General features: G+C 43.2%; 1 protein-coding gene across 13 annotated transcripts; it reads left to right on the forward strand.

The window, feature by feature from the left end:
• The first annotated feature begins 707 nt into the window (after positions 1 to 707).
• IKZF2 (IKAROS family zinc finger 2) lies at positions 708 to 207,206 on the forward strand. Of its 13 annotated transcripts, none has more exons than XM_039494409.1 (8): positions 708 to 755; positions 63,159 to 63,207; positions 63,995 to 64,099; positions 140,146 to 140,412; positions 150,589 to 150,756; positions 182,030 to 182,167; positions 190,539 to 190,682; positions 197,648 to 207,206. In XM_039494409.1, exons 2-8 carry the CDS (start codon positions 63,174 to 63,176, stop codon positions 198,367 to 198,369), a joined length of 1,578 nt encoding a protein of 525 aa, XP_039350343.1. In that variant the 5' UTR covers positions 708 to 755; positions 63,159 to 63,173; the 3' UTR covers positions 198,370 to 207,206. The 13 variants fall into 13 exon arrangements, with proteins under 13 accessions (XP_039350343.1, XP_039350350.1, XP_039350339.1 ...); XM_039494405.1 differs by lacking the exon at positions 708 to 755 and adding an exon at positions 60,312 to 60,517 and having other exon boundaries at positions 63,992 to 64,099; XM_039494411.1 differs by lacking the exon at positions 708 to 755 and adding an exon at positions 60,312 to 60,517 and having other exon boundaries at positions 63,992 to 64,099; positions 140,146 to 140,334.
• The last annotated feature ends 43,306 nt before the right edge of the window (positions 207,207 to 250,512 follow it).

Here is a 250,512-nt window from a genome sequence, read left to right on the forward strand (position 1 = left end):
ATCTTTGATCAAGAATGTGGAAGCTCAGGAAGGATTTAATAATGTAAAATAAATTTTAAGATTTTTAGGTGTGCACACCCAAAAGCCTCAGAGCACTTTAACAAACACAGCATTTCCAATTCTCACAACTTCTGCTGTTTGGTGGTTTCTGTAATTACCTGACTCCAGGAGCTGAGGTTTTATGAAGGATCTCAGCTTTCATTTAAACAAAAAGTTTAGGAGAAAAGCTCAAAACCCTAACTTTAAGAAAGATAACCTAAATTTTAGTGTGTGTGTGTGTGTGTGTGTGTGTGTTAAATCTCCATGATTTTTATGCCAATCTAATGCAGTGTGAACACTTGGGTTCAGCAACACTGGAAACAACAGAATTATATGGTTAAAGTCTTTAAATCTCCCCCCCACAGATTCCCCAAAAAGAAACTGATTCTATAGTTGGCTCCTATGTGGATTCTTACACTCTTGAGGACCCTACGCAGCTCTCCTTGTACCCTCTGCAGGTAAGGTTGACAAAGCTTCAGAGTAATAAACACAGAGGGCCCCATCTGCTGTTCTTACTAAGGACACATCTACGCTACCCGCCGGATCGGCGGGTAGCGATCGATCTATCGGGGATCGATTTATCGTGTGCAGTGTAGACACGATAAATCGATCCCTGATCCCTCTCCCGTCGACTGCTGAACTCCAGCAGTGCGAGAGGCAGAAGCAAAGTTGACGGGGGAGCCACAGCCATCGATCCAGCGCTGCGAGGATGTGAAGTAAGTAATTTTAATTTGATTTAAGATATGTCGACTTCAGCTATGGTATTCTCGTAGCTGAAGTTGCGTATCTTAGATCGATTTCCCCCCCACCCCCACCAATGTAGACCAGGCCTCAGACAAGACTCCCTTTCAGAATCAATGGAAGTTTTGCTTCAGTGGAATTGGAGCATCAGTTAAAATTGTCTCTTGGAACTCCAGGGTCAACTGCCCAATCTTTTGTTTTCTAACATGAAAAATAGGAGAGTGTGTGTGGTATCGAACAATACCTTGTTACCAGGTCAGTACTGCACATCAATACTGCCTAATGAATCTGGCCAACTTTTACCATATATGAAAGAAAATACTCTAAGAAATCCCCGAGTCATTATGCAATGAGCATCTTGGATCTTGTTCAGTGTGAACTTCATGCATGGTGCTATTCTAGTCTATGTAGGTTTTTATACCATGCTCATCACCATAGCATCTGAGCATCCATGCTTGTTTCCTTCATGTATATTTTTAATCTCTCTCTTTCCTAGAATTGCAGTACTGCCCAGCACAAGTATTCACAAGTCAGGTCCCCCCAAAATCATGACATTTTTAAAAATACGTTTTGGGGTTATTTTTTTTCTGGTGTTCAAACCCTTAAGGGTCACATTTTCAAGCTTTTCCATCCACTATGAGAACCAAAAACTTACTTTCCCTCCTGCACACTCAAATAAAAGCTGAGATTCATAACTCCAGGGCTAGGGTTTGAAGAAACGCCCCAAATATCAGCAGACTAGTACTAAAATCACAAGAGCTGGCAACACTGTAACACATAGAAGAATAAATATAAAACCAAGACCAAAAAAGAAAGCAATAAACATCTATTCTGTTTTGACTGGTTGTAGGTAGCCATGTCTCCGTCTTTACAAGTCTGACCATGCAAGCTCTTGTCCTGTTGCCAAATTCACTCCATGAAAGCCTAGAATGAATCTGGACCTACTGAAATCACTAGGGGCTTTACTATAAATTTCAATGATAGCCTGGCCAGTCCACGCCTGTGGGAGTCCAGGATTGGTGACTTCAATCCAATCTGTGTTTCTTCCCTTGTGGGAAGTCCTTCCTGTCACCTCTGGCTAGTAGAACTGTTGAACATGGATAGCAGACTTTTCAAACTTACCACCACTGGCATGACTACACTAATAGCTTTGTAAGGTCCCGATCTTGAATTGAGAACAGTGCAGAGTGGACTCCTGCAGAGCCTCATTAAAGCCAATGCAGAGGGACAAGAACAGGCTTGAGGCCTCAGAGGAGGAACTCATCAAGAAAATACCCTAGACAGGGGAAAGAATCCGGGTTTACTGCTCCTTAGAATACAACATGTTCTCAACCTTCCACACCCTGAACGTTGAAAGAGGCACCAGAGTTAAAACGCCGGTAAAACACCCAACCAAACAGATATACAGAGTGAATGCAGAAATCCCAGGTTCAATGTGGGATGTGCACACTGATTTGGTCTGGCTGCTTGCTCCTACCTGCAGTTTACATGAACAAATCAAACTAAACACATATTTGATGAACATGGGGATGTGGGAGAGAAAGAAAACAAACAAACGCATCTTGGGCCTACTGCGGGTCGCTCTGTGGGATGAATGGCTTTGCCACCCATATGAGTGGTTAATAACACTTTGATTTTTCCTGGTATTATGTTTTTCTAAGGCTAAAAAAAGGCACTGGAACTTTTTTTTTTTTAAACCAAAACAACCATTCAGACCTCCTTTGTGCATCATATTTAAACCAAAAAAGGCACAAGACTAGTTTTAAAGAGAAATCCTCTGCAGGTCTCCTTTAATGAACTTAGACCATGGATTCCAACTACTGCAGCATTGTTAATCCCAAACATTCAAAAATCATGAGTCAGGCCCCAAGAAATTGTGAGATTGTCTTAAAAATCATGAGATTGGGAGAGAGGGGGGTACTCGTCTCCCCCCCTTTCTGATTTTTGAACCTTTATGATGCACCTGGGTCACATTGTCAGGTTTTTCTGTAAACATGAGTGCTAGAAATTTACATTTTTGAACAAATGAAAGCTGAGATTCTCACATAACCTCTTGCCTCCATGAGCTGGAGCATTAAGAAAAAGACCACGAATTGTGAGACTTTCTATTTTAAAAAAAATAATCACAAGAGTTGGCAACAGTATAAAGTTATCATGGTAACCGCTTTCAGTTACAAATCCAGCTGGTATTGTATGGTAACAGCCTGTGATGCTTTGCCCTTCTCATCACCCAGTGTGCTGTCTGTGTGTAATATTTTATCATTTGGTTAGTTTGAAAGATCCTAGATGGCAGGACTTACATCCTTGATGTTCAGTAAAGCACACTGTTGATGCTCAGAAATCAGTAAATAATGTGCCAGAAATAACAACAACCAGAGCCTATTACCCATAAAGGAAGAAGTATTTCTGTTCTAAACCTCCTATATCAGCATTAATGTTGTGGAAGCAGCATGGTCTGGCTGACTGGGCAAATCTGGGAGATATCTGGGTTCTATTCCCACCTTTGCTACTAAACTGCTGTGTGACCTTGCATGAGTCATTTTACTTCTGTTTCTCTTCTGTCTATCTATCTTGCCTATTTAGACTGTAAACTCTTCAGAACAGGGACTGTCTTCTACCATGAGTCTGTAGAGTTCTTTCCACAGTGGGGCCGAAATCTCAGCTGAGACCTCTAGATGCTACTGTAAAGGTTTTATTTGCAATATTGGATTAGCCACTGCTCTGATCATTTTCACAAATATGCAGTTTGTCCAACCTGCCCAGGTTTCAGTAGTAGGGCATTCATCTGCCCCCACAGTTGGATGACATTCCAATCCAATTATAGTCCAGGTAGAAAGTCACATGGATCCTAAACAAAGTCATAAATCTTCTGAAATCCCACGCTTGGTTGATCATCTATGTGGAGAGCTAGCTCAGAGCACCTGGAATATTTGGTGTGCCCTCTGAGCACTGAAGATCTCTGTGATAAATCTTCTCTTTAACAGGATGACAACAAATACATTTGGTTTCCTGGCCAGACATTCATAGCTCAGGGCTGTACATAGTCAGTGGCTATCAACCTTATTAGTAAAAACAACGAGGAGTCCTTGTGGCTCCTTAGAGACTAACACATTTATTTGGGCATAAGCTTTTGTGGGCTAGAACCCACTTCATCAGATGCATGGAGTGGAAAATACAGTAGCAGGTGTAAATACACAGCACATGAAAAGATGGGAGTTGCCTTACCAAGTGGGGGGTCAGTCTAATGAGGCAATTCAATTAACAGTAGAATACTCAGGGAGGACAAATCACTTTTATAGTGGTAATGAGGGTGGCCCATTTCAAACAGTTGACAAGAAGGTGTGAGTATCAGCAGGGGGAAATTAGTTTTTGTAGTGACCCATCGATTCCCAGTCTTTATTCAGGCCTAATTTGAGGGTGTCCAGTTTGCAAATTAATTCCAGTTCTGCAGTTTCACATTGGAGTCTGTTTTTGAAGTTTTTTGTTGTTGAAGAATTGCCAGTTTTAAGTCTGTTGTTGAGTGACCAGAGAGATTGAAGTGTTCGCCTACTGGTTTTTGAATGTTATAATTCCTGATGTCAGATTTGTGTCCATTTATTCTTTTATGTAGAGACTGTCCGGTTTGGCCAATGTACATGGCAGAGGGGCATTGCTGGCACATGATGGCATATATCACCTTGGTAGATGTGCAGGTGAATGAGCCCCTGATGGTGTGGCTGATGTGGTTAGTTCCTATGATGGTGTCCCTTGAATAGATATGCGGACAGAGTTGGGACCGAGGTTTGTTGCAGAGTTTGGTTTTTGCTGTGTGGTGTGTAGTTGCTGGTGAGTATTTGCTTCAGGTTGGGGGGCTGACTGTAAGCGAGGACTGGCCTGTCTCCCAAGGTCTGTGAGAGTAAGGGATCATCCTTCAGGATAGGTTGTAGATCCTTGATGATGCACTGGAGAGGTTTTAGTTGGGGGCTGTAGGTGACAGCTAGTGGTATTCTTATTAGTGGTATTATGGTAGAGCTGGGGGACACCAGTTGAAATCAGTGCCCCATTGTCCTAGGTATGGTACCATACACATACTAAGAGAGTTTCTGCTAATAGACAAGAGGGATAAAGTGTGGGAGGAGAAACAGAAGTGAAGTTTATTGCCCAGTGTCATGCAATGGCTCAGGAGCAGAGCTGGGAATAGAAACCAGATCTCCTGGCTTTTAGGCCAGTGCCCTATTCACTGGATCACACTACCTCTCAACGCTATGTTCCTCTCAAGCCCTAAGTCAAACATTATATTAGGCCCATAAAAATTGTGATGGAGATAAAGTATGTTGGGTAACATTTGAAGTTATCTCTTATTGATTCTTAGTAATAGAAATGTAGGGTTGGAAGAGACCTCAAGAGGTGATCAAATCCAGCCCTGCACTGAGGCAGGACCAAGTAAACCTAGACCATCCCTAGCAGGGGTTTGTCCAGTTTGTTCTTAAAAACCTCCTATGGGACAGGCGGGAGTTTCCACAAGCTCCTTTGGAAACCAATTCTAGAGCTTAACTACCCTTATAGTTAGAAAGTTTCCCCTCCTCTCTAATGTAAATCTCCCTTGTTGCAGATTAAGCCCATTACTTCTTGTCCTACCTGCAGTGGTCATGGAGAACAATTGATCATGGTCCTCTTTATAAAAGACCTTAACATATTGGAAGACTGTTATCAGGTTACCCCCCTTAGTCTTCTTCTTCTCAATTTTTTTTAACCTTTCCTCATAGGTCAGGTTATCTAAACATTTGATCATTTTTGTTGCTCTCCTCTGGGCTCTCTTCAATTTGTCAACATCTTTCCTAAAGTATGGTGGCCAATGTTGGCTACAGTACTCCAGCAGGGGCCTCACCCATGCCAAATAGACAATTACCTCCTGTTTCTTTCTTACAACACTTCTATTAATACACCCCAAAATATATTAGTCTGTTTTGCAACTGCATCACATTCTTGCTGAAGTCCGGACTGATTTACTCCAGCAATGAAATGCTGTCATTTGGCAATAATCTCATGTTTCTTTTGCAGAGGAGGGACATCCCCTGCCAGAGGGGTGATAGGAGGCTGGTTGTTTTCAGACACACTTACTTAGCATCTATAACATGGGAAAATTGGCTCATTGACATGAAAGTGATGATACAGCTAGATTAACAGACATGGGCACAAACCATGAAATCACTACTTTGCTTATATGTTTTTAGGTTGGTGAAAGGACTCCTGGTTGGGAATATTCAACCATCAGAGGAAAGCATTATAATAAACCTCCACCTTCTTTCATTCTGGGCCAAGCGCAAGGCCATCTCATTACAAACCTTTTTTGGATAGCCTGATTTGCTATCAAATGGATACTAAGGACATGCAAATACATTCTGAGACCTATTCGTACCCTGGTGATATTTCTGCTGAAGAAAGTCTTTACAGGCAAAAATCAAAGTCACTGGTAACTGTTCCTTTTCCACAACCCGCGCCCCCCGCCACACACTCACTATTGCTAAGCTATTGTGAAAATTTAAATTTAGTAAGAGAGAAACCTCAAAGGGTATCAATTTCGGATGTGCTAAGGAAGAGAGAGATTGTTCTTTCTCTCTCCCCCTGGCAAGAGTACGGCACAGAAATGGCATCGTTCTGTGCTTCAACTCAGACAACATGATTTAACTCAGACACCTCCAGGGCAGGGATCACAAAATGCATAACACAATATGTTCATAACAACTTAACTAGATGCTAAGTATGATGGGACACAGCCACCCCTGCCTTGAGTAAAATCACTTAGAAAGGGAGGATTGCCTCAAAACATGCAGGGTTTCTCTTGCCTTGAAGTGATGTGGCATTCTTCCCTCTGTGAGGCCAGGCTGGAGTTGAGAGGGAACTGGCAGCGGTTGTAGCCTGTCAAACATGTGGATGCAGAAGATGCGGTGGAAGAAGCAGATCCCAAACCATGCAGAGCCTGGGCCATCTGCCCACAGCTGGCACCATAGCTGGCTCGCTTGCTTTGATGTTACTAGAAGGGCCTGTATACTTCTTGGATGACGTTCTGAGACCGTGTCATGGAAGTTTAATGCTGCCTTTGGCTTTTCCAATGTAACGTGTGTGCTGCTGAGGGAGTTTGGGAATGGAGCACTGCTCTGTGTGGGCTGAGCCTTCCCAGTTAAAACCTTAGCATGACCCAGGGATATCCTACCTGGGCATCTGACTGCAGTGTCAGTCTTGCAGGGTGGTTAGGCTGCTTTCACCCCCACAAGGGGTCTTTAGGCTTATTTTGTAGCAAGTTACTAGAGAAGTCTTTCCAGTGCATTATAAACTTGAGAGGATAATGTGATCCCGTGGGTCTGCTAGGTTCTTCTGGGCATATCCTATCTAATCAATTCCCTACCATTGCTGGGGCCTTGGGCATCGGTGACACATCGATCTCTCCTGTTCTCTGCCTGTGGCACATGACCATTAGTCTCCCAAGGAATTAAATGCTTTAGTGTAACTGAAGATAATAGGGTCAATATAAGGATAACGGGGTGAAATTAATGTCCTATGTTCTACAAGAAGGCAGACTAAATGTTTTAATGGGCCCTTCTGATCTTAAATTCTATGAATCTATGAAAGTACACATGGCCCTCTGTGTGTTCGCATCTCTTATGTAAACAGAATTAGTGTAGATTTTCTCCTGTTGAACTCGTGTTCTAATGCACTGTGGGGCCAGTAAAATCCTGAGCCTTGTTCTTCTTTCATTAAATGCCTGACTTGCAGTATTGAAGTAAATGGAAGTTTTACGACTAACCTAACGTAGAAACACCGCAAAGAAATAGTGCTGCACTCAAAATGAAACAGTTAAATTAGGAAAATTGAAATTGCTCCATTCAGAATCTTTTCCCTGCTAACTATGGCCTGGTCTACACTAAAGGGTGGGGGGTCGAACTAAGGTACGTGACTTCAGCTACGCAAATAGCGTAGCTGAAGTCGAAGTACCTTAGTTCGGCTACTCACCAGTCCAGACGCCGCGGGAACGAAGTCCACGGCTCCAAGGTCGACTCCGCCACCGCCGTTCATGGTGGTGGAGTTCCGGAGTCGACCGGAGCGTGTGGGGAGTTCGAACTATCGCGTCTTGATTAGACGCGATAGTTCGAACTCCGAGAAGTCGAACTCTCCGCGTCGACCCACGCGGTAAGTATAGACCTACCTTAATAGAATGTAACTCCCGAGTTACACATTCTTAATGGCCAAAAGGTGGTATTGGCCATATTTTGTGTCTGACGTCAGCTAGAACTAGCTAAAACTTTTTGAACTTTAATTTGTAAATTGAAATTTTGGTTAAAGACTGGTATTTCAGCACTGTGACCTACCAGGGTACAGTCCAGATTATTAAGCAGCTGTGTTACCCCCTGCCTGCAACTTTGGGTGCCTTACAATGCCTTGCTGAAGTAACTCCCACCTGGGCTGCTTACAAACAGCCTTCCAGCATGCAAGCCACATCCTGAGTGTGTGTAACTGTAGCTTGGCAGCCATTCTTGTATTACATTCTGGCTCTCATCGGCCTTCATTATACTGCAGGGTGACTCAGCACATCCTAGTCTTAGATTTTCCCCCCAGACATGAATGCCCTGTACTGCCCAGCCCTCTCCTGGACAATACAAGTTATATTAAGTCTGTTATTTCTTTAAAGGAAAAATATGCACACGGCTTGTTACCGCCCATGGAGTTTCCCAGACACTTCAATTTAAACACACTGGATTAGATAAAATCTCCTCCTTTATAGTTAATAAACTTGTTTGATTGTTTTAAGTGAGTACTAGTAATGAGGCATAAAAGTCAGAAATGATTACAAGAAACATAAAGACAAGACATTTAATAAAACTCACTTAACAAACTATATCAGATTCAAGCACACTTTCTCACCACATGCTTTTAGCAGTCTTACTGACCAAACGCTGTAGGTCAGGGCTCCTTCTCCCAAAATCCAACAAATCTTTTCTTTGTCATTTCAGGTGCCATGAATGTGATGGGAAGGGAGAGAGGGAGGAGTCCCTTGGGTGTTTGTCCCTCCTTTTCATAGTTTCAGTACCCCCTTGAAAAACATTTCTAGCTGAGATTCAGGAAATAAAGAATCTATGTGGAAGGATGTTCCCTGCTGCTTTTTATCACCTGTTTGTGCTTCCCTTGTTTCCCATCCTGCTTGATGACTCTGTTTACTGCTTAAATGCAAATTAAGCAGAGCACATATTCTTTTGTTCAGGGTCGACCTGTTTGCCAAGTGCTGTTTGGGCAGGGCTGTGGGGTTTGGAACATGTGTTAATAACATAATACAGGGAAATCTTATAACTTCACTTACAGTGTTGCCACACACATTATCAAGACAAATAATGTTCAGCCAATTATGAGTTTTCAAATGATACTTTACAAGGCATACTTTGCACAGAGATTATTATAATAGTGTGCAAGGTGTGAATACAGGTGTATACTCTGTCACAAGCACATACGTCATCTTCCTTCCCCCCTGAAATACATTGATAACCTTTTTTTTCCCCATGTTTTTTCACAAGCTGGTTGAATTTTTTTAGGTTTTGAAAAATGTCTGTGCAATTTAATTTTTGTTAGTGATTTTTGAAATTGAAAAAGGTTTTTTAAAAAGAGCAAATTTTGTTACTCTCTAGATCACAGTAACTAGCCATGTTTAGAAGTATCAGAGGGGTAGCCATGTTAGTCTGGATCTGTAAAAGCAGCAAAGATCCTCTGCCACCTTATAGACTAACAGACGTTTTGGAGCATGAGCTTTCGTGGGTGAATACCCACTTCGTCGGATGCATTCAACCACGAAAGCTCATGCTCCAAAACGTCTGTTAGTCTATAAGGTGCCACAGGACTCTTTGCTGCTTTTACAATGTTTAGAAGTGCATCTTAAAGTCTGTTTATATAATTACTTGAAAATGATGGGTTTGGAAATGTAAAAACACTTGCAGTGATAACCAGACGTGTGTGTGTGTGTGTGTGTGTATGGTTAGTTATAGTTATATAAACTACAGATAATACAAGAAGTCAAAATACACAGGGATACTTTACAGTGTTCCTGGAAGACAATGGATTGCCTTATAAATGTTAACGCATGGGTCACATGAAAACTGAGGCTAACAGCTATTGTTGGCAGTCTGCAGAAAAATCAATGATCCCCAATTCAGCAAAGTACTTTAGCACGTGCTTAACTTAAAGTACTTTAGCACATGCTTAACTTAAAGTACATTGGAGTCAAAGGGACTGACTACTCATGAGCTTGAAAGCACTTAAGCGTATGTGTAGCTTGCTGCTTAGGGGATTTAATGAGCAAGAAAACTGAATTACCTTCTTGTCCTTAAAAGGAGCTACAAAAGGTTAGGTTTAAGGAATCTTAGCAAGCTGGGTGAAAGTTTGTGTTCCCAAAGTTGGGATTTTAACTCCTAAATTTCCATAGTATCAGAGGGGTAGCTGTGTTAGTCTGAATCTGTAAAAGCAGCAAAGAATCCTGTGACACCTTATAGACTAACAGACGTTTTGCAGCATGAGCTTTCGTGGGTGAATACCCACTTCGTCGGATGCATGTAGTGGAAATCTCCAGGGGTAGGTATATATATGCAAGCAAGAAGCAAGCTAGAGATAAAGAGGTTAGTTCAATCAGGGAGGATGAGGCCCTGTTCTAGCAGTTGAGGTGTGAAAACCAAGGGAGGAGAAACTGGTTCTGTAGTTGGCAAGCCATTCACAGTCTTTGTTTAATCCTGAGCTGATGGTGTCAAATTTGCAGATGAACTGAAGCTCAGCAGTTTCTCTTTGAAGTCTGGTCCTGAAGTTTTTTTGCTGCAGGATGGCCACCTTAAGATCTGCTATTGTGTGGCCAGGGAGGTTGAAGTGTTCTCCTACAGGTTTTTGTATATTGCCATTCCTAATATCTGATTTGTGTCCATTTATCCTTTTCCTTAGAGACTGTCTAGTTTGGCCGATGTACATAGCAGAGGGGCATTGCTGGCATATGATGGCGTATATTACATTGGTGGACATGCAGGTGAATGAACCGGTGATGGTGTGGCTGATCTGGTTAGGTCCTGTGATGGTGTCACTGGTGTAGATATGTGGGCAGAGTTGGCATCGAGGTTTGATGCATGGATATGTTGCTTGCATATATATATATACACCTGCCCCTGGAAATTTCCACTGCTTGCATCCGACGAAGTGGGTATTCACCCACGAAAGCTCATGCTGCAAAACATCTGTTAGTCTATAAGGTGCCACAGGATTCTTTGCTGCTTTTAAATTTCCATAGAGGCTTTAGTCATGTAACTCATGACTGTTAATCAAATTTTTGAGGTTAAATCCCAAGCCACCTCTTGGAAAATATAAGAAACCACCTGAACTAGAAAAATATGGTATGTAAGATTACACACAAGAAATCCCAGCTATCCACTGTAAGAGCATATCTTACCCTGAGACACTTAATGGCGATCAGACCTTAAAACTGCTACAGCTCCAGGACTGAATATAACAAATATAATTATTAGTCCCTGCTCTTGCCTGATCCCAAGTGCCACCTGTGGAAGAAGGGAAAGGTAATGCTGGGTTGCTGTTTTCTTTTTCTTTTTAAAGGAATGGCTATGTGAACATGTTGACAAGCTGAGAATGTTGCATGATGTCCCCACAGAGCTAGGTCTGTGGGTAAAGTGTAGGTGAGAAAATAAATACGTTTTTTTCATGCTTAACATGCCCACATACTGTCAAACAAATGTATACTTAAGAAAACAAAAAGCAAGCTGCATATTGGTGACCTGTCACTCATTAAATATAATGTAACAGCTAATGTGTCATGTTTTAGATATCTATTGAATTTCCTTGATTATACATGGAATTAAATATATATTGCCATAACTATATATACATATGAAAAATGATGTTTTATTATGTGTGTATACATATAATCTTGTGTGTGTGTGTGGTTGTGGATATATGGATTTTATTAAAGGAGCAAGTTTCAAAATGAAATGTCCAGGCATATGACCAACTAACAAGATTTCTAGCTGTGCAATGTAAGCTAACATTAAGTATAATGGTTTGGAGCATAAAATAATTGCCTGTAAGGGCGAGGAATTATTTTATTATTGGTATTGCAGTAACATATAGGAGCCCCAATCATGGATGAGGATCCTATTGTGCTACACACTGTACAAACACAGAAGAAAAAGACAGCCCCTGGCGCAAAGATCTTACAATCTAAGCCCTAGTCTACACTGCGGGGGGGACTGATCTAAATTATGCAACTTCAGCTACGTGAATAACCATGGTTACCATGGTGTCTTCACTGCAATGAGTTGATTGCTGATGCTCCCCCATCGACTCTGCCTGTGCCTCTCGTGGCGCTGGAGTACAGGAGTCGACGGGAGAGCGCTCGGGGGTCGATTTATCGCGTCTAGAGTAGATGCGATAAATTGATCCCCGCTGGATTGATCGCTGCCCAGCAATCTGGAGAGTAGTGTAGACATACCCTAAGTATACAACAAGACACAACAGACAGAGATGAGGGGAGTACAAGCATACAATGAAGCAATATATGTCAGCATAGGCAATATTGGTTTGGATACATTTCTCCATACAACGTACTAAATAATTGGTGTAGGCATTGTTAGGAATTTCTTTGTCTGTGAAGCATTGGGCACTGGCTACTGTCAGAGGCAAGATGCTAGACTAGATAGACCAGTGTCTGATCCAGCATGACAAATCATATGGCTAAAACGTTTGAAGATAAGCATCTTTATATCAGTGGCCTTTTTTTCAAAGTGCTGAGCACCCACACTTCCTGTTGCTAACCTTAGGCACCTAAGTTTGAAAATTTTGGCCTATATTTCTATATCTGCTACTATGGTAACTGAGCCATGTCTGCTTTTAAGCTGAAAAGTTATAGGCCCAGAGCTTTGGGCAGCACAGAAAGGGTAGTGTGGAAAAGTTGCAATGGCACTCCCCCAATTCTTGGAGCAGCCCTATGCTGGGCTGGCTCTCCAGAACAGCTTCCCCTAGAATAACATAAAGATTTAAGATGCTTTAACTTAAAGCTGCTTGTCATTGCTGCCAATGGCATAAGGGCTGTTATGGTGGCCAAGGGTCACAAGTTGACAAGGAAGCCTTGCCCCTGTCTCCATGTCAGCAGGAGTGGAAGGAGTTACTCTGGGTCTATTCCCCTATACTGGGACGAAACTCCTGTGGCTTGTGACACCGGCTTTGTGCCTATGGTGTAATGCAAAGTGCAACAATATAAAATCTAGACAGTAATGTAAACGTTATGCAGAATTGCACTCTGTTTATCAAAGGGTCATGGTGTGTTTCCTAATACATTCGTTGAACTCAAAGTAATTAATTGAAGTGGAGCACATTTATTTGTGTTTGTGCCCACAGTAATTAACTGAAGTGAAACACGTGTACTACTAATCTTGCACACTGTGGTTAAGATAGAAATGAAGATGGCCATCAAATTGAATTATTTCTTTATTAGCAAGGCTCAGGGACATTTTTACAGCTATGTAATTAATTTTAATTGTGTGCGTGAGTGTCTCCTATTATAGGTTTAACTGAGATATTATATCAGTATTCTAGGAGGAAGGAAATAACTATTAATATATGAGAAAGTACACAAAGAGTAAAGATGTAGTGATCTGATTTTCTTTAATGTTTGCTTTGAAATTTTCCAAGGTGATACAAAGAGAAAAATCCTTCGTGAGCATGTCTTTCTTCACTAAATAAGAAATCTTTGTTCATTAATATGTTAACCAGACTGTACTGCACACTCTTTGGCATACATTCAACAAGATAAACAGGACAGGAAATTTCATTGAAGGAACTTCATCTTTTGCATTTCTTGTTTTTGTTTTTTTTTTTTTCAATTGGAACAGTAACTTAACCTTTGCATCAGCATTTTTTGCAATTAATTTCCCTGTTTTTTATTTTATTTTTTTAAGGACAAGGTTAACAATCCCCGAGAACTGTGTTTGGGATTTAATGCAGCACAGCCATTTAAGCATATGTTCATAGTAAGTTGGCAATAAGGCCCCACTTCTGCATACATGTTTCATTGGCTTCCATGAGATTATTCATATGAGTAAAGTTAGACATGTGTGTAAATGCTTGCAGGATCAGCACCCAACACTCAGATATTTAAAGGTACTTAGACATTGCCCCGCTCAGCATTGAAATACCTAACTAATTTAGGAACCTAAGTTTCATTGAAAGTTAATGGCATTTAGGTTCCGAAGTGCCTATGTCACTTCTGAGAATGAAATTAGGCTCCTAAGTCTGTTAGGCATTCCAGTGCTGAGCAAAGCAATGCCTAAATACCTTTAAAAATCCTTATAGTGGTATTACCCATTAGTTTCTGATTCTGAATGGTGTCCAGTACTTACTCCTCTTATTGAACCTCCCAGGATCAGGCCCCTACTATGTACTACTATGAAAGGCCACATGCATGTGCCCAGCATCTCTGTTGGTCTCAGAAGTGTTAAGCATTGGCCTGACTCTGCTCCCATTGAAGTCTGCGAGTCAGTTAGGCTAACGCTGAGCACTTTTGACAATCCCACCCTAAATGTGGGCAAATACTCTGACTTGATGTAATTTTCCGGTGCTCAGACACCGTAGCCTATTTTTCTACTGTTTAAAGCTTTCGATTACTAGCCAAGTCATTACCGTTTTCAGATTTGGTTCTGGATTTACTCCTCAGCACTGACTACTTATATGGAGACTATTTACCAAGTTTGAAAATTCATCTTTGAGTTACCTCTGCAAGGAGGTAGTGTAGCTATATAAGTACCATATTTGAATGAAGAAAAGAGGGACTAAACACTCTGGCTAAATTAAAAAGAAAATGGCTGAAGGGGTTTTGTTCAAAGTTTCAACAACAATAACCTTTGTCTAGAGAGATCAATCATAAAAAGAGTAAATTTCTGAAAGTCACTGGTACCAAACAATTGTCGTCTTTGCAACCTTATCTGTAACATTCGCAACCATGTGCATATCTCTAGATAACTGCTATATTAGAATGCTTCCATGGTTTTTTTTTTTTCCTTCCTAATTCAATGTGATGTGATTTGGAATTACTGCAAAAGGAGATACGGCTAGGTACATTTTTAAATCGGGTGTTGTCTTTCTGCTTCAGAGTCAACATAGATTCCAAGGCCAGGTGGGAGCACTGTGATAGTCCAAGATAAGATCTGGCAAACGGTTTAGCTTGTCAGGTGAATTGATGCCCTACTATGTTTTTTTAAACGGGGGAACAAAGACAATGATCTGAACCTGTTGGAAGAACATCTCTATAAATATACCTAGTATCTATGAGACATACTGTAATGTATTCTCAGTGAGGATATTTACAATCACTAATATTCACTACCCACCTAATTTTGGTCCGTTTAAATTTATTATCCCATCCTTGATTTCATTAGGCAGTGTGCAATCTTTAAATATTCAGAAGGGGTGTAGTGGGGCGGTCACCCTGCTCCATCTAGAAGGGGTTAAAAGCCAGCCCTTGGAGAGGGCTGGGGCTGGGAGAAAAGCTAGGCTGATTGGGAGAAGCAGCCACAGGTGGGGCTTATGAGGGAGAAGGACCTGTCTACCTGGGAGCTGAGACGGGTACCTGAGGTGGAGCTGTGCTGGGGAAGGGCAGATGGAGCTGGGGAGCTCCAGCCTGGTAAACCCCCAGGCTGCAGGCCTTGTCAAGGCCTACAAAGGTACTGGGGCTGCAAAGGGGCAGCCCATAGATAGGCAGAGGCAGCAGGTCCAACCCCCCTTGCCGATGATGAGTAGTTTATAGGCTGCAGTTCGCCCCAGGGAGTGGGGGCTAGAAGATGACTGATAGTAGCCACTGAGGCGAGGTGGGGATAGAGGGTTGGGGGTTTCCCCGGGAGGGGAGACCCAGATCTGTGGGGGTACTGCTGGGGCAGAACCCAGAAGTAGAGAGGCACACGGGGCCAGCAGCAGGCATGGCACCTGCCTGCAGAGGGTGCTCCAGAGGCTGGAAGGGCTAATTCCCAGGACGACCAGCAGGAGGTGCCGCACCGGTGAGTCATCCCCCCACCACAGGGGGATTTTAAAACACATTAATATAGTCATAGAGAGATAGTCATAGCACAGAGAGTAAGTCTCATAGCTTTCTTCTGTTGTCTCTGCCATTAAAATGCTCTGGCTCCTTGGAAAAGCCATTTAACCTCTCTGCCCCTCTTTCCCCAGCTGTAAAATGGGGGTAACATTTCCTTGTCTCTTCAGAGCATGGTAGTGCCCTGAGGTTCTCCAAAGGGCCTGTAGTAGTATAAAGCATGAATGTGATTGAGAAGCACTATGGCTAATGGCTTGAGGGCTGGACCCATGGACTCCTCAGTTGTAATTGCTGCTCTGCCTATGACTGTTTGACTATGGGCAAGACCTGTGTCTGCTGCTACTCCCTTCAATATTCCACAAGATTATTAGTTAAGAGCTATATACTAGACTATTAGTTAATATGTGTCAAGGGCTTCAATGTAAAATGCTAAAATAACTGCTAAGTATTATAAACAAACATGATATATAATTAAAGCCGCACTGTACCCTTTCCTTTTGCACAGAAAAAGTTTACTCTGTATTCCAGGCTTCACTGCACTAATGAAATACCCCCTAAAATCGACATAAGCGACAAACTATGCTCTGTTTCTCGTTGCAGCCCAGCTTCTGATCAGATGTGTATTTCTAAAAGAGAACTGTGGCTTTGTGTGTATTCTGTGTTACATTATTATTCAGTAAGTCCTAAACCACAAAGAGCTCCTAGGGGAAGAGTCATCATAGCATTAAGCACGAGATACGCAGAGGCTGGCTCACTAGCAGTCACAGACAGGGTGCTTTTGTGTTTTTATTTTGGTTTTTTTTTTTTTGCTTGCTGGTGGTGGGGGGGGCATGTGTGATAGAAAACAGTTTGAGATACAGTTGCATGGAAAAAAAAATAAAGACGTGACTGACCGCAGACTGAAGCTGTGCTGCAGCAGAATGGAGGTTTTTAACGGCTCCCCTCCAACTTCAAACATCTCCCCAGTGTGCAAAGAGCAGCCACAATGTAAACTTATCAGTCTGATAATCATCTAGAATGAGAGGGTCTGGTGCAGGCTCCTCTCCCTCCAAGAGTCCCCCTCACCTCAGAGCAGTGGCATGCACAGAAGCAACTCATCTTCCCATCTGCCCTTTTACAGGAACTTTTTCCCCAACGTGCCTTACAGGGACTGGCCCTTTAAATTAAGGCTACAGCTGCTTGGCTACAGCTGCTTGGCAACAGACAGTCCTTTTTGCATCTTGCTTCTGTTTCCCACATCTCCCTTGCTTCCAGCTAATAAATATTCTTAGAGAGGCTGTGTGCTCCAGGAGAGAGGACACTCAGCTAGGGGTCAATATTCTGTCCTCAATTCAGCCATTGACCTCGGGTGAGTCACTTCACCTCGGTTTCCTCTCCCATCCTTTGTCTGTTTTCTCTTCGAGGCAGAGGCTGTCTATTCACAGCCAGAACCTCCTGGTCATCAGAGGACACCTGGGGGTCATAACACATCCAGAGATGGAAGATTATGGAGGGACTTCACGGGGGTCTGATTTTTCTGTACATATCCCTCTCCTCCAGCATTTCAACATGTCTGGACAGACTGGTACCTTGTGGTTCCAACCATCCTTCGCTGCTACTGGGGAAGAAAGAAGGAAATATTTGTTGCTAGTGAAAGGAGAAAAGCAGAATGGCCACACCAGCATTCCCCTGCCACTTCCTCCTTAATTTTAGGAGGTGCCGGTGAACCTTTCCGTCCTCCTTTGTCCACTCTTTCTGAAGAAGAAGAGTTTCAGATTGCAGGTGCTTCCTAGAGCAGGAAAGAGGTTGGTGCAAATTGTGGCATAGAAAATATGAGCAGCAAGCTGCCTCATCCACACTTAAAAAGAAAAAAAAATAGACATTTCCAAACTGTGGATTGTGCTGAAGTTATGTCGCCCTGTTCTGATGTTAGAATGGAAGGAGAGGAAAGGGCCATACAAAATCATAGAAATCCAGAGCTAGAAGGGACCTCAAGAGGTCTTCTAGTCCAGGCCCCTGAGGTGAGTCAGAACCAAGTAAATTCTCAATCCTTTTCCATTTGCGGACCCCTAAAATATTTCAAATGGAGGTTCAAACCCTTTTGGAAATCTACTGTCTGCATATATAGTTGAATTCTGTACAGTCAGTTTTCAATCTAAGTCTTTCATGGACGTCTTAGATATAATCTGTGGTCCATGGACTCCCGGGGTTTGCAGACTAAGTACCACTGACCTAGACTATCCCTGGAAGGTGTTTGTTCAACCTGTTCTTAACAACCTCCAATGATGGGGATTCCACAGTCTCCCGTGGAAGCTGATTCTAGAGTTTAACTACCCAGATAGTTAGAAAATTTTCCCTAATATCTAACCTAAATTTCCCTTGCTGTAGGTTAAGCTCATTACTTCTTGTCCAACCTTAAGTGGCCATGGAGAACAGCTGATCACAGTCCTCTTTATAACAGCCCTTAACATATCTGAAGACTCTTATCAGGTCCCTCCTCAGTCTTTTTTTTCTCAACACTGAACTTGCCCAGTTTTTTTTAATCTTTCCTGACACAGCAGATTTTCTAGATCTTTTATCATTTTTGTAGCTCTCCTCTGGACTCTCCAATTTGTCCATGTCTTACCTAAAGTGTGGTGCACAAAACTGGACACAGTACTCCAGCGGAGGCCTCACCAGTACTGAGCAGAATGGGACAGTTACCTCCCATCTCTTACATACGAAACTCCTGTTTAATTATATTAGCCTTTTTTGTAACTGCATCACATTTAACTCATATTCAGTTTGTGATCCTTTTCAGCAGTACTAGCCAGTTATTCTTCATTTTGCAATTGTGCATTCCATTTTTTCCCTTCCTAAGTGAAGTATTTTGCACTTGTCATTATATACTCATATGTAATGGTGAAGGCAGTGTGTTCTAGATATTTTTCAGATGTCTTTTTGCACTCTAATTAACAAGTCTCTCTGCAAAACTTCCAAATTGACAGGGATTTAGGGTAAACATTTCAGAAGTGCCAAAGTAATGTAGGAGCCTAAATCACATTTTCAAAAGTGTCTTAAGCATTTTGGGGCCCAGATTTTCAAAGGTATTTAGGTACTTGAATATGCATATAGGTGCCTAGTGGGTTTTTCAAAAGCAGCTGAGCATGTGGGGCACTTTTGAAAATCCCACTGGGAGCCTGTTTGCAGTCTTGGGTGTCTATGTACCTTTGAAAATCTGCCCCCCGAAGTGCTTAAGACACGTTTGAAAATTGGACTTAAGCATCTATGTGACTTTGGCATTTTTGGAAATTTTACCCTAAGTCCCACTTTCAAAAGTGTCTTAAGCACTTTGAGGGCCAGATGTTCAAAGGTATATAGACACTTTAAAAAAACCCACTAGGCACCTATCTGCATATTCAGGCACCTAAATACCTTTCAAAATCCAGCCCTTGATCTTCTAAGAGGACTCATGCTTGAGATGTATATGACGAAGCCTGGTCCATTATAGATCTACGGATCTGTTGCATAGAGTGAACTCAGAAAATTACTTTATATAACTCTAACAAAGGAGTGGGGTGTAATTCTCCATATATGTGCAGGTATATCTGTGCACATTGGATAATATCCACACCTCATAATCAACAAAACTGCATTTATTTCAGAGATTACCAGGACTGTAGCATTTTATAACACCCTATATAGTAACATACTTGGAGTAAAATCCTGAGTTCATTGACTTCAGAAAGCCCAGGATTTCACGCCTTGGTGTCTTAGGACCCAACCCCGCCAGCTTAAATTGCTCCATGTAGTACTATGCTGTGCAAGTAATCCCACTGATTTCAATGTCCTTATTGTTTTCCTGGATCTGGAGTAGTAAAGTTTATTTTGGGTAGAAATTCAATGATGTCTGTGGCCTTGACAGTTTCACTGTATGTCCACAACTCTTGGCATTTTAACTCTGATTTCCCCATGATTTTACCTGGAAAACTGCCATGATCAAAGACTCAGCTAGGTCCAGCATAAACAACAAAGGGAAGTTTTATAATGGTTTCAGACCACGAAGCCTTCAGGCTCAGAACTTTCCTTCACTCTAGTTTCCTAGAATTGAATCTATTTCTTATCCACTTTTCATTAAGGTCTGGATCCTGCACAGAGTTCTGCATGACCACATGGGACATGGCTGTATGGAGCAAAGTACAGATTTCGCCTCAGGATCCTGTTACAAAAACATTCTAGAAATACTTTGAGCTGAAAACCTCTATGAAACACCCTCTCACAAGTAACAAATGGACTAATAAGCATATAGGGCAACATTTTGTAAAGTGACCAGTGATTTTTGGGTGGCTCAATTTGTGGGTGAACAATTTGAGAGCTCTTAAAGAGGCCTGATTTTCCAAAAGGGATGAGCAGCCGCACTCTGAAAACGAGGCCCACTGACAGAGTCTCAAATTGGGCATGCCATATTGGAGAGATCCATCATTGCTAATTACTTTTTAAAATGTAGGCCATAATCTCACTAAAATTATAATAAAAAGGGAAAAGGTACATTTCAGACAGTGTATTATAAAATGTATTTAAGTATGTCTGGTTTTGAGAAATAACAGAAATGCAGGGGAGTCGATGCACAGGTTGTTCTTTTGGCTCTGAAAAAAATCTTTGTGCGGGAGATTCCACGGTTTCAAAAATAGCTGGTTCCCTAATTTGTGTCTTTTTTTTAAAAAATACATCACTTGTGCATTACATTTTATTGATGTTACTGTAAAATACATATTTGTTTGCATTCCTAATTGGGAAAGCACAGATGGCCGTGGCTTCTGTTAAAATGATATGCTCTTTAAAATAGCTGGCAACATTACAGAAAAGTATAGTCATTAAAATGACTGTCTGTGCGCCTTGTATGGAGCAGGCGTTTCGGTCTCTGGAACAGGTTGATGTCTTATTTTAAGGAAATAGGCCTCGATTTAACCCTTGTGCATAATAGTACTCGAGACAGTGGACTAAATTCTGAGCTAGTATGAATGTGTAGAACCTCACTGATTGTGTTTCGTTTTTCTGAATGGAAGACAAGCATCCAGGATGGACTGAACGCTTGTCTTCACATACAGCACTGCAGCTGTGCCATTGTAGTGCTTTAGTAAAGACGCGACTATGTCGATGGGAGAGCTTCTCCGGATGGCATAGTTAATCCACCTCCCCAAAAGGCAGAACCTATGTCAATGGGAAAAGTTCTCCTGCCGACATATCACTATCTGCCCCCGGGGTCAGGTCGGTATAACTACATCGCTCAGGGGTGTGGATTTTTCACACCCCCAATGACGTAGTCATGCCAATATAGTCATGCCATTGCAGTGTAGTCCTGGCCTCAGTCAGACTTGCATGAGTATTGTACATAAGTAGGGCTCTGAAGTTGATTATTTTGTTATTTAAATATGCCTTGGTACTTTGTTTCTTGGGGTAGGTCTATACTTACCGCGCGGGTCGACGCGGAGAGTTCGACTTCTCGGAGTTCGAACTATCGCGTCTAATCAAGACGCGATAGTTCGAACTCCCCACGCGCTCTGGTCGACTCCAGACCGAACGGCGGTGGCGGAGTCGACCTTGGAGCCGCGGACTTCGATCCAGCGGCGTCTGGACGGGTGAGTAGCCCGAACTAATGTACTTCGACTTCAGCTACGCTATTCGCGTAGCTGAAGTCGCGTATCTTAGTTCGACCCCCCCCTTAGTGTAGACCAGGCCTTGCATACAGTACATACAGAACAAAGTATGGTAGTTTTGTTCCCCCCAAATGGTTACATAATAGCTAATGAGGACAAGGTAAAAGGAGTTTCAGTCCAGGAGATCTTCTAAGCTTGGCCATTGGAATATCCCATCATGTTTCTACAATTGGGAAATCAAGTGTGTAATCATGATAGTTCATCATCTTCTGAACAGAAGGGAAGAAAAATCATTAAAAACTATCGAAATCAGGCTGCCATGAGTGACTGTATCACAAATGAGCAGCAGTGTACAGAGTAGTTAATTCTTCTCACATAGGTCCAGATCCTCAAAGGGATTTAGGCACATAACTCCTGTCAAAGTCAATGGCAGTTAATCACCTAAGTACCTTTGAGGACCAGGGCTGTAGTTGTTTCTTCTTACACTCACAACAAAATGGGGAAAATCCCCTTCTATTAAAATAAAAGACCAGACAGATGCAAAGTCTGCAGGGAGAGTACTCTGGGTCTGAGAAATTCCACAGGGCATCATACACACATCACAACGCTTGCGTTCCCCACTGCAGTTTCCTGTCCCCAAGGCTTGCTTGAATTGATGCATTTTTATGGTTGTCTCCGCTGTACATTTCCTGGAGCAGATTTCAACCTCCAACTCTGAACGCCAATTCTGGCAGACATTCAGACATGATAAGAGGGTTCATATTTCAACAGCCTTCGTCAGAGACAGGGACTTTATGATTTTTGTGAGCTAAGCCTAGCATACTGACCAATATTATCTCATTATTTATTTGTGCTATAGAGTGATAGGGGAGCAATCAGTGGTCTCCTGTCTTATACTTAGATAGTAAACCTCCTGGGGCAGGGACTGTCTTCTCCCCCAGCCCCATGTTTGTTCAGCACCTAGCTGTTCAGGACTAAAGGCTATGGTGATAAAAATAATTCTTAATGAGTCAGGGTCCATGACTTCTCCACTGGGGAATTTTTGAAAAAGAGCAAGGAGCTGAGTGAATGTGCACTTGCACATAGAGTTGTACCAGATTTTTTTTTTGTCTTAAGATCATCTCCTAGTGTTTGTGCAGGAAGCTTGTGTGAATAGCAATGATAACAGTGAAGGGACAGAAAAAAACAGACTAGTGGGTTAGCAGTATACCCTGCTCCCCCAAGGACTAGCCTGCCAAGGCAGTACAAGCCAAATTCAGTGTTGCCAACTATGTGATTTTTATCAAAAGTCTCACAGTATATAAGTGTTCACAAGTTTCTGAATGTAACTCGTTGACATCAGACTATGGGTTGGATATATACTAAAAAAGGTCTATTTTTCCATTTCTGGTTCAAATATGGCCAATGTTTCAGGAGAATAACTAAGACTGGAAGGATGATACTTTAAGAATCCTAGCTTGGATACCGCTTTCCTTTCTCCCTCACAGCAAGCAATGCTCTTTCCATACCAAAATCAAGGAGTGCAGAGAAGTACAGCAGGCCGCTTTGAAAATACATCTCCAAGCTTGTATAGCAAGAGGGAGAGACCAGGCTGGGGGGAAGGCATGCAAACCGTGCCACCCCCCTTCCGCCCCACTAACTACACTACTCCCACCTTGTTGCATTTCCTCTAATGGAAAAAAAATTGCTCTACAAGAATTTCTAATAACAGGGTTTCTCTTCAGGGGTTGGCAGCAGTGTCGAATGTGCCCTAGGGGGTGCCGTGGTTGTAAACAAGACTCTGTTTCACATAAAGTCTGATTTGTTGACACGTGTTTACTGTCTGTGGCTGGATTCAAGAATGGGGAGGGGGAACAGTCAAGTTCCCCCTCCCACAGTGCAACTAGCCACATGGGGTTTTGGGAAGGGCTTGCCTTGTCTCATGGGACCAAAACATTCTTGCAGGGGAGGACTGGATACATGGCTTCAACATCCCATGATGCAGATTTCTCCCTCCTTCCCCTGATTTCAACTGCAACCCATAATATTTCACACTTTTTTTTAAAAGGCTGGCATAGCCTCGTGTATGCCATGTCCCAAGAAGTATGGACCCTGCTCAGTTGTGCACTATTGTTGTGAGCATTACAAACACCACACCCCTTATCCTACAGTGTTTCCAGAGTCACTGCGTGTAACATGGCAATGTCCTTCAAGCAGTCCAGCTGGAAGCCATAGAATGAAACAATTCCCAGTTGCTGCTGGTGGTCATGCAGCAGCTGAACACAGTGGAGCGCCATTTCTGGTCCCGAGAAACAAGCACTGACTGGTGGGACTGCATCATTATGCAGGTTTGGGATGACTAGCGGTGGCTGCAGAACTTTTGTCATGCACAAGGCCACTTTCCAGGAACTGTGTGCAGCGCTCTTCCCAGCTCTGCAGTGCAGCAGCACTAAAATAAGACCTGCTCTGACAGTGGAGAAGCAAGAGGCAATCACTGTGTGGAAGCTTGGAACACCAGACTGCTACCAGTCAGTGGGGAATCAATTTGGAGTTGGTAAACCCACTGTGGTGGGTTGTTGTGACCCAAGTGTGCAGGGCAATGAATTGCCTTTTGCTAAGAAGGGTTGTGACTCTGGGCAAGGTGCATGTGATACTGGATGATTTTTTCATGATGGGGTTCCCTGACTGCGGTGGGGCGATAGATGGCAAGCATATCCCAGTCTTGACACCAGACCACCTTGCCAAAGAGTACATAAACAGAAAGGGACACTTTTCAATGATGTTGCAAGCACTGGTGGATCACTGGGGCCATGCTACCAACATCAACATGGGATGGTCAGGGAAGGTGCATCACACATGTGTCTTTAGGAACACAGGTCTGTTCAGAAAGCTGCAAGCTGGGACTTTCTTTCCCAAATGCAAAATAACCATTGGTGACACTGAAATGCCAATAGTGATCCTGGGAGACTCAGCCTACCCCTTACTCCCATGGCTCATGAAGCCAGACACTGGACACCTGGACACAGGGGCGGCTCTAGGCACCAGCAAAACAAGCTGGTGCCTAGGGCGGCAAAATCTAGGGGGCGGCAAAAGGCTGAGGCCCCAGCTCATCCCGCCGCTGCCAGCCGAGGAGCGGCCCGTCCCCTGCAGCTGGGGGGGGGCGGCAGGCTGGGCCGGCGGACCTGCCACAGTCATGCCTGCGGGAGGTCCACCGGAGCCCCGGGACGACTGGACCTGCCGCAGGCATGACTGCGAGGCCCATCCCAGCGCGGCTGGACCTCCCGCAGGCATGACCGCGCAGCTCAAGCAGAGCCTCGGCTGCGAACCTCCGCAGCCGCGGGAGGTCCAGCCGAGCCACGCGGGACCAGCGGCCCCTCTGCAGTCATGCCCGTGGGAGGTCCGCTGCTCCCGCGGCTCCGGGGCGCCTCCCGCGCATGACTGCTTGGGGCGGCCAAAAAGGTAGAGCCGCCCCTGCCTGGACAGCAACAACGATTGGTTCAACAACAGGCTCAGCAAGTGAAGAATGATGGTTGAATGTGCCTTTGGCCATTTAAAGGGTCGCTGGCGCAGTTTGGTTACTAACTTAGACCTCAGTGAAAACAATATCCTCAGGGTTATAGATGCCTGCAGTGTGCCTCATAATATTTGTGAGGCAAAAGGAGAGACATTTCCACAGTGGTGGGAAGGCGGATAGGTTATTTGCTAATGTTGAGCAGCCGCATACCAGAGCTATAAGAAGAGCTCAATGTGAAGCACTGCATCCTAGGGAGGCTTTTAAAACCTATTTCAGTAATGACCCACAGTAATGTGCACTGCTTCTCTGCGTTGTGCCTTCCCATAGTACAAACCTAGCTCTGACTGCTGGATTTTTCTTTCCAGCACATCCCCTCTGTTGCCTCAGTTTCCCTGTCTCCCCCCCTGCCCCATTTTAAATTAATAAAGATAATTTCATTCACAAGACTTGGACTTTTATTGCACAAACATACTGAAACTTCAAGATCACAAAAATAATGTAACCTTGGATACACGGTGGAATAAAATTGTGAAGGGAAAAACATATTTGTCTTGTCTTTAAAAGCACAGTGGCCTCACCTGTCACATCATCATCGTATGTGTAACTTTTTATTCTTAGGACCCTCCCCCGGGGTTGAGTGGAAGGGATATTGTATTTTCCCCCCCTCACTTCCTGGAATGATTGAGAGAGGGAGAGGGGGAATACGGCAATGCTGGAATGCCATTCTTCAGGGGCTGCAGAGGGAGCCTAGCCTCCAGGTGTTTCTGCTGAAGGTCAGCCAGATGCCTCAACATGTCTTTTTGTCCCTTCAGAATCCCCAGCATCTCCTGCTGTGTGCCACGCTCACTGTTCTGGGCTGCTCTCCTGCTCACCATGTCCATGTCCAGTTTTTCAGAGAGAGAAATCCTCCACGCTCTCCGGTCGGTGTCTGCCCCAGAGGCGTTCATAATCTCATTAAACATGTCCTCACACATTCTCTTTCACCTTCATCTTATCTGGGAGAACCTGCTCCGGGGCTACAAACGGCTCCTGGCTCTCCAGGAGAACGGATCCTCCACTGGCCTGTCTCCCATTCTCCTCCCCCTCTTTCTCATCCGAGACCTCCTCCTCGGTGATGCCTGCAGTGGCAGGGCCGGCTCCAGGCACCAGCGAAGAGAGCAGGTGCCTGGGGCGGCCAATAGAAAGGGGCAACAGTCTGTCCATTGTTCAGGCGGCACGTCCGGGTTGGTAGCGGCAGCACTTCGGCAGCAGCCCAATTGGTCCACTTCAGTCTTCAGCGGCAATTCGGTGGCAAGTCCTTCACTCCCTGTCTTCCTCTTCAGCAGCACTTCAGTGGCAGCTCAGTTGGGTTTTTCTTTTTTCTTTCTTTTTTTCCCCGCCGCTTAGAGTGGCAAAAAAGCTGGAACTGGCCCAGGAATCTGGCTCTTCAGAGGTATCCACGCTGTTCTGTGGGGTCACCCCTGAGAATCATGCGTAGCTCCTTGTAGAAGTAGCGTGTGTGCTGTGCTGCATCAGAGTGACTGTTTGCCTCCCTTGCCTTGCCTGCCACAGTTCCCTGATTTTCATGCAGCACTGCTGCATGTCCCTGGTGCAGCCCTTCTCCCCCATGCCCTGCGCGATCTGCTCAGAGATGTCTATGTTTCTATGGCTGGATCGGAGCTGTGCCTGCACAGCCTCTTTTCCTGACAGACCAAGAAGATCCACCACCTCCCGTGTATCCAGGCTGGAGTGCGCTTGGTGCATGGAGCCACCATGATCAACTGGGCAGACGAGCTCTTCACACTGAAAAAAACAGGAAATGGAAATTCAAAAGTTCCTGATCCTTTAACGGGGAGGGGCTGTTTCCTGCATACCTGGCTGCTGTGCAGCAGAGATGAAAATGTTTACCAGAGCGGTCACAGAGAGCATTGTGGGACATCTCCTGGAGGCCAGTTAAGTCAACATAAGCAAAACAGTGTCTACACTGCATCTACATCAACTTAACATTGAATTAAGCACTATGCCTCTCGCAGAGATGGAGTAATTAAGTCGACGTAGCAGCCAAATTATGTTGGCAGAAGGGACCTGGTAGTATAGACACATTCATTATTAGATTGACATAAGATAGCTTACATTGATCTAACAATGTATAGACCAGGCCTTAGTGTCAGTGATGAGAAGGGAATGCAGGACAGACCTATTACAGAAGAACATAAAATTCCTAAGTCTGCATTACTGAGGGACCTGATCAAAATGTTCTTTAAAAACCTACAAATCTTGTCAAATGTAGACTTTCTTTTTGTTTGGAATGGAAGGTCAGATTCTCTGCACTGGCTCTGGCAGCACGAAAGAACTAGGATCTGGTCACAGCTGCCTGGTTGAGAAATTCCTCAGCAGAAGGGAAAGGGACCCGTCCACTGACATACACATGGCAGAACCAGTTTCTATGCCAATCGCTGCCCCCTTAATGTAGGGGGCAAACTAGGGGCAGAGCCACAGGCACCAACTTTCTCCGGCGCTGCTGGGTGCCCACCCCCCCGCCCTTTTCCCCACCCCTGGCCCCACTCCGACTCCACCCCCCTCCCCACCCTCATTCCAACCCCATCCCCAAAGTCCCCACCCTAACTCTTCCCCCTCCCTGCCCCTATTGGATCCCTTCCCCAAATCCCTGCCCCGGCCCTGCCTCTTCCCCCAGCATGCCGCGTTCCACCTCCTCCCTCCCTGCCACGCAAATCAACTGTTTCGTGGCACAAGCGTGGGGAGGGAGGGAGGAGAAGCAGGATGCGACGGCATGCTTGCGGAGGAGGCGGAGGTGAGCTGGAGTGGGGGGTGGGGCCACGGGGAGCTGCCGGTGAGTGCTGAGCACCCACCAATTTTTTTCCATGGGTGCTCCAGCACCCACGGAGTCAGTGCCTATGGGCAGAGCAAAGCACAGCCAGTTCTGACAATTCATAACTGTCATAGGGTTCCCTAGGGAGAGCAGTTAGTTGTCATAAATTAGAGCAGCCCTAAGGCTGCTCTAATTTACATGAGTTCAGGGGCAATTTGAGAATCAGGACCATAATCAGGGAGCCTTAACAAGTTCCCTGAGAGCTCTCTCCCCCTTTTATGCATCTCTGAGCAGGAAAGAAGCTAAACCTAAGCATGTATTTTCTAACTACTTGTCATCTTGTGGCAATCAAAATAATCTCAAACTAACAAATGATTTGTCTGGAGAAGTGCATCTTGATTTGAATCCCCAGATGATGCTCTGTAATTGACCAGCTTTTACTCTGTCTGATTTCTTCTGCCATTTTTCTCTCTCCCCCACCCCTCACACATACCTTTGTGTCTTGGGCTGCACTTCAGAGTAGAACCTACGTGAGTCTCTTTCCCTCACACTATCATAACATCAAATGAAATGTCAACTTTAAAAGCTGCATATGGTGTTTGAGTGACATGACTGAAACATACTGCTGTACTCTGCTACGGAGGCCTTCATCAGCTGCTGCTCTTTGCATATCTGTACATGCTCTACTTCTTTTCACTATTAATAACATTTGCATGTTCCTTTCAAGCTTTGCTTACATTCAGAACTGCAGAGTTACAAACTGCACCAGCAGAATTGAACTGACGACAATGGTGTAGTGCTTCCAAACTGCCCACCCTGTTTCAGATGCAGACAATGGACCACATCTGCCCAGCATGCTCTCTGCAAGCACTGCAGGGCCTGTAGATTCTTGCACATATTCCACAAACCCCAGCACTTCTCTCTAGAGCAGGCCATGTCTGTGGCCCACATGGTGTATCTGGATCTGCTCACGCTGTTTGGTTTGGTCCAATGGATTTTTCAGAAAGGTTCGGTCCTGCACAAGCACTTATATATGATGGGGGCAGAGCCTATGCCCTGCTGCAGCCTGATGCTTACAGATGCCATGGGGGCGTCACCAAGCTATTGGCAGACAGACAGACTTATATTATTCCACAGTGCTCATGCTTGAAGATTTAGGAAGCTTGAATCTGTTTGGGTTCCTCCTAGAAACATTATTAACAATGCTGGATTTAAATTATTTCTTTGTGTCTGTCTCTGCTGCTCTGTGGTTTGTATGAGGGGGAAAATGGACTGGGCAGAGCTGAGAGCAGCTGACTGCTTCAGATGCTGTCAGACTGGCCAGCAGCTGGTAGAGGAATAGCTTGAGAGGTGATAGTGCCAGGGCTCTGAACTGTCACCAATGCAATGGCAGGACCACAGTGGGAACTTCAGCAAGAGAACTGATTGCACCATTACAGCTGCAACACTTGTGTTCCTGGCCCTTTTAGCGCTGTAAAGGCACTGAGTGATCCCCTGCAGGTTGCAACAGTAGTGAGCCTTGACATGTTCCCTATTGCAAGGAGGTTTGTGCATGGATGCAAAATGTGCTACAGGTATGTAAGAGGCTTGCAAAGCTAAAATACTATGGTGTGGACAAGGCTCAGAATGAATGGTGCTCTGGAGTGGGGCTTAATTCAAACACCCTCCTTCACCTAGCTGTGTTTAAATGAACTGATCTCAAAAGGAGCTAGTACAATTAGATGCTAAACTCCTATAGACTCCTTTGAAAATGTAAACCTAAATGTCCAGAGAGCATGTTTAATTCCTTGTAAGCAATGCATTGTCTTTTTTCTTTGTTTCTCACTCCTCGTTTTCAGTTTATTTCTCTTTCTCTCTCTCTCTCGCTGTCCTGCCATCCTCTCTGATAATCCACTCTTTTATCCTCCTAAAACACAAATGTCCAGAAAGCAGTTAATGCATTGTCGCCTGGGGTCCTGCTCCTTGAGCGATTCTGCAATGGAGGCTAAAGTACTCAGGGTACTGTCCCTCCTGATGGAGTTCTCAAAGCAACGTGTGTTAGAGTCTAAAGTGTACGCATGAAGCCACTGCTTAAGAGGGTTTGGTGTTTTTTGCTAACCACAAATGCAACGGGAAAGAAACTAATTGGATACAGTTAGCATTGCAAGCTAACAGGTGTGAAATAACATATGTGGGAGATCAACATCCTCTTTACCATAGCAGCTTTGTGGTGGTTTCAGAAATACTAGACACTAACTTAATTTTTACCCTTTGTGCTCTCGCAAAAGGCCTTCACCGATATTCACTGCAACCTCTTTCCCCGCCCCCACCCCGCACAGCTTAAACAATGCTAAATTGAACAAAAGTTAAACAGTTAAGACTTAGAGGCACAATCCAATCCTGTAGTTCATATAAAAATGGCTCCAAGGTTTGTTTTAAAATACATCTTTCAATCATTTGGGGGTGGTGAGGGAAACGCCCAGATTCTAACATATATTAGAAATGCTAATGATTCAGCTGGTCAAAATTTTCCATAATATATAATCAGGGCTGGCTCTGGCTTTTTTGCCCCCCCCCACAAGCGAAAAAAAAAAACCTGTGGGGTGGCTGGAGCGGCGAACCAAAAAAACCCCTGCAGGGTAGCCGGAGCCAGGGTGCAAACTTTCGGGTAGTGGGATTCCCTGCGCTGCAGACGTGCCCCGGGAAGTAGAGTGCGTGCCCCGGCTAGCAGAGGGGGAGGAGGCGGGAGCAGGGAAGGGAGAGCTCAGTGGTTTGAGCATTGGCCTGCTAAACCCAGGGTTGTGAGTTCAATCCTTGAGGGAGCCACTTAGGGATCTGGGGCAAAAATTGGTCCTGCTAGTGAAGGCAGGGGGCTGGACTCAATGACCTTTCGAGGTCCCTTCCAGTTCTAGAAGATTGGTATATCTCCAATTATAAGAAGGTGGGCGGCCAGGATTTCCTTTAGCCAGGGCGCTCACCATTCGGCCCCTCCCATCGTGCCACTGGCCGGGAGGGCTCTGCGCCACTCCTGGGCAGCTCTGCAGCTCCTGCCACTTTGAGTGACATGGTAAGGGGGTAGGACTGCGAGCTCCAGCAGGCTGTGCAGCATCCATACACGCTGCCCTGAGCAGCATGGTAAGGGGGCTGGACCGGGGCTGGGAGGAGGGGTTGGATAAGGAGCAGGGAGTGGTTGGTGGGGGCGGAGGTTCTAGGGGGGCAGTCAGGGGATGGAGAATGGGGTGGGTTGAGTAGGTGTGGGAGTTCTGGGGGTCTATCGGGGTGGTGGTGGATGGGGTAAGGGCAGTCAGGGGACAGAGAGCGGGGCGAGTTGGGTAAGGGGTCCTGGGGAGCAGTTAGGTTGGGGGGGTCTCGGGAGGGGCTGTTCAGGGACAAGGAGCAGGGGGGGTTCTGAGGGGGACAATCAGGGGCAGGACGTGGGTGGGGGTCGGATGGTGGGGGACAGGCTGTTTTGGGAGGCACGTGGGGCTTGTACTCACTGGGCGGTTCCCTACCGGGTCTTCAGCGGCACTTTGATGGTGGGTCCTTCACTCGCTCTGGGTCTTTGGTGGCACTGAAGGACCCGCTGACGACATGCCGCTGAAGACCCGGAGTGAGTGAAGGATCTGCCGCTGAAGTGCCGCCTAAGACCCAGTAGGGAACCGGTTCTTAAGATTTTGGCAGCTCATCACTGTGCAAGAGGCGTAGGGCTTAGTTCGATTTTTGTGGCCCAACTGCAAGGTAGTGCAGACGCAGAATTGTGTAATTTGACTTCATTAGCCTCCAGGTGGTGTCCCACAGTGCTCATCTGTGACCGCCCTGGAGATCATTCTCAACTCTGCTGCACTGCAGCCAGGTACACAGGAAACAGCCCCTCCCCTGCTAAAGCCCTGGGAACTTTTGATTTCCCATTTCCTGTTTGATCAGCATTGGGAGTGTGCCAGCTTGAGCCCAGCTGATCATGCAGACTACACACCCCAAACATGCTCCGGCCTGGTCTGCACAGGAGGTGGTGTATCTCATCGCTGTGCGGGGAGAAATGTCTGTGCAAGCAGAGCTCCGATCCAGCAGAAGAAAGGCCGACATCTATGTAAAGAGCTCTTGTAGAATGGAGGAGAAGGGCTAAAAGGGGGACTGTAGTGAGTCGGTGTGGCTCCCCTCCTGCCCAGCAGAGGGAGCACCCTCGCAGACACCCAAGTGGGCGGAGCCTCCACCACCTGTCCCCGCCCCCCAGAAGTTAAGGGGCGGGACAGGAAGTAGAAAAGCCGGCCGCCAGCGCTCAGTCAGAGCCCAGCCGCCACCGGGAGCAGACATGCCGGCGGGAGCTCCTGACTGGGAACCTTCCAGGACCCGAGGCAGCTGTCCTGATTGGCCAGAGCTTCCCCGCGCCCGCTACGAAGAGGAGCCACCGGAGCTTCCCCGTGACCGGTACTGGGAGCAGCCGCTGGAACTCCCCCGCACCCACTACGAAGAGGAGCCACCGGAGCTTCCCCGTGACCAGTACTGGGAAGAGCCGCTGGAACTCCCCCACGCCCACTACGAAGAGGAGCCACCGGAGCTTCCCCGTGACCGGTACTGGGAGCAGCCGCTGGAACTCCCCCGCACCCACTACGAAGAGGAGCCGCCGGAGCTTCCCCGTCCCTGCTGTTACCCGGAGGAGCCGTCTGAGCATGCCTGGCCGGACTTCCCCCAGGAGCTGCCGGACCTGCCACCAAGCCCTGGTCTGGAGGAGCCTATGCTGATTGACTGGCCTGGAGCTGGTGCCATGGACGAGGTAGGCCCTGAGGGGGAAGGTGGAAGTAGCCCGGGGGTAGCCGACCCCTGTCAAGCTGCAGACGCAGAGGTCCCGATGTCAGTGTGTTGCAGTCAGGACCCCACTGACCAGCAGCGGTGATAGCCGCTGCTAGGGCCCCGGGCTGGGACACAGTGGAGTGGGTGGGCCTGTGTCCCCCCTGCCACCCCACTCACGGGTGGCAGTTTTCCCCCTCACCCCACACTCAGGCGTAAGGACCTGGGCCTATACACCTACTGTTCGCTGTTCAGCCCCTGCTCCAAAGGGCCTGAGCTTATTGTACTGTTTACTGCTCAGCCCCTGCACCCAAGGGCCTGAGCTCTCTGAACTGTTTTCTGCTGCACAGCCCACTGTAACAGCGGATGCGTAAGGAGTCGGTGTGGCTCCCCTCCTGCCCCAGGAGGGTCGAGCCCCGGCTCAATCAATTACACAGACACACAGCAGTGCCATGTGAAAATAAAAGAACTTCACCAAGCGTACCAGAAGGCAAGGGAGGCAAACAGTCATTCTGGTGCTGAACCCTACACATACTGGTTCTACAAAGAGCTGCATGCAGTTCTCAGGGGTGACCCTACCAGCACCCCCACAAGCAACGTGGACACCTCTAAGGTGTGTGAGTCTAGGGACAACAAGGAGAACGATATGGTAGATGAGGAAGAGGAGGAGGAGAATGGGAGACAGGCGAACGGTGGATCCATTCTCCCCGAGAGTCAGGAAATATTTTTAATCCTGGAGTCCTGGGGGTTGTAAGACATCACGGTGGCTGATCGTGATGCTGGGGAAGGCACCTCTGGTGAGTATACAGTTACAGTGAAAGTCCAGTTAAACTTTACCAGGCACACACATTCGGCAGTACTGCATGTTTACTGTGAAGAAAAATTGAGGTGCTGTGGCTCTCTGCTCATAAGAGGCTGCTCCAGGTATGCAGAGGGTGACCCCCCGGAAAAGACTGTTTATGTGGACTGAGATAGCCCAGGAATCCTCCATTGATATCTCTAGGAAACTTTCATGGAGGTACTCTGCAGTCCTTTGCAAAAGGTTTCTGGGCAGGGCAGTCTGATTTTTTCCACTATGGTAGGACACTTTCCCATGCAACTCCTGGATTAATTCTGCTGGCATTATTGCAGTACACAGCATAGCAGCATAAGGACTGGGTCTATACCCAGACGCTTGTAGCATTTCCTTCCTTTCCGTCTCTGTTACCCTCAGGAGACTGATATCACATAGGGTCGCCTAGGGGAAATGGGGGAAGTTCTCATTAAAAGTGATCTTATATGGGGGAAAAAGGGCATGTAGATCCACACTCCTGTCCCCCCACATTCTGGGTCGCCAACCACATGGCCGCTAACGTGCCTTTGCTGTGCTTGGCGTGGGTTGGCAAGTAGTTTAAAGTAGCTGATAGGGGACTTGGGCCCCACATGAGAGATTCCACATTTTGGGAGTGAACACATTCTTCCCCGTCCCGTTCATGGTGCTATTTTTATGAAAATGGTCTTGCTATGGAAACATTTGATTCATGTACAATGGCGCCTTTATTTTTTTTCCCCTGACTGACAGCTGGAAATGTGTCCTTCGGCAGGTCATCGACACCTGAAAGCAGGTTTTCGGTGATTAGAAGGCGGAGAAAGAGAATGCGGGAGAACATGGTCACTGAGATAATGAACACTTCCAGGACAGCTGACACAGAGCTGAGAGCATGGAGGATTTCACTGTCTGAGAAGTTAGACATGGACATGGAGAGTAGGAAAGCTTCCAGTGAGCGAGAGTGTGTGGCACAGGATGAGATGCTTCGGATTATGAGGGACCAAGCAGACATGTTGAGGCATCTGGTTGAACTGCAGGAACAGAAGCAGGAGGGTAGAGTCCCTCTGCAGGCCTTGGTGGACAGCCAGCCAGCATTGCCTGGTGCAGAATCACCATCCCCGAAGCGTTCCGTGAGGCGTGGGTGAAAAGTCCATTATCCCTTTCACTTAACTCAGAGTGAGTGAGTGAGAGAGAGAGAGAGTGTGTGTGTGTGTGTGTGTGTGTACAAGGAACAGAAGGTGCCCATTCACAGACCTTTGATGAAATGTTTCTCCCATTCCAACTTTACAACCCCTTTTCCCCAAGGTTATCTTTTCTTTCTGCGCTCCCTCTTTACTTATGTTTGTTAAATAAAGTAAATGGATTCGAGAAATAAATGTTCTTTATTGAGTAGAAGCCATGGGCTTGGGTGTGGGATTGGCTTTACAGGGACAGTGGTACAAGTCAGGTGAAGGTTTGGGAAAGCACAATGCAGACAAGCAGCTCACATTACTGTGACTTATTATTGAAACAGTTTTTCAAAGCTTTGCGGATACGCAGCACCCCTTGCTGTGCTCTTCTTATTGCCCTGGTGTCTGCTCAAAAATTGCTCAAAAATGCAATCCGTCTCAACCACCCACCCCTGCAGAAGATTTCCCCCCTTTTTTTCACAGATATTATGGAGCACACAGCAAGCAGCTATAACCATGGGGATGTTCTCCTCACTAAGGTCCAACCTTCTTAGTAGATTTCTCCAGCGCCCTTTCAAATGACCAAAGGCACATTCAACCACCATTCTACACTTGACTAGTCTATAGTTGAACCGTTCCTTACTGCTGTCCAGACGGCCAGTGTATGGCTTCATGAGCCATGGGAGCAAGGGGTAGGCTGGGTCCCCCAAGATAATTATAGGCATCTCAACGTTGTCAATGATAATTTTGTGGTCTGGAAAGAAAGTCCCAGATTGCAGCTTTTTGAACAGACCCGAGTTCCTAAAGATGCACGTATCATGAACCTTTCCAAATCATCCTACGTTGATGTCGGTGAAACGCCCCCTGTGATCCACCAGCGCTTGAAACACCATTGAAAAGTATCCCTTTCGGTTTATGTACTCTTTGACAAGGTGGTCTGCAACAATGTTTTGGTCCCATGAAGCATTGCACAAACTTCCCAAAACACACTGTGGCAAGTTGCACTTTGGGATAGCTACCCATGATGCACTGCTTTGTGCATTGATGCAGGCGCTGCTAGTGAGGATGCACTCCATCGAGACAATGAGCATGGTGTGGCCACGCACAATCGACTTCATTGATTCGGGGGCTCAAGGTCAAATTAGATAAAGTCAACTTAATTTTGTAGTGTAGCCAAGCCCTCAGATTTGTTTGGGCTGTCAGCGAATGAACCCCAAACCTAACACATGAGAAGCATGAGCTTACACCATAATGGTATATTATAGCAGCCAGGCATTCCTGGTTTGTACGCAGCTTATATTGGCAAAACAGCACTTTTGATAGTATAGATTATTTCGCTATACCAGCAATAGTGCAGCTTTGTTGGTATAACTGCGTCTACTTAAGGGGCTTTTGCTAGCAGCGCTGTGTCAGTCAGGTATCACAGCTCTTCATGCCCCTGACTGGCGTACCTATGCCAGGAAAGGTCTGTAGTGTAGATGTGTCCTAACTCCTATAACTGGAAGCGGTAGAAAACACAAACCTCTTTTGCGAACCAGTTGCTAGACGGGGATGCCAACCCATCTTCCTTCAGTATTACGAGGGCTGGGTATGAAAAGCAGTGTGTGTATGTGTGTGTGATTAGTATATCTAAACATCAGCATCTAGTGGTATATAGGAACAATGTCATCGGTTGCATTGTTCATAAACTTGTAGGTTCAATAAAGCTGTTGTTATACACAGCAAATGGCTTCCTGATTGCAACTCTTAATACTTAGTTTCTCATTGTAGTACCTATTGTCTCTCATCCTATGTTCTTTCCCCTTACGCATCTCCCATTCTGGTTCCTTGCCAGCTCCCCTTCCTGTGTTGGTTTATCTCACTCTTGCTTGGAGCCAGGAGGAGCATTTTTTGAAGGGGAGCAGAAACTAGGAAGTGGAGGGGGCATGTATGTGGGAAGTGAGGCAGGAGGCAGAGTTAAAACTCCCTCTACATTTCCCACTGCACAGCTCTGAACTCCTCTCCTTCCCACCCTCCTTCCTTTTTACACTCTCCAGTTGCTCTATCCCTTGTCTGCAGAAGCGTAGGGATTCAATTGCAGCAAGTTAGCCTGTTGCCTGTTGTTAATGACGCTAGTCCAGGAGTCGGCAACCTTTCAAAAGTGGTGTGCCAAGTCTTCATTTATTCACTCTAATTTAAGGTTTCACATGCCAGTAATACATTTTAACGTTTTTAGAAGGTCTCTTTCTGTAAGTCTATAACATAGAACTAAACTATTGTTGTGTGTAAAGTAAATAAGGTTTTTAAAATGTTTAAGAAGCTTCATTTAAAATTAAATTAAAATGCAGAGCCCCCCAGACCGGTGACCAGGACCCGGGCAGTGTGAGTGCCACTGGAAATCAGCTCACATGCCGCCTTTGGCACACGTGCCATAGGTTGCCTACCCCTGCATTAGTCTATGATTAAATGCCTCTGTAGTATATCCCAGTCCAATTCACTTTCTGAACAAAATTGGACTCTTAAAATGTCATAGGTGGGGTTTAGTTAAGTTTTACAGCTGCAGTTAATACCATTTTTTGCAATGTAATAATTTTTATAGAAAGCAAATCTGGGAATGGGATTTCATTAAAATGGCGCTTCTTTCACATCTGCTAGAAGAAAATAATGAAGTCATCTTTACTTGGAGAATGTAAAGGTATTAAAACAACCTTCCTCTGATCTTTGAAATCTTATTACTTCTGCATCCAGTTAGAACTTCAAGATGAGCCAAATGCAATTTTATAGCCCTGATTTTGTTGATCCTTTGAGAAATGATTTAAATGATGGCAGTTTTTGTTCTTTTTTTGTAATGAAAGGACCACATTAATTCTGCACCCATGCACTCACTGTAAATCTATTCTTATGATTGTTAGCCTTTGGCAAAATATACTAGTATAGTTCCACCATGATAATGCACTAAAAAAAGTGATGCCAGCATGTAATTAATGCAATGACAATAGAAGTCTATCTGTGTAGAGTTTCCTTCACATCCTTTGTGCTGTCAATGTCTAAGGACCACACTGTGTCTTTTTGTGATATTAATTCTAGTTACAATGGTGGCTTTTCGAAGAGTTATTGCAGCAAATATTATGGACAAACTTTGTAGATATAAGATTTTATTCATCCTCTGACACTACAGATAATGAAGTTTTATCAACTCCCTTTTATTACAGTGATCTAAAAAAATGTATCCTGTAATAGGATCATAAACATTTAATGAAACTCAGTGCTGTATTGAATTTTAAAAAAGGAGGAAAAAAAGAGATTTTTAGGGTGGACAAGTAGATCACAGAAAACAGAAATCAAAGTAACTCATGCATCATGAGTTCAGAACCCCCGAGTACAGTATCATATGCTAATTTATAACGGGGCATCATGATTTATTGCATCCAGTCCTTCACTTTATTACTCAGTTATTCACAAGCCATAAACCGTATTAAGGATCTGGCTTAAAAAAATGAAGGAAGTGCAAGGAGTTAAAAGTATAACTTCAAGGGAGTCTTTTCTACTTTTCACACATGTCTGTGAATCCCATGAGTGTCAACAAGTGGTTTACCTCCCTAGAGGGCAAAACTGGAGCCCTTAAATCATTGCTTTCCTGATTGTGCCTATTGCAGAGGTGGTTGAACATGTGATGATTCCACAGACAGCATCAATTGCTGCAGTGTCTTGGCATGAAAAAGATGAACCCTTGAGTTTTCTGACAAATGTTGAAGCCAGTCTCCATAATTTTGCTACATGTGCTAGGTTATTCAAACTAAGTCTTGATTATGCAAAGACTTTTGCCCATGCTTAGCTATACAGGCTGTGAGTGGCCCTGTTGATGCTCCCAGTGCATAAAGTATTGCATGATTGTGAGTCTTGGCAGGATGCAGGGGGGGCAGGCTATGTACATGGATTAATGAAAAATAAACATGTAATGCACAAAAGCTACTTCCCTCCCCCCCACACTTTTTTCTCTTCAGATGCTGAATTGACTTCAAGTGCTGAATTGACAGCAAAGGAAGCTGATGTCTTTTGCATATCCACAAAACAACTACTATTTAGGTCAGGGGTGGCTCCAGAGCCACATGTGGCTCTTCAGAAGTTAATATGCGGCTCCTTGCATAGGCACCGACTCCTGAGCTGGAGCTACAGGTGCCAACTTTCTAATGTGCCAGGGGGTGCTCACTGCTCAACCCCTGGCTCTGCCACTGGCCCTGCCCCCTCTCCACCCCTTCCTGCCCCCTCCCCTGAGCCTGCCGTGCCCTCCCTCCTCCTCTCCCTCCACAGAGCCTCCTGTACACCACAAAACAGCTGATCGGGAGGTGCGGGGAGGGAGGGCGGGAGGCACTGGGAGTTGGGGTGGGGAGCTGATGCAGGGCTGCTGAGGTATTACTGTGGCTTTTTGGCCATATACATCAGTAAATTCTGGCTCCTTCTCAGGCTCAGGTTGACCACGCCTGACTTAGGCAGTGTGCCAGTGCAGACTTTGCTATTCTGTCCTGTCAATGGGTTTCAGTGGTGACCTGGAGGAACCACCTCCATGAGAGAAAAGATGGTTTGTTCATGTCCCGAATCAGCAAAGCACCTCTGCACATGCTTAAGTCCCGTTGGTTTCACTGAGGCTTCAGCATGTGCTTAAAGTACTGTCATGAAGAGGGCCGTGTGCCTGAATCAGAGCCTCAGGCCTTAACCTCTCTGAAGAGACTTGAAACTAATGTCCAGTAGTGAGGATTTGGGCTGTAAGGCCCCACTGAGTCTCTGCATCTCAGTGCCATGTTAAATTTGTGTGGGCTCTGGCATCTAAAGGAATCCAGAGCACAAGGTATGAATGCTCTTGTGGTGGAGTAGGGGCTGTCGAGATAGTTGAGAGACAAGTATTCAGCCTGTAACATGAGCTAGGCAGGGGGAGGGGAGGTCGACACCTCTGCCCGGGAGCTAGACAAAGGAAAGGAGCTGAGTGGAGAGGGTTGGGTCAGTTTTCGGTTTGGGAGCTGGGTGGTGGGTTTGCAGGAGAACCTATGCTGGAATCCAGACACCCTGAACCCCCAGAAAGGCCAGATTGAGAGATCCTGGCTCTGAACACGAGCTCTGCTGTATCCTGTGCTCCTGTTGTCCAATAAACCTTCTGTTTTACTGGCTGGCTGAGAGTCACTGTGAGTCCCAGGAAGAGGGGTGCAGGGCCGGACTCCCCCACACTCCGTGACAGCTCTGAAAAGAGCTGTAGGGTCACTGAAGTAAATAGAGCTGAACCCATGTAGATAGATGAGGATCTGTCCCTACAGTTCTTTTATTTAGACCGCAGAAGAGAAGGATGAGAGGGGATTTGATAGCAGCCTTCAACTATCTGAAGGGGGTTCCAAAGAGGATGGAGCTCATCTGTTCTCAGTGGTGGCAGATGACAGAACAAGGAGCAATGGTCTCAAGTTGCAGTGGGGGAGGTCTAGGTTGGATATTAGGAAAAACTTTTTCACTAGGAGGGTGGTGAAGCACTGGGTTACCTAGGGAGGTGGTGGAATCTCCATCTTTAGATGTTTTTAAGGCCAGGCTTGACAAAGCCCTGGCTGGGATGTTCTAGTTGGGGTTGGTCCTGCTTTGAGCAGGGGATTGGACTAGATGACCTCCTGAGGTCTCTTCCAAACCTAATCTTCTATGATTCTATTAATGATATGGAGAGCTAGAGGCCAGAGTAGTTCATGGGGGAGGAGTGCCAAGGTCTCTGAAGACCTGGCAATGGGATAGGCCTCCTTCACTGAGCTGATCTAAGCACTGTATTTCATTTGGACCTGTTCTTATTTTGGCTTCACTGAATCCATACATTTAACCTCCATATTCTTAAATTTTGTCCATCACTGTTTAAAAATCTGTGTACAGTATAATATCCTCATTACCTCCCTTCCTGTTCAGAAAAGCACCTAGGCACGTGCTTAAATTCCCACCGACTTCAGTAGGACTTAAGCGTGTCTTTAAAGTTAAGCATATATTTAAGTGCTTTGCTGAATTCAGGCCCTAATCTTTATAATTGTTGCGACGCTCTAGGGTTTATAACCTTTGTTGATTAAAACGGTCTAGTCTACGGATAGCTTTACTGTATTGTTTCATCACATACTTTAAAAAAGAAAGTTTGCATGGGGCGTTAATTATTTTGCTACCATAAAAGGCATGAATTACAGTCTAACTGACTTTCCCCGGTGCATTTCAAAGAGCAGATGTATATTATTATTGCACATCAGTTACGCTGAGCCTGTGCAGTTCCAATAGGAAAAACTGATAACAGACATCTAAATTACCTGACTCTCACCACAGAAAAAGAAAAGATAAAGTGTAGTGGAAAGTGTTTTGTTTTTCTTAAAAATAATTACATGCCTCCCCCCTACTCTAAACCTTTCAGTGGGGAAAGTTTTTTTAGACTGGAGAACACAGCAACCAGCCCACACAAGACATAATTCTGCTTTGCTTACAGAAGTATATGCACAGTTACTGTGATGTAATTTCTTATCAGAGGGTTTTATAAGGACACATTCATGAATATGCTCAGATACTACGGTGAAGGGAGGGAGGGGACATATAATACCCTGAATTGACTGATCTTTTATTGACAAAAGGCCAAGTAAAGACAAATGGTGCAATCATCAGTTGCTGAATTAATATAAGGTAAAATATTGGCCGCAGTGAAGTCAAAGGCAAAACTCCCATTTACATCAGTGTGGGCCAAGATTTCACCTGTATATATTATGGCCCAGATCTTCAAAGGTATTTAGGCCACGTATCTCTAGTGGGTGATATTCACCCATATATGACCTCTGACCTTTTTCCTTTTCTTTCAACAAGTTTACAGCCTTTGGACTTCTGTAAGGCAAAACTGTAAAGATTTGAACCAGGACTCCCATGTGTCTCATGCAAAAAAAATTACAGGAGAATTTACTATATTCTTTACAAATTTCTAGAGACCTGTCTAACAGAAGGGGAAATCTCAAAACCACATTAAACAATTTGCTATCCTGCCTTGAAAAATGCACACTTTGCAGAAGAGCCTAACAGGGCCTGTCAATAATTCTCCAGGGCAAGCCTCTTGGTAAAGCGCAAGGTACAGCGCAGATCTGAGAAGTGGCTGAGCCATCCAAGCTATTGTAACTATAGCCTTCACCATACCATAGGAAGCTTGTGACATAATACCTCCTTGTGGGCATATTATGGGCCAAGGCACTGTGTCATGTTTGTTTTCACCACTGGCAAATACACAAGAGGCCATAAAATTCTGTAGTTCCTACTGCTCTCTCTTGAGACAGGCTATAGCAAAGCTGTTACATGATCCTTGGTTTATATTTGATATACAATATTGCGGGCAAATTGTCCAATGTAGTCTATGATTTTGGCCTTCCAACAGAACTATAAATGTGCTTTAGATAATATTAGTCCCACTTGTAATGTAACAATGGTAAAGAATCATGGAAAATTGCTTTCCTCTAACATTAAACAAAGGACTTTATTAGAATAAGGGAAATAAAATTCTCCCTTAAGCTACTTTGTGTCTTTCTCTCTCTCTCTGATTCACTATTGATCTTTTGTCTAGAACAGGGGTGGCCAAATTTACTGACCCTCCGAGCTGCACACGACAATCTTCAGAAGTTCAAGAGCGGGAGCACACCTGCTGGGAGCTGGGGCTTGGAGCTTCAGCCTGACGTAGGGTGACCAGATGTCCTTATTTTATAGGGACAGTCCCAATTTTTGGGTCTTTTTCTTATATAGGCTCCTATTACCCTCCACCCCGGTCCCAATTTTTCACATTTGTTGTCTGGTCACTCTAGCCCCACACCTGCTGAAGCCCTGATCCCCGGCAGGTGCACCCAGCAGGGCTGAAGCCCCAAGACCCTCCTTCCCACTGGATAGAAGCTCCTACCCCACTGCAAGCCAGAGGTCTCAACCTCCCTCCCCATGTCTGGTAGGTGGAGAATGGAGGGAGGCGAGGTGGGGCTTGCAAACCGCACTTTAATGGTAAAAGAGCTGCATGTGCTCACAAGTCACAGTTTGATCCCCTGGTCTAGAAGCTTCTCTAGTTTCCACCTGTTCCCCTTGCTTCCTGCTATGCATTTAAAGAAAAGGTAAACATTTAGGGCCGGTTGAAAATATTCCATCAAAACTTCTTTTTCCATGAAATTTTTCAGTGCAAAAGCAACTGTTTCCCCAAAACATTTTGATTTTTCATTAGAAAAGCAAACGTGTGGCTAAAAAATTTTTAAAAAAAAAGTTTGTTTTTTGTCAGTTTTTGGTTGAATATCTGGTTTTGGTTGGCAAAACAAACAAAATGGGGTTGCTGTTATTTGATGAAAAAGTCAAAATTTTCTATTGAAAATGTAGATGTAAATTATTATTTTTTATTTGTTTGTATCTGTTTCCCATCCCATTCACTGCTCAGCTGTAGAATTACTTACCCTCACCTATGTTAAGACGTATTCCTTTGCTCAGGTGAAGGGAGCTGCGGAGTGAGGTCTGCATTTGCCTGTGAAAATAGGAGACTTAGAGGGAGATTTTCCTAGGCAGAAATGGCACTTACGTTGCCTCACTGCCTTAGAAAATTTCCCCCTGGGAACCTTCTGTCGCCTGCATCTATGCAGTGATGGGTTTCTAACTATTAGTTGGACACTGATATATTAGGGGAGTCTCCCACAAAAAGACCCACCTCTGAGTCAGAATTTCAGTCAAAATGAGATTCACAGGCAACAGAGAAACCCACATGAAAGGAGGATTTTGCCCTAAAACTTCTTTGTTTTGAAAAAAACTACACTATTTAATTTTAATTTACTGTATATTACATGCCAACGTGGTACCACCCTTGAACACACAAAAGTCCCATATTACAGCTGGGCTAGAGCTCCTCCCTCCTAAAGGCACTATACAAATGCATCGTAAGAGAGAATCCCAGAGCCAAAGAATGCACAGTCTCAATACAACTTTGACTTAAATCAGAGCTACGTTCCTGTATGGGCTGCAGGATCTAGCCCTTACAGTTACTTTACATGAAAGTTCTGTTTTTTCTTTTTCTTTTTTCAATATGGATGCAAACTTCATAGATTTTAGTAAGGAGTCCTTGTGGCACCGTAAAGACTAACAAATCTATTTGGGCATAAGCTTTTGTGGGCTAGCACCCACCTCATCAGATGCATAGAGTGGAAAATACAGTAGCAGGTGTGACCTCCTGTGTCATAGAATTCCATCCAGTTACTCCTGTATTTAAACCAGTTTATTACAATAGCAACAAGGTAGTTCAAAGTTTTAGGGTGTCAGGGTTCCCTCCCCCACTCTGAACTCTCGGGTACAGACGTGGGGACCCGCATGAAGACCCCCAAAGCTTATTTCTACCAGCTTAGGTTAAAAACTCCCTAAGGCACAAATTCTCCCTTGTACCTTGGATTAGGTAATGCTGCCACCACCAAGTGATTAGACAAAACTCAGGGAAAGGACCATGTGGAATTCCTGCTCCTCTCTAATATCCCCCCAAGCCTTACACCCCCTTTCCTGGGGAGGCTTGAGAATAAACAATATGAGCACAGATCAACCTTGGGTTTTTTTAGGACACTAAAAAATATCAGATTCTTAAAAAAACAGAACTTTATTAGAAAGAAAACAGGTAAAAGAAGCACCTCTGTAAAATTAGAATGGAAGATAATCTCACAGGGCAATCAGATTCAAAACACAGAGGATTTCCCTCTGGGCAAAACTTTAAAGTTACAAAAAGGAAAACCAGGAATACACCTCCCTCTCAGCACAGAGAAAATCACAAGCCAAAACAAAAGTAAGCTAATGCATTTCCTTGCTAGTATCTACTAATTCTAAATGAGTTGGATTGCTTCCTTTCCTGATCTGTCTCCGGCAAACACCCAGAACAGACAGACAAAACAAAGCCTTTCTACCCCCCCACCCAATTTGAAAGTATCTTGTTCCCTTATTGGTCCTTTTAGTCAGGTGCCAGCTAGGTTACCTGAGCTTTTTAACCTTTTACAGGTAAAAGGATTTTGTGCCTCTGGCCAGGAGGGATTTTACAGTACTGTATACAGGAAGGTTGTTACCCTTCCCTTTACATTTATGACATAGGATAAATAGTTTTAAAATATATGATGTATGTAAGATGAAACTAGATTCTTTTTTAAATGAACACCTTTCTAACTGTTGACATAGCTATTTTTTTTCATTTCTCTTTTTCCAAGCTAAGGGTAATGACAAATATATTAAATCTCTCACTAGCCCTCGTTTTCTTAAGTTATATACTTGGTGCAATATAGACTGAAAAGAACGATATGTTACTGAGAGCAAGTCATGTAACCTTTATATCTGATCTGGAAATATCATACTTCATGGGTATTATAGGTTTTCACTTTTTTCTGTTTTGTGAGTGTTGGGAACCAGGTGAACATCAAGCATTGTTGTACAAGAGGATAATTTTAAAATATCATGTTATCTGGAGGTGTGAGTGAATGAATTATCAAAGCCAACTCTCAAAATATACATCTGCAAGTGTTAGAGTCCCACGCATTTTAGAAAGTAAACTGTAGTATTTTTAAGAGAACTGACTCCTGTTATTTCCCCCTCCCCCCCAAGGAATGCAATAAATCGTACCACCATACTTACAGGATATGTCTACACTGCAATTGTACAGCCCCACAGCCTGAGCCCTGTGAGCCCGAGTCAGCTGAGCTGGGCCAGCTGTGGGTGGTTTATTGCAGCATAGATGTACCCATGATGTCTGCGCTCTGTATTTCCATTATTTATGAATGGGCAGAGTAGCTCCAATTTCAAGAAGCCTTGGATAGGTCATTTTTTTCAGCTAGCTTCCTTTTTTTTAAGCCAAATTTTTGATGAAAGAGAGGAAATATTCTATCACTTACAAATATTCCTAAAAGACACGATTGTAACCTTAGCTACCCAGAATGTATCATGTTCTCCTCCTTCAAATCGCTTCTTCAAACACTCCTTTGCCATGATGCCTACAAAGACCTACACAACAATTAGGCAGCAGGTGTGCTGAGACCACTGCCCCACATGATGAGCAGTATTGTCTCGTTGTTTTCTTGCGCATCCTCATTTGTCTGTATTCACTTATCTCTTGCATTCTATTTAGATTGTGAGCTCTTTGGGGCAGGGACTGTCTTTTTGCTTTGTGTTTGTACAGCACCTAGCACAATGGGGTCCTGGTCCAGGACTGGAGCTCCTAGGATCTAGAACAGTACAAATAATAAATAATTACCATGGGTATCAGCAGGAGGGCAATTTCTGTGGGACTGCTCCCACTCAGGTGGGTGGCACCTTGGATCTGCCTCTCCCATCCCACCATTTGATGCCCAGCACATAGGAGCCGGCATGAAATGGGAAGCAATCTGTGCTGGGTATAGAGCTGGAGCAACCAGGAACCAAACTCTGACTCTGACTCCTGGTCCCCTCTCAGGGCAGTGCAACAATGTCACTTTTGTGTCCAAAATAAAAGGATGTTGCCAGTTAGGACACCTTGAGTCAGGGTTTAGCATGCTGGCTTTTCAGGTGTGTTAATTGGGGGTTTAGGCTGGTTTTAGTGAAACACTTAAACAAGGGCTTAAGTGCTTTGCTGGATCAGGTCATTAAACTGAAAAATGAAAGAAAAATGTCTCTGTGCCCCATGATTAGGAGGAATGCATATGACAAAGAATAGATCATTTGCTGGTCAGTCTAATACCAAAAGTGAACAATGTAGTTTCACACTAGAAAAATAAGTGTTGAGGCATTGGTCATGAGTGACTCCATAATTAAGCTTGCATGGAAAATGCAGTTAAAATTGGCACTTATTCCGTTGATTTACGGAAGATGTCCAGATTGAATTTTTATGTAAGTTTTAAGACATTCCACTGAACGTGTGAAAAATTAGAAACACATCGCAGTGACTAAATCTTGACATTTTTTAAATGTTTTAATTTCTTCAGGTCCCTCTCATTTAATATTGAAGACATGTACAAAACCTCGACTTTCCGCCTATGTGCAGAGGGTGTACATAATTAATTTTTATCCAGTAAAGAAATTTTCATCATATCATTTCCTTCTACATCATGATCACCATTTAATATTTTCATTGTCAAGTATGTATGTCATCAGATGGATGCTCCAGAATTTTAGCCTTATTCAGGCCCAGTATAAATCAGACTTGGACTGTTTTATGTGCCTGATGGTAAGTGCTGGGATTTGGATACCACAAAGTAGGGCACATAACAGCTTACTTGGCTGCAGATGTATTATGCAATATTAGTCCAAAAAGCTGAAAGAATTGCTTGGAAAGATACTGACTAGACCTCACTTTCACTGTGCCTTTGCAGAGGTCTTAAAAGGATTCAGCCTGGTCAATATTTTAAAATGTCAAATATTAAGTCAACACCATCCACGTCCCATATATCTCGGAATTGAGCTCAGTTTGTGCAAATGTGGCTCTGTGCTATGACTTGCACCCAGACTAGTGGCCTGAGTCCTGTAGTTGCCAGGACCTCAGTTTTCAAAAATGTCCCATAAAATTCCACGAGCCCATTTACACACACACCTAACCCACGTTTGTGCACAGACATTGAGGACCCGAGCACCTAACCACATTTACAGGCACAACTGCGGATTTTGCAGCTGCAAATGCCATGTTTGTACAGTTTTGTGGATTGGTTTTTCAGAAGTCAGTTTTGAAAATGAAATCTTCCAAGTTAAACAAGGAGGTGTTCATCTATAGGAAAACAAAATAACCAAGCACCACATTATAAAGGGATAGATCTCCAAAAACAAGCAAAGAAATTCCTCATACTGCAAGCAATCTAATAGAAGAAAACCCACAGCATGTATGTGGGCATGTACTAAGCTGGGGACTTACTCATATTCTAATCATAACCCATGATCTCCTAAAGTACATATGGAAAATCCCAGGCCACTCTACAGAATGTGTTATATTTTTTAACATAAAAGCCATTTATAGCATAAAAGCCTCCAAAGTGACAGATTTTTCTATATGCCTGAAATCATGACTAGCTTTAAGCACTGAAAATCAATAAATGATGTGTAGGGTGTACAATGTGGCCTAATCTTAATTTAATAATAATAATACTGGGAAGAGGAAGAGATTTTTTTGTCTGAATCAAACATGGTGGCCATTGCCTTTGTGAAATGACCTAGGACAGGAATTAATGTCTCAACATTCTGCAGCTGTTTAACCAATACTTTGTACATGGTTACACATTTTATCTCGGTGTAAACTCAAAATCAAGCATCCCTAGAAAAATCAAGTTTATTACAGTAAGGAATGTTGCTATAGATCGTCAGGTGGTGTAAATTATCGCAGGTCCACTGAAGTCCCTGATAGACCTGGCCCCTGGTGTACTGTCAAACCTAACTCCCAGCTTTCCCCGTCTGTGCACTCTGCCGATTTGGCTTCTGTGGTGAAGGCAAATAACATCCATAGAGCCACATAGGATAATCCAGAGAAGCTGCTATAATTTAGACAGGTTCCCGGAGCTGTCTAAGGGTAGGTCCATGCCGTGTATGGGACCTGGGCTTGTGGACTCAGTGTTTCCAAGCCCACGTTTGAGAGTCCACACTGCATTGTAAACCTCGATTTACAGTTGCTGGCACCGGGTCTCACAGCTGTGCTAACACATCCATACTGAACTATGCAGATCTTGAGAGTCAGGTCTGAGGCTTGACCTGCGGTCACACTGCAGAATGAGAGGGCTTGGATTTAAGGCCTATTCTACACTGAGGGGAGGGGGAGGTCAATGTAAGATATGCAACTTCAGCTACGGGAATACCGTAGCTGAAGTCGATGTATCTTATTTCGACTTACCTCCCGTCCTCACGGCGTGGGATTGATGGCCACGGCTCCTCCGTCGACTCTGCTACCGCCACTTGCTCTAGTGGAGTTCCGGAGTCAACGGGAGCACGTTCGGGGATCGATATATCACATCTAAACGAGACACGATATATCGATCTCCAATAATTCGATCACTACCCCCCGATATGGCGGGTAGTCTGGACGTACCCTAAGTTACAACGGGACTCGGGCTGTGACCCACCCCCCAGCAGGGTCCTAGGATCTGGATCCTGAGTGCTTGCTGACCCAAGTCAGACTCATTTGTGTGTGTATGGAAAGCAGACTTGGGCTCAAACCTGAGTCAGAGCCTGGGCTTGGCATGCAGTATAGCCATTCCCCAATGGCTGCTCCAGTCCCCAGAGCAGCCCAAGACTGGGAGGACACACAGATGGTTTAAAGCAGGGGTAGGCAACCTATGGCACAGGTACTGAAGGCGGCACGCGAGCTGATTTTCAGTGGCACTCACACTGCCCGGGTCCTGGCCACTGGTCCGGGGGGCTCTGCATTTTAATTTAATTTTAAATGAAGCTTCTTAAATATTTTTAAAACCTTATTTACTTTACATACAACAATTGTTTAGTTATATATTGTAGATTTATAGAAAGAGACCTTCTAAAAACGTTAAAATGTATTACCGGCATGCGAAACCTTAAATCAGAGTAAATAAATGAAGACTCGGCACAGCACTGCTGAAAGTTTGCCAACCCCTGGTTTAAAGCTACCATAATCCCCCCCAACGCCTGGGCTGAAAGTTCTGTGCTGTACCTTTTAGAGGTGCAGCACCAGATCTCATCCCATGCCTTCTGGGTCAGATTTTATCATACTTATGGGTGCATTTATAAATAGCTTACAAGGGTTAATAAATTACTTATAGATACTGTAAGTATATTACAATCATGTACATTACATGTTATAGATGATTAGAAGCACATTAGTAGAGAATTATAAGCCGTGGTTATAAACAACCTATTGAATTGCTGGATTCTATAATAATTCATTAACCAGTTATTAAAATATCTACTAATAATTTATTAGTCCTTTATAAACTAATTATAAATGTTCCCGTAATATAAAGCGTGACTGTGTTTTGATTAGATCTACAAATTAAAATAGAAAACCATTTGTGAATATTAAAAAAATTCAACAATATCAGTTTAAATAGGAACTATAGATCTGATTAAATGTTTAGTTAAAAATAATAAAACTGAAAAAGTAAAGCCCACCTCTCCTCGTAAGAACTTTATGGGCAGATTTGAACATGAGACTGACAGAAAGGGAGAACATGATTACTTGAACTTCATTTTTTTCGGTAGCTGAGTCGAATTAGGTAGTGCTGTAGGCAGGAATGAAAGAGGACTGAATGTTAATGCGTATGAGTAACATTTTTTTATTGCCCGGTATAACAATTTAAGATGCTCTACACTGCCTGGCAACTGTGATAAGAAACAGGACAGCATTTTAAAGATGCCCTGCTTTAAATTTTGAATAATGTACTATCATGCTGTTTTAAAATAGCTAAAGTACAAACCAATCACACAAGCATAAAAGGGTGTACTGGTTACATAAAATATAATACAGTACTGTTCAGCAAAGTGACATGTTCCAGATAGACTATAAAGCACAATATGAAATCAGTAACATATAACAGTGTTGGAAAATGTTTCAAGGACCTGCCAGGACCAAGAAATAACAAAAAGAGTTAGAGTCAGATGATACATGACATGTGCAGGAAATAAGAAAATTAGATTCAGTTGGGGGGCGGGGGGTGGAAGTTATACATGAGGGAATAAATATAATCTGAAGCACAGATATTCAGTGGGAGGGAGCTATTTAGGAAGCAACAATGCCAAAAAGATACCTAAGGGGACAGCAAATCAGATGTGTACTTGCAATGTAAATGCAGAATACATAGATAAATGCCAATGTAATTTTGGACTGTAATGACTGTAGCATCACATCATAGAACTGGGAGAGAATGGTTCTCTGTACCGCATTGGTGAGAGGGCACCTGATATACGGCAAGCACTTTGGGGAATCTTGATGGTAAGCTGTCCGCAGCTGGAGGGAATGAGTAACCAGAATGATGATTGGTCTGGAGAGACTGTATGTGAGGGAAGAGTGATAGAGGGAAATATGTTCAGCTTGGCTAGTTACTATTGAAGGCAGATAAGTTTTTGATGGGGTAAATATAACAGACCCTGCCTGGGGTAATGGGATCAAACTGAACAAATGAAAGTTTGTGTGCTGAGTATCAGAAAAATCATAAGGTCAATTAGACTGGAATCACCTCCCCAGGAAAGCAATAAAGCTCCATGATTTGTCATCTAAAATGGGTGTGGGTGTGTGAGGGGACAGGCTTTCAAGAACACAGTGTAAGGAATGAACCCAAGGACCAGTCATCTGCGTGATTGTGCCTTGGCACAGTTCCAATCCAAGTCAATAGGAGTTGTGTGCAAACATTGATAGGATGACTGGGCCCGAGCATTGTGAAGAGGAGGGAGACAAGATGAGCAATAGGGTCCTCCCATCTCTAATTTCTATGGTCCTACTGTAAAGCATGAATTATTAGTTAACAGCACTGTAGATGGCCACTGGGTGGCATCTTTGTTCTATCAAAAGGCTGTTGGAGCACCACTTATCTAGAGTTAAGAAACTTACTCTTAAAGGATATCGGACATGAGTCAGCTCCCACTGAAGTTAGTGAAGAGTTTCCCATAAGAAACTATAGGGCTAAGCCCATAGTTCTGAAGATGGTTTTTTGGATAGCCCTGCTCTTTACAAGAGCCATGCAGTCACAGATAAGAGAATTGTTATTATTATTACAACCTTAAAACAGGATAGGCATGTTATTGTATGTGGCGGAGTTTGCTGCCAGCTGGAATGGTCAACCAGATGCCAAGTCCTGACTCAGAGAAGATGGCTTTGTCCATTTTAATATAAAATGATAAAGACTCAGGGTGATATTTAAAAAAAACCAACCACCTCATTGATGGCCAAACTGCTCTCATTGAAGTCCCCAGTAAATCTCAAAATGACTTCCATGGAAATAAAGTTAAACCAATGATGCATGCTTCTGAAAATCTGTCTCTGGTGGCTTGCTATATAAAAGAAGTCAGGATGCCACAGTCTAAAGTAAACAAGACCCGGTCCTTGGTAAAGTCCCTGTTGATTTTAGTGTTGCAGGATCAGGATCTTGCATGGAAAAATTGATTTCTGAAGTGTTGAAATTACACTTACTCTGTGACCCTACAAGTCTAGGAAAGATGGACAAGATCTTGGCTAGGAAAATCACCGCTACTGACAATACACAGAAAATACTTGCAATTCCAGACATCAAAGACCATGATAGGATTTTGGCAGAAGTCAGGAAGAAAAGATTTGTTTTATAGCAATAGAGATGGACTTACACTCTTCTCTAATTTGTCCTCAAAAGAAAGCTAAAAGAAGGGAATTTCTGCCTCTAAAAAAAAAAAATGTTTACAACAATGAGATTTAAAGTGGTCTTTTCCCAGAAAATTGTCTGTGGGTAAGGTCTGGATGTAGGCAAATTTTATTTCTTTTCTGAAATAATAATAATTGTAAAAAATCCTCTGAAAAAAATAAACTAATCCTTCTCACAGTATGATTCAGACTCATCATAAAAGCTCTGAATCATGCCATCAACTGCATTGTTACAGAGAGCCAGCTGAATGGTTCACAATAAAAATTAACATGCAGATTTTAAAAGGCTGTGGTCAAATATACTTTAATGTATTATCTGCAGTAGTGTCAAAAGATGCTAATAAATGTTTAATTTTCATGATCTGAATTGTTGTCTATGGTTAATTAGCATTAATGTGGCTTCACTTAAAAATGGATTATCAGTGCATTTAATTTAAGGTGACCATATCTTCACAGTCAAATGCCTGAACACTTTTGCAGTGACACTTTTTTACTGGAATGAAATATTCATGCAAAAGAATACTTTTAAAAAAAGGTCTATTGTGTATGGGTCCCCTGTACTTTATTATCTGAGCATCTCACATTCTTCCACATGTTTAATTATCCTCAACATCTTTCCACTGTGACAGGGAAGTGGTGTGGAATTGAGCCACAAAATGACTTTTCCAAGATCACACAGGAAATCTGTGGCAGAGCATAGAATTGTATCTAAGTCTCGCAAGTCCCAAAGTTACACTCTGACTATTGGACCATCCTTCCCCTCCTACATGAGGTGGTGTCATGATTGCCAACTTTTGACTCAACAGTGACATATGTCTGTTTCTCAGAAGGGAGCATTTTCTTTCAGTTAATTTTATGTTCTGAATGAGTTTGTCCTGAAACACTGAGCAAGTGTCATTATCCTTCCCTTTGAGCAAAAGAATGGCTTTGATAGCAGCTACACTCATGCAACTTTTCACAGCAAACCCTTTTCATCACACTGAACACTCGTTCCACTGGACCATTTGCTTCAGGCAAACAGAGTATATTTTATTCTCTAGAGCAATACATCTTGACCAAACGTTTTGCAGACATAAAAAGAAAAGTTCTGAGTGATGAAATAAAAAATCAGGACATTTCAGGTATCCTGAAAGATGCTCTGGGAACACCAGGATATTGTCTGAAGGAAGTGGGACTGTCCAAGTAAACCTGGAAGGCATGGTCACTTGAACTTAGTTCTTTGGGGTTGTAATGGGCCTTTTGGGTTGGGGCCAATGAGAACTTTAACCTTGCCTCCGAAACTTTTCCCCACTTTTAGAGAAGAACTCAAATTGCAATTATTTTTGCAGGTCAGAAATGTTTGTACAGCAGGTGGTCTTATCAATTCTGGTTTCCAGGCAGGAAAGTGCTGAAAACCCATAAACGTGGCCATTCTTGCAGTATTTCTGTCTGCAGCCAGAAGAGTAAGTGCTACATTTCTTGCAAGAAAGTAAATTCTTATTGTCTTAAGAATCCAATTTGGTAGACTTGAGAAGTTCAAAAAGGCTTTCTGACTTTGGATGCTTATCTGAACCAGATCTGAACTCCTAACCTTTTGAGGTTCACCCAGAAGTCGTCCTGTCAGTAGAAGAGGAGTTCACCTCAAACCGAATTTTCAGATGAGACAAAGTTGTGATTCTGTTCAGTTTCCATTAAACATTTCCATTGCACTTTCTGCAAGAGTATACATGTTGACGTCTATGATTTGGCCAAATTCCAACTTGGGTAATAATTGTCTGCCTACCAGAAAATGCCTCCTGGAACTCTAAATGGAGTTGGTACTCTTTCATATCAGATACTGTGTGATCTGTTGTGTTACCCTACTGGGCACAGTAAAATACCAACTATATTTCACCCTAATGATAGTAACATTTCAAGGGTAAAGTGATCTTTATTAATTATTATTTATTATTTGTATTAAGGTAGTGCCTGGAGGTGTACTAGGTGCTGTACAAACAAAAAGATGGTCCCTGCCCCAAAATGTTGTATCTATAACTAGTACAGTAGTTTAAATTTGTAAAACACATTGGGATCATTTTACATGAAAGGTTCTCTATGGATGTAAGTTTATATATTGATAGAACATAAAATATGTAGATTTTTATTATTGATGGTAAAACATAAAATACAGCACCATAGGGACAGCACATCTGACAAAACAATTTGATTGGGCACTGAGGTACAAGGAAAAAGACATCTCAGTGTGCATATGTATATTTATGTGCTTTACCTTGTCTACTTGATGGGAGGGAAAGCAATAATGCATTTTCTGTGTCTCACACAGAGGATGTTGAATTCAGGTGAGAAAAATGCAGCAGAAGCCGGTGTACTTTTAAGAACCAAATATTGAGTCTCTATGAATAAATCCTTAACTGCAAAGAGAAGAGAAGAAAAATACAGAAACCACAGGATATGCTAGCAGAGTGTTTTACAAAGTTCCCCACAAAGCGTCCATGACTCTTGAAAGCTTAACTAACTCTAGTGTGGGGAGCTGAGGAACTATTCACAAATTAAGGATTCAGATTCCATAATCTACTTTTCCCCCAGTTCTACATACCATGTATGCCTGTACGACAGTAACAAACACAGATCTGCAGCTTCTGAGTCCTTTGAGCTATTATGAGCATTGTGCTTCATCATAAATTAAATATGTCGGTCTGGAAAATATCAACTGTTTTAATAGGAATTAATCTATCGGGTTTTATTTCAGTGACTTCAATGAGTAGAGTATGTTGCACCTCTCTCAGAATGAACAGGGCATAGCTTGCGGATACGCCACGATGATCATTATTTTCTTTACAGGTCTCTTTATTGATGCTGGTGCATATAAATATAAAACAGTGCCTTTGTGTTGTAAGGAAGAGAGGAGTGCATAATAAATAGATTAGGATTTATTTATTACAAAGCCGATCCATTGGTCTGTTGCTGTGGTGTTCGTAGTTGTCCGATTCAACAGTATACTTTTATTTTTTTTTTAAGTAAGCAAAACCAAAACACACTTGGAACTTTTGTTGTGATAAGTGGTTGCTTGGGGGGCTAGTACCTATGACATCTAATCTGAGGGCTGGCATAAATTCTAATATAAATATTTTACCTATTGTTTTGAAGGGCGACTCCAAGAACTCCTTGAGCTTACATAGCCGCATAGCAAAGGAGCATTTGGGGATTTATCTGAAAGTATTTTGACAGATATTCTGGACAGTTTTGTGAGTGTTGCTATATATATAAAGGTGAAATCATCTCTTCTGTTCAGATTCTTATGCTGCTCCTATCAATGGAATATTAAGTGCATTCCTGAAATGCCTTAATGAACTCATCCTCACAACAGCCCTGTGTAATGGGGACATGCTATTATCCCCATTTGAAAGATGATTAAGAACTCAGGCACAGATATAGTAAGTGTCCGTGGTCCCACAGGAAATCTGTGGCAGAGATGAAAAATGAACCCAGCTCTCCTGAGTCCCAGTCTTGTGCCTTAACCAAAAGATCATTCCAACTGCTCCACTAAGTAAAATTGATAAGTGCTTGGTGTAGAATATTATGGAAACTCCAGTCTCAGCTCCTGAATTAAGGCTGCATTGAGGTTTGCATTTAAAGCAGGGATTCAGCCTGTGATGCCAGGCAATAACTATAGGATTATGATAAAGATTTCAGTGTTCATCGTCCCACATTAGATCAAACTGATTTTAAAGACACATTTGTTCTTTTTTTACTTTTACTTTTGCCATTCTTTACTTGTTCAAAAGACCCTTAATGTTTGAGAAGTTACAGGGCATCAAAAGCAAAAATAAGAAAGAATTTGAAATGATTAAATAAAAGGCCCTAATTTTCATCCAAATTTCAACAACAAAATTAGGAAGAATTTTTCACTTATATTTATTCCACCCCCCCCCCCCCCAGAGCTGATCAAAGTTTTTGAAATGCTAATAAAATTTCAAATTTAGAAACTGAGAAAAAATTAATTCCCAACCTACCTCACCTGTTTTTTTGACCCACTCTAAGTATAAAGCTTCTCCAAGCACCGTAGGGTATAATTATCCAGCTGTAGCTACACTGGAATCTCTTCTCTCCCCATGTGGACACTCTATTCCAGAATAAAAGTGATTTTGTAAGTCACTTTATAAGATCACTTTTATTCTGGAATAGAGTGTCCACTTGGGGAGAGAGAGATTCCAGCATAGCTATAGTGGGATAATTGTATCCATGTAGACAATTTCCCTGTGTAGACAAGACAAGTCCCTAGGTGTGGAAGTCAGAAGATCTGCTCTCTAGTCTCATCTCTTGACACTCAACATGGCCTTGGGCTAGTCACTTGATTGCTCTATCTTTTCCTACATAAAATGAGAACAGTAAAACTTACCTCCTTCACAGGTGTTTTGCAATGATTAATTAGCTAATACTTGTAAAATGCTTTGGAGGTGTAAAGAGCTATATATAGGCCCTAGCCGTAGTGTCTTTGATTTCTGCAATCGCTTCTCTGAAGTATTGTCAATAACTTATCTTGCTTCAGAGAGCTAGACAACAAAGTGCTTTACATGGCAATATTGATTTTGTAATACTATAATTTTAAAAAGTGGAGCTTGATTTGGTGTGGGATAGTTGTGCTATCAAATCTGGGTGAGTAGGATTGAGAATGGAAATACCAACTCAACATTAACTACTGAGTTTTAGGCACCATACAATCCCAAAATGCAACATGAAAAAGTGATAGCTTTTGGCTGTCTTGGTAAGATAACAGCAGCCCTCTGTTAACACAGGTGGAGTGAAAATCCATATGTTGCAATCAGAAAATGTAATTCAATTATAAATAAAAGAAAATCCAAAATATCTTAGGAAATAATTATTTCTGATTATGTTATATTAAAAGATGTGTATACACATAATTTGAAAGAAATGTTATGAGATCTTCGTTATAACTTTAATTTTATATTTAAATAAGCTGCTTCTCGCTCTCACAGTACAGAAGATAATAGCTGAACATTTTCAGGATTGCCTTAGAATATGGTATTATTTCATCAAGCATCAAATACCTTTACAGTATATTCTATGATTTAGTTTTTCATAATACACATGATCTATTTTCGCCCCTAGAGTGAAATCCTAACCCCACTAAAATCAATGGGAGGTTTGCTATTGATTTCAGTGGGGCAAAGATTTCGCCCCTAGTGTCAAATTCTGTTCACTTCCCTAACATGAGTCTGCCACTGGAGTCAATGAGCTATATTCTGATATTACAGTAGTACCATTATAACTCTCTGATTTACACCAGTGTCAATGAGATCAGAATCTGGTCCAATGAGAGTACACGCATAAAGCAAGCAGAATTTGATCCTTAAAATGAAGAAAACATTATTTAATTTGCATTTTTATTTTATTGCTTATAATTAATGTATCTCTATATACATTATAGGCTGCACTGATAGTACCGCCGACAATTGCCCATTACTTCCCATTCTAGTACCGTTTTCAGTGCTTAGACTTTGCTTTCAGCCATGCCAGGTATCTGTCTCAGACTGATTTTTGTTCGAAGTTTCAAAGAATGAAATTTGGGGATAATATGTTGTTTTGCTCATATCGGAAAAAATTCTTATGACTGTTTCGTTGAGAAGCGCTAGCGTCTCTGTGCTTGGGAGCAGGGACTTGAAATTTGGCACGGGAAGTCTCCCTGGTTCCAGCATAGAATATGCCTTTTGCTGTCCTTGGGAAAAGATGCCCAAATTTGGCCAAGTTATAAGCCGATGAAAAAGTCTCTGTTCACTCATGCTGAGTACACATTTGTTTGACAACTAAATTCTCCCAAGATTTCATCTGTACAGAGCACGCTTCAGCCAAGAATGATAGGGGCTGAGCACGATTTCCCTGCACTGCTGCTCCTGGCTGCTGAGGGACCAGGCACCAAAACCACCCACAGGGAGAGTATCTGTACTGTGCTGTCAGAACTCCACCAGCTGGTGCCTAGGCAATGGGATGGAAGAAGTTGCCTGACCACAATGCAGAGGGGCCAAGAGCTGTCCTTCCATCTTTGGAAGCTGGGGGAGGCAGCAGAGGGAGTAGATTGTGATAAGGAGCCGGGTTAGGAGACTGAGGGGGTTGGGGGGGGGGACTGAGATTGGCTGGACAAGGAGACTGGAAAATAGGGTGGAGAATGGGGTGGGACATTAAGATCCCAAGTGGGGGAACACTGGGACAAGGGAGCAGGAGTTGGGGGGAGGGGGAGCCTGGGTCTCAGTCCAGAACCATGGAGGAGAAAACTGGGAGTGGGCCAAAGGCACAGCGAGGGTAGGGTGGAAAAACAGAGGCCTGTGTCAGGGCAGGCTGGAGGGGAAAAGGGTCAGGCTGGAGGGATATGAGCACAAGGATCTGTTATCTCTAGCTAACACTCCCCAACAGAACCTGGAATGGAACCCAAGCTTCCTGAGTTCATACACATGCATTCCAGCAACATACAGCAATGTATCTGTGTGTGTGTGTTTTATATATGCACACACAGAGATTCATATACACATACACATAAATGAATAAAATATTTCCAAAACAAAACACTCCCCTGCACAAACTTCATCTCATGGGAAGAGGATGAGAGACCACGTGATGGATGGTAGTCACATTGTTGAATGCACTGCTGGAAAGCACTCAGATACTATGGTGCTGAGCACAGTACGAGAACCTAAATGGAAGAGAATAGAGTCTCACATTGCTCAGCTGTCAGCAAATATCTGTGAAACCCTCTGGCAAAATGTGCATCTCATCCTCCTCTGGTGACTGGTAGTGCTGCCCAGAGGGTTCAGGGGGCCTGGGGCAAAGCAATTTCGGGGGCCCCTTCCATAAAAAAAAGTTGCAATATTATAGAATACTATATTCTCGTGGGGGCCCCTGTGGGGCCTGGAGCCTGGGGCAAATTGCCCCACTTGCCCCCCTCTCTGGGCGGCCCTGGTGACTGGTGTACATAAAGTCTGACAACCAACTAGTATAGCAGCTACTGTTAGCTCGAGTGGCCGAGGATGCACGTGCCACCTGAATTCTGGCATTTTCAAGACCTTGAGTGTTTAACATTGCAAATTTAATGTTCTTTTAATGCAGTTGTATGTGTAATACAATATATATATATATAATACAATGTAGACAGCATATAAACAATAGCTCAGAAAGTAAGTGTGAATTGCTTCCTTTCATCTCACTGGAGCATTAACCCTGACACCTAATGATGATATTTCAAAGTCCATCATCAAATTAACTAATTCAATATTGATCAAAGCATGAAAGAACAAAAGGAATGATCATGTTGGGCCTGACCCCAAATCCATTAAAGTCAGTGGAAAAACTCCCATTGTCTTCAGCGGGCTTTGGATCAGGCTCCATATGAAGACCTGCACAGTCCATGGTGAGTGGCATTCAAATTTTCACACATTATTTTAGCCTCACATCTGAGTGAGTCATGCATGATGGTGAGGAGAATAGTACTAATTCCCCAGCTAAATTGACTCCTACATATATGACCTGACAATGCTAAAAAAAAATGTATCTCACACTTACGACTGTCCAATTGAAGAATAATAATAATAATGGATTTGAAACATTTCTCTCCTCTTTATTGTTTCCTTTTGGGGTTTTCCCGTGCATTCTCATTTAGACTGTAATTGGGGCAAAGCTAATAGACCAGATAGTTACAAAATTAAAAATCCAATATAGGACAGTACATTGAAATGGTATGGGATTATGGGCACCAGATATTGTTCAGTTTCGATTTACCTTCATTTTACTCACATACCTATATGCACAGTGCTATCACACTGTCAGTTACTCTACACTAACATTATAGTAAACCATACTGGCTGAGCTTTTCAGGGCAGTTTAGGGGATTGAGACACATAACTCACATTCATTTCAATGGAAGTTATGCCCCTAAATCCTTTATCTAAATCTATAACCCGGAAAGGCTCGCTGTTGTTCTTTTTCGATGCACAAAACACAATCGTATTCCTGCTGCCGGGTCTGTGATTTCACAGCGCAGAATCTAAGAAAGAAAGAAAGTTCAGAAATAGAACTGCTGAATCATGAATCTGAGAGCAGCGAAGTAAGTTCCTGCAGGCTGCAGAAATGCAGCCCCAGGTCATGGCTTTTCTCCTTCCTCTGGCTCGGTGGTTCTCCTTCGGTAGCGAGGGATCTAAATGGCTCTTTCAGGCTGCAATCCGGTGTCTCAGCGGCACCTCTGGCGTGGGGAAGCAACCTTCAGCTCCTCTGCTGGGAGGGAGCCGCGAGTGTGTGTGTTAGGAAGCAGCACTTGTCCTGTAATCGATTGCCGAGTGTGCTGAGCAGCCCAGAGACACACTCCCAGATCCATTCCTGCCTCTCTCCCCGGCTCAGGGTGTCTCTGAGAGCGGCTGCCTGGGTGAGATGTGTGATGTGTGTGTGTGCGTGTGCGAGTGTGTCTTTGCCGGATCGGTTTCTCGGGGTTTGACCAGCTGTCCCAGGCTAACCCTGCTCTCTGAAGATGGAGGAAGTAAAAACAGGATTACCCTTAGCTACAGATCCACTGCTTACAGTTTCCATAACCAACTGCAGTGCCCAAACACACAAGCATTAGGCACAGAAAGCAAGGGAGAGGAGACACTAATAAAAACACAAAACAAAAGGGTGATGGAAGTGAGGCACTGCATGCACTGCTGAGGTAAATCTTCGCTTGGCATTTTGTTTTTCATTGGGTGGAAGAAAGAGCTCTGGCTTATTTGTGTTATGGCTCAGAGAAATCTCTCCGTGTGGATGTCTCCGCTTTGCAAAGGGGTGGGGGGCTGGCTCAAAGTAAAGTGTAATTATATGTAGCATCTCTCGCGCTGCGATGTGATCAAATGACTTGTTGCTGTTAACCAATAATAATAATAAATCGGTCTGTATGTGTGTGTTTGCAGGAGGGGGGAGATTCAGATTATTATTTGCTGTAGGTTTAGCATAGTGACTGGCTCTCAGGGATAGGATTGGCAAAGCCTTTTGGGGTGCTTGTTTTTGGGGTTACAATTAAAATTCTGTTTTCTGGGATGTTAATCGATTAATCAGTTCTCAGCTCTGGAAACGGACAACAAGGGTTTGAATTGCAGTTTGCACCAGCTTCCTATTCTAGCTGCAGCTACCTGGGAGAAGGTGCTCTAGATCCCTTTTTAGTATTATTTTTAGCATTATTACTGGCATGACACACACGGTATTGAATAAGGCAGGACTTAAATTACTTTGACAGGTTGTGCCCTGGGCGGGGGGAGACAGAGATGAAATTAAGATCTCTTCATTTTGCCAAGGGCCAAAAACAATCCTGTGAAGTTGGCCTAGGTTTATTGCTCTGTGTGGGTGTTGTGTGGTTTTTTTTAACTTCTCTGTTCCTCCCTCCCCCCTCCAAGTCCCCCCTTTCTTCCTCTCCTTCAGTTTTCTTGTCGATTCTTAAGGAACCGGTGGATCAAGTTTTTCTCTCTCCTGGTTAATCGCATTGCTGTAGCACTGGCTGACCTCTCTCCCCCTCTCCCTCCCTTCCTCTCTTTTTGTTCTTCATCTTTCCTGAAAGTATGTGCCATTCCTGAGTGAGTTTCTCAACCAGACCATCCCAAGGGAGGGAGACCTCGCTCATTTTTTTTTCTGTTCAGTTTCCCCACCGATCCGTTCGCTCTGAATGTTCTACTAGTAAGTTTCAGGGGACGGACGGGGCGGGGGAGAGGGGATTTAATTTTTTGGGGGGGGTTAACTTTTCCCATCTCGCTATGTCTTCAGTACGATCATAACTATCTCTCCTTTCGTGGTGGGCAGGAGGGGGTTAGCAGCTGGGATTTGCCATTACACCTGGGCATGGTGATCAAACTCTTTTTTTCTTTTATTTCAAACATTCAAAGAACATTTTCTTTTATGTATATTTCATTCCTTCCCCCTCCACCCTTCCCGTCCTTTCCTTTCTTTACTTCCATTTCATTGGCTAGGATGATCTTCTTTCCCTGTTGCTTCTGACGTGTTCTCCGCCCCCCCCCCCTTCCATTGGTGTCTGTCTACCTGTACTAGGGGAAAGATGAGGTAACATTGAAAGGGCTTGAGGAAGCTGCTTGTCTGTTTTTTTTTTAAGTGATCTCTAAAAGTTGTTACAATCAGTCATGGAAAGAGGTTGATAGCAGCTCTCCAGTTTGAAATGTAAGTGTTATGTGTACCGAGTGCCTTGGGAATTTGATCTGCCTTATTCCAGAAAGGAACACAGAGAAAAGTTTTTTTGGGGGGGGGGAGGAGAGGTAAGGGGGGTAAGGGAGAGGGAAGTGGTTTTGGAGACAAGAAGTGAAGCTGCCTGTTTTCCAGTAAGTAATGGAGAAATTCCAGGAGCCAGGGCTAAATATACCCGGCGATCAATACAGAAATGGCTCATTGTGAATAATTTAGCTGCTTGGTGCAGTGAGAGTTTTGAAACTAAAGGCAAAAAAAAAGGGGGCCTAGCTGGAGAGAGGAAATAAAATTCTCCTCTGATTCTGTCAGTTTCTTAACTTTTCCACTTAAAAGAATATAGTTACGATTATCAATTCCTTCCCCTGCCTCTCTCTCTCTCTCTCAAATGAAAGCTAGGGGGTGTCACCCTATACAGTTACTTGAGTTTCTGGAAAGTAATAGCTTGTTCTATGTCAGCAAAGTGCTTCCAGAAACTTTGAGATGGGCACCCACCGCAAAATGCCTGCTCTAGAAATATGCAATATGACATGCAGCCCCTAGTATGATAGATAGGTACGGTCACAATGAACAGGCGCATGCCCAGGTGTCTGGGTGTGTGCATGAGGGTGTTCGATGGCCAGTTGAAGACAAAAGGCTGTAATAACTCTGACAGGAATATGGACACTGAAGGGTTTTGTTTTTAGTCAGAACATGATGAGCCATCATGGAATAAGTGTGAAAAGGGCAATCTTTATAGTATCAACATCTTGGAAGCCTGCTGTGGCTGTGAGAACTGCTAATTGATAAGGCATTAAAATCCCAGTTAAAACATACCTGGTCCAATTGGAACCTCAAAAAAAATCATTAAAGCAGCTGGAACTGTAATTAAAAATCAAATTATAGACTCAACACAGCTCATCAAGATGCAAACTTACCTTTTCTACCCCCATCTGCAGCAGCTTTAGATCATTTGCCAAAAGAGTTCAGTGACTTACCAGTGCACGGCGTGTGCTCATTTGCATGTTTCTTAGGTGCTGGTTGCAGCAGCAGCAGCAAAAGAGGCAACTGCTAATGGCTTTAAGTAAGTTTAAGCATTTAATGGCTGATACTGGCAGGCATCTTTGAGGGTGTATTCTTTTGCCTTGTAGCACTGCACTTTGACTATGGAAGCAGAGGCTACTGATGGATATATAACATGTAAGTACTTTTATTTAATTTTGGTGGTTTACTTGTGAAGTCTCCTTTGCTTTCCTTTTCACAATATCTGTGCAGAAAGTGTTATGACCCCCCCCGAAACTCTTAACTTTCATTTATGCTGTTATTAAACTCCATATTGTAAGAGAACGCTGGAGAGATACCATTTAACACTAAACTTTAGTGGTTATTTTAAAAAACCCACTATATTATATACTTACATATTTTCATAAGAGAGCAATGTTTATTTTATATAAAACATAAATGAGAAACTGGACAGAAACTAAATCAGTTTTACTGTGAGGCTTTTTAGTACTGTGCATTGCTCCCTTCTTGTTCATTAGGTGAAAATATTTTATTTTGTTGAACTATTATAGCTTAATGGCCAGCTACATGAAAACGTTGAATCAAAATTGGAGTGGAAGGTCCTTACACCAGAATGATACTCCACTCTGCTCCAGTACAGTCTCTAGTCTGTTAGCACCACAGTATATAGAAATGGGCAAGTAATTCTAAGTGCTGTTCATGTAAAGCAGCCAGAGCAAGATTTGCACGTGTACTTCTTATAATCTGTCAGGATTGGAGGATACTTTTTTATTTTAAAATAAATAAATAAAAATTCATGTTTGTGGTCACTAGAAAGCCAATTTTTAGTTGACCATGGAGGAATCTATTACAAGTGGAAGGTGGGTGGGTAGAAAAGAAGGTAGCAAGTCTGAATGTTGTATATATTGGATAATTTTATGGAGCCATGGGACAGAAACCTAAGTGTTTTATTTTGTGAAAGCAGGTGACAATGAGCTTTCGCCCGAAAGGGAGCACTCCAACATGGCTATTGACCTCACTTCAAGCACACCCAATGGGCAGCATACCTCACCGAGTCACATGACAAGCAGTAAGCCTTCTTTTTGTGTATTTCTCTCTAGCAGCATATTTGGACTAGTTTAGTCTGTGGGGTCTTCATCTTGCTCACTAGACTAAAGCCTCTACCGTAGATTTTGCTACTAAAGAAGAAAAGGACGGGACAGATTTTGGTTTTGTTCATGTTAGTGTCTCTTCTAAACATGAGTCTGATTACTAGTCTGAAGTATCCCAAGGTGGCATTTGAGAGCTGGTCCTTACCTGTACCAGGTAGGAAACACTAGGTTTTACTAGTCCTTGTTTTGCTTTGACAGGTTTTGAGATCCAAACAGCTTTTTAGCAGGATTCCAAAAAGCAGTCTGAAACAGATGTATCTAAAAAGCCAACAAGCTTTTATTTCAAAAAGGCTTGACTCAAGCAAAATCTAAAGTTACACTATGCAGGCTTGATGGCAGGATATATTTTACTGTTCTGAATGGAAACTTCAGCATCCTGTTCATTACCTTAGCTTTGCTTTGAAAATTTCAGAAAATGGCCAGTATAAATTGGTAATTTATGGAACTCTCTCACCAGTTGAGTCTTTAACAAATTGAAAGGGTTTTGTTTTAGAATGTCAAAAAAGAAACTGAGAGAGTGCAGAGGGATCTGTGAGTCTAACACTGAGAGTCAGGTGTACTTAATATTTTTGATGATGGATTTTTTTCACCCTTAAATGAAACAACACCTTTCAGCTACATTGTGGAGCCTATACATACTTTTATCTTAAGAATATAGATTGTTTCACTGTTGATTACAATGTTTTATCAAGATACTTATCATAAAGTGCTTTATTATTTGTATTCAAAAGTAATTTAAAATGTATTGTTTCCAATATGCTTTGAGTGGGTTTTTTTCTTTGCGATACACGAGAGAGAGAGAGAGAGAGAGAGAATGAGTGTGTGAATATATACGGTAAAAAAAAAGTTGTACATGTCTCCAGATGTTCTGGAAGGAAAAATAAGGCATTAAGAATTAGTTTGTTTGTAATAATAAGTATATTATCTTCAAAGCCTTTTTTACTGAGAGGAAAGTGTTACTTTTCCTTAACAATTTCTCTTTACCTCTTGCAAGTTACGAGTAAAACACAGATTTTATGAGTCTTTAAAACTGAGGGTTATTATGAAGGTCTCCAGTTATATATATATATATGTTGCTAGAGAATGTGATTGCTAAGACTCTGGGCTGAACTTTATATGACAGCCTGTCCTAATTCAGCAGCTTTAGACAATTCCACTCCTGCTGCATTGGGATTCTGATTTTTTTTTATTAGCTTATAAAAGTTTTACTAATCTCTTTGTTTACATTTTTATTAATGGGAAGGCTTCATCAGAGATAAGATTTAAAAAAAGTGGATTTTTTTTATCATATAGACTAAAAACCAGGGTCTAATTAATGAGTAAAGCTGTCTGCTGAGTTCATGTGAAAATATTTTAGCATCTGATTTCACTGTGCAATGATTATTCTAGTTTAATCTCATTCATGCCTGCAACATGCATGTTCCGAGTTCAGCATATGCACATGGCTCCTGGAGTTGACGAAAATTCCTGAATGTTTAATCTTGCATGTGTGTCAGTAACTTTCACTGTTGTTGGCCTGTTTTAAGGATATGTTGGTGTGGACAAATGTAGGGCTTTATCCAGTGTTCTGGAGGCAGGTAAAATTTGATTTGGGATGCAGGACTTTTTCCTGTGTGATTGGAACCTAGGAATATGACCCCCTCTTTTTCATATAGAATTCTTTGTCGTCTTTTCATTACAAAACTAGATTTTCTTCTGATCAAACTGTTTTAGAGCAAGGAGCTTTATTCCATGTCAGCCTCTAATCAACATCTTTGATTTTTTTTTTTTTGGTCAGGCTTTTGTTGCAGTTGGATTGGTTAGTTTACACGTAGGGCCAAATCTTCAACCCAGTGGATACAGGCCAAATAATGAGGCTGTGCATTGGGGTCCACCATATGTTCCAGAGGCAGGGAGCTTCAGTAGCCCGTGGGCCTCTACGTTTTCCCTTTGCAGGGAGGTGAATGGCTATTGGAAACTGCTAAGTTGTGGATTTTCTTGCCGCTCAAAATTCCTGCTGCTAGGATGCAAGCAGACCCCATGGTAGGTAGGGAGGACGGGTACTCTGTGTGCACGGACCATGGGTCTGATTAGAAGTCACTGGAAAGACCTTGATACACTGCTGGCCTGCCCGTTTATCTTGGTACAAAGTGCGTGTAATTCTGATTTGGTAGTGTAAGTGGCAACCCAAGGTACTGGGCAGTGCTGTATTGGGGCTGTTGTCTTCAGTGGGAGGTGGATTGGGCCCCCAAATCCTTCACTCCCAGATTTACCTACTGATCCTCCAAAGAAGTAGAATCTGCATTAGTTCTTCTGGGTCTGCAGGGGTGAAGGTCAGGGTTAGGTCCTCAGTCCTGTGTTTGATTGGATCATTTTGAGCCACAGCTCTTATTTCAGCCATGTCCAGTTTAAACGGAGATGAAACCATGACAAGGCAATCTTCTTGGCTATTTGACTGTACAGTGAAGAGTGCATAGAGCAGACAGGGGAGTGCAAGACCTGCTTCTGAAACAATCAAGCAGTTCTCACTCAACAGTAGTAAAATGATGTGCTTGGTGAAGAGTTCTTCATATTTATTAGCCTGTGGCAATTCCATGTTAGTAAGACTTTTGGCCAGGCCACTGATGTTTTCAGCTTCTGTTCCAAAAGGTTGCAGGTAAAATATTTTGGCTCATGTTGAAGAGTCTCTATTGCTTCCTTAACACAGTATCACTTTACGATATCAACGTTACATGCATAGGTTACAGATGGGGCAGAGACTCACTTTTCTTCCCAATGAGATGATCCTAAAAGATAAATCAGAGTAGATTGCTTGTCATAGCTAACTAATGATGTTATGTATACCTTACAATATATGCATCTCCCTTTAGCAAAGTACAGATAGAATTATTTGAGTATTTGCCAATACCTAAGTAACTTATTGTAACTAAATTGTAAGTAGCCACTTGAATAGGCAGACTGTTTCCCTCCAACTCCAGTTTAAGAAACACTGTATCCAGTAACATGCTTACATTGAACTACGTGTTTACACTGGCCCAAAGCTGGAAGTCCTAGTTCACCAGTTACTCAGTCCTTACTTGGGTAAACTCTCTCAAGTGCTCTGATCATGCATGAGCTTGGTGGGGATGGATGCTGGTGCTTGACAGAGCCCCACTGACTGACTTCAATACCACCCGTCCAAAGTTCATTGCAGAACAGGGACCAAAGGCCCTGATCCAAAGCCCATTTAAGTCAGTGGAAGTCTTTCCGTTGACTTCGGTGAACTTTGAACTGGAAATAAAATGGGCAGGGACTTGTCAAAACTGAACAAGATTCTCAGGAGAGGAACCAGTGTACTAATGTAAAAGCAGATGAAGCAGACAAAGCAATTTTTTTAAAGAAACAAAACAATTCTGGTGTTTTTCCACACTACATTCTTGCTATAGAATTTGTCTGAGAGGAAACACTTTTTTTCCAGGTTACAATGGGCTCAGAAAAAGCCCACTGTAATACAAGGGCTCGGTTATTTGTTTAGTTGACTTGACGACCACTCTGTATAACATGAAAGATGTTTCTCTAAATCCATTGGCTGATATTGTATGGAAAATTAATAATGGCAGCTATTGGCATCTGACCATGCCAGAGGAAAGTTCCACTTAAATTAGAGAGTCAAGCTGTGCTACAATGGGTGTCACAGATGGCTTTCTTATTTCCAGGTCTAGATTCAAATGCACCTTAAAATAGATGGAGTAAGAACAATAATAAATACTAAAATCCAACAATTTTGATATTGGAGAGTGATTAAAAACTCAATGCACTTTAAAAAAAATGTTTTTATAACATGCAGAAAAAATTAAAGAATAAGAAGTAATTTGATAAGAAAATAATTATAGTTGCCTGAGTCAATTGCTGAACATAATGACTCTACTACAGTACTTGGCTTTGGGAAACAACAGTAGCTGACTAGAAAGCTATTGGGATGATTGTACCAAGTGAAGGGAATACCAAAAGAGTGCTAATAAGTTAGACTCCAAGTATCAGAGGGGTAGCCGTGTTAGTCTGGTTCTGTAGAAGCAGCAAAGAATCCTGTGGCACCTTATAGACTAACAGATGTTTTGCAGCATGAGCTTTCGTGGGTGAATACCCACTTCTTCGGATGCAAGAAGTGGGTATTCACCCACGAAAGCTCATGCTGCAAAACATCTGTTAGTCTATAAGGTGCCACAGGATTCTTTGCAAGTTAGACTCCGTTATAGAGAAGTCAGACCAGACATTATTATAAAATTGCCTATATTGTATTCCAACCAATCAAAGAAGACTATTCTGCACCATCAGTTGTGTCCCTTTTTTTGTAACCTTAAAGCTCAAAATCTTGCTTGGTAGCATTAATTTTCCTTCAGAATTGGAAACTCTAGTACAACTCTTGTCACCTCTGTCATTTCCCCTGAGCAAAATGCTGCATTTACTGTAGGTGTATAAACTTCACTTCCCACCTCACATTTGTTTGAATTAATAAATACATCCATGGATTCTACCTTTTGCAAGGAAACGGCCTAAAATTAAATCAGCTTTGAAGATTGTGTCGTGATACAACCTTGGAACTTTTATTTATTTAGTCTCTTGTAGGTAATGAGCACAGCCATTAAGTTTTACAGGATGGCCAATGCCGAATAACATAAAGCAGTAGTTCTGGTTTCACAGGATGTCGGCCAATGACGTTTCTGGGCCAAGCTGATTTTAGAGAGAGGAAGGTTTTGGTTGTTTTTATTTGTTTGTTTGTTTTTAAAGAAATTTGGAAAAAATTAACCATCCTCATTTTAAAAAACATTTGCGTCACCCAAACCCCTCATCCAATTAACTTCAAACTTCTCAAGAAATATTCTCCCTGGCAGAAAAACATGCATGAAGTTTTAGGCAAACTGAGGAGAAATTTTAGGCAAACTGGTTGAATGTTGGTGCATTTAGAGAGGGAAAAGCTCATACTTTAGATATAAAGCTAGGCTTTGTGTACAAACAAAAGTTTTACTGCTTTAGTACTGATGATTAAAGTTGTAGGAAACCTTGCCCCTCTGTCCGGACACAGTTATACTGGTATGGAATTACTTCTATAAGAAGGCAAATAAGCTATAATGGTATAAAACACCGTTATTCTGGTGTAACTTAACTTAATCCATAGTAGAGGTTGTACTGGTAAAACTATTTTGGTTTTAAAAAAATCATACTCCTAATCAAAATGGTCACACCGGTACAAAATCTATGTATAGACCGGACCTTAGTCACAACCTGAAACTATCCTGAGAGTGCTGTTTGTGACTAGAAGGCAGGTGAACCTAGCTTCACCTTGTCTACTCTTTCCCAGTATCACTCCCTACCATATCACATACTTGGCAGTAAAAGCATTCCTCCCTTTTGGTGAGTGTTATAATGAGGGTGGAGTGGAATTATCAGCTAATCTTGTTTAAATACTATTTTATTCACGCCAATAGACTCTTTTGAGAGGTCACCTATCCCAGCTTTGTTACAGGACACGCCCTCCTTCTAGAGCTTCTGTAATATCCTCTGCCTGTCCTCTTCAGTTAGCTCTCCAGGACACGCCCTGTTACAGCACTCAGCGTTCTGGATAGCTGTAGAGTCAGGTTTTAATACTTAGCTTTTGAATCTTCATTTTTGTTTCTTGTCAGACATTCATGAGGGGGGGGAAAGTCCTCAATTTCTTTGAAATATAGTAGTTGTCAGATGTTTCTCAAAACTGAATAGAAATTCAGTAGGCAGCATTTCGTTTTTTTCCTCGAAGACAGGCTTGGGGCAAGACCTAGTTCCCACTGAAGTAAATAAGAGCCTTTCCATGGACTTGAATGGGAACTGGATCAAACACTGGTTTCCTAATCCTGCGAGAGGTGCTGAGTTCCCTCTACTTCCATAAGTCAATGGAAAGGTCAAGGTACTGGGCATCTTGTAGGATTGGGCCTTATAGACGCAGGACTGGAGTTCTCTGCATTGGCCAGCCCTTTAGGTGCAGTGGTAAAAACTGATTGAAACAGCAGAGGGAGCTGCGCTCTCTCTCTCTCTCTCTCTCTCTCTCTCCCAGCTAAGGAGGAAGAAGAACTTTGAGGGCAGGGTGCTTATACAAGCCAGGGAGAGCCTGGGCGCTCCTCTATGCTTTTAATTAAAAGAGGGGAAGGAAGGGCTCTGTTGCCTCCTACTTCCTCTCGCCTTACATGGTTTGAGTGTGGGGAGGCTCAGGGAGTGGTTTAATTGGCTAGGTTATTCCGTAGTTTACACTGCATCCACCATTAGAAGAAACACTGGGTAGGGTACCTAGTAGGATCAGGGTGTTTTTTCCCAATATGAAACTACCTGGTCTGGTCCAACTCAGCTGTAACCACAGAACTGGTGTCTTAGGAAAGCAAGCCAAAATACTTTCCCCCCCTTCCCTTCTGTTCTGGCAAGGTGTCATGCCTATTGCTGGCCTCTTACACTGAGCATGCTCCATGTTGTGTCTCTTTCACTGGGGTAGAGAAGATTTCCCTCTACCACTATCAGTTTGGAAGCTGAGAATCAGCCTCTCTATTGCCCTACCCAGGAGGTTTTTGAACAGAAGTAGAATCCCCAAATGCTATCACAACTCACTGAGAGGCTGTGTGGGCTGGTGGATCTGGGAGTCTGGAGACCTGGTTTTGTTCTCTGCTCTCCCAATGATCTGTGTTTGTGGGCAAGTCACTTGGCATCTCTGGGCCACTGCATTTCCTTGGACTGAATTGTAAAGACTGTACACTGTTCCGGAGACAGCCTCTGCCTCATGTTGTGTGTCTTAGGCTTGGTGTACACACAGATGCTGTACTAGCATAATTATTTCTAATCTTTTTTTATGAGTACAACCACTAGTGTGGATGTCGTTATACTGGTATAAAGGTCCTTATACCAGGATAGCTTCTTTCCCATCCTACACAGGAATAGATATACTGGTTATCGAGTACCATTATACTGATAACTGTCTCCACTCTCAAGAGGTTGTACCACTTTAACTATACTAGTGTGTAGTTAAATTGGTACAACTTTTCTATGTATACAAGCCCTTATTTGCAGTGCCCAGCACAACAGTGCCCAGAACTGGATTGGTGCCTCTGTAACTCAAATACATTGTAATGATGCGGTACATGGTCAAATAGACTTTTTTTTTTAATATATATTTTTCTTTAAAAGTTTTTGGTTCGTTTTATATCTTGGTGTGCACAGTTGGGTGCATTTTTAAAAGGCATTTCAAAAACCTTACGGAAATTTAACACTTTTTTTTTTAAACTGCATTTCACTCTCCCCACCCTTCTTTATTTTGTTTTTAAATTCCATTATGCACGTGACCCCATTTGTATGCCACAGGACTAAACCCTGATGGCAGTGAATTTTGTCTGTCATACCTATATCTGCCTTTTTTGGTCATTAGCATTTTGTAGTTCCCATAGTTCTTAAGCTCTGTAGGAGCCCAAGTCAGCCCTCTGATGCACAGATGTAGTTATCTCCCTTTGAAACTAAATTTGCCAAACAAGTTCTCTTCTGTTGCTCTTAGTAATTTGGTAAATATGCGTAGCTCTTTATCAGGCCAAATTGCTCACTCTGCTTATAGATTTGGAGGGGATGAAATGCATGCAGATACTAGGAAGTAGTAAAAGAAAATGGAGAGTGGTACTTGAGTGACGACATTGTGCACAGGAACATGCAGATAGACTTCTGCATGTGTTGTGCATATTTTTGGCTCTGTTTTACATGGGGAGAGGCATGGTGATGCATAATGGGAACTAGAAGGTGCCCTGGTGCTCTATGTGGTAGTATCTCCTGCTTGCCTGTGGAAATTGCTGAAGAATTTCCCACAGATGTTGATGCTAATATCGCTGAAACCTGGCCCTGCACTTTATATCCCATTACCGGAGGGGTGTGTGGTACAGATCTGTCGCATCTTACGCGCATTTAACATGCGCGATTTCAGCTTTACGCGGTTGGCAAAACCAACCCCCCCCCCCAAAAAAGAGAAAAATAACAATTTTAATACTGTACCTGTAGTGCGGGTGATTCTGCCTGCCATTCAACTCAATGTAATTTTGACTATACGCGGTTTTCGCTTTACGCACTAATCGCGGAACAGAACCCCCGCGTAAGATGAGACTCGCCTGTATAGGTTTCCTAAGTGGCACCGCACTATGCTGTAGTAGGATGGGCTAGGAAGTAGCCCAGAGGGCGACAGCCCTTTCAGTTGGCTATCCTTTTCATGCAGATGACTTGAGATCCCCCTGGCTTCTCAAGACAGCCAGGGCTTGCACCCTGGTCACTCCTACAGGGATGGCAAATATGCCCACTAATGACATGATACCATGAAAAAGCCGTGGGCAAGATCCTTACTTGACTTGTACCAGTGAACATCTGGCCCAGTAACTTTAAATTCAAGACTGAAAACTTTTCAGAGTATCTTTTCTCCCCAGCAGGGATTGTTCTGGTGCAAAGTTCATCTCCAGCTAATGGATGATTTAGAAAAATTGTTATGGAGGAGGTGTTATTTTTTAATATACTCTACTAAATGTAAACATTTGGTGGGGTGGAATGTACCTTGTTTCTCCTTCCCAGCTCTGTCCACCTGGACAAAATATGTTTCTTCCCTGGAATCTGTACGTCCTGGGCATCCACATGGGCTCTGTGATCCCTCTGTTCAGCTTCCAGGAAATATAACTCAATTGGCAGTGCATTAATACCACTGCTACCCCAGGAATCCACCCTCTCTGCTGAAGGCCACATTAACTATTTCCGTGGCTCCTGTTTGATTTAGTGAGTTTAGATCCCTGATCCCATGGAGGGCTGCCTGTGGTGTTCAGAGTAGAGAGAGGGGACATGGCCTACATGTCCCATTTCTTGTTTTATGGCTAGTTTGTGGGAGATCATGCAGCCTTGAAATTCTGGTAGCATGAATTACACACCAGTATCTGTCCAAAGGCTGACAGATTAGTAACCTGATGATAGTCTTTGAATTCCCTTCTTTGAAGTTGAAAGAATTTACCACTCTTTGTATGACTGTGTATTATAGGAAACCTGTTTACATGAAACATGTGGTCTATTCTCTTGGATGGTTCAGAAATTTCCAGGGAAAGTTACATAAGATTGAAGTAATTACTGTAGCAGTTACTTCATAAGTAGGAGGAAGAAGTTGCAGAGAGAAAATTAGGATAGTTTGGGGTTTTTTTCCTCCAAAATTTATCTCATGGTTTATATGTGAAACTCATATTATAGTTATTTCAGTCCTGCATCAAGCTGTGCATTTAGTCATGTTCCTGTAATGCCACCAGAAAGAAAACAAATCAGTAAGGAATGCTAGTTATCAATTCTACATTTTTCATACTGCTTATTGCTACTTTTTCTTGGATATGTCCTGTAATGTATAATTTATATATGCAGTATTTTGATAACAAGGAATCTCTTCTGGGGACTCTGTTGTGGGGTGGAGGGCTGGAGGAGGAACTTGTCTACATATGGAATTATTCTGGAATAGCTCTTATTCTGGAATCCATTTTGAAAGCTAAACAGGAACAAGACACTCTTATTCTGGAATAAGAGTAACTACACATGGAATTATTCAGGCATAGATATTAGACTTTTAAATTAACTCAGATTAAGGTAGGCTGTCAACTTTCGAGCGTAAGCAAGCCCTGTACATATATTTGTATAATGGTTGTCTGGTTTAAAGTCTCAAAGTTAGGACCAAATCCTGACATGTTCTATGTGGGCAGATCCCAGCATGCCCACATTGCACCCCTGCGGTCAGTGCATCTCTGCATGGGTCACGTGGGGAAACTGAGGCACAATGCTGAACTGACTTGCCCAAGGTCACCCAGAAAGGTATTGGACTAGAACCCAGCAGGCAAGTGGAGCAGAACTGGAAAGGGAACAGTTCTCCTGATTCCATCCCAGTGCTCTGTCTACTAGGCCACACCGCCTTGAAGAGAAACCAGAGCATGTAACAACAAACACTATCGTATTTGTATGCTACTAAGTTAAATTAAATGTGCATGGCTAGGTTCATAGTGGACTTTATCATTCATTCAGTCACTCATTCATTTATAAATCTAAATAAATATGTAATAAATACTCACATACCTTATGCTTTGAGGCTATACTTAGACACGACGAGGATATGAGAACATAGTTACAGCCATGCGTCTGGGGGCGTTAAGTGGTTTGTGGACATGACAGGCCCCTGAGAAATGCATGTAATGTTGTTCACAGCTTTTCTTTAATTTATACTTGGTCAGTCACACAAGAATTTATTTTTTTTATTTCTACAAAACCCCTATAGGGGTTGACAGCCTTTCAGAAGTGGTGTGCTGAGTCTTCATTTATTCACTCCAATTTAAGGTTTCGTGTGCCAGTCATACATTTTAACATTTTTAGAAGGTCTCTTTCTATAAGCCTATAATATATAACTAAACTATTGATGTATGTAAAGTAAATAAGGTTTTTAAAAATGTTTAAGAAGCTTCATTTAAAATTAAATTAAAATGCAGAGCCCCCCAGACCGGCCAGGACCCGGGCAGTGTGAGTGCCACTGAAAATCAGCTTGTGTGCCACCTTTGCCACGCGTGCCATAGGTTGCCTGCCCCTGCCCTATACAAAACATCACAGCTGCGTGTTTAAATATCACATACACAAAACTACGTTGAAAGAATGTCCGGGTTGCAAAGTCAACCTCGCCGAAGCTAGGAAATGGCAGAATTAAGATTGTCTGTCTGGGAAACTCAAAGGGTTAAAGTTTGGCAAAGGCATAAGCCACTGAAAAAAGCATCTGATAATGAGAAGTGTCAGGCGATCTTCATTATAAGTAGGGCTACCAGCACTGCCCAATTCTTTTATATACTGTAATATTAAAGACCAAGTTTTAGTGGTTGTATTTTTAAACACTTGTAGTCTGGTTAAAAGACAATTATGCAAAACAGCTTTTATGGTAGGGTTATGGCGTCAAATATGATTCAGCCAATTGGCATATAACATGATTTGTGTTCGCTTACATACTATAATTATATAAAAATGCTGTAAAACTTGTTTGAGTTTATTCTTCACACTTTAAAGTTGTCATTTGCATGAGTCTGGTATCATGGTTATTTAAATATAGCTGTTGACTAATAGCTATTATGTATAAAAAAAATTAATAGATGGTAGTGAGATTTTCTTGCTATAATAAATATAAATACTAATACAAAACCAAAACTAATGGATTGAAGAAAATAATCCATAAATATTCTTTACATGTATTCTATACCATGCTTCACAAATTTTATATAGAGACCACCTTACCTGCCACTCAAATGCAGTCACTTCTGGAGTGAAACACAACAGCTGTTTAACAGCACAGAGCAATGTTATACATCATCTGAGGCAAGGAATTGATCATAAGCTTCTTTAATTGAAAGTACAAAGGATAGGCAGAGAGTAATTACCCAAGGATCACTGGTGATCACAAACAGGGAGAGCCTTGATTTTATGTCCCCGCCAAAAGATGGCACCTCCAGCTTTGCAGTGCTGACTCACATGGGTGTGTGTTGCTTCTGAATCATCAGCCCCACTGCCTGTAAAATATAGGCATTCCTTATAAATCTCCCAACTAAGTTTTGGCCGAGCTCCGCATACCCTGCTTCCTCTGTAAGAAACAGGACCCCAAGACCATTTGGTATGGATGCAGCTGTATTGCCTGCAGAAATAATAGTGCCAAAATAATATGAATTAGATAAATAAAACACCGTCCAGTTATCTTATGGTTTTGTGTATGTGTAAGCGGGGGAATGGTCCCGCTATTATGGGGAACTTTCCTGGCTTCTGAACTACCCTGGTGAAATGGGCTAGTGGAAGGATCTTAGTCCTCCCTCCCAGTTCCTTTACCCAGAGGCCTCCCTGCCCTCGAGGACTCCCCTTGCACTCTCCTGTCTGGCAGAGTCCTTGTAACCCCAAAAAGGCTGGGCCCAGGATTCCTGGGGGACTCGACCCCCAACCTTGCTGTGGTCACCTAGGTCAGGGGCTGGGGTGTCCCCACTCCAGGGTGCTCTCTCTGCACTGGACACTTCCCCGACCCACTGATCATTACATACAATTTATTTAATCAGCAATTAGTTAAAAAAGGAATAAGGAAAAATGGGAAAGGTTAAAGGAAAACACATGACCCCGCTCTATGGCAGGGAACATCACAAACAGTGTCTCTGGAATGTCAGGGCAGTTCAGTCTGTTCCTTGTAGGTCTCAGGCCCTGGCTGTGCTGTAGGGACGCTGTGGGTTGGAAACTTGCTCTGGTGGTGGCCACACACTCTCAGGCTCTAGGTGGCAGGACCCTTCTTCCCAGGGTTACGATCCCCCTCCAAGTCTGGCCTGCAGAGCCTCTTGGCTGAGGCATCTCCCTGTGCTGGGCCCACTGTCCAGGGTCTCCCTCGCACTCTCCAGCTGCTCACCGCACCTGGCTCCAGCCCCAGCTCCAGCTCCACTCTGCCTTCGCACTGGTGCTGCTGCTCTGCCTCCAGCTCCCTGGGCTGCTTTCTCTGGCCCCTCTGGCTTTGGGGCTGCAGCTCTGCTCCCAGCACAGGGGCTGCTTTTCTGGCCCCTCTGGATCCGGCCCAGCTCTGCTCCCCAGCTCAGCTTCTGCCCCTGCTTTCTCCTTAGCTTGGCCCCACGCTGTCTGTCTGACCCAGGCAATTCCGGCTCACAGGGGGGATGGGACCCCCCAGCCTCCTGACTCCCTGATTAGCCTGCCTACCCTGTCAATCAGGCGGACCTGGAGCATTGGCCTCTCCTCATTGCCTCTGGGGACTGTCAGTCTCAGGGTCCTGATTTCCCATCGACCCTTCCCCTTTCTTTTGGCACTGGGAGTTAGCCAACCAAACCACCCCCACTGAATGTTAGTAAGGAGGCCCCTTACATATGCCATGACTGTAGTTCTGAGTGCTTTCCATGTAAAATTAGCAATAGCAAAGTCCCTAGAAAATTTCATGGAGTCTCTGGCTCTTCTCCCTTTATGGGGTCAGAACTCTGCTTGGGGTGGGGGTGGGCATGGGCAGAGCCGGCTTTAGGACATGCGGGGCCCGATTCGAAAGAGCTGTCGCCAAAATGCCGCCAAAGACAGCGGCAGCAATTGAGCTGCCGCCGAAGATAGCAGCAGCAATTCGGCGGCAGGTCCATCGGCCGCCCCTGTTTCCGGCGGCACTTTGGCGGAGGGTGCGGGGCCCGATTCCCGGGAATCGGTGGAATTGCCCTAAAGCTGGCCCTGGGCATGGGGTTTTGTTTGTTTGCTTTACAGAGTTGGGAGAAGTTTGGGAATACAAGGAGTGCTGGAATTGTGAGTGTCACTTATGGTGGAAAGGCTTTCTTCAAAGAGGAAAGCTTGGCAGTGTTTCCTAAAGATGTTCAGTTTTGGGATTAGTCTAATGTCCTCGGGAAGACTGTTCCATAGTTGGGTGCCCTTGTCAGAGAATACTTTTGTTCCCAGCTCTCACATGTGGTGTTTTTTCCCACCCCCGCCCCGGGCTTTGTGATCTGTGTTGTCCCAGAGGAGCAGAGCTGTCATGGTGGTTCACAGATGGAAATGTGTGCTCTGATGTAGCTGGGGTGTGATTATTAATTAATTTGAAAATTAAGATTTGAGCATAAACTTGATGTGCTCACGGTCACATGAGTGATGGATTAGGTTCTGTGCAACTGCGTTCTGTGCTGGCAGGAGCCTGTGTGACATCTTCTCATTCATCTTTAGATACAGTGAGTTACAGTAAGCCAGCCTGGAGGTGATAAACGTGCAGCCAGGTCCTCATGCATGAGAAAGGGATGAAATTTCCTAGCAAGCTGTAGGTGAAATTATTATATGTTTATAAATTATAACGTATAATTATAAACAGTTTAATCCACTATATACAATCTTGTAACACTTGATGCTTTCAGGTAGTGAAAATCTTCTCTTTGTTATTGGCTGGAGTTCCAAAACTTTTTTTGTCAACATGTGTGCATGCTGTGAAAAGCAATTTTGTGTGGGCGAGGCAAATATTAATTCTCTTCTATTACCTCTCATATAAAACCACAACTAACTAATTAACTAAAATGAATTGCAAATAAAGCTGATCTGTAGGTGAGGAGAATAATTGTAGCAGTAATTATGTAACTATGCATTTAATTTAAAAATGGAGATTCAAAAGCTACTGTTGGAGTGAAGTGTCCTGAAATGAAATGCGAAGCTTAGTGTGTTCATTGACTCCTTAATTACCTGTAGGCCAGGCTTTGTTTTGTTTTTTTTTTAAAAAAATAAAAACAACCCCCCTCTCAGCATTGTCCTAATTGTGCTCCCGTTGAAATTGTTGAGAGCTAGGCCAAAGTTGAAAGCATTTGGATGTTCTACCCAAAAAGCCACATGTTGTGTTTTGAGGTTGTGCCAAGGGACACTACCCCAGGGGCAATGTGTCATAACATCGTTAAGGTCTGAGATGTGGGAATATTGGGCTTGTGTGTGGATTCCCTGAGTTATTTCCTATCTTCTGGAGTTTGGGGCCATCAAAACTGAACGGTGACTTTATTATTAATAATAATAATGGAAAAAGGTAGAACCAGTAATGTTCCATGCAGTTTCACCATATTTAGGGTGACCAGACAGCAAGTGTGAAAAATTGGGGTGGAGGTAATAGGCACCTATATAAGACAAAGCCCCAAATATCAGGACTGTCCCTATAAAATTGAGACATCTGGTCACCCTAACCATATTTCATCTGCCGTAAGGATTATTTACTGTAGAATAATTCACACTGACCATTCCCTGTGTACTATCTGGAATTTTAATAACAGAGGAATTGTTAAGACGTGGCAGGAATCAGGGATTTAAAAAAAAAAAGTTTTATATCAAAATGTCAATGTGCAATATATTTTGACATCTACAGTAGTTAAAACCTCATTTGTTCCCATTCTCTTGCACATATGAACTACTAGCTTTCTTTGTAAGCAGCACGGTCCTTGCTATTTTTTTAGCTCATAAATTGAACTACAAAGAAGCAAACATAAGGGGTGAAGTAGATTTTATTCTCACATTTTATCGTAAAGTCAATAGTTCACAAGCAGTCACTGCTTGTCTTAAAGGTAAATTGCAAAATGGAAAACATGGAGTTAAACTCTGATTATTATACTGAGTGTTCTAACTAATCAGGTTGTAAGAGGATATTCAGCATAGAAAGAAGTTTTACCTGATTTTGTTTGTTTGTTTGTTTTCCTTATGTGAACTCCTCTTGGTTTTTTCTGTTTCACTGAAAAAAAAAATCTTTTTGGTGACATCACTATTTCTAGAACCCAAGTACTTTCGTGAATAAATTGTGTAAGTCAATATTGGGCCAGTCCCAAGTACTCAAAAATCATGAATGTGGCATAAGGTCATGATGGGCTTAAAAATCATGAGATTTTTAAAAAAAAATCTGCTTGCATCCGAAGAAGTGGGTATTCACCCACGAAAGCTCATGCTGCAAAACATCTGTTAGTCTATAAGGTGCCACAGGATTCTTTGCTGCTTCTTAAAAATGAATGCGTTTTGGAGTTCTGTTTATTCACTTTCTGGTTTCTGAGCCGTTCGGGTGCACTCAGGTCATGTTTTCAAAATTTTCTTTTCAAATAGGGGAAGAGAGAGAATACTTTATTTTAAAATGAAAGCTGAGATTTCTTGCTCTTATTGGACTCAAGAATCTGGAGCTTTCAGGAAAATATCAAATGACATGATCATGGCAATAAAATAGCGAGTTGGCCACTCTGGTAATTCTCAACTAAATTATTCAGAAATTTCTCTAATTGTTCGTCTGCAGATTACAAGAAGTTCATTGTTAAGATCTACAATCTATGTTCACTTATTTAGTTATGCAAATCTATGTGAAGTTGTTTCCTTATACCATAATAAAGCCTCAACTTAAATGTACACACCAAATTAAAAAATATAGTAACAGAACCAAAAAATTGCCGCCGTGGCTAAACAACAAAGTAAAAGAGGCAGTAAGAGGCTAAAATGCATCCTTTAAAAAGTGGAAGTTAAATCCTAATGAGGAAAATAGAAAGGAGAATAAACTCTGGCAAGTGAAGTGTAAAAATATAATTCAGAAGGCCAATAAAGAATTTGAACAGCTAGCCAAAGATGCAAAAAGTAAGAGCAAAAAAAATTTTTTTTAAGTACATCAGAAGCAGGAAGCCTTCTAAACAACCAGTGGGGCCACTGGACGATCGAGATGCTAAAGGAGCACTCAAGGACGATAAGGCCATTGTGGAGAAACAAAATTAATTCTTTGCTTCGGTCTTCACAGCTGAGGATGTGAGGGAGATTCCCAAACTGGAGCCATTCTTTTTAGTTGACAAATCTGAGGAACTGTCCCAGACTGGTTGGTGTTAGAGGAGGTTTTGGAACAGATTGATAAATTAAACAGCAGTAAGTCACCAGGACCAGATGGTATTCACCCAAGAGTTCTGAAGGCACTCAACTGTGAAACTGCAGAACTACTAATTGTAGTTTGTAACCCATTATTTATATCCACATCTATAACAAACAACTGGAGGATAGCTAATGTGACACCAATTTTTAAAAAGGGCTCTAGAGGTGATCCCCGGCAATTACAGGCCAGTAAGCCTGACTTCAGTACCAGACCAATTGGTTTATACCAAAGAACAGAATTGTCAGACGTAGATGAACATAATTTGTTGGGGAAGAGTCAACATGGTTTTTGGTGAGGCCTGATTTCCCTTTACAATCTTACTAGAATTCTTTCAGGGGGTCAACAAGCATGTGGACAAGGGGGATCCAGTGGATATACTGTACTTAGAATTTCAGAAAGCTTTTGACAAGGTCCCTCACCAAAGGCTCTTAAGCAAAGTAAGCTGTCATGGGATAAAAGGGAAGGTCCTCTCAGGGATTGGCAACTGGTTTAAAAAATAGGAAACAGAGTAGGAATAAGTGATCCATTTTCAGAATGGAGAGAGATAAATAGTGGTGTCCCCCAGTGGTCTGTACTGGGACCAGTGCTGTTCAATGTATTCTTAAATGATCTGGGAAAAGGGGTAAACAGTGAGGTGGAAAAACTTGCAGATCATACAAAACTACTCAACATAGTTAAGTCCAAAGCAGATTGTGAAGCGCTTCAAAGGGATCTCACAAAACTGGGTAATTGGGCAACAAAATGGCAAACGAAATTCAATGTTGATAATGCAAAGTAATGCACATTGGAATACATAACCCGAACTATATATAAAATGATAGGGTCTAAATTAGCTGTTACCACTCGAGAGAGAGATTTTGGTGTCATTATGGATAGTTCTCTGAAATCATCCACTCAGTGTGCAGCGGCAGTCAAAAAGCGAACAGAATGTTGGGAATCATTAGGAAAGGGATAGATAATAAGAGAAAAAATATCATGTTGCCTCCATATAAATCCATAGTACACCCCCATCTTGAATACTGTGTGCAGATGTGGTTGCCCCATCTCAAAAAAGATATATTGGAATGGGCAAAGCTTCAGAAAAGGGCAACAAAAATAGTTAGGGGTATGGAACAGCTTCCATATGAGGCGAGATTAATAAGATTGGGACTTTTCAGCTTGGAAAAGAGACAGCTAAAGGGGGATATGATAGAGGTCTATAAAATCATGATTGGTGTGGAAAAAGTAAATAAGGAAGTGTCACCTACTACTTCTCATAACACAAAAACTAGGGGTCTCCAAATTAAATTTAATAGGCAGCAGGTTTAAAACAAACAAACAGTATTTTTTTTCACACAACGCACAGTCAACCTGTGGAACTCTGTCAGAGGATGTTATGAAGGTCAAGACCATGACAAGGTTAAAAAAAGAACTAGATAAATTAATGGAGGATAGGTCCATCAGTGAATATTAGCCAGGATGAGCAGGGATGGTGTCTTTAGCCTCTGTTTGCCAGAAACTGGGAATGGGCAACAGAGGATGGATCACTTGATGATTACCTGGTCGGTTCATTCCCTCTGGGGCACCTGGCATTGACTGCTGTTGGAAGACAGGATACTGGGCTAGGCGGGCCTTTGGTCTGACCCAGTATGGCTGTTCTCATGTTGTTTTCCTGACTGGATGACTTATGTAGCTAACCAGCACAAGGTAGAGTGCAAATTGTAAAATTCATTTTTTGGAAAATATAGAGTTTGAAAACTAGCGTTTTGATGATAGTATGAGCACTCATGTGTTGTCAAAATGTCAAATTGACAGTTTTGGTTTTGGATCTGAATGCACTGTAGGGTTTGGACAAATATTAATTGTTTTTAACTGATCCTTCAACTATAGTTAACTCCATGGTGTGCCATGTATTGTGGTGCCTATCGCTGAATGATAGAACTTGTTTCTGAAAGCTTCTGCACAAAGCAAGCACTCGTGTATGCTAAACAGCTGTGTTCTGTCCCTAATTACTTATTTGTGTGTGTATTACGTATATGTGTAATGTGTATAACTGGGAAGGATTAGATTTGTGTTGGTAACTGTTGATAACATTGCAGAGCTGCCCAGAGGATTCAGGGGGCTTGGGTCAAAGCAATTTTGGGGGCCCTTTCCATTTAAAAAAAAATTCTCATGGGTGCCGCTGCAAATTGCCTCAGTTGCCCCCTGCTCTGGGCGGCCCTGTAACATTGATTTCACTGTATGTACAGAAATTGATAAAAGATTTCCATTGATGATGATGATTTACAGATAGGCAGAGTAAGAATAATTCTTACTTGAAAACTTGTAGTTTGATTTTAGGGCTATTTACTTTATATATCCTGACATGTGAGATGAACAATTTTGTGTGTTTAAAGGTTCCAAAGTTTTAAATTTTTGAATCTGAGTTTCCCCTGTCAGTAAATAATTGTCTGATTTCCCAAAACTGATTTTAAAAAAATGCTTAAAAATAAACATTGATATTCTCCATAGAAATGATATATATCCATAAAAAATCAAATTCTGCCAAGCCTAAACGTATACAAGCCTAAACATGTGTTCAATTTAAGCCCCGAGTTTTGAAAATGTAGCCCATTCTGGTCCTGATTTAGTAAAGCGCTTAAACCTGTACTTAACGCCCATTGACTTTTGTGAGACTTAAACACCCGCTTAATCAGAGCCGCTATACTATATCCACTTAGCTCATTGTGTGGTGGCAATCAGCACATATTGCCACAGCAGTGGGAGTTTTAGTACAAAGATTTGTGGGTCCCCTCAAAATTATGGCTAATTTTGCCTTGACTCATAACATGGTTTGTTTCTTGATCCGAAACTCTCTCTGAATTCTATTTAAAAAAAAAACCCAGTATAATTATATGTATAAAGTTTAAAGAATTTAACTAGCTTGGCAACAGGCTGTTTACATCAAATCTGTTCAATACACTTTTGAAATTGAAGAAACGAAAATCTGTGTCTGAGAACACCTCACTGGAATGCAAATGTCAGCGCTGATAAATATCTACGGTAGCAAATTTGTGTGGGAGTAATAATTTAGTAATAAAATAGGTCAAATTAATTCTTATGCTGAAGGGGATCCCTGACAATAACCATTTTGTCATTTTATGCCTGACAGTTTGCTCTGAACCATATGAATAGGTGGAGCTGAGATATAATACATTTCCAATTGTAAACAAGATTGCATTAAGAATTACTGAGTAAGATGCATGTTGGCTGACATGAAGCTGAGAGGTCTTTTGAATATTAATGTGTGTTGAGGTTTTGGTTTTGATGCTTGGATATCATCTCTTGTCCTACTGCAGCTCCAAAGATCCCCCAACCTTCCTCAATTTATATCTATATTTTTCCAAACCTCATTTGGCAGCCACTGCTAACTGAAGTCAATTGAAAGAGTTGCAAATCAGGTATTTTATTTGGTTATATTTTCTGTACTCTGTTGGTTATGGCACTTTATAAAGATACTTTATTTGGAGGTGTAGGGGTGTGTGTACACACACACACACTATACTGAGTAGCTTACACTATTTGAGAAGGGTGTTTGTTTTTTTTTTTTTCTTTTTATTGTATTTGTGCCTAACTGCCTTTCTGGGGGAAAGGCACCTTACTAATTAAATTGTTGATGCTTCTTAGAAAGGGAATAGTTGTTGGATGCTGATGACGTTCTGTATGGCTTGGTAGCATCTTTATCAGTAATTTGGGACTGTCCATTCCCTCCAAGCCCATTAAAGTTAATGGGAGTCTTTGAATCAGGCCCTTAAGATGCAGGAAAATCATATGCAGTGGTAGCAGCAAAGAATCCTGTGGCACCTTATAGACTAACAGATGTTTTGCAGCATGAGCTTTCGTGGGTGAATACCCACTTCTTCGGATGCAAGCAGATGCAGTGGTGATGCTACATGGAGGAAATATCTGACAATTACATTGCACAACCTACTTATTGTGAACTTTGATACCGCAAAACTTTGTATACAGGAGAGATGGAATAGCAAAACTCACATTTGAACTTTTCTGAAGAGTTGGTTCACATCCTGTCTAAAGGCTGATTTACAATGCAAATATTACTTATTGCCTACAGTTGGTATCAGCATCTGGTGTAGCTGAAGTGATGTTGGAGAGGATTTAACTGCAAATGTATACCAGGGCAACTAGATGTGGAGCAGCATTTCCGAAAATGTACTCTGTGTAGTTTGAACCCTTGCCTTCTGTAATGGTGCTGATCACGTTTTGTCCTGATCTAAAACTTGTAGTTCCTGGAGAGAAGATAGGCACCACCGGGATAAGAGAACTGCCAATTTAAACACTTACACTTGGAACTGATTCCCCCTGGGATACGTAGCTATAGAATGTTTGTTTGCAGTAAAACCGTGGGCTGCATCTGTTGCTGACACCTGTTGCTTCTAGTGGATAGCCCAGGTGCTGAGGACAGATTCAAAGTGTAGATCCAGATCTGACCCTTCCCAAAGCTCAAGGGGTAGATCAGTCGGCTATAATATTTTTTTCCAGGTCTATTTCTACTTTATATAAAGTTTAGGTGGTTTGGAGGCTGGATCCAAAGTCCATAGAAGTCAATAGGAGTCTTTCCCCTGACTTCATTGGGCTTTGAATCTGTTCCTAAGTGCTTTGCAATATGACAAACACCTCATGCTATTCTGCTTATAACAAAGTTGTTCTGTGGACCAAAAAAACCCTTTGTTTTAAGACCTTTGTTGATAAGTTGGCAAAATGTATGTTTGTACGGCTCCTAGAAAAATGGGCTTCTGGTCTCTGACTAGGTCTCCTAGGTACTACTGCAATCCACATAATAAATACATAGTAAATTACTCTCATCCCAATAAACTTGTAAATTATGGGTGGGTCATTATCTTAAAGACAGCAGATTTATTTACTTAATGAGTTTTCAAAAAAGGGTCAGTCTAATGCAAGTTGACGGAAGGCATGTATTGGGCCTGTTATAAACTATGCCTTATACTAGCATTTATTTTTAAGTAGCTTCTTGTAATGTGGTCAGAGCAGGAGCTATAGAAAACTGGCCATTTCCCGGCAGATAGCGATAAGTTTCTACTCTATCAGAATGCTCTACACACTGTGATACGTTTATAATTATTATCCTAAGATTGATGTTTTTTGGGGGGAGTGTAAATTTGTGCAGCAGTAATCCATTAAGAAATCAATAATCATTTCATCCTGAAATGCAGTTTCTGCACAGCATTATAAATGCACACTGAAGGCTTGATACTATGTATGCCTTTCTTTTTTTCTTGAAGTTCTATTTCAATGTCCTTGGCTCTATTGGAGAAATAATAAACGGGAGGATTTGGTTTTTCTGTTTAAGAGGCAGAAATGGTCTGGTGCTCTGAGCACAGGACTGGGAGTTAGAAATTTCTGAATTCTAGTCATTGCTCTTACGTCCGTCTGCTTCTTCTCTGGTCTTGGACAATTCACTCACCTCTCCATCTGTTTCCTCATTGCTAAAATGAGAGTGGTGACAACTAATACATTCTTTGTTTGTAAAGAACTTTGGAGATGAAGTGTTGTATAAGAGCTAAGTATTATTTCCAGATTTCCTCTTCCAAATCCTCAACTTCACTCAGTATCATTTCTTCACATAACCTCACAAAGATCTAAATACGGAAGGCTAATGCAGCCCCCCCCCAAAATTCCCTTCTTCTCTCAGAATTTCCCTAGATGGGCAACTGTCCTTCAGAACCATCACTCAGAGTCACCCCCTGCCTAGAGATTTGGAGACCAGTATCATCCTAAACTAAAGGAATTGGTGATCAGTAAAGTAGTGTATGTGTACATGAGAGAGCGAGTATAACATGCATTTCTCATGTGGAAGCTTAGATTATAACCACTAAGTCACTGAGCTAGTCAGGTTTTGATATTTTCTGGGGAGGAGAAGATGGGGTTGGCCAAGTATTGATTAAATAGGCCTTATCCAAAGTCTACTGAAGTCAATGGAAAGACTCCCCTTGACTTCAGTGAGCTTTCGCTTAGGCCCAGAAGTATAAAGTAGTGTTGTGATTAAGTTTCCATCTTAGTTTTTCTTTTCCAGGGTGTCCTATGGGAATAGTCCTGTATTTTCACAAGAGCTGGTTATAAAACCGGTCAACATTTTTATGAAAATAGTGAGAACCTTTTTTTGTTTTAATTTCAAATTGTTTTTCCAGATGGTCAAAAAAATGGGACATCTTCACAAACATGTTGACCTTTTTATTTCAGTGATGATCTTCAACTGGCTCTAATTTTCACACCAGGTTTCTCCACCTGCCTCCATAAAAGGCCCCATGTCATGGTGGCCTTGCTTCTGACTTGGGATGGCTAGAAGTGTTGACGTCATCCTATTCCTCTAGGGAATCCATCATGTAGAAGAGCAATGCATAGTCACTCACCAACCAGGTTCTACAAGCCTTTTTAGTTTTGCAAGGGAACATGAGGCCTGTCATTTCTTTTGCTGGTTTGTGCTTCACATAACTTTCCTTCTGGGATTTGGTGATCTCAAGGCATAGTCAAGCCATCTGGCAAAGCACAGAGAGAAAAATGTCTTTAAGGCCTTGATCTTGCAAACGTTTAAGCAGGTGCATAGCTTGGCTTATATGATGATGATATATTGAAGCTGAACATAAGTTCTCAAATGCCCTACTTATTTTAAAATTACTTTAGGCCCCTATCATGGTAGATTTGCCCATCGTAACTAGCTTTTGCATCCAATAAGGGGAGAGCTTTTGTGCATGACTTGATTGTTGAACAGCTTGAGTTTACTGGTTTACAGCAAGAAACACACGGTTTTGGTACTTGTTGGAAAAGGCCCGACAAGGAAGAACAATTGGTCCTACCTACTGTCTTTTGTAGGTTTCTACAAGAGCTTGTACTAGTGACCTTTGCTGTCTATTAAATCTGTCCTGATCTTTTTAGACTACTGCCTGCCCCAGTGAATTTAAGTCTCTCCCCCTTTCTCCCTCAGTCAAGAGAACTTCCTCATTAACCTAAAACTTTCCCCTTTCCCAAGTGTTGGCAGCAGGAGAGTAGCATTCAGCTATCTCCCTGTCTGCCAGTTCTGATGTAAAGGGGCTCTTGAACTAAAGACACTGCAACAACCATCATCTCACCCTCATCCCCAACCAATTTGTCTCCTGCACCAGCAGACTTTTCATTCTTGAAACATCACCTTTCTCCCTCTGGAAGACTTGTGACATGGAAGCAGCTGGATTGATAAGTGGTTGTTCTGCAATGATTCGCTCAAACGGATGCAAATGACATGTGGCTTTTCAGCGAAATAGGAAGATTTTGTCACATTATTGGGTTTTACCCATGACCATTTTTTTCCAGCGGTTTGTAGAATGGCAAGTGCTAGCGACCCAAGATCAGCTCACAGGATGCTGTGTTTAACAGATAGGGCTTTATTAGCTCTCAGTTGTGTTTGCCTTTGCTTCAGAAGTCTCTGTTTTGAGTTACCTGTGAAAGATTATTTTCCAGTGTGGTTTTCAAAGACAAACCTTGTTGTTTTTAAAAAGTTGAAGTATTAAAAGCTCAGTTATTTATATAACCTTCAGCAGACTGTGTGTGTCTGTCTGTCTGTCTCCAGTGATCAATTTCCAGCTGCTTCTGGAAGAGAAAGTACCATACTTGTTGTTCTAGGCACAAAAAGTACGCTGTAAAGACCAACCTGAATTCCTCCCTGGAAATGCTTTAACAAATGGAATGATTAACAGATATCTCCTCAATCAATATTAAATTAAAGAGTTAACTGACTTTTTGTACAAGGTGCTTTTTAATTACTTATCTTTGAAGTTTGTGTAGAGTAGATTTAGAGCTTTCTTTCTAGGGTCTCGTGAGGCCATTGGTAAACTGAGTTTCATCTCAAACTATCTGAACTACTAAAGCAGCTTTGTGCGTCTAGGTCATGGTCGAAATCCCATGGAAGTCAGTGGAAAGACTCCCATTGACGTCAGTGGGCTTTGGATCAGGTCTTTCATCCCCAAAAGCTCCAAGCTCATTTTAGAGGTGAGCAAGAATTATTCTCCCCATACACAGGGGGAATCAAAGCAGAGAGAGTGGTACCAGACAGACTGTCAAAAAGTGGCCACTGACTTTTTGGATGCCTGAGTTCAGACATCCTGGGCCTGGTTTAGACTTGAAATTAGACGAAGGTTTCTAACCATTAGAGGAGTGAAGTTCTGGAACAGCCTTCCAAGGGGAGTAGTGGGGGCAAAAGACATATCTGCCTTCAAGACTAGGCTTGATAAGTTTATGGAGGGGATGGTATGATGGGATAGCCTAACTTTGGCAGTTAATTGATCTTTGATTATTAGCAGGTAAATATGCCCAGTGGTCTGTGATGGGATGTTAGATGGGGGGTGGATCTGAGTTACTATAGAGAATTCTTTCCTGGGTGCTAGCTGGTGAGTCTTGCCCACATGCTCAGGGTTTAGCTGATCGCCATATTTGGGGTCAGGAAGGAATTTTCCTCCAGGGCAGGTTGGCAGAGGCCCTGGAGGTTTTTTGCCTTCCTCTGCAGCGTGGGGCACGGGTCACTTGCTGGAGGATTCTCTGCACCTTGAGGTCTTTAAACCACAATTGGAGGACTTCAGTAACTCAGACATAGGTTAGGGGTTTGGATGAGATTCTGTGGCCTGCATTGTGCAGGAGGTCAGACTAGATAAACTTTAAGGTCAGAAGGGACCATTATGATCATGAGTCTATGGTGACGTAGATAGAGCTGTGTAAAAGAGGAGACATAGATAGAGCTGGGTAAAATTTTTCAGACAAGAATTTTATTTGCCAAGAACTGCAGTTTTGAGGTAAAAAAAAATTAGCGAATTTCAGTCAAATTTGAGGAATAGTTTGCCCAGATATAATTTTCTTTATTTTTTTTAAAAGGCTAAAATGTTTACTTTGACCGCTTTCTAAATGAGACATTTTGACTTTTCATTTTGTTTTGAAATTTTGGTAATTTTAAGAAAATAAAAAGAGGTTAAAAAACCCCTCAACTAAATGTGGAGAAAAATTTTTTTTTTCAGGTCAAATGAAAAGTTTCTTGCAACCCACTATTTTTTTGTTTGTTTGTTTTTCATTTTGGTGAGGGTGGGGAGGGGGAAATCCAGTTTTGGTTGACCTGAAATGACTTTTCGGTTCTGTGGCTGTACTAAAAAATTCAAGTATTCACTCAGCTCTAGAGATGGATTCTCAGACCCTCTGAAATTCAAAGTGTGTGTGTGTGAGAGAGAGAGAGAGAGAGAGAGAGAGAGAATCAATTTGGGCACATACAATCCCAGGCACCTTCTGAAAATTGGGCTTCAGTGACTCGCCAAGGACACATAGTTAGTCAATGAAAGAGCTAAGAATAGAAGCTGAATTTACTGATTTCCAGCCACAAGCTCATTCCACTAGACCAAACCAATTGTAATAAATCTGACCCTGGCCGGTTCACACCGTTCATATTTTATTGGATAAGAAAAAATGAAGACTAAATTCTTGAGCAGATATTCCTCCCGTTTAGTAGGAGTTGCGCACATTGACACTATTATGCATTTTTAAGCTAAGAGAGATACTTGGATGTTTCAAACTCTTGTGATGCTTTACCAGATGGTTCAAAACTCTGAAAGAAATATCTCCTTGGCTCTTCTCAGTTGTTAAGTTCAACAGTGACAGTTAAAGCCCACGTGTTGGCTTATATTTAAATTTTTAGAAGGATTAAAGCTCTTCAAACCGTGTCTTCCCCTGCCTGTGTTCTGCCCCTTGCCCAGTTTGGAGACTACTGTAATATAAATAAAGCTGCCTTTAGCACAAGTTTAGAAATGAGGGAGTGGGTTGGCTGGATGCATATTACAGCTGTATGCCAGACCCAGCAAAGCGTAGCTGAGAGTGCGCCGTTCATTGGTGCAATTAATGCAATGGCTATGACTGCTGCTACTGCTTTGACTTATTGCCCTCACAAATTGTGCTCACAGCTAATCTATGCCAAAACAAACTATTATTTTGATAGCTCTCCACCACCTCTTCCTCCCCTTACTTTGTTCTTTAGGCCCTGATCCCGCTAAGACATTTGCATAACTTAACACAATGGGGGCTCGATGCTGCAGGGTGCCAGACGCGCTGACCACTATCCAGCAAAGACTGGGGTTGAGAATTCTCAATCCCAGGAGGAGGCCGAATTAAGGTGACTCAAAGCCACTTTCGCACCCCTCCAATCCTGGACTGTTCTGGAGGCTGAAGAGGTCACCAGCACAATCTAAACAGCCCTGGGGTGCCATCTAAATTACAGCATTCCCCTCTTTTCCCCCCTCTCTCCCCGGCTGCCTGTACTGTGGGCTGCAGCCAAAGCCTCGGCCTACCTCACTTCAGGCATGCCCCCTGTGCTAGGGAGTCCTCGGAAAGCAGCCCTATGGCTGTCCTTCACAGTTCTTGGACTGAGGGATTCCTCCCCTAGCTGAAACCAGGCCATTTAGGGCCTCTTCATACCACTCCCACCCTTTCACCCTCAAACTCCTGCATAAACATTGGCAGGATTGGAGCCTTCAGATGATAAACTCTTGAAGGGAAACAGTGTCATTGGTGGAGCTCACGCAGGTCTTCGACTCAGTCCAACAGCATTTCTCTCTCTTCCTCCCTCTCTGGCTGTAGCACAATAACTTTTGAATGCTGCATCCAAACAATGCCAACGTTTCAGGGCACGTTCCGAGTGTCAGTGTCCAGAGCTCTGTTGATTTCTTGGGTAAATCAGGAAACCAAAAGGGGGAGAATGGGGGATGCATGAAGCTCCTGTCAGTTCATTAGCAGTGCCACTGCCTCAAGCACCTGTACCATTGTCTATAGATCCAACAGTTGGTGGCACCCACTAACACTTTCCAACATAACAATATCCTGCTCATCTCTGCCCATCCTCCCCATAGGCTCTGACACGTTAAAGCTATTAAATGACTGATCTCCCAGACAGAAAGAAGAATGATGGTGCGGGGGACGGGGGCATGCCCACAGCTTCGCACTGGGAGTCGAGGGAGAATGGAGGACTCTGATTTGAAGGAAGGAGGGCATGGGGCACACAGAACTTCTGGTGGGAGAACAATATGAGGGAAGGGGTCACACAGAGTCCCTAGCATGGGGGAGGTGGGAATGGGTGAATGGAGGAGATGAGGACAGGAAATAAAAATAAGAGGGTGGGGTGGCCCTAGTGGTGGGATGGTTTTTTGTTGTTGTTTTTTAAGTGGGTAATCTGACCTAAATTGAATTTAGTATTCCGCAGATGAGAAATGGGTAAAACTCATTTACCCATCACTCCACTACTGGGTGGCTCACAAGGAGGTTGGGGGTAAATGTCAGGATGCTAAGAGCCTCTGGTGAGTGAAATAAACTCGACCAACAAAGTGTGCGCCCCCTAGTTTGCCATATGTTTGTACAGTGCCTTTGCCCCCGGTTGCGTTTGTTAGACAATATAAATAATAATCCAAAAAAGCTTGTCGGTGGCTCTCAAACCATTTACCCTTGCTGGAGGAGGCAGCTACACAAGCTGTGCCCTATTGCAGAAAACAGATTTGAGCTCAATATTATAGGAGTGGAGAAAAAAAATCTTCTTTGTAACACTTGTTTAAATTACAGCATTAATAAGCACATTATACCAACTAATTTATCTTGCAGTTCTACCGGCTCTCATTAGAAATTTCCCTTTTGTTCTTTTCATTGGAACAGGTTCTGCCCTCAATTATACCCTTACTTTTCCATTAAAGTGAACCTGTAACTGAGGGCAGAATTTGGCTCTCTCCTCCCCTTTCTATCCTAAGGGGGGAAGAGAACATATCTATGCACTTTTTTTTTTTTTACTGTTAAATTGGTACCTTCTGTCACATTGTGGCCCAGATGGTATTTTCCAGTTGAACATGATTGTTACACAATGTTAAGTAATGTGGTGGTTGGGTTGGGTTTTCTAAGCAAGAAATATTCCCTTGGCTTGTCACAAAAAGCTGACACATGTTCTTACTTCACTCAGGGAGCTTCTGCATCTGTTGACACTTCAGACATAATCAGTTTAGATTTCAGCAGCTGATTAGTGCTTACCTCTAACCAAACTGAGAGGCAGCTCCTAAGAATGGTAACGCATAATACACTAATTAGTCCTCTACATAAAAATCCTGGGAGTCTTAGTTGATCTTGAAGACCTTTTTGTTCCAGTCCAGTAACGTTACAGACTGTTGTATCAGCATTTATGTTGTGTTTTTATTTCCCCACCTCCAAATGCCTCCGAGCACAATTAATTACATATCTGCAGCTAGGCATTAGGTGTGCAGCAGTAGTCCGCATACAGTCATGAACATTTCATTAGTGCCAGTTAATTTATGTCTGATTATGAAAGCAAGAGACGGAATGCTGGGCAGGACTCCAGGATTATCCTCCATGACTTGTCAAATAGTTTCACAGGGACTCTTAACTTCCAGCTGACCAGCCACTGGAAAGGGGAAGGCCCGCTTGCAGTACCCACTGGTGCACTGTCAAAGTGCTAATTTGCTTAAAATAGGAACCAAGTTCCTTCTGATCTAGAGCAGTGAGGAAATATGAGAGAGCAACAGAAACTGACTTTTCTAATGACTGTCTGGTAGTGGCAGCAGCAATTTTTACCAGGAAGTTTTATGCCTTTCTGAGTATGACTGGCTGGTTACCAAAACATGCCCTTCCCCATAAACTAAACTGTATGTACTTCCTCTTAACTAATACTGTTTAATGGGAACTTGTGTTCAATTGATGTAAAAGCCCCATGCAAAGGCCTGACTTAATAAATACACACTTAGCACTTGCAGAGCTGGCAAATCATCTATTGGTATTTCTCAGAACAAGGGAAACCTTTTCCCCCCTGAGAGTGGGTGGATTTGGAGATATTTGCATCCCTGCTGGGATCCCTGAGGACTTCTCTCTTCACCTTTTCAAAGCCATATGTGAAGTCCTGTGTCAAGCTCTGTCTACATTGAATGAATCAGTATCCGCCTAAGGGCCAGTGTTACCTGTGCAGCTACTAGGGTGACCAGATGTCCCGATTTTATAGGGACAGCCCTGATATTTGGGGCTTTTTCTTATATAGGTGCCTATTACCCCCATCTCCGTCCCGATTTTTCACACTTGCTATTTGGTCACCCTAGCAGCTACACTGGGCCCTGCTTTTACCTGTTCCTTGAACCACGTGAATGACATACCAGCAGGAGCATGGTCCCCATTCCTTGTCAATGCCCCCATCCAGCTCAGAAGGAAAGAGCAGATATTTCATTCATGACCATAAATGCCCTACTCGTCTACGTGATTGGAACGCTGCACGACAGCTCTCCTTCCTGGTTGTCTGGTCCACGAAAACCAGAGGCTGCAGAGCCTCACAGGCAGGTGTGTCTGTGTAGGGAAGGTGCGGGGAGCATAACTAGAACTGAGAGAGACAGGGAGGAAGCAGTTGATGGTGGTACCTGGGGGCATCGCTCTAAATTGGGAGTGTGCTACGTTAAGGACCTTCATATAACGTAGTGTACCTAGGGCTGGGCTGGCCTGGCCTTTAGATATTGAGAGTCGGGTCACTCGGTACTGTGCCACAAGGCGAGATGGTGGAAGCATGCAGTGCAGGAAGTCTGATTCAGGCCTTCATCTCCCCTTAGCTCACTTAAGTGAGCGGGGGAGGATTAAAGGGGTCTCACAAAGCTGCTGCCATGGGAGGCTGGATGGGCTCCCCCCTTTTTGTTGCTTGTCAATGTCACTCCATTATTAGCCTTGCTGAACAGCATGAGACGTGCCCTTGCTTCTGAAGCATTTTGTTTCATTGTCCAAATCCAGGGACATCCACTCCACAAACAAAACACACCACGAAAGCATAATTAGTGAATTTAAGTAAATGTAAAAATCCACCAGTGTTCATACTAAAGACATTTGTGTTTTGTCTTTTTACATATATGGTGCCTGATAGTTTCCATGGTAATTCACCAGGTGAAAATTGTTTGTTTTATACTCCTTCACAATTACAAATGTGTAAGTCAGACTTTCATGATGTCTCATGTATAATGTACACCCACACACTCAGACATGACAGTGATGGGTGCCCTACATACTTAAAAAAGGTTAGATTGAAGGGATAGGTCTGAGGATTTAGTGTCTGTCGCTTTTGTCACATGGCCAGAGATGCACATTCTGAATACCTAACCTAAGGGCTAAATCCTGTTTCTGCTAAAGTTGGTGGGAATTTTTGCCATCACTGAGAGCAAGATCAGGCCCTGCCTCAGTACTGCAAATACGCCCAGTGCTTGGCTTTAGGAAGATAAGTAGTTATATAGATCAGGGTTCAAGTTTGCACTTGGGACACCATAAAGCATAGGTCTGACTCTGCATATAGTAAATAAAATTCCAGTCAATATTCAGATCTTGCCCAAACCAGAAATTTGCTATAAAGTCCTGCAGTGTAGACTTGGTATATAATTACTAGTTGATATGAATTTTATGTTAGTGAGTGGGCCCTATACACTCCCCTTTCAAAGTATTATTCCAATATGCACAGAAGGCTCCCATGCTGCCGGGGGTGCAGGGAAATTAATAGGATAATAGAATTAAACCAAGAGCAGTTTTCTATTGGATAATTAATTTATGGGACAGAGTGTTTGTTTATTGGATATAAAATATATGTATGCAATTATAAATTACTCTGTGTATGTATGTGGAGGAGCTGGATAATTTTATACACATGAATAGTTCCAGGGGCTATTCACTTGTACACATTTTTGTAGGCTCAGAGCCAAAATAAATTGAAACCATTTATTGAGCCAGATCATAAGCTTGCCGTGACTGAGGTAGCTCCATTGAAATGGGTGTAGCAATGCTGATTTACATCTGCTGAGAAACTGGCCCATTAACTTTCAGTCACTTTTATTTAACTTTTTGGATGTTTTACTAAAAGATCTGCTCTAGGAATTTGCTTGGTGCAGTTCTATGGTCCATGTTATATAGGAGGTCAGACTAGATGATCACAATGATCCCTTCATAAATTTCAAGGCCAGAATCTGTGTAAACTCCAGTACCATGAATAACAATCAATTGTTTTCCTTTCTTCAGTAATGAAGAATAACGTGCTTTTTCTTCGTGTGATGTTTAGAATGTTTGAAATAAGGAACTGATTTAAGCAATGAAAATATATATTTTTTTCAAACTTCTGTTTAATAATCTCTTCTATCCTGTATTCCTGTAATATTAAATAGAATAGTGTAATGTCTAGTATGTATTAAATGTGACAGATGCATTTTGGATATTAAACCAGGCAAGGGATTAATTGGAGATGGCTAATTGGAGTTTTGGGACTATAATCTATTGCTCAGTGTATGGTTAGAATGAATTAATCCTAGGATTTTGGAGACTGCTAAATGTGTGTGTGTTAACTCTAAAAGATACATTTTCAAAGCAGCGTTCACTAATCCTGTTAACAAATAATGGGATTTGTGCATGTACCTCCCATGAATTGCTTTGAAAACATACCCTCAAGTGTCAGAAGTTTTCTGGAAACATGTTTAAGATATGTTAATTCTTTTCAAGGCTCTGAATGGCAATTTCCTGATGCTATATATTGCAGTGGCACTTATAGTCCGCTCTGGAAGCCACGTCAGAATTTTTTTTTTATATTAACAGGCTAACTAAAAATTGTCCCGTTTTTTCTGAGTTTTAAATTTAAGTCCACTTCCAGGATGTCTGATTTGATAAGAGAATAGGAAAAAACCTGTATTGTGAGCTTGTTAACTTCAATAGAAAAGCAATTCAAAGCATCATTAACTCGAGACCAGGTGAGCCTTATTCAAACAGAGTGACAGTTGGTGCACATGCAAACCTCTGGAACACAATTCTTCAGCAAGATGTTTTTTTGTAAAGCGGCCCTAGATTAGGGTCACTGCAGATGGGTAGCAGCTTACGCTGGAGTCAGAGCTCAGACTATTATAGTTCGATAGCACCTATGTGGTATAAAGAGGGAATTGATCTTTCATACCTGTACCCATGCAAGTAACCCCCTAGTCCAGTGATACTCAAATCTCAGTGGTTTAGGAGCCAAATTATCGATCAACATTACCCAAAAGAGCCCCAGTAGTGTCAATTCATTGTTTCATTTGTTATAGTACTAGATGGTCAATCATTTTTGCTGTGAGAATAATATATAAATTAAATATTTCCCATCATACTGCATAAATGTGACTAAGTATTATTTTATCAACTACAATTGGTTAATAACATCGTAAAAGCTCCTGATTGGTAAATAATTAAATCACACAGATAAATTCATGGAGGTTAAGTCCATTAATGGCTATTGGCCAGGATGGGTAAGGAATGGTGTCCCTAGCCTCTCTTTGTCAGAGGGTGGAGATGGACGGCAGGAGAGAGATCACTTGATCATTACCTGTTTGGTTCACTCCCTCTGGGGCACCTGGCATTGGTCACTGTCGGCAGACAGGATACTGGGCTGGTTGGACCTTTGGTCTGACCCAGTATGGCCGTTCTTATGTTTTAATAGCATGTGCTGCAGCAGACACTTTAAAGAGCCACATGCGGCTTAGTCTGGGTATCACTGCCCTAGTTGCATGTCTAATTCTATTGCCTACACTGGGGCTAGTAATCTGAGTAAGTCTACTCACATGAGTAAGGGTTTGCAGATTTGAGCTGCAAGTTAGCCCTGAAAATATGCTTGTTCTCTTTAACCCGAGGAGCAAAAACTTAATGTATCGCCTTCCTATCCCTGAGTCTTCCTTTGCTGGAAGCAAGCAGAGACATAGCGCCTGGGGTATGTGGTCAAAACAGTCCTCCGTTTAGTATAGGCTGCTGTAGATGTTGCACTAAAAGTATTAGTGTGACTAGATGGGCCCACAATGTTGTTCACCTAAGGCCTGAAAGAATGCCGGAGAAAGCAGAACAATTTGGCCTCAGAATGATCCCCGTGCGTGACGAGCACACGGAAGCATCTTCCTTTTGCTCTCACGACATCTCCGCTGCATAAAGTCACTTGGCAAAATGCAGTGGCACAATACAGAAGCTCATAACTGTACTTCTAGATAAGGTCATTTGGGGAGGTCAAAGGCTTACTAGATTGCAGCGTGGATGTAAGAAGTGTTGTATAAGAAGAACTATATAATAGGTCTCGCTCTCTGCTGCACTGCACTTTGTGTAGTCCTCTGCATCCAGCCAACTCAGAATGGTGGCATTTTACACCAATTTAGTGTTGTGTGTAAATAACTGTGCAAGGCAACAGAGTATGAGGCTCAGTACATTTCAGGGACAGGAAAACGACATCTGGACTTCCTTGCTGTCAGCTTCTTATTTTTACCCCATACCTTTCTACCTTCCTCCTTTGCTGGAAACATGACTACAGTAGAGCGAGTTTCTTCAGTTTCCTTCTCCTGGTCACTTCTCCTGGTGTAAAAGAGATTTGCCTGAGCTGCTAGTTTCCTAATGTTGTAGGTTGTCCTCTAGTTTGGGAGACAGTTGCTGGTATTGAATGTATCTATCCTTTTTTATATTATTGAAAACTTCTGTTAGGTCACCTTGGAATCACCTCTTTTTCACTGGGAAATAATTCCAGCTCTTTTAATCTTTCTCCACCACTGAGATTCTTGAAATCTGGTATCATCCTCGGTGTCCTACAGAGCATCCTCCAAGACGCATGCGTTCTTCCTGTGAGGCGGTTAAGATTGCATGTGGCAATCAAGATGGAGATCTAGGAAGTGCCTTCGGTCCCAATTCAGCTGAACAGTTATGCACAATGCTTAATTTTAAGTAATTCCATCCCTATTTAGCAAAGCACATAAGAACATGCTTAAGCCCCCTTTGGCTTTAATGGGATTTAAGCATGTGCTTAAAATTAAGATGGTGTTTTAAGTGCTTTGCTGAATGGAACTTTATATACAGTAACTATCTCTACTTTGTATTCTGATAATCTAACCAAACCCTTGCTTGCCTTTTTACTGCCTCTTTGTAGCTGGCTGTTGGCTTTAATTAACTTTCTGCCTTGACCTCCTTTTCCTGAAAGTGTGCTGGAGTCTGGCTTGATTGTAAATTTGGGTTCGGGTTGGGGGGGAAATGCTTATTCACACATAGCCAATAAATGTCATTTGTCGTAGGATGTCCCTATTCCCTAAATGAGCCAACCCCTTTTCACTTTGGTTGCATTGTTTCCCCTGCTAACAGTTGTAATGTCCTGTATGAATCTGTAGTTCTTGTTACTTTCTAACATGAACAGGGAGGGGGAAACCAAAACTCCTTTTATCTGTGTTTAGGGTGACCAGATGTCCCAATTTTATAGGGACAATCCTGATATTTTGGGGCTTGGTCTTATATAGGCTCCTGTTACCCCCCCACCCCCACCCCCGTCCTGATTTTTCACACTTGCTGTCTGGTCACCCTATCTGTGTTAAACTCGGAGCCGAATAACAAGGGCTTGTCCAGATAAATGCATATATACTTATATATTCTGACTTACTGAAACTGACTGCTGAGGTGCTCCCCTTCTCATCCCTTTCCAACATGAAAAATGTTCACTTCTGGCTCCCTTTCAGCTCCTGCTGCTTGCCCTGTTTACTATGCAGGCTTCTACTTTAGAGCCTATTCCAAAACTCATCACCTTTGCTGTAAATCTCTGATGCAGACTCTTGGGCAATGCTTTTCTTTAAAATCTAAGTCCACAACATCCCCTGGATTTCCCTTATCTCTCATGGCAGTAATATCCTCCAAGAATTCCAGAAAGTTAGTTAAGCATGACTCCTTGTGCCTTGATCAAACTGATTTTCCACAGTTCTCCAAGCACATCGCTCTTAAGAGACTGCAGTTTCCAAAACTTTCTCCCCACGATGGATTTTAAACATGCTTGTTACTAACTTTATGGTTTAACTGTTGAACCTGTTTCGGGGGGGGGAGGGGGGGAAATAAGTAAAATGGGTGTTTGTTTGTTTTTAATGTAGTGCACTAAAGTTGAAAGTCAGCATGTAGTGATTGTGCTGCAGGGGTAGCTTGAAGCATAGCATCACACTTGAGATGCAAGAGTTAGAGCTGAGAAGACACTTTTAATGTGAAATGCTCCCTTTTTCAAGTGCTCTGGCTGACATGGACAAAGTGACTTTTGATCTGCTACTTGGGAGGGATATAAGATCATGACATTCCTTGGTTTTGTGGATGATACCGTCCAAAACAGCGTACTGGGCCTATTTTCTGGTTTGCAGAGAGAGCGTTTTAGAGCAAGCTTGATCGTGAGCCAAAGTTTCTGAAACCTTAAAGTTGTGGTTAGCAGACAGCCACTTTAGGAAATTAGGTCACCATTACCTCACCCTTAGTTTTTATCCAGTAGTCTATCAGCCACACTGTTGCCTTCTTATTAATCATAACCAAGTTGGGTTGTATGGAAGATGTCAGGAGTAAAAGGAATAAGAGGCTTTGACTCTTTAGGGAGCTGTTGGAGGCATGGGAGATGGGAGAAGACAGGATTTTTGGAGGAGCTGCTGGGAGTGCAAACGGCCACGAGGCTGCGTTAGGCGGGTGATTGGGCCCTTTTGGGGGAAAAGGAAGGCTGCAGTGTAAACTGTTTTTTGACACTTGTGGGAGTTGGTTGAGCGTAGGCGTCTGGGTGGCTTCCACAGTTCAGAGTGTGGGGCAGTTCTCTTTGGATTGGAGGGGTTGGCACCTGGGAGCGGGCGGGTCTCATTTTGTCAGGGAGGGGGAGTTGCAAGAGGGTTTTGCCTGCGTTAGCGGGTTATTTGCCTCTGCACTTTCCGATGTTGCTGCCTCCGCTGCAGCAGAAATCTTTCTAGCGTGGGTGGGCGTGGTCTATAAGCACAAATGCCTTGAAACTATAAACCTATTTATATATGCAAATGAATTCTGATTTCCTTCTTTTAAAATGCTATTATCCAAGTACGCTGCCAGCTCTATTCCCATCTGTTCTACTGTAGGTGGCTGTTTTAAGGTGTGACCTTATCAACGCTGCCATCTAAAAACAAAGTAAACTCAGGACAAGCTTGTTCTAGCCGAGATTCCTGTCTGAAGACCATGGCAGTAGGAAACAACGGATACGTTCTTCTTCAACTGCGGTTATGTCAGAAAAAGTGACTACGTAGAAATAAGCCCTTTTTACTTAACAGTCTGCTCCGAGTGCTGTCTGAGCCCTCCTCACGTTACTCATAAAAAAAAAAAAAAAAGCTTTTTACTTTGGTAGAGTATTATCAGAGCCAGTGTAGCTATAGATGCTTGAGTGAACGTAAGCATTAGAAATGTGTACATTATTTTCTTCTCTGTGCACCATGGACAATATTAAGTTCCCGCTGCCGCATAGTTATTACTGAAGGTGCTCCATATGCCAGAGACAATCCGGTTTGAGTCTCCAATCCTAGGATAGGCTTCTAGGCCCTGACATAAGGAACAGTTGTGTGTGAGCTGAGTACTTTTGCTGCAGAAGCCCTCTGGGAAGGAACAACCAACGTAGAATTACCTAATGCTATTTTTTAGTCACTCTTCAGGGTATAACGGCATTCTGAGCGTTCCGCAATGCTCACAAATACTAACCCAGATTGGTGGTGATGCTCTTATGGGGCGGATTGTATATTTCTTGCTCGTGCTGAGTAGTACCTTACTACTCAAAAAGCTCACTCCAGTCAGTGAGAGCGCTAATGGAGTACGGAACTCCGCAATGTAGGTAAGCAGTAAGAATCTCACCCTAAATAAGCACCAACCTCCGGGGTTACATTTTAGTTTATAATGAAAACATTTGCTCCCTAGTGTATTTTGGTGTCTGAACTTTGCCTGTTTAATTGTATATTACAGGACAGGGACCATATTTTGCTTTCTCCTGTATACTGTCAAATATATTGTCAGTGCTTAACAAATAATAAAGCAGCCTTCCCCTTTTTTTTTTTTTTTACTGTATTGCCTACAACATATCGAGTTTACAGACTTCACTCTTCAGGCGGAAATTTTAAGGTGGGACTGAATTTCCTTGTTTAGTATACAGTGGATTGGGAGAAAATTATTTATACTGTGTCTATCACTTTAAAACCTCAGAATAAGTGATTCAGTACTCCAGACACAATTTCTAAAGATTTTTAAATAACATGTAACTCGACTCAGAAAGCAAAGAGTGAGGGTAAAGGCTTTGAAGGAGTTTTTGTGTGTAACCTTACTGGGAATTTAATGAGCTAAGTACAGCATTGTAGGTACAAGCTGTAAGCTGAGAACTCCTCCATCTCAGGAGATCCTTGCGGATATGCCCTTGGGAGGGTTTTCGACTGCTAGAAAATGTGGAAAAACAAGAAGGTTGCACTGCAGGGATGGATATAATATGAGGAGGGGTTGGGAGAAAAAATAACCCTCTGCCCCTCTTCATTATGAGAGTAAAATGACACTTTTGGCTAGAGGCCAGTGAAACCTGGGAGACCTGGGATGGTGCAGACAGGACTAGCAACAAGTTTGTTAAGGAATGGGTTGGATGCATACAGCTTTGCCTCAGCTCTGTGTTTTTTGTCTGAATGCACAACGTTAACTCTTAGCTCCCCGCCACTCACAAGGAACAGAAATGAGATGGAGGCCCTCAAGGTGGAAATTAATGACAAAAAGTTGTTGGGTGGAATTTTTAGAAAAGAAATTAACATGACCGCTTCTCCTTAGATGACATTCAGCATTCTCAAGGAGCTTTCTCTGTGTCACAATCGTCCCATTTTATGCACCCAGTGAGAATTCAGCTCTGCTGGGGTTGTGAGGCAGAGACTTCCTAACCCTTGAAAGAGCATTTAAAAAAAAAAAAAAGTCTGGAAATTAAAATTTTACAGTTAACAAATCTGAGATGACCAGTTTTAATCTGAAATTTTAGCATGTTCCCTCAAGTGCCTCAGCCTGCCAAACAGTTAGGATGATGCTCTCTGATAGGAACACGGAGAGAGCCATTGGTTCAAAAAGCCTGGATTTGTGAGAAACTCCCACATGTATGGAAGCCTCCTTTTTCCTTTAAACTTGAATCTGACCTTGAAAGTCCACAGTTTTTTCAGCTCTCTCGGAAATGATTGGCTGACAATGGTAAGCGCCACATAGATGGTACTTAATCACTGGACAAGGAGGCTGGGTTTCCCAGCATTTTGAGCATCCGGAAACTGCCGTTGAAAGCAATGGGGGTGACAACTGCAGGCTGAGGGATGCTTTTGGACATCTGGCTCTTTGTGTGTTCAGCTTGTTGCGCACATGGACTAAATTCTGCTCCTGGATGGGCATGGACCATTTCTCGTTTTTCAGGGGGACACATGCGCGAGTATCAGTCAGACTGCAAACCTTAGCCTGTGGATAGACTCATGGTTGAGTGGATCCCTTTTTAAAATGAGGCCTGGGCAGAGCCATTTGCATTTCTTTGGTTAGGAACAAATTAAGGCCCTGATTCTGCAAAGACTTACACAAATGCATAACTGTAAGGTCCTGATTCAGCCAGCACTTAAACATGTGTGTAACTTTAAGCAAGTGTTTGAAAGCTTTGCTGAATAGGGATGACTTAAGCACACGCATAAGTGCTTTCCTGAATCGGGGTCTAAGTTAGGGTTGCCAACCCTCCCAGTTTCACCCAGAGTCTCCTGGAACGGGCTCTATCTCCTGGAGGTTGCTGAAGCCAAATCAGGAGATTTGATGTCGCTAAAAGTTTGGTGGTGCAGTGGGGCTAAGGTAGGCTCCCTGCCTGACCTGGCCCCATGCCGCTCCCGGAAGCGGCTGATATGTCCCTGAGGCCCCTGGTGGGACACGGGGTCTCCACACGCTGCCCATGCCCTGAGCACCAACTCCACAGCTCCCACTGGCCAGGAATTGCAGCCAATGGGAGCTGCGGGGGCAATGCCTGCAGGCAGGGGGTAGTGTGTGGAGTCCCCTACCCCTCCCAGAGGGGCTGCAGGAATGTGCTGATTGCTTCCAGGGGTGGTGCACAGAGGGGGCAGCGAGGCGCCACCTGGCCCCACTTACCTCAAGCAGCTCCCGGGCGGTGGCACTGCGGGGCTAAGGCAGGCTCTGCTCCCGCAGCTCCCTTTGGCCGCAGTTCCTGGCCAACGGGAGCTACAGAGTTGGCACTTGGGGCATGGGCAGCGCGTGAAGACACCTCCTCCCCCACCAGGGGCCTCAGGGACATGCCGGCCACTTCTGGGAGTGGCGCGGGGCCAGGGCAGGCAAGAAGCCTGCTTTAGCCCTGCTGCGCCGCCACCTGAGGAAAGCGCTGCCAGCACCCTGCACTGCCTCCTGCACCCCAACCCCCTTCTCCAGGCTCAGCCCGGAGCCCCATCCCACACTCCGAATCCCTTGGCCCCAGAGCCCACAACCCCTCCCACACCCCTGCCCAGTGAGGGTGGGGGAGAGTGAGTGATGGAGGGAGGGGGATGGAGTAAGTGGGGTGGGATGGGGCAGGGCAAGGGTGTTTGGGTTTGTGTGATTAGACATTTGACAACCCTAGTCTATGTACACAGGATATTTCAATGAGTTCAGGAGGGCTACCCACATGTGCTTAAAGCACATGTATAAGTCTTTCTAGGGTTGGAGCCTAAGGCTTATCGTTAAAATCCTACATTTTACAATTGTGTAAAATTTAAAAGCCTGAGTTTTTTGTAGTCTAGAACAATGTATTTACTTACTGTATCCAGGAGTCTCAACTATATTGACTCAACTCTGCCATGTTCCTTAGATACGCCATATCTACCCCCCACTCTCTCTCTCTCTCGCTCTTTTAATACTTAGGTTTTTTTAAAAAAGACTTGCACTGTCAACTGTTCTTTGTATCTGTTATGTATTGAATTTTGAAGTTTTGTACACAACTGGGTAGATTTGTTTCTTGTTTTATTTGGACTCTAATAACTTCTGATTTCATCCAAGTCAAACTGAAACTAGGATTTTCTGCCAAGAGTCTTTTTCCGTTTTCAGACTTCAGTTGAAAAAAAGGTCTCAGTTTATACAAGTCTGCATTCGGTTTGTTACTAAATTTTAATTTAATACTGAATCCTGCTAAATTGGTAGAAAGAATGGACCGTTACTTTAGTTACAAAACCAGACTTAAACCACTTTGGAATTTCACATATTTGTTGTGAAAAGTAGCGTAGACAACATACTGTATCTATTGTGTGTATCTCTTCCATAATAAATTCACTATGTGCTCATGGCTATTTTAATTAAATTTGATATTTCCAAAGAGGAGGAATCAGTAGTTACATTAGAGATTACAGGTTAGCTGTAAATCAGCATAGCTCCATTAAAATCAGTGATGCTAAAACACCAGTTGATAATCTCGTTCTATAAGCTGCCTTTGTTGTGATGATCAGCCTTGCCTTCAGATACTTTCAGTGGCAAAAGAAATCTTTAAAATGTTGGTAGAGTTGAAGATTTTATTGCCATGAAGCATTAGTCTTGCATCCAAGCCTTGGGTTATATTATGTGAATACCCTGGCAAATAGTAACCTTGATGAAGGTTTCCTGAAATTCATAATAGCAATATGGTAACAGAAGTGGTTTAAGTTGCTGGCATGGTTTTGTTACCAGTGAATAGATTCCAGTTCCACACACTGAAGGCTTCTTCAGGTGTTGTGGGGGAAAGCCACTGTTTTGAGTCAGACGCTTTCTTGTACATATTGCTGCATATTAACTCCAGTCTGAACACAATCTTACACCTTTGCCTACTCACTTTCAGATGTAGTCAACCTCCACTGTTCCCATGTGGTTTATTTAAAATCAAACAAAGCCTTTGAATCCTTGAGTCATTTTCATTAGGACTGTTTCATCTGTGCAGTATTAACTATATCTGCCTTATCTACTAGAATAGAGCTGAGCTGAGAAGCAGTGCACGCTGAAATAATGCACTGGGTTGGGAGTCTGGTGGTCCTGAATTCTAATTCTGGCTTTTCCACTGACTCACTGGGGTAGACTTGAGCAAGTTGTTTCAACTGTTTCCTTTTCCTCTTACCCACCTGCCTCCCAAGGTTGCTGTCAGGATAATTACCATAATTAGTCCTTTCCTGTCCAGCTCTTTGAATGCGTAAAAGGCTACAGGATAAAAATGCTAAATATTCTTATTAACATTTGGCTGTGTATCGTTAGGTGTACCATAGCTGTTCTATATAGTGCATGTTGATTCTATGCTTTCCATCTGTCTGATCTTTATCGCATACAATTCTGGATTAAGATGTCCATAACAAAGGCCGGTTGGTCCTGCCCAAGCTTCCCTTGTACAGATGAATCTAGTCTCAGCTTTTCAGTTTCTCTCATTTCTTTCTAGTTGTACTGTATGCACTGATTGTTCAGCACATGTCCTTGAAGATGGAACATTCACGTTGGGGAATCTTGACTATCCCACATTGTTCCTTGCGTCATTTGCAGTTTACCTTATTAGCACCTTTAATCCTGTTGGAAAAAGTCTAGAGAAACAAGACACCTTAAAACATGCTGATAAGGACCACGCCTTGGCCTTCCTGAGAATAGTAATGGTAGTTAATTACCTATTGCAGGGAGTACAAATCTCTCTTCTAACTCCATTCATTCAGGCAACAATGAAAAATCTCAAACCTATTGATGATCGTGCCCATTGGAATTCTCACTCAACCAGACAGCAATCCTTGTTGTTATCAACTAACCAGTCTATATGTTTCAAAAACAAAAAAAATGTGGCAGAAGAGCTCTCTCTTCACAGTTTTGTTGCAGGAAGGAGCAATTTGGTAGAGCTATTTTAAAAATAAGAAGACAAACTGCTCCCTTATTCCTGTTTTGCTACTATGTTATGCTTTTTTGCAGGTCAGTTTGACTATTGTTCCTTTAGGGGTTAAACTAACTGCCTATCCTTAACCCACCAACATTTTCACATGGGTTGGAGGGCCTTTATGGAATTGGTATTGGCATATGGAGCCTTTCATCTTGAGACTTCCAGTTAGAAACTGGCTGAAGTCTGGTAGTGACCAAAACTCATTACCACACACACCGTGGCTGTAGGGTGGTCTGTAGAAATGGGTTGATGATCTGAGTACAGTTCTAAGTAGATATAAAAATTTTTTTAAAGCTAATGTTTAAAATCAAATTTACACAAGTTAAGAGGGAAGGTACTGTACATCTGGGGTCAGGCTTGAGTTATGAGGGATTACAAATATCAGTTACAAGGTTCACAGGATACATACATAGTACATAACCAGAACCAGATTGGGGGATGTGAGTTTTTTAAAACGTCAGTGGATAAGTGGTCTCAGGTACGCCACCCATAGAATGTCAGTATTGGTGTAGTGAATAAGTACATGGGTGGTGTGCATCCCTTGGTTCGTCGGGGAAGGAAGGAAGTGGGTTATTTCCCTGACCGGTGTTTTTGATTACTCAACCCGGTACTGATGGTGTCCCATGATGTGGTCCGTGTAGATGTCTCTGGACCACCTAATGGTGTACACACAACCAGGGCTGGCACCTTTAGTGACAATCTTTGCAGGAGGAGGACAAGGAGTGAATGGAACACAGAGACTGCACTGCAGTCTCATTCCTAGGATTTCCTACAGTATTTAATAGTGATATCACTAGTTGGATTCACTTGAACTTAGGTTCTATAGAAATTACTCTTAAGACCCCATATAATTTAATAAAGAAGACTTCTTTTTTACATGTTTCTGAAGTACCGTATAGAATACAATATCAAGGATATAATTCCCTGAATAATTTCTATGGGTTGTTTTTAAAAAAAAAAAAAAAAAAAAAGTCAGAGAAGTTTATTTTTTCTATCAAAGTTTATAGGTCTTTTCTATAGGGCTGCTTCCTCCAGTGCTGGTTGAGGCACTGTGGTATGTGTCATCTTCAGACCCATTGCCTTTGCCGTACTCTGGATAAACAGATGACTCTGATTTCCCAGGCTGTCAATCTGACACCTTTCAGGAGCACCCTATTTACTCAAAACCAGGGGCAAACCTTATTTTCCTTGAGTTTCATCTCCAGGATGGAAGTTTGAGTGACAGAAAGAAAGACTCAACACAGTGGAGAGCCAAGTGCAACAGTGTGTGCCCTTGTGTTTCGGGCCCAAGGTAGGATCAATCACATCGCTGCTGGATGAAGCCTGGATTGATTACAGCAGCCATTGCCATAAGATACCCAGCTCTATCCCTGGGGAGAGCTGTGCACTTAATGCGTTTGTCATTTATCATGGAGCAAAATGGACTGATAGAAACTGTGAGCTAGTACATCCAGGGAGCTGCACATCGGGACTTCAGTGGAACAGGCAAAGATAACAACTGCAAATTATTGGACTTAATACAGAAATCGCTGCATGAAATTATCTGGCTTGTGTTATGCAGGAGGTCGGATTAGATGATCATATTGGGCCCCTTCTGGCCTTTCCCATGAATTTCTCCACCCACATAATTCCTCTCATGATGTATAGTTTTATTTCCTTGTTTATACAGTGACTGCTGACAGGAGTCCTTTGATTTTGCAAAGGATTGCATAAAAGTCTGTCATTGTGAGGCAGAGGTGACGTATTACCAGAACTTCCTATGAACTTTCTTTTCTTCTGTGTATGTCTCTCTCTCTCCTGTTGTTTCCATGTAGTTCTTTCTCCACATGGAAATGGGGAAACAAAAGGTTTTGTTTTTACCACAGCAGAGACAGGGGATATGTCTCTGGCATGATTACAGCCAGCATTGGAAGGGTGCAGCTGCATTTGGAAGAACAGTGCAGTTTGCAGCCCTCTTCATCTCCCTCCCTCCCCCCTTACAATTTAAATGTGTATTAATTAATCCAAGGATCAATGCAGTAATTTGTATGATAGTTACCGGGGCAAATTCTCTGATGGACTGTAAATGGGCTCACCATCTGTGAAAGGGAATCCTAGTAAGGAATTCTAGTAATTTAACATAGTGTGCCCCAAAGCCAGTGAGAGCCAGACAGGGCTTTCTGCATTCTAGGACTCACAAGTCTGCAAGATCATGTGAAAACACTGATATGAAAGCAAAGTAGTGGAAGGATCACCTGCTAGTGTAAACCTCCCACTTGGAGGTCTTTAAAGGCGAACAAATTACAGTATGTTCGGGTGCTTTATCCCAAACTCTGGACAAGACTGTAGGGCTATATTCTTTATAGTCAATGGCTTTAGTTAAAACACTAGTAATACATTGTCCAAGCCGTTACTGCAGGATAGTCTATGGCCTTCTGCACTGGAACTCTCTCCATGAGTAGCAAACTGTGATGTGGTGATGAAACGACCATGATGAAGGAGAAAACAGGTTAAGACTGATAGCTGGAAAACTTTTCATGTGTAAAAAATATTGATTAGAAGAATGTATACATGAGAACTTTCGTGGAACAGGGATACTGTGAAAATCTTTCTATCATCGCTATCTTGCAAGAGCAATATTGTGGCATTAGCTTCAGTGAAGTGTAATGAAACATGGCAGTATACATACATCATGCAGACGCCATGGTCATCAGCCTGGGTAAACCAAGACACCAAAACTACTGGCTTCTGTTACTCAAACTAACGGAGAACTCCTTTGTGTGAGAAAGTAGCAGGCTGTTGTAGTTGCAGCAGACAGCCACTAGGGGGTGACATAATTTCACACAGGACAGTTTATTGCACAAGCTTCAGCGGTATAGCTACCATAGGGGTGGAGATAATAAAGCTGTAATGGTTAGGCTGAGAAACTAATTTATTTATATCATTGTAATGCCTGGAAGCGTCTATCTAGGATCAGGTATTGATGTGTGCGTATTTACGTTTTATATATTAAAATATATCTATAATGAATGTTGTATAAAAATTGAATATATTTGATTGTTTACTTCTCCCTCAACCTTCATATTTTGATAACCTTTTGGAAGGGGATGAGGGGATAATGGAACTAAAATCTCTAATGCCTATTATCATGTCAGCCACTTTATTTTTATGTTGTATGCCACTCCCTCGTCCTTTGTCAGCCTTGTCTGTTTAGATTGTAAATTCCTTGGGGCAGGGTGTCTCTCTCTTTCTGTGTTTTTATAGTGCCTATAATAATGGGGCCCCAATCTTGAATGAACCCTCTTGGTACTCCTAGAATACAAATAATGAGAGAAAATGATTGATTAGACCCATACTGAAAAATACTGCGGTTTGGGGTAGGTGCCTTTTTAAATACAGTATCAGAGGGGTAGCCGTGTTAGTCTGGATCTGTAAAAAGCGACAAAGAGTCCTGGGGCACCTTATAGACTAACAGGCATATTGAGCATATGCTTTCGTGGGTGACTACCCATACCATCATGCATCTGACGAAGGAGGTATTTACCGACAAAAGCTTATGCGCCAATATGCCTGTTAGTCCATAAGGTGCCACAGGACTCTATCGCTTTTTAAGTACAGTTAAATATAAGCCACAAAGCATAGGTTACATGATTTAGCTCCACTTTACCTCATGAGATAAAGTGATCACTCAATGATATGCCAGGTCTTGATCAGTATCATATGCTATTATATGCTAATCAAGTTACTGTGTGCGGCATGTCCTGATATCTTGTAGGGTTTAGTCAGATGTTAACTCATCTCTTGTCACAATAACTTAAAGTCAGCTCCTCTTAGTGTATATATTTTGAGTGTGGTCTTTTAAAGACATCCATAGTTTTGAGCTACTGATATCTGGATATACTATAGTTCCCCGCAACAGAGCGGCAGTGTGACCCAAAGCTCGTGTGTTCTGCTGCTTGAGCCTGCATTTCATAACAATTGCCTGTGTTCTGTAATCCTAACATAAAGCTAGGTTTACATGTATTGTCAGGGTCTACATGTCTTCAGAGCAACAGCTGTTTTTGTTACGTGTTGGTACAGAAACCCAAAAATAGTACCGCCATGGAGCTGCACATAAAGAACTTAAATTGATTAAGCAAAGAACACTGGCACACATCACAATCTCAATCCATAAATCGTAAGGGTGGAGCCCTGATCCTCAGTGGGTTCTCCAGGTGCTACTCAGGATCTTTTGTACCTTACACCAGATGTAGTTTTACTGAAGTTAGTAAGGCTACTTGTGGAGTAAGATTCTACTCTGTGTGAGTAAGGATACCAGAATCTGGCCCATAAGAAATAATAACATCCTCTTGTTGCATCTCATTACGATAAAACAATCTGTATCTATTCTACACTCAAGCTGTGGCTTCTGTAGGCTAGATGCAAATTCCAAACTTGAAGATGCTAGGCCTGAATCTCCTGTCTCTCAGGCCAGTGCAAATCAGGTATAACTCAGTGGAAACTGGCCGATTCAGTCAGGGGAAGTCCTGCCGTCACTGAATCTATAAAGCCTCGAACTTTGGTCCTGTTAGTGAATGAACTCTGAAAGAGAGAGAGAGATTCAGATACATTGTTGTGTACTGCAGTCCACTGCCTGTGAATATACAGCACATTTTGTATGTGGCATTTTTGCTCCAGATGTGAAAAAGATCCAATAAAAATCTAGAGAAGGAGGATGGCCTTTTTAATGTCATTGAGTGCACTTCCCACCATCTTTTTTTCATATCTCCTGTAATGTGTATAGGGGAGACAGACTAGATGACTTAAGTGTCTTCTTCCCTTTCCTCCAATCCCTTACATTTTGTTTTCCCAAATTGCTGCAGCTCTGAAGGGTGGGTTTTTTTTGTTTTGTTTTTTACATTGGGACACATCCATCTTCTACAGGCAAATGCCCTGATGCCCAGCCATGACAAATAAACAACTGGCTTACTGGGAATACTACACTGGTTATAAACTACCTTGCCTGAAGCTCCCAAGTTGTCTCCACAGCCCCTCAGGAGAGTGAGAAAGCTAGTTCTTCCAAAATGAGCAGAGCAAGCACAAGGCATTGTGAGATTTCCAAGAAGTCACGGCAGCTCTCGATCAGCTATTAGCAATCTTTTGTCATTACAAAAAGGATTGGGAGACAACAAGGACAGTTTTGGAACAAGCGAATCCTTGTTTCTCTGCCCTTGAAGACTGTAGAGAATGGAGGGACAAGTGCCTACCTGCGTTGGATTTTGTTGGCTGGATCCAGTTGTAGCCTGGAGTTAACAAAGGTCACGTCCTCAGCTGGAAGGCTGGGAAAGCAGGAGAAGCAGCAGCTTAGCTGGCTCATCCCCAGGCAAACTGGTTTGAACCAGGAAAAAGTCAGAGAATGCTAAGGAACTTCTTGCACATCACCTCAGGCTGTTGGGTATTCTGTTTCCTAGTTACCTCTTTCCTGGTATCAACTGAAAAAGGGGGGAAGGGGGAAGCATTCCTAAAAATAACCCTTTCATACCTTGGGCCGAATTCTGCTGTGTTAGAACAGTGTAGATACAGAACCTCTCCGCTGACATCAGTGGAATCATTTCAGCTTTATGCCGGGGCAGCTGACAGCAGAATCAGAACAGATGTGCTTTTGCTGACTGAGGACTGGAAACAGGAGCTTGGTAACTGTTACATGTATTTTGCGCTGCATTGGGTGGCAACGTGGTCTAGTGGAAGAGGCATCGGACTGGGAGTCGGGAGACCTGTACTCCATTCCCGGCTCTGCTAATGACCTGCTTTCTGACCTCGGGTGAGTCATTTCCTCTTTGTGTGCCTCTGTTTCCCCTCCTACCTTATGTCTGTCAGTCTGTTTAGACTGTAAGGTATTTGGAGCAGAGTCTGTATTTTACTATGGATATGTGCAGCGCCTAACACAGTGGGCCCCCAGTCTCAGCTGGGGTCTCTAGGCACTACTGTAATGCAAATAACTAGTAGTAATAAATTTGCCCAAACAGTACCTGATGTTTTAAAAAATAGGATCTAAGAGGAAGGCTATCCGAATGGGCCCCTGCAACTCCCAAAGGAGTTAAAGTATTTGGCCAATGATGTGATTGCTTAAGCCTCAAGACATTCAGCAGTGATTTTGAATTGTCATTTCACTAGTGAGTTAGTGCTATATAGCACTATGTCACAACAGCATCTGAGGAGGATTTGGGTGTGTGTTGACAAATTAATTTTTTTAGAATTGATTCTCTTAAGTCAAATGCCGTAAGCTGCACAGACTGCACACTGTAGGCTTCATATACTGTGCCACTTTCATGGGGTGTTAACAGTTACTGGAACTGCTTAATAGTGAAACCAGGAGCCACTTCCATAATCTCTGCCTTTGACACCATGCTGTTTGGAACTGGCATAAAGCATTCCCATTCAACTTTCCCATGCACACTAGGGTAAATTTGGGGCTTAGTGGGTGTTTGGACGAAGATGACTCCTCCGTTTGCCCCTTGTACGTTGGAGGGGCCTTTTGGTCTAAGATGGTACCCAGGATCTACTAGCTTTTGCATGCCCCAGGTTCCTTTGCACTTGTTGACATGGCTCCTCTTATGATATGCTACATAAAGCACTGGAAAGGATCATGTTTCACAACTAAATCCTGAAGATGCTGGTGCACAGGGTCTCTTTGACATGCTCTGGCAGCCAATGCAAAGGACTGTGGGCTAACTGATGTGAATTTATGACTGGCAAAGATGCCAGCTGCTGCAGCTTGGCAGGAAACCACAGTTCTCTGAGAGTTAAAAGTTGGAACACAGCAAGATGACTATCCCTTTTAAAAAACTAAAAAAACCCAAACCTAACCCTCATCCCCTTCCAAAAAAAGCCAGAAGGAAGGCAATGATCCCATTTCCTGGATTGCAAAAAACAGACCCGTTGACCTAGAAAATGTCATATGAATTGTTTAACCAGTGTTATGGGTTAATATTTAAAAAACCTGATAAGTGTCCAGTCCAGCTCCCACTGCATGACTGCCATTTGCTTGAATGGTAGTTGGATCAGACATCAAGTGGCCAATAGCATGTTAAGTTGGTACATAGTGGAATTTTTTTTTTTCTTCAGGGTTCTTAAGTGCTGGTTCAGGCAGGATGCTTGAATCCTCCTACCAGCGATGGAGACATCGTAAAAGCAAAGCTGTTATAATGCCCCTTCTACTATAAAACGGGACAGCTGGCTGATCTTGTCCAGTCAAGGCCGAGTCCTGCAGAACTTACTTTGGCAACGTACCCATTGATGTCGATGGGAGTGTTGCGAATGTAAATACCAAAGAAGGCAACAAGGATGTTACCTGACTAAGGATCATGTTGTTGGACACACACAGGCTTCACAAGCAATTAAAATTCCATTATATTTAAAAACAATCCCAGCCAAACCAAAGAACGGGGGAGAGAAATCCAGCCTTGCCAACAGAAACAATCCAAAAACCATCCTCAAAAATGATTTCCCAGAAACCAGTTTAACAGATAAGACATTACTGTTTGGTCCTATCATCCTGCCAGTCAACTGGACTGTGTTTATCTACCAAAGAATTTAATAAAATGTGTATCAAATATAGTAAGTCAAATTGTGTTGCTTTTGAGTCCATTAAAGTAATTATTCTACAGGATATATTCATTAGTTGTCCTTCCTCCCCCCCACCCTCCAAATTATGTCATTTAAGATCAATATCTTGTTTTAACTTGCGATGCTACGAAAAATCAGACTCAGACTTCTTCTTTGCAATGTAAAAAGGACTTGCTATAGTGACACAAATTAATTTTCCTATTCATCACAGTATCTGGCGTGATTTTCCTCAAGCTTCAGTGGAAATAATGAGTCATGAATACAACAGCATGTGGCATGTCCTTTGCAAGATATGTGTCTCCTCTGCATGTGCTGGCATGGCCATGTTGTAAGACTTGAACAGTTTTTTTTTTTTTAAACCCTACTTTTTTTGAACAATTCCTCGTTTGTGTGAGCATGTGCAAGTCTCATACAAAGTACTGGATGCATCTCAGTCTAGGTGGCTGAAACACCTACCGTTCTATTCTTGAATTTCCTGTATGCAGTGAGGTACCTGGTTCTGCTCCCACTGACTTTATCACCTGAAAGTCTCGCAGACAGTAACGATTTTATAGTCACTCCCTCCCTGTATGATAGGGAAGTATCATCCCCATTTTACAGATAGGCAACTGAGTTACAAAGGGATTTAGGACCAGATTTCCAACTCTGTTTAAGTGCTTAAAGATTCAGGCAGTGGGATTTACCTTAATTGGCTTTCAATGGGAGTTTGGTGTCTAGTCTGCTTACCTGCTTTTGTAAATTCTACTGGGCACCTCTTTTCATCTTTAGGTGCCTAAATGCCTTTGTAAATATGGCCTTAATGGACTTCTCCAAGGTTACACAGGGAGTCTACAGCAGGGCCAGGAAATGGAACCCTGGTATCCTGAGTCCCATATAGTGCTATAAGCACAAGACCAGCCTCCCTGTCCTTTCTCTTACATGGTGGGTGCACATGGTGGTGGGGATCCAAGGACAGAGTTAAGGTTATTTGGGATGCCTTTCTCAATTCTACACTTCCATGTTTTCAGGTAGTGTGTATGTATTTCAAATGTTTGGGATTTATTTACGTTGTAAAATTACGGGGGGGGAATCTGGACTTTCTGCAGGGTTTGCTGATACCCGTCTGTGCTCCGGCCTCCTGATGTAGAGTATTAGGTTCTGATTAGTTTGGATAAAGAACACCTTCTGGGAGCTGACAAGCTGTGGCTGGTTTCAGGAGCTGCCAGGGGGAGCTGGTGTGTAGTGCCCCATGTACAACACACACATTCTTACACACGCACCCCACTTTATTCATCTGCCATTGCCTGGACTAGATCCACTGGTTTCCATTTGGTGTGTTGTACATGGAGCACTACACGCCAGCTCCCTGAACCCCGGGAAGGCTCAGATTTGAGCACCACAGCAGCTGAGTCAGGCAGGGATCTGATTGCAGCTGGAATCATGCACTTGATGTGAAAGTGGCAAGAGAAAATTGAACGTAAAATCTGCTAGGCAGCTAATAAATTTGTTTTATGTCTTTATCTCTTCCTCAGTTGGCAATTAGTTCAGTGCCAGCTGAAATACTTTCTGCTTGCTGTAAGCTAGTGTACTTGGTGACCTACTGTAAATCCTGAACTTAAAAGAAGACGTACTCATCTGAGGCACTTGTATATTTAGTGTGAATTAAGACAAATTGAGAAATTAATGCATTCTACTAATAGAGATTATTTTTACTTGTGGGTGGGGTTTCACTAGAAAGTAACTGAAATTTCTTTCTTGTCACCAGAAGGCTATTTTTTGTTTAAACACAAAGGGAAATGCAAGGGGTTACCTCTCTGATCCTTTTATATTCTTAGTTGAATTCAATGGCCTGTTTACAACACCACATTGATATTAGGTGGTATCCTTACTTGGTTATGAGTGTTTTTTGTTTTTTTTTAATATACTTAAAAAGCTAGACTCACACGACTGCAGGGCTTAATGACAAAGAGAGGTTTATTATTGTTTATAATAACTAAGTCTGCTGGAAAAAGTAAAAAGAGCCAGTGTATGAGACCCTGGACTAGGAAATGCATGTACTTACTGCAGAATGAGAACACTTTTTACATACCGGGAAATTGTTACAACTATTGAATCTATTTCCCCATGTTAAGTATCCTCATGCCTTCTTGTCAACTGTCTAAAATGGGCCATCTAGATTATCACTACAAAAGTTTTTTTTTTTCTCCTGCTGATAATAGCTCATCTTAATTAGCCTCTTACAGTTGGTATGGCTACTTCTACTTGTTCTCTGTATGTATATATATCTTCTTACTACATGTTCCATTCTCTGCATCCGATGAAGCGGGCTGTAGCCCACGAAAGCTTATACTCAAATACATTTGTTAGTCTCTCAGGTGCCACAAGTACTCCTGTTCTTTTAACTATCTCTTATTGTACATAAATGCTCACTGGTTATCTAAAACTCTGTTATCGACAGCAGCATGAGCAGACTAGCGTAGTCTCCGAGATCACACTAGACTCTTCTTCTTTGAATGACTGGGATGTCCTAATCTCACCACCCTTTCCTGTGTGTTATCATCAGGGAGGAGATCTTTAATGTTCGACTTCACTACTCCTTTCCTGGAGGCTTTTAAAGTAGCCTTAAGTTCTTCCCATACCATGTCCTTCCACCACTTCTGAGAGTTGGAGCACAGCAAGGACAAATTCAGAGTGGTACTTAACCATGTCCTTAAGTACTAAAGCAGATACTTAAAGTTAGGCAGCTGCCTAAGTATTGTCCTGAACAGGGATGTTTTCCTGAATCAGGGTGCCAGGCATGTACAGTTTTAGCACAAATTTCCTTGGGAACCCCAGCATTCCCATTTCTAGGGTGGGAGACATAGTGATGTCATCCTCTTAGGAGTCTCATACCATGCTGTGGGAAAACCTGTCTAGAAATCCTCTAGCACAGCATGGGCCCTTCTACAAACAAATAACTCAGAGCTCTGTCACACTTGTTGTTGTTTTGTTTCTATTACTGTTAGCACCTATGAGTCTTTGTCATGGACCAGTGCCCCAGGGTGCTAGGTGCTGTACAAGTAGAGAACAAAGAGATGGTCCCATCCCCCAAAAGCAAAATCTTAAGATATAAAGTAGATTTAGCCCCAAATTTGCAAAGCAGGTTATTCAAAAGTGCACATGCAAACCAGGGATTTACATCCTTGCGTAGGGGTGTGTGTGTGTGTGTTTGCAAACCCAGCTTGTGTTTGCACTGGGGGTTGCACGGGCCTGATCTGAGTTCACACACAAGTGTATGCACACTGTTCCATATCCCTCTCTTAAAAATGTGATGGTTTTCCTCACTGCATATTATTAGCACGAAGATATCTAATGCATCCTACGCATTATAGTTCAAATCTAAGAACATGTAGAGAAAATTACTTTCAAGGCCTAGCAGTGTAGGAAGAGTTCGGGTCTCTGTGTACATATATCATGTCCTAATCCAGTTAATGACGGCATTGTTATAGTAAACGGGTTCTAGTCCTGGGGATCTCATTTGAATTAAGACAGCTTGGGGCCCCTGTTAAAACAATAGGAGTACTTGTGGCACCTTAGAGACTAACAATGGGTATCTTAGACACTTATCGACTATTTTAATCTACTATCCATACTAAACTGGATTTTCGATGTGTAATAGTCACATTTGTGTCGCCACTATAAATACACAAACCACAACTCACTCAATCATGCTATCCACAGTTCCACTTGAATCCTATCCAATGGATGCCGCTCTTCCCCCCCGAATCCATTGGAAATATTGGAACCATTCCTCCCGTTCCCCGACGCCTCGCTGGCCATTGAAATCGCCGCCGCCATCTGGGCTTCCTAGCTTCCCCGCCTACGTCAAGCTGACGGCGCAACTCTCTCGTCGCTGTCGTCCACTTATGTACGCTTGCCACGCACGCAGCACGCCCTGATCAGGCAGCACCGGTGAGGAGAGCTATCCTCCGTCGACTCCGTTCCGCCGTGGCCGCGGTCTGGCACGGCAGACAGATGGCGGAGAAGGAGAGTGGAGCAGTGCCGCTCGGTGAGGCAGTGGGCAAGCCGGTGGTGTGGCAGGCGGTTGTGGGGCCCGGGCAGTGCAGGCTGCAGTGGATTCTGGGGTGTGGGGTGCAGGGGATGGACACTGACTGGACTGGGTGACTGGTGGGATGGTGACACCCGCAGACACTGAAACTTCAGATGCTGAAACTTCAGGTCCTTGAGCTGTGTGACTTCAGGCCCTGCTCTGCTGAGTGTGAGGACTTGTGGTCAGAGCCCCTGAGACTGTGGCAGCCCCTGACTGGCAGGTCTACCCGCCGCAGTAGCACCGAACTTGCTGGGATCACGCCACGCGAGACAGCTACCGGTCACACGCCAGAGTGGCAACAGCTGCAAAAATAGCTTCCGTGGGATTGCTGTCATTCCAAGTCACAGGTAAGGAAATTCAAAGGGCCCATGGGGCCAGACTGCGGACATGTCCCATGGGTCATTTCCCGCGATGGGATTCCCGCCCATGGGCCTGGGTGCTACATGGGATGGATAACCCTGACCTCAATCCAAGCTGTGCCACCATGGACCATAGCCAGGTTTACCAACCCAAACGCCGGGTTTGGTGCACGCTTGCTGACGACGCGTGGGACGTTGCCAGGTGGGTGGGTTGGGTGGTTCAGGAGGGTCACTCTCAGGAACCCCAGGGGAACACTTTGGCAGTTGCCACAAAGGGCAGCCACTTTCGGGACCCGGCCTAAAATGATCCTCGGGGCCCATGTGCCCCCGCCTACTGCCCTGCCTCCCCTGCCTACCGGCAATTACCAGCTGGGCTAGTGAAGCCTGCGCACTGGTGGACTGTGAAAGAAACTCCGGGGAACTACTGGAGATGGTGCAGAATGGGTGGTGGGCTCGGACATGGTGCTGTTCGGTTGACTGCTCGGACCACAATCTCTGTAGAGCATCAGGCGAGACCTCTTCTTGAATGTTTTGATTGAAACCTGTGTGAGAGCAAGCTGCTTGGGTGAGAGCAATCGGGAGAGATGCAGGAGCACAGGGAGCTCCTGTGGCTGTATCATCAGCTGGCGAAGATGTTATGCCAGGGGGAAGCAAGAGAGTTTCCCCCATGACTGAAGCAGAATTTGATGCATCAGTGAGCTTAAGATAAACCATCAATTCCCACTTCCCAAGGATGTTTCCCATTTTTTTAATAAACTGATTTTTTTTTACTTAATAAATCTTTTTTAACTTTAATTAATCTTTTTACATTTTTTTTTTATGTGTTGTTCTTCTTCTGCACTGGTTGGTGGTTGGTTGGTGGGAGCATAAGGTGTGGTGGGGGGGGTGTTGAGTGATGGGGGGGCTTGGGGGAAGGGGGGTGAGGGGGTGGGGGGGGGGGGAGGGGCCTTGGTGCGAGTGTGGGGGGGGGGTGTGGGGATGAGGGTGTGGGGGAGGGTGAGTTGGGGTGGGGGTGTAGTGAAGATGGCGGCGGGGCAGGTGCATTTGGAAGGACGGGCCTGCCTCAACGGGCGGAGGATCACCAGGATGCACCAAGGCACACACCCCTGGTGCCCAGTGACTGCAGTCTGTGACCACTGTCCCTGGTGCCACAGTGTGTGTGCCCCCCCCTGCCCTGCCCTCTGCCCTGCCCCCCCTGCAGACCCTGGCTATAGTCTGTACTTAAAATGCCCCTGTAACAGAGTAACAAAAAAAATTTTAATAAAAAAAAACGACACACAACAAAAGAAACTAAAGTTGATATGGTGGGGGTTGAAGGGGAAGAAATTACTGGCTGGTACTGGTAAGGTGTGTCTGGATTGACACTCTTGCTGAGACCCTCTGTACATTAGCGCCCATAGGGGTCACTCACTCCAGTGGCCCTTGGAGGCGCCTCCAGGCCTTCTACAGGGGGAGGGGCCCCTTGACACTCCTTCCAGGACTTTTGGGGTTGGGGGCAGGACTTCAGGGCCTGTGGTCTTGCTGCAGTGGCGCAGCAGGGCTCTCGCCTGCGCTCTGCGTGCGCGCTTGGTCACCCTGCCGCCACCCTTCCTCCGATGCTGCCCCCACACCTCCTGCTGCCGCCCTGCTCGCCTGCTCCATGTCTGTGCTCCCCCCTCTCGCTGCCTCCCACTGGCTCTCTGCTGCTCCTCTCTGCTCTCCCTCCTCCTCTGGCGCTCGCTCCTCTGTCTCTTCGGGCGTCCAGTCTCTGGATGGCGCCAGCGCCCTTTTAGGGGGCAGCTGTGTGATGAGAGGAGCGAAGAGTGTGTGGGGCGTGTGAGTGAGTGGCTTGATTTTGGAACAAATGTTTGTTAAAAAGTAGTTACACAGTCTATTGATTTTCAGTTAAGAAGACCAAACAGGGAGTCAAGTAGAAGTCAGATCTCGGAACTAAGTCGAGCAGCCTCTCGCTCTCCTCACGATTGCGCACTGGATGCCCTGGCGAGCGCGATGAGCAGACAGCCTCTTGCAACAACTGGACACAAGAGACAGTCCAGAGTCCTTGCATCAGAAGTTTAGTGCTTACAGTGCAGCGCTGGAGGCAATGTGCAGCAAAGAAAGAGTGGCCATGCTGCAATCTCCCGCTATGCACTGAGGACCCTCTCTGCTTTTCCTCTGAGGCCTGCAACCTCCTTGGCCTGCAACACGCATTCTTATGCAAAGCAAAATCTCTTTGTTAAAGTAATTCTTATGCAAAAAAAACCTCAATCTTAGCAGGGTTCTTCTTATGCGTAAAAAAAGTCTACCATGCAACAGTACACTAGTACACTACAGTAACTACAGTAACAGCACACACCACTCACCCTGACACCTGCAGCGTGTCACCACGACACACAGAGAGGAGGCGGAGGCAGCGCACAGAGAGAGAGCTGATGCTGACTGCCCTGCTCGTAGAGGCGATGCCTGCTGCCTCTGATGGAGGATGGCGATGGAGACCAAGTGACCTCTTGCTGAGGAAAGCACCTCTCCTCTCCAGCCTCTTCTTTGCTCTTTCCCTTCCAGCTGCTCTCTCTTTTTTTTTTATCCCCACCCATTTGAGAGCTTTTTGACTTGTGTGTTTGTAGTATTGTTTTGTTTGCTGTTTTAAACTGTTTTTATTTATTTTTTTTTTTTTAATATATTTTTATTTATTTTGTTTAATATATTCCCTGTTTTTGTTTGTAGCACTTGTGCTTCTCCCCTGATCCTGATTCCTCCTGATCTTGGGGGGCGGTTGGGGTGAGGGGGGGGAAGGATGGGGAAGAGAAGAGGGTGGCCGTCAGGAAAATGGGGAGGATGTCTGATGTCGCTCCCCGATGTCGGGCCCGCCCTTCCTTCCAAGACCCTTCGAGAAAGGGGAGGGGGAACTGTCCCTATTCGGGAGTCGTCCACACGAGTCACTGGTGTCACTGGGGCAGACCCACCTAGACTGCACTGGCATGGCATGCAGCAGAATGGCATGGGCTGCTGAGCGAGCGGATGCCTGGGGTCCCCCTTTACCCTTGTTTTAGGTCCCGTCCTTTTTCGTACCCTTTCACTGTCACGCACTTTCACGCACCTTTGTCATCCCGGCTGTCTCCTTCTTCTTCTTTCTCTTCTTGGCTTGTTGTTGGAGCGCAGCTCCGAGAGCACAGACCTGCGCCCCACACAGCGATCAGATCCTGGACTTCCCGGTCAGTCCGTGGCTGGGGAGTCTTCTCTGGGATGGGATTCGGACTCCTCTGCTGGAGAGCTCTGCATCGTTGCAGGTGCGTGCTGGGGTGCAAAGTGTGCATGCAGAACCAGTCAGATTCAGAAAGCCAGAAAGGAAAAATGAATTCAAATTTGTCATTTCATTTGTCATTGGGCTGGCCAGCAGAGAATCCAAGACTGCTGTCCAGCCAGAGAGAGCGTGTGCATGGTGAGCTGTGCGGAGCCCCCGAGCTGCAGCATTTCACACACCCCAAGCCAAGCAAAGCCAGCAAGCGAATTTGCGCGTTACTCCTCCCACCTGTGGAACCACCAAAAAAAAACTAAAGAGCCCTCTAGTTCGAATTAAATGGCTTCCTGGTGTGGACGGTTGAGCGGTTAGTTCGAATTAACGCTGATAAATTCGAATTAAAGTCCTAGTGTAGACCAGGCCTTAAATAATGACACCAAAATGGTAACACATTCTCTTCTGTTTCTCTTCCAAGGGGTCCTATGAGATCCCTTCTAACTCGGAGGACATTCCAAAAAGGGCTAAAGTGGGACTTAAAGTGGGTGGTCTGACGGGTTACCTTTACCCTGAATGGGAAGTTCTGATCGTGGCTTTATATGGAGTCCTTCCATTTGGTAGAGGAGATGGAGAATGATAGGGAAAATCCTATCTTTCTCCCCTTCCGAAGCCATACATGTTTCTTCCATAGTGCTTTAATATCCTGCCAGCCCAGGGACAGAGGTGCTATTTATAAATATTTCTGGTAAAACAGTAAGTACTTTCCCATACTTCACTCACTCATTTTCTGTACCCAGAAATCTATCCAAGCAGAATCAGTTCACTCTCTCTTTTATGGGCAGAAAGAGATCCAAAACAATTAAAATTGATTAAAAAAAAAAAAAAAAAGGTAAGCGCAACGTATTATTGACCAACTGTGCCCGTATTCACACGGCTTTCCAATCCATGGATAATTACCTCATGGAGGTTGTGTGCTGTGTACAGTGTGGTGATGGAATGAGGCACTTAACTGAGCCTTAGTGAGCATGCTAAACTCTCTCTCTCTCTCTCTCTCTCAGTGCAGTGGGTAACCATTTTAAAAGGCACGCAACCCATCCCCAGGCTGAGAAAAATGAAGGAAGGTACTTCAGAGTTAGATAGTATAAAATAGAAGAAACACAAGAGAGATGAAATTATTCCATCTGTGTGTTCCTCTTGGTCTCATTCACTGCACCAGCTAAAAGCACACTCTGTACAAGGGATTCAATACTTTATAGAATAAAAAACGTAAAAATAGGACCCAACCCTGCTCTAGTAACACCAGTGTATGTGTGAGCAGACATTGCCCCGCAGAATACACAAAGCACTTAAGTGTGTGTAACCCACACACCTTCTGGGTGTGGTGTTCTGTCCCATCTGGTGGCACTGAGACCACTTAAAGAGACAGAGAAAATGAGTCTGCTCTACAGCCTTAGCTAACAGCCAGTTCACTTTTAGCTCATGCGGTCGAGGCTCATGCACTAAGCTCCAGAGGTTCCATCCTGCCTGACGACGACCCAGGATCTGTCAATGTTCCATGTGCACTTAAAATTAAACATGTACTCAATTTCCACCCTACTTAAGCAGGTGATTAAGCATTTTTCTGATAGCAATGAGGTTATTCACATGCTTAAATTCAAGACTGTGCTTAAGTGCTTGGCTGAATAGGGCTTAATACATTAGATACAAATCACGCACAGTTAATCAATTAATTACATTTTATATAATTACACACAAAAATTACATTAAAAGGACATTATTAAGTTGTAAGTCAAGCATGCAAGAAGCTAGGAAATGAAGGCTACACAGGCTACCCTTAATTCCGTCATTCAGCCTGCTTGTGGGTATGCTTTATGATACAATCTATAATTACATGATCATACACTACTTTGTCCTGGGGACCTGCGCCTCATTCAGCACACAGGATTGACAGAGCTCACTTAATTCAGTGTTTGGTTTTCTCTTGGTTCATTGTGTGGTCCCAGGCCTTAATTGATACACACCAGGGACTCAGCGAAGGGGGAGGTCCAGGCCCCTCTCCCTTGGCCATAGATGGCCAGTCTCGTCAGTGAGAAGGAAACGGTGGGAGGGAGAGCCCCGTCCAGTCTCTTCTCAGCCAGACCTGGCCCGCAGAGACAGGGAAGAAGTGCCAATTGAAGCTGCCAGCGACCAGTGCTGCTTGGAGCTGGAGTCAAGGGTCCTCCTGTGACTCCAGCCCCGGGACTGCCCACACCCAGGTCTCCACTTCTCAAAACCCCAGACAGCCCTCTTCTCATGTACTTCCCCCACCTCTTCCACTTCCAGATCTGCTCTGGCAAAAGAGACGAGGGTTCAGCCAAGGACGTACGTGTGGCAATGCAAAGAGGGGAGCCCCAGACACGCCTGTACGTCTCTCAGAATGCAACAGCTGCATAAAGCAGAGCCCTCCAATGAGGACACTTGGGAATGTAGCACATGCTACCTGGGTTCCCTCCTTAGGAAAATTTTGGTGGCACCCTGGCCGCATACTGTTCAAACCATGCACTGAAGACAGAATGATTAATTTCCTGCTGGGCTTTTCGATGGTGCTCATCACAATAGTATCCAAGTGCTTCACGAATATAAAATTTATTTTCACTGTTATCCCCATTTTACAGATGGGAAACCGAGGCACAGAGATTAAGTTAAAAAAATTCCACTAATTTTGGGTTAATAGCTAGGACTAATTTTTTTTCCAGAGCACTTGGCATTATATTAGCACTTTACATGTTCCTTCAGTTGCAGCTGCGAGCCGTCAGCTCTTCTTCAAATCAGGGTCTCAAGTCAGGCACCCAGAAAATGAGGAACGCACATTTAGTGACTACCTGTGAAAAGTTTTGTCTAAGCGTCTTACACAGCAACACATATAGGAACTCCGTTTTAGAGGCAAAGAGACTCCAGCTCTGCAGAGCAGCATTCAAGTGCCTTAACCATGCGACCATACTTTCTCTTCCTACAATCCCCTGTCTAATACATTACACACCTTCAACTTCTGCAACAAATGAGGCAAGAGTTCCTACAGAGAATAGCCTCATTTGCTGTGCAACACTGATCCATCCCCAGAGCAGGTCCTTTCTGTGAATCGAATGAGAGCAGGGGGTCCTGTGGAAAAAAATAGTATGTGATCATGTAATTGAAGTAGGAGATTGGTGTGTAATTGCCTAGATTTTTAAAATAGAAAACTCAAATAACCAGAAATTCCATGATACGGTATCATACTGACACTCACTTGGTTCATAAGCAACCATGAGATCCACTGCACAGATCTCTGACACTTGCGTTAACGGAGTAACTGATAGCAGCCATAGGTTGTCTTCCTCTTTGAGAACCAGCACTAGAGCGGGATGGACACTTTAACAATGAGTTTCACAGATATTTGCTGACTGCAGAGGAATGGTGAGGCTCAGGAGTGTGCTGTAGAGGGCACAGGCTCTTCTGCCTGTTCCCCGCTAGCTTGATGACTTCTGCTACGGTCCCTCCAATCTGTGCAAGTCCCATCCCAGGTTCCTCATCCTAGTCCCAGTCTCCACATTTCAGGCTTCTCATCTCACCTCTTTAAACTCCCCATCCCAGTCTTGCTGTCCTCCCACCACACTCTCATTCCAACTCTCCTTGCCCAGCCATTCCCGGTTCCACCTCATGCCCTTGCTTCTTGCCTCTGGTTCTTTCCCCAGCCACTGTCAGTTGTCTCCCCAGAACCTGGCCCCATGTCAACTCTTTCTCCCCACCACCTCCTTCCCCCTGCCCTTCCTAGTTTCTTTGCCCAGCCAGTCTCCCTCCCTCCAGCTCCTCACCTGATCTCAGTCTCTCCTCACCTACTGGCTCCTAGTTTCCCCACATTCCATCCCTGGCTCCCAGTCTCTTTATCCTAAGCTACTGCTCTTGGCCTTCCCCCTCACCACCTATCCCCACAGGTCCGGCTTTTGTCCCTTCTGCATGTGAGTGCGGCAGCTTCCTCTTCCACGCTGCCTGGGAATCAGCAGGGAAGTCACTGAGAGCACAAGAGAGACTGGCTCCTTGGTCTTGGTTCTGGTACCCAGCCCCATCATGGCTGGGAACAGACATTGCAGGGAAGGTCTGGCTTAACACTCGGGTTGGAGGAAGCCTTCTCAGTCATTCTGTAGGGATGGATCATGTGCTTCTGGAGTGATGGTTCATGTGCATGGTCGCTACTAGGAGCTGTGAAAGGCTCAAGCGCACTCGGTGAAGATGGGAACTAAAGAGATTTTTGCTCTTAAAATCAGAAGTCTCTGCTGAGCATGTGCAAACTCTCTGATTTTTTCCAAAGACTTATAACTTAGCCAAATTTGGGCAGATTGTCACAGCAAAAGACACAACGCCTCTCGCCCCTCTTCCCTCTCCCCTTGCCAAAATCCAAGTCCCTTTTCCAAATCATGGGGGGCACTGGAGCTTTTCAAAGAAAAGGTTGCCAGAATTGTTTTAACATTGCAAAACAACATATTTATTTTCCCTAGCCTTGTTCTTGGAAATGAACCATTTTGGCTGATTTCCCCCCCCCCCCCCCAATTCAGCCTGAGGCAGATACCTGGCATGGAGAGTTTCAGCTCAAACAGCTAAAGTTTGGCACAGTTATAAGCAACTAAAACTGGGGGACTTATAATGAGGAGTATCAGGCAATAATAGGTGATGCAAGCTGCCCTGCCTGTAATAAGTGCTGGCATGTAAATAGCTTTAGACAAATCCATAGCCCAAGGAAACAAAATATTTCAACACAGAAATGACTTATGCCAGGCCTGAGTTTGTCTCAGTAGGGGATGCTTTGCATCAGCGAGAACTGACTTGGCTCTACAGCATGGCTTGGCATTTAGGCAGAAACCTTTCCAAGTACATTGATTTTAGTTTTCCATGAGATATTACCAGGTCTTTCAGAGATACCACCATAAGAGTAGCTGAAAAAGAAATGACTATTTGTGAGGTTAGAGTTGAATATGCAAATACCGGCAGAGCTGCTGTTTCTTCCAGGTAAAGTTCAGGTCTTCCATCTCCACTATTGATTTCTTATTCTCCCTGTCAATTTCTAGCGAATATGTACTGACTGCATTGCACGCTGCTGTTGTATAGTATTTGTGCTGTCGTAGTGCCCTGAGGTTTCAGTCAGCGTCAGGGCTTCATTGACCCAGGGGCTGAATGCATGGATGTGCACAGCCCCTGCTCTGGAGGGCTTGCTGCACTTCCATTGATGGCAGCAGCAGTTCCATGCATGGGATGGGAGCAATAGAAAACAACAGATGCAGCAGAGAGAAGACTGTAATTAATATGCAGGAACTTTAGTTTGCATAAATCTGCTACCTCTCTGCCTTCCTGAACAATGCTGAGCCCTCTGGGAGAACACTGAGGGTAGAATTTTCCAGTTTTCTCGAACTTTTCATCTGTTTGTACATTATTGCACCTCTACAGTAGTCTAAAATGTCTAAGATTTTGGACTCAGTCCCCCAAACAGATAATCCTTACTTCTCTGAGTAGTCCTATAAAAGTCAGTGGGACTATTTGTATGCCATTTTATGGGCACGATGTTGAATAATATGATGTACAGTTTGGATCCGGAAGCAATAAAAAGCGAGAAAATGATTGTTTTCTCTTTAAAATCAGTAACCATTTATTTAACCGATAAATATTTAGATTTCCGTGTATATAATCACCTGCCCTCCCCCTCATCTCTCCTTTAAAAGGAAAAAAATGTACAGATGATGAATAGCAAATCTTCTCTAAGAGTTATTCAGGAATATTTACCGTATGGTTTTGCTTTTGTTTGCCTTTCCTGTGGCTTAGAGCTGGCATGGTGAGAAAAGAGATGTGAGGCAAAAGCTTTTGGTTTGAACACCGTGTCAGAAAATATCCAGAAATTGCAAGTTGCTACACAGATGTATAGATTTAATGAGACTGTGTAATGCCAGTTTTTTATGCTAAAGAATCTGACACATACGTTACTGAAATAAGTTAATACTCTGAGAGTTATTTCATATCTTTTCCATTGCCATCTGTCACTGCCTACATAATAATACAGGTGAAAGCGTAACATTTCTAGTTTATATATATAAAATGGATATTCATTTAAATATTTCTCCAGTTTAATATCTTGTTTTATGTTGGTGGAGTATGGGCCCAATCCTGCAATCGTAAGAAATCCTTGCACAAGTGAACACTCCCATTGATTTCAATAGGGCTTCCGTCATGGGCAAGAATTACCTGTGTACATAAGAATTTTCAGAATTAGACTCAGTAGGTCTGATTCTCCTCTCACTTAGACAATTTTACATCTGTGAAGAATATTGGGTTAGATCCTCAGCCGATGTAACTAATCCACTGGAGTTACATTGATTTATAGCAGCTGAGGATACTCTGTAGTGGAGTAGTTAGTCAAGATTTAACCGGTATAAATGTGATCAGAACCTGGGGCTCATAAATTGACTTCAGTGGACTAGGTACTCCAGATTTCCATTGCTGTGACATCAAAATCTATCATGCAGTAGAAAGGAGTTGGACCTTTTTATATCGAATTTCTGATTTAAATCAATAACTGAAGTTACTTTTAAAACAATGTTCAAGAGTAAAAGGATGTAAACAGTAATATTCACGCTTTGTCCTTTTGAGTTTGCAAAAGCAAGGAAATTCAGGAGCAGATTGTGTTATTTGACCTTCATGGACTGTCTGAAACCAACAAAGTGAATGAGAGAGAAACACATTTTTAAATTATGTCCAGTGAAACAGGTCTCTTAAAGCAGCACAACTTCTTGTCAGAACTCTGCATATTATAACAAACAAATAAATGATTTAACTGACTTCGGAAACTTTTCCGCAGGAAATGAGTAGTACACACAGCCACATCATGCTGCTTATACAGAATGAAAAAAGGAAAACCATGCATAATGATCACATTGGAGGGCTAACACATTAATAATACAACCATTCAAGGATTTTCAGCAGCCCACTGAGATTTGTTTTAAGAGAGCACAGGGTGCATAATAAATTAGTATGCACATATTTTGTCATCCCGATCCTTAGCTGGGGGAAATCTGCAAAATTCCCTAGATGTCACTCCATCGTCACTGATTTACAGCAGCTACGGATCTAGCCCCATTATTTTTAATCCAACATGGTCCATTAAATGGGACATTGACAAGATGCAGGAAAAGCGTTGATTAAAATAAAGAAACAAAATGAGAATGTTAAGCTCCCTTTTAAAGTTCGTAGATGAAGGCATACGAAATATTTTTGTGATTGTGACAGGTGCTCCTCCTATATTTTTTTTCCGTGGTTGGATGATTCATTGGAGGTGTGTCCTGTTGGGGAGAAGTATCTTTGCTGTGTCATTTATAGTTATTTCCTAGAAGAGGACGCAGATGAGGTCAAGTCCTATTAAGAGCACTTAGAGTTTCATAACTAAAAACAAAGCAAGCTTGTTTCCATGAGCTGAGACCACTTGAGTAGCCCAAAAGGTCTAACTTGTGATGAAAGCCTTACACCTATTAAAAATACTAGTTTTAAAACGTATACAATAATAGACACAGAAAATGAACTGCCGCTATTTAAGCACCTGATCCAAAGCACATTAAAGACTATGGGAATCTTTCCAGGCACATCACTTGGCTTTGGATCACTCTTTCTGTTAATTTTTTTTTTAATTAGTGTAATTCCTGTGGTGGAGAGGGCTCTTTATAAATGAAATCCTTGTTATTGTTATAATTATTATACTTTGCATGCTTTAGAAAGCATTTAGGAAGTCACATACTCTTTGAGAAGTAGAGATGATGATAAGTGAAACTATGAGGTTTTGGTAATTTGAAGTGGTGCTATATATATTTATTGATGATCCCTATATAGCTGTAGTCTGTCAGCATTTCCATTACAAATTTCTAAGATTTGGGGTATATAAAATTCACAGTGGGATCTTCACAAGTCGCTTGGGAGTGAACATTAGCAGACGGTGTCACGGGTCAATGAGTAAGTGCTCCTTCTTATAGCACAGAACCAACCTCTTGGGGGGAAAAAAGTGTTTGGAATCCTTAATGTTAGACCAATGCTGTGAGATTTGAGAAAACTCACACCAGAGAACCAGCCCTAATATTTATAGTAAGTGAGGAGTAACTCTACCAAAGTAACAAAGGTTAAACTGAGCTGAGAGGGGAAGCATGGCTCTTGTGTTCACTAAACATATTGTAGAAAGTCCCAAGGCTTGCCTGGGATATGAATGTGCAGTTCTCATTCATCTAGTTACATGTGTGCATTTAAGGGCAAAATTTTACCTCTGAGTCCTTTTATGGAAGGTTCGTCCAACACATAATATATATCATATTAATTGCAAAATCTAGGCACAGAGGATCTAATCCAAAGCCCATTGAAGTCAATAGATAGACAGAGTCCCATTGACTTTGAAGGCCTTTGGGTTAGGTCAAAAGTTAGGGCCAAATTCTGACACCCTTGCGTTGAGTAATTTCTTCCTGAGTAATCCCTTTCACTTCAGTAGGACTACTCAGGTGAGTAAAGGGTGTCAGAATTTGGCCCCAATTTAGAAATGGCATTTCATCTCAATGCTGAACTTGTTGGGAGTTTGTGGTTTAAGTCCGAATGCTTCCCATGACTGACTTTTTTTTTTTTTTCAGTTGGAATATTTATATAAGCTTATATAGACAGGGTATGAAAGTTGTTACACTGGTTTCACTACCACTGTCCCCATCACTCGCATGTGGCACTGGACAATCAGATTGGGAGAAAGAGGGTGGTGTTAAAAACAAAGCAATCGAAACTTTGTTTCGATACTGCAGAGAAACTAGTTTAAACCAAAATGGGTATAACAGAACTGTAAATGAAACTAGCTCCTATCGCAGACCTGAAATATGTGGCCCAGTCATGTTCCCATTTGAATTCAACAGAAGCTTTACCACTGATTTTACTGGGAACAGGATTAAACCTGTGATTCTTCAATGTCCTTATAAAATCCTTTTGTCGTCTGGGATTTTGAAAGGTGCCTAAATTAGGCACCCAACTCCCATGGACTATGGGCACCTAGTCCCTTTACACTTATTGATAAATCCCAGCGATAGTGTGGATAAAAACTTTGTAATCTACTTCTAACCATTTGAGTCAACGCAGACAGGTGAAGAAGCGTTTGGGTTGTGGTATATCTTGACAAAGCACTAGTGAAATCAGTGATGTCACATGGTTTCCCACCATCTGAGGATCTGTGCTGTCATGCGCACAAGAGCGTCATCTTGGTAGCTCATGCTGTGTCAGAGCTGGCGAATAAAGTTGACAGTCAGCAATGTAGCGGGAGAGGCTTTTGCAAATGTACAAGAGCCTCTAGTTAAAACTGAAAGGAGGGATGGGTAATTCCTCTTCCTTTGTTCATGGAGTTCACCCTTTCCCTGGATACAGCCCAGTCAATCCAGTCAAAGATGGCTGATCACTGGGGCTTATTAAAAAACAAACAAACAAACAAAAAAACTATTCAAGAGCAGCTGGAATGATGTACTGGACTTCTCTTTGGAATGTACCAATTTGCACAAGTGTCATAATATTTTTCCAGAAAATTTTCTGCAGGAAGATCATAGAATCATAGAATCTCAGGGTTGGAAGGGACCTCAGGAGGTCATCTAGTCCAACCCCCTGCTCAAAGCAGGACCAAACCCAACTAAATATCACCCATAGACGCCATTGAAATATCTTCATTTTCCCCATACTTCCCCATCGGATATGCCCAACTCTACAGTATAATATCCATACATTCAGTGGACCTGATTTGCTTTTCTTGTCAGCATTCACCAATGTAGCTCTACTGACTTTGGAGTCACTCCAGATTTACACAGGTGTAAGCAAGAGGAGAATCAGGCCCCAAGCATTTTTCAGGAACCAAGTATAAAGTTTCCAGTAAATACACTTTAATGTAAGTCTGTTTGCCAAGTGGAGTTGCCTCCCTTCTTGGCTATGCGAAAACAAATGAATAGATTCCCTAGTCCCTTATCCTTCTGCTGTCAGGATACATGCATGATTTTCCAAGTGAGAGAATTGTTGTGGGCACGCTGTGTTTAAACCTTTGGCAACACGTTATTCATAGATTCATAGACTCTAGGACTGGAAGGGACCTCGAGAGGTCATTGAGTCCAGTCCCCTGCCCTCATGGCAGGACCAAATACTGTCTAGACCATCCCTGATAGACATTTATCTAACCTACTCTTAAATATCCCCAGAGATGGAGATTCCACAACCTCCCTAGGCAATTTATTCCAAATGTTTAACCACCCTGACAGTTAGGAACTTTTTCCTAATATCCAGCCTAAACCTCCCTTGCTGCAGTTTAAGCCCATTGCTTCTTGTTCTATCCTTAGAGGCGAAGGTGAACAAGTTTTCTCCCTCCTCCTGATGACACCCTTTTAGATACCTGAAAACTACTATCATGTCCCCTCTCAGTCTTCTCTTCTCCAAACTAAACAAAGAACCAAAGTTGTTTATAAAGTTATTGTTAGAACCAAAGTTGATTATAAAGTCTCTTTAATTAAGAGCCAAATTCTGCCCTGAAGAAGAGGCTCAGGGTATGATTCTTCTTTATAACGAGACCCCTTTGTATTGCTCCAGCATCAAATTATGTTTACATTAGCATTAAAGCCTCTTTACACTGCCACAGTGGCAGTCATGGGATAAGAAACAAGGTCCTCTCATGGATCAGTAGCTAATTAAAAGAGGAAATAAAGGGTAGGAATAAATGGCCAGTTTTCACAATGGAGAGAGGTTAATAGTGTGGTCCCCCAAAGATTTGTACTGGAACCTGTGCTGTTCAACATATTCATAAATGATTTGGAAAAGGGGTTGAACAGCGAGGTGGCAAAATTTGCAGACAATACAAATTTACTCAAGATAGTTCAGTCCAAAGCTGACTGGATCTCACATAACTGGGCAACAAAATGGCAGACAAAATTTCATATTGGTAAGTGCAAGGAAATGCAGTTTGGAAAAAATAATCCCAACTATACATACAAAATGATGGGGTCTAAATTAGCTGTTACCACTCAAATATGAGATCTTGGTGCCATCATGGTAGTTCTCTGAAAACATCTGATCAACGTGCATCTAGTGTTCGTTCATAGATTGGAAGAGTAAAAGAGCTTGCCTGCTTTTTCAACTCCCAATTGATTATTTAATTTTGAATGAACTGAACTAGTTGAATAAACTGAAATGAAGAAAATATTCTCTCTGCACCTGCAGAAGAGGCTACTGCTGTCAAAAGTAGTTTAGCAGGTCAATAAACTCTGGTTCCATATGCATAGCCAGTGACTTCCACCAGTTCTGTGTTTTGTCTTTCTTTAAAACTTGGAAGCAAACATGAACTATTTAACTTACTTTTAATTTTATTTAAATTATTTTAATAAGTTTAGGCCTTAACATAGTCAATTTCAAATGTAATTTTAAATGTTTCCTTTTAAAAAAACAAACAAACCACAACTGTATTTGATTAAAATGTTTTTTAAAAAATCAGATTTAAATCTGTTTATTTAAAATTATTGATTTTTATCCACCCTGCTCCTGCTGCCCACACAGAAAATCCTCTGAGCCAGGTTTGGAGGTGCATTAAACCCAGGCTCGCTTTCCCAGTTGGGGTGTGGCTTAGAGCCCAGGCTCTGCTTTAGTTCAGGCCGGAACCCAGTTACGTTTCAGTGAGGACGTAGGCTAGAGACCAATCAAGTTCTGCTAGTCCTCCTCCAGTGCCCTTCTGACAGTTCTCCCCTCCACTCCCAAAGGATGGACAAGGTCTCCTGCAATTGACACAGCTGATTGGGCTGACACACTCTAGGCTTCCTTCCCCAAAGAACCAGGGCATATGCTCCGAAACACACATGGGTAAGCGCAGAAACAGTGAGGACCGAGTAACTTAGGTAGGGCTTTGCAATGGGGATGCTTACATTCCAGCTGGGCTGACCAATGTGCTTGGACCCGGATTCCAGTCTCCTGAGTTAACTGTACAGTGTAGACGTAACCGTAGAGTTAATTGTGAATCAGATCCTTATTCTTTGTTTCCAGAAAAAAAAAGATGCTTGTGATTTTTTTTTTTTTTACCTTGAGCTTTCAGAATCGTTTCAGGCTGAAACTTGCGCTCTCTCTCTCCCCCACCCCCAATTTAATGTAATTAGCAAAACTGTTTTTGTCTTTAGTGTCATAAACCACTTGCCGTTCCGCCTCCCCATGTTTCTAAAATTAAATCTACCTCCCCCACATACCCCCCCCCTTAATTGGATGGACATAAGGCACAGTGCTTTAATGAAGTAATCTTTCAGTCCATAAGCCCAGGTTCAGATGTGGAAGGAGTTAGGTCATTGCATGATCATCTGTAGCTGACAGCTGGCCATATCACCAAACCACTATACGTGAATTATACCTAGGAGAAGCTGGGACCGGAATAGACCAATTGTTATAGATCGGGGTGGCCAAACTGCGGCTCGTGAGCCATATGCGTGTTTTTTTTTGTAGTTAAAGGGCAGCTCCCTCCACACCCACCATTCTCCACCTACCAGACTGGGGGCGGAGCTCAGGGCTGCCGCCCAGCGGTGAGGTAGTGGGGCGAGGGGCTTCTGCCAGATATGACTGCTGCCTGTCAGAGTGGTGGGAGGGGAGGACAATTTAAAGGTTTGGCCTTGCCAACAGCTTGAGTCACACACACCCAGGCAGACTCCCACTCTTTCCCTCAGCAGCCCCTTCCTTCAGCTCCCAGCTATTAGCTCTGGTGGAGAGGCAGTGGCAAACAGCTGGGGGCTCCAGGGAGGGGTCTCTTCTTGAGCTCCTTGGGGAGAGACAGCAGCTGCAGCCCCGAGCCTCAGCAGGCGCCTCCTGCAGGGCTGACGCCCCAAGCCTCCCAGCAGGTGCGCCCCAGCTCTCCAACTTCTGAAGATTGTCCTACATGGCTCGAAGAGTCAGTAAGTTGGCCTCCCCTGTTACAGATCATTGACAGGACTTTATGGAAAAGCTTACACTGTGCCTACCTGTAATATCTCCTTCTCTAGTTAGTGCTTTGAGTCTCTCTTTTACCTGAGTAGTTCTATTTACTAACTTTTACTTAATGTCCTCAGGTCTTTGAAATGTTGAGACAAGGCGGGCCATATATCCATGACTTTGTCCACCGTGTGTGCCTGGACAAGGGTTTTTAGAACAAACACTGAGTGAGCTAATTTGGCATCTGCTCTACTCTGTTTAGATACATGCTGGGTTAAGAACACGTTTTGTCAGCACTAACTTAGAATTTCTTTGATTTTGTATGTTAGACTGTATCAGCCCTATGATAGTCTATCAGCAGGAGCTTTGTGCTTCCCTTTGTCTTGCAGTGGGGTGCCACTGTGCATTACTACCGCCTTGCTTTTTTTTTTTTTAATAATGACCTTTACTTTTCAGTACTGTACCTTGTAGTCCCAGCTGGGGATCAAAACTTTTAATGAGACACTAGGGATTTTCTAAATCTCATTTTTGGGGGAGATAACTTCCATAATAGAAGATAAAATGCACAGCAGGATCATCTTGTAATATTCAAGCTAGAAAAATCATTAAAATAGGAGCATAACATATGCTAATATTTTGCTGGTGATTGTTGTGCTTATTCATGGATAAAGAAAATATTTTGGCACGAAGGACTTACCAAAGCACTGCTTAATATGGCATTGTTGATTAATTAGCACATGAGACAAGATTGCATTATCTAGAGAGGCCCTGTAGAAAATAATTACTCTTAAAGTATAAGCTAGACTCAGTTGAATAGTGATACTCAGAGGGAAAGAAAAGCAGTTGTGTGCCCCGCTGAATGCATGCTGTTAGCTTTAAGTTTATGGGTGGTGCTTTTATGGTGGGTGATTGTCTCCATTTGTATCAGGAGGTGTTGAACAGTACAATAAAGCGAATGGTGATAAAATGAAGAAATGTTAAACTGGGGAAAACTTCTGGCCTCAGGTTTGATGCTCCTTGTAAAAATCTGGGTGTTTTTTTTTGTTTTTTTTTAATTATTATTTTGCAATGTGGTGGTAGCCGTATTGGCGCTGGGATATTAAAGAGACAAAGTGGGTGAGGTAATATCTTTTATTGGACCAACGTCCATTGGTGAAAGAGACAAGCTTTCGAGCTTACAGAGAGCTCTTCTTCAGATCTGGAGAAGAGCTCGGTATAAGCTCAAAAGTTTTTTGTCTCTCTCACCAACAAAGGTTGGTCTGATAAAAGATACTACTCATCCAGCTTGTCTTTCTGGATTGTGTTTGACCTTTTAGACTCATTTGCTGTATTGTTGTGATTTGTAGAAGAGGTGCTGAAAAGTTTCAACTTTTGTTCTGTGCGTATGTATTTATCTATTGCATAGTTGAGTGCAAGACTGACCACAGTTTTCAGTAAGCATGCAAAGAAGGAAAGAGAGCCTTGTGGTGCAGTTTGCCTGTAGACATTATACGGTACAGGATAGCCCCAAACTCTGCTTTATACATCCTTTCTCTCTTTAACATAATTATTTATTTGTTAAATTTGTGGCAATAGGTGAAATCAAAGAGAAGGTTATGTAATTAGCTCTTCTCTTAGGGCTGAATAAAATAGAAGAAATAAATACACCCCATGTACTGTGTGTGTTTTTAAAATATTGTCTGGTATATGCATCCACATGAAGTAAAGCAGCAAGGATGACCTGATTAGCAAAGTCCTCATGAACAGCTGAGGTGATCCCCACAGTAGCAGCATTCCCTTCCTTGGAGACCTGCAACTCTCCCTAGTCCCAGCTGAAGAGGGAACCTTCACAGAGCAACAAACACATGATACCAGGTTTCTGAAAGCGGCAGGGACAGAGTCAAAGGGGGTGTGGGTAGGAAAATTTGTCAACAGGCTGAACAATTCTACACAATAGCCAGAGTGCTTTTCCGTGACGAGCTGGAATGAGCAACTCTCTGTATACAGCCTTTGGAGGGTTCTACCGAGCTGTGTTCCGAGAGGGTTGTGTGTCTGGAAGGTTGTTTTGCAGCAAACAACTTGCTCTGTTTTTGTTTTGCTGTTTATCCTACTGGATGCAAGCCAGCATTCAGCAGAAGGAAACACTCGGGTAAGATAAAATAAGATGCTGGCAACAATCTCCCAGTTTCTAAGCACTTCTGACCTTTTCTGAGGTGCTCAGCAACAAGGGCTCCCATGGACTTGAATGGAAACTGTGACGGTTCAGCACCTATGAACGTTTATTGTTTCAGATACAATAAATACAATAGAGTTACAGTTTATATAAAAATAAACGCTGGATACAAATTACACTCCTCCCCCCTCGCATGTGCACACACGCACACTTGGTCACTCACATATACACACACCCCTTCACTTGGTGCAAAGTGTGTTGTGACTATTTTACATATTATTCCTACTCAACCACAAGATTACCCTTTATCCTCGTAAAGACACAGTATTTGGGGTCAGGAGAGCAATGTCCTACTCCTCACTCTGCCACAGACTTCCCATCCATATAGACGACAGCAGCCATGATTAATTTGGGCTTGTTGTGCTGATACCCGGAACACCCCCAGTTCCAGCGGAAGTCAATGGAAGCTGATGGTTCTCAGCACCTTTAATAATCCGGCTCCGGATAAATCATACACAGATACTTTCAAAGATAAAGCAGGATTAGGACCTTGGCCCTTTAATTCCCAAAGCAAAGATCTTGCAATGCACTAAAACCATCCTGTGTGACCTGGAGCAAAGTCAGTTAGCCTCTCTGTGCCTCTGTTTCTTCATCTGTAAAACGGGGCTATGGCACTGTCTTGCCTTAGAGGAGTGTTGTGAGCATAAACACGTTCAAAGATTGTGAGTCGCTTTGAGCTCTGATATAAAGTACAGTGTAAGAGCTCGGCATAATTCTGGTGATGCTACAGTATTTTTAATGTGTAGATTTCAAAGTGCTTTACACAGGAGGTCAGTATCCTTTTACAAATGGGGAAGCAGAGGCACTGTGAGGGAAATGGCTTGCCCAAGGTCTCCCAACAAGCCAGTGGCATAGCTAGGAATTGATTCTAGGTCTTTGGCTCTTAATCTGTTACCTTGAATCATCTCACTTCATTCAAACAAACACAACTGGGGAAGGGTGGAATAAAAATTTGAAATTTTGCAATTTTGATTTTTTTTTTTTAAAAGGTGAGATTTTCGTAGACATTTTCAAGAAAACTTTATCTTGGTGGTTTTTTTGAGCAGCTCTGTGTAAAACGTAGGAACTGTACATATTTGGGGCCAGACTGTGGTTTGTCCTTCATGTCCACACAGGTGAGTAAAGGGTAGTAAGGCCTCCCCCTGATTTCCTCTGTGCCAGTTACCCATAGTGTGGCTAGCAGCATGCGGGAGAAAGCTGCCTCTGTGGGCTGCTATATTCCTGCCCCCTTCTGTGCGGAATGGGCTGGAAGAGGCAGGGAATGAGCGGGAGCCCAGACCCAGAACTTGAGGCAAAGTCACCGTTTAGCCCTCAGGTGTGACATGGTGTCTTTGTATCATCAAATGTGTCTTTGTGGAACTAAAATATCAGTTCCCTTCAGCAAATAAAGAGCAAAAATATTTCTTAATGTAAAATGTTTAATGTTTTGATGGCTGGGTTTACAATGACATACGGCTACCACAGTCTGTCTATAGGTTGACCAGACAGCAAATATGAAAAATTGGGACGGGGTGGGGGGTAATAGGAGCCTATATAAGAAAAACACCCAAAAATTGGGACTGTCCCTATAAAATTGGGACATCTGGTCACCTTATCTATCTCCTTTTTCTGTATGGCCTTAGTACAGTATATTCATTCTTTGGCTCCCATTAATGCCATGGTGGGCAGTGGGAGATGTATTTCAACAATTGTACAGTTAGAATTGGCCTTTGGTCTCCTGTGTTTTGTTCCTATCACTATACACACCCTAAGCAACATGGAAACACAGATTTCTGAACCTTCTCATTTATTTTTTTAAACTATCAAATATTTAGGGTGGGGATGTAAAAGTGAGGTTCATGCTAAGGGACTGGATAGCTCAGGGTGCTCGTAATGGGAAATGGAGGAAGCTTTTACCAGAGGCAGCTCTAGCAATTTCGCCGCCCCAAGCAGGGCGGCACGCCACGAGGGGCGCTCTGGCGGTCGCCGGTCCCGCGGCTCCGGTGGACCTCCCACAGGCACACCTGCGGATGCTCCACCGGAGCTGCGGGACCAGCAGACCCTCCGCAGGCACGTCTGCGGGAGGTCCACCGGAGCCGCCTGCCGCCCTCCCGCGGGACGCCGCCCCAAGCGCGCGCTTGGCGTGCTGGGGTCTGGAGCCGGCCCTGGCTTTTACCCTCTGGTTCAACTCGAACCTCAGTCTGTAGGGGCTGAAATTGTTGCTATATGAGAGAGGCAAGGTGAGGGAGGTAATACATTTTATTGGGCCAACTTCTGTTGGTGAGAGAGACGCGCTTTTCATCTACACGGAGCTCTTCTTTAGGTCTTCAGGTTCTGACACACCTATACCTGTTCTGTGGGTAGACAGTGAAACTCTGGGGCATTCTTTACAGCAGCTTTCACTAACTGGACAACGTTTTCAAATGTCGGTGCCTAAGGTGAGGGATCTAAACTTGCATTGAGATGCCTCAATAAGGGGCCTGATTTTTATTTTTTTTTTCAGTTCTCATTGGCTTTGATGGAATTTAGATGACACCTTAACGGTCTGAAGCAAAGTCCGCTGAAGTCAATGAAAGACTCCCAGGCTGTGTGTCAGGCTGTTAACAGTGTGCACAGACAATGGGATGCCCTTATCCCACTTGTATACATGAACTGCAAACCAGAACATAGTTGTCATAGTAGGTCTCATTTCAGGCCTATTTGCCTTGGTAGCAGAAAAGCAGTGGCTCATGTATCGTATCTCTTCCCTCTGTCATAAAACATGTCTGTGCAAGAAGTATGACTTGGAGATTATCTTTGCACCATGTATGCCCTGCTTCATTAAACTCATTTATTTTGAACAAGTTTGCCTGTAAGGAGAGCTCATTTCAGTGAATTGATTGTGTAGCTTTCTCTATCTGGAAGACTGCGGTATATAGTTTGATGTGCAACTGCTAGAACTAGGTGCGAAGTAAATATTTTTAACTACTCATTCCCTGTGGTACACCACTCTTTGTACTCCTTGCATTCAGTGCATCCATGAAAGGAAGAATGATTTTGTGGTCAAAGCAATGGAAGATCTGGATTCAGTTCCTTGTTCTTTCACAGAATTTCTGGGTGACCTTGGGCAGGTCACTTAATTTCTCTGTGCCCTAGTTTCCCATCTGCAAAATGGGAATAAAAATGCTTCCTTTCTCCTACCTTTTGTCTGTTTAGAGTAGGTTGTATATGCTTAGGGGTGGGGTCTGTCTTTAACTATGTGCATGTACAGCACCTACCACAATGGGGCCCTGATCATGTTTGGGGCTTCTAGACACTCTTGTAGTCAAATAATTTAATAATAATGCTAATTGGTCATGGTATTAGTTAATTGGTAATGAGGAAAAGACTGTTGGGTTTTTTGGGGGTTTTTTTGTTTATAGATTTTTTTTTTTTTTAACGTTTCAGCAAATTCAGTAAAGCTAGAAATGCAAAGCGATGAGGAGTCTGACAGGAAACCTCTAAGCCGTGAAGATGAGATCAGGGGTCACGATGAAGGAAGCAGCTTGGAAGAACCCCTCACTGAGAACAACGAGATGGCGGACAACAGAAAGATCCAGGAGCTGTCAGGCGAGGGAGGAATCCGGCTTCCGAATGGTAAACTGAAATGTGACGTCTGTGGCATGGTTTGCATTGGGCCCAATGTGCTTATGGTACATAAAAGGAGCCACACTGGTAAGCAGCTGAAAGAAAAACTGATGACTGCCTGTGGCATCTGATGTTGATATTACCTGACAACTCTTCTCTTGCCTCTGTAATCAAGGGCGACAATGGGGATGGTGGGGTGGGGTGGAGAAGGGTGACTGGGGTGGATTTGCTCTTTCAAAGTTCTGGTGGCGCTCTATTGCTGGTCAGCAAAAAGCTTTCTTGGCACTGAGTACCGGCCTTCAGTTCTTAGGAATAGCAAGGAAAAGAAGTCTGGAAATCAGACTTTATCATTCTTGCCCAGCAGTAATATGGTGAGCGTTCAGCACAAGTAGAATTGACAGGTGTCATTCTTTTCCGTCTTTAATGTGCGTGTGATTCCCATACGTTTTTCTTCAAAGCTAAGTGGCTAAAGTTATTAGTCTTCAAGATGGGACATGTAAGTATCTGGGGGAACAGGGCCGCCCAGAGGATTCAGGGGGCCTGGGGCAAAGCCATTTCGGGGGCCCCTTCCATAAAAAAAAGTTGCAATACTATAGAATACTATATTCTCGTGGGGGCCCCTGCGGGCCCCTTGCCCCCCACCCTCCCCGGGCGGCCCTGCTGGGGAAAGCCTTGGGCTGCACTCAGATTGGGACCCCAATTCAAGAAAGCACTTAAAGCATGTGCTTACAGTCCTGGGACTTTAAACATATGCTTAAGTTAAGGACATACTTAGGTGCTTCATGCTTTCATCACAGATTCCAGGAAGGGGAAAGCTCTTTCTTGCCTCATGCCTTTGATATTGTTAATGGTGTGACAGACAGTCCACACTCAGATATTGTACTTAGGAAATAGTGCGTGGGGTGTGTGTGTTAAGGAAGAGTAAGAAAAGAGAACTTTTGCACAGAGCAATAATATACATATGATAAGTAAGGATATGATTTTGTCATGGAGGACTTGCATTCCATGACTTTCTGGGACTTCTGTCTCTTTTTCTGGGGCAGGGCTGGAGCAGCTATCAGCCCCGGGCTGCCAGAGAAGCGGCCACTAGAACAGCTGACCGGTTGCCAGTCCTGGGCTGCTGAACAGCTGGCTGGCGGCCTGCCACTGGTCCACGGTCCCCAGCCCAATGGAGCAGCAGGCAAGGGCTGGGTCAGTCCCTCTGGGGCTGGAGCAGCAGTGGTCAGCCCCTGCCACGGGGTGGTATTTTTAGTAAAAGTCAGGGACAGGTCACGGGTTTCCATGACTTTTACTAAAAAATACCTGTGACAGAATCTTAACCTTAATTATAAGTTAATGCTCTTTACAGAAGTTGTATTGATAAAAAATAGCATATATGGATAATGCAAAGCATTGCAGTATCATATATGGCGCATTCATGATTTCAGACAGATTGGCAGCTACAGCAGAGGAAAAGCACTACTTAGTGAACTGAAATCTTGATTGAGTGATAATTTGACATCCCACTACTAGATTGGTCAAATAGAAAGTGCAGCATACTGAGTCCCCAGGTTGTAGAGAGTTCCCGTAAGTTTTCAGTGGCATATGCACACATGCAAGTAGATGTACAGTAGCTACATCAAAGGCTACACAGTCCACCCTGAGTGCCCAAATTAGACATCCTACATTTTATATTTAGGCTAGGGTTGCCAACTTTCTAATGGCTGAAAACCGAACACCCCCTGGCCCATCTCTTCCCAAAGGCCCTGCCTCTTCCCCCCCCAAGAGGCCAGGGCAACTGGGGTACAGTGGGGGCTGGTCCCTGGGGCAAGGGGAATGGCAGAGCAGAAGGGGGGTGGACAGGATCCCCCCCCATCCCGCCTGGGCAGCAGCACCTACCTCTGCGAGCCCGGTCCCAAAGCCTGCCACTGCTCTGTCAGGCAGCAGCAGCTGAGCAGAGAACACTCCTCCATGTTGCTCCAGCTGCTGCTCTTCCCACCCCGCAATGGCGGAGGCCGGTTACTGTGGCCAACCAGACTTTTAATGACCAGTCAGAAAACCGGACACCTGGCAACCCTAGTTTAAGCTCCTAATTAAAACCGGCCTGAGGTGTTGAGCACTGGCAGGTCCTTACAGGACAATGGAGCTCTGTCAGCACATCTTTTATTTAGGTGCCTCAACATACAGGTGATTTAGGTGCCTAACCTGTTAGGCACCCACATTTAAACAACAACATTTGCCTTCTACTGTGCAGACTAATGCAGCTATATGTGCACGTGTAGCTAAGGATTGCATAACACACTGCTTTTTCCTAAAGCCATTAGAGCTTCTCTCCAGTGCTCCGGCTCTTTGCCCCTGAGCAGAGAGGCTGTGATGCACTGCTCTATACAGATGATTTCGAGCATATAGAAATGGGCATTCCTTTCACTGTGTAGCTCTTAGTGAACCAGCTGGCCCGTTGTTTTATTTTAGATGCTGCTGCTGCTTCACCGTCGACAGCGGCATGTCCACAGAAGGAGGAATTTGCTTGGATGTCCACATCCTTGTCTTCAATGGCGAAAAGCAAATGTTAAAAATACGATAGCAGGGGTAGTATTTAGAACACTATACTGCCATTTCATCAGCAGTAGCTATTAACGGGCTAGTCTGAGCCTTTGGACTCCACCCTCTTAGGCTACGTGTGGCTGTGCAGCCCACAGGGGAACTCTGGGAAGGAATTGTGCGCCAGAGGCACCCCCCGTTTCCACTGGTGAGGACTCGGTATCAGCCCTTCCCTGACGTAGCATACCCCTCATCCCACTTCCCCGCAGCCAGCTCTGCTGGCCAATGCATATGCGGGGGCTTGACTCCCCTTCCTCTCCTGCATAGCTGATATGTCCCATATACTGCAAGACACAGTCTGGCCCACTGTTTGCCTTGCAGAAGCTTCAGCTGTCTTCCTCTCCAGAAAATGGTAGATCCCGTCCCTAAAGCCTGATGCCATTCTGCCCCAAACACTGCAGCTTACCATAATAATCATAATTCTCACACACACATAGGGCAAAATTGTGGCTCACCCAGAGGAAGAAGGGGTTACAAGATGGACCCTTACTCTTTGGCATGGTCTGCTTTAATCACAAAGGGCACAACAGCCTCCCCCTCCCTTACTGGTGAGGTCCCTTCTGTCCACACAACACACCAGCCAGTGCAGCTGAACAGACGCAGGAAGAGGGAAGTATGCTGTGACAGGCATAGGACTGGCACAGATTTTTGCTCCCGTGACCACACAGTTTCACGATGCCCTTGATTCAGGGCTTGTGGTAAACCCACAGTGGAGCCCTTCCTGCCGAGGTAGCAACCATTACTGTAGAACCCTGCACTTTTTAAAGACATTGATAATTCAGGTAAAGCAATTTCCAAATGCACAAGGGCAGTTTTTCCATTTGTTTGTCATGTATCAGTAACATTCAGCATAGGGATGCGATGTGAAGATGGAACAGTTTCACTGAGCTGCAGCGTCCCAGCTCATTTCACAAGAGCACATCAGGGCTAATTTATTTTCCTTCTCTTTCATCCTCTTTCTTTTCAGTAAAAACCTCATTCTCCGTGCTATCGTATACTGGGGGCGGGGGGCTGTAGCAACATCTTTCTAAGAGTTTTGTGTTCCTGCAGTAGTTGGATAATCAGGTAATATTGTCATCGGGTACTCCAGGCACTCTTGTTTGGCAGTATTGGGTGGGGGAGGGGAAAGTAGGGTCAAGAATCCAATTTGTGTACAGAAATACCAAGGAATTCTAATGAGTTTAAAAGTGAATTTGTCATCCCTCTAGGCTTGGCCCTTTATGGGAATGAAAAAAAACAAACCCTCTTGTATCTTCCCGCTTTCAGCAGAGCTGATACCATACTGTGTACATTGATGCTCTTTGGTAGCCATGCTATTGCCTCAGTGAGGTTGTGAGACCCTTACACACTCTGAATAGTAACTTAATCCATCACCATAATAACACTTAGCTCTTATCTAGCACTTTTCGTCAGTAGATCTCAAAGTGCTTTTCAAAGGAGGTCAGTATCAGAGACACAGAGCAGTGAAGTCACTTCTTGCCAAAGTGACCCAGCAGGCCAGTGGCAGAGCCAGAAATAGAACGCAGTTTTCCTGAGTCCCAGTCCAGTGCTCTATCCACTAGGTCATACTGCCTCCCGTCAGTACGACTACTCATATTGCAAGATGCTATTCAGCGTGGATGAGGGTATCACAATCTAGCCCACCTATGTTAACCACTTTTCACCTTGGTGAAATTTTGCATTTCTGCTGTTCTGGGTGATCTCCTCAGGAAACTCTCAAGCCCCACCTGCACGTTAGTACCGCAATGTATATTTGATGTACGAGGGAAGGAATTCTTACCAAATCCTACTGTCATGTTCATAGCATTGCAGATGCACATACAGAGCTTGGAACAACTGAAAATGCCGTTTAACTTTTTTTCTTTTATGCAGGCATAAGGCTGTTCTGGCACAATCGATTTGGGACCAAAAAACCCAATTGTGCTATTTGGTATTCAAGACATTCATGCTTAATATCGTTAACCACAAACAAATTTAAATAGATGGCCATATTCCCTGGTTAGAATTAATTTCATCGGACTGTCAAATATTTGTATAGAAAGGTTTAAGTTGATTTAATTCCTAGACTGCTGCCAACTACTGCCTCTTGCACCATGATATTATTTGGCATTGGTTAAATGGAGCAAAAGTTCTAGGGCTAGATTTTTTTTTCAAAAGCATTTGGCATCTTCCATTTAGGCATCTAAATAAATGGCCAGTTTTTCAGAAGCGCTCAGCTCCCATTTAGTACTTAAATGAAGAGGCTGGATTTTCTAAATAGCTCTGTGCTCAGCAGCTCTTATTGTTAACAATGAGTATTGGTGGGTTTTTTTGAAAATTGTTGCTTCTTCATTTTAAGGGACTAACTGGGAGTTGAGCTCTTTTTTAAAAAAAATCTGGGTACGGAGTGCTCTTGAAAATCCGGGCCCTTAAACTATTTGAGCTCAGGAATTACTGAGAAATTAATAAAAGAATTCAAATAAAATCCCTCCCCGCCCCTTGGAGGTGGGATTATTCAAAGTAAAGACAAGCAAAATACTCAATTTTCTTACTCATTTGCTTGTTCTGTAGTTAACCACTGTTCTAGTGATGTTTAGCCCCATCACTTAACTAGCTAATGGAATACAATGCAATAGGTAAACATCTAGACCAAGAAGCTCCGAAGGATTCAAAACAACAAATATGGAAATGAAATGAGTTCATCCACTTTTTATGTTGCTCGGATTAAGACTGATTGTTCTGCTTTCACTGTTGATAGATTAGCAGTACAGCTACCATTTCGTTTGTGCTCCCAGAGCAGTTGAGGCAACTAACGCACCAGAGGAAATATTTCTTCCTATAGTTTAATTAAAATAACCCAAAACAATTTTACGTGGAGGGTGAAAAATTAATGTTATCGTTAACGCTAAACTAACCCTTTTGTTTTTTTCATACCTCCCGGGGCATAGCAATTTAGCATGAGGAGGTGAAGAGGGCTGTTTTGTAAGTATCCCTCTCTCAGTGCTTAATACATTCTTTTAACAGCAAAACTGTCTGCAAAATAAACAATTGTCAAAATCAGAATCCCTTTATTTCTATGGGCCAGACTTTGACACCTTCAGTCAGTTTGATCCCGAGTCTCGTTTACCCAAAGGCTGCTTTATACCATTCTGCTAGGGAGAAGGAGCCTTAAAGGCAGGTGCAAAATAATTACATTTACACTCACTCCAATTAATTTTAATTAATGTAATTAATATGCACTGTTGTAGCAGTGTAAAAAGGTCCTTTGTGCAAATGAGAATTAAGCCCATTGCTTTAGTTTGCAGACAGTTCTGTTGACTTCAGTGAGAAAAGTTATGGAGAGAGGTGTTGCTCGTTGTTAACAGAGGGGTTAGACGCTAGCGCTATACTGGGTTCGGAGTATGCAGGTATAATATGTTTGGAAACACGTACAACAGCAATTTTGGTAGAGCAATGCCTCCATCTCATTCATTCCCCATTTAAAATCTCCAGAATGAATGAAGCTTTTTTTTAAAAAGCAAGTGGCAGTTCTGTATAGGAAGCAGTTCATTGAATTTCGGAGGAAACTGATTTTACCTGCCTTCTTATGAGGGCTACTCATGTTGTCTTCAACACTTTGGACTGGTGTCTCACTAAAAGCGGCAGATCAGGTTTGGATACACCCCTGGTCCCCTGTTAAACTGCTGTTTTGATGCTGAGAATGTCAGGGTTGTATTTTCACAGTGGAATGAAATATAAAGGAGGATAACTCATACCGAAACCTCTGCCCACCACTTGCGTGCTGAAGTGATTAGGGGGAATGACTGTACGTGGAAGCAGTCCAGTTAAGCAGAGAAGGAGCTGGTTTGCTTCTTGAGAATGTTTTTACTATTTATATTGTAAAAGATAGAAAACATTAATAGGAAGTTCATCAGTACGTAGTCCTGGTTTCAGATTGTATTCTTTCAAAAGATCAGCAGTGCTAATTTACGCTGCTGTAAAGCCTATAGCAAAGGTACTATATATCAGGGTGGACAAACTTACTGACCCTCCAAGCTGCATATGATAATCTTCAGGTGTTGGAGAGCCGGGGTGCACCTGCCAGGGCTCGGGGCTTCAGCTGAGCCTCGGGATGTGAGCCCTGTAAGGCTGAAGCCCTGAGACCTCCCTCCTCGTTGGGTAGAAGCCAGAGGTGACGTGTGTCGGGGGGGGGGGGAGGGGCGTGTGGAGTCATATGCCCACTCAGATTTTTGCCAGGGTTTGCTGGCCCCCGTCAGTGACATGGTACCGCCAGGCCAGCTCCCTGCATGGCCGCTACTGGAACCGGCAAGCTGGGAGCTGCAGGGAGAGCTGCTGCGCTTGCTGCTGCCTTTCTTCGGGCAGCTAAAGCAGCCGCCCTCCCTGCAGCTCCCAGCGGTTTGCTGCTGCCTGTCCGCGAGGAGCTAGCACCTGGGGGCTGCAGGGAGGGGGCGCTGAGGGTAAGAGTGGGAGCATGCCTGGGGAGGCCCAAGCTGTGGGGCGTGAACCTTTAAACTGTGCCCCTGCCCCATACACACATACTTTCCGAAGGCACCAGTCATCTCTGGCAGAAGCTCCTAGTCCCACCACTGTGCTGCAGGACACAAGCCCTAAGCTCCCTCCCCCCCCTCCAGTCTGGTAGGCGGAGAACTGCACTTTAACTTTAAAAGAACCGCATGTGGCTCACAGGGCACGATTTGCCCTCCCTCCCCCCATATAATATAGTTAAAATTCGCTACAAAGGGCCACACCTTGCCAAATCCACTTGGTCCAAATTCCCAGGGCCCAATTCACCTTACACCTTGCGCAGTCCTATATACCAGTGCAAAGTGGGTGTAGAACAGTAACAGATCAAGAGTGGTAACATTTTATATCCACTTTTTCTGGTGTTCATGATTTACGTAAGTTGCAGGTCAACTGTGAATAGGGCAGTAAGCTTCAGTGGGCGTTTGGCTCATGTAAGGAGCTAAATATTTAGCCACATGACTGTTGGCTTGAGTTTTGCCTTTGGAAAAGCCAACGAATTTTTGAGGTATCATTGGACTAGTCCACAAGCAGAAGGACCTCAGAAAAAGGAACAATCTGTAACCATTACCTAGTCTATTTTCTTTGTGCCAAGGGGTTGAAGTTAATGTATGGTACCCACAGTTAATCCAAGAGCATATAGACCCCTCCGTTTACTCTTCTAGGGAACCACACTCTTCAGAAATGTTGATTGTTAGTTTGTGTTTTGGGGGAGCTATGGCCAAGCTGTGAAAAACCTGGATTTCACAGCGGTTTGGAGGGGTTTCTATTTTTTGCTTGGGAGGAGCGTGAAGGGATGGTTTTTAAAAATGTTTTGAACTTCTGCCATCACACATTTACAAAAATATAATGTATATTTAAGTTTTTTGGTACTAGAAATCCGTTTTGGTTACACTTGATATTAATGTTACACTTATAAATAGTTTATAAAGGGTTACTAAATGATGAATAGAGGTTTTAATAAGTGGCTAATCAATTGTTATAGATAATTATAAAGTCCAAAAGATCAAGAGATTACTTATAACAATCTAGATCGCCTTCTACTGACATGCTTATAACCATCAATAATATAGGCAACTCATGTCTGTAACATGTTTATTGCAGCTATTACTCATTTATTAACCCTTCATAAGCCATTTATAAATAGAAACTTAGACTTGTCAATTGTGGGTGTTCAGCACACTATTTCAACCTTATTGAGAGAAAAGTAACACCCAACCCAGTCCCTAAAGCACATTGTGAAAGTTCGGGGGGAAAAAAATGTGTCCCCAATTACCATCAGCGGTTGGTTGATTGAAAAAAATGAGGATTTATGGCCCAGCTTCTTAATAACACTCAGTCATGCTCTCAGGAAGATTACATTTCTAAATTTGTATCCAACACACATGATGGAATTTGCAGTAGACATAAGTAGTAGTTTGATGAAAACATAGCATGCATTTTATGCAACGAGGGGCCATTAATCTTACAAAAGCAATTGACAAAGGTTTTGGAGGGATGTGACAGATTACAGGTTGATGACAGTCCTGTTGCAGATGCCATGTAAATGTGGTTTAATGTTATTAACAATGACGAAATGGAACCACAAACAGCAAAACTGGAAAAATGATTCAGTGAAGCTATGGAACCTTTCCATTACTTAGCCAACATGACTGATCCTAAATACAAAGGTCTTACATTGAGCCCAGAATGGGGAGAAGAAGCTGAAATGTGGTTGATGGCACATAGTTGAGTTCCTTCCCTCTCTTTTAGCATTTACAAATGAAAGTCCAGATTTCTTCCTTAAGTCTGTCTGGGAAGGAGGTTGCGTCACAGATCATGGCCTCAAAAGGGCACAAAACTGTGGAACTAAAATACTAGAAAACTGGACAATTGATTATAGAATGCAGTCAATTATTTTAAAATAAAATTAATACTCCTCTCCAGCCAGCTCATTGTCGAACCAAACATGCCTTCACCGCATTGCGATTGATTTGGCCAAAGCTTTGTAATAGGAGATGAGCTTAAAAAAAAAATACTACTTGCATGCTGAAAGTTAGGAATATCCTTAAGTATCTTGTTGAATCAAGGCCTTAATAAAAGCATCTCAGTGTCTAAGGCCCTAATTCAGTAAAGCACTTAAGCATAGGGTTGACATTAAGTACATGCTTCGATCCCATTGACTTCCTTTATAACCAATAGGGCTTAAGCATATGATTAAAGTTAAGCACGTGCTTAAGTGCTGTGTTGAATTGAGATACACTTTGTAACATGCTTAGTCTATCACATTGTGTATGTTTTGTGTTTCATTTCACAAAACCATTGTGGGGTTTTTTCAGGTTTCCTACTTTATTATTATTTAATGAAAAATTGTGTTGTTTAGGTTGGGGGAAAAAAATCCCAACCATCCCAGGTTAAATCAAACCTTTAATATCAACACAAATGATTTTATTAACAGCTTATTAATTTCTACTTAAAGACAAAACTCTCATAATGGAAATAACTTTTAAATAAAATGTTATTTAAAACCCAACTCTGTTTACTTCTCATTTTTCTAGGGTGCAGCTTTTCTCACCATGTTTGCTACTTACCAAAGCTATTTGGGCCTGGTTCTCATTTACACTAAAGACCTTTGCATCACTTTAGTAGTGCAGAGGAGCCTTAAAAGGGGTTTTAATTATTTTAAAAAAATAAGAAAAAAATTGTGTGTGTATCTATCTATTTTTTTTATGTTGAGACCATGATATCTATCCAAAGTAAATTTTTGTGACTGTTCTAAACCCCTCTGAGGATGGGGCCTATAATACAAATATTTGCAAACCACAGAGATAGCAACACAGCAATAGGCTTACATTTTCCATGGTGATTAGTGGTTTTGGTTGCCCAGCTTCAGATACCTTTTTCGGAGGGTGGATGCTCAGCACTTTCTGAAAATCAGGCCTCTTAAAGCGTCTCAGGTTGGTTCCCAAAACTGAGGCACCCAAAACCACTGTTGAAAATATTGCCCACAATCATGATGAAGTGCGGGCCTTTAGCATCAGCAAGTCCCATGTTACAAAGATATTAAACCTGCCACAAATCCTTGGTTTAAATTGGGTGATAGTGGACTTAGAGATGGCTGCACTATATTCTGTTACAAGCAATAGGATATTGGGTCTGTGTGTTCTGTGTTCGATGGTTTCTTGCTGATTCTCTCCACTGTAGGTGAGCGCCCCTTCCATTGTAACCAGTGTGGAGCTTCTTTTACGCAGAAGGGGAACCTGCTGAGGCATATCAAGTTGCACTCTGGGGAAAAACCGTTCAAATGTCCCTTCTGCAGCTATGCCTGCCGGAGAAGGGACGCCCTCACCGGACACCTCAGGACGCACTCTGGTGAGCCCCCAATGTCTCCTCTTCCTTGTTGTTTCCTTCCTTGTGACTGTTAAATCAAAATAGGTTATGAAATTGCAACCACGTTTCCTGGTGAATTAGTTCTGGGCTCCCAGACACACCAAGTCCTGAACTCTGGGAAACCGAAAATCCAAATCAGGACTTTGTGGTTCAGACCTACCTCTTGTACGAATGAGCTCCTGCATGGATGCCGACACGTTTCCCTTTGCACATCTCGTTAGATGCATCCTGACTTCGGGCGTTAGATTGTGTCGACATCTTAAGTCTTGAGCATCTGTAAAATCCCAAAAAACTGATCAGAATAAATTAGTTTATTTAAAAATGTATTTTACTATTCATGTCACGTTCCCTGTTGGCACCTAGTAACTTCCAGACATTGGTAAGATTCATAGACCCTAATTACTTGTAGGGCTCGGGCATGCCATTCAGCCACAATGCTTCCTAAAGCATAAGGAGGATGTATCCCCATTGGAGAGAATGCATTGTATGCTCCCCCCTGTTCAAACCAGCTCCACTGGAGCTATGGTCACATCCTTTCAAACCCCTATGGCTCCCCCAAGGAGTCCAGTGCTGTCAGTGGCACTTGACTATAGCAGTCCCTGTGTTGAGGGTCATGCATATTGTGTCTGGCCCCTGCACCTGGGCATCTCAAGGGGCCAGACTACTTGTACCCTCTCCGCCCAACTTCCTCATTTATGGGGTAGCCAGACACAACCCCTAAACCCCTGAAAAAGTGAAAATCACCCACCATTATCTGTCCCTCTAGAATGTTCATCTTTTGGGGGCATATCATTTACAGGAGACTGTGTTTTAATTGTTGAATGAACAGAGATAATTAGACTGTCTGGAAACTGTTCTACTTCCCTTTTACTGATGAACTTATTTAATGTATTGTAATATGTGATTCTTGGTACCCAGCAGAAAATGCATATGGAGTATCATGCGGTGAATTTCACACATTCTTCTGACCATAACCGCTTGAAGTATAGTGAAAGAAAAAATATTTTTATTTTAAAAAATGAATCATGACAAAACATAACCCATATTACAAAAACACACTCATTATGGTTTAAGATCGTTTTCATAAGATGACTATAGATATTGTTACCTGAATATAGGTTCTTCACGTTTCCTGTGTGAAAATATAAGGCGGATCTTGTACTTTTTGCATGAGGATGAAATATTGCTGTTCAGTGGTGAGATTTTTCAAAAGTGCCTAAGTCACTTAGAAGTATAGGTCCTATTGGAAGCCAGTGGAACATGTGCTCCTCAATGATTCACTTGCAGTTGCAAGTTCTGCCTTTTTACTTTTGAACTCCAGCTTCATTTGAGGGAGTGTCTCTTCTATCTAAGAGGTGGGATTTTTTTTGTGTACTGGCTCCCCTCACTGCACTATATGTTAATAGACTGGTCCTAATAGTCTAGAAAAAGAAGCTGATCAAGAAGGTCTAACAGAAGTCTAGTAGACTTCATAGAGTCTTTGCCTCTTCTTCCTTCCCTAGTCAGAAAACTAGATACATCAGAAGTGAAACCTGGGGATGAAGATAATGATGAACTATGAGACCTCAGTCTGGTCTTAAGTGAAAGCACTACACTTTGAGCCAGATCCAAGCTGGGCCGGTTTAAATCAGCTTTGCTCCACTTAAATCAAGCGAGCCATGCTTATTTGCACTGCTGAGGATCTGGCCCATTATTTCAACAGGTGTGAAACTCTTTCCCTTAAAATGAATTTTAATAATTAAAAGGACACTGTCAAATTAAACATCACATTTTTATCTGAAATATTGTTTACATACTGTTCCTAACAGGAAACACCCAAGAGTACTATAGGAGAAAGAGACGGGTGAGTTTAAACACCGAATTTTTCAGTTTTAGTCTGTGATTTTGGCGGCACTTTGTGTTTATGACACCACTTAGCCAGTTTCACTGTTTCCCCTGTGTAATCTATTAGTCAGTTTTCCCTTCTTCTGTGTGTGGGTCTTTCACACAACAAAGGAGGACATTTTAAAAATAGGAAAATGTGATTGTAAACCCATAGAAATTAGCATCTCAGAGGCCGCTAAAGTACCTGGAACTTCTTTTAACTTTTTTTTTAAATGGAATAGATTTTGAGTTCATATCTTTTATTGGATCAGCTTCTGTTAGTGAGAGAGAGAAGCTTTCAAGCCACACACTGCTCTTCTTTAAGTGTGGGCAAGGTAGTCCGAGCATCACACCTAAGTGCATTTAGCTGTGATGCTTGTCTCTCTCACTAACAGAAGTTGGTCCAATAAAAGATATTGCCTCACCCACCTTGTCTTTCTAATATCCTGGGACTGCCAGAGCTGCAACTGCACTGCACATCAATTTTGAGTTGACAGTTTCTCTTTTATTCCTATTTTTTTTTTATTTCTATTTTCTTTGTACTTGCATAGTATCTTCATCCATGGATCTCAGAGTACTTGTAATGTTTCTAAGCTATACTGTGCCACCCTTATTCGCTAGTACTTTACAATGCAAGTAGCCCCAAAATGAAAATATTACTCAACGCATAGGTACCACTGAACATGTGTAGTTCTGGTATAATTTAACCTTAAATAATTAAGGGTTTGAGCCTACAATTATATACTACTGTGATTATTTACCTTGTACTGACATTTGCAGTTCTACTAAACTACTGCGTATATATTTTCTCCCATCTGTAGCCCCTTTGATTTCAGGAAGGTTATGATGTCCATACAGGATATCCATAATCTTATGCATGGGAGTAGACTCATGCATTGGACTTCACTGAGACTAGAGAAACTCCTGGGAATTTAATAGGATAGTAACTATTTGGAGTATTGGACCCACAGTCCCACAACACCACAGTGACACAGGTATATGCCGTTGTATGTTCATTTTACAGCTAAGTAAATTGGGGCACAGAGAGGTTCCAAGATGTCCAACAGAATTGAGTATAAAGCCCAGGAAATCTGACTCTGGCCACAGTCTAAACGCCTACTTTTCTGTACAGTTTATGTAGCCAAGGAAGACTTCACAGGAAACAAAGATGGTGCCATGGCAGTGCTAGTCAGGAGCTTTCGGTTCTGTTCCAGGCTTTTCCTCACACTTCTCCTAGGGCTTTGGGCAAATAGTTTTATAGCCTGATTTTTGAGATTCTGAAAACCTAGAACTCCTATTAAACTCCTTGCTAGGCTGGATACTCAACACCTCTGAAAATCAGGCCATAATTAACTTCCCTGTGGCTTAGTTTACATTTGTCTGACATAGGATAATATTTTCCTACTTCACAGAGGTGCTGTTAGGCCAAAGTAGCGTTTACCTAGTGCATTGAGATCCTCAAATGTGTGTTATGCATTTTACCAAAAAAAATTGATAGAGATATAGATATATAATATTAAAAGAGCATTAAGGTTGCAAAGTCAAGCACTCAAAAATTAGGAAATACCAGAATTAAGGTTGCCCCACCTTAATGTGGCCTCCTTGGACATACATATTATAATACTGTCTTTAATTACATGATCACATACTTTTAGGAATTCTACCTTATTCAGTACGTGGATGGACTTGCTCTGGGAATGAATTAGGGTTGTGCAGTGAAGGAGGCTGTCATCTTTAAGACCCCTGCATCATGTGTTGCAGAGGTTGGCAGGTGAGTAGTGAATGAGGTAGAGGATTACTGGAAGATAATAGACGATCTCATGGTTAAGGCACTTGAATGCTGCCATGGAGAATTGGATTCTAACCCTGCCTCTGCCACAGAATTCCTAAGTGGTTCTAGACAAGTCACTTAAACTAACATTTCCCAGGTGATCACTAAGACTGTGTTCCTCATTTTCTGGGAGTCTGATTTGCAAAGTGCTGTGCACTCATAGCTTCAACTGAAGTCAATGGGAGCTGTGCCTTGAACATATAAAGTGAGATACAGTGCTAAGTAATCAAAAAAATCAAATCTTCGGCATCTCAAATTGGGCACCCAAAATTAGTGAATACCTTGGACCTTAATCTCTTTGAGCCTCAGTTCCTCATCTGTAAAATAGGGATAATACCATCCCTTCCATCATGGAGGTGTTGTGAAAATAAATTCATTAATGTCTGTGAAGCACTCAGACACTCTAGTGATGGAGTGCCATTGAAGAACTTATGAGGAAATTCATAATTCTGTCTTCAGAGTAGGGTTTCAATTGTAAGTAGTAAATAAGGCCTGGGACCACATATAGAACAACAAGGAGAAAACATAATATTGAATAGCTGCTCTTTAAGCTTGTGCATTGAATAAGACAGGGGTCCTGTGGAAGAAATAGTATGCAATCATGTAATTACAGATTGTGTCATAATGCTTATGCACAAGGGGACTGAATTAAGGTTACACAGGCATCCTTTATACTGCCATTTTCCTGATTTTTTTAAGTGCTTTGACTTTGCAGCCTTAATAATGTTCTTTTTTGTGTGTTATAGATAACAAAAGAGCCTACATTAAAAAGAACATTTTATAAATATTCTTTGAGATTTTTTTATATAATATAAAATATAGAGAGAGAGATGGATATAACACAAAGAATTACTCCTGTAAATGTAAAGTATGCTTTCAGGGTATTTTTTTTTTCAGTTTTTAAAAATTTTATCATGATTGTTTGTAACAAATATTTGTTTTGTTTTTTTTCTTCCCCTGTTGTACTTGAATGGTGGCTTGTTATTATAGAGCTGTTCAATAGCACTGAACTAATGGTATCCTTTTCGTTTGCGAAAGGAAGCCAGTGAAGCATTTGTTTTTAAAAAGAACAGCACAGAAAAAATTGCACGATCTTAGCACAATCCATACAGCATCTAAGAAAAATGACATACCTAATTGGGGGGCTCACTAGCCATGAAAATATCAATTTATGGAAAGGCAGTCTTCTTACTCTGCTTTACGCTTCTTGGGTTGAAGTCTCATTTTTTTAGGGTCTTGATTGCAAACCCCGTACTCATATTGATGAACATTCACCATGCCAGTAATCTCACTGAAACCAATGGTTCTACTTGCATGAGTTAGCATTCTTCAGGAAGGAGTAAGGGCTGTCCACTTCAGCCTTCTGTGACACTCTGGGCTCTAGTAATTGGAACACGCTCGCAGTGGAGTGGAGCAGGTAAAACTTTGGGTATGGGCATATGTGGACTAGGAGCTAGGAGGAATTCTAATTCTGCCTGAGCTAATGACTCAGTCTGAGCTTTCTAGTGTCTCAGCCAGTCCAGCTGGAATATTGCAAGAACAAGCACGGCACTAAAAACAGATCACCCAGAGGTTAGGGGTCTATTACAGGAGTGGGTGGGTGAGGTTCTGTGGCCTGCATTGTGCAGGAGGTCAGACTTGATGATCATGATGGTCCCTTCTGACTTTAAAGTCTGTGGTGCTGTTGCCACTGTGGGAGATTTGCTATAGACGTCAGCGGGGCCAGGAGTTCACTCAGTATTTTAAGCTGGACTGCCGGCGTTGAATACATTATGGATAGAAAAGAAGTTACGCATGAGCCGAGAGCCAACCCTATGGAAAAGAGAGGAAATATGTGATATGCATGCAGGGGTTGGTTTGTAAGGCTCCAGATCCTCCAAGTTGTATACACGACTACCTCTCATTTCGTTCAGGGAGAGTTAGGTGCCTATACACCATTAAGGAGCTGCTTCCACCACCAGCTAACACAGTGTTTGATAACCCGTTGAGAGTGTGTTTTGATGATGTAATGCATGTATGGTGACCAGACAGCAAGTGTGAAAAATCGGCACAGGGGCGGGGGGGTAATAGGAGCCTATATAAGAAAAAGAGCCAAAAATCGGGACTGTCCCTATAAAATCAGGACATCTGGTCACCCTAAATGCATGTAGCTCTATTTACTGGGTACTGCTTCTTCAGAATGAGGCAGGGCTTTCACACTCTCTCTCTCTGCCTGTTTTGCTTGTGCAGTTTCGGTTAAAGTCAATGGAATTAATCTCTTACTCTTAATGAAATTGATTTTGGTATTTGCTTGTTGGTCTTTGGATTCTTAAATGTTATTAGTTCATACACAGCATTGGGATGGCTGCTGTTTTCCTCTTCTTCAGTCAGTCCTTCGCTCTGTTGTAGTGTCTGTAAAACCTTAGGTTTCCTGTGTGCCTGGTTCCTTGTTTTAAATATGAACTGAAAAGGTGAAAGGATTAAAATAGGTTAAAAGGAAGAGGGGTTGATTTGATACAAGGCCTTCCATACTCCAGGCATCCCAAGGTGAAATTCACTCCTGAGCAGAGCTCCAGAACAAGGCTCATGCTTCATTTATTTCCAGCTGAGACCCAGTTCTGAAGGCTTAAGTGGTGCATGACCCGCTGCACAAGAAGGAATTTCATCCTCCGAGTACTTTTCTGGTAGTAAGTATTCATAGTGCAGCAACTACCTAGCACAAGCAGCCATTATGTACTGAGGTATGTCTCCCATTCTAAATTTTAGTCATTCGCAGAAACTCAAAGGGCCATTTAGGCTGCTAACTCCCATTGATTTTCAGTGGAAATTAGGAGCCTAAATAAGTTTGAGGATCTGGGCCTTTGAGCCTTTTCTCTTGAGTGACCCTATTGGCCAGGACACTGGTATCACCCATCACTGTTTTCTAAAAGTGCTACAGGAACCTTCGCCCAGCCCCCCAAAAAGCACATTTAGATTTTATTGTACAACTTTTTTTCTGAAGGAGATACGGTTTTGCCCCAAACTATAAGACTAAAGTTTATTTTGCTTATCATGTTCTTAAAAAGATAAACCTTAAAGATTCCCTAATAGTTGCAGAAGTTATGAGTCAATCGCCAGCTGTTAAACCCAGAAGATCTGTTTCTTACAGATAAGACAGACAAATAGGAGAAGTGCCTTGGCAAATGAGGGCAGAACACTGTGGACTGGGCTTACCAAACACTCGCTTTCTGGTAATGATGAGTGTTGATTTTTAAGAAAATAAAACATCATGCGTGTTTGGGCTTTAGGGGCGGGAGAGATACTTGATACTATTCAAGAGTCCAACAATCCCCCCACCCCCAGCAAAACTTCTAAGGATCATGGTCCTGCTCATAAACATGTGTTACTTGGCCTTTACCACACAGCCAGGCAATCCAAAACTCCTCTGGAAGGCCACTGGGTCACAGAATGGAAGGGAATAGCAGCCGCTGCACAAAATGGGAGTCATGGAGCTGCTCAATGTGCTGGTAAAGCCAGATTCTCTCCTGCAATCTGTTCTGCTCAGTATGGGAAGGGTAGATTCAAGGAGCTGGTTATGGCTCCCTGATTCTCAGGTTGTCCCAGCCCCAATCTAAGGAGAACTTGCTCTAACTTACAACAGCTGGATATGGTCTCTAAGGGCCGTTTGTAACTTGGCAGAGAGGAGCGGCACTCTTTTCTGCCACCAGCCTGTCACTCGTGACCTTGCACGTGTCCTTCCCGCTCCCCACTGCCTGTACCAGTACGGGGTAAGGCAGCTGATGTGGCTGCGGTCTCTGCTAGCTTAGTGCCAGCTGACCGTTCCCCCACACGCACACCTGAGGATTTCTCAGCCTGGCAGCAGAAGCCAGATTCTGACCACTTTGCATTGTTCAAGCAGCACAAAGGGGCTGTGACCGGGGCAGGCAGCTTGGCCCTTGATCCCTCACATGATTTCATCACGCTGCTGTTTAGATAGAGAATACGGGGCCTCGCCTGACTGACCGGTGGGACCCTGTAACCAAGTAGTGAATCAGGCCCAACATATATAAAATTCTACTTGGGGGGGGGGTGAGGGGGAGTTGACTTCTGTAAACCAGTTTAAATCTTCCTCTTCTGGGCTTTTGTGCTACCCCAGTACAGTATGTGTAATGTCAGTGGGATCAGACAGACAAAGGAATGTGACCAGGCTATTACGTATGGTGCAGTGGCCCTTCTTAACAAAATATCTAATCACATCGTCAACATTTTAAGTGGTTGAGCTTCTATCAGCTCCTTTGGGAGGCCAGGCCCCTGCCCATCTGCTTTCGCAGCTATGAATCTCTTCTTAATATTTACCCTACACTATCCCTTCATTCATTGAAGGTTACTGTTCCCTGTAATACCATCATCTGGGACTGTGAATAATTCCTTTACTTTATTTATATTGTGACTTCAATGGCTTTCACAGACTATAGTCTTTGTTCCCCCTCAGTCATCTCTGTTCTCCACCCTATACATTCTTTGATCTTGTCTTCTATCTTATCTCCCAATCCTTTTACCCTTTTTGTTGCCCTGTTTTAAATTTTCTCTACTTTTGTATTTCCATCCTCGCCTGCGGGGAACCAAAATTGGAGGTGGTGGCTCTGGAGGAAAGATGGTCTTGTGAGTAAATGCTGAGCTAGAACTAGGCTTCCTCCGTGACCTTGGACAAGTTAATTTAATCTACTCTCTGTCTCAGTTCTCGATCTCTAAAATTAGGATAATATCATAAGAATGGCCCTACTGGATCAGACCAAGGGTCCATCTAGCCCAGTATCCTGTCTTCCAACAGTGGCCAATGCTAGGTGCCCCAGAGGGAATGAACAGAACAGGCAATCATCAAGTGATCCATCCCCTGTCGCTCATTCCCAGCTTCTGGCAAACTGAGGCTAGGGACAACATTCCTGTCCATCCTGGCTAATAGCTATTGATGGACCTATCCTCCATGAACTTACCTAGTTCTTTTTTGAGCCCTGTTATGGTCTTGGCCTTCACAACATCCTCTGGCAAGGAGTTCCACAGGCTGACTGTGCATTGTGTGAAGAAATACTTCCTTTTGTTTGTTTTAAACCTGCTGCATATTAATTTCATTTGGTGACCCCTAGTTCTTGTGTTTCAATAAATAGTAAACAACACTTCCTTATCTACTTTCTCTACACCAGTCATGATTTTATAGACCTCCATCATATCCCCCCTTAGTCATCTCTTTTCCAAGCTGCAAAGTCCCAGTCTTATTGATCTCTCCTCATACAAAATCCATTCCATACCCCTAATCATTTTTGTTGCCTTTTTCTGAACCTTTTTCAATTCCAATATATCTTTTTTGAGTTGGGGCGACCACATCTGCACACAGTATTCAAGATGTGGGCATACCATGGGTTTATCTAGAGGCAACATGATATTTTCTGTCCTATTATCTATCCCTTTCTTAATGATTCCCAACATTCTGTTCGCTTTTTTTGACTGCCGCTGCGCATTGAGTGGATGTTTTCAGAGAACTTCCCTACATCACAGTAGTGTTGCGAGGGTAAGATGCATTCATTATTGTGAGGTGCTTAGAGTCTGTGATAAGGAGAGTCATATAAATGCTTAAATATTCCAGTGTCTGTTACACCAAGGCTATGAAGAGCTGTGTATTATCTCCTTAGTTTTACATATCCTTGGTGCAACACTGATATGCGTTAATTACTAAGTGGAAGGAACCTCACCACTTCAGTATTATACTCTGATAACTGGCTGATTATCTCCAGCAAAATGGTAAAGGTGGTTATTATAAATAATGAAGTACTTAGGCTGCACTTTTCATCTTCAGTCACTTTACAACCATTAACTATTTAATCCACACCAGACCCATTTTTACAGATAGGGAAAATGAAATCGGAAAATCCTAAGGATCTGATCATCTACAGTTGAAATCATTAGCAGCTGGGAGTGTTTAACACCTCTGAAAAGCAGGCTGCTTATCTCCCTTAATTTGGATTTAAGTGCCTGTTTTCAGCCATCCCAGTTTAAAATATTTGCCTTTATATATACAGGGCCCACTTTGCAAACATAGGCACCTCAGGAGGATTTGTATATTACGTGTCTCTCTGTGTGCCTGATTTATATAAAGGACAGTCTCTCAGCTAGAAGACTTGGGGACACATTTTAAAAGGGCCTGCATCCTTTAACTCAAGCTGTAGAGGCTCTGGAGGATGTAGGGGTCAATCCTTGGTGGGGACCAAGATGACAGTCACTACACAAATCTTGTATTTGAATGCTCAAAATGGCAGGTAAGCACATAAACAGGAATTGAAACTCCCAAGTGCTTCTCTAAGCATTTGCACATCTTGTATGGGGCCCTCTTGGGAGATTTGGGCTTGTCATTGCACTAAAATTGTGATAGGCTCAACCCACAAGCCTAATACACCACAAATTTCTTACCTGGCTGCAGATACTTTTTCAGAGGAGACAACTCAGGATGGCAGCCATGAGCCGGCCCTTATTGCCATGTTAAAACATGGTTTTCACTTAAGTAAGCTGGAGGAGAGGAAAAATGAGACACTTGCTTGGATCTATCCTGTCTGAGCAGCTCGATGCTACAGCTGCTTTGAAAGCAGGGAATACATTGTTTTCACTGGAAAAAGCCTTTCTCAGCATAGCCTATGTTGGGAGCAAATCTAATGTGTCAGCTAGGCTTTGACAGTTCTTGCAAGGACCTGAAAAACCACGCACTTTAAGACACTTTGACTCTGGATCTGAAGTATGTGGCTTTGGCTTTCACTGCTATCACTTAGCCATTTTATGGGGCCATAAAATGGAGACGAGAAACGAGTCAGTGACTCTGATAATAAGCAAGACTGCTAAGGTGAGTGAGGTATTTTTACCATCCTGAGGGAAGCTAAGAGAGATCGGAGAAAAAAATTAACCTGGTTAACACCATACCACAGTGGAGTTGGACAAGGCTTCTACTGATTTGTTCTCCCGTGCACTCAGCAACCTGCTGTTATGAATTGCCTCAGGGCTAAGATATTGATGGATATCACTGGAGAAAGAAAATGAGAGAGATGCGTTTTTTATAGTGAACCTGTTGTGAACCCTGTTGTGACTCTCTGCATATCTACTTGGAATTGTATGTGAAAAGCAATGAAATTCATCCTGAAGGTTTCCTATCAGGGGAACTATGTTTTCACCTGATTGCACCTCTCTGGCTAGTTTCCCGTTTTCTGTTTGATCTAACTGTGAATTCTCCCCACCTAATGCCCCTCCTTCTTTCCTGGAGGTGGTTGATAGGAGTTGATTACACTGCGGATTACACAAGAGGTGGCAGTTGCACACATGTTTTGCATAACTGTGCAGGACTGATTTGAGATATAGTGCACCAAGTTCTCCTCCATGCTTTGCAACAGAGTGGGGAGATAGATATCTTCATTCCTGAACCAAGAGGAACACTGCTTACACCATGCCCCATTGAAATTTCACAAGGAGCACCTGGTGATGATTATACCAACCAGACAATTATTCATAGGCTGCAAAATGGTGGTTTTGGTGTTTGTTTATTTTTTCAGAAAAGTGATCATTTAAAAGATGTTCATTCTTTTGATTTAAAAAAAAAAGAAAAAAGAATAAAACACATAAAATACCTTTACGTGGGCTTTAGACACCCTGACAGTTGTCAGCAAAGACATCACCCAGAAGCACAGTACAATGAGAAAAGCTCACATACCAGCCCATGCGGCACAACGCCCCACCTTCAGCCCATCCCAGAAGAGAGAAGGTTTTCTACTGTTGGCAAATTCTAGCTGTTTTGATTCAAGGGTGGGAGAATGAGTTTTATAGCCAGTTGACCTTCGTGGAGAATACATGCTGCCACCTTCACACATACAGAATGGGAAGAGACGGTCTAGGAAGGGGTATGGCAGAAGGGATCTAGGGGTCATAGTGGACCACAAGCTAAATATGAGTCAACAGTGTGATGCTGTTGCAAAAAAAGCAAACATGATTCTGGGATGCATTAATAGGTGTTTTGTGAGCAAGACACGAGAAGTCATTCTTCTGCTCTACTCTGCACTAGTTAGGCCTCAACTGGAGTATTGTGTCCAGTTCTGGGCACCGCATTTCAAGAAAGATGTGGAGAAATTGGAGAGGGTCCTTGAGAAGAGCAACAAGAATGATTAAAGGTCTTGAGAACGTGACCTATGAAGGAAGGCTGAAAGAATTGGGTTTGTTTAGTTTGGAAAAGAGGGAGACTGAGAGGGGACATGATAGCAGCTTTCAGGTATCTAAAAGGGTGTCATCAGGAGGAGGGAGAAAATTTGTTCATCTTAGCCTCTAAGGATAGAACAAGAAGCAATGGGCTTAAACTGCAGCAAGGGAGGTTTAGGCTGGATATTAGGAAAAAGTTCCTAACTGTCAGGGTGGTTAAACATTTGGAATAAATTGCCTAGGGAGGTTGTGGAATCTCCATCTCTGGAGATATTTAAGAGTAGGTTAGATAAATGTCTATCTGGGATGGTCTAGACAGTATTTGGTCCTGCCATGAGGGCAGGGACTGGACTTGACCTCTCGAGGTCCCTTCCAATCCTTGAATCCTATGGAAAAAAACTCTCTTATAATGAGATAGGTCAAGATTGATCTCTGAGAAGGATAGTCTTGTGGTTAAGGCATTGGAGTGGGGCTTGAGAGCTGGGTCCAGTTCCTGGTTCTAGCACAGACTTCCTGTGTGACGCTGGGCAAGTCACTTAGTCTCTGTGCCTCAGTTCCCATCTGTACAATGGGGATAATAGCTCTGCCCTACCTCACAGAGGGAGAAACATTAAAAAAGATTGTGAGGTGTGGACATACAATGGTGACGGGGACCAGATAAGGACCTGACATGGATAGTCCTTGGAGAAGTCACTTGCTTTCTTTGTACCTCAGGCCCCCATCTGTAAAATGAGTATTACAGCACTTCCTTTTCTCCCACCTCTTTCCTATTCAGATTGTAAGACCATCTAGGCACTATAACTGAGCTAGTGTGACATGGGAAGACGGATGCTCTCTCAGACAGGCAGATCCCAGGCTATTTCGGGCTTCAAACTCCTACTGGAAGACAGGCCCATTACCTGTAAAGAATACATTGCTGAGAAATTGATGGAGTTTTTATATACAAAGGCCTTGAGTCCATAAAATCTTCCTCATTTATGTGCTGCTCATCTATGTGCATTTTGCTCATCTCCTTGGAGATTGTGACTTGCATCAGAACAGCTAACCTTGACTGTAGAAGGCCTGGCATTTCTAGTTTGTGGGAGGGGAATGAAGCTGGAGCTCTGCTGCTGTAATTTCCAATGGACATAAAGTGAAATTTTTGTACGATCTGATTAGAGCAGAAACAGTTCTGTACAACGTTTTCCATTGAACATCTTGCCCTGTTCTATCCCCCATTAACACATCTCACGTATTTTGCATGAGGAGTGCAGGGTTTTGCATTTGTTTCATGGCTAACCCCATCCCCATTTGTGAAACTTCCACCCAGTCTTTCTTCTGTCCAAAAGAGCTGTATCTGCGGGATTGGTATGTTTGGAACTCTGTGGCCATGGCGAGGCTGTGTGCCAGCCGCATTACTCACTCTGTCTCCAAAGGAACACATTGCCTCTCTTTTCTTTATAATCTCCACCCTCTCCCCCTTTCTTTTTCCTACTTGATCCGTATAGGAGAGTCAGAGAAACCTGCTCATCCACAACCTGTCCCTTCTTGCCAACTCTTGGAACAGCGCTCGTCATTCTTGTTAGGTGTCAGGAATAGATTATGAAAATAAAAACTCTTGTCCACAGTGTGTCCATGTACAGCTATACTGTAAAAGGAAAGTCAGTGTACGGTAGAGACATGATTTAAAAGATGAGCCCAATAAAGACAGCTAGCTTTTGGAAGAAGCTTTTTATATTGCAATGCTGCTCTTTTTCCTCTAAAGTGCCAGTGTGGAATGGGGAAATGATTTAAGGCAAAAGCAAAGCACATTCATGGAGACTTGAAACTTGATCTTAACTTTGTTGCATCTTAAAATGACAGGAGGAAGCAAGGGAGAAGGTATTTACATAAATGTTTTAAGAAGAAGGAGTGAGGTTCTGATCTCTGTTAGGGTTCGGCAGATCTGAAAAAAAAATCCATTGGTTTCAATGGAATTCTTCTGGTTTTGCAGCACTGCAAATTCCAAGTGTTCAAAAATCAAGAGTCAAGAATCTTAAATTCAGTCATGGGCTTCAAAATTAGGAGATTGTAAAATAATAAATTTGAAGTCCTTTTTATTGGCCTTCTGGTGTTTGAGCCATTAGGGTTAACGTTTCCAAGCCCTTCTCCACAAACATGGGCTAGAAACTTCCTTTTAAAAAAATGAAACCTGAGATTCTTCTATAATCACCTAATTGCTGGAGCTGGAACTTTACGAAAAACACCAATTATTGTGAGACTTGCAGTACAACTGCAAAGAGTTCTGGGAGGGGGCGGTTAGGGGACAAGGAGCAGGGGGGGTTGGATGGGTGGGGGGTTCTGCAGGGGGCAGTCAGGGGGTGGGGGGCAGGCTGTTTGGGGAGGCACAGCCTTTCCTACCTGGCCCTCCATACAGTTTTGCAACCTCAATGTGGCCCTTGGGCCAAAAAGTTTGCCCACCCTGTACTAAGAGAATGCAACTCCATTGATGTCAGTGGTCTTATGTAAGGGATTCATTTGTCCCAGGGGGGTAGTGATGAGTGAGCCTCAAAAGATTTTGGAGTTTGGGTTCGGCTCAGATTCATATTCGAACTTTGTCTACACTTGTCTAACCTCCTGAGTCTGCTGAAAAGTTTGCAAGAACAGGCTCTCTCATAAGGTTGCCACCACTTCTGCTGTAGTCCATGCTGAAAATACAATTAGAGCAATTTTTCTAGTATTATTTTAGGGCTTTCAGGTCCGGTCGTGATTGAAACATCTATGAACAGGCCTATGGGAACAATCCAGAACCTTCCAAAAGGTTTGCATTCAGCTGAGTTCTTGAAAGGAGGGATTGGCAAGTCTTTTTGCAGAACCAATTAATCCATCCCTAATTAAAGGTTCTCAGATATTCATATAAGAGCCGGATGCTGGCTTCCAGGAAGGGCAAAACAGCCTTAAACCTGCTCTCACTGGTGAGAATGAGTCTCAGTCCACCACAGAGACAGCAGCACCATGATCTGCTGGCCACTTCACGTAGCATTGTGCCAGTGATAGGACAGGGGCACGCTGGAGGAGGAGGATGTGCCTGGATGGCACTACAGTCCGACAGTTCTCAGCCAACATCACAAATTGCCAGAGGCTACAGCAGCCTTGAGGCCTCCCCTTGACTTAAGTCAGCCAAGTGGCGCTCTGGTGCAATGAGGCTCTGACTCCTCAGGCCCTGCCAGTTGGTCCCCCTCTCTGTGCAACTGCCTAATGAGCTTCAGCCTTTATTTTTGTACTGCCGGTGAACTCAAACATCCATGCAGCTCTATTTACCTGTCAAGGAAAGAACAAGCAGGAGCAAACACTTTGGTGGAGAGCCTCCATTTTGGATAAAAAGAAGAGTGCGTATCTACATCCAAATTCTGTGTGTCCCACAGGCCCCTGGCACGCTGCGCCCAGTCAGCCCTTGGCCAGGCTTGGTTTGCCGCTAAGGAAATAAGGTGATGTAATAAGAGCACCTAAAAATGTAAATTCCTATAATATAAGAGTGTTTTTTCTTAAAGTCACAGCTCCTGAAATCCGATGATCACAAGAGAATCCGTGTAAATATTCTTCAGGATGGTGGGGTTAATACAGGCCAAGCTCCTACTGAATTCCTGTTGACTTCAGTCCGAGTTGGTGATGCCCAGTACCTCACAGAATCAGGCCCTTTGTTTTGAATGTGTTCGCTAACTAAATTATTATTATTTCTATTATATTACAATCGTGATGATTATTTCTAAAGTCTGTGAAACAAAAGCAGGGCCCCATTCTGCTAGGGGCTGTACACACACCTAGTGAGAGATGGTCACTGCCAAAAGAGTTGACTATCTCAGTACAAAAGCCAGGAAAAGGATAGGAGGAAGGAAGGCTTATTATCCCCATTTTGCAGGTGGTTCACTGAGGCAGAGATGTATTAAGTGACTTGGGCACACAAGGAGTCTGTGACACAGCTGGGAACTGAACACAGATCTCCTAAGTCCCCAACCCATGCCTTAACTGCAAGACTACTTTTCCTCAAACTTCATAATAATATTAAAATAGGAAAGAGGAGGAAAAAAACCTTGTGAAAGCAAAGATGTTTTGCCCCCTCAGCACTGAGGGAATGATAAGCTTTATATTTTCCCTCAAACTGCATTTAAAATTATGGAATCAGCACTGAACTTACTCATGGAAACTTCTCTGGTGCATATTCTTTTAACTGCTCCATGATCCCGAAATTCTGTTAATGCATTAGAGTTTTCTAAGTTCCCTGTTTTAATGTCTCTGCTTCCACACAGTGTACCAATGGGTCTGCTTTGTTTTCTGTAACTGCCCTGCTTCAACGTTCAATGCAGACAGTTTCATGTGGGGGACAGGGGTTAGTCTTTTGGTATGGGGGGAGGGATAGCTCAGTGGTTTGAGCATGGGCCTGCTAAACCCAGGGTTGTGAGTTCAATCCTTGAGGGGGCCACTTAGGAATCTGGGGCAAAAATCAGTACTTGGTTCTGCTAGTGAAGGCAGGGGGGTGGACTCAATGACCTTTCAGGGTCCTTTCCAGTTCTGAGATAGGTATGTCTCCATATTTATTTAATTTTACACCTGTATTTTATTTCCTTTTCCTTTGTCCTCTTCTCTTTTCAAGGCTTTACAGTTTGAATTCATCTAGTGCTTGTATTGCAAAACTAATTGCATTAGTAATCAAGCAAACTTTGAATGTTTTAAGGAACTGCAAATTCTCCAGAAGAAGTGGGAAGGGTATTAAGGCTAACAGGAATTGCTGCATTTTATTACTTGACACAGATTAATGTAGCCTTACTGTCAGAGGTAGGCACTTGTTGTAGAGGTTTTCAGTAGAACAGAGGCCGTCCGATACCCAAGATTCATTTTTCATATAGTTAAGAGTCTCTCCCCCCTTTTAAAATACATCTTTCTTGTTTCTGTTCTGGCGGCTCCACAGAATTAGACCCACAAAAGCTGATCCTGATTTTTCTCTCAAGTGCTGCACAACCTCACTCCAGCACTGTTCCCATCTGGGGCTTTGTACTCAACACCCTATGAGTATCAGAGAGATTCTGTCCCTAGTTATCTGTGGCTTATGCTCCATATCCCCTTGCCACACCTAGCAGGGAACCATCAGTAATGATACCCAGTGCAATCATCTGAGCACACTGAGAGAGCACTTCCATGCCTAGAGCTAAGGGAAGAGCTTTCAGAAACAGATTGCTTGGCAAGATCAAAGCAACAAGCAATTCTAAAAGTTAAATGCCCAAAGTCATGTGCCCTTGGTTCATGACTGTGGGCACTGCGCCTTCTGAGCACACGCGCAGGTTCTTCGAGAACAAGTTAGTGGCTAATTCTCTATTTAGAGAGCACTGATCCCAGCTGGAACAGTAAACTACTGGCTATATCCTGATTGCGCTTCTAGCGGCAGATAAGAGAGCTCAAATTATTGCTGGAGGAACTTTTAGAGTGGGATTTTCAAAAGCAGAGTTAGGTCCAATGCTGAGTGCTCTTGAATATTCCAGTTAAAAAAAAATGTTCCCTGTAGTTTGTTTCCCTGTAGTCCATGTATTTTTGTGAGGTCTGTTTGACACGTGGAAGAGAAGACACAAATGAATGCTTGAGCTGCTGCTATTTGTGAGGCTAACTTTGCAGGGTGTGCTAACCTGCTCATCGGGCGGTGCGGGGAAAGAAATTATCATTCTAGAGTCTCTCCTGTTTTTGGAAGCAGTGCTGGTTTTGCTGGATACTGCCCTTGATCAGAGTAGGTGAAAACTTCCTAATCTGCTGCTTAGCAGAAATGAGGATATGGCAATATTTTCCCTGTCACTGTCATCTCCATGACAACTGGTTAAAAATCTGTTTTCAAAACTGATCTTTTAACGTTGGGAAGAGGGGAAATGAATCTATTGAAATGAAAACCAGAACATGAAGATGGATCTAGAGTGTCTGTCCTCCCTGTCTCAGAACACAAAAACAAGGGGACATTCAGTAAAACTGAAAGACAGCAAGTTCGAAACGGATGCAATGAAATAGTCTCCTTACAGAATGCTGAATTGAGACCATGGAATTCATTGCCCATGATGTGACTGAAGCTAAGAATTTAGCAAGATCTAAGGAAGGATTGGGCATTTCTATGGATAACTAGATTATCCAGAGTTATAGTGTTTTTTTAAAAAAATATATTTTGGAAGGGACAAGACCATCACAGAGGATAGGTTACCCAACATTTGCCTACTGCACCTTTCTCTGAGACAGCTGGTGCTGGCCACTGTCAGTCAGTGGTCAGAGCTTTCATTTCTTGTGTCGCCAGTTCAATATCCTCAGTATATAGGCCTTCTGTATTCTGAAAACACTTAGGACCAGATTTTGCTACCCTCACTCACCTTGAGTGGTACCTTGCTTGACACTGAAGTCAATGGGACAGCTTGTGGAGTAAAATGCCACTCAGCTTGAGTAAGGGTGGCAGAATTTGGCCTTTAACTTTCCTTTTTAACTTTGGAACAAATTGCTGCCCTCACAATTCTGAGCAGTGAACATACTTGCTGTGGACATGATGGCAAAGTGCTACAGGGACTCAGTATGGCGTACAAGAGATTACACTTTAAAGAAAAGAGTACCAGATCCTTAAGTGGTGTAAGTTAACTCCCGTGCAGCTATACCAGTTTATATCACCTGAGTATTTGGCGCACAATCTAGATATGTTTTACTAAGAGAGAGAACCACCTGTCAAGGAGTGTTTGTCCTACAGCATTCCTGATCTGAACTGAGGATTCCACACCCTGCATTGCGTGCATGAGCAGTTCAGCTCCATTTGGGATTGGTCAACGCAAACTTCCAGTCGCAAATCAGGTAAAGAACACGAGCCAGCTCCTTAAATTCCTTCGAGGCGGATGCACTAAGTATGCAGACCAGAAAAATAAGTCAACCAAAGCACTTTCTTTCTTCCTAGCTCTTTTTTGCTGAAACTGGATTAAACCCGAAAGCAGCTCATTGGTCTATTTCAGAAGGCTTATTATGTAAATCGATTTGCACACAGCATGCCACATCTACAGTACTATAATGCTAAAGGTCTGAACAGCAGTAGAAAGTCCAGAGCCAGTAAATTCAGTTAAGGCTTCGTTTCTATCCTTAACACACTCCTTCCCATGCACCTTTGGTGCCTAAGCATTGCAGATAGGGATGCCATTTGCTGTGGGGGGAAATGCCAAAATTTAAATGATCCTATATGTCACCTGCAATGGTTCCCCAACCTCAACAGAAAGTTATAGCCAGGAAGATTAAATCCCACAGCATTTAAATAACTGTCATCTTGCAATCTGAAAAACGCCCAGTTACTTAGGAACTTCCTGGTTTTTATTAGTTTATCTCACAACCTCAGGGCTATTTAAACAACAGTTTTACTAGCATTTAACCCTTTGAGTGTCTGCTATAAAATTCATGGGCGCTTTACAGAAGTAAGGTATACCTGAGAGACTGGGAGAATGTTCTGGTCTTGCAAAGAATGAGGTAGTGTGTTTGGATCATATTCACTAAACATGTGGGTTGAGACTTTCCTAAACTACATATGGGATTTGGGGGCATGATTCTCATTAATTCTGAATGAGACAGGAGCATCGAGATCCTTTAGGCAGCTTTGAAAATCTCCCTCTTAATACCCAAGGGGAGCGGAAATTACAAGCAAAGGAAAATATACCCGAAGAGTTTCTAGCCATTAAAAGGCATGTTGGATGAGTGTAGCTACCTTCAACGGCAAATCATATTTAAAGCCTCTGTGGTCCTCTGCAGTCATTTAAAATGGGGGAAGTCAGTTGTGAGGCTGCTCTTTATTCCTTCCCTTTCCCATCATGCTTTGCAGGTATCCTGCTGGGAGGGAGCATCCTTGCCCCTCTCCATCAGGAGGGATCAGCAGAGACTTAATTCCCCTCCCCCGACCTCTGCCATGTGCTGTCACAGAATCCCCGCCCCTCTGCCCCCGTGCCCCCTCTCCCTCCCCAAAAGGGTCCAGCTGTTCCCATGCCATCAGGCCTGTCTGTTCACCCTTCTGCCTAACTGAATGGAGAATGTCCCTGTGATGAGCACTCTGCCCTTTTCACCTGAGCCCTGTTCACAAGACATTTTCCCCCTCTGGTCATAGCAGTATAATCTCAGACACCACCTGGCAGAGGCAGACTCCGAGGGGAACTGCAGGACCTTTCAGGAAATGCAGGTTACCTGGCATCCCCAAAGTTGGAGCATGGCATGCCCTCTTTCACCTGGTACTGTGACAGCTAATGGGAAAAGGGATTGTTTGGTCTAAACAAACACACTTTGGGGATAGAATCGTAGGACTGGAAGGGACCTCAAGAGGTCCTCTAGTCCAGTCCCCTGCACTCAAGGCAGGACTAAGTATTATCTAGACCATCTCTGACAGGTGTTTATCTAACCTGCTCTTAAAAATCTCCAATGACGTAGATTCCACAACCTCCCTAGCAATTTATTCCAGTGCTTAACCACCCTGACAGGAAGTTTTTCCTTATGTCCAACCTAAATGGCCCTTGCTGCAATTTAAGCCCATTGCTTCTTGTCCTATCTTCAGAGATTAATGAGAACATTCTTTTTCTCCCTCCTCCTTGTAATAACCTTTTATGTACTTGAAAACTCATGTCCCTCCTGAGTCTTCTCCAGACTAAACAAACCCAATTTTTTCCATCTTCCCTCATAGGTCATGTTTTCTAGACCAGTAATCATTGTTGTTACTCTTCTCTGGATAGTTCTCACCCTCCACAAAGAAAGTGCTTCTATGCCTTTAGTTCCACTAGGGAAGACTCATGAATTTGGGAGAACTTTCACAAGAGCTGGACCTAAGCTATGGAACCTACTTCCAGAACAGATAGGAATGAGAGCCGATCTCCTCACTTTCAGAACTAATGGCAAAATTCATCTCTTTGACCGAGCTTTCTCTCAATAAGTTCTTTGCAAGCACCGCTCACATAGAGACAACACATACAAACACACAGCATACAAACAAGCCAGCCTAGACACTAATCAAGCTATTTTTCCTTTGGCCTGGAAAGGACAAATTGATGGCAAGAGATTATTAGTGTTCTATTTTTAAAATATTTAAGGTGTCCTCAGAGATTGGGTGATAGAGGCCATGTAAGTATCTGGATGGATAGACAGATGTAGATACTTAGAGGAACTGTGCCAATGAAATGGATGTTTGTTTGTAAATTTTTTTTTTTTAACTTTTGGCATACAGTCCACCTACTTGTTTCTATCCTTGAGGATAGTTGGGATCATTATTGTATCTCTACAACAGTGCAGATTGATTAATGAATAAACATGTAATCAGATTAAATAACAGAGCTAATAATCCACAGCAAATGCAAGTGAAATCTTAGGCTGTGGCTACACTTAGCACTTCAAAGCGCTGCCGCGGCAGTGCTTTGAAGCGCTAAGTGTAGTCAAAGCGCCAGCGCTGGGAGAAAGCTCTCCCAGCGCTGTCCGTACTCCACCTCCCTGTGGGGAATAACAGACAGCGCTGGGAGCCACGCTCCCAGCGCTGGGGCTTTGACCACACTGGCGCTTTGCAGCGCCGCAATTTGCAGCGCTGGAGAGGGTGTGTTTTCACACCCTGCTGCAGCGCTGCAAATTTGTAAGTGTAGCCAAGCCCTTAGAGTAAAGCGTGAATGTCTGTAGACAGAAGTATCTTTAAAAATAAGGAAGGGAGTAGGTAGATCGTCAGTTATAAATTGGCATTGGTGCACACTGATTTACACCATCTGAGAACCTGGCCCAGATTTTTTATATAAAGAAACTATTGTTGTTTGAAACAATGTGTTCTGAACAATATACTTTCTTCGCTATTTTCGTTTTGATTAGTTCATTCTAGCCAAACTATGGCAGGGATAACGTTTTCAGAGTTAATATGTAACCTGATGTTTAGCACCTCTCATTGCAGAAGATCAGGCAGACCTAAATGTTGGCTGTATAGTATTTCACTGCTAGCCTGCTTGGTTTGCAATACCATAAACAGCTGCCAGGTAAGCGCAGGTGTCGGCTGCTGTTTTGTGCCCCGGAGATATTTAGAGACAAGGTGGGTGTGTCTAGAAAACAAAAGAGTGAAAATAAGTGTAAATGTTCTGCCATTGTTTTAATACAGGTACTACAAGTCTATAGATGGTGTTATAGGACAGACTGCACTATTCCAGGATAGGATTGCTAGGACAGCATGTAGTAATTAAAGACACGAATCGTGACTTATTGTTGGCTCTGGTACTGAAAGTTAGGATGGGCCATCTTTCAGTTGCCAGCAAGGGCATGAAATACAGAACAGCCTTGTAGTTTGCAAAGCATTTGTGACCCAAGTAATTGATATTAACCTTCAGATCTGTGACACCAGGCCAGGAAGTAATGAAGTGATAGTTCTTTTTTTTTTTTTTTTTCCAAGCTCAAAGTCAAGAAAGTTGTTGCAGCTTCATAAACTGTGTTTAGGGCTACAATCTTTGTAATACTACTTTGTAATACTAGAAATTTTGAACCTTTTAGAATTAAGCTTCCCAAGTTTGGAGAGACTCTGCGTTATACACTCAACTTAGAACAATACAGAAACTTTCAAAGGTGAAACACCATCTGTCCACCAGTGGATTAAAAGAAACCAACAACAAGAAAAGCAAATATATACATCTTGATCCTGCAAAGCAATAGTTTGAAGAATTGGCCCATGTTTTAGAACCTGGTATAAGATTTTTATCTTATTTTTCCCCGAGCAATGCTATGATGTTACTTTCGTGTGTTGCAAATCATTAATACACAGGTCTTTCATTCCCAACTCATGCTCTTGTGCAGTAATGGGACTAGAATGTGTTCAGAGCTAAAGGTTTTTCTCTTTGATCCACATTATGGAACAGAATAGCCTTAAAGTGATCCGCCAGGTGGATCAGACATTAGAATTTATCTCACATATTGCTACCTCACTTTGGACTGACAAGTGCAAAACTTTAACCCTTTTAAAAATCACAGCCAAGATTTTCAGTACAGACTAGTGATTTTGGGTGCTCAACATGAGATGCCTTATAAAAGGCCTGACTTTCAGAGGGTGAGTGCTCAGCACTTTTCTAAGGGTACGTCTACACTACGGGATTATTCCGAATTTACATAAACCGGTTTAACAAAACAGATTGTATAAAATCGAGTGTGCGCGGCCACACTAAACACATTAAATCGGTGGTGTGCGTCCACGGTCCGAGGCTAGCGTCGATTTCTGGAGCATTGCACTGTGGGTAGCTACTCCGTAGCTATCCCATAGTTCCCGCAGCCTCCCCCGCCCCTTTGAATTTCCGGGTTGAGATCCCAGTGCCTGATGCGGCAAAAATCATTGTCGCGGGTGGTTCTGGGTAAATGTCGTCAGTCACTCCTTCCGCTGGGAAAGCAACGGCAGACAAGCATTTCATGCCTTTTTTCCCTGGATTGCCCTGGAAGATGCCATAGCATGGCAATCATGGAGCCTGTTTCGCCTTTTGTGACTGTCACCGTATGTGTACTAGATGCCGCTCACAGAGGCGATTCAGCAGCGCTACACAGCAGCATGCTTTTGCTTTTGCATGATAGCAGAGATGGTTATCAGCCATATTGTACCATCTACCATACCATAAATTGATCGTGGCTACCAGTCCTTTTGCACTGTTCCATTTGCTGCTGTCATAAGTGCCCCTGGCTGCTCTTAGCCAGGGGCGCAAAAGCCAAAACTGGGAATGACTCCCTGAGTCAATCCCTCCTTTTTGGTATCTAAAAATAGAATCAGTCCTGCCTAGAATATGGGCAAGTGTACTAGAGAACCACTGTATCAGAGAGCACAGCTGCTCTGTGTCAGATCCTGCAGAAATTATGAGCTGTATTCTATTCACAGGGGGTGCTCCTGCAACAACCCCACTTGTTGATTCCGTTCTTCCCTCAGCCTTCCTGGGCTACCGTAGCATTGTCCCCCCACTTGTTTGATGAAGTAATAAAGAATGCAGGAATAAGACACAGTGACTTGTTAGTGAGATATGAGTGGAAGGCAGCCTCCAGCTGCTATGATAGTCCAGACAGGACAGTAAGGAGTGTGTAGGAGAGGAGCCCAGCATCCCTCTGCTAGTTCAGGGGCACTTGAATCTTTTCTTTACACATGAAGGGTGGGGGCTGATGGAGCTCAGCCCCCTGTTGCTATGACGATGATGGTTATCAGCCATATTGTACCATCTACCAGGAAAAATTAGGACCAGGCGCCCTTGATCGACCTAACAGATGCTAGTCATCATGGTTACCAGTCCTTTTGCACTGCCCCATGTGCCAATAGGCTGATGACGAGGACAGATACCAGTCGTATTGTACCATCAGCCAGCCATAGTGTGGGGGGGAGCAAGGATGTTGGTGTTGAGTGCTGCACCATCGCGTCTATCTGCAGCATTCGGTAAAGATAGGGTGACATGTAAAAGAGTCAAGAGAGGATTGTTTTCCCTTTCACTTCTGGGGGTGGGTGGGGGGGTGCGTAAATTGCCGAGCTATGCCCTGACCCACTGCGGACACTGTTTTTGACCCTAGAAGCATTTGGAGCTCAGCCAAGAATGCAAATGCTTTTCAGAGACTGCAGGAACTGTGGGATAGCTTGAGTCCTCCAGTCCATGAGCGTCCATTTGATTCTTTGGCTTTCCGTTACGCTTGTCACGCAGCAGTGAGCTGAGTCCCTGCTATGGCATCTGTCTGGAGATATTTAAAAAATGATTTTGAATTTCGTCTTCTGTAACAGAGCACTGATAGAACAGATTTGCCTGCCCTTACAGCGATCACGTCCGCATCGTCCATGCGGGAGCTCTTTCTTTATTTTGATTTTTAACTGCATCACCACCCGTGCTGATCAGAGCTCCACGCTGGGCAAACAGGAAATATTCAAAAGTTCGCGGGGCTTTTCCTGTCTACCTGGCCACTGCATCCGAGTTCAGATTGCTGTCCAGAGCGGTCAGTGGTGCACTGTGGGATACCGCCCGGAGGCCAATACCGTCGATCTGCGGCCACACTAACCCCAATCCAATATGGTAATACCGATATTAGCCCTACTCCTCTCATTAGGGAGGAGTACAGAAACCGGTTTAAAGAGCCCTTTATACCGATATAAAGGGCCTCTTAGTGTGGACGGTTGTGGCGTTAAATCGGTTTTACGCTCCTAAAACCGGTTTAAACGCGTAGTGTAGAATCAGACCCCGTTAAAGGATGTCTTAAGCTGGAGGCTCAAAAATTGAGGTGCCCTAAATTACTAGTCACATTTCTGTATGTTAAAGTTTATTTGCTCTGTAAACTCACCAGCTTCTGGGTGCTGATGTCTTGGATCCTGCAGATTGGTGTGGGTGTGTAATCTCCCAGGCAAAAATCAAAGAGCCCCCATGAATTTCAATGAACACATTTACAATCATTAAGCAGCAGCAGCTGGTTGAGAAGGGAGGCAGGAGTATGCTGTGTACTGCTCAGAGCCTGAGTGCATTCAGGTTTGATTTTAATTTTTCGATACTTTGTTCAGGGTCTGTTATTCATGCAAATATTTGTCTGTGTGAAGCTATGGGAACATGCAGCTCAAGAAAATAAAGTGTATTGTTTTAATTACAGGCCAAAGATATTGTACATTATTGGGAAGGCTTTGTTGTCTTATCTTGACAATGTCTTTGGGCTTGGCTACACTTACAAATTTGCAGCGCTGCAGCAGGGTGCGAAAACACACCCTCTCCAGCGCTGCAAATTGTGGCGCTGCAAAGTGCCAGTGTGGTCAAAGCCCCAGCGCTGGGAGCGCGGCTCCCAGCGCTGTCCGTTATTCCCCACAGGGAGGTGGAGTACGGACAGCGCTGGGAGAGCTTTCTCCCAGCGCTGGCGCTTTGACTACACTTAGCGCTTCAAAGCGCTGCCGCGGCAGCGCTTTGAAGTGTAAGTGTAGCCAAAGCCTTTCAAACTAATCCTTAGTACCCGCTAAACCATATAACCCTTCCCAGCTTAATAGGACAATGTATCTGGAAATGTTTCTGATATTCAGCCTATTTTTTTTTCTAATTCAGTCCCTTACTCCTACTCATTCCCTATCCTCAGCTGTACTACCCTAAATATTTCCTCTTTGATGTTTACTCCAGTATCTGATATATTGTTATCTCTCTCCCTTCTTTTTAAGCTCTTGATTTGTCAGGCTATAGATATAGTCCAAATTCTTCTACATCCTTGTCTGACCCCCATTGCCTTAGTGTGTGAGCAGCTCATAACTTTCATAAATTTATTTTTATAACACCTCTGAGGTAGAGAATTATCTCCATATGGGGAACAATAGCAAGGAAAGACCACAGAACTTTTGCAAGGTCACACAATCAGTTTTTGGTACAGCCAGGAATTTAACCTAGGTCTCTAGATTCACAGACCCAGGCCTTACCCCAGAACTGAACTTCTGACCTTGGTTAAAGCTGATCTCAGAAGAGTAGTTTGACACGGGTGTAACTGAGTGCAGAATTTTGTCCAAATTATTCCTAAAGAGTTAGGACCTCTTATCAGAACTGTCTTTTAATTGTCCACATCTTTCTTATAAAGAAGTGCCCAGGACTGAACACAACTAAATGTTTGATATTTATTATAATTATCAAACAATACTGTCACGCAGAAGTTACACTTGGGTATGTAAGAGCAGTGTCCTTCATTTCCCCGCCCTAACACGTTGTATAGAGTTCTGATGCGCTGTGAAACAGCTGCCAGATCCCACATCTGAGGGAGCTACATTTCAGTGCTGATTCACCTACAGATTGTGTATTGTTTAAGTAAGGTTGATGAAAGGCTCTGTTTTAAATATAAAGTGATACTAATCATCATGGGCTTCATTCTGTGACATTCCTGAATGGAAACTGTTACATATGCCCTATTTGAGTAGCATTATTGGCATTGGCTATAGCTCAGTTACTTTCAGAGCTAACACCTTGAATGTGGTTCTAAAATTTCAACACTTTACTTAATTATTCTCTTTGAATCTGGGACTATCATTTACTATTTGTACAGCAGCAAACACAATGAGGTGCAACTTGTTTGTGATCTTTAGGTGCTACTGCAATATAAATGTTAAATGATAATAGTAATTCACAGCTGCGACCCGGTCCCTGACAGCGTGTGCCAGGGCCGCCCAGAGGATTCAGGGGACCTGGGGCAAAGCAGGGGAGCTGTGGTGCTTGTACTCACCCGGCGGTGGTCCGGTTCTTCAGCGGCGGGGGGCCCTTCAGTCGCTCCACGTCTTCAGCAGCGCTGAAGGGCCCCCTGCCGCCAAAGACCCGGAGCGACTGAAGGGCCCCCCACAGCCAAAATGCCGCTGAAGACCTGGACTGCTGCCAGGCCAGGGCTCATGGGGCCTGGGGCAAATTGCCCCACTGGCCCCCCCCCCCCCCCCCCGGGCAGCCCTGGCATGTGCCACTAAAATTAAATGTCTTCAATATTTTTTGCAGTATTGGGCTGGTTCAACAACGGTGATGATAAAATAGCAGCTGCCGACCTTCCATGAGATGTCAGGGTTTTAGTCGTAGTTTAAACTTCACCACAAGACACCGTGATTAAAACAGAGCATCTCAAGCCAAAAGCCAGACAACTTCAAATTGCAAGGCTGAATTCAGAAATCAGGAGCTTAATTCCTGTCTCAGACTGCTGCAAAATTTTTCAGACTTTAAATGCCTGATCCAAAGCCCAGGAAAGTCAGTGGAAAGAATCCCATTGATTTCAGTGGGCTTTCAATCGAGACCTAAGGCTCTAACAAATGTAGTGGGCCAGTGCCTTCTTCAAACACATATCTTGACTGCTGAGCTGTGCACGGTGGGCAGAACTAGGAACAGGTGGAAAGGAAGGAATCCTCTTCCAGGCAGCTGTAGAGAACAGAACATAGTTGCCAACATCTGGAAATGTGTGGTGATCTCCTGGGCCTACTGAAGTCAGTAGGTCAGATTTCACTCCTCATGTGTACCATTGCTTTTAGCATCTTCTACAAGCTTTTGTCATGTGTGCTTATGGCACATTATTACCTGGGGTGCCTGGTTCTTTTCCATGGGTAGTTCCCCTTTGACTTACTTTGTATTCTGTTATGTATTTGCAGCTCATTTGAGAACAAAATGCAGTGTGAATGCCCTACCGGCTCTTTTGCTTGACTTTTGCTTGCCCTTTTTATGACTTAAAAGAAGTTTCCTTAAACCAGCGGTCCCCAAACTTTTTTGTCCACTCCTCCTTACCTGGTCCATGCCCCTCCCTCCTGGGAGCTGTGGTCTGGAGCAGGGGCTGGGTACAGGACCAGCACCACAGTGGGGAGCCAGGGCCAGGGCCAGAGCTGTGATGGGGAACCGGGGTTGGGACCAGGGCCAGAGCTGTGGTCAGGGGCCAGGAGCAGGGCCATGGCTGGGAACCAGGAACCGTGGCCAGGAACCACACACCGCGGCCGGGAGTGGGAACCAGGAACTGTGGCTGGGAACGGGACCAGCGTTGCAGCTGGGCCCACGGTCGGGGCCAGGAGCTGGGCGACGTGGCCAGGAGCGGAACCTTGGCCGGGGCCAGGAGCAGAGCTGGGGGCAGAGTGGGGTTGGATGGGTCTCCCTCCCCCTCACCCCCTCCCCGACCCCTGCGCCGCCGCCCCCCTCTCCTCCCCCCCGTGGGGGCTAGCCCAAGCCAAAGGTTCAGATTGGATTTCAATCTGACATTAAATGGGAAATCCACTGTATACTATTGCTTTTAGCATCTTTTATAAGCCTTGCAAGTCAATGGGATTTGGGCTCATAAACACCTTAGACATGTTTGAAAATCTCAGTCTCACTGATCAGATGCAAGTTGTCAAATGGTCCTTATGAAAGTGAGGAGTGCAAATGATAACTTAGACAGTTTTGCGTGCACTTGTTATAATTACAGGAGACAAGACACGTTATCTAGTGTCTCAGAATTATAGCAAAAAAATTGAATACACTAAGCAATAATAAATTATACTAATACTAGAGACTGATGCTTCTCGAGAGTTGAAGGTACCTGGGCTTTTTCTTCATGCCTTACAGTGCATATAAGTCATGTGATTCTCTGGATTAGCCAAATGAGTAATTGCTTAGATATCTGGACTTTTATAAAACTGGAGGTCAGACTCGGTGCTAACTCAAATCAGTGTAATCCATCCCTTTGACTTCAGTAGGCCCTGAGTGCATTTATTTCTCAGGAACGTTACCAGAGTGTAGGAAACTGAAGTCTCTTCCCTGCACAACGAGGATAGTATGAGTTGTGGTAAAAGAAGCTTTCCTGTTCTGCCCAGTCAAGGTGTTCTGTAAGAACCACTTCCAGGAACGAGAAGCTAGTTTAGCATCTGTAAATATTTGTGGCCTGGTCCAAACCTATTGACTTCAATCAGTGTGTTCCATTGCCCTCCGTAGGCTTTGGATCAGGCCCCAAATCTTTGGTCTCAGCTGAAATGCCAGTTACGATGGTGGTGTAAACTGGTGGGCAAACTCACCTGCTGGGGTGTAAGTAGAATAATGCCCCCCAACAACTGTTCAGTCCAAGACCTTTACCTTAGAGCTGCCTTTGTTTCTAAATCGGCGTTCCAGAACAAGGGCGGGCAAACAAACTCTCGGTCCTAGGTACTAACTAGAGATGGTTGAAATTTCTTTTCACCCTGCAGAAAATTTTGACGTTTCATTAAATATATTTGAGGGAAGCAGAGACTTTCTGAAAAAAAAATGTTCATTGTATCGAAAACCCAGTTTTCTATTTTAAAAATGTTGATGAAAAATGTTTGACCACCTGAGGCTTTCCTTGCTCCCACCAGCCAGGAGGGGAGAGGACACACACTCCCTTTATTTCTTGGCTACTATGGAGAGAGACCCCCATGACGTTCCTGACCCTGAGTCTCTCTTTTGTCTGCTGTCTCTGCCACAGAGACAGGAAGCCTTTTATCTGGCTTTCTGTAGGGAACATAAGAACGGCCATATTGGGTCAGACCAAAGGTCCATCTAACCCAGTGTCTGGTCTTCCGACCATGGCCAATGCCAGGTGCCCCAGAGGGAATGAACAAATGCTTGCTCCTTGTCATATGCCCTGCAACTACAGCTTCCAGTTTTAAAGGACCCAGGCCAACACATTGGGATACATGCATGCACCCAAAGCCCCAGGTGCAGGTGGCTTTTATGCTGTGGATACCTCTTCAGTAAGAACTGGACTGAGATCACCATTGTACTTCATGTGAGACACCCAAGAGTCATGAGATGGTAATAGTAGCTTTTAGCTACAATTAGTAGGACCTGGATTTCATTTGGTAATTGAAAGGTGAAGGACTGTATCCTATTACCAGCCCCTGGAGACATCCACCCTCCTATACTGGGACAAACATATTGAATACGCCTATATTATCCAAAAGAACATATTTGCCTGGTCTTTGTTTAGGTCTTAAAAATTATGACTTAGATTTTCAAAGCTGTGTGAGGCATTTGAGAATTGAATGTTCTAACCCCCCCAGGCAGCTTTGAAAGTCTCCACCTAATGTGATTGCCAGACCTCCTGTACTGAATAAATAGCCCTCTAGTTATTAGAGGATATGTTCATGTTCTACATGTAATATGTATTGTAAAAAAAAATTAACATGGTTTTGGCAAAATATACCATTTGGCTAGCTTTCTAGTCTAGGATTAAGCTATTTTTTGTGGTTTCTTCATGACATGTTATGAAAGGGCTTCACTGTACTAGGATCTGGTGCCAGGTTTTGTGCATATTAAGACCTTTGCCAGATCACGTTGCTCTTGAGTGAAACTAAAAATAATATAAGAATTGTCTCTTGCCTTCATTGAGTCTGTTTTTACTGTGCAGCCTCCCTGGTTGTGTGTGTGTGTGTGTGTGTGTTTGTCGTTTTTTGTTTTTAACTATCCAGTCCTTTATATATGGTGACTGCTCAGTTCTGACATACCATTTTGGCAAAATAGGCTGACCCAAAGGAGACCTTGCTCATGTCATGTAACTCAATCCCCACCACTTTGACGTTGAAGTAGGCCAGCAAGCTTATGTGAGGGCAAATGCTGACGCTATGGACAAAATTGCTTAGAAGTTTTCCCACCAGGGTTGGTGACACACACTCATAGGTTGTGATTCAGCTGCTTGTTTCTCCTCATAGGTGCAGTCCACTTACTGGCTTTGCTACCAAGTCAGCCTTTTTGTGAATGCCTGATGATGCTCCTTTTCAGTGTGAATAATCAATAGGGTGATATGTGTGTGATAGATGGGCGGAGGTGCGTGGGGGGTGGGAAAATAGGGCAAGGGGAAAAGGGTTGGGACTTAAATGACCTTTGTAAATGTCTTTCCGTCCCCTTTGTTGCTGGTAACGGAGATGTAAGTTTGCTGCAGATGACAATTTAACCTGAAGCTCTGTTCTTTCCACAGTGGGTAAGCCTCACAAGTGTAACTACTGCGGCCGGAGCTACAAGCAGCGCAGTTCACTGGAGGAACACAAGGAACGCTGCCACAACTATCTTCAGAATGTCAGTATGGAGGCTGCTGGGCAGGTCATGAGTCACCATGGTGGGTGGAAACAATGTTCAGGAGCCTCCTGTACCTCGGAGTGACTTCTGCACTTATTTCATGTTTTTTGGGGTTTTTTCTCTCTCTAGATAGTGGTTTTTTTTGTTTGTTTGTTTTTTTAATACTTAAAATAACCTCATTCTTCCTAGAACTTTTAAGTTTAAATATTCTTAAGAAAGACAGAAACCGTGCATGAAATCCTGGCCCCACTGAAGTCAACAACAAAACTCCCTTTGACTTCAGAGGAGCCAGGGGGTGGGTGGGTGGGTGTGTGTGTGTGTGTAAAATCAGCCCTGCAAAATTATTATGAAAAATTGACTAGACCAAATATAAAATGTGTTCTTTGCCCACCTTTTAACATAACTGATATGAGAAAAACTAAAAATATTGTAGTCTTTGTAAAAACAAAGCTTCTGTGTTGCAAGTACGAACGTAGAATTTGGCAAGATTGGTAAATGTAATATGTTACACATACATATGTGTGTGTGTGTATATGTAAATATTTTAACATAATAGACATGCTGTATGTGTAAATAGTATATTGAAAAAGATTATTGAGGCTTTTTGTGTAGTATAAAGAGCTTGAAAAAGAGGATATAAAAAGCAGGCTATGAGAACATAGTTTTATCTTAGTGGGTTAGAACATTTAAAAAAACAAACCATAATTTTTTTCAGACTCTCAAAATTAACTTTGGTTTTAGTTTTTGAAGTGGAAGCTTTTGATTTTTGAAATTTTTCGTGAAATGACTTATCCTTTTAAAAAAAATGTTTATTGAAAATTTTATTTTTTGATTTTTGGTATACTTTTTGAAAATATTTTAAAAATTTTGTTTAAAAAAAAAAGTCCTACCATGTGACTAAGCTAACCAGTCAAAATTTTCAGCATTGCAATATGAAAAAGAGGAAGGAAATTGAAAGCAGCCTGCTTTTTTTCCTTTTTGTGTGTTTTTTGGTTAGGAGTTTTCTGTTTGTTTTTTGCTACTGTGTAACTTTTCATTGGTCAGTTTAGTCACGTGGTGGGATTTTTATTTATTTAAAAAGAAAATTCTTCAAAAATATATAACAAGAAGCCAAGACCAAAAAATAGCAATTTAAATAATTTATTTCTAATAGAAAATTTTGGAGAAAAAAATCACAAGAATTTTTAAATATTCCTTTTTTTTTTGCCCCCCACAAAAAAGTTGCATTGGAAAAATGTCAATTGCTCTGTTAAATAATTTCAATTATATACCGCCACCAGAAATTCCATGGAGAAGAAAATAAGCATTTAAAATCTGGTACATTCAGAAAGATTAATGTTTATAGCTAAACATTTTAGGCCTGATCTAATGCTCATAAAAGTCAGTAGAAATAGTCCCTCTGATTTCAGTGGTCTTTGGGTCAGAGCTCTTTTGTATCCTGACTTTCAGACATACTTGATCTTTTTGGACTGATGGTGTTTAAGCTAAGAGTTTACCCAGCTACACCATTCCCAAGAAGAGTCTTAGGCGCCTGTGACTTCAAGGGGGCTTCTTTCAGGGGTTAAAGTTAAGTCAATGTGCGTAGTTCTTTTGAGAACTGGGTCTTTAGTGAGCTTTCTCCATAAAACGCAGTTATGAAAGCTACAAGTAAGTGCTTCAGGGATTGTGTTGTGGGAGATCTCCCCAGATTCTACTCCACTTCTAGTCAAAAACACTTCTCTTTGCCAGTGTTGAGACAGTTTTAGATTTGCTTGGAAGGAACTACTTAAACATAGACTGTGCGGGCCAAGTTCTTAGCCTTTTCTACACCTAGAAGATTCACTGGTTTAACTTCAATCAGTTTTTCAACCAATTTAAGTTAGACCGGTCCAAACCCCTGTCTGAACACTCTGAGGGCTTTTGTACACTACCACTTAAATCAATGTAAGTGACGTTGCTCAAGGGTGTGAAAAAAAACACCACCCTGAGCGACGTAACTTACATCGGGTGCCTCGTTGATATGGAGTACTTAGGCCGACGGGAGAGGGCTCTCCTGTCAGTGTAATGCATCTTCACCAGACGCGCTACGTGGCACTGCTGCATCAGTGCAGGGGCATCAATTGACTGTGGTAGTGAAGACAAGCCCTTAGTCTGGTTTAGTTTAGTTTGTCTGTTCTTAATGGGTTTAAATTAAGCTGGAATAAATCTGGTTTAAAGTCAAATAAGAGCATTCACACAGCCTTTCCATGGGTTTAATTAAAATTAGTTTAAAATCACACCTTAAGTGAATCCAGTGCAACTTTCTCATGTAGACAAGTCCCTTGTATTTAAATCTCCTGCCATGCAAGTGAGTAAGGGAGTACAAGGCCCACCCCGCTATGTGGCCAACCTGTTTCTGCTTTGGGCAAGGTGGGGAGGAGCTAGGTTAGAAAGCTCTTCGAATCCACAGCTTGACCCAACAGTGAGCAGAGTCTGGTCTACCAACATGCCTGCCAGCGTAGCTTAGCCAACGAAGGAGGGGATGTAATCACTGCCCTATAAAAGTGACTGCAGCAACTTCCCTCGTCTCTGGAGCTCAGGGGAAAACTAGAAGGATTTGTGACTCACTGAGACACAATTCGTTCCCATGGCCTCCCCAAAGGCAGCACCCCTTACAAAAGGACTAAAAGGTCTTAGTCTACCGCTAAGAATGTATTGTGCAAAAATGTGCCGATATTTCCTTGGGGCCCTTGCCATACTGTATATTTTTCAGGATCAGTATTGTTGTTGGGGTCTTCGATGTCTTGGAATTACTCAGCACCACCTTGAACTTGAGCTTTCTTGTGTGTCTTTGTAACTGTTTTCTCATTTACTATGTTTCTGGAGATACACCCAGTATGGAATTACCCAGTGCTTTTTCTTAGCTTATGTTACCAGAATGAGCCATAATATATTTGCCAGGATCTATGAAACCATAACTGACTCCTACCTACAATTAGCAAAGTGATTCTCTGGGGCGGTCCTACAATGAGCTTTTTATAAAAAGCTGGAGATGGGGATTTTCTTGTCCTCACCACTGTCTTGCTGTTGGAGGAAGGGGAGCCCAGCTGGGACCCCTTGCATCCTTGTCAACGATTAACAATTTATTTTGCCAGGGTGAGCTATTCTAATAAGCTGGGGGCACCCCCTGGAGGGGTGTTGATGCATTCTGCTCAATTAATTCATGTACTCATTCATTCTCACAACAGCCCTGTGAGGAAGGTAAGTATCATTGTGTCTGTTTTCTAGATAGATAAATCACCTAACTAAAGCCACAAGGGGGGTTAGGTTATCAGAACATGGGTTAAAATGCAGAGGTTTCTGGCTCTCACTCCCTTGCTTAGTCCAGTAGCATGCCACTGACGTGCCCTTCTTTGTGGCTAGAAGCCATGCAGCCTGCTACAGCAAAGCAGGTAGCTCACTTGTAGACAACTTGCCAGAAGAAAGTTGCCATGAGGTAGCAGGCTGGTCCTCCCAGGTAAAAATGGGCCTGGGGACCTCTAACTCTAGGTTTCCTGAGTCCCAGCCCTGTGTGAGTATAATGGAGACCAGTGCTGGATGTCTATAGCAGTGATCATGAATAAACTGTGATCTTTAAGAAAAATCAAAGACAAACTTTCAATCTTAGCTATGCATTTATCCCAGTTTACAGATTCTAGCTTAAAACAAACAAAAGGAAGTATTTTTTTCACACAACACACAGTCAGTCTGTGGAACTCCTTGCCAGAGGATGTTATGAAGGCCAAGAGTATAATAGGGTTCAAAAAAGAATTAGATAACTTCATGGAGGATAGGTTCATCAATGGCTATTAGCCAGGATGGGTAGGGATGGTGTCCCTAACCTCTGTTTGCCAGAAGCTGGAAATGGGTGACAGAATGGATCACTTGATGATTACCTGTTCTGTTCATCTCCGCTGGGGCACCTGGCATTGGCCTCTGTCGGAAGACAGGATACTGGGCTAGATGGACCTTTGGTCTGACCCAGTATGGCCGTTCTTATCTTCACAGAGAAAAAGGCTAAAGAAATTCTTCAAAATAGATGCTTCATGGTTACTCTGTTTGCTTATTTAGGATCCCAAAAATAAGAAAGAGAGGGAGTCCAGTTCTCTGCAACCCCCAAAAGTCAGCTTGACACATTACAGATGATGGATCGTTTTATTCCTACGTAACTGAGTAGAATTTGGGTTTCAATGCTGACTCCAGGGAGTTCTTCCCACCAGGATCCATGAGAATTTTCCCTGTTTTTTTTTTTTTTTTTTTTTTTTTTTTAATATCTTAATGTGAGCTGAGGAAAGGAGGCTGAGGGTCAAGAGCCTTGGCTGATGTAAACCAGCATAGCTTTACTATTTCAAGCAACATTCAGGGACTAAACATGTCCTGAGTTTTTACGTTTGTTATGCCGTGTTCTCTGTTGCTCGAATTATGCACAGACTCCTATTACATGTGTGTGATTTCATACAACTAAAAAAACCCCCAAAACTAAAAGTTGCTCTGAGTCCAGCCTTTTGATCTACAGTCCCCTTAGTTTCAAGGAAATGGAGGCTCTGAAGCAGTGTTCCTCAACTCTTGTCACCCTGAAGACGGTCTCGGTCTGTGTACTGAAAGGATGGGCTAACAAGTTAGTGTTATTTCTAATATCCTCTCTTGCAAATGTCAGCGGAAACTCAACATCTTTGCTTAGGCTCCAGTACAGGAAAGCACTTAAGTGCCTGCTTAAGTCCATCCTCTATCAGAAAAGCACTTAAGCATATCCTTTGCAGGACTTCCTGTTTGTTGAATAGAGATGCTTTGCAGAACTTGGGCCTTAGTTGTGAGCATGTGTTATCTTTCTTGGTTTGTTTTTCTATTTTATAACACTGATATTCCTCAGTGAATTATGTGGACTTTGGTTTTTGGCTTTTACTTAGGTATTGATTTTTTTTTCTTAAAATTAAAAGCAAATCCAAATGGGGTGCCTCGTGATACAGCATACAGGAAATAGGCATCTGATTGCTCATTTGTCAGTTGTTTCTTAATGTATCTGATGCATTCCTTTTTTAAAAAACGTTAAATAATAGATCTCGATTTTAAATATTTGCAAAGACATGATTTTCAGTTTCACCTTTCAAGTTTCCATGCTGGCAACATCTAACCAATCTAATCTTGATTTGCCTGTGATTTAACAAATTAAGAGAGTGGTTGTTTTTGTTGATGTTGCTTTTTCTGAAATCTACATAACCAACCACATTTTGGCAATTTATCTTCCCAGTACCATAAATATTGGAGAGTGTCAGAAACAGTAATGTTTCCGCTTGGAACTTAACTGTATTGGCAAAGGTCCCATGCCCTAGTCTCGTTTTGAACCAGATTAATAGTCACCACCTGTTGTTAAATGTGGAGCAACCCTCTTACTGTCAGTTTCAGAAATACTAAAGCAGGTACTGGATTGACGATATTCCACAGAGGGGTCTGAGCAAAATCCTTGCCTAATGTATTGATTGTAAGATGTTTTTGTGAACATTGTAATGTGTTCCTCGCTTTCCATGGAAGAAAGAAGCCCAGTTGTATGTTGGTCAAATTTCACCTAGGAAATTTCACAGACCTTTATCTAAGATACGGGTGTTGGCACTTTTTTAGCTAGTATTTAACCTTTATATGATGCATCAATGAATATGAAGAACCTGGGACTGTGTCCAATGACTATTAAAGTCAATAGAGTCTTTCAGGCCTTTGTAGATGCAATCCTGTGAAGTGCAGAGTGCTCTTAACACCCATTTACAATGGGAATTGAGAGCACTGAGCACGTCCCAGGATTTTCCCCCAAGAAAGTCTCGTGTGTAATGTATAGCAGGGGCAGACAGTCATCGGTTTATCTTAATAGAGGGTGGATTCTGGCCCCATTGAAGTCAATAGGAGTTTCCCCATTGACTTCAGCGGGGACAGGATTTTACCCATAGTGTACTTGGAGAGAGAGGTGGGTTTTTTTGTTTTTGTTTGTTTGTTTAGCACAAAGAGCAGCTAGGCACCCAGTTCCCATTGACAATCAATGAGAGTGGGTCTCCTTGCAGCCAGTTGTGTCTTTGAAAATCTCCCTGTGTTTTCAATACATCCCTAAATAGGCCTAATGTAGGTTTCTATGGAGCAGCCCAGGCTACCTAAGTAGTCTTCCTAAATCCAGTCTGCGGTCTGTTACCCCTAGGGTGACCAGATGTCCCAATTTTATAGGGAAAATCCCGATATTTGGGGCTTTTTCTTATATAGGCTTCTATTACCCTCGCACTCCCTGTCCCGATTTTTTCACACTTGCTACCTGGTCAGCCTAGTTACCCCAAGCCTTGAAGTCTGCACTGGATATTAATTAGGTCACTTGCATACCACACGCCATTTTTGTAAACATTGGTTTCATCTTGTATTTGTGCTATTTCTCTTCCATTATTTTCACTGGTGCCAGCAGGCTTCCCTGTAAATGAGAAATCATTGTGTTTCTCAGTGGGAGCATCCTGTACAAATAAAAAGGCAACAGAGTAAATCATTTTACAGAGTATGCCGGATTCTAAGACTCAAAGCATTCAGCTTTCCCTAGCAGCACAAACACAAATTAAATCAAAGGAATAAATTGTCCCATGTTCTTGAATGTCTGAGTTGAGGAGTTCACCAGAACAGGTCTTTTATTTCGTAATTGCCGGGTATTTGCTCTTCCTTTTTAGGAGGCAAAGGCAATGCTTTTATCGCCTCATTTTAATGTGTATTGTGCTACCAAATAGCCACATGTTTTAAGAATAGGAGATTCATTAGCACTGATGTCAGTGAAGTCACAATGGAGTAATGCAGTGCTGAATCAGGCCCAATTCTGTGGTCTCCACACAGACTACACTCATGCGTGAGGAGTACACGATAAAGTCCTTGGGGACTGAGTTTTAAGGAAGTTGCCATGGTGTGAGGAAAAAGAAGGGAACAATAGAGAAGATTTAGGGTCCAATCCTGCTCTCCTTATTCTGGCAAAATTTCCTTTGACTTCAGTGGGAGTTTTGCCTAAATAAGGAGAGCAGGATGGGGCCTTCAGGTCATACAGATTAGAGCAATTGTTTGTTCGGCCATTCCAGAAACCTGTTTCGGTTTGCTGCCCAAGAATCTTTAAATATAAATCATAATTATAGTGCTACTAATTAATGTCCAACTAGCACAAAGACACTGATGGTTGAACTTGTTCAACTAAAGCTATCTTCTGTGGATGAATCAGAGCCAATGAGTCTATTTATTAGATTCAATGCTATGGAACAATTGAAACAACTGGAATTGCCTTTTGTCATGCATAAATTCTTCAGCCTACTGTGATGAATTGGAATGATTCAGAAATTGTGGGTCTGATCCTCAGCTGGTGACAATCAGATAGTTCCACTGAAATGAACTAATTTTCTAGTGCTTGTAAATAAGAAACCACAAGAAAACAAAGTATTGCTCAAGTATTAGGTGAGCAGTTATAAGTTGTTTTTTTTTGGAGGGGGGGAAGGGGGGTTCAGCTAGGCACATAAAAGTAGTTGGCTGTTCATGTGCTTCTGGTACTTGCGCCTTATTTCCAGCTGAGAGGAAATCAGACCAGGCATTAGATGAAGGGTGAAATAAGCAATAACAGAAGGTGTCATTAACTTCTCTTTTTTGCTTCAAAGACAGCTGAAAATACATACATATTTCCCAAGTATTCCTCCTCCATGTAAGTAGTTCCTGTAGCTGCCACAGGGATGTTATTCAGTGGGTAAGGAGGTTGTCTGCTGATCACACAGGGTGGGTAGATGTCCACAAGGAATCTTGACATTCATTGGTGACTGAGGCTGTAAAAATGTTTGAGAACCTCTGTTTTATGCCATTCACCTAAACTGGGAAACTATGAGATGATGATCTTATAAATTAGATGCATTATGGCTGGAAGAGTAGCCGTCTCATGCATGGAAAAAGGACATATACATTAAAGCCCACATTTTCAAAAGAGGACTTTGATTTTGTAAGCCTCAATTTTTGGGTGCTCAGCTTTAGCCAGAAGAGGCCTGAATCTCCATTGCCATGCACCTTTTGACATGGGAGCAAAGAGAGTATAAAATGCTGCCCGCACAGAAGGATAGCACTTCACGCTCACTGTGCACTGGTGTCACTGAATTCACACGGTGGAAGGCAACGGAGAATCACGTCTCAAGGGTGATTTTCAACAGTGCAATGCACGTGACCGCTCCCACAGGGAAGCACTCAAAATCGGAAGTCCACGTTTGAAAATTTGGCCCTAATTGCTCAAACGTTAATGTTGTTTCGCTGCCAATTGTATTCCTTGCACCTTGTTTCATTGGTATTTTAATATGCACTATAGTCTACTGGGCTCAAAATAGTTAGTGCCATCTCTTAAGTGTAGACAGACCTGTCTGATGTGACTTTTTGGTTTTACGTAGTACCTCCTATGGAAGATGGTAAGGAACAAGAGCCTGGGATGGACAACAATATTTCTCTGGTGCCTTTTGAAAGACCTGCTGTTATAGAGAAGCTGACAAGCAACATGGGAAAGCGTAAAAGCTCCACCCCACAGAAGTTTGTGGGTAAGCTTGAGAGAGCATTTTTATTATTCTTAGTGAGTAGGAATAGGTTATTTGTTAACTCCTAAGAAGAGTCAAAAGATCAAAGGGGAAAACTGCACTCTCAGAATTGAGCATGATTGGGCGGGGGCGGGGGGAGCGGGGACAAGGGAAACAGTTGAGAGATGATTAAATCAAAGCAGAAAACAACCTAAAAGTGATTTGAAAGTGACTGAATTTCAATACTGTCAACCCTAAAACTCATGAGCCAGGGCCCCAAAATCTTGAGATTTTAAAATATACATTTTGGGTCTTTTTCTTTACCTTTTGGTGTTTGAGCCTTTAGGGTGCTTTTGGGTCACAATTTCGAACTTTTCTCTGTCATCATGAGGTCTAGAGACTTGTTTAGTGAAAGCTGAGATTCTCATGTGATCACCTGACTCTGGGAGCTGGAGGCTTTAAAAAAAACAACCCTCAAGTAACTCAAGACTTGTGATAAACCTCTGAGAATTGGCAACACTGAAATTGCCTCCCTGATATGCACGGGTGTGAAAGTGACACGTTGCAGCTTTTAAAAGAAGCCCCTATTCCAAATGAAACAACACATTTCTTGATCCTTCACAGCTCATACACAAGTTATTGAATTCAATACATGGGGTAACTGGGTGAAATTTAAGGACATGTTGCACAGGAGGTCAGATGAGATGATCTAATGGTTCCTTCTGGCCTTAAACTCCATGAATCTATGAAATACAAGACCACATCGGACCACTTTTATTTATTAACCATTTATTTTAGAATCTCTGGCCCAGACTTAACTGTTTGTATCTAGGTTTCCTGTACCTCAGAATGTTAAGGAGTTCTTGTTAAACTATAGCATAAGATGCTGTAGTAAACATTACTCATGTTAGGCTGTAGCTTGTGGCTTTATGCTGCAGCTCACATTGTTGTGGAGGCTGGGCGACATTGTGCTACAGCAAGAGCACCTGCTGTTGTTTGGACTGGGACAGAATTCTTCTGGGGAAGTGCACGTCGCAGCAGGGACTCCACTACCCATTAGAAAGGGGTAACATATGTTTTCACCCCCAGCATGAGGCCTGTCTTGCTGGTGCAGACTTTTCAGGGCTCATAGTCTCACCCTGTCCACTATGAGGAGTCTAACGCTGACAGCAGTGCTAGGCTCCTACAGTACATCACTGGTCAAGACTGTGCTGAGTTCTTTGCATCTCCTCTCTCCTGCTGCCTTTTGCACAGGGTCAGGAACAGTGTGACCCATAAAGAGAATGTTGTGGTGTTTTCTTCTTATTTGGGTTAAAATCAGCACTTTTTGGATAAAGACACATGTTTCCTGGGATTCTTTTGCTTTTGTTGTCTATGAGAAAAGTGGTCTGAAGGAATTAGTGTGCATAAGAACTGGTGCAGAGGCACTGGTATTGTTTAGTCCTCAATACAACAGTTAGGTACTGAATTGGAAGGGGGGGGGAAAGGAGTGGGTTCTCCACCCACAAACCAAACTCTGACCACTTGAGATGGTACAACATGACCCTACTCACAGTAGATCTTCCTGATACGATCATCCCTCTCCTTGCATGCTTTGATCAACAGGGAAATAGTTAACATTGTTGACACTTAAATTGTCATCATTAGACTTCAGGATTACAACCACAGGTGAAAGGAAGTAGGAGAGTTCACACCTCTTTCAAAGCTATTGTTTCAGATTATCTGCAGGCTCATGCAGACATTATTGCTTTGGTGGAAAATTTTTAGGATTATTTTTGCAACCATAAGGCTAGAGAGATTTAAAAAAAAAAAATTTCGAGCACAATATGAAGTCTACCAGAGGAAAAACGTCCCCAGGAACCAGCACCATTTGCTCCTTAGAAGTTTACTGCACAGATCGAGATGACTCTGAGTCATCTCCATGTTCTGGGTGGCTTAAACTAACGGAGTTCTTTTAAAATGCAGGGGGTTGGACTAGATGACCTCCTGAGGTCCCTTCCAACCCTGATATTCTATGATTCTATGACTCTGTAGAATATAGAGGATTTATTTTGTCTAGCCACTTGTGAGAACCCCAAACTATCATTGTCTTTAAAGGCCTGCTTAGTGCTTTGAAATCATTGGATGGAATACATTATAGAAGTACAAATGGTTATCATCTTGCGTAGATTTTTTTCTTTGTAGGATTGAGAATATTCACCTCTGGGCCCAACAAATCCACTGGCTCTGAGAAAGGGTGGAGAGGATGGCAAGTTATAGCCTCTGGTGACACCTGGTTCTTATCCAAATCCAGCTGTGGGGGGAAACGGAACATACTGTATTGATATTAATGATATCTTCTTGTTCTGACTTTCTTTCTCCCCTGGGATAGCTGTGCATGAGTTTAAAGGCAGTGATGTTTCATCTCTTCTGCACGTCTTCTCTTTTCACCACACTTACCATGACCTCACTTTTGGTCCCTTTCCTTCCAAATGAAATACTCCGGAAGACTTGACAAGGGTCCTCTTGCTCATTGTAACATTTCCTGTGCACACTGCAAACGTGGCACTTCTTGAACACTGTATAGTGGTATTTAGGAGAAGGTCATGAAAGCATAAGCTTGAATTTTCCCATGCTGTATCTATCACAGCTTTTCTGCACTTTGTGGTCAGCAGTCTCCGAGGAGCCTTGGTTATGGACCACAATACATGCGCTCTGGCTGAAATTTCAGAAGGAAGGGAAGTGGTATGCTGCAAATGGTGCTAGTAATTGCTGAGAAAGAGAGACTGGTTGCACCCAGTGTTGATGCACAGAAGTTCTTGAGAGATCTGTTGAAATAGTGGAGGTATACGAAATAATGAATTGTAAGGAGAAGGTAAATAGAGCACTTCTATTCCCTTTCTCTCATAATACAGGAACAAGGGGGTCATCAATGAAATTAAACAGCAGCACATTTAAAACCGATGAAAGGAAACACACTTTGACACAATGCACAATTAGATTGTAAAATTCATTGCCACATGATGTCATTGGCACTAAAAACTAATCAGGGTTCAAGAGAGGATTGGGCATTTGTATGATTTACAGTAATATTATAGTGTATTGTTTAATCCTTACAAGAGTTTCAGAAGGGATAAAAACTCCCATGCTTTAAAGCATAAGCCAACCTATAGTTAATGGCAGGGCCGCCCAGACGGGGAGGCAAGTGGGGCAATTTGCCCCGGGCCCAGCAGGGGCCCCCACGAGAGTTTTTCGTGGCCCCTGGAGCAGGGTCCTTCACTCGCTCCGGGGGCCCCGGAAAACTCTCGCAGGGCCCGGGCCCCTGGAGCTTCTTCCGCTCCGGGTCTTCGGCGGCAATTCGGCAGCGTGGGGTCCTTCCGCCCCGGGACCCGCCACCGAAGTGCCGGGTCTTCGGCAGCAATGCAGGGGGGCCCCGCCGCGGGTCTTCGGGGCACTTCAGCGGCGGGTCCCGGAGCGGAAGGACCCCCCACCACCGAATTACCGCAGAAGCAGGGGCCCCCCGCCGCCGAAGGCCCCAGGCCCCCGAATCCTCTGGGCAGCCCTGGTTAATGGGGGTAAGGAAGAAACTTTTTCTCTGTGGTCGGGTTATTCCATAATTGCCTATGCAGAGTTTCTTGCACCTTCCTCTGAAGCATCTGGTACTGAGATAGGATAGTGGCCTAGATGGAGCACAGGTCTCATCCAGTATTGCAGTTCTTATGTTCCTTGATCTGGCTATAAATATATATATATATATTTTTTTGGTAATACACAGTAAGATAATTAAAGGATAAACTATTTCATCTTTCAGTTAATGTAGAGTGAGCATAACTGGAATGGAAGATCCCATAATCCTATCGAACCACAACAGATAAATCTGACAAGTTACTTTTCAATACTTATTTGACCAAGAAGAAATTATTTTAAAATGAAGGCCATGTTAACATATCTTGAAATGGGTGGCAAATGTTTCTTTTGTATTGTGTGGTGCATATGGTGAATTAAAATATACTGTCCCTGTACATTTTTGCATTATTATTTATTTTTGTATGTCACATTCCCTTTTAAAACTCAGCCCAAGATCTTTACAGTTACGGTGAAACATTCTGGTTTGTAACTGAAGGAACAGAGCGATACAAGTCCTAAGTAACTTGAGTGTTTGCTTTAAGTCTGGTGGAGTTATTAAATGAGGCATGCGAAAGGAACAAAAACAAGGTCTGAGGAGCTCACCACAGAGCAAGATAATAATCACAACTGGCAGCACTTTCAGCGCAAGGCTATAATGTCAGTCTAGAAAATCCTGCAGTTGGTAAAGCCTAAAAAGAGACTTTGTGATGGCAACCAACAAACCTAAAACCTATCGCATATAATTAAGCCAATCATTTTCCTGTGCTTTACCTCTCCTCATCCTGTTTCTCTGACATCTACATTGTTGAGTAAATGGGGTATTTTCCGCTCCTGTTTTTTTCGTGTGTGCGTGCTAAATTATAACCTCACTGTGGTCAGCCTTGGATAGGGTGACCAGATGTCCCGATTTTATAGGGACAGTCCCAATTTTTGAGTCTTTTTCTTACATAGGCTCCTATTACCCCCACCCCCATCCCGATTTTTCACACTTGCTGTCTGGTCACCCTAGCCTTGGAGAACCATAGCAAAGCTCTGATTCATCCAGGTGCTTTAACTTGTTGCCTGATTTGAAGCACACAAGTATTGCCATTGAAGTCAGTGGAACTATTTGCGTGCTTTAGATTAGGCACATACATAAGTACGGTAGTTTGCTGACTCAGGGTCCAAGTTCCCAAGCATAAGTGACGTGCGGACTCTGAGAATATAACCTAATTGTTCCATGTATAATGTAAAATCATTTCTCTTTTTACACATTGTTTTAAGACAAGGCAAAGGGAGTGGAATATCCAGTATTAATTATTACAGGTGATGTTGCTATATTGAAAGGTACTGATGCCTTTCAGGAGAGTTGAGATTGTGCCTGTTTCTTTGGTGTGAATGCTTTTTGCCCCAGGCAGATTTGCCAAAAATTGAAAGAGAAGTCTGAGGTTTTTAAGTTCCTGGACAGACAAAGTAGTAACATTAGTGACTGCCTGAATTAATTTATTTGCAGTACTGAGGATACAATGTTTCTGTTGGGTGATAGAGTGGGAAGTGGTGAGAGAATGAAAACCAACAAAGTTGTTTAGTTTATAAAATCCACTATCCAGTACCTTTAAAATAGAACCTTAACTTTTCAACTAGAAAAATGGAAACAAAACTTTTTAAAGAGCTGTTAATTGACCTTCCCATTTACATGATGCCATACAATAATATAACTGGAAAAGAAATGGGGCCAGATTCAGCCTAGGTATAACAAGAAGAAACACTGTTCATATCAGTGGAGATGTACCTTATGTCAGAACCAAATTTTTTTTCCCATAATTGGCATGATTCACCACTATGTTATTCCATTTAAACACTGCTGTACTTCAATGGTTTTAACAGGGTTATACAAGTCTACATTTGGAGTAACACAGTGGTAAATCATACTTTATAGACTTGACTTTTATGTCAGCGAAAGTGATATTCGTTTAGCCTCTGCTGTGGATAAACTAAACTAAGACATGTGATTTTGTTATATCAGTATCCTGATATATATAGACTGTGTTCTTTAAAAGAGATGTTTCTGTCAGTCTGAATAATTGAGTGAAATGCAAAATTAAACCCCAACCTAGGACCTGTGGTTTCAGCTCAGCCTCCCACTACCTGCATCCACTACTGCAGTCTATGGGCAGATGCAACCACCCTTCACCACTTCTGCAGGCCATTGCATCTGCACACTTGCGGGTCTGCAGGTTTGTTAGGCCCCAGTATTTCTGCCCTGTGTGGCCGTTGTTTAGAGAGCCCCCTCAATACAGCCCCACTGTGAGGTGTGAGACAAGTTGCGTGTCTCATACAGGTGCCTCTGCATCATGGCTGATTTAATCTTATGTTGAAAAAGAAATCACCTTTGGCCTGATAGTCAGGTGGTATAAACTGGTGTAGCTCCACTGATGTCAATAGAATTACGCTGTTTTCCATCAGCCGAGGAGCTGGTCCCATATTTCCTCATTTGGAGCACAGAGAACATCATCTGATGGTTTCCATCAGGTCTGGAATTCATATCAGCCATAGGCTTATCTAGAGTTAAGACTCAAGACTGCCTGCGTGGAGGGTGCAATCCCATCCCTGGGCAGAGGGCTCACATAAGATCTCTACACCACATATAGAGCTTAAGTGACACTTGAAGGGTTCCTGGTGCTGGCCCTCTGCCCGGGGGTGAATTTCACTCTCAATCAGGAATACAGCTGGTCATCTGTAGAGGGCAGTGAGGGATTTTTTTTTCTCCAGTGTATTCTGTGGTTTGGGGTTGGTTGGTTGGTTTGGTTTGGTTATTGCTCACTCCTCTGAAGCATCAGAGATGGCCACAACTACAGATGGACACTGGACTGGATGGGGTGGTGCTCTGAGGTGGTACAGAGCTTCTCTCCACTCTCCTCCCCCCAACCCCCACCTCCAGGTGCTCCTCTGGCTGGTTTTTGCTTACATGTTCAGGGCCTAACTGATCGCCATATATGGAGTTGGGAAGGAATTTTCCCCCAGGTCAGATTGGCAGTGACCTTGGGGGAGTTTTGTCTTCCTCTGCATTGTGGGGCAGGGATCACCTGCTAGGATGGTCTAGGTATATCTCACTTAATCCTTTCCCTGCCACTGCAGAGGCCTAGGCACTGGTGCACTTTAGTCCCTCCTGTTTTTTTTCTGTGGCCCACTGAGGGCTGTAATACCTTGATCTAATTGTGGTTGTTGGGCCTCGTGTGGAGAAGGTTGCGTGGTGTGTAGTGGCCTGTGATATACAGGTCAGACTAGATGATCAGACGGTTCTTTCTTGCCTTAAACTCTGTGACTAACTCAGGGTTTTTCTCTATTACAGTTGAATGTCTAAGTGACTTTCTTTTTCTCATTCGTTTTGTTCTTGCCTTTAGGTGAAAAGATCATGAGATTTGGCTATCCAGATATTCACTTTGATATGAACTTAACCTATGAGAAAGAGGCTGAGCTGATGCAGTCTCACATGATGGACCAAGCCATCAACAATGCAATCAACTACCTTGGAGCTGACGCACTTCACCCCCTGATGCACCACACACCAAGCACAATTGCAGAGGTGGCCCCGGTCATCAGCTCAGCTTATGCTCAGGTCTATCATCCTAGGATAGAAAGGCCCATTAGCAGGGAAACAGCTGACAGTCATGAAAACAACATAGATGGCCCTATCTCCCTCATCAGACCAAAGAGTCGACCCCAGGAAAGAGAGGCCTCCCCCAGCAATAGCTGCCTGGATTCTACTGACTCGGAGAGCAGCCATGAAGACCGCCAGTCCTACCAAGGAAACCCTGCCTTAAATCCCAAGAGGAAGCAAAGCCCAGCTTACATGAAGGAGGACACCAAGGCTTTGGATGCCACAAAGGCTTCTAAGGGCTCTTTAAAGGATATCTATAAGGTCTTCAATGGAGAAGGGGAGCAGATTAGGGCCTTCAAATGTGAGCACTGTCGAGTTCTTTTCCTAGACCACGTCATGTACACCATCCACATGGGTTGTCATGGCTACCGGGACCCATTAGAATGCAACATTTGTGGGTATCGAAGCCAGGACCGCTATGAGTTCTCGTCACACATTGTTCGAGGGGAGCACACATTCCACTAGGCCTTCTCATCCAAAGGGGACTCTTATGAAGTAGAAGAACTGCACATGAAGAAGTACTGCACTTACAATCCCACTTTTCATTGACCCACCTTTTGTTGTTGTTGTTGTTGTTTTGTTGTTGCTGTTGTTTAATTATTATTATTAACCTTATTGTATGGACCCAACCTCAGTCTCTCTGCCCAGTTTAAGAATGGAAGGAAGGAAGGGAAGGGATGAGAGAGTTTTGTGTTGTTGCTGTCTGTTTTGGTGATCTGTCTAGCATATTTTGTGGGAATTGAAAGGCAGTCCATTTCTGTCACAGTTAGCTGTACATCATGTCATATGTTGGGTATTGCTCAATTCTGGTAGCTGCTTTAAAGTCATAATGAGTTCCCACCCAACTGTAGATTAATAATTTCAGGCAGATAGGTAGAAACATTTCAGAGGAAAGCCCTTTCAAATGTATAGCTATGGTGGGGAAGATAGGGGGAGTGGGCAATTGTATTCTACAGAATGAACAATTATTTTTAAAGCAAAACTTTTATTTTAGGGATTTAGGAGCACGAATCAAAGTCAATATTCCTTGCAAAATTACTTCCATGGGTGAGCTATGTCCATGGCTTCTGTGTTTACTTCCCCGTGGAATGTATACAATATGTATGTGTAACACTGTACCACATAACAAGAGTTTAGTTTCATAAGTCTTGGGGCCTCCTGTGGTAAGTTTGAGGTTCTGTGATGTTATTTTACTTAACTTATGAAGCACATTTTTAGAATTGCTGATTTGCTGTTATTCCGTAATTGTGTTGACTCACTGGCTTCTTATAGACCACCTAGTATCCAGACCTAGTTAGTTGCACCATGTGTTTTTAAGAAACAGCATTTACAAATAACATTTTTTACCTAGCTTCTAGGACAGTAGATATCCTAGGAGTGAATACAAATTCTGCAGTTTACTCAAGAGGTTCTGCTGCTGTTCTAAAATAATTTGGTTTTTAACATTGCAAATTTTAAAATTGCAGATGTGCTAATAGCAAAGTGTTCTTTAAAACATGTATATCAAAAACTGTCTCATCTGATCATCTACAGGATCAGCCTCTCAGCAGCAGCCTAAAGTAAGGCTTACTCCTCGGAAAACGCTGGTGGCCAGTTTATCAGCTGGCATTAATCATCAGAGCTCTGTTGACTTCAATGGAATCCTCTGAGCTACACCAGCTCAGGATCTGGCCCTAGCTAGCCACCTCTCCAATGAATCCTTTGCTTTGTAATTTGTTGAATCAGTGACTACCTAGTATCCTTAATTCCTCTTTATTTTTTGGATAGAAGCCCTTACAGCTCTTGATGCACCCCTTCTGCTCTAGGAGAGTGTGAATGCCATGCGGAAAAACAGTTGCTAATTTGATTTGATATCACTTCACACTTTAGGAAAAGGGTACATGAGCTAGAGGCACTAAGGGTAGTTTGATTTAGTATAATTGACACTTACTGCAGGGAAGAAAAAAAAAAAAGCTGGTGTGATCAGGCCATTTAAGTACAGACCAAACAAGAACAATGCCAACTCTTTTTTTCCTTTTCTTTTTCTGACAATGCAAGACAGACACCCCAGTCAAAATCCTGTAGGTTGAGTTGATTGCTCTACAGAAAGTAAGCTTAAACCCAACATGAAACCCAACTCTTTTTATATCAATCATTAGTGAAAGTGAACTGCAAAAATAGAGCTTTAATCTGGAAACATTTGCACAAGTGCATAGCCTTTTTGCACATGGGTACCTTGGTTGAGTTCAATGAGAACTTTTCATATGAGTAAAGTTACTTAAGTGCATACGCAATTGAAGGATGAGGCCATAATGAATCCCCATTTGCTCGTTTTGGTCTGTTTTTCTTGTCTTGCCAGACCTACAACATTAGAAAGTAGGAGCTGAGTGGTATTGATTGAAATCTTTTTATGGCGACACACTTGGCAGTTAGAACCTGTGTTTTGAAAGGATACAGTAGATCATGGCCAGATTACCTGATGACTGTTTCCCGGCACTGAAATGCTATTAAGTAGGAGCTGGTAAAGTTTAGCAGTAGCCTATTAATTATAATACAGTATGGATAGAAATGTCCCCTTATGTAATGTGAGAGCTATCAAGGATGGGAAAGAATGGACTTTGAAGAGACAGATAAAAAGAGCTGGTTCCAACGTTGTCCTTGACGTCTTTTTTTTTTTCTTCCACCCTTATTAAGTTTGATACAGATAAAGCTCAGGCAAGACTAGCTGCCCCTATTTCTCTCATTCTCTTGTGCCTGACACAGTCAAAGTAGCTAATACCCTGCTCATGACCATTGAACTCTTTCTTTGACTCCCAGGGTAGTTATTAAAGGGCATACATTCCCCTCTATTAATGGGAAAAGAAGGGAACTGCAATTGGCCAGGGGATGTGGAATAGGATAGCAGTTCCTCCTCTGCCCCACCATTGCTCTATAGGGCTGATCCTCTGTGGCTGTTGAGGTCGTGTGCTGGGGACAGGATTGGGAGATAGCTGGATTCTGTGACCTCTTCTCCATGAAAACCCATGGGGATTACCTTGCCGGAGATGGCAGTGATCAAGTTAGCATTGTGTCCTATGGGTTCCCCCTTCACACTCTGAAAACCCTACTGTCTGGGCTGGGGGTGGAGGGGGCACAGTTTAGGCACAACCACAATGGCATAGTTCCAGAAGCAGCCACATGCCCGTTGTGGAGAGGGAGGAATAGGAAGCAGTGCATTGACAAAGGGATTACATCTGGTTGTCCCCATCCTTTGCCCATAACCTAAGACCCATGTGGTTTCTCTCATGACGTGACCTGTCCCTTGCCTCCTCCACAGAAAGCAAACCGCCTCCCCAGTGTGACAATTGAGATGTTCCCTGAATGGTTTCCTGAACCTGATGTGGATTTTCCCTAGCTGTGGTATGGTCTCCTTTCTTTTAAAAGGTGATCGTGAATTCTGCCCAACCATGACAACTGATTGGAGAACAAACTATAAAATAAAAAGTTCTCGAAGTCACTAGCCCCGTGCATGGAAAGCATGGAAAGGCATTGAGAAATGGCCTGCCTGAGCTGGCAAGAATGGAGGAGGTCAAGCCCCTTGCTGCACCTCTAAGGGAGTGCAAACTGCTGTCGCTTCTGTAGGCAGGGTGACAGTGGGCCCCTTGGGGTGGCTAGCACCAGGGCATAGGAGTGTAAGGAAGGGAAAGGAATGGGAAGATCCCTTTGTGTACACACCCTGGAGCTGGCCACAGTCTGACCCAGTAACAGCCCAGTGTTTCTCTTGTCCCTTTCAGTGACCTTAACCCTTTTTTTTTTTTCCTCTTTGCAGTCAATGCAGTTTATATGGTGCTATTCAAGAATCACTTGACAGGTCAGTGCAGCTCTGTGAGATCAACCCCGAGTGCTGCCATTTTAGAAGCTGTTGCAGGGAGAAGTGCATATTGGCAGGCACGCCCCATGACATAGCACTAGCCCCTAATGCCACAGAGATTCACAGAACATCTTTGTCATGCTGGGGTTGTGCAGGAGTGTCAGAGGGACAGCATGATTTTAGTCATCACCTTTTCATAGCTGCAACTCCTGTCTAGACCAAACAGTTCAAGTTTTGAGTAAAGGTTTGGGCTAATTCTTAGCATAATCAGCAAATGCATGTCTATGGGGGATTACAGTGAAGAGAGCAGTTCACAGTCAATAATGCAGGCTCCAGTTCTGCAAGCTCACATGCCAAGGAGGACTCCATGGAGATTGCAGTGGGGTTCCATATGGACTTATGGGTCTGCCCACAAATCTGAGCCTGCAGGATTGGGACCTCAGATGATGATGAATTTTTCTCTTTTGCTGTTTGCGGATTTCTAAGAGCAGCTATTGACTTTATCAAATTCATTGGATATTCAAAATGAGTTACTGAGAAATTTCAGCAGATAAGTCTTTGTCTGGGGATTGTCCACTAGGAGAGAAGTTTGCTCCAAGTATTTGCTATTGTTCACTAGCCATTTGTTCAAAGTACGTGCTAAAACCTAGCTAGTTTTGGGTAGACACGCAGGATGTGCATAAGTCTTTTGACTCAAAACTCCATTCCAATACTTGGGTTTTAAAAATTCAGAATTTGCTTTCTGTGAGCATTTCCCATATTTGCTTACAAATAGCGTTTTCCTCCAAATGTCCCTGCCAATAAACTCTTTACCTAGATTTGGAAGGGGGAAAAGAGCCAGATTCAGATTTGGCCTAAACAGGTGCAAGTTCTGGTCTTGATATGACCCAGGGCTGGGTGCTCAGAGCTTTAGTTACATTTCCGTCCTTCGTTATGGCTAATGAGTTTTACTGCCAAAGCCCTTTTCATTGAATCCACAACTAAATATATAGGATTTTTGTATAAAACCAGCTCTTTACCATGTACTTAAGGAGATTAAACCAACTGCATTCTCCTTAAAAAGTGCTTCCATCAATGAAAGAAGATGTATCAGCATTAACCTATATTGGGCTCCACTTAGAGAACCTGTTTTTGTAAATCACCCTGACTCTTACCTGCAGTATTAGCCTCTCTAACGTTAGGGCGCAAGTCACAGAGTTCATACACCACCAAGTACAGAAATATAACATTTGTCTAACTCTCCAAATTGCTGTTTTAAACGTGTGCTTTGCTGGGTAGGGGCTAGAATGCTCATTGCGTTGCAGGATCCAGTCTGAATGAAATTCAGTCCTTTGAAATTGGGCTTTTGTAGGACTTATGGGGCTGGCCTTCTACATTTTTCTTATGGATGCACAGAAAAAAAAAAAGTGGCCACAAAAGAACAAACTGCTTCTAACTCCAAAAAGTGATTTATTCCAGTTGTACCTAATAGAAGATTTGCAAGCTGAACTAAGGGCCTGAGTAGCAATTTTAAGGTTCCGTAGTTAGTTAACTTCCGTTTACCTCACTACTTTGAAGCAACTATTTCTTGTAATTTCATTAAGATCTTCAGAAAGAAGAAGGGTAATTTTGTTAGCAGAGTAGGCAATATAGCAGACTCTTGCAAAAGTGGCTCTGTTTTAGTTGGCTTTTATCCTTTTTTGTGTGTTTTGTTTTTAAGTTAACATCAGTGATGATATGCTGCATAAAGCATCAGGAGATTTATGATTCTGAAATAGTATAGACACTGTATCATGTCATTCAAATAAGTTTTATTGTATATGTGCCTTTTTCAAATGCATTTTGAAAGCCACTGTTTCATACCATAGCCTTTCCCAATGCATTTCAAAGAAACACTAATGTTACAGAGTGGGACAGAGGAAGCTGGGGTTTCCCCTGGAGTAGGAAAATCCCTAAGTGGTGTAGCTGGCTCTACACGACCTGGGCTTGGGAAAGGGAAGGGGTGTGGAATTGTCCAGGGCACAGAGTGCTGCGGCAGTCCCCAGCTGGCAGGCAGCACGTGGATAATGGCCATAGTTTAGAAACAGTTCTGACGCTGCTCTAAACAATGCCAGGGGCCGAGAAAGCTCCCGCCTGCCCCCTGAACCTAAGAGGTTTGGGGCAGAAAGTTGGTGTAAGACCACCTTCCTCCTTTCTCTGCACCCCATTGCACCAAGGCTGCAGACTTTAGAATCTAACCCTCTGTGTACTTCAGCGCTGTCTTGCTCAGCATCAAACGGCGTGATGGAACGAGAATATATTTTAAAGTAGTGTATCATTGCAAAAGTTTGCTTAGCTTGAAAAAAAATTAATACAAAAATAGGGAGGTGGAAGCTTGCGGATTACGGTGCCACTGCTATGCCGCTCGTTCAGATAAGATGAGAGGAAAACACAACTGCTCTGTGAAAGGCATTAGGAAATGTGATTGGTTTCTCAAGCCAGACGGAGCTGTGTGTCATATTAGGGGTTGGATTAGCAGAATTCTTTGGTGGAAAAAATCAGTATTTTTTGGTACTTGCCTTATGGGACCGGTGACCTAGTTTTTGACCCATTCCTGCCACTTTCCCAACAGCTGACCCTGCATTGCTATAGGGTTGGATCCTAGTCCCAGCACACAGCCTGAATAACTGAAGTGTGCCACAGAGGTCAGCAGGGCAGCCGTCCTTCCATCAGACCATAGGGCTTTCCACTGCGGCAATGGTAGCCTCAGGGATCTGCAGCCCCTACCTACATCCCTGCTCCAAAGGGCTGGCAGTTCCCATTGGAAACATGTAGACACTGATCCGCTGATCTACCCTGGCTCTGCTGCAAATCTCTCTGTGTGCTGGGACATAAGCAGGCCCCACACAGAATAAACACACAGGTTCCCCTGTGGTCAGAACCCTCCACGCTCACAGTGGCTGGGTGGGAGATAGATAGAAGAGTTTGACCCATAGCAAGTATTTGACCTCTCCTGGAATGTAAAGTCCCATCAGGAACTTTCCTGTAGTACTGTATAAAAAGAATATTACTTGGTGTCATCTGAGCTTCATGCAGGACTTACATGATGCATTGCTGGGAGGATGTGATTTCTTTTCCAATATTAATCACTTAGAATATGAAATGAGCACAATAGGCTCATGAGGTGGTAATCTGCTAACTTTCCTCCACGCCAGGTTAACAACGCTAGGCCAGCGTAACAATAACATGATACCTCTATAAATGACTAAATTGCTAAACCTTTCCCTTGGTATTCATGGAAACGTGTGTTCCTGCCTACGACCGTTCACTCGCAGTCTTACAGGGTGGAGAGGAGTAATCTCACCCAGGCATTCCATTTGGGAATAAATTCATCGTTCTCTCCTTATATGGGATCTTTTCCCTTTCAGACATACCGTAGAACCTAGCTAATCTGCATACAAAAAGACTTTCTCAACAAAAATGTAATAGTAGCTTGCTGCAGTGAAGTCTATTGTTACTCAAGCCTTCAATATTTTTACAAAAAAATACTGTGCTATATTTACTAGCATGTTCGGAAGTATTATGAAGTCCAAGTAAATGACAGCTGTCAAGTTAAATGCTCAATGCATGTTCTGAGGCACTTTGGCTCTTTTTTTTCTTTTCTTCTTTTAAATCATATTTGCTCACTTAGGGCCTAATCCAAAACTCATTGGGTATGTCTACACTGCAATGTAAGCCCAGGGTTAGTAGAATTCGAGTTAGCAGACTCTGGATTTATTAACCTAGGGCTTGAGTGTCTACAAGCATTTGTAACACCAAGTTAGAAATGGTTGAACCCTGGGTCCCAATCTGGGGCTCCAGAATCTACATTGCATTGTGCAGGCTCACGTCCAACCACCAATACCCCAGAGATGAGGCATCCTCCCAAAATGTGGCTGCTGTACCCCTTTGTTCGTGGTGCAGTGTGGGAAAACTTGCCTGTCTACCAGACTTAACTGACCAAAGGACAAAGAAAGGTAGCCCATGGGATTGTGGAATATTTTGGCATACTCCCAGAGCATGAGTCCAGCGGAGCTGCATCTACACTACAAAACAATAGGGCTTGAAGCCTGTTGATTCAGGCTTGGACCTTCCACCCCCACAGGGTTCTAGGACCCTGAGTTTGAGCCCAGGGTTAGCACAGTTTGTGTGTAGACAGAAGTGGGGGCGGGCTTGAGCCTGAGTTCAAACCCTGGGTTCGCACTGCATTGTGGACGTACCCATTGAAGCCAATTGAAAGGACTCCTTTTGACTCCAGTGGGCTTTGGATAAAGCCCATATGCCTGAGTCCAACAAAACATTTAATCACTTGCTTGACTTTAAGCTCCTGAGCAGTCCCACTCAAGTCAAGTGGCCAACTTGTTAAGGACTAAAGTTAAGCATGTGCTTAATTTCTTTTATTGGATCAGAGCCTTATTTGCTAACTTGTAAAGTTCAGTCTCTCTCGTTGAGTCTCAGTCACTAGTACAAATTAGTGAGGTTCTACGGTAAATACGTATTCATTTCAATTTGTGTCCTAGACTTCACCCCATCCATGAATGACTAGTAGGCTGTACTTTTCATTGTGAATCCAATGTAAAATATGTAGGTCTCCCGGCAAAAGCAGAATCAAGAGCATGACCCCATAGTGGGCACTAAGGAGCCATTTTGCAGGGAATTGGGCAGTTTAGTTTTACCTCAAATGACAGAGTAAGAAAAGCTTTGTGAAGGGGTAGAGGTTACTGAATCCCCTACTATGCACTTACTGAGATTTGACATTACTTACTGGAAATGGATGTTCATTTCTGAACACGCTGTAACAAGGGAAGGACTTTGGGTTATTTTTGTAGTAGTTCAAACTTCTGAAACTGTGATCAATTATTTGACTAATTGTCAAGCATTCTCAGAGCTTGAACATCTTCACTTCCTGTTTCATGTAGCAAAGTTTTCTTTGTTGCTTTCTCTTTCTCTCTTCCCCTCCTCCTCCTCTTAGCTTAAAGACTGGGCCAGCTCTTATCTCTCATAGCTTTGGGCTGTTTAGTTTATTATTATTTTTTCTGTTTGTTCGTTGGCTGTACAGGCTGTTTACATATTTTTGTACTCAAGTGTAGTTTTATATTAAAAACAGGGAAAAAGAAAAAATTGATTTGAGAAAAAAATATTAAGGTACATAATCTTTGTAACACTTTCAAAACTAGGGTACCTAAAGAGATGACTCCACAGCTATGTACTTATAATACTGTATATTTGCCTTCCTTTTTAGTCAGTTTTATTTTGGGGTTGTAATTTTTCCCCCTAAAATGTATATCTTTTTATGAGACTGGAAACTTTTAATGCAAATGTTAGAAAGGTTTAAAATTGTAAAGTTAAAAAGTCATAATTTTTTTTTCCTTTTGGAAGAAAATGCTTTAAAAGAAGTTTTGCTACTGTTGTATTCCAGGGTTGAGGTCACTGACCTCAAAATTGCTCCTGATGCTTCATTCTTAGACCTTGCTTTCAGAACGTGCTTCTTGCAAACATGGAAGATTGCTTATATTACTCCGTTTTTTTAAAAAACGGACAAACAAAAATTTTGGTTATTTTTCAGCTCAAGTGCAATATTTTCCTGACGTCTTAAAAATGTACAGTGGTTTCTTTTTCTTTCCTCAATCAACACAAATAAAAAAAACCCAAAATGCTCTATCTTAAATCCTTTAAAGGATTTGATTCAAAGAATTACATACATTAAAATTGCAAAGCAGGCTGACAAAAGGTGAGAAACTAAAAGCTAAGGCTAAAGCCCATTCTTTATTCCCTGCTTTTGTTTGACATCAAAACATGTACAATGGTTTGAACTAAAGACATATTTTATTGCCTCTATTTCTCTTGTTCCTTTTTAAATAAATTTTTTCTTTAAAAAAAGCACTTAACATGGACATTTATAAAACAGATTCAACGCCTACTCAATAGAAAGTCTCCTGTTGACTTCCATGATGGGCTTTGGATCAGAACCTAACCTCTTAGCTAAGGCAAAACTCCCATTGATAGCAGTGGGAGATTGGCCTGTATAAGAAGTGCAGGACTTGAGCCCAGAAGAGCTTCTTTAGAACTGTCGTTGTCTTATATACATGTAGATGGGGCTTGTTTTACATGTCATACATATTTATATCTAATTTTTAAATGTCTATTTCCCAATAGACTGAATCCGCTGTTCTGTAAATATGTATTTAGGTACTAAATAAAAAATCCCTCTGAGAGTTCTTAGACAGGCAGTTACTGCGCATGCACAGTAGCCACTTTTGTCTTTTCAATTTGTATTTAAGATGTTTCCTTGTAATAATAGCAAAGGCAATCAGAGCTTTTCATGCGCCAACCGATTGCCAAAATTATTTCCAAGATGCTTTTGAATTAAAAGCAAAACACGTTCAGCCTTATGAGCTCCACAGGTTATTTTTCATGCACGTAGGGCCAGATTCTGATACCAAAGGCATTTTGCAGAGCCCCTTACTCCACAAAGGGTCTTGTTAAAGTCAATGGGATCACTCTTGGAGCAAGAAGCTGCTGAGCATGAGGAGGGGTGTCAGAATCTGACCCTGAAGCTTGGTTGCATATGAATGCACCTTTAATCATTCCCGTGGAGTTGCACCCTGCTTACCCTAGGGCTGAATTTGACATCTGTCATTTAGGCAGAGGCAAACCAATTGAGTAGCATGGCAAACGGCTTTCCTCCAGGTTGAGTTCCAATTCTGTGCAGAGGTTTACAGCTCGTTTAAACCTCTAAACATCAGGGTTGAGGCCTGATTCAAAGTCAGTGCGAATCTTCCTGCTGCCTTCAGTGGGTTTGGGAATATGCCCTTATGACAGAAGTTCTGAAACAACCCTTACAACAGTGGTACTCATGAGCCACTCTAATGCAAATCTATACACCCCTGCTAAACAGTTTTGCCACTGCACATTGAAATATGGGACCTGTATTTTCTTTCCCTTCCCTTTAGTGTATGTGCATAATATGGTTCCATCATACCTGTGTGTGTGTGTGTGTGTGTACTGTGTATGTGTATGAGTGTTGTACAGCCATGTGAGAGTGCGAGTCTGTATGTGTGTATAAATACAAGAAGAAGCTGCAGAAACTTTGTAATACTTTGTGAAAAGGATTATATTATAAAGGTTTGTACTGTCTGAGTGCACAGCTACTGGAATAAACGTAGGGAATCTCAGGAACAAGCATATAATTTGTCCAAGACTTATTTCTTCTCAGAAATGTAAGTGCAGTTTTTAATTCTGTATATTATTTAATATTTTACCAATAAAAACAAACTTCTGACATGAAAGGGTTTTCCATACCAACTTTCTGGTGACATTGGTGTTCACATACATTTCTCTCCTACAACTGAAAATATCAATAGCCGAATAACCGTGTAGTAGGAATCACACTCACATATGAGGATTCGTATTAACGAATTGGAAAGAATTCTCATACAATACAGAAAACATGAAAAAGACGGGACAGACAAGGATAGTCTGCCCATTGTCTTCAGTGCATATAGGTTTGGCCCCATCTGTTCAGGGCTGTTCCCTTTGAGATCAACAGTTCACATGCAAGCTAAGCTGGTGGCAACTGACAATTGTCATTTGGCCAACAGTGTTTAATATGAGTTATCTCAATCCAATTCCTATTGGACACACATTTAAATTAAGCACCATATTGGCACCCTCACGAGAGAGGCCTTTTGACTGGATTTGGAGGTAGAAATACTCCAATATCCAGACATGCTCCTTCCAGATTAGCTTGGTGGGGAAGCTTGCATTGCCTGTACCTGTTCCTTCACTTAATAATAATAAAGGACTTTGGTTTTCAGAGCTGTCAATCCAATAGCTTTCACAAGCATTAGATTCACTTTCAAATAAATGTTTTTAAAAATAAAACTAAAAAAACCCACCTCATGAAACTCCATAAGTTGTGGGTTGCTTTTGTTTTTAAAGCTCTTATAAAATGTTGGTTCAGTTTCTAAAAAGCATTCATCCTCTCTCCTTTCAAGGAGCTCATCAGTGTCCTCATAATGGTAACAGCTCTGAGCATCCCCTGAATGAATCTGCACCTTAATTTAAGTGCTGGTGGTGGATATTGTCTGAGACGTGTGCTTACATTTAATTAGCAAGTTTTTCATCTTTTTTTTCCCCCCATAGTGTGTTCTGTGGCAAAGTTCCTCCTCTCCTCTAGTAGGTCCTGCGCTTATTGGTGGATTTCTTCCCCTCAGTGGTTTTTCCCTTGGATGAAACCCATAGTCTGGATCAACTACTCCTATGTCTGATTAGGAGTAGCGGGGCTAGGGGGGAACCCGGGCCCGCCCTCTACTCCGGGTTCCAGCCCAGGGCCCTGTGAATTGCAGCAGTCTCTATAGTGCTACTTGTAACCGCTGCAGCTCCCTGGGCTACTTCCCCATAGCCTCCTTCAAACACCTTCTTTATCCTCACCACAAGATCCTCCTGGTGTCTGATGCTGCTTGATTGTATGGTGTTTTCCTCAATCCTCCAGTAGTACCCCCTCTCAGTTCTTAGTTCCTTGTCTCTCTTACTCCCAGCTCCTCATGCGCACTTCTTTCCTCTGGCTCCTCCTCCCTAGACTGGAGTGAGCTCCCCTTTTTATACCAGGTGCCTTGATTAGCCTGTCCTGATTGGCTGCAGGTGTTCCAATCAATGTAGCTCTCTCCGGTGCCTTCTAGAAAGTTCTTAATTGGCCCCAGGTGCCTTGATTAGCCTGGAGCAACTGCCATTTTGGTTCCCATGGTACTAGGGATTTGCTTAGCCTGGAGCTAACATACCTGCTCCTCAGTACTTTCCTGTAGCCATCCGGCCTTGCTCCATCACATATCCCCCCCCTCTGCTCAACACCACAGGGTTGGGCAACTTGGGACGCCAGGCAGTGTGCTCATGAAAGACCATCAGCGTTGCCATGGTGGCATCCAGCCCTATGCCGTATACGGAACTGGAATGGTTGGAGGGATAAGAACCACCTGGTGACCCTTGCATTCTTTTCCTTATTTCTCTGCATCCACTGGAGGGGTGCGTGGTCTGTCACAAGAGTAAATCGCCGGCCCAAGAGGTAATAACGCAGCGTCTCCATGGCCCATTTGACAGCGAGGCATTCTCTCTCGAGTACTGCATACTACTGTTCTCGTGGGAGCAGCTTTCTGCTTAGGTAGAGAATTGGGTGTTCTTCATCTCCAATCATTTGTGACAGAACTGCCCCCAACCTCACCTCAGAAGCATCAGTCTGTAAAATAAATTCCTTGGTAAAGTCTGGGGCTATGAGTATGGGATCATTACAGAGGGCCGTCCGAAGGTCTACAAATGCCCCCTCTGCAGCGTTGGTCCACTTTACCATGTCTGGACCTCGAGCCTTCACCAGGTCCGTTAGAGGACTTGCCCTACTGGCGAAGTGGGGAATAAACCATCGGTAGTAGCCTTCCACGCCTAGGAATGCACGGACCTGCTTCTTTTGGGTCGGCCGGGGCCAGTTTTGAATCGCTTCTAGTTTATTAGTTTGGGGCTTCACTATACCCCTTCCTACAATATATCCCAGGTACCTAGCCTCTGCTAGTCCTATGGCACACTTAGCAGGATTAGCGGTGAGGCCAGCCCGCCTTAAGGTGCGTAGCACTGCCTCAACCTTCTCCAAGTGGGTTCCCCAGTCTGGCGTATGGATGATGACATAATCTAGGTATGCAGCTGCATAACTAGTATGGGGGCGCAGCAGCTTATCCATGAGGTGCTGGAATGTGGCTGGGGCCCCATGTAACCCAAAAGGGAGAACAGTGTACTGGAATAGCCCGTCTGGGGTGGAGAACGCTGTCTTTTCTTTAGCTTCTTTGGTCAGGGGAATCTGCCAATACCCTTTTGTCAGATCCAGTGTAGTCAAGAAACGGGCACTACCCAGTCGGTCAACCAGTTCGTCGATGCGTGGTATGGGGTATGCATCAAACTGGGATACTTCATTCAGTCGGTGAAAGTCATTACAGAATCTTGTGGTACCATCAGGTTTGGGCACTAGAACAACTGGACTACACCACTGACTGTAGGATTCTTCAATAATGCCTAATTCTAACATTTTCTTTACTTCAGCCTTGATTTGGCTGCTGGGATTCGGTAGGGTCTCAGTGTTATTTTGGTTCCAGGGATCGTGCGGATATGGTGATAGGTCTCAGTTGTCCGCCCCAGTTTTGTAGAGAAAACATCTCGGTTACGATTAATCATATTGGTTGCCTCGATCTTTTGGATTGGCGTCAAGTCGGGTGATATCTTTACTTGCTCATGTACGTTATCCTCCTGGGGAGGAGTCTCCTGGGTGACTAAGCATGCCTCTCGATCATGCCAAGGTTTTAGAAGAATTGATGTGGTAAATTTGCTCCGGTTTTCTGCGCCCTGGCTGCCGTACCTTATAGTTTACCTCTCCCACGGTTTCAATTACTTCATAGGGTCCCTGCCACTGGGCCAACAGCTTGCTTTCTGCTGTGGGCAGAAGGACCATTACTCGATCCCCTGGTTGGAACCGTCGAAGCTTTGCTTGGTGGTTATAATGGGTCCATTGGGTCTCCTGTGCTTTTTCCAAGTGTTCTCGTACAATGGGTGTGACCTGGGCTATCCGATCCCTCATCTGTAGTACATGCTCAACTATGTTCCTTCCGGAATTTGGCTCCTCTTCCCAGGCTTCTCTGGCTATATCCAATATGCCTCGGGGGTGGCGCCCATATAGTAGTTCGAATGGAGAGAAACCTGTGGAGGCTTGTGGAACTTCCCGGATGGCAAACATGAGGTAAGGCAATAGGGTATCCCAGTCTTTCCCATCCCGGCTCACCACTTTCCTGATCATGGCCTTGAGGGTCCTATTGAACCTTTCCACAAGGCCGTCTGTTTGTGGGTGGTATACAGAGGTCCGTAGGGCTTGTACATGGAGCAATGAACAGAGATCTTTCATCAATTTAGACACGAAAGGTGTCCCTTGATCAGTCAGCATCTCCTTGGGAAGCCCAACCCGGGAAAAGATCTGTACTAACTCCTTAGCTATTGTCTTGGAAGCTGTGTTGCGTAGGGGGACAGCTTCCGGGTATCGGGTTGCATAGTCTAGTACAACCAGCACATGTTGGTGGCCCCGAGCTGTCTTCTCTAGGGGCCCAATCAGATCCATGGCTATGCGTTCAAATGGTACCTCTATTACTGGAAGAGGTATCAAAGAGGCCCGTAAGCGTGGGCGAGGGCTATGTAGCTGACACTCTGGACAAGAGGTGCAGTATCGCCTGACATCTTCATGTATTCCTGGCCAGAAGAACCTCCGCAGGATCCTGGCCTGGGTTTTCTCTACCCCTAAGTGTCCTCCAAACAAGTGACTGTGGGCGAGGCTCAATATGGCTTTTTGATGTTTTTGGGGCACCAGAAGTTGATGGATCTCCTGCTCCTGCATTTGCACCACACGGTACAGGAGATCTTTCTTCACTATAAAGTAGGGTACTGGACCTCTGACCTTCCCTTCCACTGCTATCCCATCTATCTCAGCCACCTCTTTCCTGACGTTATCATATCTGGGGTCCTCTGCCTGGTCCCGTCCGAACGTCTCTCTCCCAGGACTAACCTGCCTGAGCTCCCAGGGGCCGGCTTCTGCTTCTTCCAATAGCCTGTCGCCCTCATGGCTGGGGCCAGCCTCCGGCTCACCTTCCGTGTTGGTAGTTTCTCTGTTGGCTGCTCGTGCCCGTCTGCCTACTAGCGCAGTCTTCTGGCCCTGGGTCAGGATCTGGGTTCCCAAAGCCTTCGCGGCCTTCCTTTCTTTTTTTGTCTTCCGGGCCTTTTGGGGGGCTGAGAATAGATCCTAAGAAAACTCAGAAAACATGGGGGGTTGACATTCCCCCAATGATGAGTCGCTGTCAACAGGGTCTCCACTTCCCTGCAGCCTCTCAGGGGGAAGTAAATTATCAAACCCTGGATAGTCTCTCCCAATAACTACAGGATATGGGAGTTTAGGTACAACGCCCACTGTCACCTCAATGGGGTTCCCCTGAACCTCTATCTCCACTGGGATGGTGGGGTATTGGCTCATGGCCCCATGCACACATGTCACTGCTACACGTTTGGCTTGCAGCAGCTGGCTACTTTTTACCAGCTTACCCGATATAAGGGTGATAGCACTTCCTGAGTCCACCAGTGCTGTAGTCTCTGTTCCATTTATCTTCACTGGCCTGGTATAGTTATGTGGGGCTAACGCAACACCCGCAAGGTGGATAAGGGAGCATGGGACCTCCCAATCCCCCAAGTTGCATTGCATAGGCTCTTCGGTGCTGGGACACTGTGCTGCTATGTGTCCCCACTCCCCACATGCATAACATCTATAACTATTTCTAGTCAGTCTCCCATCCTGTGGGCTAGGGGGTTTAGTCCCAGGGTTCCCTCCACTCAGACCAATCCCTTCCTTCTGGAGTCTGTTGGTTTTCAGCCCCCCTCTTCCTCCACCTAGGACTCCCCAGGGGTTTGGCTGACCCTCCTTCCAGGGTTGGGGTTGGGTGTTTGCTACGGAAGGGGCTTTCCTTGCGTAGTTGGGTCAATTCCCTGGGTGTCATGCATCTTTCTACCAGCGTGATCATCTCATCATAGGTGCACGGATCGTTCTGGCCTACCCATTTGCGGAGATCTGGTGGCAGTGCCCTCGTGTACCGGTCGATGACCAGAACCTCTAGTATCTCTTCCGGACTCCGGGATTCTGTTTGCAACCACTTTCGTGCGAGATGGACAAGGTCATATAATTGGGATCGTGGGGTTTTGTCTTCCCGGTACCTCCACTCATGATACCGCTGGGCCCATACTGCGGTTGTTACCCCAGATCTGGCCAAGATCTCTGCCTTCAGCTGGGAGTAGTCTGCTGCAGCTTCTTCAGGCAGATCATGGTAGGCCTTCTGGGCCTCCCCACACAGGAATGGGGCAAGGATGCTAGACCACTGATCTCGAGGCCAGGCCTCCCATAGGGCTGTCCTCTCAAAGGCCAGAAGGTATGCCTCTACATCATCTTCCCTCATCATTTTCTGCAGCCAATGGTTAGCCCGTATGAGCCATGTCCCATCATGCCCACGGTTCAGCTCTGCAAGGGTCTTTACCTGGCTTACCAGTTCTTGCAACATAGCTCGGTCTTGAACAGCTTGGTCCATCAACAGGCGATTAGTTTCTTGCTGCAGCCGCACTGCTTCTTGCTGGGCAGCTGCCTGGACACGGGTAGCCTCCTGCTGGGCCGCTGTGGCTTGTATCAGTGCCCGTACTACATCATCCATTGTGGTAACAAATTGTAAACCCCCTTCCTTTTTGTGTGTGTGTGTGTGTGTGTGTGTGTTTTTAAATCACCCTCCTTCTTCCGCCACGCTGTGCACACCAAAGATCCCACCTCTGACACCAGTTGTGGCAAAGTTCCTCCTCTCCTCTAGTAGGTCCTGCGCTTATTGGCAGATTTCTTCCCCTCAATGGTTTTCCCCTTGGATGAAACCCATAGTCTGGATCAACTACTCCTATGTCTGATTAGGAGTAGCGGGGCTAGGGGGGAACCCGGGCCCGCCCTCTACTCTGGGTTCCAGCCCAGGGCCCTGTGAATTGCAGCAGTCTCTATAGTGCTACTTGTAACCGCTGCTTGACCGCTACAGCTCCCTGGGCTACTTCCCCATAGCCTCCTTCAAACACCTTCTTTATCCTCACCACAGGATCCTCCGATGTCTGATGCTGCTTGATTGTATGGTGTTTTCCTCAATCCTCCAGTAGTACCCCCTCTCAGTTCTTAGTTCCTTGTCTCTGTCTCCCAGCTCCTCATGCGCACTTCTTTCCTCTGGCTCCTCCTCCCTAGACTGGAGTGAGCTCCCCTTTTTATACCAGGTGCCTTGATTAGCCTGTCCTGATTGGCTGCAGGTGCTCCAATCAGTGTAGCTCTCTCCGGTGCCTTCTAGAAAGTTCTTAATTGGCCCCAGGTGCCTTGATTAGCCTGGAGCAACTGCCATTTTGGTTCCCATGGTACTAGGGATTTGCTTAGCCTGGAGCTAACATACCTGCTCCTCAGTACTTTCCTGTAGCCATCCGGCCTTGCTCCATCACAGTTCATTACTGTTGGCTACAGGTTTTCGCTTTGAAAGATTCCAAGATACAGGGAATGTTACGCTCTAAGCACATATTTTCACTCAACAGTTACCCTCCCAGCTGAAAGAGAAGTCATGTCACACTGTTACGAGATGGAGAAGGTGGGAGGGGCAAAATAGGGGCCTAGTCCAAAGCTCTTGGAGTCTGTGATGGTCTTTCCATTGGCTTCGGATCAGGCTATAAGAGGTTAGGGGGAGAAAGAAAAGCCTGAAAGTCTGGTGAGTTCTTATTTGTCTGCCCATGAAGGAGATTCCATGCAGGGTCTCAGGTCATTAAGGAAAGGGGCTTGAGGAAGTCTACTATCAATGTTTTAAGTACCGTATACTATTACATCTGCACACATTTTTTGGCTGAGATTCAAATAATGGTGTAACAGTGCCCCTTTCTGATGCCTTCCCTGACAATAGCTAAAAGCAAAGCAGCAGGACAACCCTCCTTAAGTCTCTGCCTTAAGTTAGGTATTAGGAAATAAAGTCTGTAGGGCTGAATCTTTTCCAGGGAACCAAGGAGTTTTTCCATCTACTGAAAAATGGCCCCTCCCCTGCTCCTCCAGAAAGGATATTATAATGCAAAAGTATTGTGAAGCGTTTCCAACTGTAATTTTGAGCCATTGTGCCACCTACTTGTGTCTTCAGCACAACCTCACTCTGTCTGCTCCAGAATGGAAGCTTTGCTACAGCTCATGGCCCTGTCTGCTTTTTCTTGTTTGAATCAAACATAACCATGCTAGGTCCTGCAACAACCAACCTCCTCTCTTCCTCTTGATGGATGGGAGCTCTTGTGCACCAACCATCCCATCCCATTGTTCACCTGAATACCTACATTGAATCATTTTTAAGTGCGACGCTGCAAGGAGTATGACAGATATATATGCCCTCCACATTCACCATTGCAAAATTCAGAATAATTGAAGGACTAAAATAAATTTTGCTTGGATTTCAATTTGAACTTGATTTTTTTTATGTCAATCCTAATGTATTTAGTCCTCAGTAAACTCCACTTTTACCCTTCTGCCCTTCAGACCATATTTTTTTCTCCTGCTGCTGTATCATATGGGCAGACCATGATTTCCAGCATGGTATTATCAGTGCATAATTTTTCACAGTAGAGTTCCTTGTGAGCTATGATGACTCTTGGATACAATGAAATATGAGTTGAAGGGATTAATGTGTAAGTTTGCTTGCAACTTGGGGCTGAAATGAAAGCTTTTTTTTAAATTAATATGCTTATGGAATAACCTGCATATCCTAGTCATGCTTATTACAAGTAACACTGATGAGGTATCTGAATAAAACATTTACCAGCGTGTTCGTGCAGAAGAAAGTCTAACGCCTCTGATGAAACTATAGAAGTGCTAAGTATTCTCATTAATGTTTTATTAATTCATACACACCCATAACTCCACATCACAACCCATGTTCAGAGTGAAGTAAAAACAAAATTTCCACATAAGTTTAGAACCTCCATTCCTCCCCAATCTGCCATCAAAACTCATCCCGGGGCATGGGGGACTGTCCCAACTAGACAAGGGAGAAAGATCTTGATCCATCCCCTCTGACCCTTATGAACCATTCCTAGTTAGGGATGTTTAGCCCTGGTGCTTTCTTATTGGCTAAAACTTTGCCCTAACTAATATTGAGGGCTGGTTGAACATTTTCTGTCTAAATTGTTGTTGGATTTTTTTTTCCAGTTAAGTTAAATTTCCCAAAGTGTCTTCTTTTTTCAGAAAACAGTAACCTTTCATTGAAAAACTTGAAAACATTAAGCCCACAAAGCTTTCTGGTTTTGGTCCGACACTTTTCCATTTTTCAATGAAAAGTCAACATTTTCCATGGGAACCACCACCATTCACCACTGTTTTCTCACTAGCTGTAATAGTATAAAGTGGCCACTCAAGTTTCTTCCTGGGCTCCAATTTGCTAATCCTTATTATTTCCTTTTGGTTGCATACATCAGCGTCTCTTCCAGCTTTAGGGCTGGTTATGTTTAGTTCACTGTGACACTGAAAGATCCTGCAAGGAATGAAGAGTATTGCATAGATGTGGTAGCCGTTCAGTTCTGATTCCAGTTTTCAACCCTTCTAACTGTTTATTTTGTGGCTTTTACTAGCCGATCACTATCTTCACAGCAGAGGAGAGTTTGATCTATCAGGTAGAAGCCTTATATTCCTAAAATAAAAAATACTAAACAGACCCTAAAATGTCCATATCTAAACATCTTATTTGAAGCTTTTACCCTCTTTGAAATAAAATTAACTTGTTTCTATAGTATATTTTTAGCAGGTAGTTGCAAAGTCCTACCACCCTTCAACTTGAAAGTTCTCAACAACAGTATATTTTAACAATAGTTGCCCTTGACTTTAAAAAAACAAATCACCTCAGAATGTTAGTCACAATTGGTAAGAAGCAGGTGATAATACAAGAGAAGAAAATCCCTAGTCGTCTTTTGATGCTGATCTTGGTTGCCAGTTCACTTTCAATAGTTATGCTAGGCATGTCTAAAAGTATCAGTATGTTTACAGGAATGTTAAGATTAGCTTTTGAAATCTATTCTAGGAGATACTTTCTATGTCCCAATACCAACCCAAAACTAATTTTAGGCACATTTCCAGTGAACATTTTTCTTAGTGTTATAACATGGTTTTATAGTTATTGTCATGCTGTTGTGAGGTCCAGAGCCTCCATAATGGAAGTGAAGGAGAAGTTCACACAATGGGCCAGATTCTCAGCTGGTGTAAAATCAATGTAGCTCTATAGCAATGTGTCAATTTACCCCATCTGAAGTTCTGTCCCAGTGTTTTACAGGATGTTCTTTCAATATTGCACCATATGCAATATGCAGATTGCAAACACTGTGTACTTCTTACAAGATGAGCTTTAGTAAGACCTCTTATCTGTGCATGGTATATATGTGGATTATATCACGTATACAAACTACTTAAGTGGTCCTTTTGAGATCACGGCTGCACATTTCATGTAACTTAAGTTCTAGATTCCAATCAAGATTATGTCATAGATGCAGAGGCAAAAATTATAAAATGTCTACTTATTTTAGATGCTCAGTTTTTGGGTGTTCAACTTGACACTTAGGGCCTGACTGTGGCATTTTGCCACCTGCAGTTCTTAGAACCTCTGAAAATGATGTTCTAGGTATCTCAGGTTAGACACCCAAAACTAGAGAACACTTCTGAAAATTTTAGCCAGTATCATTTGAAAAGCACAAAGATGCAGAATAGCATCAATATGTATATCCAGATCTATCGATACAAAAATCACACGTGCTGCACTTGAAAATATCACAGTGGTACCTGAGGCCCAGATGCTCAGAGGTATTTTGAAATCAATGGAAACTAGGCACCTATATACTTTTGAGGATCTAGGCTTATGTGCCTCATATAAAAATGGCTGCATGTTGTTCACTTAATTACCACTGTGCTGCATATAACAATGGGAGAGGATTAGAAGGGCAATGAGTGTCATTGAGCCTTGACAGGGTCGGAAATTGTAGCGGCTATGCAACGTGCTGATTAATGCACATCTTGACTATTTCTCTTTGCTGAATGGATCCTGCTCAATATTTATGACAATATCATGGTTGGTCCACAGAGAGGCTGCTTTATGACCCCTAATACTCCTGCTAGCTAAAGGAGATTGTCTGTTTGCTCAAGTGGTAGAAGTCTGTGATTTTTGGCCTAGACATTCCTCAGTTCCATTCCCCATCCAACTTGTGCCGATACGGCGCTGCCGTTTACTTGTTACAGCAAGGTGAGAATGATACTTTCCCTGGATGGCCGTTTAAAACTCATGTCTTCAGCCAAGTAATACAACTCCTGTTGTTCTGCACTTGTTAGCCATGCAAGGTTTCTTCCTTAGGGAATGGAGGAGTTAGCAGAAGGCTCTGTAGTATAGCTTGCCAAACAGAGAAGAGCAAACTGCCCTATGTTGTTTATATTACAGTAGCTCCGAGGAGATCCACTGGGAAAAGCACTGTACAACCATATGACAAAGAGAGGGTTCCTGCCTTGAAGAGCTCACAGTCTATAAAAGATTGAGCTTTTTTAGTGTCCCATTGTAAATCAGTGTTTTCAGACCTCAGATTATTCTTGTCTCTCTTTTCTGAGGCCTTTCCAAGATGTCAATGTCCATTCTAAAGTGTGGACACCAGTCCTGGATATGGCATTCCAGAATTGGTCTCACTAATACCATATACAATGATGATAATCTGTTCACTATTTTTACTCAATATTCCTTTGCATTTGCTGCTTTAGCCACAGCATCAGACTGTTAGTTCATGTTTAGCTGATTATCCACCATGACTGCTAAATCCTTTTGAGTCCCTGCTTTCCAAAATACAATCCCATACCCTATAAGTATGACCTATGCTCTTGGTTCCTAAATATGACCTTACTTTTAGCTGGATTGAAACATATGTTGTTCAAGTGAGCCCAGGTTACCATGAGATCTAGTTTGGTCTCTATAACTGTCCTGTCATTATTTATCTCTCCTCCAATTCTTGTTCTCTGTAATCTTTACCAGTAATGCTCTCATGTTTTCTTCAGATAATTGATAAAGATATTGAGTAGCATTAGGCCAAGAATGGATTTATGTGGGACCCCATTAGGAACATCCCCCACTGGATGATGGTTTCTAATTTCCAATTTCTTTGTGAGATCTATCAGGTAGCTAGTTTTTAATCCATTTAATATATATGCATTGATTTTTGTCCTCTCCCATCAGAGAGAGTGAGAATGCTACTGACACTGAATTCCATGTTTATAATGGTCAGATCAGCTAGAAAACAACTGGAAGATGAGTTTCTTCATTATTCTAGAATGATGCAACCTTTACAGTATACCTCAACCAGTTTTAGGAGAAACCTTTATATAACTGAAAAGAGCTGAAGGCATTCTGGGTTTACTGTGCATACAGCCTTAGACAGATTGGGTAAAAGATAACCAACCTGTTAAGGAAGGAGTGGTTCTGACATTTGCAACACTATTCATTACATACTACAACATTTAAAGTCACTCATTCCTCAATGGTTCTTTCACTCTCCTACACTGCAAAAAGGGGGCAAATACAATATCTACAGTGCACCTCACTTTACAACAAATACTCATATTAAAGATAAAAGAACAGGAGTACTTGTGGCATCTTAGAGAGTAACATTTATTTGAGCATAAGCTTTTGTGGGCTACAGCCCACTTCATTGGATGCATGCAGTGGAAATATATATTATATACACACACACATACACAGAACATGAAACAATGGGTGTTACCGTACACGCTATAAGGAGAGTGATCAGCTAAGGTGAGCTATTACTCCTCACATCTTCTTGTCAATTGCTGGAAATGGGCCATTTTCAATACCACTACAAACAGTTATTTTTCTCTCCTGCTGATAATAGCTCACCTTAACTGATCACTCTCCTTATAGTGTGTATGGTAACACCCATTGTTTCATGTTCTCTGTGTGTGTATATATATATATATATATATATATATATATATATATATAATATATTGTGGCAAAGTTCCTCCTCTCCTCTAGTAGGTCCTGCGCTTATTGGCGGATTTCTTCCCCTCAGTGGTTTTCCCCTTGGATGAAACCCATAGACTGGATCAACTACTCCTATGTCTGATTAGGAGTAGCGGGGCTAGGGGGGAACCCGGGCCCGCCCTCTACTCCGGGTTCCAGCCCAAGGCCCTGTGAATTGCAGCACTCTCTATAGTGCTACTTGTAACCGCTGCTTGACTGCTACAGCTCCCTGGGCTACTTCCCCATAGCCTCCTTCAAACACCTTCTTTATCCTCACCACAGGATCTGATGCTGCTTGATTGTATGGTGTTTTCCTCAATCCTCCAGTAGTACCCCCTCTCAGTTCTTAGTTCCTTGTGTCTCTTGCTCCCAGCTCCTCCTCCCTAGACTGGAGTGAGCTCCCCTTTTTATAGCAGGTGGCTTGATTAGCCTGTCCTGATTGATTGGAGCACCTGCAGCCAATGTAGCTCTCTCCGGTGCCTTCTAGAAAGTTCTTAATTGGCCCCAGGTGCCTTGATTAGCCTGGAGCAACTGCCATTTTGGTTCCCATGGTACTAGGGATTTGCTTAGCCTGGAGCTAACATACCTGCTCCTCAATACTTTCCTGTAGCCATCCGGCCTTGCTCCATCACAATATATATCTTCCTACTGTATTTTCCACTGCATATGTCCAATGAAGTGGGCTGTAGCCCATGAAAGTTTATTCTTAAATAAATGTGCTAGTCTCTAAGGTGCCACAAGTACTCCTGTTCTTTTTGAGGATACAGACTAACACGGCTGCTACTCTGAAACATATTAAAGATATAATGTTTCCAGGCTGTTTAGAGCCTCACACTGTTAAGGAGAATATGGCAATATTTGCTGTTCATTTAATTTGATCTGTGTATGGCTCTAAGCTAAGGCCATTGAGGCAGAGGTGGAATAAGACCATGGAAGCACAAAGCCTTGATGCAATCTTCCCTTTAGTGGTTTGCCACAATTCCATGGTAAGTTCCCCTATCCCAAGCTACACGTCAGCAGAATCTCCAATCTAACGTTTATCAAGATGGAAACAAAGCCAGGCCTGCACTTCTAGATAAAATGTTTAGCCTCCTAACTGCCTGCTGGCTTATCTGTTGTCCTGCAGCTTTAACCATAAAACTCTTTTCCTGACCCATTTTACTTCTTGTTTTCAGCAGAGCTGTGAAGACTTGTGGGGAAAAAAACCTTGCTTTCTGAATAAGTTCTCTCTCTTTCAATGTTAAAAGCTCTTCAGCCTCTCCAAGCATTGGGGTGGTGGAGAGGGGTGGGAAAGAGTCTCTACTCATAATCAGCAGAGAAATCATCTGAAGGGGAAACCATTAAGAACTTCTCTCTCATGCTCTGGTTCATACAGTCTGGTTTTCTGTAGCTCCTTTGGATCTCCACTTTCAGACAAGAATCTCTTTAAGAATAGGACTTGAGCACATTCATCTGTTGGGTTTTTTAACCTTGCCTGGGTTTAAATAAATTGATTCTGCCCCTTCTGATATCCAAAATGGATTCCATGAATTCAATGTACAACCTGGTGTCACAATGTGCCTTTCTTCCATTGAGCCTCAAATATAAACAAAGAGGACTGGACATTTATAATAAGACAGAGAGGTCCTCTACCCTCTAGGATGTCATTTGGTGATGACTGAAAGATGTAGCCAGCACATACTTGTTTGGTAGCCCATCTGACATTAAGTTTGAGGTCTTAGACCACTACACAGTGAATGCTCTCCACCAAACAAAACAGCTACCCAACCAGCACTAACCAGAGTTACTGCTTGCAGTCACTAGAAGATGTGCTACATTTTATGGGGTGGGAGCTGATTCACTACATGACTTCCAATAAAAAAAACCAGGTGATACAAGATATAGAATGGGTGATTCAATAAGGAGCACCCTTCCCCACTGGGTCTGCATGGAATAAATAATGCAGTATGAGAGCTACAGTGCTGCTAGAGTGCTGTCACACTGGATGATACATTAAGCACAGAGTAGAACATAAAAGCTGCCATACTGGGTCAGACCATGGACCATCTTACCCAGTATCCCAACTCCAAAGGTGGTCATCCCAGAGCTTCAGGGGGGTGCACAGAACAGGGCAATTGTGGAATGATGTACCCCTGGCCTTCCACTCCCAGCTTCTGGTAATCAAAGGTTTAAGGTTGCCCCAAGCATGGGGTTGTGTCCTAGACCATCTTGGCTAATAGCCATTGATGGACCTATCCTTCATCACCTTCTCCAGTTCTTTTTTAAACCCAGTTATACTTTTCACCATCACCACATCCCATGGGAATGAATTCCACAGGTAGGTTGTGCATTATGTGAAAAAGTACTTCCTCTTGTTTGTATTTAACCTGCAGCCTATTAATTTAACCAGATAACCCCTGGATTTTGCATTATGTGAAAGAGTAAATAACACTTCTTTACTCACTTTTCTACACCATTAATGATTTTATAGACTTCTATCATATCCCCCCTTAGTTGTCTCTTTTCTAAGCTGACCAGTGATAATCTTTTCAGTCTTTCCTCATATGGAAGCTGTTCCATATCCTTGATTATATGTGTTGTCCTGTTCTGAACCTTTTCCAGTTCCACTGTATCCTTTTAAGGGTGGTGGTGGGGAGACCAGAACTGCACGCATTATACAAGGTGTGGGCATATCATGGATTTATATAGTGGCATTATGATACTTTGTCTTATTATCTATCCCCTTCTTAATAGTTTCAAACATAACATTAGCCTTTTGACTTCTTCTGCATACTGAGCAGAAGTTTTCAGAGAATTTGGTGACTTCAAGACCTTTTTCTTGGATGGTAACAGCAAATTTAGAGCCCATCACTATATGTATAGTTGAGATTTTATTTTTATTTTTTTGATGTGCATTACTTTGCAGTTGGCAACATTGAATTTCAACTGCCATTTTGTTGCCCAGTCACCCACTTTTGTGAGATCCCTCCATGACTCCGCAGTCTGTTTTGGACTTAACTATCTTGAGTAATTTGTATCATCTGAAAACATTGCCACTTCACTGTTCACCATATTTTTCAGATCACTAATTAATTAATCAAACATTAATGAATATGTTGGAAAAAAAACAGGTCCCAGTACAGATCCTTGGAAGACCCTTGCTGTATAGCTCTCTCCATTTTGAAAACTGACCATTTATAACTACTCTTTGTTCCCTATTTTCCAGCTAGCCTATTGATCCATGAGAGGACCTTCCCTCTTATCCCATGGCTACTTAGTTTCCTTAAGAGCCTTTGATTTGGGACATTATCAAAGCCTTTCTGAAAATCCAAGTGCATTATATCAGTTGAATCACCCTTATCCACATGCTTGTTGCCACCCTCAACGAATTCTAATAGATTGGTGAGGCATGACTTTCCTGTACAAAAACCAAGGTTCTGACTAGTGGTGGTTTCTAAAACCCCCACCATACTTTAAAAACAAAAAAGGTGATGTTAACCTTGATGTCCATTTAAGAGAACATGGATGGGGGTTGGAGAGAAGATAACAAAGTGAATTTATCTGCCCACTGCTAGTTTTCACCCAGCTCTGGTTTTGACGTGGTTTTAAAGAACTTCTGTCTTACAGCAAAGATGACCAGTTGAGAGAGGGCAATTAGAAAAGTAAGCAAGCCAGTCAGTCAGTTGCAACCAATGAATGTCCTTGGAAGATGCATGGCCTTTCACACTATCAGATTATCCCTTATTAGTGTAATTAATATTCTGAGGTTGTCACCATCCCACCTTCCGTTTCCCATGTAAAGTCTTATCAGCTCAGTTTCGATTTTTCCATGTGCTCCGTTTTTAGTAATTGTACTTAGCCAGTTGTAGAGTCATTATATCACCATCCCAGTGCATTGAGTTGCAGTCATGTGTCACAAATGCCCTGTTCACCACCTCCCAAGGTCTTACCACTCTCTGTTACTGCACCCTTTTAGTTGCACTGTTTCATTGCTAATCACTCACTCCTCCCAGCAACAGCCCTGTATCTTCTGCAAGCCTAGCTCAGCCTGTTTTATTTAAAAAAATTATCCATAGAAATCAATAGAATTGATACCATCTTTTATGAAGTATTTAACAAAGCAGGGAACTCTTTGGACAGTCATGCAAAGTCATCCAAATATTGCACTGTACCTTTGTCTGTAAAGATAAGTGGGAAGAGATAAGGAGTTCTTGGGGGGCATCTTTTTGTTCTGTTTTTGTGCAGAACCTGGCACAATGGGGTCCAGATGCATGTCTGGAGCTACCTCTATACTATTGTCATTCATATAATAATGAGAATATCAGCTGAAGGAGCATCTCTCCTGAGCATGTCTCATTATGTCTGGCATTTAGCAGTTGAATATGCCTCATAAAAACTAATTTAGGGAGAGATCTTCAAAGGCATTATGTGCAGTTAGGGAACCAGCTCCCACCTGTGCTTTTGGAAAATCTTCCCCTTGAAATGCATGGAAGCGCATTAGAAAAATATCCATTTGAATGATAAGCCAAAGCCACAGAGATGGAAACGGTAACAGTTAAAGCATTATGGCCTGTCTGTGCCTCAATCCCCACATGCAGTTCTCTTGATGTGATGAAAAGATAAGCTGAAGATAACGTCGGTCAGAGTCTTAGAAAGGAATACGCAGCAAGGATGTTTGCAGTGTTGGGAAATAGGATGTGAATGTGGAGTAATGTAACATATCGTACACTGGCTGGATAAGATCAGGAGCGAGTTCCTTTTTCAGTTGGTGTCCATTACTGGGTAAGCAATGGCATATTGCTGGGCGCTGTGTTCACAGTCAGTGCAGTAGCTGGGAGAGTGCTTATCTATGGGACCAAAGCAAGAAAGCCTCAAACCACTGCTGGAACATTTTGAAATAGACAGTTCATAGAATCATAGACTATCAGGGTTGGAAGGGACCTCAGGAGATCATCTAGTCCAACCCACTGCTCAAAGCAGGACCAACACCAACTAAATCATCCCAGCCAGGGCTTCGTCAAGCCTGACCTTAAAACTTCTAAGGAAGGAGATTCCACCACCTCCCTAGGTAACCAATTCTGTTTGTTGCCCCACAGAAAACATAAAAGGCAAATAAGGTCCTTGCGGCATTCAGAAGCCTGTGGTGACTAGATCTAGGTCTGCACCTTTTACCATGTTCCCAATGCAAATGTGTCACATGGTATAATGCAAACTAATTTCAATCCCTTATTTGGCACCATGCTGCTTCTCTGCCCTCTTCACCATTTTTAATCTCTTTGCAGTACATTATGATATTCATGCAGCTATACCGAAAGGCACAGCAAGCTGGATCACACCAACACTACAGGCAGGGATTAAAACCGAGCTTGTGGAAACATAAGAGGATACTGGGAAAAATTCTCAGCGTCTGGGGTATGATGCAACACCAGGGGAGTCAATGTAAGGCTTCCCAATGACACTGGATCAGGCCCACACATGGCAGCAGATCCACATAACATTCATGCTGTGGTGTTAGGGGAATTACCAAACAAACTGATGGAACCACTGACAATTTAAAAAAAAAATTAATTCAGACAACCAAAAATAAAGTAAAAAGTGACTCTGTGGAATAGGTTTCAGCTCACATACTTTGTCTGAGGAAAGGGTGAGGGTGCACGTGGAAGCAGGTATTAAAATACAGGCTCATGTTGAATGAATAGAAAATACTGAAACTGATGAAAATATACTACTATTTACATAGAGACACAACCAAAAATGGGTAAAATTGGGAAACTCTGTAAATTTCCTTCAGAGGTATGAAAGGACAATAGACCTGGATTGGGGATACCTATATTGAACTCAATAAAAAATAATCAATGGCCCCAAGGATGGAAGATGGTATGGATATATTTTTAGAGAAGAAATTTCCCCTTTTGTCAAGGTCCTAGAGAGGGCTTTGTACCACTCAAATCCCATTGTTTTGAGGGCTTTAGTGGCACCTGAATGATGCCTTGGCCTCATATTTGCCCTATGCACAAGTATAAATTGCAGCCTGACAGAAAATTGCTCAATTGTAAGGTTGTCCTATACTTTAATGCAAAGTTATGGAAAACTGAGAGGTAACAAAAGACCAGAGAAGGCAAAATGGATTTTCCAAAAGGATCTTCAAAAGAAAAGCTGGACGGAAGAGTGACAAGTATCCGGTAAGTCACACTACTATTCCTGTTACAGTAATGGAACAAATGAAAAATAAAGTGTGGGGGGGAAGGATCACTAAACATCTAAAAGTTAATAGAACTATGAGCCACAAGTAAACCGAGTTTATAAAGAATTATAAAATTTGCCAGATGCACTTGATTGCATTAGATAAAATAAAGGGCTAGATTCTGTCATGGTGTGAATCAATGTTAACGGAGTCAATGAGATTATGTTGATTTACATCAGTTAAAAAAATCTAGCCTGAAAGGTAGATGAAGGGAAAGGGGTAGATTGTTGTAAAGCACTTAACACAGCGACACTTGGAAATCCTCTAGTCAAATGAATTCCACTTGTGGGGACAAGGGCACTGGCATGTGGACAGAAAACAGGCTATAGGACTGTAAAGAAAGAAAATGATGAATAGTAAACTGTTGAGCTGTAGGCTGCCCAGTGGGGTATGGTAGGAATTGGTGATACTGTAATCTTGATATCATTCAACGTTTGCACTGCTGCTCTTTGTGCTATATCTGTTCTGTGGCTAAAGAACAGCTTCCACCAGTGGCAAACCATAAGTCCCAAGTATATGTCATTTTTATTTTTATTTTTTTATGAATGGATTTTAAGGGTTATGCTATGTTCTTCTGATTTTAGCCAATGCCAGAGGAATGCATTCTGCTGGCACCATTTCGATTTTGATAGTCTGTGCCAGCAGGATGAAGGTTTTTTTTTTTTTTTTTTTTTTGAATTGTAACAACTCCTGTATTCTTTGAAAGCTAATTGCTCACTGTGTTGTTTAGAACTTTTCAGTGTTCTCTACTAGGAATTGTTGGCCGTCCACCTGCTTCTCCTGTTTGCAGCTTGTGACACCAGAAAGGATTAGGTCAAGAAGACAGCCAATGAAAACGTGGACTAAGCATTCAAATTCTGAGAACTCCCTGTTGTGAGAGTTGTTGTGACAAGAAGAGGAAATAGCACAGCATGAATTCTTTCTGATTCGTGTAAAGAGCAGAGGAAATGGAACAAGAGTAATCCGTTCCCATGATCGTAAGATTCAAAGCTCCTTGTCTTAATCTGGTGGTCTACTGAGGGTCCAGACTGAGACATGAACTGAAGTTTAGTTAAACTATAAAATCATTTTGGCTATTTTAATGTTTACAAAATCACATGATAATTCGGTGTAGTGCTTATGAAAAAGCTCTGGAGACTCAAGTCCTCTATCCACACTGAAGGCACAGTGTGAGGATGCAGCCTTCCCCACGTGGTTCTTCCAATATGTGGCACACCTAACCTAGCAAGATCCCCTTTAGGAGTGAGAGGTAGTTAAGTCTTTATGCTTGTTGAAAACTCAGCCTCATGGGGGTTGATGCTGGGCACCATTGGTGGCATGAGTGAGTGTGTGAGAGCAAGAGATGAGGACATCTGTGCCCCACAGTGGCATTGAAGTAGAGACATTCATCAGTCAGCAAGAACTGGTACCCAGTAGAGTATAGAGAAAAGTTTGATCAGGCCTAGTTTGTGAAGGGATTCATAGATTCTGAAGCACCTGTCAGTAATGTGCCCCTGGCTAGTCTTAGATGATTGAAACATCTAGTTCTGGACAGAAGCCCCTAGCTGCTGTATCTTCCACCAGTAGAAACTTATCAGTTAAATCATTGGGAATATTGAAAACATGACAATGATCAGTTGTGATAATCAGCCACAGCACAATCTGCCATCCATCTATCGCAAATACTGGAAGCCTGCTTGCTGGATCAGCTGGTTTTTTCACGTAAAATGATTAGCCTCTGCTTTACCCACAGACCAAGAGAAACTTCAGTGAAAAGTACAAGAAAGACCAAGCTTCACCTATGTCCATCCCCATAGCAATCAGGAGGAATTAACAAGGTAGCTTACAGACACCTGATCTCAACAGATGAGCTGAAATGGCTACAGCATCCTCCATATCACCCAGCCTCAACCTTGTCCAAAAGAAACCAGCACTTGTGGTGAGAAGATAATGGAGCTTCCTCACAGGTCCTCATCCAAAGCACATAAAAGTCAATGAAAACAGTGCCTTTAATGGGCTTTGGGTCTGGCCCCATAGATCTTTTACCTCTGCTGAAACACCAAACAGTATTAGTTGTGGTGGATGGTGGCTTTTTTCCAGGTCAGCACCTGTTCATGATGAAGTGGACTGGGGGAAAAAAAAAACCTCATTCCACTTAGTTCACCCAACAGCCACAAGAGTCTGGCAGCTTTTGGTCACTTTCTGCAGCCCTGGGAGCGGTTGGCTGTTTCACCCATGCATACAGTTTTGCTTTTGGTTGAGTAGAGGTGGAGGCATTGCAATATGCCATGAAACATCTTTATGAAGGAGAATAGTGAGGGGGAAAAACACACCTGAGAGGAGGGGAGTCACCTAACCAACTGCATCTGGAAACTTGTAGCTGAGACCGTGTTGCATGCACAGGTTTATATGCAGTAGACACTGATTGATGGCATCCCGTTATATAATAATGAGAGCTAGTTACAAATATGTGAGCTTTCTAAAATGTGGTTGACAAAGGAAAAGAAATTCTAGGCTTTTCTCCCCATTTCCCAACTAACTCTATTAATATTTTGCACATTGTAAAATGCTACTTACGCAACACTATTAATTTGAGCCGTTTTCACAAACATTGTTAAGCCTCCCTGTCACAGGCTGAGCAGGCCCTTTACGGGGGCTGGGGCTCAGCTGCACTCTGGGCCAGCATCAGGCAAACTTCTGAGGTAAAGCGAATAAGCCTTGGGGTCCCGTGGTAAATGATTGTGACTCGGAGCCAGGCCTGCTGCAATATAAAGGGCAGCCTGAATTCATGGAGCAAGTCAGAGACAAGAGAGGAGCAGAGGCTGTTCTTAGTGCTGAGGTAGACGGCTAAGGAGCTGGCTAGAAGGTGTTTTTTTATAGGAAAACTCCAGCAGAAGGGAGACGAGAAACTCTCCTCAACTCCCAGGCATTAAGCCTTGCAGGGTGTAGAGAGGCTCCTGTAGGAGACCCTGGGTCAGGGGAAAGGCTGGGGTTTACAGGTGGAATGTCCATTCAACTGTCTTGTTTGGGAGAAAAGTCAAATCCTGAAGAAAGGGCCTGAAATCCCGGGGGTACTGAGAGTTCCATGAGGCACAGGCTGGTGTGTTGGCCCACTGGTTTACACTTCTCTTTTATACCTATTTTAAGTATAGCTAAACTGAGGCCCAGGGAAGTGAAGTGGAAGTAAATTACCGAAGCTGACTGAAAAATGGGAAAGCAATTTTCAAAATAAGTTGAAACATCAAAGTTGATTCTGTTGTGCGGGGTTCAAAACCATTTTTTTTCAGAACTTTTTAGTGAAATCCTTTTTTGAAAATCTTTAAATTTTCAAATTTTTGTCTTCATCCCTTTCTCTTCCACTCCCCCCCCCAACCCTGACACACACTTTTTTTCCACTGGATGCAATAAAATGAACCACTGTCCGGATTTTTTTTTTCTTTTCACTTTTTCATTTCATTTTACCTTTTGCTACGGTCACTCTTTGAAGAATTTACGGAGGGGCAAAGTAAAAAATGAAACTTTTTGAAAAAGTCTCCAAATATTGGTAAGTTCATGAAGGGAGATGATGAACAAGAAAACTCAGAGAATTGCACTTTAAAGGGTTACAATTTCAGTGCCATGAATAAAAGTACTGACCCTCTTGTAAGCTCTTTGGGGCAGAAACTGCCTCTTGTTCTGTGAACATACAGGTATTAGCACGATGGGAACCAAACATAGATAAGGATTGGAGGTGCTACTGGAATACAGATGATAACCTGTTCTGATTCTACTAGTGAAAGCCAACAACCCCCTCAATTGAACAGTGTTTATTTTTAAAACTATCATACAGCAGTTTTTAAAAATGTAATTTTAGCAACGGAGCTATCAAACAGAACTTCATTTTTGCTTCTTACATTTCTTTCAGGGAGGATGTTCAGAGGCCAAGAACTTGAAGGTTGTTTCAGGTGGGAGCCTGTCAAACAGGAATTTTCTTGTCCTGTGGACAAATGGTTGGCCTGCTTCAAAAATTCCAAGTAATTATTATTCTTTTCAGCCAGAGGAAATGTATCTGCAACTTCTCATAGAATATATCTTGTGGCATAACAACAATCCCTTCCTGTTGCCCCAGTGTACAAAGTATAGTCAATCACCTTATGCAAAGAGCAATTTCTCATCTGTTTATTGCTCTGCCCTTTTTGCATGTCTAAATGCTTGGTTTCTTTGTTTTATTTTTTGGTGACGATTAATGGTTATTAAACAGGTGGACTAATAGCATTGCCTACAGCCACGCAAAGCAGAAGTCAGGTGCTGCGCAAGATTGCACAGACAACTGTGCCAAATGCAGTTCAGTCCTTACCTGCAGCACCTCTGCTGTTCTTGTTCTCAGCCTCCTCTGGCTGAATGCTGTCCGCTGTGCTAAATCTTGGGATGTCTTTATGGGTCATTGAGCTAATGTATCCACACGCAAAAAGCATTGACCTTATCCTATATAGGGATGGATGAGCTGTGCCCTGGCAAAGCCTATTCATGGGTTTTGGTAACACACCATGGCAGGCTCCCTTGGAAGTTTGGATTCTGTTCTATCTTTCAGCAGGCCTCATGCCCAGAATACCCTCCCAATCCTTCCTAAAGCCTGGTGGCCCATTCACTGGTCTTCAGAAGGTGGTAAATAGCTGATCTCCAAACTTCTGATATGCAGTTAGTAGGTATCTAGGTAAAGACCACTTTTTCCCCATTCCAAAGGAGCTCTGGCAGTGGGGTGAGGTATGTTCCTTACTTTGGGTTCAGTATAAATACCTGTTAAAGTCCATATTATACAAACCACATGCAGTCTGGTAGACTCTGCTCAGGAGTGGACTAGGCCCAGAACAGCAGGGAATATTTCAGGCAAAGCCAGAAGAGCATTGGTACTGAGCTGTATGGGAACTGAGGCATAGTGTCTGGATCCAACATGCCAAGCTTTTCTCAGTGCTATCTGTCCCTCACTCACAACCCTACTAAAAATCATGCTAACACTGAAACAAATAGTTAAAAAAAGCCTGGCTGCCAGGTGGCCAAGTACTTGTGAGTATCAGCTCCATACTTCAATAAGTCTCTAGTCCAGTGGTTCTCAAACTTTTGTACTGGTGACCCCTTTCACATAGCAAGCAAGAGTGTGACCCCCCCCCTTATAAATTAAAAACACTTGTTTATATATTTAACACCATTATAAATGCTGGAGGGAAAGTGGGGCTTAGGATGGAGGCTGACAGCTCACGACCCCCCATGAAATAACCTCCTGACCCCCTGAGGGTTCCTGACCCCCAGTTTGAGAATCCCTGCTCTAGTCTTTCACCCTTGGGCCATTTCCTTTCACTCCTGGAAGTCATTCGATGGTGCCTCAATTTGGCAGGTCAATGAGAAGTATTAATGGGTTCTGAAAGAGACACTGGCTTTTCTTTAATTATTTGTCTATAGAGGAGTGGGAAGAAAAAATGCAAAGGGGAGTTATATATGCAATGGTTAAATTTACAACATGCATCTGAAATACTTCCTTGCCCTGATACAGTCAGTCCATTCAAAACTTGTTTCTTTCCTCTCTGACAAATGATTACATAAACATGCAAACCTACTCCTTCAGGGAACATAACCTGAGAGATGGCGAAAGTTCTCAGCTGTTTTCTGGTGACTTTGTTTCAACAAATGATTAAATTCCTCAGAAAGGAAATGGTTAAAAGGCGATCTTCAGCAGCTATCACTTTGAAGTTCTAGATGCCAAACTATATAGTTCAATAGGGGAAATAACAAGGCACATCAACTTTCTGTGAATGCAGGAAGTGGCTTCCATTAAAGCCTTATGAAATTTTGCAGAAACATGGGCATGAAAAGATCACAAGTCTTACCAACCATTCACATTTGTATTCATGTACAAAAATAAATACCTTTTAATAGCTCCGAATACTCCAACTACAGTGCTGAACTGCTAATATAACTCCAGATAGTAGGGTTTAAACTTGTTAATGAAACCGCTTAACAAATCATTTAAATGAACTCACCACTGGCAAATGGTAAAGTGGTATTTCTGAAGACCACTGACGTATTGAAATGAGACTTGTCTGTTTCAGGGTTGGAAATCAGTTTTAAATCAGCAGACTGATGCTGATTTACACCAGCTGAGGATCTGGCCCTGTTTAGTTACATACCAAGTGTGACCATTTGAAGTTTGTCAGTTTTTGTGTATCCCCAAACATTAACAAAGCAGTGGTCAAAATTATGCCTACACACATTACTAATTGTTCTTACAGCTCCAAATTTTGATGAGGGAGGGAAATGGTTGTCTCAGTGGTAGCAGGCTTTATAATTAAGTGGTGAGAACTTAAAGAAGAGAGCATTTAGCTTAACATGATAAATGTTGCAGTTGGAAGTTAACTATATTTTTAATACAGGATGGACCAAATGATTAATCAGTTCTTAGCTATAATAGATACAGCATTTTCTTGTTAACGTCCTTGTTTGTTATATGAGGTGACACACCTTACTTTGTACAACAGGATAAGCCTGCATTTGACTTTGTTCCAGATACAGAAATGACTAGCAGCAAGCAAAACTAGGAAGAAAATGGTTGTCAGTGGTTCTGTTTTGGTCAGGACAGTCCTGACTTTCAGCTCACTGTGTCAAATTCTGTTCCCTCTTGCAGCTGTGTAATTGCGGTTCTTCAGGGGTAGCTGAAAATAGAACTTTTACCTGGGTAGCAGCCTCTGTTCCCTCAGTCTGAGCAGTGTTTTGAACACAGTTCCTGCTCCCAGTCACTAAGGGGCCACTGGTGTGCTGGAGAGAAGGCTGCCCCTCTTTCTCCTCCTTTGCTGTGTCTCGCTGATCCCCCTGGTAGGGCTGCCAAATATGGAAAAGAGAGAGAGAGCACGGGATGGAAAGAGGAAGCAGCCACCAGGATCAGTGCACTGCCACAGGATGGCAGGATGTTCTTCACAGCAGCTGCAGTAGATGGGTTGTTCTGAGGCCTCTGCTGGCAGAGGTGATGGCAGGCAAGCTGCACCACGGTCCTCCTATGGTGTTGAGCTGGGTGATCAGTTGGGGAATGGGCAGGGGCGGCTCCAGAGCCCAGCGGGGCAAGCACCCGCCTGGGGCGGCCCTTTCCCAGGGGGGCGGCAGGCTGGGCCGGCGGACCTGCCGCAGTCATGCCTGCGGGAGGTCCACCGGAGCCCTGGGACGACCGGACCTGCCGCAGGCATGACTGCGGACGGTTCGCTGGTCCCGTGGCTCGGCTGGACCTCCCGCAGGCATGACTGCGGCAGCTCAACTGGAGCCGCCGGACCAGTAAACCGTCCGCAGCTGCGGGAGGTTCAGCTGAGCCGCGCGACCAGCGGACCCTCCGCAGTCATGCCCGCGGGAGGTCCGCTGCTCCCGCGGCTCGGGGGCGCCTTCCGGGCATGATTGCTTGGGGCGGCCAAATTTGTAGAGCCGCCCCTGGGAATGGGCCCCCTTGGAGGGGTCTACTCTGGCTGCTGGAGGTCTCCCTTAGGTGGTATGGGGAGCAGTGGAAGATTATGAGCACAGATACTCTAGAATGGTGTATTATTTCTCAGTACACAGTAATTACTAAGGGGCTCCAGAGTAAATTTGAGAACTGATTTATTTTATCTCAACCACAAAACATAATTATTTGCTACACATGAGCCTCTTTCTCCAAAATCTGGAAGCTTCTCTCTCTCTCTCCAAGGCTTGACCTCTCTTTTGCAAATCTTAAAGCTTGGGAAAACCTGCCTAGCCACATTAATTGTCTCATGACATAAGAGGAGAAGGATTTGAAGCCAAAAGGAAGAATACAGAAAGTGCTTTTTGTTTCAGTCTTTTGCACTATAAATTCTTGGGAATACAGTCCAGACAGGCCTGCAGCACTCTCTGATGATTAAGTAGCAAAAGGTTAGCGAGGTCAAGTCTTGTGTAGACACAGTAACAAGCTTGTCTTTTGTCTTGTAATTTCAAATTGGTAGTGGGTAATTGAGAATTTGAGGTGATTTGATCCTGCTGAGGCTATACTGTCAAAAGTCATAGCAATGTTATTGGTGGCTTCAACTCTAAATAACCAAACAGTTCTATTTGGAGGTTATGTGACCAGTGATTCTAAAATAAAGCTTGCAAATTAGTGAACAGAATGCTGGCTGTCATTTTCAGAATTGCACTCCACCAAAACAAAATCCTTCTCTTTGGCACTGTGCTAAACATAAGCTCCCAGTTCAAGACCTCCGTGAGTGGAACATCCATTGATGTCAATGGGAGCTCTCTGTTTAGAGGGCTTACATGATACTGGCCTTATTGCACTGTGTGTAGGCACTACACTCACATGCTAAAACTAGACTCTCAGTGGTTGTACCTAAAAGAGTGTCAGATCCATGACAAGAACTTGTGAAGAGAGCCATCTCCCACCCCGATCAGCACCATCTGCCCATCTCATCTGGCTAGATTCCAACTCAGTTAGTTAGCTTCCTCCCACCTGAATTCCACTCTCTCAGTACAGAAATGACACTGACTTGCTTCATTTTTGTAGGTGATTTAACCTTTAATCCTGAGACCCTGGCCGTAACAGCTCTGTGCGTATGTGTGGGGCACAGATTGAGTGGCACCCATTAGTAAGAACTCCATTGGGGTTTTGTGGTCACCTCCTTACAGTTAACACTTAAAAAAATATACTAGCATGTATTTTAAAATATAGAGCATCAGCTGGAAGGGGAGACTTTTAATATGAAAGGGTAAAGTTTGGAAGAATTAAGGGTAAATAAGACACTCAATTTGAACTAGATCCCCAGCCAGAAATTCTGATGGGTCTGGAGTCATTACACAGGAGTTCCTTGCTCTCCAGTTAGCACAATGTCAATAGGATCGTTGTTAAGTAGCAGGCTGGTAAACACAAGAATGTTTTCATTAAACAGCATTGGGATACAAAAGTGTTTATGGTGACCTTGCTTTCCAACTCCTCAGAAGCCCAAGGAGAGATGTTAAGATTCTATGAGAGATCAAGGCCCTTCATTCCATCTTTCCCCCTGATCTGTCAGTGCAGTTGCATGAAACATGAGCATTCGTTCCCCTAGAAATAATGGGGATTTCATGGGGTAGAAAAAGTAAAGGGAGCTTTGTTTCCCAATTAAGGGCCAAATTCTGCCTTTGCTTATCATGCAGGCATGCAACTCTGTTGAAGTCAAGGGGGTTACACATAAGTGAATTCAGCTTTGGCCCCTTAAGGTTACCTTAAAACTTCCATGTTTCTCTAACATGAAAATTAATATTTTGGGCCCCAATCCAGCAATGAGGTTGATGCAAGGAGACCCCAGGGCCCGCCCAGCATCTTGTTGATTCTGCTCTGTCGTTCTGGATTTATACTAATGTAACTCCACCAAGGACAATGGCATTACGCTGGATTTCAGTTGCTGTAACTGAGAGTGCAGTACAATTCTTCCAAAGTTACTGGGTAATTTTGTGACTGTTATAATACTATTACTTAACACTCCTGCTTCATGCCATAAGGGTCCCAATTTTGCAGACACTTGGAGCCTGAAAATGCTTAAGCCTGTGCATAACTTTTCTTATGTAAGTAGCCCCATTACTTACATGAGCAACATTATATATGTGCTAAGATTTTGCAGGTGCTGGTCCATACACAGAAACAGGGTGGTCCGGTTGTTAGGGTACTAGCCTGGGTAGACCTGAGTTCAAGCCGCTCTGCTATAGAATTCCCATGTGACCGTGGGCCAGTAATTTAGCCTCTCTGGCCAAGAGGTATTTTGTGCTTCAGTCACCCATTTGTAAATTGGGGATAATAGCAAATCCCTACCTCACAAGAGTGTTGGGTGAATAAATACATTGTGATGAGCTCAAATGCTATGGTAATAGGTGCCATAAAATTACCTTAGGTAGAAAGCTGATAAGATATTATGGAATGCAGCTGGGGAGATTGCCTTATGCTCAATCAGTGTGACCAACTCTTGCTATTTATCGTAAGTCTTGCAATATTTGGTTCACTTCTTAAAGTCTGAATTGGTGGAATCAAGAGATCTTGTGAAAATCTCTGTTTTTGAAAATAAGTGTCTAGTGCCCATAGGTCATGACTGGGACGAGGGCAGTCTGACCCAGTGGTAAGAGCAGGAGTCGGGAGTGAGGTACTGGGAGGTCAGAGTCTGAGACAGGCTAGAGGACAAACCAAGAGTCAGGCAGGCAGGGTCAGGTTACCAGGAGATCAAAGTCAGGCACCAGGTTACAGACAGCAATCGAAGAGGAGCCAAGGATAAACCAGGGTCAGAAGCCGGAGTCTAGGGTCTATTGCAAGCAGGGTTTGGAGCAGGGACGGGCAGGCAGTCTGCACTGTTACTAAGACAGCTTCCTATCATGGCTTCCTGGTTTAAGTACTCGTACAGCCATTCAGTAGACTGCAAGGGGCTCTCATTCAGGTCCTGTCGGTGGTACTTCCTGCCAAGCCCAGCTTCCCAGGGTCCTCCTATGGGAGCCCCACCTCAGCCTCCAGTGGTGATGCATAGTCCCAGGTTCCAGCCCTGCAGGTTCTTATACTATCGTTGTGGAGAAAAGCTTGAAAATATGACCCTAGTGCACCTGAAAAGTTAAAAAAGAAAGTACATTTTCTGAACCCCCACAAAATGTATTATCATTGAGGGCCTGTTTCACAAGTGGGGGGAGGGATAGCTCAGTGGTTTGAGCATTGGCCTGCTAAACCCAGGGTTGTGAGTTCAGTCCTTGAGAAGGCCACTTAGGGATCTGGGGCAAAAATTGGTCCTGCTAGTGAAGGCAGGGGGCTGGACTCCATGACCTTTCAAGGTCCCTTCCAGTTCTAGGAGATTGGTATATCTCCAATTATTAACTCTCCCATGGAGGATGAAAGGTACTGACTAATCTGAGATGGCAAAACCTCTTTAAGCATAATGGGTGGGATTTTCAAAAGAGACTTCACCATGACCCTTGGTAAATTGTTCCAGTGGTGAATTACTCTCACTGTTAAAAATGTACAGCTTCTTTCCTGTCTGAATTTGTCTAACTTCAACTCAGCCATTGGATTGTGTTATACCTTTCTCTGCTAGATTGAAAAGCCCATCTGAGACAAAAATTACCATGTGCATTAAGACATGAATAACAATGCTCTGTGCACATAATTGCAACAAATAAATAGCAACTGAGCAGTTCATCGCAAAAGGCAATCTGTGCTTCTCGGTGTTTAGACCTGCCGACGTGAGGCCGTGCAAATGGCCTGCCTCTAAAAGTGACACTAAGCAGTGTTTTGTGAAATGGCACCTTGGATTTCATATTCACTTTAATGGAGCTATTCATTACACTTTGGAAAATGTAATTAAAAGTGAAATCATCCCTTTGCCATACAGTTTATTGGCCCTGTCTAATTAAAGTCTGTCTCAGAGAGAATAGCTGTAGTAAGCGCAGGTGGAATTCCTGTGAAATCCTACACCTGAAATACTTTCTCAGGGCATGTCCAGGCCAGAAGGGAGATGGAGTACAGCAAATTATTCTGGTGGAAGGAAGCAGATGAAACAATTTCCTATGACTTCTTGTTTGTTACCCCCACAGATGTCCCAAATAAATCAATATTGGCCTGTAGCAATAGCACACATTAGGTAATCTCCAAAATTTGTTCAGATGCGATACACTTATAAATACTTTTTACTGACCACCTGAATCTGTACTGCAAAGGAGCTGTATAAATGTTTTGAGGTTGCCCTGCAGTTCATATTCTTTCAGCCTTATTATCACTCATGCCTTCAGACACATAAAACTCCCTGGCAACTGGTTCAGTCCTTTTTAGATCACTCTTGTGCTTTGGTTTCTGATGGGAGGGTGGGGACAGGTGTTTGGTGTATGCATTTAACATGCTGAAGCGTGTCTAGGAGTAGGACATTTTGAATGTTGATTTCTTACAGTGCTATGAATCTGATGACACTCCCATAGGAAAGAGGCTTATCTGTGCATAGATTTGGTGCTTGAGGCAGTTTCTAAGTTGGAATCCTTCCTAGAGAGGAAGGATCATCCAGTGACTAGGCCACTGACTTGGGAGACCAGCATTCAAGTCCCTGCTTAGCAACAGAATTCCTGCGTGACCTAGGGCAAGTCACTTAATCTCTCTGTCCCTCAGTTAGGCACTTCTGTAAAATGGGCACAATGGTATTTCCCTATAGTGTTGTGAGTAAGAAATACATTAAAAGATTGTGAGGTGCTCAGATGCTATGGTAATGGGAGCCATAGAAGTAATTTAGGAAGCAAAATCCTGAGTAAACTAAGACCACCATTATTTTGTTTTATATGTTATGCAAATCCACCCTGAATGCGTTATATGAATTTAAATAAGCAGTGGGAGCACATCATGCATAAGAGTGTGAAGAAGCACAGCAGATATGCAGGGCCACAGCAGATATGCAGGGCCACAGCAGTCAGCTCGCGTCTCTGCTCCCAGCGCAGCACAGAAATTCTCACACTGTGTGGGCAGAACTGGAGGCAGGTGTCATTTACACCATCAGAAAAAGCTGAATTTTATTTCCGAGTTGCCAGTACTCATGATTTTATTGTGAGTCTCGCAATATTTCATGACCCATCCGCTGCACTCTGCAGACTGCATGGGAATCTCAGCTTTCATTTTAAAAGTGCGTTACTAGTCCTCACGGCTGCAGAGAAAACTTTGAAAATGTGAAGAGAGCCCAGCCGGATAGATGAGAAAGCAGAAGGCAAATAAGAAGAACAGAGTATTTTTTTTCTTTAATTTCATGGTTTTTAAGCCAATCTCATGATTTTCTAGGCTTGACTCGTGATTTTTGCGGGCTTGCAGTTGGCAATGTTGTTGTTCATGTCTAGCTTGGAGCTAATGAGCTGAGCTCTTTGCCACTTCACCTCCCGCAAGGTATGTTAAGGGAATCAACCACCCTATCCATGGGCCCTTTCCTCAAAGCCACTCCCTCCCAGACCTTTCCACCAGACCCATCTCCCTAATGGAATTACCCTTGGGGTATGTCTACATTGCATTATAATCTCAGGCCTGGGGGACCCACACTTGAGTGTCCAAGCTGCATTGTAAACTGGGTTTGTTTCACAACTGTGCTAACATGTCCATACTGTATTACGCAGCCCTTCTGACGTGGGTCTGTGGCTTGAGCTATATCCACACTGCAAAATGATAGGGCTTGGATATGAGACTCAGCAGGACTCTGGCTAAGCCCCCTCTTGCCCCTAGGTAGCTATCCAGATGACTGGAGGATAGCTAACGTGACACCAATTTTTAAGAGAGGCTACAGAGGTGATTCCAGCAATTACAGGCCAATAAGCCTGACTTTAGTACCAGGCAAACTGGTGGAAACTATGGTAAAGAACAGAATTATCAGACACGGAGATGAACATGATTTGTTGGGGAAAAGTCAATATGGGTTTTGTAAAGGGAAATCATGCCTCACCAATCTACTAGGATTCTTTGAGGGGGTCAACAAGCATGTGGACAAGGAGGATCCAGTGGGTATAGTATACTTAGATTTTCAGAAAGCCTTTGACAAGGTCCCTCACCAAAGGCTGTTAAGCAAAGTAAGCTGTCATGGGATAAAAGGGAAGGTCCTCTCAGGGATTGGCAACTGGTTTAAAAAATAGGAAACAGAGTAGGAATAAATGGTCAGTTTTCAGAATGGAGAGAGATAAATAGTGGTGTCCCCCAGGGGTCTGTACTGGGACCAGTCCTATTCAACATATTTATAAATGATCTGGGAAAAGAGGTAAACAGTGAGGTGGAAAAATTTGCAGATGATACAAAACTAGTCAAGATAGTTAAGTCCAAAGCAGACTGCGAAGAGTTACAAAGGGATCTCACAAAACTGGGTGACTGGGCAAAAAAAAATGGCAGATGAAATTCAATGTTGATAAATGCAAAGTAATGCACATTGGAAAACATAATCCCAACTATACATATAAAATGATAGGGTCTAAATTACCTGTTACCACTCAAGAGAGAGATTTTGGTGTCTGAAAACATCCACTCAGTGTGCAGCGGCAGTCCAAAAAGTGAACAGAATGTTGGGAATCATTAAGAAAGGGATAGGTAATAAGAGAGAAAATATCATATCGCCTCTATATAAATCCATGGTATGCCCACATCTTGAATACCATGTGCAGATGTCGTCACCCCATCTCAAAAAAGATATATTAGAATTGGAAAAGGTTCAGAAAATGACATAAAAATTATTAGGGGTATGGAACAGGTTCCGTATGAGGAGAGATTAATAAAATTGGGACTTTTCAGCTTGGAAAAGAGACAACTAAGGCGGAATATGATAGAGGTCTATTAAATCATGACTGGTGTGGAGAAAATAAATAAGGATGTGTTATTTACTCCTTCTCATACATAACACAAGAACTAGGGGTCACCAAATGAAATTAATCGGCAGCAGGTTAAAAACAAAAAAAGGAAGTATGTCTTCACACATTGCACAGCCAACCTGTGGAACTCTTTGCCAGAGGATGTTGTGAAGGCCAAGACTATAACAGGGTTCAAAAAAGAAATAGATAAATTCATTGAGGATAGGTCCATCAACAGCTATTAGCCAGGATGGGCAGGGATGGTGTGTCCCACCTCTGTTTGTCAGAAGCTGGGAATGGGAAACATGGAATGGATCACGTGATGATTACATGGTCTGTTAATTCCTTCTGGGGCACCTGGCATTGGCCACTGTCGGAAGACAGGATACGGGGCTAGACAGACCTTTGATCTGATCCAATATGGCCGTTCTTATGTTATATGTTAGGGTGGGTCCCAGGAATTGAGTCTTGAGCGCTTGCTGACCTGAGTGAAACAGATTTGTGTATGGATGGCAGGGGGATTTGGACTCAAACCTGAGTCAGGTCCCAGATTTACAATGCAGTGCAGACATACCCTTAGGCAGTGGTTAAAAGTGGATTCCAGAGGGAGAGCTCTCAGTGAAACAGCTGAAGAGGCGGGGTAGCTGTGGGGAGCACTGTGTATCCAAGTTAGGGTGAATCTGGGAGAAGATCTGCCTCTGCTTTCAGCTCTCCCCATGCTCCCTCCTGCCCCCCCCGCTTATTTTAACCCTTGCTATTACACCTGCTCCTGCTGTATTCTACTCCTCCAGAGCTCCAAAGCCAATTTTTGCACCTCCTACAGGTTCAGATGCTGTTGCTCCATGGACCACCAGCTCTGGATTTAGACCTATGGGTATTAGGATATTTTAAACGGGCTCAGGGTTAGGATACCCTATCAGGAAAGGAGGTGGATTAACATTGAAACCTGTCATTTTGCAGTACATTCCTGCTACAGCCCACACTAATGCTTGGTATTATTTTAAAGTAATAGCAGACAATGTTAATTATCATCTTCCAGAGAGTGCAGATAGCTTTTTTTTTTTTAAAGGAGAAACAGTGATTACTCATCAGGCTCATGTTTGCAAACACGCCAACAGCTCTAATCCAGGTTTTCTGACATCTTGCTACACAACCTGCCATGCGGCAATGCCTGATCTTATCAGTGGGATGAAGATTGGAGTCATATGTAACTTGGATGGCACAGGAGAAGCCTGGAGCAGTTTAAGACCTCGCTGTAGAAATGCTGCCCGACTTCCGTCTCCATGGCGCCACTTATCTACCACTAACCAGTTCTTCATGAGTCACTCCTGGTTAAACAGAGCCTTCCCTGCCTCAGTTTTGTGCAGTGACCTGGTCTAGGTTAGAGAGGTGAAAACTGTGGCCTGGTGTGTGTGTCCTATCAGCTCAATGACCTCTAGGGGACTAAATGGCCCAGGAGCAGACTACCTGCAGGATCTCCTCTCCCCACCATGCCATACTGTGCTGCAGTCAGCCAAGGCACTCGAGCTGGATCCTCTAGTTACAAAAGAGAGAAGACATCTCCTCAGAGGGCTCCAGGGCTCCAGAACTTGCTCCCACCCCCTCCCCTGATCTGAAATATTTTAAATTTGGCTACCTTCTAGGCCCACTGCAGAGGACACCTGTTTGACAAAGCTAAGGGTTTGCTTCCAAGGTGATGAAGGGATGGAAGGGAGTTCGTAGAAGTGACTGGCTGGCCGAGTTCCAGTTTGAAGTGATTATTTTAACACTACTGAGATTAATTGTACTGTTAATGGTGTGGCATGGGATTTGCATCCTTGGCTAAGTCTCACTTTAGTTATTTACCTCAAAATAAATAAATTCCAAGCTAGTGCCTGAGCTTTCCCAGAAGTAAGCAATATCTACCCAAAGCATGACTGGCTCAGGAGTAAGCCCAAGAGCAGCTTTCTGTTCTGTACAAGGCAGCTGTAGAACTAGTGAAACATGGTAGGCTTCAAAGCAGGACAAGATACTCTGGAGCAAGTCTATTAAAACCAGTGTAGCAAATCTACACTAGGCATTTCCACTGAGCTGAAAGCACAGGTGGCTAAATACCCCAAACGTAGACGAGAGTCAAGGCTTGTCTGGACATTCTTATTCCACGCTAAGAGTACCTTTGTGCAGTGCAGCTTAGGTTCACTTTAACAGGAATTAACCTAAACCACCATTCCTTAGTACGGAATAAGAATATCCATATGGGGGATTTAGTCCAGGATAACAACTGCACTTTAAATTCACACCCTAGCTTATTTCACAGCAACTTCTCCATGTAGACAAGCCCTAAATCATAGACAAATTATGGCGCTTGGGGACAGAGTGTGCCTCGAGAAGAACTCAGCATCTTGTTTCTCCTTTATTTGTCCAGGATTCAGTAGAGGTTTTAGATCTAAAGCAAGAGCCTCTGCTGCTCCATTAACCAAGGCTGTAGCAGGCTCATAAACCTCTATATATGGCTTAGCCTCCTCTAGAGGGGAAGAGAGCATCACACTGAGTGGTGTGGGTCACACGAGCAGGATGCGTTCCACTCATCAGCTTGATCACTTTGACTGTATTATTATCTCTATTACAGAAGTGCATTTACCCTGGCTTTCCCACCAGATGAATGGTGGAAGGGGAAACAGAGGTCAAAGAGAGAGGATTTGCTCAAGGTCACACAGTTGGTCAGTGGCAGAGCCGAGAATAGAATCCAGGCTTCCTAACTGCTGGTCCAATGTCCTGTCCACAGTGACTACATCATGGTCGTACATCACTTTTGCAACACACTTCATCTGTTTTGTCTTTTTTAGAATGTATTTTCTCAGGACAAGGGTCTTTCCACATCTTCCTAGTGTGTATAAACAGCTGGTGTAAATCAGTTTAGTCCGTGGAGTTATGCTGATTTATACCGACTGACTGACTGGCCCTTCTTATTATGTCTGTACAAAATCTAATGTATTTGGGGTACTATGTATTATATTTTTCAAAAAAGTAATATAAGCTATTGGCTTTTCAAGATTGAAACTATTAAAAGACAGTAGAAGAATGGAAAGATCATGGGATGATTTGTGGCTGTCTTTTGGGGGAAGTTAGGGAAGGGTTAAAAATCAGACTTAAAATAGGATCCTTACTTCTATTCTAATTACAGAGCAGCCACCACTGCTCCAAAATTTCAGTAGAAGTGCGGGGGAGGTGGGAGAAGGGGGAAAAGGGAGGTGGGAGGGGAACACACTATGCAAGAGAAGGAAGGAGGAATATGAGGGAGGAAATCCAAAATAAAGTATAAATAGTCAGAGACATGGTTATAAAAAGCCCAAGTAGGGAGAAAATACACCAAAAAACAAATCAGGTGCATAGCTGTGTGACTGGCATGGTGTCCAAGGTGTTACTGACTTTTCCAGAATGATGGCATAGCTTTCACATCACAATGAAGCAGTCTGGAATAAAAGTCAACAGTGTAAAGGATTCTGGCACAGGCATTGGTTTCTTTCAGTCTTGCCCATGCGTGTCTTCAGTTCCACCCATTTTATTTGAACATATTTAGTGCCGCTGATGCATGGAAAAGTCCCACTCTCCATTTGTGCTGGTGTTTTCCTTTATTCTTCCTGCAGTCACTCACAAGAACTGAAAGGAACTCAGGATTGTGTCTCAAACATGTCTGTTGTAAATTGACTTCCTCTTTAGGAGCTTGTCTACACTGGGACAGTCAGAAAAATTAATCCGAATTAACTTAAAGGCGTGAATTTAAAGTGAGTTAGTTAGAGCCCTGTGTGGACACTTTCATTCATAATTGCAGAAGCATTCATTTGGTTTAGTGTAAGCCTTTAGTTTAAATATAGTTTCAATTTAGTTTAAAAACCTTAAAGCAGCTAATAGCACATGGTCGTTACTAACTGCTACATGTGTTTTCTGCGCATGCAGAATTATTGCCTTCTTGAGACACGAAGATTCAGTGTGTGACCCCTTGATCAATCATTTAGCAGTGTGCAAAGTAACATAAACAGTAGAGGATGAAGGCTGGCTTAAAGGTACCAAAAGCATCATATCTAAAGCAACAGCCTGAATAAAGTAGGGTCACGTCAGTTGCATTTCCAACCTGTGCTTTGAAACTAGTTAGCTGTTGTGCACAGCTTCCTGATGGGAGTTTATTCACTGAATACCATATAAAGTGTCTAGTCCATATTAAGTAATTTGTAGCGCCCTTTCAAAAAAATAATTCTCTTTCTCCTCTTAAGAGCCTGGTCCTGACTCTAAAAAACTTCGCAGTGACTTCAGCCAAAAGGGGCAATTATCAAAAAGGTAACTCTATAAAAAAGAAAATAACCTGACATCACATGACGGCATATTCTCCCTCAAGGACTTCTATCCGAAGATGTTTTTTCTAAGAGCTAATGCACCTCACATGACTTGGAATCTGAATATCAAGGGCTGTTCCTCTATGCCTCTATCATCACCTGTAGTAAAACTTCTGCCGCAGAATGCACGGCCTGCATAGGTGAGGATGGAGTTCAGGCCGCTTATCGTTGTCTAGTTCTGATGCATGGGACTCTCTCTAATGGAAAAGTTGGAGAACTCTGGCCTATAAATCTGAGTAGGAAAAAATGAAGGGGGTGCAAGTTATTTCCAAACAGAACCTCTGGTGATAAAAGTCCCACCCCAATGCACTTGTACTTACACTTTAATGGAATAGTTTTACTTTTGAATGAACATGTGTATTTTTATGGGTTATAAAAATAACAGAGGAAGCCCCTGCTCTCAGAGGATCCTCTCTTCAATCACCCACTTGATACTGCATTCATTCCCTCCAGCCCATGTCACAGTCCTTGCTTCCAGCTAAAGAGAATGGGTCAGAGCTGTCTGCAGAGCCTGTTAGCAATGCTCTGTAATCAAGCAAAGGGATCAACAGCTGAGTGATGTGAGCCACTCCCTTCTCCTCCAGGTGCTGAGAATGCTGTCTAATCTGCATTCCCAGTCTCTGCTGGCTCAGTGAGTGGGAAAACAAGGCAGGGAAATGTCAAACAGGAGATTTTTATGCAGTCCAGAATGCTATCAACAGATGACTGGGCCCATCCAGTATCTGTTGGGTTTCCGGGAAACTGGGTGGGCGGAAGCCCACCCAATGCTAAAGGATCCCCCCCCCAGCCTAAGGGGAGGATCTACAGGACCTCAGAAACCCACTAATTTCGGGGGACAACTAATAAAAGAACAGGGACAGGAGTGCGGTCAAAGGGTGATAAGAAGGGAGCCTGACGGGGACACCGAGCAGAGAACCCCGGACAGCGCCCGCTGCTCCTCGAAGGCGTCAAGGGAGCCAGTGGACGCCACCCAGAGGAACTCCGCCTGGATACATGAACGGACTAAGGACCGGAAACAAGCCCCACAGTCGCAGGAGTCTTCATTGGCCAACCGCCTCTCCCTGGTCGCGTAGATGGCCATTTTAGCCAGGGCGAGGAGGAGGTTGACCAGGAGGTCCTGTGACTTTGTGGGGCCACGGATAGGGAGTGCCTGGAGAAGGAGGTGAGGGGAAAAGTGCAGCCAGAAACGTAACAGGATATTGGTGAGAAGCCGGTATAGGGGCTGCAGCCTGGCGCACTCTACGTAAACGTGCACCAGGGTCTCCCTCACGCCGCAGAAGGGGCAGGTGTCTGGGACAGGGGTAAACCGCGCCAAGTACACGCCCGTGCTCACGGCCCCATGGAGGAGCCGCCAACTGATATCCCCGGCAGGCCTCGGGACCAGGGTAGAGTAGAGGCTGGCCCACCGGGGCTCCTCACCCTCCAGAGGTGGCAGGAAGTCCCGCCACTTGGTGTCGGGGTGGGACACGAGGGTGAGGAAATGAAGGGTGTGGAGCACAAGCTTGTAGAGATGCTTCCTTGGCGCGGTTTGGAAACGGACCGGCTGCAGACGTGCAGCCGGCTTGCGGAGAAGGGGCGGGGGGGCCAGTCGGGTCCACGGGGCAGGGGCCCGATGAAAAGGTCCGGAGGGCTCGGGGTGGGGGGTGGGCAGGGCGTGCCCTCACGTAGGACCCGGTCGAGGTAGGCCCAAGCAGTGGGCGGCAAAGCGGCCTTCACCTCCTGTAGTACGAGGTCTGGAGAGCCCCATACGCCGAGCGAGCGTCAGGGGACCCAGCCAGTCTCCCCGGTCATAGTCCAGGAGGTCTCCGACCCTGGTAGCTTCTGCCAGGACCAACCTCCGGCGCACCGCGGGGGACTCCGTCACCTGCACACGGAGCTGGGGGAGAGGAAGTTTAATGAAGCAGAGAAATGATTTCCACTTTACGATTCATTTTTTGTCCAGAAATTATTTCTGTTAAGGTTTGTTTTTCAGCTGAGCATCGGGGAGAAAGCTGAGCCAATGAAATGAAATGAAGATTTCTTTTTTTGTAACTAGGTGATGGTCACAGACCGTGCACTCAGTTGAGAATTAGCAGGGAAGTTGCAAATGGAAAATGCTGTCCCAATATTGTTTGATCTTTTGGGGATACCCTGTTCTTTCTTTTGAGGCTCCTTGCTCCTCTTCAGGTCCTGCATAGAAAGAGAGACCAAAAAAACATTGAAAATTTTGTCTCCCCTAACTTAATAAAATGTTATTACCAAATCACTTGGAACTAGAATTTTCCACCCTTACTCCATGAATTATTCCATAGAACTCAATGGAGCAACACCCTATTCAGCATGGGTATTAGCATCTAACCCTTAAAGAGAAAATCCAAAATACTGCTTACCATGGCTAGGGAGATAGGGAGACACAGAAGCAGCCCAGAGCAGGAAAGTAGAGGCTGACTGAAAGGAATTATATGGATTCATACAGCTGCAGAGAAACCTATAGATCATTTTTGTTATTCACCTGGTTTGACTGCTCTGTGTTGCTCCATCCTCGGGGAAGTGGAGCAGTTAATAGCTCACTCACCTTTCATGTGACCCCTTCACTACCACACCTTTGAGTGACAATTACAAAAACAGCGCAGAGAATTCCCAAAGGGTGAGGGCAAATTAATCCCTTCAGAACTACACCAACTCGATACTTCATGGGTGGGTCTCTGCTAGTCTCAGAGTAAATTAATGTCTTTTCTCTTCCTCATCCACGGCACTCTCCCTTTTAGTTTACAATGCGTGCAATCACCTGTCCCGTGTGCCCGTGATAACTGCTCTGCCTCCCCTGATTAAAAAGTTGCTGCCTCAGACAGCAAGTAACACTTGTTTTACCCTCTTAAAGACCACTCCTTTTCTCTCTTCTTCCATCCCAATGCATAATTGGGGACCAAATTGCTTACTGGTGTAAATTGGGATAGTTCCCTTAGCATCAGAGTTGCTACACCGGTTTCTCTCAGCAGACAGTGACATTGCCTCACTGTTTGGCTTCCTCTACACCAATGACTCTCAACCATTTTGTATATCAGGGTCCCTCTTCCATATTGAACCCCTCTCTTTCGTCTAGCTGGGACTGCTCTCCCATTCTATATTAGGTACTTGAATCACCCTCATCAATGCATTAATGGATGTCTTCCATCATCCCTGTGAGCTCTGGAAGCCTTATCCCCATTTTTTGCAGGTGAGGAAACAAGGCATGGGGTAAATTAAGGAACTTGCCCAAGGGCACACACTAAATCTGTGTTAGAGCTAAGCACTGAAATCGGGTCTCTTGAGCTCCTGTCTTCTACCCTCTTCATACAGAGCACCTTTCCTCTGCTCCTAGTTAGCATTATGGAAAGGGTAGAGTGCTCATGACCCCTTGACACTTTTTTTGGTTACAATCTCTATGCTGAGAGATCATGAATTAAAAAAAAGCCAAGACTATTTCTTTTTATGCAGGTGCAAGGTTCCAGATGGACATCTCTGGAAACTGAAGGCTTCTATTTATCCGAAAAAATGCAGAAGGGTAAAATTCCCCACCGCCATTACCCAACTCTGTCCTACAGATGATGACCTAGGTGGGCTAGTGGGTACGATATACTAGATATTTAGATAATTTGTGTCACAGCACTCTAAGAAGGACCTTTACAGCTCTGTGGTTTCAATGCATGCAGGTGGCCATAGAGAGCACTGAGAAATGTAACTGCCTCTGTCCATGTGGCTTAGGGCAGGTGGAAGACCTACTCCATTATTCAGTACATTGTCGTCTGTATTGCCATGTGAGATCAAAATTGGCTTTCTGTGTATTTTATCCTGGATGCCTTTTTTCTATGACATTGGAGAAAATAAAACACTAGGTAGGAACTGACAATGGAGCCGTGATTTGAGGGGTTGCTCTGTTTTCAGGCAAATGGCATGGTGAGAGTGCACAGTTTAATGATGTACATCTTTCTTAATCTTTATTTGTAAGTATTGTAACATTTTATCAGCTGAGATTTAGTTTTAAATTTCCATGTAATATGTTTTGGATTTTGCACATTGGTGTAAGGCTAAATCAGTAGTAATAAGCATTGCTTTGCTTTGCTAGTGGTTACATCAGACTCTATAACTCTTCCATTTTTGGCATCTAGTCTGAGAGTGTTTGTTCCTCTACACAGGCTGCTCAGGAGCCCTCACATGTTAAAGCTTTAGATCACGGCCAACCTAGGTGGGATTCAGATTAGTAATCTAGAGGTAAAAGGAGCA

Source organism: Mauremys reevesii, linkage group 11, assembly GCF_016161935.1.
Source record: "Mauremys reevesii isolate NIE-2019 linkage group 11, ASM1616193v1, whole genome shotgun sequence".
Taxonomy (NCBI): domain Eukaryota; kingdom Metazoa; phylum Chordata; order Testudines; family Geoemydidae; genus Mauremys; species Mauremys reevesii.

What these genes read in the sequence shown, in the direction of transcription:
- IKZF2 (XM_039494405.1), top strand. Translation starts at nt 63,174, where the DNA reads ATGGAAGCAGAGGCTACTGATGGATATATAACAT. An exon ending in TACTGATGGATATATAACAT is followed by an intron (nt 63,208 to 63,991) that starts GTAAGTACTTTT and finishes ATTTTGTGAAAG; the next exon opens with CAGGTGACAATGAGCTTTCG. An exon ending in ACCGAGTCACATGACAAGCA is followed by an intron (nt 64,100 to 140,145) that starts GTAAGCCTTCTT and finishes TTAACGTTTCAG; the next exon opens with CAAATTCAGTAAAGCTAGAA.